This window comes from Callithrix jacchus, chromosome 3 (genome assembly GCF_049354715.1).
Source record: "Callithrix jacchus isolate 240 chromosome 3, calJac240_pri, whole genome shotgun sequence".
NCBI lineage: Eukaryota > Metazoa > Chordata > Mammalia > Primates > Cebidae > Callithrix > Callithrix jacchus.
This window is the reverse complement of record NC_133504.1, coordinates 55,076,739-55,365,096: the sequence shown is the minus strand read 5'-3', so window position 1 is coordinate 55,365,096 and position 288,358 is coordinate 55,076,739. Positions and strand designations below refer to the sequence as shown.

The 288,358-nt window shown below is 36.6% G+C and overlaps 1 protein-coding gene and 1 long non-coding RNA gene across 5 annotated transcripts; both read left to right on the top strand.

Moving 5' to 3' along the window:
• The first annotated feature begins 111,489 nt into the window (after nt 1-111,489).
• Nucleotides 111,490-231,032, top strand: IL15 (interleukin 15). 4 transcript variants are annotated; one of them, XM_078367848.1, is made up of 11 exons: nt 111,959-112,134; nt 115,220-115,341; nt 135,806-135,927; nt 141,065-141,178; nt 212,693-212,840; nt 213,842-213,939; nt 214,705-214,823; nt 219,462-219,546; nt 225,431-225,475; nt 227,318-227,455; nt 230,247-231,032. In XM_078367848.1, the coding sequence occupies exons 7-11, from the start codon at nt 214,795-214,797 to the stop codon at nt 230,355-230,357; spliced, it is 408 nt and encodes a 135-aa protein (XP_078223974.1). In that variant the 5' UTR covers nt 111,959-112,134; nt 115,220-115,341; nt 135,806-135,927; nt 141,065-141,178; nt 212,693-212,840; nt 213,842-213,939; nt 214,705-214,794; the 3' UTR covers nt 230,358-231,032. The 4 variants fall into 4 exon arrangements, with proteins under 4 accessions (XP_078223971.1, XP_008990917.1, XP_008990916.1 ...); XM_078367845.1 differs by lacking the exon at nt 115,220-115,341 and having other exon boundaries at nt 111,490-112,134; XM_008992669.6 differs by lacking the exons at nt 111,959-112,134; nt 115,220-115,341; nt 141,065-141,178; nt 214,705-214,823 and adding an exon at nt 111,490-111,649.
• Nucleotides 231,033-249,932: 18,900 nt separating this feature from the next.
• LOC118152057 (uncharacterized) lies at nt 249,933-278,918 on the top strand. Its single transcript, XR_004740406.3, has 4 exons — nt 249,933-250,229; nt 254,147-254,212; nt 277,426-277,834; nt 278,785-278,918. It is a non-coding gene; the product is annotated as an uncharacterized LOC118152057 (long non-coding RNA).
• Nucleotides 278,919-288,358: the final 9,440 nt, after the last annotated feature.

Below are 288,358 nucleotides of genomic sequence, written 5' to 3'. Positions count from 1 at the left end.
TCCAACTTCCTAGTCCCTTGTTAAAAGGAATGGCTTCCTAGTTTAGACAAGCTAAAAACAAACTGCCAGCCCCATTTGGAAAGAACCGTGGTGGCAGGATGAACTTTATGTTACTATCACACATGCTCCACATTGCAGCAATTTAAAGATCTTAAGCATTTAACCATTTTATGATCAATATCAATGTGGTGCTCCAGAGTAAATTTGCCATTTGAAAGCGGAACATGAGCTTCTTGAAAAGAAAATGTCAATGGATACAGTTCTTTCTTTGTGTTTCAGCTCTTTTTTCTTTGGAAAATGAAATACATTTTATGACTCATAAAAAATATAACAATTCAGAACTCAATAGCAAGTAAAGATTGTCACTCTTTCTATTTTATTTCATTTCACTTTTTGAGACAAAGTCTTGCTCTGGCACCCAGGCTATAGTGCAGTGACCTAGTCTTGGCTCACTGCAACCTCCATCTCCTGGGTTCAAAAGATTCTCCTTCCTCAGTTTCCTGAGTAGCTGGGATTACAGGTTTGTGCCACCACCACGCTAATTTTTGTAATTTTGAAGAGACAAGGTTTCGCCACATTGGCCAGGCTGGTCTCACATTCCTGAGCTCAAGTGATCCACCCGGCTCAGTCTCCCAAAGTGCTGGGATTATAGCCATGAGCCACTCCACCAGGCTGAGATTGTCATTATTTCTATTAACAAGCCTGTAAAACAGATAAAATGAAAATTAAGAAAAGGTAAAATTATGTCCATGGACAAAAATGAACTCATTGAAGTTACACAGAGGAAAAGTAAACAGATAAAGTCACACACACAAAAAAATCCTCTAAAACTAGTGCATTTTTTTTACAATGGAAAGAAATATTTAGATGAAATAAAGTAATGTTCTGATATCAAGTTAAACTGAATAGGAAACAAGTTTACAGGGTTGATTTTTCTAATCATTTCTTCATTACAAGGATTTTTTCTTTACATTTTTTTTCTTTTTGCGAAAGATATATTCTTTCAAATCTTTACGAAGCTCTATAATTCATTTCATCAAGATACTGTAACATATGCCATAAAAATATAATCTGCCATAGATCATTCTAGAGAGTTCCATAAACCAAGGAATTGGTGAAAATAAATCACATTGTCTTCTATTTTGCCTTGAAAGTAAACATTGGTACTCAAGGAATAGAAATACAAAACACCAATTTCTGGATAAAATTTAAAATGGTACTAAAGACTAATTAACAGGAAACCCTTCATGTGGAAATAGGGTGCTTCAAACTTATTTTTATTACCCATTAAGAGTTTATAGGATTAATTTGCAATTATTACATATTTCTGTTTGTCAGTAATATTCTTTACTCTGTTGGGTCTACATAGTTAAAAGAGTATAGTATAGCTACACCTGAGGCAATCCTTCCCACGCCATTAAATTAGTTTTATCCTTCCAAAGGCCAGCTCTAATCACAGCATAACGTTGTTTAAAAATGAAGAATCTGCATCAACTAATGGGCAAAACAGCCAGCTAGTATCAAAATGGCAGGATCAAATTTACACAGAACAATATTGACCCTAAATGTAAATGGGCTAAAGGCACCAATCAAAAGACACAGACAGGCAAATTGATTAAAAAGCCAAAACCCATCAGTGTGCTGTATCCAGGAAACCCATCTCACATGCAAGGATATGCAAAGTCTCAAAATATAGGGATGGAGGAAGATTTACCAAGCTAATGGAGAGCAAAAAAAAGTAGGAGTTGCAATTCTCGTCTCTGATAAAATAGACTTTAAAGCAACAAAGATCAAAAGAGACAAAGAAAGACATTACATAATGGTAAAAGGATTAATACAAGAAGAGCTAATGATCCTGAATATATACAGACCCAATACAGGAGCACCCAGATACATAAGGCAAGCTCTTAATGACTTACAAAGAGACTTAGACTCCCACACAATAATAGTGGGAGACTTTAACACTCCACTGTCAATATTAGACAGATCAACCAGACAGAAAATTAACAAAGATATCCAGGACTTGAACTCAGACCTGGAACAAGCAAACCTGATAGACATTTACAGAACTCTCCACCCCAAATCCACAGAATATACATTCTTCTCAGGACTACATCACACCTACTCTAAAATTGACCCAGATTTGGAAGTATACCAGTCCTCAGCAAATGCAAAAAAACGGAAATTATAACAAACAGTCTCTCAGACCATAGTGCAATCAAGTTAGAACTCAGAATTCAGAAACTAACTCAGAACCGCACAGCTTCATGAAAACTGAACAACTGGCTCTTGAATGTTGACTGGATAAACAATGAAATGAAGGCAGAAATAAAGAAGTTCTTCAAAACCAGCGAAAACAAAGACACAACATACCAGAATCTCTGGGACACATTTAAAGCAGTCTGTAGAGGAAAATATGTAGAAATAAGTGCCCACATGAGAAGAGTGGAGAGATCCAAAATTGACACCCTATCGTCAAAATTGAAAGAGCTAGAGGAGCAAGATCAAAAAAACTCAAAACCTAGCAGAAGAAAAGAAATTACTAAGATCAGAGAAGAACTGAAGGAGATAGAGACACAAAAAACCCTTCAAAAAATCAATAAATCCAGGAGCTGGATTTTTGAAAAGATCAACAAAATAGACAGACCACTAGCCAGATTAATTTTTTTAAAAAAGAGAGAGAATAACCGAATAGATGCAATAAAAAACGATAAAGGGGAAATCACCACAGACCCCACAGAAATTCAAACCATTATCAGAGAATATTACAAACAACTCTATGCACATAAACTAGTAAATCTGAAGAAATGGATAAATTCCTGGACACTTGCATCCTCTCAAGCCTAAATCAGGAAGAAGTCCAAACCATGAATAGACCAATAACAAGATCTGAAGTTGAGGCAGCAATTAAGAGCATACCACACAAAAAAAGCCCTGGTCCAGATGGGTTCACAGCTGAATTACCATACCTCCTGAAACTATTCCAAATAATCCAAAAAGAGGGAATCCTTCCCAAATCATTTTATGAGACCAACATCATCCTGATACCAAACCCCAGCAGAGACTCAACTAGAAAAGAAAACTTCAGGCCAATATCCATGATGAACATAGATGCAAAAATCTTCAATAAAATCCTGGCAAGCCAATTGCAACAGCACATCAAAAAGCGTATCCACCATGACCAAGTAGGATTCATCCCGGGCATGCAAGGCCAGTTGAACATATGCAAGTCTATAAACGTAATTCACCACATCAACAGAACCAAAAACAAAAACCACGTGATAATCTCAATTGATGCAGAAAAGGCCTTTGACAAAATTCAACAGCCCTTTATGCTAAAAACCCTCAATAAACTCGGTATTGACGGAACATATCTCAAAATAATAAAAGCTATTTATGACAAACCAACAGCCAATAACATACTGAATGGGCAAAAACTGGAAGCATTCCCTTTGAAATCTGGCACTAGACAAGGATGCCCTCTCTCACCGCTCCTATTCAATATAGTGCTGGAAGTTCTAGCCAGAGCAATCAGGCAAGAAAAAGAAATAAAGGGTATTCAAATAGGAAAGGTGGAAACCAAATTGCCTCTATTTGCAGACATGATAGTATATCTAGAAGACGCCATCGTCTCAGCCTTAAAATCTCCTAAAACTGATAAGCAACTTCAGCAAAGTCTCAGGATACAAAATCAATGTGAAAAAATAACAAGCATTCCTATACACCAATAACAGACTTGAAGAGAGCCAAATCAGGAAAAAACTGCCATTCACAATTGCTACAAAGAGAATAAAACACCTAGAAATACAACTAACAAGGAATGCAAAGGACCTCTTCAAGGAGAACTACAAACCACTGCTCAACGAAATAAGAGAGGACATAAACAGATGGAGAAACATTCCATGTTTATGGTTAGGAACAATCAATACCATGAAAATGGCCATACTGCCCAAAGTAATTTACAGATTCAACACCTTCCCCATCAAGCTACCAAAGACCTTCTTCAGAGATCTGGAAAAAACCACCATGAACTTCATATGAAACCAAAAGAGAGCCCTCATAGCCAAGTCAATTCTAAGTAAAAAGAACACAGCAGGAGGCATCATACTACTGGACTTCAAACCATACTACAAGGCTACAGTAATCAAAACAGCATGGTACTGGTACCAAAACAGAGATATAGACCAATGGAACAGAACATACACATCGGAGGCAACACAACATATCTACAACCATACAATCTTTGATAAACCTGACAAAAACAAGCAATGGGGAAAGAATTCCCTGTTTAATAAATGGTGTTGGGAAAACTGGCTAGCCATGTGCAGAAAGCAGAAACAGGACCCCTTCCTGACACCTTACACTAAAATTAACTCCAGATGGATTAAAGACTTAAGCATAAGACCTAACACCATAAAAACCCTAGAAGAATATCTAGGCAAAACCATTCAGGACATAGGAGTAGGCAAGGACTTCATGAACAAAACACCAAAAGCATTGGCAATAAAAGCCAAAATAGACAAATGGGACCTAATTAAACTCCACAGCTTCTGCACAGCAAAGAAACAGTCACTAGAGTGAATTGGCAACTAACAGAATGGGAAAAAATTTTTGCAGTTTACCCATCTGATAAAGGGCTAATATCCAGAATTTACAAAGAATTAAAACAGATTTACAAGAAGAAAACAAACAAGCCCATTCAAAAGTGGGCAAAGGATATGAACAGACACTTTACAAAAGAAGACATACATGAGGCCAACAAACATATGAAAAAATGCTCATCATCACTGGTCATTAGAGAAATGCAAATCAAAACGACAATGAGATACCATCTCACGCCAGTTAGAATTGGGATCATTAAAATATCTGGAGACAACAGATGCAGGAGATAACTTTTTTCCATCCAACCTTTGCATGTTCAAACCTAAATAATATCTAAAGCTCAATTAAATTTCAACTTCTCTATGAATCCTTCTTTCCAAACAAAATTCTTCCTGGCTCATTGCAGTAGTTCATGCCTGTAATCCCTGCACTTTGGAAGGCTGAGGCAGGTGGATCATCTGAGATTAGGAGTTCGAGACCAGCCTGGCCAACATGATGAAACCTTTTCTCTACTAGTAATACAAAAAAAATTAGCTGGAGTGGTGGTGGATGCCATAATTCTAGCTACTTGAGAGGCTGAGGCAGGAGGATTGCTTGAACCCTGGAAGCAGAAGTTGCAGTAAGCCGAGATCACACCATTGCTTCAGCCTGAGCAACAAGAGCAAAACTCCATCTAAAAAAAAAAAATCTTCTTCTAAACCTCTGTATATAATAAGTACTTTGTACCTAAATGATCATTATTTTCATATCATTCTTTGCTCCCTTATGAAACCATAGCTCTTTGAAAGCAGAATGCATAAGAGATTAATTTTACAAGCTAGAGTGAAGAGTGCAAAGTGAAGCATCTGGAATATGTGCTGAGTGAAATTATATTCTGTATCTTTGGGATTAATTGTTCATTCTAATTGGAATAATTTTCTCCTCTTACACTTACTTGGATCTGGTATTCTTGAGAGACGAGGGGAGCGATAAAGAGAAAAATGAGGAGTTTCCACTGGTTCCTTTTTAGAAAAATTGCCCCAGCTTTCTTCCATTCTCCTAAAAATTACTTGAGTGACTACTTACCCATGTTTTGAATGTTGAATCAGTCACTCAGAACTCAGAAATAAGTGAGCTTAAGCAAAGCAAAATGTCAAATAATTGTCAGTTAAAAAATAAGAAAATACTCCTTGATATGGAAGAGAAATATAAAATGGAAATGGAGCATATCCTTTTATATCCTGAATATGTAAACATACAGTTAAGAATACAAGGCTTTAAGAGTTCAACAAGTTGTCACAAATCCCAAAAGTCCTATTGTCCTCCGTGATGAAAAAAAGACACATTTTAAAATATTGCAAATATATAAAACTGAAGAGGATCTGATATTTGACTCAGATAGTCAGTAAAATTTATATCAAAATAAAACTGGAATCCCTAATTATGTAGCTCCACATTTTGGAAGCAGGTTAAATTTGAGTTCAGAATGAAAGTAAATCCAAGGCTCCCAACGTGGACACAATTTTTAAAAAATTTCCAAAGCCATTTGTCAACCTGTTTCATGTAGCAGCTACGATGAATTACAGTGCAGAGAAAGCACACTTAGATTGGAAGCAAAATGAGATTAAGCCAGTAGGCCATATCTTGTTTACAAGTATGAACCTCTAACATCAACTAAAAAAGAAAGACTTTTCGTTACATTGACATTGATAAAAACAGAATTTGTTCTGTTGAGTTTTCCTTCCATTTCAATCTCTTGGGAGAAATTCTTCCATTGTTTTAAGCCAGTCGAATAACATAATCTCCAAATTTTACTATCAACTCTTCCCAGAGCATTGTTAATATATAAAAGCCTAGAAAATTTAAGGGATCTGTCTTCCATTAAAGTGATTATGAAAATAGCATCCTTTATGGCACATTAAATGCCCAAAGAGACCTGTCTGCTTCTCATTTTAATGGTAACTCTTGTTTTACCTAAACTCCTAAATTAATGCCTTATGCTATACAACACCTTGGGAATGACTTTTAGTAAATTTCACTTACAGGGCAGTAGTATGTTCTGAATTTTCAAAGTTGGGAATTCAGATTTTAGTCTTTTTGTCTCTGTCTCTTTTTATTTATTTATTTATTTTTGTAGTTGAGCCTATATGACATGATTATTATCAATGCAACCAAACTTTGATTTGAGTCTGGTCACTACATTACACATTGCTTAAGTTCCTCTGTTAATAGTGTTTTCATTAATCACCTCACCACTCTCTACATATCCTTCATGTCCTCTGAACCCACTTTAATTTGGTTCCAACCTGTAACCACTTAAATAAGATTCCTCCCTCAAGGGTCACCAATGATGTGTGAACTATAAAACTCTCTTTAGTCACTCTCCTTACCCTCTCTACAATACCTGTAACTGTTGGCCACCTTCTCTTTCTTGAATCTCTTCTATGTATCTAATTACTCCTGTGTGTCTAGCATGATTCTTCTCATGTATATTTGATCACTCTCACTTCACTTTACTATGCCTACTGCTCTGTAAACACTGGCATTTTCCTGGCTTTTATCCTTGGTCCATTTCCTTTTATACCTTCTTTTTTGAGTGATCTTCTCAGTGACGAATGCAAGGCTGACTTTCCTACTAAGATGTAGGTTCTTTTTTCAAATACCTTCTGAATATGTCCACTTAGATGCTCGGCAGATTTCTCAAGACTAGTTTATGCCAAATTAAACTAATATATTTTTCTCTTATATACCTACTTTTTGCCCACTAGATATTACCAGTTTTATTAATGACTTTCATTCAGTTTCCAACCTGGAAACCTTTGGTTTGCTTTTACCCCTATTCTCTGTCTTCCCCCTGCCCAATCTAATCTGTCACAGAGCCTCGTGGGTTTACCTTTACAGTGTTCCTCAGATCATTTCTTTGTTTCTGCTTCTACTCTTTCTGATCTCTGATTAGATTATCATTTTTCATCTAGTCAGTAAATCCCTTCAGGCTTCCCCCATATCCAATTCTTCCTCATTCTGCCTTAACATTGCCATAATCCTTCTTCAAAAATATATGGTTGATGATAGTTTTTTTATTTTATAAATTATTCAAAATCTTTTCAAAGCCTGTAAAATAAAGTAGAACTAAGAAAAAGATGAAGGAACTGTAGTAAGCTGGAGCCAGCTCCTAGCAGCTCTCTAGGGCACTCAAAGAATGTTTTAGTTTTTTTCCTGACAATACTTTAGCTCCTCTGTTCCTTCTATGCTTTGCATAAAGCATAGATTTTACAGCCATTCAGGTCTGCAATTGTATTAATTCCTGGGATGGCCTTTTTCAAATATTAGAAAATCCAGCTAATAATGCTTTTCTCACTGACTATAAACTTCTCCAAAGATTACAACCGATAATTTATAAGATTGGCACTTCTAAACTTGGAGGCTTATTAGCATTCTTTCAACAATTTTATAGCAGAATTTTTTAAATGACATTAATTTTGCCTCTATCTTATACCACAATGAAATTTTGAGAGCTTAGAATTAGTGTGATTTTTTTCCGCATGCTCTGTCACTGATATTAAAAGTTTCTTTCATAAAGAGGCCATTTGAAGCCCCCAAAGAAATCAAAGAGCAATCAGGTTCCTACATTCTAAGCCATTCTGAATTCTACAGCTGTACCAAGACAGGGTCATTTCCCCAGGGTGCCTCTGAACCAAGAAAAACGAATACTTCAAGAAGCAAACCATACATTTCTAGTGTTTACATCTAATCCAAGCTCTGGAGTTGCATCTTCAAACCTGATTCCACCTTGAACCTTAGTTGAGCTGTAGCTGGACTTGAGCTTTTAATAAATCATGCTTGCATTAGTCACAGCAGGAGGCTCAAATTCTCTCTGGCCTTAGAAATTGTAGTTTACAAATCCTTGACCTTTATTTAATTCTGAAATATTCTTTCTTGTTTTCTTTAAATGCCACATCCTTTAGTCACAATACAAGATATTTTGAAATGTAAGAAACACAGTTATTTTGATACTAGAGCAGCATTTAGAAAATAAATCATTCTTAGCATAAAATCTGTTAGCCCAGATCCTGCTATTCACTATATTGAAGAAATTCCTACTAATAAGATCACAATTTAAATTTGCTTACACGAGGAAGGAAGATGACATGGTAAAAACACAGCTGGGATATTTCGATTTTATAAGAAAATTCAAAAAAGGCTCAGAGATTCCAGATACGCATTTTGGAATTTTTGAGAAATTTAAGAAGCTATTTTTTTTCATTTACCTGTTATTCTGTTTCAGGAAGGCAGATAATGCATAACGGATACAATGAATGAGTAAAGCAAACAGTATGTTAGAGTCAGAGGAGTGATATAGGAAAAAAGAAGACTAGAATAGAGGAATGATAATGAGGCAGCAGGGCAGGGCAAGGTGAATTTTCAATGGTTTGCTTAGGTTGAGTCTCAGTAAGAAGGGACCATTTAAACAAATATTTGATGTAGATCAAAGTGTCAGGCAAACAGAACCCAAGGAAAAAAGTCTAAAAAAGTTTAAACTCGATGAGGCAGTCCATTGTGTTTAAACAGTGGCTGTTTTCTTTAACTCCTTCACTCTTTGCCATGAGGGCTGATTAGGCAGGATGTAGTAGCAACTCCCCTTCAGCCTTGGCTGTGACACTGGGGTGACTACACTGTCCCTGTATTCTAGAACTTTAAAAAACAGACATATCTAATTATGCCAAGTCAAAGTCTCATGGATAGGAACTCAGGCCTCTCTATTCATTTTTTTAGAAAAATTATTCACATAATTTTAATTTAGTTAATTTATTTACTTGTGTACTTGTGGTACATGGTTATATTGTGTAGTGGTAAAGTCTATGTAGGCTTTCGTGTAACCACCATCTGAACAATATACATTGTAACCATTAAATAATGGCTCTTTCTTATTTTTTTGAGACGGAGTTTCGCTCTTGTTAGCCAGGCTGGAGTGCAATGGCGCGATCTCGGCTCACTGCCGCAACCTCCGCCTCCTGGGTTCAAGCAATTCTCCTGCCTCAGCTTCCTGAGTAGCTGGAACTATAGGCACGGGCCACAGTGCCCAGCTAGTTTTTTTGTATTTTTAGTAGAGACGGGGTTTCACCATGTTGACCAGTATGGTCTCGATCTCTTGACCTTGTGATCCACCCGCCTCAGCCTCCCAAAGTGCTGGGATTACAGGTGTGAGCCACCGCGCCCGGCCATATGGTGTTTTTAATATAATGATTCATTTTCTTTTGGGTAGATATCAGTAATGGGATTGCTGTATCAAATAGTGGTTATATTTTAGTTCTTTGGGAATTCTCTCTACTGTTTTTCATGGAGGTTGTACTCTTAATAATTTACATTCCTACTAATAATGTGTAAGCATTCCTTTTTCCCTGCAATCTCATCAACACCTGTTACTGTCTTTTTTTAATAATAGCTATTCTGACTGTTATATCTCAAATGGTTTTAATTTGGATTTCTCTGATGCTTGGTGATGTTGACTACTTTTTTTATATGCTTTGGCCATTTGTATGTCTTCTGAAAAATATCTGTTCATGTCCTTTTTCCACTTTTTAATGGGGCTATTTATTTTTAGTGTTGTTGAGTTGAGTTCCTTGTAAATTCTGGATATCGATCCTCTGTCAAATTTATAGTTTTCAAATATTTTCTTTCTGTAGGTTGTCACTTGATGATTTCTTTTGCAGGGCAGAAGCTTTTTAATTAAAGTCCCATTTTCACTATTTTCTTTTTGTTGTTTATGCCTTTGAGGTCTTAGTCATGAATTTGTTTCCTAGACCAATGACCAGAAGCATTTCTTCCTGACTTTTCTTCCAATGTGCATACAGTTTCAGGTCTTACATTTAAGTATTTAGTCCATCTTGAGTTGTTTTTTGTATATGGTGAGAGATAGAGGTCCAGTTTCATTCTTCCGCATATGACCATCCAATTTTCTCAGTACCTTTTAGTAAGTAGGGTGCCCTTTCCCCAGTGTATGTTTTTGTCCTCTTTGTCCATGATCAGTTGGCCGTAGACGTGTGGCTTTATTTCTGGGTAATTTAATCTGTTTCATTGATCTATGAGACTACTTTTATACCAGTATTATGCTGTCTTGGTTATGATAGCCTTGTGATATAATTTGAGATCAGGTAATGTGATGCCTCCAGCTGTATTCTTTTTGCTTAAAGTTGCTTTGGCTACTTGGGTTCTTTTCGGGTACCACATAAATTTTAGGGTTTTTTTTTTCTAATTCTCTGAAGAATGGCTTTGGTATCTTGATGGGGATTGCACTGAATCTGTAGATTGCTTTAGGCAGTATGATCATTTTAACAATATTAATTTTTCTGATCCATAGGCATGAGATGTTTCTCCATTTGTTTGTGTCATCTTCAATTTATTTCAGCACCGTTTTGTGGTTCTCCTAGTTGAGATTTTTTACTTATGTGTTTAAATATATTCCTAGGTATGTTATTTTTTTGTGTGTAGCTATTGTGAATGAGGTTGTCTTCTTGACTTGGTTCTTGTTTTGTTATTGGTGTACAGAAATGCTACTGATTTAGGCATGTTGATTTTATATCCTGAAACTTCACTAAATTTATCAAATCTAAGAGTTTTTAAAGGAATCATTAGTGTTTTTTAGGTATAATGTTTTATCATCTGTAAACAGAGATAATTCAACTTCCTCACTCCCAATGTAGATGCCTTTTATTTCTTTCTCTTGTCTGACTTCTCTGGTTAGGATTTTCAGTAGTATGTTGAATAAAAGTGGTGAAAGTGGACATTTTTGTATTGTTAAAGTTCTTAGGAGCATTGTTTTCAACTTTTCCACATTCAATATGATGTTGGCTGTAGGTTTGTCATATGTGGTCTTTATTATTTTGATATATATTTCCTCTATACCTCATCTGTTGAGGGTTTTTATCATGAAAGAATGCTGAATTTTGTCAAATGATTTTTTTTGTATTGAGATGATTATACAGTTTTAGTTCTTCTGTTTATGTGATGAATCATGTATATTGATTTGCAAAGGTTGAAATATCCCTGCATACCTGCATAAAACAAAATTGATATACCTCTAGCTAGACTAACCAAAAAAAGGAGACAATCAGAAGAAATGAAAGAGGAGATATGGCTAATACCACAAAAGCTACAAAAGATCATGAGTGACTACTATGAACAGCTCTATACACACAGGCTAAAAAACCTAGAGATGGATAAATTCCTGGAAACATGCAACTTCCCAAGATTGAACTTGGAAGAAGTGGAAATCTTGAATAGACTAATAATGAGTAGTGAGATTGAATCAGCCAAAAGAAAATCTCCCAATCACCCCTGCCCCTGCAAAAAAAATCCCAGAACCAGATGGATTGACAGCCAAATTCTACCAAACAAATAAAGAACTGGTACCCATCCTCCTACAAACTATTCCAAAAAATTGAATAGGAAGGAATCCTACCTAACTCATTCAGTGAAGCTAGTATCATTCTGATACCAAAGCCAGACAAAGAAACAAAAGAAAACTAAACCAAATATCCCTGATGTATATAGGTGCAGAACTTCTCAACAAAATACTAGCAAACTGAATCCAGCAGCACATGAAAAAGATAATACACTATGATCAAGTAGGTTTATTTTATGTCTCTCTGTTTAAAATCTTCCTTGTGATTCTGATGCATAGTAGGGGAAAACTATTCACTCCCCTTAACATGAAGACTTCAGTTCTGGAGGAGGAGAAAAAACCTAAACTAATCCAAGTAGGTTGAGGGCCTACTATGTATGAGCTAGCTACTATACTGAGCACATTCCAGTTCTCATTTAGAACTTCATTAGGATAAGACATGAATTATGAACTGTGATTTTCTTAATTCTTAAAAAAAATGCCTACATTTTAAATTCACGTCATTTTCTTTGTCCAGCCTTTTTCAAAAATAGTTTTGAAACTGTTTTCTTGGATTATTTTGATAATATTTGTTTTGTTAATGATGTTTCTCAATTTTATTTAGAAATGAGATATCTGAGTGAATAGTGTTATTAATTAGTGCTTTTGAGTGTTTTATTTAAAGGTGAGATTGAGGACCTTTTAAATTACCAAATAGTAGTTGTATGTCTGATGATTTATGCTGTTGGGATTTGAAGATGATACCTTGGGCGTGCATCCTGGGAAGCTATGTGAACTTAGGCAAGTAATTTAATTTTTCTAAGCCTCAGCTTATCTTTACATAAAATGGAGATATCTTACTTTAAGTTTTCTCAGAAGCTGGTTTTGATACAGGAATTTGAGTGCAAGTACTTTATTTGGAAAAGTAGCAAAAAAACAACCCTATAGGAATGAGTGAAGTGAGACAAAACAGGAAATGTAGCCAACAAAATGTGTTTTAGTGGGCAGTTGATATGCGAGCCCTGGAATTTAATCCACTGGGGAAATTTTGTGAGTCAGTACAATAGTGTAGTTAACCTCACAGTGGGAAAGGTGGAAGAGGGGAATGCCAACTCTTCTCAGTCTTTGGAAGAAGTCTGCAGTGATTCCCTGCTAGCCTACTAGTCAATCACACAAGCTGGTGCTGTGGGATTCAGCAGCCAGAGACAGCTCTTGGGTAAGGGTTAAAGTTGCTGGCAATTGTAATGTGGACAGCGTATACTGAAGTGGTAAAGGAATGGGAATGCAGTTGGGACACCAATACCCTTATTTCATAGGGTTAGTGGGAAAACAGAATGAAGCAAAGCATATCAAACACTTCAAACATAGTGACTACGTAATGCATCTGTCCCTCAACTTGACTGCTTATAAAGCTTCAATGCTCATTTTCTTAAATATCTAGAGACTGCTTGACTATAATCTTTAATCCTAACTTAAATATTTTTACAATACAATAAATACATGATTCATAATATAATTTTAAAAAATTAAACAATAAGACTATTTTCATAATTGTAATCTATTTCTGGCGGCATATTAAAGTGACTATATAGTTAAGAAAATTGCTACTTTTATTTCTTTAGGCACTTTCTATGTCCTGGCTGTTTAGGAAAATTAAAAATAAAATATGCTATGTTCTCACTACTGTCATACAGCCAATTCAATATAGCAGCAAAAGAATAAGCTGTGTTCCATTCTGTATCATATATCAACAAAATTGCCCCCGAGTTCAGATATGCTGTTGTTTGAGATAGTTAATGACATATGGGTGGACGGAATATAGCTGGATTCCCAGGTTACAGTTCAGTTTATGGCAAATCATAGTTTGATTTGTAAGGAGAAGTAAAATGATATGAAAGGTATTGATAGGAATACCTAGCAGCAAGACACTGTTTTAACTGTCCATCTTGGGCTATCAAAAGTCTCGAAAGACATTATTTGATCTTGTATTACTTGACAAAGCTCTAAAAGCAAAGAATAGCAGTGTTTTTTTTTTTGAGTCTATTGACAAGACGTATAACACCTGAAGGCCAAGCTGTGCGTGGATTTTATGATATGGCTAACTCGTTTATTATTATCACTATTGGTATTATTGACAGCAGTCATGTTTTACATGCTCAAAATGTGAAAACCGTTTATCTGGTCTATGTACAAATTAAATGAAGGTTTCAACAGAGATTTACAAAAGCTTCTTCTATTATCAGTTTTCTGTTTCTAAGCAGTGATATTAATTTTGAAAGCTCTTAGATCTTCTCCTAAGGGGTAAGGTTTCCTAATACACATTTCTGGAAATGGAATTGAGTTTCTCTAATCCATATGAGAGTTTTTACTATTTCTATTCTATCCCTTTTTGCTTTCCCACTAAACCTTTTCAAAAGAAATTGGTAATAGTATTAAGTATTTCTTGGGCATCATTGGATATCTGTTCATGTTTGCAGGAACAAGGAAGAACACAGCACAGGAAATTAGGTTATTTCATTCTGTGATTTTTTTTCTAGGAAGTCAATTAAATGCACTAAAGTGGAACCAGGCAGGTGTCTGTCCCCATTCAGAGCCAAATTCATATAATATTCTAGAAACAACTTCAACATGAAAGCAGCTATCTACAGCCATAAAGTTTGATTTAAAATGCTTGCAAGGTCTTTGTAAAGTTGATAGCTGTTACATTTATTTAGTCACGTGAATCCTGAATGGAATTAAGGCATTTAAGAAATTTCAGAAAAGTGTTTGGAGAACTATCTTCTATGTTCCTGAGATGAGCATAGGGAAAGACAAAATGCCTTATTAATAAAGGCCACACTTACAAATTTAATGATAATATGAGAAAAACATCTCCTGTTTTGTATCATTAAACAAATGTTCTAAATAAGTTGTTGCTATGCATTTTTAAAGAGACATAAACATAAAAATTCATATATAGTTTATTTTTAATGAAAACACCCATTAAGATCAGATTTGAATGTCCAAAGACAAATCTTTGAGTACTTAACCTCAGGTTAACCTACTATGTATACCTGTTTTCATCTGTATTTAATCCAGAGGCTCACCTTTTTTCTCATCTCATTTACTTGTACAATACAAACCTAGAGTGCTTTGCCAATGTATGATGTATTAGGGGCTATACATATAAAAAACATCAACAAATACAGTTGTGCTCTTTAATCTGTCAATTTTTAAGTAAGGAAGTAAAATAATGAAATTTGTTTCACAGCTATAACTCTCATAATCAAGTATACGGTGGCTGGTGGCTGGGAGCAAAGGGGCTTTACTCCCTTTACAAGAGCTAAAAGAAGGTTCTGAAGTCCTTCTAAGGGCTTGTAAAATCTACAGCTAAATTTATCTGCTTGATTTGAGTAATATAGGTGAAAACAGAGAAGTATAGGCAGATTTATATATTATTTTTGTTCAATAATCAATAGAATTTGGTGACTGACTTATTTGTTTAATGAGAAATAATAGTCATTTATGTTTCCATTTTTCCAGTGAACAGAAAACCATACATCACAGAGATAATAAAATTCCCTTTTGTAGACACTTCAGAGGAAAAGTAATAGGGCATCATATTCAAATCTTAGTGCTTCTTGAGTCATGATAGGTATCAAGTAGCATTATTCATGAGATCAATGAGATTAGTAGTTATTGTTATCTTTATGAATAGTTTTGCCAATAATAATGAACATAACTTAGGGCTTAATGGTTTGTAACATGCCTTAATATATATATAATCTCACCCTACATATGCTTTGTAGTCACACAAATATGCCCACTTCTCTCTCACACATTGTATTGTTCAAGCTCTTCTTTTGGCTGGGAAGACCTCAATTGTATTTTTTACTTGCTTAATGTACTTATCTGTAAGTCTTGGCATAAACGTCACTTTCTCATGAACACTTTTCATTTTCTTCCAATCTCAATTATGTTCACATGTACAGTATAATATTAGGTTGGTATAAAAGTAACTGTATTTATTTTTGTTTTGTTTTTTGTTTGCCATTACTTTTAATTCCATTAAAACTCCTACCATTGCTTATAATTATATATTTGTATGTGATGCTACTCTTGATGATTTACTTCTTTACTTTGTGAGATTCATGAGGGGAGGCCTTAACTGTTTCATTCACCACTGTATCACCAGGCTTGACCACAATGTCTGGCTCATAGTAAAAGTTAAATAAGTTTACAATGAAAAAAAAAAAAAAGAATGAAGGGAAATACTCATTAAAATCTTTCCCTTTGAATACAGAAGACATACTTCATTAACTTCTTTCACTGTGTTTGACTTTAGTTTCTCTGAAAGCTTTGTAAGTGTCATCACTGTGAATATTAGATTGTAGGTCCCTTTTTCTTGGTCGACTAGAGCCTGAATCCCTAGGAGTTTATTCATGTTCCACTCACCTTTGCTCCTTCATCCCCTTATTGAAGGGCCTAGAAAGAAGTAGGTTCACAATTTTTCTGACTGAGTCATTGAGACCCATAAAGAGATTTTATCAACAATTCAAGTGAAAGTTTATGATGACCCAAACTAAGGTAGTAGTTGTATTGACTGAAATAATTAGAGAGGCAGATTCTATAGAAGTATAAGCAATAGGACTGAACAACTTGTCAACTAATTATACATAGCAAATGAAATAATGAAATAATAAAATTTTAAATGTAAGGATGGAAGCTTTGGGAGGATGATGTCACATTTTATTAGGGTGAACCATGTAAAATTCCAGTTTTTGTAATGCAAAAACAGTATTGGCAATTTCATATGGTTCAACAGATACATCTGACTTTTGGGATGTTGACTTTGAGAGACTGGTAATATCTTCAATGTTTATTCCATATTCAACTAGGAAATTCCCCTAGATATTGGAAATACTCAGAATTTGGACTAGATATCAAAAATACTCAGAATTTGGACTAAATTTGCCAGTTTGGAAGTAATTTGAAATATGGTTATGGTACTAAAGGGAGAAAAAAAGAGAATAAAGAGAAAATTCTTCAAGAACATATGTATTGATCAACATTTAAGTCACTTCTACATTTTTTTTCTACTTATGAACAATGTTTTAAATTTATATGTATATATGAATAAACTTAAAATTTTGCACTTGCCCTCTTTTATTTATCGTAAGTTCCTAGAAGAGTCATTTCTGAATTAAGCAAAGCAAGAACTGAACATGTTTAAACATATTAATTATTTTCCTTAAGAAAAGTCATTCTAATTTTTACTCCTTGAACACAGGTTTTCTCCTTAAGAAATTACAGAGACTAATAGAAAATATATAAGTTATAGAAGGTCTATAAACTTATATTTCATTTTCCTTGACAAAAATATTTTTTTAAAACAGTAGATCTCAAACTTTTAGGTCTCAGGACATTTATACTTATAATAATTACTAAGAATCTCAAAGAACCTGTGTTTATGTGGGTTATACCTATTGATATTTATGTTTGAAATTCAAATTGAGGAATTTAAAAATATTTATTATTTATTTACAGTATCAATATTAAATCCATTACACGTTAACACAAATAATACATTTTATGAAAAAATTCCAAGGATAACTAAGTTTAGTGAGATTGTTTAACATTTGTGGACTTTGTTTTAGAATTCAGAATTAGTTATACATTTTTGGAAATCTCTCACTGAGATTTCTAACTGAAACACTGAGACTCATAAGGAGACTTTACCAATAATTCAAGTGAAAGATTGTGATGACCTGAACTAGGATCATAAATTGTATAGACTGAAACAAAAGAAGTGCAAATTCTATAAAAATATAAGCAATAGGACTGAACAATTTGTCAACTTACTATACATAGCAAACAAAAGAATTAAAGAATGAAATTGCAAATATAAGGACAGAAGCTTTGGGAGAATGTGAACAAAATTGTTTGTTAAAGCACAAACACAGGCCTGGCACGGTGGCTCATGCCTGTAATCCCAGCAATTTGGGGGGCTGAGGCAGGTGGATCAGGAGGTAAGGAATTTGAGACAAACCTGGCCAGGATGGTGAAACCCCATCTCTACTAAAAACACAAAAATTATCCGGGTGTGGTGGCGGACTTCTTTAATCCCACCTACTCAGGAAGCTGAGGCAGGAAAATCACTTTAACCCAGGAGGCCGAGGTTGCTGTGAGCTGAGATTGTGCCACTGCACTCTAGCCTGGACAACAGAGCAAGTCTCCATCTCAAAAACAAAAACAAAAATAAACAAACAAAAACACAAACAGGGAATGTCTACCTAATAAAATGTAGCTGAATCCTCATGTCTGCTTCTACATCCAATCTGTTTTAATACGCTGTTTTGGTTGAGTATACAAAGAAAAACTAGCTTCACATAGTTGGGTAATTGGAAGAGGGAGAAGCTTTTTAACAATCTTTCCAGGTCATTAGTTACTTAATGATGGGAATACTTTCTGAGAAGTGTGCCATTCAGCGATTTCATCCTTGTGCAAATATTATAGAGTATACTCACACAAACTTAGATGGTTTAGCTTACTACACACCTAGACTATATGGCATAGCCTATTGCTCCTAGGGCTACAAACCTGTACAGCATGTATTATATTAAATACTGTAGGGAGTTGTAACACAATGGTATTTGTGTATCTAAACATAGAAAATGCAGAGTAAATATATGGTATAAAAGACACAAAATGGTACACCTGTATAGGGAACTTACTACAAATGAAGCTTGCAGGACAGTAAGTTGCTCTGAATGAGTCAGTGAGAGTTGTGAAATGAGTCAGTGATGTGATGAGTCAGTTAGTGAATGTGAAAGCCTGGGAAATTACCATAGACTTTATAAACACTGTATACTTAGGTTGAAACTACCTTTGCAAAAATTGTAACAGTGAGAGAATTATATCAGTGAAGAAGATCTGATCTGGCCAACCCCCTTCTTGCCTTTGGTCTTCAGGCTGCCCTTAATTATTCCTAGACTTAGGCCAAGCTAACTTTGGGAGGCATTTAGTTTATAGTTTAAGTGATAATAGCCCTTCTCTAAAGTTCAACTGCCTTTGAAAGTGGATGAGAGACAACCAGGCTAAGAGGATAGAAGAGCTTGAATTCTGCTAAGGTATACACAATAAAGGATTGCCAGGCACTCTTCCAGAAGTCACAACATACACAACTTCTCCAAATACTCCTGCAGATAACATCACTACTGTAGAATTTGGGATTGGCCTTTTGCAGGGTTTTTGCATATCTGAAGACCAATGGCTCCACCTAGACCTAGACCTCCTCCTCTAACCTCTCCCGTGGCCTCACCCAGAACTGACTCAGTGCACATGAGAACCATTTCCCACACTCTGTATGTTTGTACCCCAACCAATCAGCAGCAAGCACCCATTGCCTAGTCACCCTCAGTCCTTCCCCGAACTATCTTTGAAAATCCTTTGCCCCCAAATTATCGAGGAGACTGATTTTAATAGTAATAAAATCTGGTCTTCCATTCAGCAGGCTCTACATGTGTAAAACTTTTTCTATTGCAAATCCACTGCTTTGACAAATTGGCTGTATCTGGGCAACAAGCAAGAAGAACCATTGAGCAGTTACAGAGCTGTCCTAAATTCATAAAATTTTTTTCCAATAATAATTTACCTTAGCTTACTACAACATTTTTACTTTATAAACTTTGTTATATTTTTAACTTTTGACTCATAATAATGCTTTGCTTAAAATAAACACATTATACAACTGTACAAAAAAATTTTCTTTTTTTTTTTATTCTATAACAGTTTTTTCTGTTAAACACATACAATAACCTAGGCCTACACAGGGTCAAAATCATCAATACCACTGCCATCCACCACTGCATCTTGTCCCATGGGAAAATCTTCAGGGGCAGTAATATGCCTGGAGCTGTCATCTCCTGTGATAACAATGTTTTGCTCTTGATACCTCCTGAAGGACATGCCTGAGACTCTTCTAGAGGAATAGGTTTGTTTACAGCAGCATCACCACAAATATGTAGGTAATCCATTACTCTGCCACATTACAATGGCTACAATATCACTAGGCAATATAAATTTTGCAGTTCTATTATAATCTTATGAGACCATTCTGGTATATGTGGTCCATCACAAATGTGGTTGTTATGTAGCACATAACTGTAATTGAGAATATTCTCTGATAAAACACTAAAACTTGGCCAATATTAGTTTCTAAAAAATTGGTGTGAAATTTGGTAACATGTCAATGAGGTTTTATGCTCTATTACATTAAAATCCATTGTTTAATTAGCCATTGTTTTAATTAAAACAAATCCATTGTTTTAATCAGCCATTTACTCTTACATGCTTTTGTAACTGTGTACATTTGAAAAATAGCAGTTCAGTGAGTTATGAATATTTTCCAAGTGATGATGTGTTCCATTATATGTCAAATAATCATATAAGTTAATATCACTACTGACCTCATCAGAAAAGTTGTTAAGTATTGGGAAACTGTCAAGTTCATAGGAACAGACACAAGTTTTCTAACAATTCAAATTTTCACTTGTAAGCTCAAATTTCATCATTGCCAATAAATATTGTCAGTTGCTTTCTTTGAAGGATAAGATATCTTCTAAAGAGCTAAGCACAAATAACCTGTTTGTCTGCCATTCACTGTTTCAGGTAAAAATAGTGTTCCATTCAAAAGCAGCAAGATTAGTTCACAACTGAAATGATCAAGTGCTCCTCCTGGAGACAGCCATTGTACTTCAGTGTATAAACGTGTTTTATTTGTACTTTCCATGTCATTATATTATACAAAATATATTCAACAGATGTTTACTCAATTGTTGAGATTTAATGAAAAGAATAATGTTTACTGTTTCATCAAGGACAATGGAGGGCATTCTTAAATGAAAGTTACTTTTCTATTTTTCTGTGAGATTATGGCAGAAAAAATTGCAGTGACTACTGTTACGGTTTGGTGTCAAAATAATGGCCTCACTGCAAGTTTCTCTCCCCATTCTGATCCTATAGATAAGGTGCCTTAGCTAAATAACAATTATCAAATCAATGAATGTAATTCCGGCTTATCCTGAGTGGTAGCTTTCAGATCTCTGCCAATGAGATCCGATCTTTAAATAAGATAATGGCATCTTTCCTTGGGAACCAGAGGTACCCCACCTTCTTGAAACTACCAAACCCTGCCTCCCACAACTCTACTTGTTTACTGTCTTCCCAAGTGTTACCCTTGTGGGGGTCTAACATGGTGCAGTGCACTCCTAGCCCTGTGTGACTGATATGCTGTGGTCGATCTCATCTGTTCAGTGTTGGGTGTCGTGTGTTTGGTCATCTCCATAACCTTAGGATGAGAATTGCTCCCTCAACAACAACTGAAGAGGAGGTGATTAACATAGCTCATGGAATATTTCATCACCATTAGTGCTTATTGTCAATAATTCAGATAGGAAATCTTCTATGATTGGTTGATACTGATTCTGTATGAATACAGGCAAAACAGCAAATAAAGCCAAGTCCACAGATTTGACAAGGCAAAAGTACAACTCTGCAGATATTAACTCCACTTCCATGTTTGTAGTTGAATCTTTAATGTCACAAGTTACTGTGTCATTGAAAAGTGTCAGTTTCATGATTTACTTTACTAACTTTTTATCCAGTAGGTATTCAACAATGTCAACCATATAAGGCTTTATTAGTCTCTCAGCTATTGTGTGTGCTTCTCCAGCCAATGCAATATATAAGTTATTCTGTAAGATACGTCATTGGCTTCTTTATTTTGACTTGAAAATCTGTAACAATATTGAATTTTAAAATAGCTTATCCCATCTGCATTTAAACCATCCAATTCTTTACATTAATAACCCCAAATGATTTGTCTCAAAATAATACCACAATGTAACTGGCATTATGATGCTATTTGAAAATGTTCTGCTGAATGAGATACAACGAGGTAAATCAGTAGTAAACATAACCCCAAGGGGAAGATAGCTTTTGTCTAATAATTTTTATTTCTTATTTATAGTATTATCCAATTTCTTTAGAGTAGATTCCTCCCTTCCATCAGTCATAAAACTCTATATCATCTCTTTCAGCATCTTGAGACATAGACATTGCAGCTGAAGCATAGGAAAGCAGGTCTTTTGATTCCCCTTTTCAGGCCAAGAATTCATCTTTAAATACAAGAGAAAATAGCATAAGTCAATTATATTTATTTTAGAATAATATTGCTTAACTAAAATAATAGTTTTAGGGAAATTTTTAAAAACTAAAAACATTAAAATATCAATACCAAACAAGAAGACAATGTACACTTATTTTGTTTTGCACTTTTATATAGATATAAGCAAAATTTCAGGATCTCAAAATAATTATATTTTGGACAAGAATGAAGTAAAAGTTTGTAAAAGATGTAAAAACAGATAGCTAAAAAGGGCACAGTAGAAATGCTGAGGTAAATATTAATTATTATCTCAAAATACATATATATATACATATATATATATATATATATATATATATATATATACATTCTAAACCTATTATCCTAGAGAACTCTACAAATTCCTGAATATAAACTCACACATTCTATTAGCCAGTAGAAAAATAATGTCACCACATGTCACTTACCCTTTAAAAAACTCCACTGTAGGCCAGGCGTGGTGGCTCAAGCCTGTAATCCCAGCACTTTGGGAGGCCGAGGCGGGTGGATCACGAGGTCAAGAGATCGAGATCATCCTGGTCAACATGGTGAAACCTCATCTCTACTAAAGATACAAAAAATTAGCTGGGCATGGTGGCACGTGCCTGTAATCTCAGCTACTCAGGAGGCTGAGGCAGGAGAATTGCCTGAGCCCAGGAGGCGGAGGTTGCGGTGAGCCGAGACCGCACCATTGCACTCCAGCCTGGGTAACAAGAGCGAAACTCCATCTCAAAAAAAAAAAAAAAAAAAAAAAAAACTCCACTGTATACTCATGAGAGAATGAGAGTAAAAAAATAGACAAATAACATTTGGTATTCATCTGAAACTGCTGTTAATCTTCCAGGTGTCCCAAAGGTCCACAGCACACACTTTAAGAATCACTGATGTACAATATCTATATTTTAAAGACCCCTAATTTGCTATTGACTCTCTCAGCCAATAATTTTACTACTCTTTCTTCTCTTTCATTTTTGTCTAACATATGAAAAGCCCTTACAAATATTTAAGAAAAGAATGTAATATCAACCTCCAAAAATCTGACAAAGCATAAGAAGTGGCAGTTAACATAAGAAGATATGCCAATTATCATCAAACTACATGAAAAGATCCACAACTTCACTAGTAATCAAAGAAACAAAATTGAGATTAAAATACTTATTTCTCATAAAATATCTGAAAAAAGTAAAACACTGATAAGATCAGGCATGACAAGCATATGGGGAAATCTGAACATTCTCAAATTAAATTCGAAAAAGCAAATAAAAATTGCCACAATTAACATATCCTTAAATTTAATTCTGTTACTATAAATTGGTACTATCTTTCTCAAGAAAACTTGGCAATATCTTCCATTTCTGGGAATGTGTCCTAATCAAGAAAGTGGATGAGAATTTAAAGATGAATTTAGTGTGTTTTATATGTATATGTGTATATATAAATATATATTTATATTTAACTGACAGTGTCTATAACAGTAAAGAAATTCAGAACAACCAGAATATATATCAATAAGGATTGGTTATAGAAGTTTTGGTGCCTCCACACAATAGAATATTATGCAGCCATTAAAGATAATGAAGTAAACCTTTATCATTGCTAGAGATGGAAGCCCTAGATACTTTAAGTAATTAAAAATAAACAACATGCTATAAAAGTGTATAAATATTATGTTTCTATTTACAAACTAATATAGATGTGCAAATTCACACATAAGTGGCATGGATCACAATGTGAAAGATTGTATTTAGAGCTAGTATGATTGCTGGTGTTTCACATTTAATTTGTATGGCAATTTTTCTCAGTATCGTTTGTGTAGGGGAAAGATTTTTTTTCCCCTCAGGGGACATATGGCAATACTGAGGACATTTTTGATTGTCACAATTGAGGAAGTGCTACTGGCTTTAGGCAGGGAAAATTCAGAGATGTGGCTAAGCATTCTACAATTATCCAGGACAAAATGTCAATAGTGCCAAGGTTTGAAGGTAATTCAAGTTAAGTTTACAAATATCTATGGGGCTATCATGTGGAAGTCACAGGGAATACAGCAATAAACAAGAGATATGGTGGTTTTCCACAGGAATAATATTTGTAATGCTTGAATCTTGTATTAGAAGTCCTTTATAAATTAATAAATATCATAAAGTTATATTAATTTAGGGGTAAAAAGCGTCAGTCCTTAAGAAAATATTCAATTTTTAGTCTTTAATTCCACTCATTGAAAATTTTTAATGGAATCATAAGGAATTTTCACAAAGAATCATGTGCAATTTCATTTCATGAATTATTATTTATAATAGTGGAAATTTGGAAATATGTGCAAAAGTAGCGGTGTGGTAAAATGAAGCATGAACATTCACTTGATGGGCTACTATGTGCTTCTAAAATTCACATTAAAAACACTGATATGAGAAATGTTCATTGCATAAAGTTAAACATACCACAAATCTCTTAGTACTACAGGATCCTAATTATTAAAAACACACACGGGGAAAAGACTAGCAGGAAATATGTCAAAATGAGTTATGAGTGGCTCTCTCTGTGTTGTTGTATTATGGGCAATTTAGAATATTTTTCTTTACAGTCTCAGTACTTCCTAAATCATCTAAAGTGAAAATATGTTATTTTTATAATTAAGAAAAAAGACATACCATATTGATTACTACATGTAGTGCTCTATATTTATATAGAAGAAAAAGGAGGTATGATTTTTCTACCCTTGAGAAGCTTATAGATAAAGTTGGAGAAATGAGTCATACATTCATGGGAATTTTATAATTAATAAAAATAAATACAACTTTTAAAAGAAAAGATAGAAACAAAGTTATTTTTAATATCTGCATGTGCCAGATGCATTCACCAACATCACATTTCATGATGCCACCAGTCCTGTGAAGCTGGTAATGTTATCCCCACCTTAGTGATGAGAAAATTGAAGCTCATTGAGATTAAGTATCTTGTCACAGGTCACTCACAATATTAAGTACTAGCACAAGGATTTAACCCCAGGTCTGAGTCATTTTTATAAAAAAATGATTGTTTCCACTTTGTGTGCTCTTTCATTCTGGAGGTACAAGAAAAGATTACCATAATCATTAACCTAAGTGTCTCAATGGGAGCCATGAAAACTCACTCATTTTTCTCAAGAGATGTAGGTATCAGGATTAATCAAAGAAGCTGAGAAGTATGCTTTAATTTCTTCAAGACATAGTTCAGTGGAAGTCTTATATGTTCAGTAAATTATGAGTATAAGGTTTTTATGTCTCTGAGACTCTTGCTTATGAAGTCATAACATGAATCTCTGCATAGTCATCAATTGCTTTGGCAAAAGGGGAGTTCTTAAACACCCAAAGTAAAGCAGTGATGTGATTAATGACTGCAAACTGGGTTACTTCTCAGATCGTCCTCCTTATCTACAAGTGATATAATTTGGCAGAAAGTCAGAAAAGAAACGTTTCTATTAATCCTGCTCTAATTTGCAACAGATCTCTGCTTCAAAAGGAGTTGGCAGTCCTGTGTCCTTCCTTCCTCTCTTTTGTCTATATTACAGCGTCTTGGTCTCCATTTTCTTTGACATGGAAGGATTTATTCAAAATAATGTTCTCACTTAGATAGTGGAGTTAGATCTATCGCTATTTCCCCAAAGCACAACTAAACCTAATTCTCTGTCTCTGTTAAACAAATAAAATATCACCCCTGTGTCTGTTACTGAAAAATGTCTGCCAGTAGCTCAAGATTTAATCGTTTCTTCAAATCCCTCCATTACAAGAAGTTTCGAATTTCTTCTGTTATTTTACTCTGATCTTTAACCATGCAAAGGATTTAGGAGTAAACAAGAGGAGAAAAATATAGAGTGTGTTTTATTTTAAAAAGACATTAAAATATTTTGTTTTGCAGTAACTTTTATACATTAAACTACAAGTTTATAATCATTAGTCTTATTATTTTAAAGACTATCTTCATTTCTCTTCTAATGTGATGTTAAATGACTTGGGAAATGGAGAATTTCTTTACTATTAGAAACATTGGACTCTCACTTGGAATTTTGCCAACACATCTAGTATCTTGAAATTAAACATTAGATAATTTTCTTATTTTAGGATATTATTAATAATATCACCATTTAAGTGTGTACTTTAAGCACTGCAAAATCAGTATCATTTCCCTTACTTTCTAAACGAACACACTGAAGCTCAAAGAGTTTAAATAAATTATTCTGAATCATATGGTGGTGATTGTTTGACTTGAAATTCTAACCTAGTGTATCTGGTTAGAATGAAGCATGAAGCTTCCATGCCATGCCCAGTTTTATGTCAAATACAATTGAAGCAAGTGAAAATATGCTCAACATCATTAATCATTAGGGAAATGTAATTTAAAACCACAATGAGATACCACTTCACACCCATTAGGATGACTGTCATAGAACAAATAAATAAAATCCCAGAAAATCTGAAAACAGCAACTGTTGGCAGAGATGTGGAAGGGTTGGAAACCTTTTGCATTGCTGGTGGAAATATAAAATGGTGCAGCCTCTGCAGAAAAGAGTACGGTGATTCCTCAAAAAGTTAAATGTAGAACTACCACGTGATTCAGAAGTTCTGCTTCTGGATGTATACTTTAAAGCATTGAATGCAGGCATTCAAACCAGTACATCTTCATAGTTGTTCATAGTTGTGTTAATCATGATAGATAAAAGATGGAAACAACTCCAACGTCCATCAACAGATGAATAAATAAAGAAAATGTGCTATAAACACACAATGGAATACTATTCAACCTTGAAAATTAATGAAAGTATGATGCATACTTTCATTGGATGAACACTGGAACATTATACTAAGTGAAATGAGTCAGACATGAAAGGACAAATATTACATGATTCCATTTACATGAGGTACCAAAGATAGACAAATAATATGATAAAATTTGGGTTTACAAGGCCATTTCTCTGACATATATTCAACAATGAGCATTGGTATTGGCTGACAATAAAGTTTTATTCAAAATACGAGACCATTGGCTGGGTATAAGGGCTCATGCCTGTAGTCCCAAGGGTGGATCACTTGAGCCTAGAAGTTCAAAACCAGCCTGGGCAACATAGTGAGACCCTGTCTCTACAAAATATACAGAAAAAATAGCCAGGTGTGATGCTGCATACCTGCAGTCCCAGGTACTTGGGAGGCTGAGGTGAGAGGATCATCTGAGCCTGGGAGTTCTAGGCTGCTGTGAGCCATGATTTCACCACTGCACTCCCCGGTGACAGTGAGACTCTGTCTCAAAAAAAAGGGAGACTGAAATATGGAAGATAACATAGAGTCTATGGAATGAGGATAAATGGATACAGAGAAAGACAAGATGAAGCCATTCACATAACTTAGTGTCTCTAGTTACACATATTGCCAAAATTTGAGAGATTATAGAATTTAGTCCAGATTAAACTAAACAAGTTAGCTGAAAAAAGTTAAGTAAAACCCCTGAGGATACAGACTTTAGTCAACAGAAACCAGGTGAAAGAAATGAATATGAATGTAGATTTAAAGCCCTTAATTTTATAGTGACTATAAAGAAGTGACTATGTCCATTTAAGGTTCAGATTTTCATTCTGTGTGTATATGGCCCTTGGGTTTGTTCCTGGGCTCAGACTCTTAGGTAATCATATCATTTTCATGAATTTTCATCCTCACTTTCTCAGAAATGGTAAATTTGCTTCCCTTGATGACTATTTTATCGATCACAAAATATTTTAAATTAAAATCAGAGATCATGATATATATGAATCCAACATCATTTGTACTTTTAGTGAAAGGTCTGGAATCAACTTTTAAATTATAAAGAGAGTTTAATATATGTGATATTTAATGAATTTATAATGTTTAATAAATCTGGTATATTAGGCCAGGTACAGTGGCTCATGCCTGTAATCCCACCACGTTGGGGGGCCAAAGTGGGAGGATTGCTTGAGGCCAAGAGTTCAAGACCAACCTGGCCAACATAGCAAGATCTTGTCTCTCTAAAAAAATATAAAAAATAAAAAAGAATCTGGTATATTAAAGGATATGAACATAGATAAAATGTGTAATGGGTTCTGGAATTGTGATTTTAAGATAAAAATGTGACTGGGTTTTGGGGTGCAAGGGAGGCACATCTCCCCCAATAGAATGTTTTTTGGGGGGTTCTTGGTCTCTCGCTCACCCAAGAATGGGAGAGGGGCCACTCCAGATGCAGTGCACTCATAAAGTAAATACTGGACCCAAAAAGTTTTTGCAGAAAGGTGATTTATTCAGGGAGAGAAAAAGAAAAAAGAAGAAGAAGAGAGAAAGCTTCCACAAAGGGAATGTGGAGGGAGACCCAAGTATGGAATCCAAAGGGGTGTGGAAAAAGGGAACTTTTAACCTGGGAGGAATTCCCACGTTCTCCAAGCCCCCTAGCCAATGAAAGGAGTTCCTTTAAACTTCTGCTGGAGTTATTGACTTTTTCATTCTTTCCGCACATGTGAAAATTAAAACAGAAATTGTTAAATCTCCTAGATGGAAAGGTATGGGAGAGGGGGCTTGGCACTGGGAAGTTCTTGCCCTTAGAACTACGCTCCCTTGGAGACCTGGAAAGAGAATACATTCCCTCAAAAATATACCTGAAAACTTTACTAAGTTTGTAAAAACACAAAAATTGAAGATGCAAGCTATTTTAAAGTTTATGATATTTTCAAGACTATTTTAAATGCACAACTGGGTTTTTCTTGTTAGGGCTTTGAATTTGAGTTGTTAGAGAGTTTTTTTAATGCTTAGAAAAACAAACATTAAATTTCTAAGTATAGTTCAAAATATTTTAGAAAATGTAATTTACTAAATTTTTAATGGAATTATTTGAAGTAATTTAGTCTATTTAACTTGAAATAATTGAATTTCATCAAAGAAAAAGGGAAAATAATTCTTGTTCATTAGTTTTTTATAAATAGTAGAATCATTTGTAAGTTAAAAGCTTAAGAAAATCTAGTTTCTTTTTCTTTTTTATTGCATTTTAGGTTTGGGGTACATGTGCAGAACATGCAAGACAGTTGCATAGGTACACACATGGTAATGTGTTTTGCTGCCTTCCTCCCCTTCACCCACATTTGGCATTTCTCCCCAGGCTATCCTTCCCCAGCTCCCCCACCTCCGCTGTTCCTCCCCTATTACCCCCAATAGACCCCAGTGTTTAGTATTCCCTTCCCTGTGTCCATGTGTTCTCATTTTTCCTCACCCGCCTATGAGTGAGAATATGCAGTATTTCATTTTCTGTTCTTGTGTCAGTTTGCTGAGAATGATGTTCTCCAGATTCATCCATGTCCCTAAAAATGACACTAACTCATCATTTTTGCTTGCTGCATAATATTCCATTATGTATATGTGCCACATTTTCCCAATCCAGTCTATCATTGATGGGCATTTGGGTTGGTTCCAGGTCTTTGCTATTGTAAACAGTGCTGCAATGAACATTCGTATGCATATTAGAACGATTTCTAGTCCTTTGGATATATACCCAGTAATGGGATTGCTGGGTCAAATGGAATTTCTATTTCTATGTCCTTGAGGAATTACCACACTGTCTTCCACAATGGTTGAACTAATTTACACTCCCACCAGCAGTGTAAAAGTGTTCCTATTTCTCCACATCCTCTCCAGCATCTGTTGTCCCCAGATTTTTTAATGATCGCCATTCTAACTGGCATGAGATGGTATCTCAATGTGGTTTTGATTTGCATCTTTCTAATGACCATTGATGATGAGCATTTTTTCATATGTTTGTTGGCCTCATGTATGTCTTCTTTTGTAAAGTGTCTGTTCATATCCTTTGCCCACTTTTGAATGGGCTTGTTTGTTTTTTTCCTGTAAATCTGTTAGAGTTCTTTGTAAATTCTGGATATCAGCCCTTTGTCAGATGGGTAAACTGCAAAAATTTTTTCCCATTCTGTTGGTTATCGATTCACTCTAGTGACTGTTTCTTTTGCCGTGCAGAAGCTGTGGAGTTTGATTAGGTACCATTTAGCTATTTTGGCTTTTGTTGCCAATGCTTTTGGTGTTTTGGTCATGAATTCCTTGCCTAATCCTATGCCCTAAAAGGTTTTGCCTAGATTTCTTCTTGGGTTTTAATGGTGCCCGTTCTTATGTTTAAGTCTTTAATCCATGTGGAGTTAATTTTAGTGTAAGGTGTCAGGAAGGGGTCCACTTTCTGCTTTCTGCACATGGCTAGCCAGTTTTCCCAACACCATTTATTAAACAGGGAATTCTTTCCCCATTGCTTGCTTTTGTCAGGTTTATCAAAGATTGTATGGTTGTAGATATGTTGTGTTGCCTCCGATGCCTCTGTTCTGTTCCATTGGTCTATATCTCTGTTTTAGTACCAGTACCATGCTGTTTTGATTATGGTAGCATTGTAGTATAGTTTGAAATCCAGTAGTGTGATGCCCCCCGCTGTGTTTTTGTTGCTTAGAATTGAATTGGCTATGTGGGCTCTCTTTTGATTCCATATGAAGTTCATGGTGGTTTTTTCCAGTTCTGTGAAGAAGGTCATTGGTAGCTTGATGGGGATAGCATTGAATCTGTAAATTACTTTGGGCAGTATAGCCATTTTCACAATATTGATTCTTCCTAACCATGAACATGGAATGTTTCTCCATCTGTTTGTGTCCTCTCTTATTTCGTTGAGCAGTGGTTTGTAGTTCTCCTTGAAGAGGTCCCTTACATTCCTTGTGAGTTGTATTCCTAGGTATTTTATTCTTTTTGTAGCAATTGTGAATGGCAGTTTGTTCTTAATTTGGCTCTCTTTCAGTCTGTTATTGGTGTATAGGAATGCTTGTCATTTTTGCACATTGATTTTCTATCCTGAGACTTTGCTGAAGTTGCTTATCAGTGTCAGGAGTTTTTGGGCTGAGACGATGGGGTCTTCTAGGTATACTATCATGTCTTCTGCAAATAGAGACAGTTTGGCTTCCACCTTTCCTATTTGAATACTCTTTATTTTTTTTCTAGCCTGATTGCTCTGGCTAGAACTTCCAGCACTATATTGAATAGGAGTGGTGAGAGAGGGCATCCTTGTCTAGTGCCGGATTTCAACGGGAATGCATCCAGTTTTTGCCCATTCAGTATGATATTGCCTGTTGGTTTGTCATAAATAGCTTTTATTACTTTGAGATACGTTCCATGAATACTGAGTTTATTGAGGGTTTTTAGCATAAATGGCTGTTGAATTTTGTCAAATGCCTTCTCTGCATCAATTGAGATAATTATGTGGTTTTTGTTTTTGGTTCTGTTGATGTGGTGAATTACGTTTATTGACGTGCATATGATGAACCAGCTTTGCATCCCCAGGATGAATCCTACTTGTTGATGATGGATAAGTTTTTTGATTTGCTGTTGCAATTGGCTTGCCAATATTTTATTGAAGATGTTTGCATCTATGTTCATTATAGATATTGGCCTGAAGTTTTCTTTTCTTGTTGAGTCTCTGCCGGGTTTTGGTATCAGGATGATGTTGGTTTCATAAAATGATTTGGGAAGGATTCCCTCTTTTTGGATTATTTGGAATAGTTTCAGAAGGAATGGTACCAGCTCATCTTTGTGTGTCTGGTAGAATTCAGCTGTGAACCCATCGGGACCTGGGCTTTTTTTTTTTTTTTGTGGTAGGCTCTTAATTGCTGCCTCGACTTCAGAACCTGTTATGGATCTATTCATAGTTCATGTTTCCTCCTGGTTTAGGCTTGGGAGGACACAGGAGTCCAGGAATTTATCCATTTCTTCCAGATTTACTGGTTCATGTGCATAGAGTTGTTTGTAATATTCTCTGATGATGGTTTGAATTTCTGTGGAATCTGTGGTGATTTTGCCTTTATCATTTATTAATGCATCTATTTGGTGGTTCTCTCTTTTCTTTTTTATCAGACTGGGTAGTGGTCTGTCTATTTTGTTGATCTTTTAAAAAAAACAGCTCCTGGATTTATTGATTTTTTGAAGGGTTTTTCATGTCTCTATCTCTTTCAGTTCTGCTCTGATCTCAGTTATTTCTTGTCTTCTGCTAGGTTTTGAGTATTTTTGATCTTGCTCCTCTAGCTCTTTCAAATTTGATGATAAGGTGTCAATTTTGGATCTCTCCACTCTTCTCATGTGGGCACTTATTGCTATATATCTTCTTCTGGAGGCTGCTTTAAATGTGTACCAGAGATTCTGGAATGTTTTGTCTTTGTTCTCGTTGGTTTCGAAGAACTTCTTTATTTCCGTCTTCATTTCATTGTTTATCCAGTCAACATTCAAGAGCCTGTTGTGTGGTTTCCATGAAGCTGTGCGGTTCTGAGTTAGTTTCTGAATTCTGAGTTCTAAGTTGATTGCACTATGGTCTGAGAAACTGTTTCTTATGATTTCAGTTGTTTTGCATTTGCTGAGGAGTGCTTTACTTCCAGTTATGTGGTCAATTTTAGAGTAGGTGTGATGTGGCACTGAGAAGAATGTATATTCTGTGGATTTGGGGTGGAGAGTTCTGTAAATGTCTATCAGGTTTGCTTGTTCCAGGTCTGAGTTCAAGCCCTGGATATCCTTGTTGATTTTCTCTTTGGTTGATCTGTCTAATATTGACAGTGGAGTGTTAAAGTCTTTCACTATTATTGTGTGGGAGTCCAAGTCTTTTTGTAAGTCGTTAAGAACTTGCCTTATATATCTGGGTGCTTCTGCATTCAATCCGTATATATTTTGGATCGATAGCTCTTATTGTTGTATCGATCCTTTTACCATTATGTAATGACCTTCTTTGTCTTTTTTGATCTTTGTTGCTTTAAAGTCTATTTTATCAGAGGTGAGAATTGCAACTCCTGCTGTTTTTTGCTCTCCATTTGCTTGGTAAATCTTCCTCCATCCCTTTATTTTGAGCCTTTGTGTATCCTTGCATGTGAGATGGGTTTCCTGGATACAGCACACAGATGCGTTTTGGCTTTTTATCCAATTTGCCAGTCTGTGTCTTTTGATTGGTGCATTTAGCCCATTTACATATAGGGTTAATATTGTTATGTGTGAATTTGATACTGCCGTTTTGATGCTAGCTGGCTTTTTTGCCCATTAGTTGATGCAGATTCTTCATTTTGTTGATGCTCTTTAGCATTTAGTGTGTTTTTGGAATGGCTGGCACTGGTTGTTCCTTTCTATGTGTAGTGCCTCTTTCAGGGGCTCTTGTAAAGCAGGCCTAGCTGTCACAAAATCTCTGAGTACTTGCTTGTTTGCTAAGGATTATATTTTTCCTTTACTTATGAAGCTTAGTTTGGCTGGATATGAAATTCTGGGTTGAAAGTTCTTTTCTTTAAGAATGTTGAATATTGGTCCCACTCTCTTCTGGCTTGTAGCATTTCTGCCGAGAGATCTGCTGTGAGTCTGATGGGCTTCCCTTTGTGGGTGACCCGACCTTTCTCTCTGGCTGCCCTTTGTATTTTCTCCTTCATTTCAACCCTGGTGAATCTGATGATTCTGTGCCTTGGGGTTGCTCTTCTTCCAGAATATCTTTGTAGTGTTCTCTGTATTTTTTGGATTTGAGTGTTGGCCTGCCTTGCTAGGTTGGGGAAATTTTCCTGGATAATATCCTGAAAAGTATTTTTCAGCTTGGATTTGTTCTCTTCATCACATTCTGGTACGCCTATCAAATGTAGGTTAGGTCTCTTCACATAGTCCCACATTTCTTGGAGACTTTGTTCATTCCTTTTTGTGTTTTTTTTCTCTAATCTTGGTTTCTCCTTTTATTTCATTGAGTTGATCTTCGACTTCTGATATTCTTTCTTCTGGTTGGTCAATTCGGCTGTTGAAACTTGTGCGTGCTTTGCGAAGTTCTTGTGTTGTGTTTTTCAGCTCCTTCAATTCATTCATATTCCTCTCTAAGTTATCCATTCCTGTTATCATTTCTCGAATCTTTTTTCAAATCTTTTTTCAAGGTTCTTAGTGTCTTTGCATTGATTTCAAACATGTTCTTTTAGCTCACAGAAGTTTCTCATTACCCACCTTCTGAAGTGTAATTTTGTCATTTCATCACAGTCATTCTCCTTCCAGCTTTGTTCCCTTGCTGGTGAGGAGTTTTTGTTCTTTGTAGGTGAGGTCTTCTGGTTTTAGGTGTTTTCCTCCTTCTTGTGCTGGTATCTTTCCATCTTTGTGGATTTATCCACCTGTCGTCTGAGTAGTTGCTAACTTTTTGATTGGGTCTCTGAGTGGACACCCAGATTGTTGATGATGAAGTATTTCTGTTACTTGGTTTTTCTTCTACCAGTCTTGCCCCTTCGCTGTATGACTGCTGAGGTCCAATCCAGGCCCTGCTTGTCTGGGGTACACCTGTAGCAGCTGCGGAACTGTGAGGGATGCTACCAGTTTCTTCTTTTGCTATCTTTGTCCCAGAATGATGCCCGCCAACTGTCAGTCTGATCAGTCCTTTTTCAGGTGACTCTTTGGGTACACAGGGGTCAGGGAGCTGCTTGAGGAAACAGTCTGTACTTTATAGCCGCTCAAGTGGCGAGCTGTGAGCTCTGTTGTTCATTCAGGGCTGTTAGGCTGCTACGTTTAAGTCTGCTGCAGCGGAACTCATAAAACCCCCTTTTTTCCTCAGATGCTCTGTCTCGGGGAGTTGGGGCTTTTTTTGAGTGTCCGTTGCACTGTCCTGCCCAGCTAGGAGGCAGTCTAATTACTATTTGCCTGCCGAGGCTCCGCCCTTCTGTCATGGGGTCTTCCCTGTTGCGGTGGGCTCTGCCCTGCTGCGGCGGTCTCTACCCTGCTGCCACAGGCTCTGCCCTGCGGCAAAGTCTCTCTGTTCTGGTGGGTTCCCTCAGCAACGGCAGGCTGCATCAACAATGGGAGTGTACCTCAGTAGGGGTGGATTTCCTTGGTAATGGCGGACGCCCCTCCCCCACCGAGCTGCACCGTCCTGGGTTTAGCTGTGCCTGCAGTGAAACTCTCCACCCAGAGCATTTTGAATCACTGTTTTGTTTGTTCCTGTTGGGGTGAAACCCACCAAGCCTGCTCACCTGGCTCCCTGCCTCAGAGTGCCTTTTTTTTTTTTTAAGTTGAATGGTTGACTCTCTCCCAGGTGTTTCAGTCACCTGCTGTTAGGGCACTGGGATCTGTCTGATTTCTCATGCAGTGACCCACTGCACTGGCTCAAACACTGCTTCCCAGGAATCTCCTGGTCTGGCTCACTCACTGTCCAAGTCTTGTTTAATCAGATGGATATGCTAATCTGCCCTCCCAAGTCTCAGATTGCTGGTTTAACAGGGCACCTGGACCAGTGCATTTTATGCGGAGTGTTGCGGAGTGCCACTGCACTGCAGCACTGGCTGAAGTGGCCACACCAGCCAAAAGAGCTGCACTGGCATCCCGTGTCTCTCCTACACCTGGGAATTTCCCCATTCTGTGGGCAACAAAGATCCATCTGGAAATGTGGCTTTGACTCACCCTCTGCATGTTCACTGAGAGCTGCAATCCTGGGTTGTTCTTACCATTCCATCTTGAATCCTCCCCTGAGAATCTAGTTTCTTTTATAATTACAACTTATATAAAAGTTATATTAATTTCTAAATTAAGTAATGGGGTATAATTCATTCAAAGCACAAAAGCTTCTTTAAGACACTTAATAATTCACACTGATGACCTTGACATGAAAATCTATAATACAGCAAAGATCCTCAGTTCCAGTGGACATACCTTTGATATAGTAAATCACTAATAATAAAACTGCTAGAGAATACAATATTTGCATTAAATAATAGAGTAGTTTTTAGGTTATTTCTATAATAATATCAACCTTCTTTCTTGTTTTACTGCATGCTTTCTTCAGTGGGAGTTATTTTTAAATTGCAAAGCAATAAAACACGTGGGAATTATATAGTTAGATCCCCTGCTCAGGAGCATCCTTAGGGAATGCTGACTATTAGGAGAGTGAGAAGATTATGGAGTGGTAAAATAAAACAAAGTGTTCACCGGAGTATCTCATTATCTTTGATTTCTCCTGTGGAATGACATTTCTTGCTAGACATATTTGTATAAATATTCCTTTGTTCCAATGTCTGCCCATAAAGATTCCAGGGATTAGGACCCAATATATCAAATTTTAAGATATAAAAATTCATACAATTCTGGTTATGCATCTGTTAATGGAAGTCAATTAGTGAGCACAAACTGTCTCTACCTTTCCACCATTGAGTATTAATCCTTTAAAAAGATTTTTCATAAAGATGGAATGAAGAGAAAGCAAAGAATAGGCTTTGTGTGTAACCTGCCGGCAGTACTGTGCTGGTGTGCTACTTTTTTTTTTTTTTTTAAGTCCCTGATCTGTAGCATTTACCTATTTCTATGGTATGAATACTCACCATGGCCGATTTCAAGTTTTAAAATCAGCTTGCTGAGGGACAGCGCTAACACAACACTGCCTCTAAGTCTTCCAGTTCTATTGTTTTATTTTGGCATCTAATCATGGCTGGAAATAAATAAACAAACATGTAATCTTGCTGAATTATTTTACTTTACAGCTCATTACTATGAATCACAAATGGGCCCTTCTTCTGCCAGGCAATCATACCATATATTCCTACTCTCTTTACACTTTCTCCGTTTTAACAAACTATTTTGTACTTTCTTTCTCCTGAAACTCCAAATACTGCTTCACACATTTTTACTCGCAGCTGATGGCCTTGCTGTCTGTTTCACTAAGAAAAATAAAGCAATCAGATAAGCTCTACAGAATTCTTCCCTCCAGGGACTGACCTCCAAACATCTGCACTCTCCTCCTCTGCCTTCCTGCCTGCTCCTGTCTAAAGCCAATTTCTACATTTGTGTGTCAGAATCCATCTTGTTTTACTCAAGGCATCACCTTAATTCTCCTCACTCTTCTCTAAAGCATCCCTTTCTTATTTTCTACTAGAGCAATGTCATCAGTTAAATGTTACAATTGCTATCATTTTTTTTAAAGCTTCCCTCAGCCCACAACCTCCCCATGAGCCGCTGCCCTTTCTCTGCTCCCTTTTGGTAAAATAACTTTTGAAAGAGTTGTGTGAACTTGTGTCTTTGATTCCTCTCCCACCACTCTCAAGCACACTCCAGTCTGACTTTACCCATAGTCACCATTCCAGCAAGAGTGTTCTTCCCAAACATACTGTAGCACCATTCAGCCACTTCAGATCTTAACCATTCATTCCACCGTGCTCCAGCTCCACTTGAAAACTACCAAGATCAGTATCTCTGCCTAAGAGCTCTTTCCATATTCTCAGAAAGTCGCATTCATGCAAGGAAAGAGCCATAAATATCACAGAATTAACACCACCCACATCCTTCTCCAGCAGTGTCAACTAAATTCATCAATATAAAATGCCACCATTCCCTTGCTCTTTGTGTAGAACAATTCTGAGCTGTGTTTTATGCCATTTTTTAGAGCCTTGTGGGATAAAGCTCCAGTTGTCAACTATGGCTTAATGACACACACTTATAGGCTGCCTTCCTTATGTCATTTTTTGAACCTACTATTGCTATTCCTACACCTCTCAAACATGTTCCTTCCTCTCAAATTCTTGTTTAGGATCTGCTGCTATGGGAACCAAAATGAACTCACTAGCCAGTGACCCCCACATCATTAAATTGAATGATCAATTAGTTTCCTTTTATTGGAGCTTTCAGTGGGATCTACACATAGTTCTCTCCCCTCTCCTGGAAACATTTTCTGTTCTTGATTCTAGTTCAACACATCTTTAAATTTTTTTTTCCTGCATCACAGGTCATTTATTCTTAATCTCTTTTCTTAGTAATGCTTATTTTCTCCACTTGTACATTTGAAGTGCTGCAAGTTAGCCAGTGCTTGATCTCTTCTACTCTCTATCAGTGACTCTTCTGGCTTTAAAGACAACCTCTATGTTAATGACCAGTAAACTCATATCTCCAGCACAAGTTCCTCATTTCATATAGAAACTATGTACTTAACATTTCCACCTTGATGTCCAATAATTACCTAAAATTCAACATGTTCTGAACTCCTTTTCTCAGCTTTCCCTCAAATCTGCTCCATTCACTATTTTATCTAAAATAATATCATCCTTCCAGGTGTCCAATCCAAAGAAACTTAGATTTATTCTAGATTCTTCTATTTTTTTCAGCAAATCTTGCCTTTAGCTTAAAAACATATTCAGTATCCAAAATATCTTAACACTTCTGCTGCTGTCATGATTCAAGACATCAACATTTTATCCAGGTGAGAAAGAATATGTGTTCCCAATTATTACTAAAAATTTCAAATACAAAATCAAAGACATTATCTTGATTGTTAAATAAAGAAACATGCTGCTCTGTCTGAATTGGACCTGCAAGTTCTTGTCAAATAAAAAAACAGACTTTCTCCAAAAAATAATTAAATTGATTTGATATAATGTCCCAACTAGTTCAGGTTCCAGAAGTTTTTAATGTGATTCCAGATATTTTAGCAGTTTCTGTCAGCAAATTAATTATTCAGCAAATCTGAATAAAATTAATTAGAGGCAACAAATTGAAATATAAATGAGACATTCATCTTCACATTATTTCAGATATTCCAGTGAAAATTTATTAAGCAGAGATGTCTAATACATAATTCTAGTAATACCACATGGAAGTACTGTGAGGATCACTTGGGAAAGAGTAGACGTATTTCATAAATTCACAGGAAACAAGTTATTGTTATTGTTGTTTAATACACAACAATCTCAGTTCAATTTCTTGTAGAATTAAGGGTTATAAATGTCACAATAATTGTAAACGGTATGAGAATTTGGAATTCATGGCTTTACTTCCCTCAACTTACCAATTAATAAAAATTAAGGTAAGGCATTCACTGACTTGTCCAAAATGAAACAACCAAAAGTTAGCAGTCATGACAATGTATTACTACAAATTTGCAGTTCAAGTATTTTTTCTTTTATTTTATTTTTTACTTTTCTTTTTTTCTTTTTTGAAATGGAGTCTTACTCTGTTACCAGGCTGGAGTGCAGTGGCACTATCTTGGCCCACTGCAACCTCAAACTCCCAGCTTCAAGTGATTCCCCTCCCTCAGACTCCCAAGTAGCTGGGATTACAGGCACACACCACAATGCCCAGCTAATTGTTGTATTTATAGTAGAGACGGGATTTCACCATGTTGGCCAAGATGGTCTTAATCTCTTGACCTCTTGATCCACCTGCCTTGATCTCCCAAAGTGCTGGGATTACAGGCGTGAGCCACCATGCCCAGCCTCAAGTATTTTTTCATTTTCACATCAAGGAAGTAAAAATCTAATTGGGGAAATTACAAAATATACCTATTTCATCCTTTGTAACATCGATTAAGATAGTTTGTACACTGCATTATACCTTTTTAGGAGATAGTAAGTACAAAGACACTACTTCATGAATTTTTATGGGGAGGTGATTATCTAAAAAATTGTGTGTTTACCTAAACACACAAAAACTAATCCATATAATTCACTTTACATTAACTGAATAAAGGGGAAAAGCTAAATGTTTATCTCAATAAGTTCAGAAAAGGCATTTTATAAAATTCAAGTATGATTTAAAAACTCTCAGCAAACTAGTAATAGAAGAGAACTTTCTCAATTTTACAAAGAAAATAACATATAGCTAGAATTGTGCTTAATGGCAACATATTGAACAGTATAATCATCACCTGTGGAATAAGGCAAGGGAGTTCACTTCTATTCAATATTAAATAATTATTTTAGCCAATGCTGTAAGAAAAGAAAGCAAAAAAATAAAAAAAGACAGACCATGTCAAGCGTTGATGAGAATGTAGACCACTGGAAGCATTTTATATCACTGGTGAGAAGATAAAAAAGGCATCCACGTTGGAAATCAATTTGTCAGCTGTTTTCTAAAGTTATCTATGCCTCTATATTGTGGTCCATAAATTCTACAATTCATCTTCCTTCCTTTTCTCCTTCCTTCCTTCCTTTCTTCCTTCCTTCCTTCTTTCTCTCCTGCCTTCCTTCTTCCTTCCTTCCTTGCTTCTTTCCTCCCTCCCTCCCTTCCTCCCTCTCTTCCTCCCTCCCTTCCTCCCTCCCTCTTTCCTCCCTCCCTCTTTCCTCCCTCTCTCTGTCTCTCTCTCTCTTCTTTCTTTCTTTCTTTCTTCTTTCTTTTGTCTTAACTGACTCATGATAATTGTACATACTTATGGGGTAAAATGTGATGTTTCAATACATGTATACATTGTGTAATGATCACATTGGGGAAATGAGCATATCCATCACCTCAAGAATTTATTATTTCTTTGCAGTCAGAACATTCAAAATCTCTTCTAGGTGAGATGGCATATAGGAAGTAATAATAGGTTGCAGGTCCAACTCAGACAGAACAGCATGTGGAGGCTCACATCATGAACTTTTGACCAAATAACTATTGCAGGAACATACCAGAAAGCCAAAAGAATCCACAAAAAATTGAAGAAAATGGATCACCCCACAGGCTTCCTGAAATGCTGAAAAATTGTGAGTCTGCTAGTTTTCTCAATGGGGAGGCTCATGGTCTGGGGCAAATTCTAAGCACAGGTCACTGGCTGCATGGAGATATACTCAGTGCTATTGACGGATGGGGGCATGGTGGTAGTGAGACCATTCTTTAGGACTTTAGGCTTTGTGGGAATGGGGTGAGCCTGTGACTGCCAGCTTTCCCCCACTTCACTGGCGACTTTTATGACTCAGCAGAGGCAGCCATAATCCCCTGGGAATGTAACTCCATTAAACTGGGAACTACACCCCCATTCCACAAAGCAGCCATAGCAAGCCTTGCCCAAGGAGAGGCTGAACTCAGAAATGCCTATCCCTGCCCCCAACTGGTGGTCTTTCTCCACCCATCCTGGTAACTGAAGACAAAGGTCATCATCTCTTGGGAGCTCTATAGCACAGCACACCACCTGAGAAACCTGGACAAGTTAGCATCCTCCCTATAGGAGCTGATATAAAGCTGATGCATTCTGAAAGCATCATCTCCTGGCTGGAGGCCAACAATAAAAAACAAGTGCACTAAACAAAAACACAACCAAGGACCCTCACAGAGTCCTCTTCACTCCTCTGCTTCCTCCACTGGAGCAGCTTCAAGACTAGAAGGTAGACCACATCACAGGACTCTTTTCAGATGCCCTCCAGTACCAGCCTGGTGTCTGGGAGCTCTGCTGGGTGGCCAGGCACAGAAGAGCAAAAACAATCACTACAGTTTTGTTCTCAGGAAGCCCCAATCCTAGGGAAAGAGGTAGAGCAATACATTGATGGAGCATCCCAAGGGACAAAAGAATATGAACAGCCACTTTTGAATCCCAGATCTTCCCTCTGACATAGTGTACTCAAATAAGAAGGAACCAGAAAAACAATTTTTGTAATATGACAAACCAAAGTTCTTTAACACACCCAAAAGATCATACCAGCTCACCACAATGGATCCAGACCAAGATGAAATTTCTGAATTGCCAGAAAAAGAATTCAAATGGTTGATTATTAAGCTAACCAAGGAGGCACCAGAGAAAGATGAAGTCCAACTTAAAAAAAAATAAACAAGATATGAAAGGAAAATTATTCAGTGAAATAGAAAGTCTAAATAAAAAACAATCACACCTTCTGGAAATTAAGGACACATTCAGACTGTTCCCAGACCAAACTGAAGGCTGAGCTGCTATTTATAGTAGTCCAATAACAAAATGCAGATGAACCGGGGAAGAAGAGAGTTTTTATTTCTGTAACCGGTTACAGGGAGAAACCCTGGAAATTATTGTCAGACCAACTTAAAATTCAAAGTTTTCTATTTTTGAGACTGAGTTTCGCCCTTGTTACCCAGGCTGGAGTGCAATGGCGCCATCTCGGCTCACCAAAACCTCCACCTCCTGGGTTCAGGCAATTCTCCTGCCTCAGCCTCCATCTAAAGACATAAGTGATTAACTTCTTTTAATCTATAACTATAGTGTGAGTCCTGAAGACCTTCCTGTGAAGCATTAGTAAATTTACTGAATTTAAACTGGTCCAGGTACTGAGGTAATTAACCTTATTTTGTCTCCTGCTAAATTAAAGAAGTTTCAGGAGTTCTTTTAGATCCCTAATAAACTTGTTTGTGGAGGCCTGGGGAGTTTTTTCAGACCTACAAAACAACTTGTTTAATTCTAAATGGGTTCTATTAAAAATTCCTTTTTTATTTTGTCATGCTTTGAGGCCCAGGAAAGGCCCAGGCAGAATTCTTCATGGGCTTTTGTTACATCCTGGCTTTTGTTACATCCCAGCTTTTGTATAAAGGCACTGTCTTTTAATATTTAACTTAACCATTTAGTCAGTACTAAAACAGTTTTTAGTGAGACCTGGCCTGCCACAAGAAAAATGCAATATGCACTGGGAAGTTTCAGCAATAGAATCAAACAAGCAGAATAAAGAACTTCAGAGCTCAAAGACAAAGCTTTTGAATTAACCCAACCCATCAAAGACAAGGAAAAAAAATAAATAAAATCTCCAAGAAGTTTGAGATGATGTTAAATGTCAAGACCAAAGAATAATTGGTATTCCCAAGGAAGAAGAGAAATCTAAAAGTTTTGAAAACCTACTTGAGGGAATAATTGAGGAAAACTTCCCCAGCCTTGCTAGATATCTAGACATCTAAATACAAGAATCTCAAAGAACACCTGAGAAATTCATTACAAACAGATCATCACCAAAGCACATAGTTGTCAGGTCATCTTAAGTCAAGATGAAGGAAAGAATCTTAAGAGCTGTCAGGTAAAAGAATCAGGTAACCTATAAAAGAAAACCTATCAAATTAACAGCAGATTTTTCAGCAGAAACCCTACAAGTAGAAGGGATTGGATCCTACTTTAAGCTTTCTTAAACAAAACAATTATCAGCCAAGAATTTTGTATCCAGGGAAACTAAGTCTCATAAATGATGGAAAGACACAGACTTTTTCACAAAAACAAATGCTAAGAGAATTAACCACTACCAAGCCAGCACTATAAGAACTGCTATTGATAAAAGGAGCTCTGAATCTTTAAACAAATCCTTCAAATATACCACAATAGAATCTTCTTTTTTTTTTTTTTTTTTTTTTTTTTTTTAATTTTTTATTGGATTATAGGTTTTGGGGTACATGAGCAGAGCATGCAAGACAGTTGCGTAGGTACACACATGGCAGTGTGCTTTGCTTTTCTTCTCCCCTTCACCCACATTTGGCATTTCTCCCCAGGCTATCCCTCCCCACCTCCCCCTCCCACTGGCCCTCCCCTTTTCCCCCCCAATAGACCCCAGTGTTTAGTACTCCCCTTTCTGTGTCCATGTGTTCTCATTTTTCATCACCCACCTATGAGTGAGAATATGCGGTGTTTCGGTGGGAGTGTAAATTAGTTCAACCATTGTGGAAGACAGTGTGGCGATTCCTCAAGGCCTTAGAAATAGAAATTCCATTTGACCCAGCAATCCCATTACTGGGTATATATCCAAAAGACTATAAATCGTTCTACTATAAGGACACATGTACACGAATGTTCATTGCAGCACTGTTTACAATAGCAAAGACCTGGAATCAACCCAAATGCCCATTGATAATAGACTGGATTGGAAAAATGTGGCACATATACACCATGGAATATTATGCAGCAATCAGAAATGATGAGTTCGTGTCGTTTGTAGGGACATGGATGAATCTGGAGAACATCATCCTCAGCAAACTGACACAAGAACACAATAGAATCTTCTTAAAGAATAAATCTCACAGGATCTGTGTAACAATAACACATTGGAGAGAACACAAGATATTCGGGCAACAAATAGTATGATAAATAGAATAGTGCATCATATCTCAATAATAACATTGAATGTAAATGGCCTAAATGCTTCATTTAAAAGACACAGAATGGCAGAGTGGATAAGAATTCACTGCCCAAGTTTCTGCTGTCATGAGAAGACTCACCTAACACATAAGGACTCACATAAAGTTAAGGTAAAGGGTTGGAAAAATATTTCATGCAAATTGACACCAAAAGCAAGCAGGAGTAGCTATTATGTCAGAAAGAACAAACTCTAAAGCAACAGCAGTTTAAAAAGACAAAGAGGGACATTATGTAAAGATAAAAGAACTAATCCAACAGGAAAATATTACAATTCTAAATATATATGCACCTAACACTGAAGCTCCCAAACTTATAAAGCAATTACTACTAGACCTAAGAAATGAGATAGATGGTGATGCAATAATAGTGGGAGACTTTAATACTCCACTGAGAGCACTAGACAGATCATTAAGGCAGAAAGTCAACAAAGAAACAATGGACTTAAACTATACCCTACAACAAAAGGACTTAACAGATATTTACAGAACATCCTACCAAACAACTGGAGAATTTACATTCTATTCATCAGCACATAGAACTTTCTCCAAGATAGACCATATGATAGTCCACCAAACAAGGCTCAGTAAATTAAGAAAATTGAAATTATATGAAGTACTCTCTCAGATCACAGTGGAATGAAACTGGAAATCGACCCCAAAAGGAACCCTCAAAACATGCAAATGTAAGAAAGTGAAATAACTTGCTCCTGAATGATTATTGAGTCAACAATGAAATTCAGATGGAAATTTAAAAATTCTTTAAAGTGAATGATAATAATGACACAACCTATTGAAACCTCTGGGATACAGCAAAAGTGGTGCTAAGAGGAGAGTTTGTAGCATTAAGTGCCTACATCAAAAACTCTGAAAGAACACAAATAGACTATCTAAAATAACATCTCATGAAACTGGAGAAACAAGAACAGCCCAAACCCAGCAGAAGAAAAGAAATAATGAAGATCAGAGTAGAACTAAGTGAAGTTGAAATGAACTGAGAGAGAGAGAGAGAAACAAAACCTGGTTATTTGAAAAGATATATAAAATTGATAGACCATTACCAAGTTTAACTGTAAAAAGAAGAGAGAAGATCCAAATAAGCTCATTTAGAAACAAAATGGGAGATAAAACCATTGATGCCACAGAAATACTAAACATTCAAGGCTACTATGAAAATGTTTATGCATATAAACTAGAAAACCTAGAGATTTATAATTCCTGAAAATATACCACCCCCTGGATTAAACCAGGAAGATACAGAATGTCTGAATAGACTAATAACAAGCATCAAAATGGAAATGGTAATTAAAAAATGAATTCTATCAGACAATTCTGATACAAATTCTATTAAAACTATTCCAAAAGTTAGAGAGAATCCTTTCTAAAATAAGCAGAAATTATTCTATAAAGCCAGTATCACCCTAATACCAAAAGCAGAAAAGAATATAACAAAAAAAGAAAACTACGGACTAATATCCCTGATGAACATAGATGCAAAAATCCTCAACAAAATACTAGCAAACTGAATCTGAAAGAATATTAAAAAGATAATCTGCCATGATTAAGAGGGTTTCATACCAGGGATGTAGGGATGATTTAACATATGTAAGTCAATAAATGTGATACACCACATAAACAATTTTAAAAATCATATGATCATCTCAATAGATGAAGAAAAAACATTTGACAAAATCCAGCATTCCTTTGTGATTAAAAAACCTAAACGAAATTGGCATAGAAGAAACACACCTCAAGGTAATAAAAGCTGTCTACAACAAACCCACAGCCAACATTATACTGAACTGGAAGAGGTTGAAAGCATTCTCACTGGGAACTGGAACAAGACAAGGATTCCCAACTCTCATCACTTCTGTTCAGTATAATACTGGAAGTCCTAGCCAGAGCAATTAGACAAAAGAAAGAAAGAAACGGCATCCAAATCAGTGAAGAGGAAGTCAAACTGTCACTGTTTGCTGATTATATGATCATATACCTAGAAAACCCTAAAGACTCATCTGAAAGGCTCCTAGAACTGGTAAATTAATTCAGCAAAGTATCAAGATACAAAATTAAGTATACAAATTAATAGTTCTCCCATATACCAACAGTGACCAAGTCTGATCATCAAATCAAGAACTCAATCCCTTTTACCATAGCTGCAAAAATATTATAATCCTTAGAAATATATCTAAATAATGACACAAAAACCTCTACAAGGAAAATTACAAAACACTGCTGAAAGAAATCGTAGACAACACAAACAAATAGAAACACATTCTGGAACTTCTGCCAAGATGGCTGAATAGGAACAGCTCCAGAGCACAGTTACCAGGAGAGCGACACAGAAGGCAAGTGATCTTTACATTTCCAACTGAGGTACCAGGTTCATCTCAATGGGACTGGTTGGACAGTGGGTGTAACCCAAGGAGTGCAAACCGAGGCAGAGCAAGGTGTTGCCTCACCCAGGAAGTGCAACAGCCCAGAGAACTTTCCCTCCTACCCAAAGAAGGCCATCAAGGACTTTTCCAGACACTCCAGCTCTCTGGCTCAGATACTGTGCTGTTCCCAGTCTTTATAGCCCACAGACCAGGAGATTCCTGCCAGTGCTGACAACACCAGTGCCAAGAGTTTCCAGCCCAAAACTGTGTGGCCATTTTAGCCAGTGCCTGGAATCCCTGCTAGATAGAACCACCCATTCCCCTGATATAAGGTGGGGCTGAAGGCAGGGAGCCAATTCAATGGGCTTAGGGGGTCCTGCCCCCACAAAGACCAGCAAGCTTAGACCCACTGGCTTGAGATTTTCACAACCAGCACAGTAGTTTGAGCTCAAGCTGGGACTGTCAAGCTAGGTGGGGGGAGGGGTGTCTGCCATTATCAAGTCAGTTCTAACCTTGCCTGTGTAAACAAAATTTCAAGGAAGTTTGCACAGCAGCTGGGCAGAGCCCACAGCAGCTCAGCAAAGCCTCTGCAGGCAGACTGTGACTAGACTCCCTTCTTGCTGAGCAGGGCATCTCTGAAAAAAGGCAGCAGCCAATCAGGGACTTAAAAATAAACCCCCCACCTTCCCAGGAGACAACATCTGGGAAAAGGGACGGCTATGAGTTCCACTTCAGCAGACTTAAACGTCCCTGCCCATCGACTCTGAAGGGAACAACAGAGCCCCAGCAGAGCACGTGAGCTCTGATAAGGGACAAACTCCCTCCTCTAGCAGTTCCCTGACACCTGTATATCAAAGAGACATTCTATACAGGAGAGTTCTGGCTGACATCCAGCAGGTACCTTTGTGGGGCAAAGCTACCAGAGGAAGGAACAGGCAGCAATCCTTGCTGTTCTGCAACCTCTGCAGGTGATTCCTAGGCAAGCAGGGTCTGGAGTGGACCTCCAGCAGTCCTGCAGCAGAGAGGCCTGAGTGTTAGAAGGAAAACAAAACAAAACAAAAACAGAAAGAAGGAGCTTCAACATCAACAAAAAGGACTTTCACTCAGAGACCCCACCTGAAAATCACCAACTTGAAAGACCAAACAGAGATAAATCCATGAAGATGGGAAGACACCATGGAAAAAAGGATGAAATCACTGAAAACCAGAATACCTCTTCTCCTCCAAGAGGTCACAACTTCTCACCAGCAGGGGAAAAGAATAGAATGGAGAATAAATTTGACAAATTGACAGAAGCAGGCTTTAGAAGGTGGGTAATAACCAACTTCTCTGGGCTAAAGGAGCATATTCTAACCCAATGCAAAGAAACTAAGAAACTGCAAAAAGATTATTCAAAATGCTCACTAGAATAACCAGCTTAGAGAAGAACATAAATGACTTGATGAAGCTGAAAAACACAGAACAAGAACTTCGTGAGGCATACACAAGTTTCAACAGCCAAATTGATCAAGCTGAAGAAAGGATATCAGAGATTAAAGAGTAATTCAATGTAATAAAATGAGAAGGCAAGATTAAATAAAAAAGAGTGAAAAGAAATGAATAAAGCCTCCAATAAATATGGGATTATGTGAAAAGACCAAATCTACATTTGATCAGTACTTGAATGTGATGGGGAGAATGAAACCAAGTTGGAACACACTCTTCAGGAGTTTTCCAGGAGAACTTCCCCAACCTAGCAAGACAGGCCAACATTTAAATTCAGGAAATACAGAGAACACCACAAAGATATTCTTCAAGAAGATCAACCCTGAGACACATAATTATCAGTTTCACCAGAGTTGAAATGAAGGAAAAAAAGCTAAGGGAAGCCAGAGAGAAAGGTCAGGTTACCCACAAAGTGAAGCCCATCAGACTACAGTGGATCTCTTGGAAGAAACCCTACAAGCCAGAAGAGAGTGGGGGCCAATATTTGACATCCTTAAATAAAAGAACTTTCAATCCAGAATTTCATATCCAGCCAAACTAGGCTTCATAAATGAAGGAGAAATAAAATTTTTATGGACAAGCAATTGATGAAGGATTTTGTAACTACCTTAAAGAGTTCCTGAAAGAAGCACTAAACATGGAAAGGAGCAACCAGTACCAGCCACTGTCAAAACATACAAATGGTAAAGACCATGGACACAATGAAGAAACTGTGAAAACCAATGGGCAAATTGATCAACTAGTATCAAAATGGCAGGATCGAATTCACACCTAACAATATTAACCTTAAATGTAATTGGGCTAAATACCCCAATCAAAAGACACAGACTGGCAAATTGGATAAAGAGTCAAGACCCATCAATGTGCTGTATTCAGGAGATCCATCTCATGTGCAAAGACACACATAGGCTGAAAATAAAGGGATGGAGGAAGATTTACCAAGCAAATGGAGAGAGGAAAAAAAAAGCAGGGGTTGTAATCCTAATATCTGATAAAATGGACTTTAAACCAACAAAGATCAAATGAGACAAGAAGGGCATTACATAATGGTAAAGGGATCAATGCAATAAGAAGAGCTAACTATCCTAAATATATAGGCACCCAATACAGGAGCACCAATATACATAAAGCAAATTCTTAATGACCTACAGAGAGACTTAGACTTCAACACAATAACGGTGGGAGACTTTAACACTCCACTGACAATATTAGCCAGATCAATGAAACAGAAAATTACAAGGATATCCAGGACTTATATTCATATCTAGACCAAGTGGACCTAATACATCTACAGAACTCTACACCCCAAATCCACAGAATATATATTCTTCTCAGCATCACATTCCACTTACTCTAAAATTGACCACCTAATTGGAAGTGAATCACTCCTCAGCAAATGCCAAAGAACAGAAATCATCATAACCAGTCTCTCCGACCACAGTCAATCAAATTAGAACTCAGAAATAAGAAATTCACTCAATCCCACACAACTACATGTAAACTGAACAACCTGCTCTTGAATGACTACTGGGTAAATAATGAAATGAAGGCAGAAATAAAGACGTTGTTTGAAACCAATGACAATGAGGACACAATGTACCAGAATCTCTGGGACACATGAAAGCAGTGTCTAGAGGGAAATTTATAGCACTAAATGTCCACATGAGAAGTGAGGAAAGACATAAATTGGATACCCTAATGTCAAAATTAGAAAAACTAGAGGAGCAAGATCAAACAAATTCAAAAGCTAGCAGAAGACAAAAAATAACTAAGCTCAGAGCAGAACTGAAAAAGATAGAGACAAAAAAAAAAAGGCTTCAAAAAAGAAATGAATCCAGGAGCTGTTTTTTTTTAAAGATCAACAAAATAGTTAGACCTCTAGCCAGACTAATAAAAAAGAAAAGAGAGAAGAATCTGATAGATGCAATAAAAAATGTTTAAAGGGAATATCACCACTAATTCCTCAGAAATACAAACTACCATCAGAAATTACCACAAACTTCTCTATGCACATAAATCAGTAAACTTACAAGAAATGGATACATTCCTGGACACTTACACTCTCCCAAGATTAAACAAGAAAGAAAATGTTCAGGACCTGATAGGTTCACAGCCAAATTCTATCAGATGTACAAAGAGGAGCTGGTACCATTTCTTCGGAAACTGTAAAAAATAGAAAAAGAGGGAATCCTTCCTACCTTATTTTATGAGATCAACACCATCATGATACCAAAACCTGACAGAAACACAACTAGAAAAGAAAATTTTGGGCTAATTTCCATGATGAAATTTGATGCAAAAGTCTTCAATAAAATACTGGCAAACTGAATTCAACAGCACATCAAAAAGCTTATCCACCATGATCAAGTTGGCTTCATCCTGGGGATTCAAGGCTGGTTCAGCATACTCAAATTTGTAAACATAAACAGAACCAAAGACACAACATGATTATCTCAACAGATTCAGAGAAGACCATCAACAAAATTCAACACCCTTTATGCTAAAATCTTTCAACACATTAGGTATAAATAGAATGTATCTTCAAATAATAAAAGCTATTTATGACAAACCCACAGCCAATATTATACTGAATAAGCAAAAACTAGAAGCATTTTTTTTGAAAATGCACAAAACAAGAGTGCCTTTTCTCCTGTTCAACATAGTATTGGAAGTTCTGGTCAGAGCAATCAGGCAAAAAAAAAAAAAAAGAGAAACAGAGGGTATTCATTAGGAAAAAAGGAAGTCAAATTGTCTCTATTTGCAGACAACATGATTGTATCTTTAGAAGACCCCATCATCTCAGCCCCAAATATCCGTAAGCCGATAAGCAACTTCAGCAGTATCAGGATACAAAATTAATGTGCAAAAATCACACACATTTCTATGCATCAATAACGGACAAATAGAAAGCCAAATCATGAGCAAACTTCCATTCACAATTGCTACAAAAAGAATAAAATACCTAGGAATATAATCAACAAAGGATGTGAAGGACCTCTTCAAAGAAATCTACAAACCACTTCTCAAGGAAATGAGAGGGCACAAACAGATGGAGAAACATTCCATGCTCATGGATAGGAAGAAGTAACATCATGAAAATGGCCATACTGCCAAAAGTAATTTATAGATTCAATGCTATCCCTATCAACCTACCCCTGATCTTCTTCACAGAACTGGAAAAAAAACACCTTAAACTTCATATGGAACCAAAAAAGAGCCTGCATAGCCAAGACAATATGAAGCAAAGAAAAATAAAGCTGGAGACATCACGCTACCTGAGTTTAAACTACACTATAAGGCTACAGTAATCAAAACAGCATGGTACTGGTACCAAAACAGTGATATAGACAAATGGAAAAACAGAGACCTCAGAAGTAACGTCACACATCTACCACCATCTGATCTTTGACAAATCTGACAAAAACAAGCAACAGGGAAAAATTCTGTTTAATAAATATTGTTGAGAAAACTGGCTAGCCATGTGCAGAAAGCTGAAACTGGACCCATTACACCTTATACAAAAATTGACTCCAGATGGATTAAAGGTTTAAACATAAGACCTAACATTATAAAAACCCTAGAAGAAAACCAAGGGAGTACCATTTAGGACATAGGCATGGGCAAGGACTTCATGAGTAAAACACCAAAAGCAATGGCAACAAAAGCCAAAATAGACAAATGGGATCTAATTAAACTTAAGAGCTTCTGCACAGTAAAAGAAATAATCATTCAACTGAACTAGCAACCAACAGAATGGAAAAATGTTTTTGCAATCTACCCATTTGTCAAATGACTAATTTCTACAATCTACAAAGAACTTAAAGAAATTTACAAGAAAACAAACAAACAACCCCATCAAAAAGTGAGAGAAGGATATGAACAGACAATTTTCAAAAGAAGACATTTATGCAGGCAACAAACCTAAAAAAATGTTCATCATCACTGGTCATTAGAGAAATGCAAATCAAAACTACATTGAGATACCATCTCACTCCATTTAGAATGGCGATCATTAAAAAATCTGGAGATGACAGATTCTGAAGAGGATGTGGAGAAATAGGAACACTCTTACAGTGTTGATGGTAGTGTAAATTAGTTCAACCATTGTGGAAGACAGTGTGGTGATTCCTCAAGGACCTAGAAATAGAAATTCCATTTGACCCAGCAATCCCATTACTGGGTATATATCCAAAAATTATAAATTATTCCATTATAAAGACATATGTATATGTATGTTCATTGCAGCACTGTTTATAATAGCAAAGACCTGGAACCAACCCAAATGCCCATCGATGATAGACTAGACAAGGAAAATGTGGCACATATACACCATGGAATACCATGCAGCCATCAAAAACGATGAGTTTGTGTCCTTTGTAGGGAGATGAATGAACCTGGAAACCATCATTCTCAGCAAACTGACACAAGAACAGAAAACCAAACACCTCATGTTCTTACTCATAAGTGGGTGTTGAATGATGAGAACACAGGGCAGGGAGAGTCACATACTGAGGTCTGTTGGGGGAGACTAGGGGAGGGACAGTGGGAGGTCAGGAGTTGGGGAAGTATAACATGGGGAGAAATGCCAGATATAGGTGATGGGGATGGAGGCAGCAAACCACGTTGCCATGTATGTACCTATGCAACAATCCTGCATGTTCTTCACATGTACCCCAGAACCTAAAGTGCAATTAAAAAAATAAAAATAAAAATAAATATATGTATATATATATATATATATATATATATATATATATATATATATATATGTGTGTGTGTGTGTATATTTTAATAGGCAGAGGATGGAACAGTTTGGAGGGCTCAGAAGAATATATATTTTTTTAAACTTAAAAAAGAGAAAGCTTTTTAAGACAGAACATTCTTCATTGGCAGGTTTTTTTCCTGCAGGACTCTAATATTGTCCTACTGCCTCCTGGCCTATAAGGTTTTTGCTGAGAATTCTGAGATTCCCCTTACATATTATTTGTTAACTTTCTCTCTCTGCTCTCAGGATCCTCTTTTGTATTTGACATTTAAGAGTTTGATTATAATATGTCTTGAGGTAATCTTACTTTGGTTGAATCTGATTGGTGATGTTTGAGTTTCCTCGACTTGAATGTTTGAAATGTTTTCTGTTATTATTTCTTTTAATAAACTTTCTACTCCTTTGTCTTTCAGTTTCTTCTCGTACTGTAATAACCCAAATATTTGCTCTTTTGATGTTACCATATATATCCTGTAAGCTTTCCTTATTGCTTTTTCTTTTTACTCCTCTGTGCATTTTTAAATTATCATCATCACTGGTTATTAGAGAAATGCAAATCAAAACCACATTGAGATACCATATCACAGCAGTTAGAATGGCAATCATTAAAAAATAAGGAGACAACAGATGCTGGAGAAGATGTAGAGAAACAGGAACACTTTTACACTGCTGGTGGGAGTGTAAATTACTTCAATGATTGTGAAGCTATCTAAACTAATATTTTTGATCTCACTACTTCTTCTGTTTCATCAGTTCTGCTGCAGATGCTCTTTACTGCATTTTTCATTTCACTAATTCTATTTTTCTGCTCCAGGATTTGTTTATTTTCTAAAAAATTATTTCGATTTTTCTGTTAAATTTATTTCATAAACTTCTGAATTAATTCTCTGTTATCTTGAAGTTCATTGAACTTTCTTAAAGCCATTATTTTCAATTATTTGTGTGAGAGATCACATATCTTCATCACTTCACCACTAGGGTGGGTCTCTCAGTCTTATTTTTTTCTGTTTGGTGAGTTATATTTCACGGAATGTTCCTGATACTTGTATATGTGCAATGATATCTGTGCACTGAAGTATTAGATATTTATTTTCATTTTCTTAGCCTGGCTTTGTGCTGAAAGCCAAAGAAGGTAACATGCTTATAGCCCCCACTAACAACCCTTGTAGGCCCTCCAGGCTGACTGTTGAGTTCTGTGATCCTGTGACCACTGCAGTTATCACAGCACTAGAAAATGCTCTAAGCCCAGGCTTGCCACAAATCGTATGAGGACTCTGGGGTAGACCTGGCTTTTCAGCCCAGACAGACCTAGGGATGACCCAAAAAGGATGCTGGTACTATGTGAAAATACTGGCCAGAAACTTAAGTTCAGACAACTATCTCAGTGGCTCAGACAAGTATGCCTCTGAGCAGGTCTATGCACAGGTGGGATGGGTCACTGCTATAGTGAAAAAGGTTGGAGTTGAGACCAGGCCCCCAAGGGATGTACTGTAAAAAAGAGGGTAGTGTGTTTATTTCATTAACTTAGACAGGAACACATCTCCCAACAATTCCCTGACTCTAGTGAGAAGGGCCAGAGATGAGACTGGACCCTCTCAGGATTTGCTCTCTCTAAAGGGCCTTCCAAGGTCTTGGGCTCAACTGGGTATTTTTATTAAACTCCTTTTGAAATCCTGGGGCTCTAGCAGAGAGATGTTGGAGTATGGATGGGTACAGAAGTTTTGTTATAAGGGGCTATGAGCGGTTTATCTTTTATTCCACTCTGCTGATGACATCATCCCATTTTCTGTAAATGATGACTTTGAGAAGCCAATTGCCATACCACTTTTTGTAAATAATTTTAGTTATTATTTTAAAGTAAATATTTATTGCAAATAGGACTTTAATCTCACTGAAAAACATCTGTAAATATCTGTTCAAGTGTCTGTAGCTCTAAAGGCATGTGAGTGGGAGTTGGAAGCCAAATTTTTAAAGAAGCATGAGAGTTAAGCATTGTTAGTGCCTGTCCTATCCAAGCACTCTCCAGAGTGGGAGAAGTGTTAGTTAACAGGCTTTAAGTTACCTGATTCCTATATTGTGTTGATCCTATTCATTTGGTTTGCCAACTAGTCTCCTTTGTTGATTCTGTTGTGAAAAACAATTTTCCGATTCAGTTTTGTTTCTATTAGTTGAGAAAAAAATGCACTTCTCTTATAAGTACAGTGACTTCATTTCATATAAAAATTATATTACACTTTATATATAAATAAACAGGTTAACAGAATCAATATGTCAGTTTGATTGTTCCATTAATAGAAGCCTGACACTGAGAGATGGACCCAAATTGCTACATAGTCTCACCAAAGTCATAAATGGCCGCGAGAAGCCCACTGGGAGCTATATAAACTAATATTTTGCTCAGTGGCTGAAAGGCACTTTATTTTTAACAGTCATAGCATTTCAGTATAAGAAGTGCTATGCCTTAATTTCTCACCTCTAAAATTAGCATAATAATTCTTATATGCCTATACTGTCTTTCTAGCACTTTGCTTGGCAAACGCTACTGGTTTTCAAGCCAATAGTCATCTGTATCCTACTCCAGTCCTATACCTTCATCTTCTTGGCTGGAAAAGGCTGCTTCCCACAACAGAAAATAAATATTCTGGAAAATTCTAGATAATTGCTTTACTTGTTTTTGTTGAATTTGGGGATGTTACTTGGTCCTTGCCAGAAGAATTCTAGAGGAAAATTCTGGAAAGTTTTTCTTCCTGAGAAAAAGAAACACACATAAGCAGTTCAAAAACTACTAATTTCTGTAATTGGTTGCTACTGTGTAGAGACACGATGCCTTGCTCTGCAACAGTCACCCTGTAGCTATGAGCAGGCAAGTTTAAGGCTAAACTTCAAATCACTGGGCAGGGCCAAGTACAAAAATGAAAGAGGTGAATTTCTTGATTACTGTTATGTAATAAATGCTTTGGTCCCCACAAAGTTTACTTGTTGAAAGTTTACTTTCAATGTGATAGTATTTTAGGTGGGGCTTTTGGGAAGTAACTAATCTATGCTCTCATAAGAAGAAGCCATAGAACTAGCTAGCTCTAATTCTATCATGTGAAAATACGGGGAAGTCTACAACCTGGAAGAGGATCTTTACTAGAACTCAACAATGTTATTTTAATAGTTCCCTGATCTTGGATTTTTAGTCTCCAGAACCATAAGAAATGCATGTCTGTTATTTATATAAGGCACCTACTCTATGGTCCTTCGTTATAGCAGCCCAAAGTGATCAAGACAACGACATTATTATACTCCAAACCTGGAACTCCCCTGTGCTAAATGTCCAGATATAGATCACACAGTAAAGATCCTTTTGCTTAAGACATTTCTAGATAGTTATTCTGTCAATTTTAGGTAAGAGCACCCTATCAATATAATGGTTTCATCTAAAGATATTAAGAGCATTACTAACATCTTCATAAAATTCTTTATGATATAAATAAAAGTTACTAATATGATCAATTTGTAGCATCTTGAAGAGTAACATGACTCCTTTGAATATTAATATGAATTTAACTACTATTGCTTTCACTTAACTCAATATCATTGAGGAGTAGTGATACAAGCCAAATAAAGAGGTTTTTTTTTTTTTTAGGTTGCCTACTGATAATGAAGGAAGACTAATAATAACTTTTTAAATGTGGGTTTAGACCAGTACAGAAATAATTGAGATGGAGAATGAACCCCTCTACACCCTTCCATTCTGAGCACTCAGGGATGGTGAGTTAAAAACAAAGAGAATACTGCTTGTGCATGCTGTTTCTTTCTAAAGGTATAAAAATAAAGCCTTGACAACAGCAGTTTCCTTTTGGGGTAGCAGCAAGTGGGAAAGGGTCTAAGAAGGGTTGCAGTTCTTTTGTGGTATGCTTTCCCTCTTATCTTTTCCTTAAAACCACAACACTGACACAGACTAGGGCTCAATTCGGGCAACTACACAATTAAATTACCAAAGTAGAAGATTACAAATGTGCATGCACACTTGCACACGTGCACACACACACACACACTGAGCTCACAGGCTAAAACAACTAGGTACCTAACAAGTACAACTACATCCAAAGGAAGAAAACAAACTGGACAACATATGCTATGTAAAAGAGATATCACGGAATAGATTGACTAAAGTTTTATAATAATATTGATTATTTTCTCTAAGAGTATAAAAAATTAACAATATGAAACAAAAAGTAAACTAAATTTACTTTTAAAAATAGAAAAATATGAGAAAGTAAGCGATGAAAAATATGATTTTTCAAATAAAGACCAAAATAACTTGTATAAATAGCAGATACATAGCAACAGACAAAGAAATTACTGTGCTAAATATCAAACCAAGGAATTCTCCCAGAAATCACCAGTTAATAATACATTTAAAAGGTTTTTTTTTTTTTTAAGGAAAACTGTATGCAGAATAGAAATAGAAAGTGCAATATCCAGGAGATAGGAATTCCAGAGGAAATGAAAAGAGGAAGTAATTGAAGAAATAATGAAAATAATTTGCAAAATGTTAAAGATGAGAGACTAATAGAAAGGGTTCATAAATAGGAGAAATATCAGACAAGAGAGGTAAAACTCCAAACCTGTCCACATTAGAGTGACACTGAAGAAAATTAAAGATAAATTCTAAAGGCTTCAAGAGAACAGACTAGCCATACTGCATACTCAGATTTGCATCAAATTCTTCCATCAATACCAGTAGTAGGAAGACAATGGAATAATAAGTTAAAGATATTTTATAAAAATGATTCTGTCTCTAGAATTTTAAACCTAGCCAAATTGTCATTTAAATATAAGAACATAATATTCTTAAAGTTGGTAACATTAAGATGGCCCCAAAGATCTCTGGCCCCTTATATACACACCTGCCATAATTTCCCAGAGTATACATATTTTATTGCCATGATGAGTTATGTCAAATGGTATAACTGACTTTAAGAAAGGAATGTTGAATAGCTTCGGAAGATGGCCCTTTAGGAGCAACTCAGGATTGCAGCTCCCAGTGAAAGTGCAGAGGGTGAGTGGATGCCGCATTTCCAGATGGATCTTTATTGCCCACAGACCAGGAGATTCCCAGGTGGAGGAGCCCCAGGGGTCACCAGCACAGCTGTTTTGGCCAGCGTGGCTGTTTTGGCCAGCACAGCTGTTTAGACGGCACCCAGGCACTGTGGCTCTCCAAACAAAATACATTGGTCTGGTTGCCCTTTTAAGCTGGCAATTGGAGCTCTGGGAAGGCAGATCTGCCCATTTATCTGATTAGACAGGTCTGAAACAGGGAGCCAGGACAGGAGATTCCCAGGCAGCACCGTTGTTTCAGCCAGTGCAGTGGGTTGCCACACAGATCCTGGCGCCGTTTATGCAGGTGATTGGCACAACTGGGAGAGAGTCAAGCATTCAACTTAAAAAAAAAGGCTCTGAGGCAGGGAGCCAGGTGATCAGGCTCGGTAGGTCCCACCCCCACAAAAACAAACAAAAACAGCAATGGGAAATGCTTGGGGTTGAGAGTTTCACAGCAAGCACAGCTGAACCCAGGATGGTGCAGCTCGGTGGGGGAGGGGTGTCTGCCATTACCGAGGCACTCCACCCCTATGGAGGTAGTCTGCCATTGCTGAGGCAGCCTGCTGTTGCCAAGGCAACCCGCCATTGCTGAGGCAACCTACCATAACAGAGAGAGTCTGCCATTACAGAGGAGGGCCACCATTGCCAAGGCAGTTCTAACCACATCCATATAAATAGGGAAGTTCACATGGCAGCAGGGTGGAGCCCAAAGCTGCTCAGCAAAGCCTCTGCAGGTAGACAGTGACTAGGCTGCCTCCTTGCTGGGCAGGGCAGCCCTGAAAAAAAAAAGGCAGCAGTACAATGGATACTCATAAATAAAGCCCTAACTCCCGGGGACAGAGCGCCTGAAAGAAAAAGGGGGTTTATGAGTTCTGCTGCAGCAGACTTAAATGTACCTGCCTAGCAGCTCTGAATGAACAAGAGCTCACAGCTCAGCACTTGAGCTCCTATAAAGAATAGACTGTCTCCACAAGCAGCTCCCTGACCCCCGTATATCCAAAGAGTCACCTCACAAAAGACTGATCAGACTGACAATTGGCTGGCATCATTCTGGAACAAAGATAGCAGAAGAAGAAACTGGTAGCAACCCTTAATGTTCTATAGCTGTTGCAAGTGAACCCCAAGCAAGCAGGGCCTGGAGTGAACCTCAGGAGTCATACAGCAGAGGGGCCAGACTGTTAGAAGGAAAACTAAAAAACAGAAATAATTTCATCATCGACAATCTGGACGTCCACTTGGAGACCCAATCTGAAAATCAGCAACTACACAGATGACCAGTGGATAAATCCACAAAGATGGGAAGAAACCAGCGCAAAAAAAAAAAAAAGAAAGAAAACACCCGAAACCAGAACACCTCTCCTCCTACAAGGGATCACAACTCATCACCAGCAAGGGATCAAAACTGGATGGAGAATGAATGTGATGAAATGACAGAATCAGACTTTAGAAGGTGGGTAATGAGAAACTTCCATGAGCTCTAAAGAACAAGTTCTAAATCAACACAAAGACACTAAGAACCTTGAAAAAAGATTTGATGAAATGATAACAAGAATGGACAACTTAGAGAGGAATATAAGTGAATTGATAGAGCTGAAAAACACAACACGAGAACTTCACGAAGCATGCACAAGTTCCAACAGCTGAATTGACCAAGCAGAAGAAAGGATATCAGAGTCGAAGATCAACTCAATGAAATAAAACAAGAAGACAAGATTAGAGAAAAAAAAGCACAAAAAGGAATGAACAGTGTCCAAGAAATGTGGGACTAGGTGAAGAGACCTAATCTACATTTGATAGGTGTACCTGAATGTGATAAAGAGAATGAATCCAAGCTGGAAAATACACCTCAGGATATTATCCAGGAAAACATCCTTAACCTAGCAAGTCAGGCCAATATTCAAGTCCAGGAAATACAGAGAACACTACAAAGATATTCCTCAAAAAGAACACATAATCTTCAGATTCACCAGGATTGAAATAAAGGAGAAAATGATACAGGCAGCCAGAGAGAAAGGTTGGGTTACCCACAAAGGGAAGCCCATCAGACTCACAGCAGATCTCTTGGCAGAAACCCTACAAGCCAGAAGAGTGTCAGGGCCAATATTCAACACCATTAAAGAAAAGAACTTTCAACCCAGAATTTCATATCCAGCCAAACTAAGCTTCATAAGTAAAGGAAAAATAAAATCCTTTGCGAACAAGCAAGTACTCAGAGATTTTGTCACCACCAGGCCTGCTTTACAAGAGCTCCTGAAAGAGGCACTACACATAGAAAGGAACAACCAGTACCAGCCATTCTAAAAACATACCAAATGCTAAAGAGCATCAACAAAATGAAGAATCTGCATCAACTAATGGGCAAAACAGCCAGCTAGCATCAAAATGGCAGTATCAAATTCACACATAACAATATTAACCCTAAATGTAAATGGGCTAAACGCACCAATCAAAAGACACAGACTGGCAAATTGGATAAAAAGCCAAAAAGCATCGGTGTGCTGTATTCAGGATACCCATCTAACATGCAAGGATACACAAAGGCTCAAAATAAAGGAATGGAGGAAGATTTACCAAGCAAATGGAGAGCAAAAAAAAAAAAAAGCAGGAGTTGCAATTCTCATCTCTGATAAAATAGACTTTAAAGCAACAAAGATCAAAATTGACAAAGAAGGACATTACATAATGATAAAAGGATTGTTACAACAAGAAGAGCTAATGATCCTAAATATATATGGACCCAATACAGGAGCACCCAGATACATAAGGCAAGTTCTTAATGACTTACAAAGAGACTTAGACTCCCACACGATAATAGTGGGAGACTTTAACACTCCACTGTCAATATTAGACAGATCAACCAGACAGAAAACTAACAAGAATATCCAGGACCTGAACTCAGACCAGCAACAAGCAAACCTGATAGACATTTACAGAACTCTCCACCCCAAATCCACAGAATATACATTCTTCTCAGCACCACATCACACCTACTCTAAAATTGACCACATAATTGGAAGTACATCACTCCTCAGCAAATGCAAAACAACTGAAATATAACAAACAGTCTCTCAGACCATAGTGCAATCAACTTAAAACTCAGAATTCAGAAACTAACTCAGACCACACAGCTTCATGGAAACAGAACAACTGGCTCTTGAATGTTGACTGGATAAACAATGAAACGAAGGCAGAAATAAAGAAGTTCTTTGAAACCAATGAAAATGAAGACACAACATACCAGAATCTCTGGGACACATTTAAAGCAGTCTCTAGAGCAAAATATATAGCAATAAGTGCCCACCTGAGAGGAATGGAGAGATCCAAAATTGACACCTATCATCAAAATTGAAAGAGCTGAAGGAGCAAGATAAAAAAAAAACTCAAAACCTAGCAGAAGACAAGAAATAACTAAGATCAGAGCAGAACTGAAGGAGATAGAGACATGAAAAACCTTTCAAAAAATCAATAAATCCAGGAGCTGCATTTTTTAAAAGATCAACAAAACAGACAGACCACTAGCCAGATTAACAAAAAAGAAAAGAGAGAATAACCAAATAGATGCAAAACAAACAAACAAACAATAAAGGGGAAATCACCACAGACCCCAGAGAAATTCAAACCACCATCAGAGAATATTACAAACAACTCTATGCACATGAACTAGTAAACCAGGAAGAAATAGATGAATTCCTGGACACATGTGTCCTCCGAAGCCTAAACCAGGAAGTAGTCAAAACCATGAATAGACCAATAACAAGATCTGAAATTGAGGCAGCAATTAAGAGCCTACCACACAATAAAAGCCCTGGTCCAGATGGGTTCAGAGCCGAATTCTACAAGACACACAAAAAAGAAGTGTTACCATTTCTCTGAGACTATTCCAAACAATCCAAAAAGAGGGAATCCTTCCCAAATTATATTATGAGACCAACATCATCCTGATACCAAAACCTAGCAGAGGCTCAACAAGAAAAGAAAACTTCAGGCCAATATCCATGATGAACATAGATGCAAAAATCTTCAATAAAATACTGGCAAGCCAATTGCAACAGCACATCAATAAGCTTGTCCACCATGATCATGTAGGATTCATCCCAGGGATCCAAGGCTGGTTCAACATACACAAGTCTATAAATGTAATTCACCACATAAACAGAACCAAAAACAAAACCACACGATTATCTCAATTGATGCAGAGAAGGCCTTTGACAAAATTCAATAGCCCTTTATGCTAAAAACCTTCAATAAACTCGGTATTGATGGAACGTATCTCAAAATAATAAAAGCTATTTATGACAAACCAACTGCCAATATCATACTGAATGGACAAAAACTGGAAGCATTCCCTTTGAAGTCTGGCACTAGACAAGGATGCCATCTCTCACCACTCCTATTCAATATAGTACTGGAAGATCTAGCCAGAGCAATTAGGCAAGAAAAAGAAATAAAGGGTATTCAAAAGAAAAAGAGGAAGCCAAATTGTCTCTATTTGCAGATGACATGATAGTATACCTAGAAGACCCAATAGTCTCAGCCCAAAATCTCCTGAAACTGATAAGCAACTTCAGCAAAGTCTCAGAATACAAAATCAATGTGAAAATCACAAGCATTACTATACACCAATAACAGACTTAAAGAGAGCCAAATAAAGAATGAACTGCCATTCACAATTGCTACAAAGAGAATAAAATACCTAGGAATACAACTAACAAAGAACATAAAGGACCTTTCAAGGAGAACTATAAACCACTGCTCAACAATATAAGAGAGGACACAAACAGATGGAGAAACATTCCATGTTCATGGTTACAAAGAATCAATATCGTGAAAATGGCCATACTGCCCAAAGTAATTTACAGATTCAATGCTATCCCCACCAAGCTACCAAAGACCTTCTTCACAGAACTGGAAAAAAACTACCTTAAACTTCATATGGAACCAAAAGTGAGCCCGCATAGCCAAGACAATTCTAAGTAAAAAGAACACAGTGGGAGGTATCACACTACCAGACTTCAAACTATACCACAAGGCTACAGTAATCAAAACAGCATTGTACTGGTACCAAAACAGAGATATAGACCAATGGAACAGAACAGAGGCCTTGGAGGCAACACAACATATCTACAACCATACAATCTTTGATAAACCTGACAAAAACAAGCAATGGGGAAAGAATTCCCTGTTTAATAAATGGTGCTGGGAAAACTGGCTAGCTATGTGCAGAAAGCAGAAACTGGACCCCTTCCTGACACCTTACACTAAAATTAACTCCAGATGGATTAAGGCTTAAACATAAGCCCTAACACCATAAAAACCCTAGAAGAAAATCTAGGCAAAACCATTCAGGACATAGGAGTATGCAAGGACTTTATGATTAAAACACCAAAAGCATTGGAAACAAAAGCCAAAATAGACAAATGGGACCTAATCAAACTCCACAGCTTCTGCACAGCAAAAGACACAGTCGTTAGAGTGAATCAGCAACCAACAGAAAGGGAAAAAATTTTTGCAGTTTACTCATCTGACAAAGGGCTGATATCCAGAATTTACAAAGAACTAAAACAGATTTACAAGAAAAAAACAAACAAGTCCATTCAAAAATGGGCAAAGGATATGGACAGACAGTTTACAAAAGAAGACATACATGAGGCCAATAAACATATGAAAAAATGCTCATCATCACTGGTCATTAGAGAAATTCAAATCAAAACTACATTGAGATACCATCTCATGCCAATTAAAATGGCAATCATTAAAAAATCTGGAGACAGCTGACGCTGGAGAGGATGTGGAGAAATAGGAACACTCTTACACTGCTGGTGGGAGTGTAAATTAGTTCAACCATTGTGGAAAACAGTGTGGCAATTCCTCAAGGACCTAGAAATAGAAATTCCATTTGACCCAGCAATCTCATTACTGGGTATATATCCAAAGGATTATAAATCGTTCTAATATAAGGACATATGCACATGAATGTTCATTGCAGCACTGTTTACAATAGCAAAGACCTAGTATCAACCCAAATATCCATCGATGATAGAGTGGACAGGGAAAATGTGGCACATATACACTATGGAATATTATGCAGCAATCAAAAACGTTGAGTTCATGTCCTTTGTAGAAACATGGATGAACCTGGAGAACATTATTCTCAGCAAACTGACACAAGAACAGAAAATGAAATACTGCATGTTCTCACTCATAGGCAGGTGTTGAACAATGAGAACACATGGACACAGGGAGGGGAGCACTACACACTGGGTTCAGTTGGGGGGAATAGGGGAGGGACAGTGGGGGGTGGGGAGTTGGGGAGAGATAGCATGGGGAGAAATGCCAGATATAAGTGAAGGGGAGGAAGGCAGCAAATTACACTGCCATGTGTGTACCTATGCAACTGTCTTCACATGTATCCCAAATATGTTCTTCACATGTATCCCAAAACCTAAAATGCAACTAAAAAAAAGAAAGGAATGTTATCCAACTGTGCTTAGTCTAATCAAGAGAGCCCTTTAAATCTGTGTCCAGAGGTCAGAGACAGGGTGAGTTGGAACTTCGAAATAGAGACATACTCCTACTGGCATGGAAGAAGCCACCAGCAAGTTGTGGAGAGTGTGACATGGTGCATGGAGTGGCAAACAGCCTCTAGGAGCTAAGAATGCCTCCATGGTCAATAGCTAGCCAGAAAAAGGAGATCTCAGTCCTGTAATCACCAAGAATTAAATTCTTCCAACAACAAAAATGAGTTTGAAAGAGGATTTTCCCTGGAATTTCTAGACAATAACTAAGCCAAGTCAACATCTTGTTTTGAATCACATGAGCCCCTAAGCAGAGGACTCAGGCATCTAAGCAGAAATCCTAACCTACTGAAATGGAGAGATAATAAATTTGCGTTGTTTTAAGCTGCTAAATTTATGGCAAACTGTTGCATAGCAATAAAAAATGCAGAAATCTTGATACATAAGTATTATATTAAAACCAACTGGAGTTTTCAAATAAAAGGAAAACACTTAGGCAATACTTTAGAACAAATCAAGAACAGAAATTTATACTACTATTTCACTAACAAACATATTTGTGGAGCTCCTAAATAAAAGATCAGCTAGATAATTCCCATTTTATATTCCCAATTTTCTAAGATTATAATCTTACATATATACATATACATACATATACATATATTTACATCTATACTTATACATATATATAGGCCTCAAAAGGAACTGTAATTAATCATATATCTGATATATATGTTATATCTTATACATATTTTATATATATAACATGTATATCAGGTATATAATTTATATAAATAATTCATATATATCATATATATGATATATATGTTAATTCACATATATGATTATATTAACATATATATGTGATATATGATTATATTAACATATATATGCTATATATGTTAATTCATATATGTTATATATGATCATACATATGATATATATTATATATATCATATATATTAAGTATATATGATATATATATATGATTTTATATATGATCTCATATATATATGATTAATTACAGTTCCTTTTGAGGCATAACAAGTTACCCAAATTACTGGTGTGAAAAAACTCAACTGTTGTACTTTTCTCAGGCTTTGTAGGTAGGGATTATGGGCAAGACTGAGCAGAATTCTTACTCAGTCTCATTTGGTTGCATTTAGATGTTGGCTGAGACTGTAATCTTCTACCTTTGTCTGATAGTTAAATGTTGAACTTCAGTGTGGCGTGTATTAAGAATTCACAAAATTTAAAATGTCTCCTGTGGTCTGACCAAAATGTCTTTAAAGATTATTGTCTTGTTTGGGACACAAGAATCTTATCTATCAGTCAAAGTTGAGACATGATTTTATTGTTCTAGCTACTGTCTTCCTTTCTCTCAGAAACAATGACTCTCATTGTTTCTGTAATAGGTTGGAAGCCCCAGAGAAACACAATCAAAAATTTAATCTGATATAGAAATTTCACACATATTTGTATTACTACCAGTTACACTACCTAGATGCCAAGTGCTGTGTATGGTCTTAGTTATAAAGATGAATAAGATACTGATTCTACCCCAGTGGAGTTCCTAATCTCATAGCAGAGAAAAATATATAAAAAGCTAACAACAATTATACACAACAAATCTGATAATAATAAAGCAAAGCATTGTGGGAGCAGAGAAAGTTCAACTAAAAGTACCCAGAAAACAGTACCCTTAGTACTATACTCCTGTAGTATTACACACTGAAATTGAACTATCTCAATGGCGAAAGATGACATAATTTAGAGAACATGTTGTCTATGCTATCCAGGGTGTAGAAAATGTCAACATCATTTATGTTAAAGAAAAAAAGTTTCTTGGAATTTCAGTGTATTTGACCATGAGGAAAATAAACCATTTTTTGCTCTTTCTTGTTTATTATTTGTTTTCTTATTTATTGCTTTTATTATTATGGTTTTGTTTTGTTAATTTAAAGAGAATTTTCTGAAATTAATTTTTCCTAAGATTATTTATTGAGGCATGCAGTTTCGTCTTCAAAAATTAATTTTTTCTTTTAATATCTAATATTAACTTTGATCATTATTTGTAATTACCCACTATTTGTGCAACATTAGTGAAATGCTGTGGGACATATCTGGATGAAAAACTATCAAAGTTTTTGCCCTACAAGGCTTATATTCTGGTAGGGGAGACTGCAGCATGAAAATAGTATGATATCAGAGAAAATAAAATAAATTCCATCAAAATGTTATGGAAAACAAAGCAAATGTGCCTTGAGCTTTGCTTGTCATGATTATTGTTTTTGGTTGCTTCCTGTATCCTCAGTGACAGAATGCAACTTCAGTTTGTATTTTTAATATATTTGTAATTTCATCCTTTTTAAAAGTTACAACTTAAAAAGTGGATCCAGATGAGAACACTAAGAGTGAGAGAAGTCCGTGGTCACATGGTTCAGCAGCAAGATTCTGATACAGTGTTTCACAATGTTTATTATCTAGATCAGGTGCAGCAAAATTCATGGCCTGTGGTTAAATATGGCTCATAGATATGTCTTAATGTTATTATTTTTAGCTATTTAAGTATTTCAAAGTAGTTTCTGGCAGGGCATGCCTTCTTAAGTTTTATATATGTATGTATAAACTATAGATAATATACATATTATATATGTGTACACACACACACACATAACTATGTACATATATGATGTAAGTGATTTGGGCATATTACAATTGTTGAAACTCCAAAGGCATCTGAGTCTGAAATTCCTTCTGAGCCTATGTCCTACATGAAATGCAGTAGTAGCAGTTCCCAAAACCTGTTACATTCTGTTTAGCTTCTGGTTATTTGAACTGTTGCTCCAACTTCATGGGATAAGTTTCTCCACATTTTCTTTTTGTTAAACTAAGTATAATTTATCTGAAGACATATATAAAACACCCTTCTAGGATGTTAGGCCAGACTGGTTTTGCCATGTCTTCTACTTGTAAGCACTGCATTCCGAATTTATTAAGACATTTTAAAATCTATATTATAAGCTTATTTACTTTCAAACAAATTGAAGGCAGATACCAACACTGCATCTTGGAATTTTAGTGCTGTGCAATATTTCAGGCTTACAGAAAAACTTCAACAAATATTTATTGAAAAGTTCTTATTTTGTCAAGTCATGTAGAGATGATAAAAATTTTATAAGAGTTCAATATTTGTTGGCACTTTCTTAGGAAAGTACTTTAGCATAAGCATGTTCCCTGGATGTGATTCACATTGTACACTTATATGTCTTTAATTATATTTTAAAATCCTCTAGGAATAAAATTATAAATCTAATATATACAAAGTCAACATTACATTGAAAAGGGAAAAATAAATACATTTTAAAAGATTTATGACCTAAAAATATTTTTAAAAGTATGGTCTAATAAAAGTGTATCTAACTGAAAGAAAATAAAATATACAAATGTATAGAACAAAGAAACTAGTAAAATTTATACTAAAGCCCAAAGAATAGTTGACAGTATGACTACAATGCTTCAGGAAGTTGTCAAGCAGTGATTCCTAAAAACAGAAGAGGCATGGAAATTTCTCAATATTTACAACAGATCATGGGAGTTAGCAATGTTGGAGAGGAGGAAGAAGTAAAATCATTCTAAAAGTCTTGTGAGTATTATGGTGGGCTAAGGTCCTGATTACTTCTGGATGTTGATAGAAAATACAATCAAATACATGAATTAAATCTTAAATGTAATTTCTCTTCCTCTTATTACAAGGTAGCAATTTCCATGAGAGCATCATTTTCATCAGAAGAATAAAGAGAAGTTGGATAACTGACAAAAATCACAGCTTTATCATTAAAGCCTAGCTGAGATCACAGAGCAGTATAATGACTGCATGTATAAAGAAACCAATTCTCCCTAGGAAACAGATCTATGGCTAATTTCATCCTTGACAGGGCAGAGAGAGGAAGAAGGAGCTCCAGGAGACATGGATATCCTTGGAGAGCCATATCCTATCATACCACAGAGAGAAAATTTTACTGAAGAGTTGGGTTATAAAGTCAAGTATAAATGCAAAAATAAAAAAATATTGAAAACATAAAGAATTCTTTGATAAGAGTATTGGCAGACAAATAGAGCAGATCACATACTGAACCATGAAGTGTGTATCAGTAAATTTAAAAGTATTAAAAACATACATAGTGTGCTCACTGATATAACAATATTAAATTAGAAATTAAGAATAATGATGTATCTAGGAAATCCCAAGATATTTGAAAATTATGCAGCTTATAGGTCAAAGAAAAAATCACGAAGAAAATTAAAACACAAATTCAATGAAAAGATGAAGAAAGTATGCATATCAAACTGTGTAGGATGCAACAAATAGAGTCCTTAGAGGAACGTTATATCCCTATGTGGCTGTGATACAAAAAAGAAAAGGTGTTAAATCTGTGATCTATTGTTACCAGCTTAAGAAGGTGGAGAAAGACAGCAAATTACACAGAAAGTGAGGAAAACAAAAGAAAAGAAAATAATTAAATCAGACATAAATGAAATATAAAACATAAAATTAAAAACTAATAGAGGATCCACAAAATCAAAGCTTGGCTTATTAAAGATATCAATAATATTATTAAATCTGTAGCAAGCCCAATTAAGAAAAAGGACATGAAACCATTAATCATAATTTTATAAAGAAACATACTGACAATTATAAAGATAAGGTAATAAAGGGCTATTAAGGATAACTTTATGTCGAAGGTTGACAATTCAAATAAAAGAAAACTCTTTGGAAAGAAACATCTTCTAAAATTAGCACAAGAGTCTGGGCACGGTGACTCATGCCTGTAATCCCAGCACTTTGGGAGGCCAAAGAGGGCAGATTACCTGAAGTCAGGAGTTAGATACCAGTCTGGCCAACATGGTGAAACTCTGTCTCTACTAAAAATACAAAAATTAGCCAGGCACGATGAAGCATACCTGTGATCTCAGCTACTCAGGAAGCTAAACAGGAGAATCACTTGAACCCAGAAGGCAGAGGTTGCAACGAGCCAAGATTGCACCACAGTACTCCAGGTGCATGAGTACTCTAGGTGAGACGCCATCTCAAAAAAAAAAAAGGAAATTCATAATCGAAGTTGTTTTGTATCTGTTAAAGAAAGTGAATGCTTAATTTAAAAATTTACAACAAAGGAAACCCCAGGGTCAAATTTTTCCCCTAGTAAATTTTCTTAAACATTAAAGGAAAAAAAGAATACTAATAGCACACAAATTATTTTGGAAAATAAAGGAGAAGAGAACACTTCTCGACTCACTCTGTGAGGACAGCATAACATTAAACCCCAAACCAGTGAAGTTTATTAGAAGAAAACAAAGCTACAGATCAATATCTATTTTAAGTCTGCAAATAATTTATTATTATTTATAGTAATTATAAGATTAATTATTAGTAAAAAATTTATAAACACACACACACCACACAAATGACAACTAGACAAAGTGAGGTATATCTCAAGAATAAAAGGTTAAATGTTCAAAAAAATTAGTAGTATAGTTTAAAGTCTGGTAATGTAATGCCTTCAGATTTATTCTTTTTCACTTAGTCTTCCTTTGGCTATAAGGGCTCTTTTTGGTTCCATATGAATTTTAGGATTTTTTCTAGTTCTGTTAAAAGCAATGATGATATTTTCATGGGAACTGCATTGAATTTGTAGATTGCTTTTGGCAATATGGTCATTTTCACAATATTAATTCTATCCATCCATGAGCAGGAGATGTGTTTCCTTTTGTTTGTGTCATCTGTGATTTCTTTCAGCAGTGTTTTGCAGTTTTCATTGTAGAGATCTTTCTTCTCCTTGGTTTAGCTTATTCTTAAGTATTTCAGGTTTTTTGCAGCTATTGTAAAAGAGATTGAGTTATAGTCACCAAAATAGCATGGTACTAGTACAGAAACAGGCATATAGTCCAGTTCAGAATAGAGAATCCAGAAATAAACCCAAATAATTAAAGTCAACTGATCTTTGACAAGCAAACAAAAACATAAAGTAGAGAAAGGACACCCTATTCAACAAATGGTGTTGTGATAATTGGCAAGCCACATGTAGAAGAATGAAAATGGATCCTCATCTCACACCTTAAAAAAAATCAATTCAAGATGGATCAAAGACTTAAATCTAAGACCTGAAGTTGTAAAGATTCTAGAAGACACTATTGGAAAAATCCTTCTAGATATTAGCTTACGCAAAGACTTCCTAACCAAGGACACAAAAGCAAATGCAATGACAGCAAAGATAAATAAATAAGACTTAATTAAACTAAAAAGCTTATGCACAGCAAAAGAAGTAATCAGCAGAGTTAACAGCCAACCCACAGAATGGGAGAAAATCACTGCAAATTATAAATCCTACAAAGGACTAATATCAATAATCTACAAGGAACTCAAACAAATCAGCAAGAAAAAAAAAGCAAAAAGTGGGCTAACTACCTGAATAGACAATTCTCAAAAGAAGATAAAATACAAATGGCCAACAAATATGTGAAAAAAAATGCTCAACATCACTAATTATCAAGGAAATGCCAATCAAAACCACAATGTGATACCACCTCACTTCTGCAAGAATGGCCATAATCAAAAATCAAAAGACAATAGATGTTGGTGAGGATGTGGTAAAAAGGCAAGACTTTTACACTGTTGGTGGGAATGTAAACTAGTACAATCACCATGGAAAACTGTAGAGATTCCTTTAAGAACTAAAAGTAGATCTACCTTTTGATCCAGGAATCCTACTTCTGAGTATCTACCAAAAGCAAAATAAGTCATTATACGAAAACGATATTTACACTTGAATGTTTATAGCAGCACAATTTGCAATTGCAAAAAATGGAAGCATCCCAAATGCCCATCAGTCAATGAGTGGATAAAGAAAATGTGGTGTACATATATACATCATGGAATACTACTCAGCTGTGAAAAGGAATAAAACCCTTCTCGACATGACATGGCATTTGTAGCAACCTGCTTGGAATTGGAGACCATTATTCTAAGTGAAGGAACTCAGAAATGGAAAGCCAAATATCATTGTTCTCACTCATAAGTAGGAGCTAATCTGTGAGGATGCAAAGTCATAAGAATGCTACAATGGACTTTGGGGACTCAGGGAAAGAGTGGCGGAAGTGAGGAATAAAAGATTACACATTGGGTACTGTGTATACTGCTTAGGTGATGGGTGCACCAAAGTCTCAAAGTTGTAGATTATTGACATTAGTCCTTTGTAGGATTTATAATTTGCAGTGATTTTCTCCCACTCTATGGGTTGTCTGTTAACTCTGCTGATTACTTCTTTTGCTGTGCATAAATCACCAGTAAATAACTCATATATGTAACCAAACACCACCTGTTTCCCAAAAATCTACTGAAAAAACTGAATTAATATAATTATCATATTCCATATTGTCCATTCATCAATCAATGGACATTTCAATTGTTTCCACCATCAGGCTATTACAGTAAAGCTGCTACAAATAATCATGCAGAAGATTTTGTGTGGAAATATGTTATCATTTCTCCTGGACATATATATAGGAATGTAAATGCTTGGTCATATGGTGCTATGGGTTGACTTGTATGCCCCAGAAAGGATAGGTGAGAGTCCTATCCCCTGCTGCCTCAGAATGTGACTTATCTGGATAGAGGTTCTTTACAGAAGTAATCAAATTAAAATGGAGTCATTACAGTGAGCCTTAATCCAGTCTGTCTGGTAAACTTCAAAAGAAGAGAAATTTGGACACAGAAATGCATGAGGAAATGATGACAAGAAATAAGCAGAAAACTACAAGCCTGGGAACACATGTGGCTACAGAAGCTAGGAAAGAGGCATGGAACAGATGCTCTGTCATAGCCCTCAAAAAGAAACAACCCTGACAACATTTGATTTCGGACTTCTAGCGCCCAGAAATATAAGAAATTAAATTTCTGTTGTTTCAATCACCTAGTTTGCGGTACTTTGTAGGACAGCCCCAGGAAACTTATGTGCATGGTAACTCTATGTATAAACATGTGAGGAACTATCAGACTGTTTTCAGATTGATTACATAATTTTACATTCCTATCAGCAGTATATGAGTGTTGTTTCTCCACATCCATTTGACATATGTTATCTATTTTAATATTATCTGCCTTTTTTATTATAGCCATCCTAGTGGCAGGGAAGTGGCATCCTATTATGGTTTTTAGTTGCATTTCCTTAATGACTAACAATACTTAACAGCTTTTCATGTGCTTATTGTCCACTTGTGTATTTTCTTCATAGAAATGTTTATATCCTTTGCCAATTTTTAAATTTGGTCATTTGTCTTTGTATTGCTGAGTTGCAAGTGTTATTTACATATTATAGGTACAAGTTATATTATCAGTGATATAATTTTAAAATATTTTTCCCATTCTATGAGTTGTCATTTTATTTTCTTGATAGTATCCTTCAAAGCATAAAATACTTCAAATTTATTGAAGTTCAATTTATTTTTATTCTTTATTGCTCAAGATTTTGAAATTATTTTAGAATTCATTGCCAAGTTTGAGGTCATGAAGATTTGCTCCTATATTCTCTTCTAAGAATTTTATATTTTTAAGCCTTTCATCATTTTGACTCAATTTGTATAGCTAAATGTGAATTAAGGATCCAGCGTCATTCTTTTACAGGTGTTTATTCAGCTGTTCCACAACAATTTGTTGTTAAATATCTACTTTTACCAGTAAATAATCTGGGAAGTCTTGTCAAAAATTAGTTGACCACAGAAGTATGGTCAACAGTTTTTGGTCTCAGTTCTATGCCATTGATCCATGTGTTTACCCTTATTCCAGTACCACACTATATGCATTGCTGCTTTGTAGTAAATTCTGCAAAAGGGAAATGTGAGTCCTTTACCTCTATTATTCTTTTTCAAGATTGATTTGGCAATTTTAGGTCACCGGCATTCCATATCAATTTTAGGATCAATTTGTCAGGTTCTATAAAGAAGTCAGCTGAAATTATTGTTAAGTATTGCATTGAATCTGTAGATCAATTTGGGGATGATTGCCACCTTAACAGTATTAAAAAGTCTTCTAAGCCAGGAACAACAAAAAAAATTTCCATTTATTTAGCTTTTCTTTAAATTTTTAACAATGTTTTGTAGTTTCCAGATATATATTTTGTACTTCTTTTATTAAAATTAGTTTTTCCAAGTATTTTATGCTTTTTAATCCTATTTTATATGAAATTACATTCTTAATTTTATTTTCAGATTGAACATTGCAAATGTATAGACATACAATGTGTTTTTTATATTGACTTCTATCTTGCAATCTTGTTGAACTCATTTTTTAGTTCTAATTGTTTATAGTGCATTCTTTAGGATTTTCTATTATGTACAAGATCATGTTATCTGTGAATAGAAATAGTTTTAGATCTTCTTATCCAGTCTGGGACAGTTTTACTTCCACACCTTTCCTAATTTCCCCAACTAGAACATCTGGTACCATGATGAATAGAAGTGTCAATAGTGGATATCATAGGAGTGAAATTGTTGTATTCTATAGTAAGAGTATGTTTAGTTTTATAAAATCCTGCCAAACCACCTTCTAATATTGCTGTACCATTCTGTATTCCCCTAGCAATGAATGAGAGTTCCTATTACTTCAAAACCTTACCTGCATTTGGTGTTGTCAGTGTTTTAGAATTTAGTCATTCTAATAGATATGTAATACTGCTTTAATTTTCCATTCCCTAATAATATACTATATTGGGCATCTTTTTTTATTGTACTTTAGGTTCTGGGGTACATGAGCTGATCATACAGGGTTGTTACATAGGTACTTACATGGCAAGGTGGTTTGCTGCCTCCATTCCACCATCACCTATATTTTACCCCATGTTATCCCTCCCCAACCTCCCCACCCCATTCTGCCCCTCCCCTAACCCCTACAACAGACCTCAGTGTGTGATGCTTCCCTCACTGTGTCCATGTGTTCTCATTGTTCAACACCTACCTATGAGTGAGAACATGTGGTTTGATTTTCTTTTCTTGTGTCAGTTTGCTGAGAATGATGGTTTCCAGATTCATCCATGTCCCTACAAAGGACACGAATTCATTGTTTTTTATAGCTGCATAGTATTCCATGGTGTATATGTGCCATATTTTCCTTGTCCAGTCTATCACTGATGGGCATTTGGGTTGGTTCCAGGTCTTGCTATTGTAAACAGTGCCATGATGAACATACATGTGCATGTGTCTTTATAATAGAACGATTATGGGTATAATCATTTGGCTCTATACCCAGTAATGGGATTGCTAGGTCAAATGGAATTTCTATTTCTAGGTCCTTGAGGAATCACCACACTCTCTTCCACAACGGTTGAACTAATTTACACTCCCATCAACACTGTAAGAGTGTTCCTATTTCTCCACATCTTCTCCAGCATCTGTTGTCTCCAGATTTTTTTTTTTTTCTGCTTGAAGAGCTGCGAGTTTTTATTGAACTCTCAAAAGATTGGTAGAGAGTGGATAATTCAATCTGATCAACTGTTTTGTAACACAGCTTCAGTGTCTTTGTTTAATTCTTTGCATGTCTTCCTCTGGCTTCTTGAAGACAACAGTAATGAGTGGCTTCTGCATGCTCCACAACATGTTGGCTCATCTCAAATTTCTTTGGCCAGAGCCCAGCTTCATGATGTTATCAAGAAGCATGCCGAAGCCATGGTGCCCACACCCTGTTGTGGTCATGTGTAACCAAGCAGACATTGTATGTTTGCAGGCAACATTCATGTTCTCTGCAGAGATGCCAAAGCGTGCACTTTGCCAGAACAAGTCTTTTCCAAGACTTTTCCTTTTCTACAATTGGTAGCTCTATGAAGTAAACATTTTCTCCTGTTTCAATACTCTTCTATAAGAAGGCTGGAAGAGTACCTTTCCCACAGGCACCTGTTTATCCATCTCTTAATGCTTCATTAGATATATCTTATGGGAGTTTCATGTCCCATTTATAGTCTTCCACCAAAAGAGGCCATGAGCAAGACAATGTTGGTATTTTTTAGTTTTTCAAGAGTCCTTCAAATATGAAATAGCAATCAAAACACAAAGTGTTTCTCACAAAAGTTTGGGTCACATTTCTCTTTTTAAAAAATGTTGCATTCCTGCAACTGAAGCTAATAAATTCCTTCATGCAACATGATTGGATATATTTTTTATTGCATTTTAGGTTTTGGGATACATATGAAGGACATGCAAGATTGTTGCATAGGTACACACATGGCAGTGTGATATGCTGCCTTCCTCCCCATCACCTATATCTGGCATTTTTCCCCATGCTATCTCTCCCCAACTCCCCACCCTGCACTGTCCCTCCCCTATTTCCCCCCGACAGACCCCAGTGTGTGATGCTCCCCTTTCTGTGTCCATGTGTTCTCATTGTTCAACACCTGCCTATGAGTGAGAACATGCAGTGTTTGATTTTCTGCTCTTGTGTCAGTTTGATGAGAATGATGGTTTCCAGGTTCATCCATGTCCCTACAAAGGACACAAACTAATAGTTTTTGATGGCTGCATAATATTCCATGGTGTATATGTGCCACATTTTCCCTGTCCAGTCTATCATCGATGGACATTTGGGTTGGTTCCAGGTCTTTGCTATTGTAAACAGTGCTGCAATGAACATTTGGGTGCATGTGTCCTTATAGTAGAACGATTTATAATCCTTTGCATATATACCCAGTAATGGGATTGCTGGGTCAAATGGAATTTCTATTTCTAGGTCCTTGAGGAATTGCCATACTGTCTTGCACAATGGTTGAACTAATTTACACTCCCACGAACAGTGTAAAAGTGTTCCTATTTCTCCACATCCTCTCCATTATCTGTTGTCTCCAGATTTTTTAAGGATCACCATTTTAATTGGTGTGAGATGGTATCTCAATGCAGTTTTGATTTGCATTTCTCTAATGACCAGTGATGTGTTTCATGTGTTTATTGGCCTCATATATGTCTTCTTTTGAAAAGTGTCTGTTCATATCCTTCTCTCACTTTTGAATGTGTTTGTTTGTTTTTTTCTTGTAAATCTGTTTTAGTTCCTTGTAGATTCTGGATATTAGCTGTTTGTCAGTTGGGTATATTGCAAAACTTTTTTCCTATTCTGTTGGTTGCTGGTTCACTCTAATGATTGTTTATTTTGCTGTACAGAAGCTCTGGAGTTTAATTAGATCCCATTTGTCTATTTTGGCTTTTGTCATCAATACTTTTGATGTTTTAGTCATGAAGTCCTTGCCTATGACTATGTCCTGAATGGTTTTGCCTAGGTTTTCTTCTAGGGTTTTTATGGTGCCAGGTCTTATGTTTAAGTCTTTAATCCATCTGGAGTTAATTTTAGTGTAAGGTGTCAGGAAGGGTTCCAGTTTCTGCTTTCTGCACATGGCTAGCCAGTTTCCCCACATCATTTATTAAACAGGGAATCCTTTCCCCATTGCTTGTTTTTGTCAGGTTTGTCAAAGATCAGATGGTTATAGATGTGTGGCATTGCCTCCAAGACCCCTGTTCTGTTCCATTGGTCTGTATCTTTGTTTTTGTACCAGTGCCATGCTGTTTTGATTACTGTTGACTTGTAGTATACTTTGAAGTCATTAGCATGGTGCCTCAAGCTTTGTTCTTTTTGCTTAGGATTGTCTTGGCTATGCAGGCTCTGTTTTGGTTTCATATGAAGTTTAAGGTGTTTTTTTCCAGTTCTGTGAAGAAAGTCATTGCTAGTTTGATGCGGATAGTGTTAAATCTGTAACTTACTTGGGCAGGAAGGTCATTTTCACAATATTGATTCTTCCTAACCATGAGCATGGAATGTTTCTCCATCTGTTTGTGTCCTCTCTTTTTCCTTGAGCAGCAATTTGTAGTTTTCCTTGAAGAGATCCTTTCCATCCTTTGTTAGTTGTATTCCTAGCTATTTTATTCTCTTTGTAGCAATTGTGGATGTGAGTTTGCTCTTGATTTGACTCTCCATTAGTCTGTTATTGGTGTATAGGAATGCTTGTGTTTTCTGCAATTGATTTTGCATCCTGAGACTTTGCTGAAGTTGCTTATAAGTTTAAGGAGATTTTGGACTTAGATGATGGGGTCTTTTAAATATACAATTATGTCATCTGCAAATAGAGACAATTTGACTTCCTCCTTTCCTATTTGAATACCCTTTATTTCTTTTTCTTGCCTGATTGCTCTGGCTAGAACTTCCAAACTATATTGAATAGGAATGATGAGAGAGGGCATTATTGCCTAGTGCCATATTTCAAAGGGAATGCTTCCAGATTTTGCTCATTCAGTATGCTTTCATTGTAAGTTTTTCATAAATAGCTTTTACTATTTTGAGATATTTTCCTAGTTTATTGAGAGTTTTTAGCATAATGGGCCACTGAATTTTGTAGCAAGCCTTCTCTGAATCTATTGAGATAATCCTGTGGTATTTGTCTTTGGTTCTGTTTATGTGGTGGATTGTGTTTATAGACTTGTGTATGTTGAACCAGCCTTGTTCCCTGGGATGAAGCCTACTTGATTGTGAAGAACAAGCTTTTTGATGTGCTCTTGCAATTGGTTTGACAGTATTTTATTGAAGACTTTTGCATCTATGTTCATTATAGATATTGGCCTGTACTTTTCTTTTTTTGTTGAGTCTCTGCTGGGTTTTGGTATCAGGATGATATTGGTCTCATAAAATGATTGGGAAAGGGTTCCCTCTTTTTGTATTGTTTGAAATAGTTTCAGAAGGAGTGGTACCAGCTCTGCTTTGCACGTCTGGTAGAATTCGGCTGTGAACCCATCTGGTCCTGGACTTTGGTTGGTTGGTAGGCTGTTAATTGCTGCCTCAACTTCAGTCCTTGTTATTGGTCTATTCAGGGTTTCAACTTCTTCCTGGTTTAGTCTTGGGAGTGTGCAAATGTCCAGGAATTTATACATTTCTTCCAGATTTGCTGGTTTATGTGCATAGAGGAGTTTGCGGTAATCTCTGATGGTAGTTTGTATTTCTGTGGAATTGGTGGTGATATCCCCTTATCACATTTTATTGCATCTATCTGATTCTTCTCTCTTTTCTTTTTTATTAATCTGGCTAGCATTCTGTCTATTTTCTTGATCTTTTCAACAAACCAGTTCCTGGATTTATTGAATTTTTGAAGGGTTTTTTTTGTGTCTCTATTTCCTTCAGTTCTGCTCTGATCTTAGTTATTTCTTGTCTTCTGCTAGCCTTTGAGTTTTTGTGATCTTGCTCCTCTACCTCTTTCAATTTTGATGATAGGGTTTCAATTTTAGATCCTTCCTTTCTTCTCATGTGGGCATTTATTGCTATAAATTTCTCTCTAGACACTGCTTTAAATGTGTCCCAGAGATTTGGTTTGCTGTGTCTTCATTCTTGTTGGTTTTGAAGAACATCTTTATTTCTGCCTTCATTTCATTGTTTATCTAGTTGACATTCAGGAGCTAGTTGCTTAGTTTTCCATGAACTTGCACAGTTCTGTGTTGGTTTCTTAATCCTCAGTTCTAATTTGATTGCACTGTGGTCTGAGAAACTGTTAGTTATGATTTCAATTCTTTTACATTTGCTGAGGAGTGATTTACTTCCAATTACATGGTAAACTTTAGAGTAAGTGTAATGTGGTGCTGATATGAATTTATATTTTGTGGATTTGGGTGGAGAGTTCTGTGGACGTGTAGTAGGTTTGCTTGGTACAGGTCTCCATTCAAGTCTCAGAGATCCTTGTTAATTTTCTGTTTCGTTGATCTGTCTAATATTGACAGTGGAGTGCTAAAGATTCCCACTGTTATTCTGTGGTATTCCAAGTCTTTTTGTAGGTTGTTAAGAAATTGATTTATGTATCCAGGTGCTCCTGTATTCGGTGCATTATATTTAGGATGATTAGCTCTTCTTGTTGCATTGATCCTTTTACAATTATATACTGCCCTTCTTTGTGTCTTTTGATCTTTGTTGGTTTAAAGTCCACTTTATCAGAGACTAGGAGCAGCTCCTGCTTTGTTGTTGTTTTTTTTTTTTTTCTCTCCATTTGCTTGGTAAATCTTTCTCCATCCCTTTATTTTGAGCTTATGTGTGTCCCTTGCACGTGATATGTGTTTCCTCAACACAGCACACTGATGGCTCTTGACTCTTTAACCAATTTGCCAGTCTGTGTCTTTTGATTGTGGCATTTAGCCCGTTTACATTTAAGGTTAGTATTGTTATATGTAAATTTTATCCTGCCATTTGGATGCTAGTTGGTTGTTTTGCCCATTAGTTGATGCAGTTTCTTCATTGTATTGATGGTCTTTACCATTTGGTATGTTTTTGGAGTGGCTGGTACTGGTTGTTTCTTTTCATGTTTAGTGGAACTCTTGTAAGGCAGGCCTGATGGTGACAAAATCTCTCAGCATTTACTTGTCCATAAAGAACTTTATTTCTCCTTCGCTTATGAAGCTTAGTTTGGCTGGATATGAAATTCTGGTTAAAAGTTCCTTTCTTTAACAATATTTTATATTGGTCCCCTCTCTGTTCTGGCTTGTAGAGGTTCTGCTGAGAGATTTGCTGTGAGTCTAATGGGCTTCCCTTTGTGGGTAACCCAACCTTTCCTCTGGCTGCCCTTAGCAATTTTTCCTTCATTTCAACCCTGGTGACTCTGATGATTATGTGCCTTGGGGTTGCTTTTCTTGAGGAATATTTTTATCATGTTCTCCATATTTCTTGGACTTGAATGTTGGCCTGCCTTGCTAGTTTGGGGAAGTTCTCCTGGATAATAACCTGAAGAGTGTTTTCCAGCTTGGATTCATTCTCCCCATCACATTCTGGTACACCTATTGAACATAGATTAGGTCTTTTCATATAATCCCATATTGATTGGAGGCTGTGTTGATTTCTTTTCACTCTTCTCTAATCTTGCCTTCTCATTTTATTTCATTGAATTGATCTTCAATCTCTGATATCCTCCTTCTTCTTGGTCAATTTGGCTACTGAAACTTGTGTATGTTTCATGAAGTTCTCATGTCGTGTTTTTCAGCTCCATCAAGTCATTTATGTTCTGCTCTAAGCTGGTTATTCTAGTTAGCATTTTGTCTAACCTTTTTTCCAGGTTCTTAGTTTCTTTGCATTGGGTTAGAACATGTTCTATTAGCTTGGAGAAGTTCGTTATTACTCACCTTCTGAAGCCTGCTTCTGTCAATTCATCAGATTCATTCTCCATCCAGCTTTATTCCCTTCCTGGAAAAGAGTTGTGAGCCCTTGGAGGAGGAAAGCCATTCTTGTTTTGGTGTTTCATCCTTTTTGTGCTGGTTTCTTACCATCTTTGTGGATTTATCTACCTGTGGTCTTTGTAGTTGGTGACTTTCGGATGGGGTGTTTGAGTTGACATACTTTTTGTTGATGTTGAAGTTATTTCTTTCTGTTTTTTAGTTTTCCTTCTAATGGTCAGACCCCTTTGTTGCAGAACTGCTGGAGGTCCACTCCAGATCCGACTTGCCTGGGAATCACCCATGGGGGCTGCAGAACAGCAAAGGTTGCTGCCAGTTTCTTCTTCTGTTATCTTTGTCCCAGAAGGGTACCTGCCAGATGTCAGCCATAGCTCTCCTTCATGAGGTTCCTCTTTGGATATACAGGGGTCAGGAAACTGCTTGAGGAGACAGTCTGACCCTTATCAGAGCTCTGGTGCTGTGCTGGGAGCTCCATTATTCTGTTCAGAGCTTCTGGGCAGGTATGTTTAAGACGGCTGCAGTGGAACTCAAAACTGTGTTTTTCCCCAGGTGCTCTGTTCTGGGAAGATGGGGCATTATTTATAAGTTCCTGACATACTGCTGCCTTTTTTCAGAGATGTCCTGCCCAGCAAGGAGGTAGTCTAGTCATAGTCTGCTAGCAGAGGCATTGCTGAGAGCTGCCATAGGCCCTGCCCAGGTGCTGTTAAACTTCCTTGCCATTTTGTTTACAGAGGTACAGTTAGAACTGCCTCAGTAGTGGTGGACTGCTTTGTTAGGGGCAGATGCCTTTCTCCTCACAGAGCTTGATCATCCTGGGTTCAGCTGTGCTTGCTGCAAAACTCTCAAGTCAGAGCATTTCAGATTGCTGGTCTTTGTGGGGGTGGGACTCACAAAGCCTGTCACCTGGTTCCCTGCTTTCGACCCCCTCTTTTTCAGTTATATAGGCAGCTCTGTCTCCTAGGTGTTCCAGGCACCAGTTGAAATGGCCACCCAGATTTGTCTGAGTTTTTGTGTGGAAACCCGTGGCACCAGCTGAAATAGCCATACTGGAAACACATGGAGCTTTTCTGCCCAGGGAATATCCTGGTCCATGGGCAGTAAAAACAGCTGGAGGGCTGCAGTATCTCAACTGGAGTGCTGGAGTGGATGCAAAAGCTCCTGATGGCATCTGTTGGGTGGGGGGGGTCCTCCCAGGATTGCATTTCCTGGGTGAGGAGGCCCCCCACCCTGCCTCAGCTCACCCTTCCTGGGCTACACCTACTGTGCCACCAGTCCCCTTGAGATGCACCTGGTACCTCATTTGGAAATGCAGAGATAACTCACCTCTGCTCAACACTCACTGGGAACTGCACTCCAGAGCTGTTCCTGTTCAGCCCTCTTAGTCTGCCTCCTCTACATTGGGCATCTTTTTATATGCTTATTGGTCATCCATATATATATTTTGGCGAGATGTTTGTTCAGACTTTTGACCATTTCTTAATTGGGTTGTGTATTTTCATATTGTGTGAGTTTAAGGGTTCTTTTTAATTGCGGATACAAGTATCTGCATTTGCATCAGGTATGGGTTTTGCAAATATATTCTTTCCATTAGCGACTTGTCTTTTCATTTTGTTAATGGTGTGTTTCACAGAGAAGTTTTCAATTTCAATGAGGTCTAACTAATCATTATTTTCTTTCATAAATCATATTTTTGTAGTTCTTATAGCTCTTGAATATTTTGTTCCATCTTTCCCTTTAGATACCTTAGCATATTAATTATAGTTATTTTAAATTTTCAGCCTGATAACTCCAAAATCTCTAACATACTTTCTTTGTTTTTTCATCTTTTAGTTTTTGCTTTTTAGCATGCTTTGTAATTTTTAGTTGAAAGACGTGTATATCGTATGGGGTAAAAGAAACTGAATGAGGTAGGCTTTTAGTATGATGTTTCATGTTTATCTGGCCAGGAGTTAGGTTGCGCTTGCTGTTTGCTGTAATGATCTGTGCCATTTTAAATTTCTTCGAGTGTCCTTGTATTTGTATCTCCTGTTGTCTTTGAATTTCCCTAGTGACTCTGTCTTAGAGTCCAAGCCTTGTAGTTGTTTAAACCGTAATCCTTTGTTATTACACTGGAGTTCTATTGATGTGGTGGTTAAGTATTTGGAACGTGGAAGCATTCCATAACCCTAGGATTATGTCTCAGTCTTTTGGTGGGTGTATTCCTCTGTTCTATAGCTCTCACAATGCTTCTTAGTTTCCTCCCCCACTCCCCTTTAATTATACTAGGAAAGTTTGAGAGGCCTGGAGTTGGAAATTTTACTTTCCATAGGTCAGTTAAGCTCTGGTAAAGCCCATGTTTGTTAGGCTCCGGTAAAATATTTTCTCTTCAGGGCAGGCTTTTGTTCAGAAGAACAGAATTCTCTGGGAATTTTTCAGAATGGCCCCTTGTTCCTCCCTTAACCAGAAGCATGACTGGATTTTTCTCTGTTGTTCACCCTGAGAGCCTGGTGGGACTGGAGCTAAAACTGATGAAAGTTTGAGGGACTCCAAACCTTGTATGGCTGGACCCTTAGTTGGTTTTCTCTCTCAATCTAGTCCGTACTCAGTCTGTTTCCAGCAATTTATCAATTATCCTTTAAGCGTTCCCTCTAGTTGCTGGCTGTACTGCAAGCTTTTGCTTCTGGTAAGCTGTGATTCTCTGTATCTATCCTTCCATCCCATTTAGGAGGCAGTGGCTTGTATTGTGACCTCAATTCTTTGGTGGATTTAAGAAGAGTTACTAATTTTCAGTTTGCTCAGGGTTTTCCCTTGTTGTGTGGATGAGAAGGACAACTTACAAGTTTTTTGCATGTTGTACTGGAAATGAAAATTATTTCTTTAAGGTTGTTTTTATATTTAAAAAACACAAAAACTTGAAATATAGAAATAATATATTCATCAAGAGTGAAGGGTAACTGTATTTACTTCCCAATATAGTGAAGATAATACGTCTTTCTTGGGAAAAGTTCAGGCCCGATTTCTTCTAACCTATTATAAAAGATGCAGACTGTCTAAGGTTGGGGTTTCATAGCTAAAGCACAGACCTGAAGCATGCATAGCATCCACCTGGGCCCCACTGTATTACCCCGTGAAACCTGGAGGCCAGGGCAACACGCATATGTGGATACTCATGTCATGATGTTTACTGTGCTTTGAAGAATAGCCTTTTGTTTCTGACTCAGAACAAGTCTTTTTCTTTTAAGTTGTAATTTTTCATTTATTGGGGAAGAGAAAATTCCAATGAAATATGTAAATATTTGGTTCCATTCTCTTTTTAAAAAAAAAAATTCCATAGGGTTTTTTTGTTTTGTTTTGTTTTGTTTCGTTTTGTTTTGTTTTTGAGACGGAATTTAGCTCTTGTTACCCAGGCTGGAGTGCAATGGCGCGATCTCGGCTCACAGCAACCTCCACCTCCTGGGTTCAGGCAATTCTCCTGTCTCAGCCTCCCGAGTAGCTGGGATTACAGGCACACGCCACCATGCCCAGCTAATTTTTTGTATTTTTAGTAAAGACGGGGTTTCACCATGTTGACCAGGATGGTCTCGATCTCTCGACCTCGTGATCCACCTGTCTCGGCCTCCCAAAGTGCTGGGATTACAGGCTTGAGCCACCGCGCCCGGCCTTCCATAGGTTTTGAGGGAACATTTGGTTATATGAGTAAGTTCTTCTGTGGTGATTTGTGAGATGTTGATGAACTCATCACCCAAACAATATACACTGAATCCCATTTGTAGTCTTTTATCCCTCACCCTTCTCCTACCATTTCCTGTGAGGCCCCAAAGTATATTGCATCATTCTTATGCCTTTGCATCCTCATAGCTTAGCTCCCACTTATGAGGGAGAACATGTGATGTTCGGTTTTCCATTCCTGAGTTACTTCACTTAGAATAATAGTCTCCAATTCCATCCAGGTTGCTGCAAATGCCATTCATTCATTCCTTTTCGTGGCTGAGTAGTATTTCATCATATATAAATATATATCCCACAGTTTCTTTATCCACTAGTTGATTGATGGGCATTTGGGCTGGTTCTATATTTTTGCAATTCTGAATTGTGCTGTGATAATTTTCCATCAGAATCCAGGAAACTAAGCCAAGCTAACTTCTTTGCTTATAAGTAGAGTAAAGTCACAGAGTGATCACAGTTCTTGATATGTCTATCCACCGAAAAAGATTTATATAAAAATATGTATTGTAGTTTTGTGTTTAACAGCATACATTGGGAAATAAACTATTCAAAAGCAGGTGAATTAATAAACAAATTTTGGTATTTCATACAATGGAATATTACTTAGAAATATAAATGAATTGCTTATATATATAATAACATGGATAAAAAATCCCAAAATCATGCTGACAAAAATAAGGCAGACATGAAAGAGCACATGCTTTATGCCCCCATTTATGTAAAATCTTTGCATTATCATGATTAATGCATGGTTGTAGAAATCAGAACAGTGTTTGTTTCTATATAGCAGAGATTGACTGCACACAGTGCCAGAGATGATGGAGATCTTGATAGGGATGCAGCTGATATAGGTGCATTTTCAAAACAGATCATACTGTACATGCAAGTTTTAAACTCAGTATCCATTTGAAAAAAGAATGCAAATAGTTTGAAAGAAATTTTTTAAAGTTTCACTCTTAAAGAAACACCACTAGTTGTTAATGGTATGTGCAAACTATCTGAGCAATGAACAACTTCTTAAACTTTGAAATTGGATTAAACACTGCTACCCTCTCCTGTTTCACACTGATTATCCTCCGGTACTTTCTTTTTATCATCTCAACCTAGAAAATTCAATCAGTTTCACAAAGATATGATATCACCAAAGGGAATTTAACATTATCTAGAGTTGAAACTGAAATGCCTTGAGCTAATAGTTCAAACAGTGTCTGACTGATATCAGAAGTCAGTGTATTTCTTTTGAACAATTTGAAAATTTTCCTCCCCTCACTGTTGTGAGTTTGTAACAGTAGACCAAGCACAGTGGCCCCACAACATGGAAGACACAGGATCAGGTGGTTTGCAGGGCTTTTTCAACTCTGAAATGCTATAATTCTAGTTGATAGGAGATTTTTGTAATAAGAAGATATTCTGTCTTTACAGCAAGCATATTTAAGGGCACCATTACATTTTGAATTCTGTATTCTTCCTAACGAAAGGTATTGATATGCAGCATAGATAGAAGTAAATGATTTGAAGCCAGACATATACAGATTTTGCATCCACTACTTACTATCTGGGGACCAGAAAGTCAGTTAAATTCTCTGAGACTCAGTTTTGTCGAGTGCAAAATTAAGATAATGTCATAAATACCTCACTGCAGTGCATTGAAATGAAAGCAATACATGTAAACCTCGCATAAAGTTCCTAGCACATTGCTCAACATATGTTGTCTATTAAAAGGAATGTATTTATCATTCATTGAGTCTGAAGGAATTTTTTCAAGATAAACAGTTTTTTTCTAAACAAATCAAGGAGCTAATAATATCAAATATATCACTATATTAAATTAGGAGATGAAGACTAAAAGTAAAAATATATGAACCAGCTTAAGTAACTTTTAATCATTTTTCTGATTATTTTCTATTATGTTTAACAACATATTAAATTTTAAAAACTAAGTATGCATTACTCCCATTTATTATACATAAGTATAATCCAAAATTTATATTTATGTTTATAGATTTTTCTGGAGATTAGAAGATGGCATGATTCTATGAAATTATTAACCACATTGGTAACTTATTTTCAACGCTTAAAAAATTTCATTTATACAATTAATCAAATTTTTTATATATGAGCTTCTATTTAATAAAATTATATTTAATACTACTTTCTATTCAAAGGATAGAATCCTCTATTAAGGTTTTTATATCTTTCCTGCTTAAACTTCTGGCTTGTTTCTGAAGCCTTCCACCCTGCATCTGCCAAACAATTATTTTGCAAGTAGAGCAAAATAGATCTTGAAAACTATGGCATCTCTACCTTCCCTTCTGGAAGCAGAACAGAACTGGGAAAAGGATGGAGGGAAGTAGGGAGAGAGGACAGGAGAGAGAAAGAAAAAAATCAGCTTCGGCAATATCACAGATATCTATTCAAAGGTAAAAGGGAAAACTTGTTATGCTGGTCATTCTTATCACTTTGCAATCATTTGTGAGACTTGTGCCCTGTTCTAAGAATTGATTTGCATATCAACTTTAGGAACTTCTTGAGTCAAATCATAACTACTAGATAAGCTTCAGATCTGACTGAAGAAGTAGAATTAATGTCACCTTTGACTACTTTTGCCATGAGAGACATATGTTTACCACAGACTTAAGTATATGATATTTCTTGAGTAGTATTGTTCCTCTAAGCTCTGGTTCACTGAACAGTAAGGGTAACAACAAAACGTTAGAGCATAGCCAGTCACTGGCATAATATCAGGGTTGGGCAATAGCATTCGTATGGGTCTGCTGTGCAGTGATCATAGACTACCCAAGAAATTGTAGGGATAGGATTGCTTCAAATTTAGCAGGCAGAAGACATTGTGTAGGACTGAGTGAAATGAATCCTGTACACTTAAGTACAGGAAATTGAAAAAGAGCAGTAATGACCAGAGTAAACTAATATTCTTGATATTAAATTATTGGTATGAGATCCCATAAAGAGAAAACTATTTACTTACTCTAAAGGAAAGCAACGTTATACCATAAGGAATCAATGAATTTCTCTCTAAAATCTTTAAGAATTTATTTACATGTTTATTCTGCATTTTCCTCCACCTTTGCTCTCTCAATTGCCCTGTAAAAAGGGATTTTCCCTCCCTGTTTCCCTGCCTCCATTGTGTGCCAACATAGAAGCAAAACTAATTACTCAGAGAAGCCATTAATGTACAGAAAGGATATTATATACTCTTACAGAGTCTCTTCTTACTTACAAAAACGATGATTGCAGTAAGGGAAGAAGGCAGACAGAATTGAAAGAAAGGACTTAGTCAAGAAGTAATGGAGAGAAGATATTGTTAGAAAGAGCCTCAAAATTGAGCAGTCTATCATTGGAGACATTCCCTGTAATCCATGTCTGTGTCCGACTTTCTTTCCAGCAATTCTAGACTTTTATGTGATCATTGGAACAGAGACGTATCTTAGGTGAGGATAAAGGAAAATTCATGATCAAGGTGGAATTAAATAGGATCTGCTGGACATTTCTCTTTGAGTTTATACAATGGTAAACATACCGATGATTTTAAAATCCTCATATGAAGTCAGTCACTAGTTTGAAGCACCACTATGAGTTCTAGGAAATAGTGAAAAATTCTATACGAAATGTTCAAAATATCATTTAAGTTCTGAGTAACATTTTAAAAATAGCAATTATATAAATTAACATGATCTAGAGATGGATGGAATTTCTCTGAAGCCAGGAATGAAGCAAGAGCACAAGTCCAAGAAGTAATTGAATGTTGAAGCTCCTCACTGACCCAAGGTATCTGATCTCTGGTAGCTTAGAGCTTTAGTTTGAACGACTGCTTAAGAGAGAGTCAAAGACAAAGACAAGGTATTATGTAGTGAGGAATGTGGTTGGAGACCTTTGTGAAAAGCTCAGACTTACAAAGATCTAAGTCGAAAGGATTAAGTAAGAGATTCTCTGATTAGGATTTGATTTGGGTGAAGGGAGAAGCAGTAGTCTTCCTAAAATATTTTGGGACATAGGTCTGTTCTTCAGTGGGCTTGCATCTTTAATTCAAATTATATGTAATTAAGTAATTTTAATTGAAAGATCTGAGTTTGTAGCTTTCTAGGACATAAAGTAGGTAAGTTCCTTCTTGATAAACACACCTTCACATCAAACTTCAACAAATTCCCAGAAAGTTTTAATAAATATATGTTCAGAATCAGATATCATAAACCCTTCCCCCAAAAATAAACTAGGCATTGTGATTGAGCAACAGCAGGACTAATTGATAGCAGACACTGATGATATTAGAATTATTACAAATATAATCTGAATATGACTAAGTTTATTTGAATAAAATGTGGAATAAAAACACGAGTAAAGACCAAGCATCTCTCAAAGATGAATAAGCATAGTTAAGAAAGAGCAAAATTGACTCTTCAGAAATAAAAATATAGTTAGTGAATTGAAACTAAGTTTATATGACATCATAGCAGATTACAAGAGAACTAATGCCACAGAAGATATAAATGCAAAAAACATGTAATTGGTGCCCATTTTGCACCAAAGTGATAGAAAGGCATAAATATGAGGCTGAGAAACATGAAGATATTGAGATAGTTCAGCATGTATCTCTCAAAGTTCTGGAGAAAATAATACACTGAAGAGAGAAAATATTTAGAATTTCTCAGAACTAATTAAGTCAGGCTGAGGGATACTAACAAATCCCAAACTGAATACATTTTCAAACCTAGATATGAAACTAGAAAAACTACAGAGCACCAAATAAAAGAGTAGCTGCTTAGAAAAAGCAGAGACAAAGGATGATTTACAAATAAAGTAATGACAGCTAGATTAACATTTGGCTGTTCAATAGAATTCTCAATGGAAGCCAAAAGTCACTAGAATTATATTTTCTAAATGCTGAAAGTTTATTTCAACCTAAAATAATATATCTTGCAAAAACTACTTTCAAGAAAGCCAAATTAAAGACACTTTAATAAATCAAAGTTCTGTCACCAACTGATACTCCCTGCAATAGCATCTAGAGAATATACTTTAGGAAAGAACATACTTTAGGAAGGATATAATTTAGAGAAATCCTAGAAAGAAGTTCTGAGATATATAAATACATGAGAAACTAAGGGAGGTAATTGCAGAGGGCTTACAGGGGGCTTCAATAGCTTGGGAAATGTTCTATTATATTGTATTGTTATTTACTGTTATATATGTTTTTATATGTACCAAATGCTTCATAATTTTAAAAATAGATAAAAATTATCATCTGATCCCTGTGGAAAAAAATACATTTGTGTAAGAGAAAGAGGAGAATATTATCCAGAATCTCCACAGTGAAAATCAAATTTCAGGGAATAACTTAGAAAAGGAAGCAAAGCAAACAAATATTATTGACAATTGTTTAAACAAACTGTGTTAGACAACCGTTTCTGCCAAAGTATTTAAAAAGGTGTTTTCAAGAAATACAAGTATCTGACATATGTAAAGAACAGGTCAAGGAGACAACATAATCGACTAGGAAGTCATGGGTGTTGGGTAGAAGAAAAATTGACCAGTGAAATAGCAGTAATAGAATGGGCCTTGCTAGAAAATTGATACAGAAAGTTGCATCTGTGAACTGAAGACAAATTTTAAAGTTCCTTTAGAATAAAATGTAAAATAATAAGGTAAAGAAAATAATGAAAAGACAATAAGCATGAAAAACAAAGCAGAACTACAAGTAAGATTATAGACAGCGGCATGGAAGGAAACAGAGAACATCTACAACATATTTACTGAGTGCCTCCTCTTTGTAGGTACTGGACTAATACAAGCATATGCCATATCACTTACTACTATACTAATATGTAAAGTTACCATTATTTCTCCAAGTATGGAAGAGGATATTAAGCCACAAAGAAGTTACTTGTTAAGATCACAGAGTTGAAATTTGAGCCTAGGTTTTTCTGATTCAAATGTTTAACTGTTTATCTTGTTAAATAATATCAAGGAAGTAAAACTTTTAGTTAATTTACTTTGGATTAAGGAAGAAGTAATTTTGTGTTCATAACAAACTATGAGTGGATATAAAAATATTAAAACTTTGTGCTCCAAATAATACAGCATAAAATATTATACACATATATCCTGGAACATACAGATCAAAGGAAAATGGATAATGAATATAATTTATGTGTGAATAAAAATGTCTAAAATTAAATCAGCAGTTATTGAATTCATCAAATTTGCAAAAGAATAAGCCACAAAGTCAAGAAGATTTAAACAAAACTATAGGTATAATTTGATATTAGAATATATAGCATTATTTTTAAATGTTAAAGGAAAAATGTATTGTAATATATCATTTATATAAACCAGAGGAGTTCAATGGCAATGAAATCTCATTTGTACTATAAAAGCACTTCATAGCTAAAACCCCTTCATAATAAAACATCTTATTAAATGAGAATATGCTGACCTCTCTCATATAGTAAATAATATTTTTCTAACCAACAGCCAAAACTACATTTAAAGTTAAGATACCAGAATCATTCTCAAATCAGAAAGCAAGTCACCAAAATTATTTTTAAAAATTATTCTAAAATTGTAGCCAACCAGTAAGTATTAAGAAAGTGGCTGGGACACAGTGGCTCACATCTATAATCTCAGCTCTTTGGGAGGCTCTCGCAGGAGTATCACTTGAGCTCAGGAGCTGGAGACCATCCTGGGCAACATAGTGAGACCCCATCTCTACAAAAAAATCAAAACAATTAGTTGGGTGTGGTGGCACATGCCTGTAATCCCTGTTACTTGGGTGGCTAAGACAGGAGGATCACATGAGCCCAGGAGTTGAGGCTGTAGTAAGCTATGATTGCATCACTGCACTCCAGCCTACACAACAGAGCAAGACCATCTCTAAAACAAAATAAAAAATAATCTTACAAAGTGTTAAACATAGCTTTATAAAGTATACGGAATTATAATAATATACAGATTGTATAACTACCCATTATTTAAAAATAACTTCTAATTTAGCTAATTAGAATGTTTCATATTTCTAACTATTGGCATGGTGTGGAGAAATGGGCACTCTCATGTAGTGTTATATGTGGTAGTAAATTTATTTTAAAAATTTATTGACATAAATTAGGAGATTTGTATTTGTTAACTACTTGGACTTTATTCTAAAAATTGCCAGATCTATGCAAAAAATATGTGTATGCAAAGATGATTACTATGTTGCTAATTACGTGATATTACAAAATTGGAATATTTCTAAATGTTCAAGTAATGAAGAATGCTTAATTAAAATATACTGTGCATTCATTAAATTTGCATTTGGAAAGATGTCAAATAATGTGGAATGCTAATATCTTAAGTGGAAAGGGTATATATTGTTTTATACTGTGAAAAATATAATTTTAAAATAATTTTTAAAAAGAATCTCTATATCCAGTATGATCCCCACAAAGGAAAATGCCGATGCTATACTTAACATTTATTATCTTTTAGTGATATGATTACAGTAATTCCTATGTCTGTCTTTATGTAGTTCTCTATTCGATTCAAATAGAAAGGGGATTAGAGAGACAGACAGAGAGAGAGAGAAGTTTCTTAGACCAAGACTATATTTGATTAACATCATTGCATTAGAAAGAAACTATACAAATCAGGGAAGTTTGCTTGGTAACAGAAGCAGCACACCCTGGTGGTGCACTGCCCATTCATCTACTCTCCAGGGAAAAAGATATCTCTATAAAATAGTTATTTGACTGGGTTATTGAGTATCAGGACATTTGATATTATAAAATCAATGCTATTACACATTCAAATTATATAACACAATCCTGGATGAAGCAACTAAACCATATTACATTTGCTGAATTTAATGTGTAAAACAGGCAGACGGCTGGCTTCTCCTGGTGGCAGTCTGACTTCAACATGTTTACATCAATGAAAATGTTATCATGTAGATTATCACAAATGAATTCTCACAAAACTTAGAATGTGTGGTATGTTTGTCATCATTTTATAAATTAGAAACTGGAGATATAAAATGGACTTCATGATCACAGAGAAATTAAATGGTAAACCCAGTGTTTTAACATAGACCTTTCTTTTCCCAATTTTAAAGCACAAACACACACACACACACACACACAGAGTCCTTTTCAACCTATTCCAGCTCTGAGACATTTATGTGTTTGACTTCTGAGAGGCCAACCATCTCTAACCTTGTACACTATCTAAATGAGGAAACAGATAACACCTGAAACTCCTCGAGAGTAAATGCAGCTGATCTTTGAACAATGCAGGCATTAGGTGCACAGATTCCCTGTGCAGTCAAAAATCTCATATAACTTTGACTCCCCAAATACTTAACTACTAAGCATAGAAAGATCCATTTTGTAAGTCATAAAAGGCAGTCTTGAATCATTGGAACCCTTCTGCCAGACGGTCTAATGTCAATTTGTTTTCTGACACTGCTTCTTCTATGTCATCTGCTTCATCATCTGGCAGTGGTTTAGAAGGACTCACCTTCATCAAGTCTCTTCTGTTAATTTCTCTATGAGCTATTGAATTTCTCCAACATCCATATCTTCCACTCCACCTTTGTTTTTTGTTGTTGTTGTTTGATTTTTTGTTTTTTGGCATATCTACACATCTCTTTTGTGATTTCCTGGGTTGACTTTGTCACAAACCCCATGAAGTCATGAAACATATCTTAACACAATTTTCTCTAGCAGGAAGTTACTGTTTCAGGCTCGATGGCTTTCACAGCTTTTTCTCAATCTTCACTGACTTTCATGATGTTCTCTCTATCACGGTTCTCTTCCAAAGCATTGACAATCCTTTTGGTAGAGTAGTGTGTGTAATGAGCCATAAAGCCATAAAGGTCCTTATGACCCCCTGATCTGGAGGCTGAACTAGATTGTATTTGGGGTCAAGTAGAGTACACTGATGCCTTCAGTGTTGAACTCATGGGGTTCTGGGTAGTCAGGGCCATTGTCTCATCTCAACAGAACTTTAAAAGGCAGTTTCTTATTGTCAAGGTACTTCTTGACTTCAGGGACAAAGTATCAATGTTCCAATCCAGAAAAGGGATTCCCCTTGTCCAGGTCTTCCTGAACAAGCAAAGATTGGCAGCTGGTGGTTATCTTTTCCCTTCAAGGCTCAGGAATTGGCAGCTTTATAGATAAGGACAATCCTAATCACAACCTCAACTACATTTACACAAAACAATAGAGTTAGCCTATGCCTTCCCACCTTAATTCCTGGTACTTATCTCTTCTTGACTAATAAACGTCCTGTGTGGCTTTTTTTTTTTCCAGGATAGGACACTTGTCTATATTAAAAACCAGTTCAAGCATATATCCTTTCTCCTTAATGACTTTATTACTGGCTTTGGGAACTAGTATGGTGCCCCTTGGTTGGCAAAAGTTGTTTCTCCTCTCATCTTGACATTTTTAAGCTCAGTCTCTTTCTAAAAGTTTTTCAAGAAATACAAGTATCTGACACATGTACACAAGATCTGATCAATCCATCCTTTGCTAGTCTTCAATTTTCCAGCTTAGAATCTTCACCTTCCTTTTGCTTTAAGTTGTCGTCTAATGGCTTCACTTTTTCTTGAATCACATTCGTGTCTATAGGTATGACTTTCTTATAGTAATCCAGCACCTACATAAAAGTCGCATTTTCAGTATGAGATTAAAAAGTATTTCATAAAAAGTACAAGGTTTTTGTGTTTCCTGGTGTAGCACAGTGGTCCTTACATTGAATTCATTCATCTTAAAATCACAGGCAACTGCAACTACATACCTCAATCTGTGGTACAAAGCAAGCAATTCAACATTTTCTTGTAATATCATGACTTCTTTCTTTCTGCGGGATAACACAGCATCACTACTGGCACTTCCTATGGGTCCCATGGTGTTCAAGTTTAAAGTAGGGTGCTAAACACTATGAAAAATACACAGGAACTGTAAGAGATCATTTTTTAACTTTGATTTCCAATTTACTGGATAGAAAAAACTGCTCTCATGGAGATAATTAGCATCACAGGGCTTTTTAAGGGGATACTCACAGCACTGGAGCACACTGCAATAACAGCAGCAGGTGACTCTAAAATTATTATAGTATTGTAATATGTAATGCAGTTATGATTTAATAGTGCATTTTTATATTACCATTTTTCTCATCTGAGAATAACAACATGGATGGTCTCTGTTTTTGTATAAGTTGTGATACATTTTAACATTTTATAACAGATTTGTGTATATTTTAGTGGCAAATGATAAAATAGACTAGTCTTTGCATACACTTTTTGCATTCATGACATACCTAGCCTTTTCTTAAGTTTTTCAATATGTCTAGGTACACAGTTTATCTGCAAAGTTTTTCAAATTGTCTCCAATTTCAAAAGTTTATCCAACATATCAACTGAAAAAATTTGTACGTGGATTTTTTTCCTTTGCAAATCAAAATAGCACTTTATTACCTATTGCTTTCTATGTTAATTTAAAAAGCTATCAAATAAAATCTATGTTTTACTGCTTATTTGGGGAAATTCTGTTGAAACTTCAGATGTAATCATAGCTTTTTCCTCAAATATTAAATACTGTTGAATTCAGACTACACAGAAAATCAGATAGTTCAATGATAAGGCTGAATGTAGGTTTCCAGAAAAAAGTCAATGTACATTTTATATTACTTTGAAATAACACCATAGAATCATTGCAATTGGCTGATTTTTTCTATAGTTGCTTATTGGTTCAGTCCTTAAGAAAAATCTGTGAAAATCAGCCAAGCACTGTGGCTAACGCCTGTAATCCTTGCACTTTTGGATGCTGAGACAGGCTGGTTGCCTGAACTCAGGAGTTTGAGATCAGCCTGGGCATTATGGTGAAACCTCATCTCTACTAAAATAGAAAAAATCAGTCAGGCCTGGTGGCAGGAGCCTGTAATCCCAGCTACTCAAGAAGCTGAGGCATGAGAATTGCTTGAACTCTGGAGGCTTTTAGCTGGGAGGCTGCAACCCAGTTGCAGTGAGCCCGATACAGCACTCCTGCATGGGCAACAATGTGAAACTCTGTCTCCACAAAAAAAGAAAAAAAATCTCTATGAAAATCTATGTGTGTGTGTGTGTGTTTGACTGAGACATAAGAGGAATTAAAGAAATATGCAATTTTTGTAAAGTACATATTCATTAATTCATCCAACAATTTGATCACAGTTTATTCAATGTCCTTATGTATATGGCACTATGATTGGCATCAAAAATTTCTAAAAGAAAAGAAAAAGGGTTCTCTAGCTATACGTTCTTTGACACATTACTTAACCTGTTTGAATCGTAGTTTTGTCATATGTAAACTAAAGATAATTTCTACCATGTAAAGTTTAGATATAGGCTTAATCATGATGCATATGAAGCCCCAGGGCTATAGAGTTGGAATTAGCATATAACATTTGTTAATAATATATGAACCAATCCTCAATATATTAGAGAAGATGAGGATTTTCAGATAATTAGTGATGGGTTCAAATATTGAATTCACCATCAATTTCTGTATGATCCTGGGCAAGTTCATCTCTGATTCTCACTTTCTAAATTAATAAAGTACCCACATAGGCTAAATAGATTTAAGAATGGGCTCACATTAAAGTGTTTCACAATTATATATTTATGACATTATATCATGTTTAAAACACATCTTAGTAGATCTATGTAGACAAGTTTGTATGACTCATGGTACTTGCTTAAGTGGAGTACAGTGTTTGGGTCTTTAATTAATCAAGATTCCTTTTTTTCTCTAGCTTTTGACTACAGGAGAATTAGCACACAGCTGGTGTGAAAATTTTCACAAACAAGCATAGAAAAAAAGCTAGCCAATTAAAATAATATTCTTATGTCACTTCAAAACAATTGTGATAGAGAATACCTTTTGTGTAGAAAAGCTTTTTGTAAAGGACTATGTGCAAACCACTCTTTCCAGTTTTGCTCCACCTACAAAAATAATAACACATTATAAACTTCTTAGTAGCAGCAATTACGTCAGATATTGGCCCTTTGGAAAGGAGAAATTACATCCTATGCTACTTCTATATAGTCTGTGGCATGTATTAGATTCTGAATGCAGAGTTAATCAATAAATTGTCGTAAAAGGATGATTTGATAACATTAGTTTTGACTCCGTCAAAGCCTGTTTCTAATCCACAAATCTTTGTGGATTAAGCTAGGTATTATAAACCAAACTAAGCTAGGTATGATAAACCAAAAGATATCTGATACAGGTTTCCATCAACTTAGAGGTTTATTTTGCTAAGGTTAAGGATCATGACACATGACACAACCTCAGCAGATCCTGGGAACATGTGCCCAGGGTGTTGGGTTACAGCCTGATTTTATATATTTTTGGGAGACAGAAGTTGCAGGCAAAGACATAAATCAATCCAGCTAAGACATACGTTGGTTTGAAATAGAAAGACAGAATATGTTATAGAAAGAGGCTTCCAGATTATAGATGGATTCAGAGATTCCTGACTGGCAACTGAGTGGAAGGGTAAAGCTCTGTCTGAAAAATTAAAGTGAGCTTGAGTTAAAGTGAGTGAGGGTGGTAGTGGGGGTGCCTGTAGAAGCCAAAGTTCTTGCCATGTATATGAAGTCTCTATGCAGCTGGCTTCAGAGAGAATAGAAGTGAATGTCACTTACTGGACCTTAAAAGGTTTCAGATTCTCTGGAAATAGCCATATAGGGAAATAGATTATCTAATGTAAGTTTCACCCACAGGTGATAGTTTTTCAGGACCATTAAAAATATGTCAAATAAATATGTTTGAGATGAAATATTTTGATTTCCTTCAGGAACTGCTATTGGTCATGTGCCATTATACCAGAGTCAGGTTGGAGTAGGCATCTGATTGCTACAGTCTATACTGTTAGTCTTAAGATCTGTACTGTAATGTGAATGCTGGTCAATTCTATCTAAAATCCAAAAGGAAAATGTTATAATGAAGCATGTCCAACCCCCATTCTCATCATGGTCTGATTTCTTTGGAATCCCCTACGTTGAGAGGGGGCTCCACTCAGTCAGTTAGGGGTCTTAGAATTTCATTTTTGGTTTACATTCTCCCTATTCTGGTCAAGATTTGCCAGAGGTAACATCAACAGCCAAACTTTTATTTTGTCCCATAGCATTGCTGGGGTGATGTGGCACCTGCCCCGTGTTCATCCTGACCCTCAGTAGAACCCACATGGTCAAGAGACTTAGAGCCAAAAGATTTATAGCTAATTTAAATGTTCTAGGCCAGATAGGAATGGAAGTGGGCAGGTATTCATCAATCCTCAGGATTCTTTAAACCATGTAAAATGGAAACGCAAAAGGCAAGGTTACGAATATGGCTTATCTATAACTTTTATGCATTGAGCTACCCTAAACTTGGTTTTAGCTACAGACTTGTAGTGAACAGCTATACAAAACATAAGTGTTTTGGTAACACCAGCTAAGGAAATTAGAGATTGGTTATGCTACTGTGCTTTTGCAGTCTTTTTAGTAATTTGTCCTGAGGTGGCTGAAAATATTTTTTGTATGTACTTGCATAAATCTTGTAACTGAGAGTGCTATGCCCAGGAGACTTTATTACTGGGTATCTGGATATCTTCTCAGTAATTTTCCTTTAAATTTAATGGGAAGCAGGAGATTATTTATAGTTGGGATGAATGGAAAAGGCCATGAAATGTCCCAGAAGGTAAAGTCCCTCATTTGCCAGCCCTTTCAGCGTCTGTTTTCCTGTCCTTGATTTCTTTCCCACAAAATCAGCCCTTATGATCTCACATGTCCACATTTTTCACAATAGTCCCTAGAGTTAGAGGGATGGGTTTTAGCAGTAGGGTGCTAACAATGAAAACAGATAAGTTCCAGTGGGATTTTAAATGGTTTTTTTAACATTTTGGAGATATCAGGTAATGAGAAAAAGAAAGGTAATTTTTGTTGTATTACCCAATTTTGGAAGCTATATATAGCATTAGCAACATTTTAAACAAAAAAGGGCATAAGCCCTGCCTAAATATGACAATGACAAGAAAAGGAAATATACAGGTAGCTAAACATTTAAATGACCTAGTATTAAGGCATAAACAAATAATGCTAATTTAGACAGAAGAAAAATTATTAAAGGAATACTTATGTCTTTGCATACATTTCTGGTCCAATCTCATATGGAAGCAATCTGTTTTGACTACCATCTTTTCCCAGGTTTGAACATGAGGCTTTTGTAAACTTGAATTTGGTATCAGATTCTAGTATTGATGTTTAAGATTCAGTAAGAGTCAGTGCCCCCTTTTAGAGAAGATGGATGTACCCAGGAGTTAAAGCCCTGCAACTTAGCAGCACAGAGGTTAGTTCACAATCTTTAATGAAAGATCCTTTTTGATAGAGCTGGAGGGAGTCTCAGCTGATAGCCAATCATCAGGCTGGAGGTGGTAATATTGAAGTTAATGACTTAAGTGGAAGCTGTAGGAAGATTTTATAACCTTGAGGTGATTGATTTTTATAGTTTTGATAAGTCTCCAACAATAAGTCCAAATCAGAGACTTGATTTAGGATTTTATTTTGAGGACAAAGATGTTAAAAAGCCTAAAACAAATTTATTAAAATAGGTAATTGCAGAATAATAGCTAATCATTTAACTGAATGAATAATTAAAATGCTTCAAAAGAGATACAGGAAGTTTACATGGATATAAAACTTTAATTCTTTTAAAGTTTAGCATTTGAAGTAATTTTTAAAAATCTAATGAAAACAATACAGAAATTATTTTGATACAATGTGAGCTATTTGTTTCTTAGGCCAGTTACAAACAAAAATCCTGCTGCCAGGATTATTTTTCCTTATGGGAAGCCCATCTGGACAACCTGAAAGTCAAACCTGCTGAAAGATAGGTAGGTGTGTACTTTAGTCTCTATTTTTTAACTGGACCTCTGAGCTCAGGGCAGAGCCCACATAAAATTCTGGATCACCTAAAAGAGAGAAAATGCAATAAGACCAGACCATGTTATGTTTTTACAGTGTAACTCATTATAAAGACATTTTTCTGTGTTTTCCACTGTACCCCTTTTTTAAATTTTAAACCTGCAATCGATACCCCCTGTAATAATAACTATTTAAACAATTGTCGTTAGCTGCCTCTAAAAGTATATTTCTTACCTTGTTACTACACACACCAAGGTTAAACATTTTTTCATAATCTCAAAGTAATTCCCAGTACTCTCAAAAGTTAAAAATATCAGACAATGCAGTACAAAAAGAGAGAAGAGGTTTTTTTGTTTGTTTTGTTTTGCTTTTTCTATGATCTCAGTGGGAATCTTTGCTTATAACTCTTGGTATCCCATGAGGAAAAACAGATTCCTCATAAATAGAGGAATCTAGCTGCCCACTGCTTCTACAACCTCCTCCCCACTGCCCCCCCCTCCCCGGTCTAGGATCCTGGGCTGTTAGAAATTCCATTTTCTTTTTAGGTCCCTCATGGAGTAGAGGTGGCAAGAGGAAGCAGAAACAGGCAGAAATAAAAGGAAGAAACAGAATGTAGTTGACTGAAAAGAAAAAAAAATTCAAGGGCAGAAAAAAAGCTTAAAGGCCTTTTATACACACATACACACACACACACAAAGACACACGCACGTGTGCGCACACACACATTGGATATTTGCTTTTAATTAAGATGAACTTTAACCCTAGAGCTCTTTAAAATAATTTTTTAATCTGTTATTATCATATCTTAGCTGGCACAAACAGCTGATGTTTCAAAAGTACCACAAATATCAAACCAGCAAGGACTTGATGTAAGAAGCAAACCTAGGCTGCCAGGGCATAAAGGGCAAATCTTAGCTATTGAACTACAACATGAGGTGGCTGCCATTGCTCTTTCGGTTTAGGCTTGGCTAGCAAAGTTGGCCTTTTGGGTAGATGAAGCCCCTCATGTAGTCAAATTTTTTAATTTTTCTTTTTGCTGAACTCCCACACATTTTTTGTAGCTGTGGGGATTTCAGCCAATTTAGAGGCCTTGTTCCCCACAATTTGGGACTTTCCTTCGGATTTAACCAAACCTGATAGCGTTGGTAAAACCCAGTGAGAGAAGGACTGAAACAACAAAAGGCTACAACAGAAAGAAACTTACAAATAAAAAAGTTAAACAAATGATCACACAACGCATACAATTACTGAGCACTCTAATGGTTAGGAAAAAATAAGACCCACTGATTGTCAACCTAAACCTTTGGTCGTTAAGGAGAATTTTCAAGCCCAAACCCCAATTCAGCAACTTATCTAAGAATGGACACAGGAAGAGGATCATCACATACGGGTCTGTTGGGGGGAAATAGGGGAGGGACAGCGGGGGTTGAGGAGTTGGGGAGGGATAACATGGGGAGAAATGCCCGATGTAGGTGATGGGGAGGAAGGCAGCAAACCACAATGTCATGTGTGTACCTATGCAACAATCTTACATGTTCTTCATGTGTACCCCAAAACCTAAAATGCAAAAAACAAACAGAAATAATAATAATAATAAAAAGAATGGAGCACAGGCCGAAGACTGTTCTCTACAATCTTAGAAGCAGGAAAAAAAACTCAAACTTACCTTCTTTGGTGGAAGCAAGTGGAAACTCCAGAAAAAGTTAAAGTGCTCTTCATTGTCATGGAAGCAAGAAAACTCACCTTCCTTATTGGACGAGAGCAAAACTCCAGAAAAGGAGGCTCATTTTATGTATTTTAAGTACAGCAAAATTAAACTTATATTTCACCCCACATTTGAGAGATTCTCTGGAATGGGGAAGCTCTTTGACGTCAGTGGATAGTCCTCACGGTTTGAGCAAAAAAGAGCCCAAACTGGTAACAAGCACTAATAGAAGATTTGTGAAAACTCAGGGCACCTCCACCCTGGGTCTTTTCCATTAATCACCAATTTGTAAACCAAAAGGGATGTGGACAGGTCTCAAGTCAGAGATTTATTTTGCCAAGGTTAAGGATCATGACCTGTGACACAGTCTCAGAAGGTGCTAAGAACATGTGCCCAAGGTGGTTCAGTTACAGCTTGATTTCATGCATTTTAGGGAGTCTCCCAACTTGAATAGATGCCTCTCTCAGCATAGGGTATTTAAAAGAAATCTGAAAAACTAGTTTAGAGCATGATGGGAATTGGGGTTGGACATGCCTCATTATACCTTCTCCCTTTTGGAGTTTAGATAAAACTGGCCAGTTGTTATCATTACAACAGAGATCTTGCAGTCTTCCAAGTAGCAGGTGTCAAAGAGATAGATGTGATACATGACAATAACCTCAGCCTCCATAATCTCCTACTTACCTTAACTAAAACTAACTTCATTTCTTAATGAAGAGCTTGAGTCTTCCAATGAATTGCCAACCACGAAATCTTTAGATCCACCTATGACCTGGAAGCTCTCTGCTTCAATATGTCTCATCTTTCCAGGCTGAACCCATGTATACCTCAGATTTACTGATACATGTCTTTGTCTGTAACTTCTGTCTTCCTAAAATGTATAAAATCAAGCTGTAACCATAATGCTTTGGCCACATGTTCTCAGGTCTTCCTGAGCTATTTTCACAGGTCATGATCCTTAACCCTGGCAAAATAAACCTCTAAATTGATTAAGACAGGTCTCAGATACCTTGTGATTTACAATATAAATGCAAGCAAGAGGATATTTTAAAGGGAATACCTTGTATATGTGGTGAGATGTGCAAATAAAATACCAAGGCTTTCAACACAAATTATATACCTCATAGTTCATTATTTATGTATGAATGAAAGTGTGTTCAAATACCATGCATGACTATTTCCAACACCTTTTCAATTTTCACTCTTTGAGCATCAAAGTAAACTTTGGAAACATAAGATTTTCCTTGCTTGCTCACTAATCTCATTTCTTATTCATGTTTCAGATAGAACAAAATTGCCAAACCTTCCCTTTGAAAGCCGTTTTTCAGAGAAACAACCTTTCAATATTGTGTGAATTTCTGACTTTTGCAATCAGTAATAAACTTTTAAACGCTTTCTTGGAATATAACACATTTTCTTGTTTTGGATAAGAACCCAAATATTATATTACATTCACCTAAAATTTGCTTGGCTCTTTCAACTGTATGAGAATGGTTACTTCTGTGGTTTATTTTATTAGTATACTATTTGTTGACAACTCTTTCTTACATGGGACCAATGCTGGTTTTTGATTAGTTGATGTTGAGGATATATTGGACCTTAATCTTTATTGTCTATTTTAATTTAACATTGACTGCTGAGGAACTTTAGTGTTATCCCCGTCACTTGTCAAGGCATCTGTTCTGAATTCTGCCATTGCTTGGATTTTTCATCAGGTGTGAATCACCTAGTTTCCCTGTACTCCAGTTTCTCTCAAAACAAAGTGAAATAGAATAAGTTTCTTCTTAGGACTTTTAGGACTAAGACCTTTTCCTGGCAATGTCTTTCAGACCATTTTAACATGTGACCTAAGTTTAAATTTCAGAATCTCCAGTGGAATTTTATAAGAGGATATCTTGATGGGAATAAAAAGTAAATAAAATTGTGAACACCTATTCATAGAGAAATAGCTAGTTAAATTGTACTGCAATTATAGAATGCAGCTTTAAAATAATATTTATTGCTATTGAGAAATGTTCTAATTATAATTAGAAACATTATAGTAAAATGTAAGTGCATCAGTCACAACACATTCTGTGGCAAAAATAAATATTTGGCTGTTCTGATTTTTCTCCTTAATTTAGGATTGATAATAAAGTTTATTCCAAGAGAAAAAAAAATGTGTCTTCAATAGCATTTTGTAAGTGTGCTTTCTGTAGTACAAATTCTCTAAAAGATTAATTGGTATTCTACTGTTAAAGGGTTCTAAGGTGAACAAGTTTGAGAAATAAGTCAAATAATATTAAATAGGATTTTGTTTATTGCTCTAGGTTCTGGGGTACATGTGTAGATCGTGCAGGATTGTTGCATAGGTACATACATGGCAAGGTGGTTTGCTGCCTCCATCCCCCCGACACCTATATCTGGCATTTCTCCCCATGTTATCCCTCCCCAACTTCCCCACCCCCAGCTGTCCTTCCTTTAGCACCCCCCAACCAGGAGACCCCAGTGTGTGATGCTCCCGTCCCTGTGTCCATGTGTTCTCATTGCTCAACATCCACCTATGAGTGAGAACATGCGGTGTTTGATTTTCTGTTCTTGTGTGAGTTTTCTGAAAATGACGGTTTCCAGATTCATCCATGTCCCTACAAAGACCCTGAACTCATCGTTTCTTGTGGTTGCATAGTATTCCATAGTGTATATGTGACACATTTTCCTTGTCCAATCTATCGTTGATGGGCATTTGGGTTGGTTCTAGGTCTTTGCTATTGTAAACAGTGCCGCAATGAACATACATGTACATGTGTCTTTATAATAGAATGATTTATAATCGTTTGGGTATCTATCCAGTAAATTACAAGATACTCCAGAACTTTTTTGTTTTTTGAGACGGAATTTCTCTCTTGTTGCTTAGGCTGGAGTGCAATGCTGCAGTGTTGACTCACTGCAACCTCCACTCCCTGGGTTCAAGCAATTCTCCTGCCTCATCCTCCCAAGTAGTTCGGATTACAGGTACCCCCTCACCATGCCCGGCTAATTTTTTGTATTTTTAGCAGAGATGGGGTTTCACCATATTGACTAGGCTGGTCTCAAACTCCAGACCTCAAGTAATCCACCTGCCTTGGCCTCCCAAAGTGCTGGGATTACAGGCATGGGCCACTGTGCCAGGCCTGATACATCAGAACTTTCAATGTATTGGTAGTCATTTTGGACCTTAAAGAGGGGAAAATAGCTTATATTGTTTTGAAATCCAATTATGTCACCTTTTTTTTTTCATCATTAGTACATTTTGTGTTCTGTCCAATAAATCTTTGCCTACCATAAGATTGTGAAGATTTTCTCCTATGCTTTTTTTTTTTAAAGAAGTTTTATCATTTTTAGCTTTCGTATTTAGGTCTCTGAACCATTTTTAGTTAACTTTAAGTATAATGTAAGTTGGAAAATTTAGTGTTTTTTCCATGACAATATCCAGTTGTTTTTACATCAATTGTTGATAAGATTATTCTTTCACTCTCTTACCTAGGCATAATTGTCAAAATCAGTTGGACTCTCTAGTGTGTGGTACTGATTTGTCAATCTTTATCCCATAAATATATTACTTTGATTATTAAAACTTTATATTAAGTATTGATATCTGGTAGGACAGGTCCTACAACTTTTTTTCTTTTTCAAATGTGTTTGCCTATGCTAGGTTCTGCATTTGCATTTCATTTTTAGTGTCCATGCATCAAGTTGTACAAGAAAGCCTGCGGAGATTGCATTGACTCTATAGATATCTTTGGGGAGAACTGACATCTTTACAGCATTCAATTTTCCAATTCATAGACATGGTGTATCTCTCCAAGCATTTATATGAGGGGTTGGCAAACATTTTCTGTAAAGAGCAAGGTAGTAAATATTTTAAGTTTTGCTAAATTATATGGTCTCTCTTGCAACTTCTCAACTGCAAAAGCAGCCATAGGCATATGTAAACAATTGAGTATAGATGTGTTCTAATACTATAGAATTATACCACAGTCCATGGAGTCCAGAGCCTGCACTGAAGACCAGAGTTTACCAACCTCTAATTTATGTCATCTACAGTTTCTCTCACCAATACCAAAGTAGTACCTTTTTTTATCTGTGGAGCATATATTCCAAGATCTCCAGTGGATGCCATAAAATGCAGATAGTACCAAACCCTATATATACTTTGTTTCTTTTTATATATACCTAACAATAATTAAAGCTTAATTTACAAATTGGGCATAGTAAGAGCTTAACAATAATAGCTAATAATAAAATAGCAAAATTACAACAATATGCTGCAATAAAAGTTATGTGAATGTGTTATCTCTCAAAATACCTTATTGTATTGTACTCATTTATTTTAAACTGCGGTTCACCTCTAATAGCAGAAGCCTTGAAAAGCAAAACTGCCAATAAGGCAGAGGACTACTGCATTTTATAGTTTCAGTGTACATGATGTTAACTTTATTATTAAGTATTCTATATTGGATGCTTTTGTAAACTGTAGTTTTAAAATTTTAATTTCTTACTATTAATGGCTTGAATATGAAATTATTGTTGATGTTTATATATTTAACTTGTATCCTGGGACACCACTAAATTCACTTATTCCAGAAATTTTTGGTAAGTTCCTCATAAATTTATTGTCTGCAAATAAAGACAGTTTACCTATTTCATCCCAATATCGTTTATTTATTTATTTAAATATTTATTTATTTTTATTACACTGCATTGACTAGGATCACCAGTTCCAGGTGAGTAGTAGTGATGAGAGCAGACATTTTTGCTTATAGGTAACTTTCAAGAAAGCATTAATCTCTCTCTACAAAATTAGGTGTTAGCAGTAGACTTTATGTGGATACCTTTTATTAGGTTGAGGGAATTTCATTCTATTGTGTCTGAACACTAAAGTTTTCAGATGCTTTTCTCCTTTATTCAATTAATATGAAAAACTACACTGACTGACTTTCACATGTTAAATTAGTTATGCATTGCATGGAGGAGCTCTATCTGCTCTTATTGCCTACTATACATTTTTGGAATATATTTGCTAATACTTTGTTAAGAAGTTTTGTGCAATGCTTAGAAAAGATGTAAATATATCGGTAGATTTATTTTCATGCAATATCTTTGGTTTTGGCAGAATAACTCTGGCCTTCTACAGTAAGTGAGAAAGTGTTTTTCTCCTATATTTTCTTAAAGAGTTTGCGTAAGATTGGTAGTATTAATATTTTTTCCTTAATTGTTTAATAAAATTTGCCAATGAAACCATCTGGGCATGGAGTTTCCTTTGTGGGAAGACTTTAATTATAAATTTAATTTCAAAAATAGATATAGATGAATTTAAACACTTTTAATGTGAGCTTTCATAAATTGTGGCTTACAGGTTTGTCCTTTTTTATCAAGTTGTCAAATTTATTGCTGTAAAGTTGTTTTTTAAATATTTCTTATGTGTACGGTGTATTAGTAAAGTCTACTCCTTCGAGGCTTATGTTGGTAATTTAATTTTCTCTCTTTTTTCTTGATCAATTAGCTAAAAACAGTTTAGCTAAAGATTTACTAATTGTATTGATCTTTTCAAATAAATAATTTGTTTTATTTGCTTCTTTTCTTCTATATCTGCTCTTACCTTGTTTCCTTCAATTTACTTTGTGTATATTTTTCTTTTTTATTTCTAAAGGTAGAAGCTTATTCTATTGATTTTGATCTTTTTGTTTGTAATATGAGTATTTATAACTATAAATTTCTGAAAGCGGTTAGCTGTATCACCAAAATATTGATACGGTTCACTTTTATTATCATTCAGTTCAAAGTATTTTATAGTTTCTTCTGTGGTTTCTTCTTTGGTCTATTGTTTATTTAGATAAAAGCTTATTATTTATCTTGGAAACTTACCAGAACACACTTTAAGAAATTATTAAGCATAATAATTGCTTACGTTTAGGGTATAAGGCATGCTTGGAATATAAAGTATGAGTACAGAATTGGCTCAGGATTGAGTCTGTGTATATACACAATCTGTATTCCCCCACAGGTTAGAGCAGATTTGATTTCCTTTCAGGGAGTTATTGAGATCTAAGATGGGGTCACATCAGAGGGAGTGGCATAGTGTGAAGGAGAAAATTTCAGTATCAGAGCAGACATGATGCTGCAGGTCAGGAGACTTTTTGGTTGAGGACATCAAGCTTGATGCAGAACAAAAACTTATAAAAATGACAGAGCCAAAAAGCACGTCTCGAATAGATAAGTCATCACAAAGAACTACAATAATATGACTCTGCTATATAATTAAAGAATATTTAGCAAAAAATTATAGGATGTATGTTAAATGTAAACAATGCTAAAGTGAGTAATTTATGTGGTATGGCAAAATTCATTAGATATGTTAAACAGATAGTAAGTTTGTAACCTGAATGATATGTTACAGGTAGAATAAATGAAATATATACTGGAAAGAGCAAGAATATTACTTACAATAGAAAAAGAATAGGAAGTTGTAGTTATTATCATGCCCTTTTCATGAAGGCATTTTTATATATAATCTTTAAATTGGCCATTATTGATGACATTCAATATGGTCCCATTCTAACCTATTCACATGTTTTGTGTCCATGAGGTGTAGATAAAACCCATAGCTATTTGGGAAGCTAACTGAAATAGAGTTTTGTTCCTATATCTCTCTGATATGGTTTGGCTTTTTGTCCCTTTTGAGTCTCATGTTGAAATGTAATCCCCAGTGTTGGAGGTGGGTCCTGGTGCGAAGTCATGAAAGTCACAGGGAAACCTTTGGGCCATGTGGGCAGATCCCTCATGAATGCCTTGGTGCCCTCCCCATGGTAATAAGTGAGTTCTTCTGAGTTCCTGTGAGATCTGGTTGTCTAAAGAGCCTGGCACCACCCCCTCCCGCACTCTTGGTTCTGCTCTCCCACCATGTGACATTCCTGCTCCCACTTCACCTTCTCCCATGAGTAAACGCTCCCTGAGGCCTCCCAAGAGCAAAGTAGAGGCCTTTGCCATGCTTCCTATACAGCCTGCAGAACTGCAGACCTATGAGATGGTTAAACTTCCTTTCTTTATAAATTACCCAGTCTCAGGTATTCCTTTACGGAAATGAAAACAGACTATCACACTCTCTGGTAGAGTGTGTGGTTTGGCCCTAGGTGACTTCTGTCTGTGCATTCAGTTAAACTTCTCTTCTTTATAAATTACCCAGTCTGCATCAGGCATGGTGGCTCATGGCTGTAATTCCAGCACTTTGGGAGGTGGAGTTGGGCCGATCACAGTCAGGAGTTCAAGACCAGCCTGACCAACATGGGGAAACCCCATCTCTACTAAAAATACAAAGAGCAGCTGGATATGGTGTCACCTGCCTGTAACACCAGCTACTCAGGAGGCTGAGGCAGGAGAATCACTTGAACGTGGGAGGCGGAGGTTGCAGTGAGCCGAGATTGTGAGAAGCAACTTTGAAGTAATGTTGCATTTCAGCACACTTTACCCAAATGGTAATGTAGGTGACTCAGGCAGGCCATGTTTTCCAAAAAGCAAGGGATCAACTTGTTCTTGATGGGTGGTTTAAATCTTAAGAAAACCATAAATAGGGCAACAGTCATGGACTTTGAATGCTAAGTCAGATTAAGTAAGTTGCAGCTTCTTCCATGTAATTGCAAAAGCTAGAAAACTTTGATTAGCAATTTATTTTAAAGACAATTGCCCAATTGACCTTGTCTTTGAAAAAAATAGATATTAAACATTTATTAAACTATAATTTTATTGTTAATTACTTGAATTCAAGGAGATTATTATGGTAACTTCTATGAGGTTTAGTTAATTTTTACTTATTTCTACATTGTAATTTTATTAGTTATCTTAAGGCAGTTTCAAATTATTTCATCAATCTTCATCTTTGCTTTTAATTTATGTAGTGGAATTTACTTGTTCATTGGTATGAGTAATTTTCAATATTTTGCCAAACAGCCTGTGGCAACTGAAAACACAAGTTACATACATTAGACTTTTCTGTTTGAGTGCAATGCAAAAAAAAAAAAAATTATGCTGCAAACCCAACTTCATTGAACTGCAGGCACACATAACTAATTAAAAATACTGTTAAAATATCTGTATTTATGAAAAAAAATTGACCTACATATTTGGGAGGCAAATAGTAGAGCAAAGGATCTCTTATGGCTATAATAATTTTAATTGTACTTTGTTGTCATTTATGATTTTTATCTCCCTACTCTGACAAAATGCTTTATATATCATTCAGTCCATGTTATTCTAGAGCCTACTATATTTGAAGCACAATAAATAGTTGTAGACCAATTTTCTTAATTTATATACTCAGATTATGCCTTAACATTCACCCTACAAATAAACTTCCCATCAATTTCATAGTGTTGTGCAAACTCTCTAATAGCTCAGAACATTCTTGGTGGCCTCAACATATTCAAAGTATGCAGTCAGATACTAATGTCCCTCAGTCCTTTGTTAGCTGTGGGACAGCTAACAAAGCTGAAGCCCACAGGCCCGTGAGCACCAGTTGAGAACAACTTTCTATAGACTTCGTGGGCAACCCAAGAGAGAGAGGATCTGAGATGTGATGATTCTCCTGTGGCAACAGTGATATCTGATACTGAGCTCTGTTAGGTGGTGCTAAGTGTGGCCTCTGAAGTTTTTTATTGTCTGAACACCTGCTTCCTTCACCGGCTGCAGAGAACACTGTCCATAAGGGAGCTGAAGGAGGCGCTAGAGGAGTTTACATTGCAGGAGGCCAAGAAGCTCTGCAGCGGTCCAAAATGAGGCTGGGAGCATGTTCCACATGTTGATCCGTATTCTCTGTCTTCACACATATGCATATCAGTCCTTCTGTGGCTGCAATATCCTTGTATGCGATCCAATCCAGCTGCAGTCTTGCTCTTCCAATGCATGCTCATTTTGCAAATCAGAGCTTCAAATCAGTGCTACGAAAAATCTGACTGGTCTTGAAATTCATTGACACTATCACAAGAAAATTCAACATGACATTGCCATGAACAGAAATGGATGATTGTTTCATATTCTTAAATATAATTTCAAACTATGGCGAAATTTTGAATGGTTGTAAAAATGGTTTTTGCATGTTTGTACCTCACTTATTTTGTTGAAGGAGACTATCTAGAGTTTGAAGTAAATCTCATCCAGAAGTTCATCAGTAATTATTTCAAATATAAAAGTGATATCAAAAAATTGAGTTAATGAAAACAAACTCAAACTTTTCATAAAAAAATATGAAATGATATGTGGAAGTTTATGAACTTGTAAATTAAATAATTTCTGTTATTTTTCTATTTGATATTTATCATGTTTATGTAATACAAAGAAAACATACTTAAATTTTAAACTAAATAAAACTGAGCTCCACTACTCGGGAGGCTGAGGCAGGAGAATTGCTTGAACCTGGGAGGCAGAGGCTGCAGTGAGCCGAGATCGCGCCACTGCACTCCAGCCTGGCGCCTGGCGACAACGAGACTGTGTCTCAAAAAAAAAAAAAAAAAAAAAAAACTTAGCTCCAGAAAGACATCATCTTTTTCTCTGAGCAATGACTCTGAAAGTTTGGAAAGCACCGTACAGTAGGAATTTTCAGTGAGTCACAGAGTGCAAGGTTCTCTTTCAAAACTGAGCGTGAGGCCTTTGCTACTGGCTTTCTGGCAGGCAGATCACTCAGCCTCAAAGAACTCAGTTTCTTCCCCAAATGTAAAAAGTACTGCAAGAGGCCGGGCGCGGTGGCTCAAACCTGTAATCGCAGCACTTTGGGAGTCCAAGGCGGGCGGATCACATGGTCAAGAGATCGAGACCATCCTGGTCAACATGGTGAAACCCCGTCTCTACTAAAAATACAAAAAATTAGCTGGGCATGGTGGCGCGTGCCTGGAATCCCAGCTACTCAGGAGGCTGAGGCAGGAGAATTGCCTGAATCCAGGAGGCGGAGGTTGCTGAGCCGAGCCTCCATTGCACTCCAGCCTGGGTAACAAGAGCTAAACTCCGTCCCAAGGAAAAAAAAAAGTACTGCAAGAACATTTCACGGTTCCATCAAATGGGACCATGTGTGATATTTTACACTAGACTACACAACAGACTAGAAAAGTGATCCGCAGAGAGGCTCATTGCTATAAGTTCACTCTCTGTACCAACTGTCTTGCACAAAGCTGCCACCCTGTGTTTTCTTCCAACGTTTCCTCTGGTAGGACTTCAAATCTTCCTTCTTCCAGTCTGTGCAGGGGTCAAGAGGCCTATCTAGAGTAGCCGCCTAGCATCCGGCTCCAAGAAGAACCTTTTCCTTTTCCTCTGGGAGACCTGAATGGGCGCCAGCCCAACCCTGGTCTCCAGGCTCTTCTGCGGAAGCTTCCCACCTGGTGCCCAGAGCTTGGGATGCCGCTGATGGGCTCCGTCCAATCTCCCTGTGCCTTCTCTGCAGGTGTCCCAGCAGGTAGAGGAGGAGGCCAGAGGCTTGTGTTCCTGCAAGGCGGGGTCGGTGCTCCTCGACGTCCTCGAGCTCGCCCAGCATGTTCTGTGCCCCTGGGCCTGGCAGGGACCGAAACAGGCGGGGGAGCAGTGACACCTGGGGCAATCAGCCATCCAGGAGCTGCCGCCACCTGCCCCGCCCCCAATCTCCTCGGGTAGTGTTTATCTTTGCCTGTGCTCCCGGCTCTTTCTCTTTCACTTTTCATTTCGCCGGAGGTTGGGACTCCGGGTGGAAGGTGCCCGGGGGAATCCCAGCTGACTCGTTCACTGCCTTCGAAGTCCGGCGCCCGCTCCCGCTCGGCTGCGGTGGCTGTCGCCCCCCCACACCCTGCAGCCAGGACTCGATGGAGGTACAGAGCTCGGCTTCTCTGCTTTGGGAGGGGAGTGGTGGTGGTTAAAAGGACAATGGAATTTTCCCCGAAAGCCTACGCCCTGGGCCCCTCCCAGCTCCGGCGCTACCCTCTGGTCTACCCGACTGGCCTGGCCGCCCCGCCCTCTCACGGGGAAAACTTAGCCGCAACTACAATTTTTGATTTTTCCCCTAATGACACTTTACTCCTCGCCGAGACTCTCCTCGCCATCCTCCTGCTTCCAGAGGAGCGCAGATCGCCGGTCCCTTTGCCCCTGGCGTGCAGCTCCCCACTGCGCTGCACTCTTTCGGAGTTCGTGACTGCTGGCGAGCGCAAGGCAGGCCGGGCACCCTGCGCTCCGCTGGGAGGGTGAGGGGCGCGCGTCAGGCTGCCCCAGCCAAACTGCCGCTTTCTGAGAAGACGCGGTCCCGCAGCCCTGAGGGCTGAGTTCTGCACCCAGTCAAGCTCAGAAACGACAAGAAAAGGTACTTCACGTCCCCGCTTCCTATCTGTCCCCTCTCAAACTCCCTGTGGGCCGGCCGGTGCAGATGTCTGCGTGCGCGTCTATTCCTACCTTTGCAAAATCGAATTATCGCCCTCTTCTTTGCCTGCACGCGTCTTCTGGAAGAAAAATTTGCAGGAATGATCACTGCTTGACAGTCAGGCCTCGTCCCTATTGGTTCCAACTCTGCGCAAGCCAGTTATCTCTTAGAGAACCAGTAGGGTGTCTGGAATGCCAAAGCAATTTGGAAAAAATACGAGCGAATTCCACTGAAATAATATCATTATTCAAGGTGGCTTTAAATGAAAGTCCAGCCAGTTTTTTCAAATGTTATTAAGACTGCACGTTGCAAGGGTATACACTTCATTTGATTTTATGTAATTCCACGCATTAAAAACTATGTTGACTTCAAAGTATGTGTAAACCGAACTAATTCTTAAATGATGCTTACAATAGATTCTTAAATAGGATGTGTCAGCAATTTCAAAACGAAATAAAGTAGTGGTCACCAGCTAATTTCCATTATATATCTTTAAACTACTTCATAATATTATGATACTGGTAGTGGCTAAGCGGCAGTCATCCTCATCTTGTTAGTGTGGCGAAAGAGGCCATACTAGCTAGACTGAATTCTTCCTCCAGTATACTACAGAGTAAACTGGTGATTATGCATCCTGCCATGTAGAGGCTGCAAAGTGAACCATTCAATTGAAAGCATCAAGATGCAATACACTTTTGGAAGGCTGAGACGGGAGGATAGCTTGAGACCAGGAGTTCCAGGTTACAGTGAACTATGATCTGCCACTGCACTCCAGCCTGTCAAAATATATATATATATATATATATATATATATATATATATATATATATATATATATATACAGGTTAAATTTTAAACTCCTGTTGCTTTTGTGTTAAATAATGTGGTCAACAGAGGAAGGAGATACAAAGGAAGGAACATAAAGACATATAAAGGGAAGGACTGAAAACACAGCACAAGCCATTTAGATTTAAAAAGTGAACAAAAAGCTAATTTACTTAAAGTTAAGAAATATCAGAGTTCTTAAGGTATGTTATGATTGTCTTAGTTTCATGTCAGTATGTTTCTGTTTTCTCACAGTCTTTTAGTCAATCAGATGACCATCTCCTGAAGTAGCACCTGCTTTGCAACAGTGACAGGGAAGGGTCAGTTGGCCATTGGTCTGGAGCTTCTGATAGGCTGGGTGTTCCCATACTTTTAGTTTCACTGTTCCCTGCTGATTTGGAATGGCAACTCCAGAATATGACTGGAAGCTATAGTTTTGGTTGGAATTTTCCTGGAAGCTATAGTTCTGGTTGGAATTTTCCTGCAGGCTACCGGTGATTAAAATGATGCTCTTTTGTTTTAATCCATGAAATTAATGTTGCAAATGTCAACCGCTATATTGCAAGATACAGTGTTTTCCATGAAATATATATTTATAAATTTCTTTGGGGGATGGAGAAAAACAATGGTTTAAAATTTATTAAAATAGAGTTTGGAAGTAGAGGGTTTTAAAGCTTAGGAGGTACTTCATCTCCTAGGCTTCTTCTCAGATTTGGTGACTCTGATGGATTTCGGGATAGGTAGAAAAGGAGCCCGGAAATGCTGTGTATATGTGGATGTTCCTCAGGAAAATATCCATAAATTGGATTAGCTTTTAAAAATGGGTCTCTGACCCAAAACAGTTTTTAACCTTTTAAAAATACAGACTACTGTCCTTTTCCCCCAACCTCTCCTGGAGTTTAATGTTGAGTTCTGCTCATTGTGTTAACTATTTTTCTGAAGGTTAGCTAATGATAATACAGAGTTCTGTCTTCATACTCATAACTAAAATTATGAGAAACAGTATGAATAATACCTAACATTGTTGAGTTCTTATTATGTATCAGACATTGTTCTAAGAATGTGTTTTTAAAAATCATCATAATAAGCTTATGTGGTAGGGAATATATTTTACAGCTGAGGAAATTGAAGTATAGAGTAATTAAATAGCTTTCTCAAGGTCACAGAGCTAGAAAGTGGCAGAGCTGGAATTCCAACTCAGACAAGTTTAAGATTGCTGTTATTTAAGGAGGATGATATTATTTGCATAAAATTATTTCCTACGATTTGACAGTGATAATTAGTCTTTATTTTCAGGCAATGTGGTAATGGTAGAACGTTGGTTTTAAAGGACGGTTTCTATGGTACTTGTGCAATTAAAATTATTATATATTTAAAGATTATCTTTATAATCAATATTCATTTGACTAGCTATATGTGTTTGGTTCACTGGAGAAATTTTTTAATCGTCCCTGAATGAAAATATTTGTCTAAGTTGCATCACTTTCTGCTGGAAGAGCTTGACAATGCGGGTTGATCTGGATATCTGTCTCTGTCTATGTATCTCTTCATCTATCCATACAACTAGAAGGCTGGGATTCATGGACAGCTCAGAGAAGAGTTTCCCATAATACCACAAGTAGAGATGATGTAGGTAACCATTTGGGATGTCCTCTTTTCAGAAGGTGTTATGATAGAAGGGTTGGCAAGAAGCCACTTCTTTAGCTCAGTATTAGCTCTTTGATTTACTTACCCAGTGATTACAGTAACTGCATGAAACTATCAACACTGAACAATATTTAAATACTTGCTGCTATCCTATAGGAATGGGTTGGATGGAAAAATTCCCTGGGGGAGTTGACGAAAAAAATTGTGATTTTAGTGAGAACTGGAATGCATTAACTAACATCTATTTGATGGTGAATTTCACTAATTAAATACTATCAAGTATATGTATGTGTGCATAATGCATATATGTGTATACATACTGTATATGTGCATATATGCATGTGTGTGTATGTATATATTGTACCATTTGTTAACAGCTATGGGCAGACACAAGGGCTACTTTTTACTCTGCTTCCAGACTGTGTTGATTAGGTAAACATAAGTAACTAAGAAATTTTGACAGAGAGCCTGAATTATTGTTATTAGCAGTGCCATTCCAGTAGGAACCCAATGTGAATTCGAAAGTTACTAAAAGGAAGCCTCTGCTATGTTTCAGGAACCGTATTGGCACTTCATCTGTATGTCCTCATTGAATTTGAGTAACTACTGCATTTTTATCCTGACTTGACAAAGAAAAAAATGGCATGCAGTATTTCACCTGCATTAAGACACAGCTAGGTAAGACAGGCACTCTACTGAGATTTATCTTGATTCCAATGTTAATGTTCCTTTTCAGATATCATATGTATTCTTTTCTAGGAAAACTCAGGTGTTCAGCATAATGAAAAATAAAGTGTCGCTATCCTGGTCTTGAAATAGATGCTCGTCACCATTTGTTGTGATTTAATACTATTTATTACTTTGCCCATATCAAAGAATATTGCCCTTTTTGAAAAAAAATTAGAGGAGAAAAAGAAGCTCTTTGATCTTAGTTCAGTTCAGTAATATTATTTGTACACATTTAACATCTAGAGCTAGGGTATTTGTATGCACTTGTTTTATGGTGTTTCAGCCCACTCCAGGGGCAGAGGACTCAATGTAGACAGAATAAAAATGGATTTTTTTTCAAGTCTGCTTGTAATACACACGTTTCTTCTCTAAATGCTAATGGTTCTTCCAAATGCTGACAGGATGCAAACAAGATTAGGAAAGTGACAAATTATTTTGTGGAATGAGGGAATTGAAACTGAAAATAGTTCTAGAATACGACAATATGATGGTTGTAAGGTTTATGGAGGTGGTGGTGGGGGTAAGCTCTGCTTATCATTATGACACACAAAAGGAGCCCAGAGAGGTCTCGGGTCCCTTATTATCACTGAATAATACTTCTCCTTCCTGGGTATTCTGCTCACGTGCCTTCTAATTGAAATTTGACAAAGTAGTCTTCGCACGCTGTTAGCACTGGCCTTTGAAATTATCAAATAATTATTTCTTAATTGAACATTTTACAGTTAAATATTTCATTTTTTGGAGTTATTTGCTCTCTTGACTCATCTGCAACAAAAATAAGTACATAAAACTTGGTTCTTTAATTGAAGGGTTTTTATTGTGAAAATTCTTGCTTATGTTATTTAAAATACTATCATTACAAAACTAATCAAAGGAATCATTAGTTTTGGATAAGTGATTATTAAGTATAAAAATAAAACAATATTGGAAATACATATCATGCAAGTAGATATGTGAATGCTTTTTTTAAAGATGTCTCTTATATAAAATTGCCCCTTTATTTGGCACCCTGGTGAGGCAAGGCACATGCTAAGATTCTGGATGGAGAGACGCAGGCATTTTTTTTCCTAAAGTGGGAGAAGGGTGAATGAAAGAGGAAGTGAGAAAGGAGAACTTGCCAGAAATCTGCTTGCTTTGGGCACATATCAGGCATATCTTTGGTAAAAAGGGTCTTCTCTGGAGGTAATGGATCTTGAAATTGGTTCCTTTAGCAACCTCTTATGCCCACAAAGCCCTGGAAAAGGTGTAGGATACATCAGAGGTGCGTGTTGTTCAGTTGGGATATACAGTTCAGCCTTCTTTCCCACACCCTCCCTTTGGCTTCTGGATTACTATGGTTACTGTGTTTAAAGCAAAGTACAGGGGTGGGATGAGGAGCAGTAAAGAGCTTGGGCTGGGCCGGGCGCGGTGGCTCAAGCCTGTAATCCCAGCACTTTGGGAGGCCGAGGCGGGTGGATCATGAGGTCAACAGATCAAGACCATCCTGGTCAACACGGTGAAACCCCGTCTCTATTAAAAATACAAAAAAATTAGCTGGGCATGGTGGCGCGTGCCTGTAATCCCAGCTACTCAGGAGGCTGATGCAGGAGAATTGCCTGAACCCAGGAGGCGGAGGTTGCGGTGAGCCGAGATCGCGCCATTGCACTCCAGCCTGGGTAACAAGAGCGAAACTCCGTCTCAAAAAAAAAAAAAAGAGCTTGTGCTGGCTTCTGTAGAGATTTCCCACTGGGAAATACGCTCTAATAGGGCTTCGAAAGCCTCTGCAGTGAAGTCTTCTCTTCCAGCCTCAACTCCAGTCACCCTGCCTCAGAGTTCCAAACACACTTGCTATTCTTTGTCAGTCTTCATGGTCCTGCTCAAAATGCTAACCCACCATAACGTTTTCTGTCCCCACCTACTGCCCAGGCAGAATTATTTTCTCCCTTACATGAATTAATTTGGTGCTGTCTACATTCTCCTATAGCAACTTTTATGCCTGTAAATTCATTTTATATGTGTCTGTCTCTGTACATACATTATAAGGACAATGTGCTTCTTGTGCTTAGCAGAAGGTTGGTCAGAGTCTATTTGTATGGATTTCAGTGAGAGTCAGTCATCATTCAAATGTTTGACAGCTAAGCAGACAATGGTAAAAGAGGCAGGAGATATAAGTAATATAGTAAAACAAAGTTGGAATACTGCAATAAAAATAGTACTTTAGGGAAATTAGTTTGAGGTAGAATTTATTGAAGAAAAGATAAATTAGAGATCAGGAAACCAGCTAGAAATCCATCACAGTTAATTCAGGATCATAGTTTCATTCCCATTATCTGCTCAAGGACGTAACTCTAGTAATTCATTCTTTCTCTCCATCACCATTTTTTTCTCTGTCTCTTATGGGTCTTTCCCAATACCATGTAACCATGCTATAATTTCTGCCATTTTTTAAGCAGACTCATGTTTTTCTCCTTATGCTTCTCCTCTATCTGGTTTTTCTATCCATATTTTACAGGAAAACTTACAAAATCAACTATATTCTCTGTTTCCAATTGTCCTTTCTCCATTTCCTCTTGAATCAGCCAGTGTGTCATTCCCACTGCTCCACTAGAAATACACTTGCCGAAGGTGCCAACAACATCCCTGTTACTAAATCCAGTGGTTAATTCTTGGGTCCCTTCCTATGGACCCTTTCAGCAGGACCTGAGAGTTCTTCCCCTGACTTCCAAGCCATCGCCTTCTCCTTATTTTCCTTTTACCTTACCAGCAACAATTTCAGTCTCTTTGGCTGGTTCATTGTTTCCCCTAACATGTAAGTACAGGAGCCTCAGTCCTCAAGACTTTTCCCTATCTGTACTCTCTGTCTTGGTGATCTCATCTAATGTTATGGTTATAATTCTTCTTACATTGATGATGCACAAATGTACATGTGAATCTAGCCATGACCTCTCCCCTGAACTCCAGATTTATTCAGCAGTCTATTAATCTGTTATTCATTCATCTTTGATTGAATGTCTAATACTCACTGGATTCCTGCCTGTACTGCCATATCTGCTTGCCCACCCTCTTCCTCATCTTACTTGATGGCAATTTTATTCTCTTAGTTCCAGAGATAATCAGTCAATCTTGGATTTGTCCTTAACGTCTCTTTTTGTCATGCCCCACATTAAATCTGCCACCAAATCATTTAGCTAGGCCTTCGAAATATACCCCACGTCCTATTTCTTCTCACCCTTTTCATTGCTGTTGCCTGGGTTCAAGTTGCTATCATGCTGTCCATTATTGCAAAAGTGCCTAATGCTTGTCCCCTCATCTCCACTCCAGCCTGTTCTCAACATAGCAGCCACAGTGTTGCAGTTATCTGTCCCTGCATCAAAAGGACGAACCACCACAAAACAAGAACAAAACAAAACAACATCCCCAGAACTCAGTGACTTGAATAACAATAATTTGTTATTTGTCCTGATCTTGCAATCTGGGCTACTTTCAGCTGCTTGACTCCTCCCAGGCTGCTGGGGATTAGACATTTAAGAGGGCATCTTCCTTCACATGTTAGAACATCAGCTAGGATAGCTGGAAAGCTCATGGCTGGCCAGACATCTATCTCTCTTCATGAGACCTCTCTACATGGCTAACTTGGACTTTACATCATGTTGGTCTCAAGTAGTTTTACTTTTTTAACTAATTATTGACTTTCAGGATCCCCCATAGCTTATCGCATTATGGCATCAAACTCAGACTTTACGTCTCTAAATTGGATCTCCAGATGAGGATAATATTTCTCTGGTGCAGTTTCTTGAGTGCATTTTTTTCCTAAAGTGGGAGAAGAGTAATTATTTCTTGAGTGCAGAAACCTATAACTAAAAAGATTATCTGCTGCCACAAAGACAGGGCAATTTTATTAAACAATACCATTTCAAAACAAGACAATAGAAGGCATATAACTGTCATTAGTCAATAGCAAGTCTGAATACGGTGCCATATGCCCCAAGTGCTTGCTCTGGAAGCAAGATGTGTTCCGGATTAAGGTTTTAATTTGTTCCCTAGGAATGATTCTCTGTGGCTTTTAACTTTATCTTTTGCACTTCGGGCTCCTTTTTTCATTCCTTCTTTCTTTTCTGTAAGAAATAATTTTTGCTATTCTTTGCAGTGGGGTAGTTTCCTGCCGTTAGAAGGTTAATTATTTAGAGACCTTTTATATACTCACTTTTATTTAACTGCTTTTGGTTTTAAGTTCAATAATCTTTAAAATTTGGGGGCTTCCTATGAATTGTATTGAGATTTGCTCACTCCGCTAGATAAAAGACATAACTGGGAAATCCTTGAGGCAAGCTCTACTTTACTTTTTTAGAAAGTCAGGGTGCCATAGAAGCCCATAATGTTTGTAGAAGCCCCTTGACCAGTTGGCAAGGTCTATGCAGCACCACTTTAAATCTTTCAGAGTTCTTAATGAAGGGCCTTCCTGCCACACACTTGATTTGATCTTCAACCTGAGAGCACATGTAATAGTATACCCTGGATTCAATCTTTGCCCTGAAACTGCTTATTTCTTGGAGAATCTTTTGCTGCCTGGAAAGGCAAGAATAAGATTAGGTGTTATTTTCCAATCTAGCAAGTCTTGAGTTGAACTATATTTCATCACTGCATTTCTGGCTTTCACTAACAATGTCCTTGCCTCTCTCCAGGTGTCTACCTACCACTTGGTCTCATAGCAGTTTCAACGTTGATAACTAATTTCTATATAATAAACTTCCCTGAAACTTAGTGGTGTAAAAGAAAAACCATTTTATTTTCTCAAGCCTAAAAATTAGGACAAGACACAAAGAGAATGACTTGTCTGTACACTGCAATGTATGTGACCTCAGCTGGGATGATTCAAATGGTCAAGGGATGTCTGAGGTGGCTCAGACATCAGGTCCCATATATAGAGCCTCAGTTCTGGCTGTAGGCTAGGCTCCTTGGCTCTCTTCCATTTGTCTTTCCACATGACTGGTTTGGACTTTCTCACAGCAGGATAGTTTCAGGGTTGTCAGACTCTACAACCTAACCAACTTCTATAAGAGATAAAGTTGGAGCTGTAAGATCTTAAGGCCTGGATATGGAATTTCCAGACTGTAACATTTGTTTTATTTTTCTGGGAAAAGCAAGTCAGAAAGCCATCCAGAATTGAAGGGGAGAGGACAAAGATTCCACTTCTCGATGAGTAGCGTCAGGCACGTCATGGGGAAAGGCACTGATTGATGGCAGCTGTCTTTGGAGATTATCCACCACAAATGGTAATCCCATTAAAATACCAATCAGGTTATGCCATTCCTCTATTCCAAACCCTCCATGGTCTTCTCTTCTCACTTAAATAAAAGCCAAAATCTGTTACAGTGGACATTAAGTCTCTAAGTGATTTGTACCCCTGATGTCTGTCATCTACTACTCCTCCCTTAGCTCAGAGTCAGTTATACTGGCACCTTTTCTATTCATCAACCATACTACTATGTTCTTGTCTAAGAGTCTTTTAACTTGCTGTTCCTTCTACCTATAATGTTTTTCTCTCAAATCTGGCCCCTTCCCTTTACCTGCTTTGGGATTTGGCTCAAATATCCCTGTTGCAATGAAGTAATTCTTGACTTATGTAGTTCAAATTGTAGAGTCACCAACACTCCATGTCGCAAGTCTGTTTGGGAATTCAGATTATTTTTCAGATTTTGGAAAGTAGTGTAATGTGTTTACTATATATCATGTAATGATCAAGCGTATTCAGGTACTTCCTCAAAAGAGAAGAAATATAGCTTATACATAGTCTAATGTCAGTTCAGTTTGTGTTTTATTAACCAGTGAATTAAGGAGAATCTTTCAGCTTTTAGAGCTTTTTTGATTTAGTATTTTCATATAAGGAACTATGGACTTGTATATGTTTTATTTAATTATTTGATTATTAACACGTTTCTCCATTAGAAAATGAACCACGGGAGAACATGCAGTTTAGTTATTTTATTTATTACTATATCCCCATCACCTATTAGTGCCAGGCATATGGTAGTCTCTCAATAAATATTTGCTGAATGAATGAGTGAATGAATGGATCAATGAATGCTAAGTAGTAGGGTACTGCAAATCGAATGGAGAATAGAAAGACAAGCTATTTTCAACAAAGATTTGATTTATTAATGTTTTATTCATTCATTGAATTGATTTTGGCACTTCAGCAGTTAATAATTTTGAGTGCCTAATATAAGATGGGCACTTTTGTAAATACTTGACAGGTCTTGATTGAGTGGGAGGAGCGGAGTACAGGGAAGAGTCAGAGGACATCCAAGATTTTAACCATGAGAGGCAGGAAAGAGAGACATGTTAGGAACAGATATAGATTACAGCTAACACATGGGGCAAGGTAGCGGAATGGAGGAACTTGATTTTAGAAATATCATGATTGAGCTAAAAGTGGAACAAGCTACTTAAAATGTCTTGTAAGTGATTAGAAGTACTAGATTGAAGATTGTGTGAGCTATTTGTACAAGATATTTTGGTTTGTGAGTTAAGTAAAGAATTATTGGTTAAGACAAATGGTCAGAACACTTCCCCAGGAGGCAAATGTATATATAGATGGTTTAGGGTCACATAAGAGAACCAGAGGAACTGTCACTGAGCTAAGCACTCTGAAAGAGGAAATGTTCAGGAAGGCCTTCAAGGAGGGATTGACCAGCTCCCAGGTCTTCAAAAGAGAAGGTTAGGCTTTTTGCACCTCCCTGCCCTTGCCTACCTGTCATACTTGCTCTGCCTGCTGCTCTCTACAAGGATTTTAATCCCTCGTATGCTTATTCTTACATATTCATCTTTAAAGACTCATTTTCTCTCTGATATTTTCCTGGTGAGGCCCCATCTTTGCCTCCTGTCTTGCCTCACACCTTTAGTTTTTGTGTTCTCCACCAGGTAGATACTTCTCTCATAGTATCTGCAGTGTTTCACTGTATTTATATTGCCTTGCCCACAGGCAAATGATAAAGGTCATAGAGGGCAAGAATTGTTATGGTGGAGTTGGAAGGGCTGAAATTGGAGAAAAACTGCATTCTTATGTGTCTAACAACTTGCCTGGCACATAATAGATCTATAATAATGTTATTCTTGTTGTCAGTGATTCAACATATATTTCTGGAGAACCCAGTTAGATAAGGTCCTGAGAAAAGGAAATTGACTATATTTGACTCATAGTACATTACTAGTGATCACATGGCTTCTGGGAAACTACTCCCAGATTATTTCTTATTGTCAGGGTCAGGAAGGGAAATAGAATTTTCTGAGTGTGTACATTGGGCCAGGTAACAAATAGAATCTTTACCTTCACTGTTAGGAGTATGAACTTTAGAGAACTGAAAACAAATAGGTTTGTTCAATATTTCATGCCAGTTGTATTAAGGTGGGATAATTTTATAAATTTGCAAAGTAAATGTTTCAGTAAATGAAGGGAAATTGAAACAAGGCACACCCTATTCTCTAAATTCTTTCAAACAGAAATCCTTTCATTTTCTTAATTGTATTTGCTGAGTATTTTGAGAAATCATTTCAATAGACAAAAAAGATGAGGGAAATTGTGTGAAAATAATAGTATTGCTGAAATTTAATTTATTTAGTGTCTCTTCTCCTGAGAGTTTAAGAGAAGAAATATAGTTTCTTCTCTTGTTGTGCCATTAGAAAAATTGCAGTTACCTCAAATATCAGATTAAAATCTGTATTTGGTATAGTCAGATTTTACCCCTGAAAAGCAAGATCATTGTAAAGAACCTCTAAAACTGGAAAGATGTGGTTATGCTGATGGCTTATTTGACTTGATATTGAGGCATTCATCTTCTAGACCTTGGCCTTTCTTAAGTCAGGCCATATTACTCTGAGCCACTGAAGTTTATAAAGCATGGCTTCAAGGCTAAGGTGTTTAATCCAAAGAGGCTAACAGCACAGAAAAAATTCTAAACAACAGTGGATATTTATTGATCACTTTCTCTGTACATGGCTCCTTGCCAAGTGCTGTGAAGGATAAAAAATGCAGCATACATGATTCTCTTCAGGAATTTAGTAACTAGTGGAACAATTACTGTTTGCATGTAAAAGAGCTGAGTGTCCAGGATACTGAACTACTGTCTGCCCCCAAACACACATGCTTTCTTTCATAGCCAAACATTTGGAGATGTTTCTCTCATTGGAAATGCGCTACTTCATCCAATATCTCTTCCTTGCCCCGTTCTTCTGACTAGCCTGGTCCAGAAGTCTCAGTCTGAAAATGGCTTCTCTGGAAATGTTTTCATAAATGTCCAGCGATGGGTTAGGTGTCTTCCATTCTTAACTTCATTTCATAAGTATTTCAAAATTTAACATCTATTTTCATCCATTGTGCCAAGTATGTTAACTGATGTAGCCTTCTCAAACCCATGAGATACTTTCCTTCCCACTTTTTCAGGTAAGTAAACTGAAGCACCAGGCTGTAGAGTGACTGGTCCAGGGACTGCCGTTAGGAAGTGGTGGAACTGGAGCTTGAACTCAGGTTTCTCTCTCAAGCATGCACACTTCCTCTAGAGGGTGCTGCCTTGCTGGTACAATTAATAAGAATTATAAAGATTAAAGGAGAGGAGATAAATTTTTATCATTTATAAATTAAAGCCATACAAATTAATAACTACTAAAATGAATGGGAGAGTTCAGTAAAGTTGCCAGACCAAAGATTTTTAAAACCCAGTAACATTTTTCAATACCAAATAAAGCATTAGCTAGCATACACAACAGTAAAACAAATAAGCAACACAACCTTCCCCAGGAGGAGTACACTTGCTACAATTAAATGTGGTTTATTTGAGGATCGTCTCGATGGTTCAACGTCAGAAAATCTATCAAAATAATCTTAATAATACAGAAAAAGTTAATGTCAAGTTATGAGAGGAATAAGAATAGGTGGAATTTTCCAAAAGTGACTAAAGAATATCTATGAAAAATCTATAGTAAACATCAAACTTAATACAGAGCTCAGAGAAGCATTTTTTTTTAATTTTGGGAGATGAGGATGCATGTGTTGACACAACTATACAGTAAAGTAATGAAAGCAAAAATAATAATGACCATTTGTTTTTATTGAGTGTTTACCAATGTGCCAAGCAGTGTAAAAGCAAAAGTGTGGCGGATTAGCCATTGGTGCAAGGGGATGGTGAAATTCCCATCTTCCCACTCCTCCAAGGTAGGTGTGATAATTGAACTACAGTGAGCCAGGATGAAACAGAGTTGTTGCAGAACAATTGTAGGTAAGATGTTTAATTTATTGGGCTGACCCAGGAAGTAGCTATCTGAACATAATGGAGTGGAGAAAATTACAATGTAGTAGAATTTAGGTGTGGCAGTAGTGATGGTATAGCATAGTTAGATCTAAGGTGTAAAATGAAAAAATTCTTCAAAATCTACAAATAACTGCACTTTACATATAGTCAGTACATATGCAATCATGTCAGTACATGCATTGCATAGTCCGTACATATGCATTCCAAATATACTGCAATCATGGATTTTATGGATGAAGCACAGCCCTTTTGAAATTGAAGTTAACGTGGAGAAGTAACACAATGCATAGAATATGCTTTATGGTATGTTAACTGAATGAACTTCTAGTGAAGAATTAAAATGGGAATCCAAAACACATTGTTAAATCTCAGTTTTACCTCTTTGTGTAAAATTGTACAATACATTTAATTTCTTTGCACTTATATTCTTTTCTGGAAAAGTAAAATAATTAAAGCAGAGAAATTACCTTTGGTGTTAAATCTGGTGGTTCTGGGAACCAACATAACATAGATGGATTCTATCATATGCTGAGACTTTCAACCTGTGATCTCTATAGATATTACGTAGGCACTGGAAGGGACTTTACACACCTCAAATCTAATCTCCTTATTTTAAAGACAAGGTAACTAAGGCTTAAAGGCATAAAGTACCTTGCTAGTGTTACATAGCTGTTTAAAGACAGAATTAAGCCTAGAGTACTAGTCTCTAGACCCCAGTTCATTCCATGGTTCTGGTAAGATTAGGAAAGCTCCAAATTTCATCCAGAAGTTCTCAATCTCAATTTTACATGAACTATAGTTTTGGAAATTGTAATATGTTAATGATGAATAGATGGGAATGGTGGTAGTCAGTATGGAGTATAATAAATGAATAGATGGTGTACACTTCCACCGTTACTTACACAACACATCCAAAGAGAGAGATTTTATGGTGTGCTTGTGTATATACACACCATGTATACATATACACATACTACTTATCTATCAACAGATATATATATATATATACACACACAATGGAATACTATTCAACCATAAAAATAATAAAGTCATGTCTTTTGCAGCAACATGGATAGAATTGGAGGCTATTATCTCAAGTGAAACAAATCAAAACAGAAAGTCAAATGTGGTATATTCTCACTTAGAAGTGGGAGCTAAGCGTTGTGTACATATGGACATAGAATGTGGAATAATAGTTATTGGTGAATACAAAAGGTTTGGAGAATGGAAAGAGGTTGAGGGATGAGATATTACTTAATGGGTACAATATACATTATTCTGGTGATGGTTACACTAAAAGCCCAGATTTCACCTCTATGCAATAGAGCCATGCAACAAAACTGCCCTCGTACTCCTTATATGTATTTATTTTTTCAAAGAATGAATGTTTGTGATTCCACCATATGGACCACATTTAATGTTAGTTGCCCAGATTGTGTGCATGTGTGTGTGTGTGTGTGTGTGTGTGTGTATTCTGTAAGACTTTTCAATTTTCTTTGTTCTCACTCTGTTTGTCAAAGAATTTTTGTAATAGTAATTTGGTCCTGTAGGTTAATAGTGCAGGCTTAGTTACTCAGGGATTGCTCTGATGAAAGAGAGAATTACTCACTTTTACCTTCTATACCCCTTCATGCTTCACTCCCCCACTGCCAAAAAGACCCCTCAAAAGAAATCTGATATCTTAGACTACAGAAATGCAACCATCTTGGGAAACCTGTAACAAGTACACCCAGCAGAAAGGGTCAAAATATGAAAGATTGTAACAAATATGTAACCCCGCAGAAGGGATGAGGCTTGTCAAAGTGTTTGATGATGTCTATAAAATCCATTTTTCTTAGACAAAAGCTAAAAGGCATAGAAGTAATATAAAGCAGAGACAAATGAAAAGCAAAAATTAGAAAGAAGATAAGAATGGCAATCTATAATAATAATTTTGATAACTATCATTTAGGAAAGAATATTTAATGAGGCCAGTGAAAGAGGAGATAAAGTAGTGAAACTGACTATTCTCCTATCATGAGGACAGGAGCTCTGTTAGCTCTGTCTTAGGTAATTTGCACAGTCCAAGAGGAGAAAAAAGAACCAGCAATGCTATAAAAGATAAGTTCTGCTTTCCAATCTAGGGAGAGAAAAGAACCCACACTGACCACAGGAGTACAAACACTGCCAGTTGCCAAATAAACTTTATTAATAGAGACAACCTGCCCCTTAGCAGTTTTATAAGCACTGCCGCTATGTTATATAGGCTTGAGAAGGTTAGTTTACTTGTCAGGAAGAAGCCTGGAAAGCAAAGTTTTAGAAACAAGACGTTTGGGACTACTACAGAGATCCAATGTTAGGCTAAATCACTTGATAACGTTTCATATGAAGCCAAGTATTTGGAACAGGAGATGCCAGAGGTCTAATCAGCAAGAGTAAACAATTAGAAAAATGACAGCCAAGTCTAGTGAAACTGTCTGGTGAAAGAGTACTGGAGGATTTATGGTCTAAGGTGCATTTGTGCTCAGTAAAACATAACCTGTTCCTAGATTTCCAAGTTTAATTTTAAGTGTTATTCCTGAGGATTATGGTAATCACATCACTTGCCTCTGTAAGGGATTAGTGAGAAGCAATAGTAATGTTTAAATCCAGTTATTTGTGAGTGGGAGATGTGCTGTATCATTAGATGCCATTTTCACTAGGTTATTATCAGCAGGTAATAAGAAATGTGCATCATTACAAATTCTCATATGGTATTTTGTGCTAAAACATGAGGTATGTCTTCTGTGCAGCACTGAGTGATCACATAGAGATCGGTGTCAAATGGCTGTTATAAATAACAGGATACATTTTAATAGTTAAACAATTATCTAAAGAGGCAGAACCGGAAATTGTTTAGTAATAATTGGCTGATTTTTATGATGAAGTATAATTCTTTTCTTATTATTATTATGTTCTGGGGGACATGTGCAGAATGTGCAGGCTTGTTACTTAGGTATACACATGCCATGGTGGTTTGCTGCAGCCATCACTCTGTCATCTACATTAGGTATTTCTCCTAATACTATACCTCCCCTAGGTCCTCACCCCCAAACAGGCCCCAGTATGTGATGGTCCCCTTCCTGTGCCCATGTGTTTTTATTGTTCAACACCCGCTTATACTGAGAACATGAGGTGTTTTGTTTTCTGTTCTTGTTTCAGTTTGCTGAGAATGATGGTTTCCAGCTTCATCCATGTCCCTGCAAAGGACATGAACTCATTTTTTGTTATGGCTGCATAGTATTCCACGGTGTCTATGTGCCACATTTTCTTTATCCAATCTGTCGTTGATGGGCATTGGAGCTGGTTCCAAGTCTTTGCTGTTGTAAACAGTGCCACAATGAACATATGTGTGCATGTGTCTTTATAATAGAATAATTTATAATCCTTTGGGTGCATACTCAATAATGGTATTGTTGGGTCAAATGGTATTTCTAGTTCTAGATCCTTGAGGAATTGCCACACTGTCTTCTACAATGGTTGAACTAGTTTACACTCCCACTAAGAGTGTAAAAACATTCCTATATCTCCAGCATCTGTTGTCTTCTGACTTTTTAATGATAGTCATTCTAACCAGCATGAGATGGTATCTCAATGTGGTTTTGATTGGCATTTCTCTAATGACCAAAAATGATGTGCTTTTTCCATATGTGTGTCGGCTGCATAAATGTCTTTTTTTTTTTGCATGTGTCTTTATAGTAGAATGATTTATAATCCTTTGGGTATATACCCAGTAATGGGATTGCTGGGTCAGATGATATTTTTAGTTCTAGATTCTTGAGGAATCTCCACACTGTCTTCCACAATGGTTGAACTAACTTACACTCCCACCAAAAATGTATAAGTGTTCCTATTTCTCCACATCTTCTTCAGCTTCTGTTGTTTCCTGACTTTTAATGATCAGCTTTCTAACTGGTGTGAAATGGTATCTCAATGTGGTTTTGATTTGCATTACTCTATCGATCAGTGATAATGAGCTTTTTTTCATGTGTTTGTTGGCTGCATAAATGTCTTCAATTGAGAAGTGACTGTTCATATCCTTTGTACACTTTTTGAATGGGTTATTTGTTTTCCTCTTGTAAATTTGTTTAAGTTCTTTGTAGATTCTGGGTATTAGCCCTTGTCAGTTGGGTAGATTGTAAAAATTTTCTCCTGTTCCATAGGTTACTATCATTATCACTCTGATGATAGTTTCTTGTGCTGTGCAGAAGCTCTTTAGTTTAATAAGATCCCATTTGTCAATTTTGGCTTTTGTTGCCATTGCTTTTGGTGTTTTAGTCATGAAGTCTTTTCCCATGCCTGTTTCCTGAATGATATTGCCTAGGTATTCTTCTGGGGTTTTTATGGTTTTAGGTCTTACGTTTAAGTCTTTAATCCATATTGAGTTAATTTTCGCATAAGGTGTAAGGAAGGGATCCAGTTTTAGCTTTCTGCATATGGCTAGCCAGTTTCCCCAACACCATGTATTGAATAGGGAATCCTTTCTGTATTGCTTGTTTTTGTCAGGTTTGTCGAAGATCAGATAGTTGTAGATGGGTGGTGTTATTTCTGAGGTCTCTCTTCTGTTCCATTGGTCTATATATCTGTTTTGGTACCAGTACCATGCTGTTTTGATTACTGTGACCTTGTAATATAGTTTGAAGTCAGGTAGCATGATGCCTCCAGCTTTCTTTTTGCTTAGGATTGTCTTTGCTATATGGGCTGTTTTTTGGTTCCATATGAAATTTAAAGTAGTGTTTTCTAATTCTGTGAAGAAAGTCAATGGTAGCTTGATGGGAATAGCATTGAATCTATAAATTACTTTGGGCAGTAAGGCCATTTTCATGATATTGATTCTTCCTATCCATGAGCATGGAGTGTTTTTTTATTTGTTTGTGCTGTCTCTTATTTCCTTGATCAGTGGTTTGTAGTTCTCCTTGAACAGGTCCTTCCTATCCCTTGTAAGTACATTCTTAGATATTTTATTCTCTTTGTAGCAATTGTGAAAGGGAGTTCAGTCATGATTTGGTTCTCTGTTTGTCTGTCATTGGGGTATAGGAATGCTTGTGATTTTTGCACATTGATTTTGTATCCTGAGACTTTGCTGGCATTGCTTATTATCTAAGCAAATTTTGGACTGAGACGATGGGGTCTTCTAAATGTACAATCATGTCATCTGCAAACAAAGACAATTTGACTTCCTCTTTCCTAATTGAATACCCTTTATTTCTTTGTCTTTCCTGATTGCCCTGGTCAGAACTTCCACTATGTTGAATAGGAGTGGTGAGAGAAGGCATCAATCAAGGATAATTCTTACACAAATCTTTTTATATAAAGACCTGAAGAATTGAAGAACATTCATTTTAAATGCATATCTGGAAACTTTCTGTTTTCTTGCCTTATTTATCTTTAACTGGTAATGCTGGAACTGTGCAGAAAACCATCAAAATAACTTTATCTATTTTTAGAGTTTAAAAGTATGACATACATATATATGTCATATATATAATTAATGCATATATAAGACATAAATAAAATATAACTTCTACTATATAGTAGGAGTACTTGAGAGGCCAAAAATTGGCCACTACTAAATTCAGGCCTAACAATTTCTGTTGTTGGAAGCTACAACTAAAAAGGCATGGCTTGGCCTAAGGAATGAAAGGAAACTCTTTTGTTATTTTTGAAGGGTTAAAGCTATAAGACTTTTTTCCCTTCCTACACTTTTCTTTCTCTTGGTATTATTCCTTTATCATTCTCCTTCACTAATCTTTCCTCATCATGGTTTTTATATTTTCAAAACTTCACTCAAGTTTGCAAGCTGTAGAAACCTCACGTTGACTAGCCCAGTTTGTCTCTGACCCTTCAATGCTGCTCTACTAGGATTTCCCCTATTTCATGGCATATTTAATGGCAAAATATGACAGCCTTCTTTTTTGTGAAAGTTTTCAAATCATATCAAGGAGTTTGTCTTCCCAGCAAGCCCATTATAATCCAAATAGAAAAATGTTTGTTCCTAGTATTTGGCCTGATATAGAGCTTATACCAGAATATAAACTAGTCACATCACTGACACAAGTTTAGTTCACATGACTTTTTTTCTCATAGCAAGACTTTCCTGAAAAAGAAATCAGTGCAAGATTTATAAACTGCAAACTAGCACTTTAATGAACTAGACTATAAGAATGTTAGTGGATACTTTTCATCTTCCTGTGAGAAGGGTAAATAGGAGAGCTGTGATGGATGACATGACTGGTGTGTGGTGATCCGTGACATTCACAATGGTGGATAATTGCTAATAAATGGTAACATTTTTGAGTGTGAAGGCCTGTTCTATGCAGTTTTTATGAATGAGCTCACTGATACCTCACAATGACCGTCTGAGGTAGGTATTAACATTTTCCCCATATTACAGATGAAAAAAGTGAGGCCCTTGAGACTAGGTAAGGTGGCTCATGCCTGTAATCCCAGCACTTTAGGAGGCCAAGGCGGGTGTATCACTTGAGGTCAGGAGTTTGAGACCAGCCTAGCCAACATGGTGAAACCTTGTCTTTACTAAAAATACAAAAATTTTCTGGGCGTGGTGGCACATGCTTGTAATCCCAGCTACTCTGGAGGCTGAGGCACTAGAATCGCTTGAACCTGGAAGGTGGAGGTTGCATTGAGCAGAGATTGTGCTATTATACTCCAGCCTGGGTTACAGAGCAAGACTCTGTCTCAAAAACAAACAAAAAATTAGGCCCTGAGAAATTAACTTGTCCCAAACCTTACAATTAGTAAGAGGCTAATTCAGATTTCAAACCCAGATCTGTCTGAAACCAGTCTATACCTGGATATATTCTTTCCCACAGAGCTTTCTGAAGTGAAAATGTTCTATGTCTTCTGTTTTCAACATGGTAGCTATTTACCACATGTGGTTTTCTAATACTTGCAGTGTGTCTGGCTCAAGTGAGGAAGTGAATTTCTAGTTTCATTCCAATTAATTTACAGTTAAATTTAAATAGCCACATGTGGTTAATGGCTACTATGATCAACAACAGAGGTCCGGAGACTTTTACAGTGTTGCTAACTACAGACTAATAACAGGAAGCCCAGTTCAGGAAAGTATATTCACATAAGGTCTAGATTTTCGCCATTTCTAGAGTTTCTCAGACATTGTAAAAACAAAAACAAAAACAACAACGTCAGGGATGCTATCTTAAATCGCTGGGGTATTGGAAGTAATAGGATTCAATTAAGTAAATTATTTACCACTTCCTTTGGTTCAGAAACTGTGCCACGCTTTGGGTATTCTAAATGAATTTTGTCTTCAAGGAGTTCATCGTCTAAGTAGTTTTATAGAGTGTTGTGGCTTTTTCCCAGATTTTCTTCATATATGATTAGACAAAGTATTTAAATATGTGCTATATAATATTTTGTGGTGTTTCGATTATAATTTTTTGACTAGGTAATGTATTCCCATGGTTTAAACCACAAAAGGTTCAAGCGCTTTCCAATTCCCTTCTATAGATGCAAGCAGTGCTTTCATTTTCTAGTGTATGTCCTTATAAATGTTTTGTGCAGACACAAAAAATTCACGTATATATTTAACCATCCCCCTCTCTGAAAACAAATACACACTGTTGAATAACCTTGTTCTTTTTACTTAAAAAATATGCCTTGGATACATTTTCATGCTAGTATTTAAAAAAAGGTCTCTTTTTTTCTACTGATGCATAATATTACATTGTATGGTTTTATTGTAATTTACTTAAGCAGTCCCCTACTGATGGACATTTATGTTGTTTCCATTCTTTTGCTATTACAGGAAATATTGACGTGTAATTTCGGCACTTATATTCTAAAGCGAGCTAGAATGACTGCATTTCTGTTTCCCAGACCATATTCCCCAGAACACAAGTCTCATGATATGTTCAATATGCAAAAGGGTTCTATAGTTAAATAACTTTGGTTAACTCTGGGTATTTGTTGATGTTTTATAGTGCATACTGTCATATTAAAAGAATTCTTGAAGGCCGGGCGCGGTGGCTCAAGCCTGTAATCCCAGCACTTTGGGAGGCCGAGGCGGGTGGATCACAAGGTCAACAGATAGAGACCATCCTGGTCAATATGGTGAAACCACGTCTCTACTAAAAATACAAAAAATTAGCTGGGCATGGTGGCGCGTGCCTGTAGTCCCAGCTACTCGGGAGACTGAGGCAGGAGAATTGTCTGAACCCAGGAGGCGGAGGTTGCGGTGAGCCGACATCGCGCCATTGCTCTCCAGCCTGGGTAACAAGAGCGAAACCCCGTCTCAAAAATAAAAGAGAAAAAAGAATTCTTGCAATAATCTGCTTCTATGTAATCCAAGTGTTTCCAGCTTCACATTTTCTCAAGTAACAGAATACACCATTGTTTCAGGTCAGGTTTCTGGGAAGCAGACTCTGAGATAGAAATGTACGTATGAGAGGCTTACTGGGGCATCTTCTCAAGAACAACACCTGGTGATGGAAGTGAGGGGATCGAAACAGGGTGGGCAGAGGAAGAAGTTGGACTATGATGAAGTTGCAACAGTGGCCTCACTGGATCCCTGGGGAGTCCTCTAGAGGCAGAATGGCCCTTTAGAGATGTTCCAACTCTGGAAACAGGCCAGATTCCTGGAAGAAAAAGCCATTACCTGACAACGAAAGCTAGGTAGCTTTCTTTTTTTTTTTTTTTTTTTTTTTTGAGACGGAGTTTCGCTCTTGTTACCCAGGCTGGAGTGCAATGGCGCGATCTCGGCTCACCGCAACCTCCGCCTCCTGAGTTCAGGCAATTCTCCTGCCTCAGCCTCCTGAGCAGCTGAGATTACAGGCACGCGCCACCATGCCCGGCTAATTTTTTGTATTTTTAGTAGAGACGGGGTTTCACCGTGTTGACCAGGATGGTCTCGATCTCTTGACCTCGTGATCCACCCGCCTCGGCCTCCCAAAGTGCTGGGATTACAGGCAGCTAGGTAGCTTTCTTCCATTTGACAGCATTTCTCGGGAGGGGCTCAGCTATGATCTGTCAGCTGGAACGTTGAATTTCCTTGTTCACTACAACTCTGTATAGCATCTTCACATTTTTAAAGGAAATGCTTATCAGTTCCTAGATAGTTTTGCTGGTCAGAGCAAGTCACTTGGTCTCCTGGGACTCAATTTCTTACTGCATGAAATATAAATGCTGAGCTGAAAGTTCTTTAGAGTTTATAACATTCTTTGCATCTATTTCCATTTCAGTATGTGCTAATTAAATTTTAAGGTCAGACATAAGTTTTTCCAGACACACACTTGGCCATATAGAGCCAATGATGTGGATACATAAGCCCTAGTTTTTAATATTATGGCTATGAAGTTATGGAACAAAGTGCATTGTTATAGGGCTTTCAAGTATATGTCAGTTAACTTGGGGCAGATTCTTGGGGAGAAATTGCATAAGAGCTGAATTAGAACTTTTTATTTTTTAAATATTTTGGTTATCTCTTGTTAGGTGTTTGCTGAAGAAGCTAACTATCCTTCTAGAAACATTGGCCCATACTGATAAAATTGAAGGAATATACTGGCATGCAATGTAAAAAAGAGAGGAGCATAACTGGCTTTAAAGCACATTCTTAGGAGCTCTTATTTCTTTTCCTTTTAGAAGCTCAGCAAGAAAACAGGTATAGATAAACAGGCATAGCTTTTTCTCAGGGTCCTTCCATTTGTGAATCAGATGGGTCTAAATGCCCATCCTATGTCTTTGAGGATATTTGCGAATTTCATTCTCATGTGCCTGCAGAATTCATCACTTGTGGTTGATATTGATGGAAGCTTGTTTCCTGGTAGGAGAAGGAAAAGGGCTCAGGGAATGGGCCTCTCTTAAGTGTGCCTGGTAGAACTGATGAAAGTTCATAAAAAAGATGGAAAATATATCCAAGAAAAAGAAAATGTTCTTTTAAAATAATGAAATGGGAAGTGAAATCAAATTTAAGGCAGTGGGTATTATACAAACATGGTGCAGAGAAGAAAGCAAAAAGGAAGCAACGGTTCTAAGGTTGATGCGGTATGGGTCTACGATCAACCTTTAAACTGAATGTAAGTTTTTCTCAAAAACCTTAATCTATTCCTTCAACACAAAGCTTCATAAGGATTCTTGGTTCATACTGAAATTTGGTTAAGATGTTTCTTAATTTGTTTTATAAAATAAAAATTATACTACTTTAATTTTTTTTTTTGAGTTAGAGTCCCACACTGTCGCCCCAGCTGGAGTGCAGTGGCGTAATCGCAGCTCACTGCAAACTCTGCCTCCCATGTTCAAGTGATTCTCCTGCCTTAGCCTCCAGAGTAGCTGGGATTTCAGGTGCCTGTAACCGTGCCTGGCTGACTTTTTTTTTTTTTTGTATTTTTTGTAGAGACGGGGTTTCAGTATGTTGGCTAGGCTGCTCTCGAACTCCTGACCTCATGATCCACATGCCTTGGCCTCTCAAAGTGCTGGGGTTACAGGCATGAGCCAATGCACCTAGATGCTACTTTACTTAAATAGCATAATAAGTTGGACTATCTTTGTAAAAAACATATAAGTTATGTTATTTTTAGGTTTTCCAATCATATAATCTGATCACATATTTATACCTCATCAAAATTACATATACCTTAAAATATTATACTATATTATGATGTTGCATTTGACTACTTCATTTTTGAGTAGCGACATTGCCATTTCACTTTTAGAATTGATGTTTACAACTTAGGTTCAACACCTTCTTCAAACTTGGTCAGTAACTTGATATCAAACACACAAATACATTTGACATCACATGTGCTTTGTGCAATTTCGTGGTAAAGGGAAAGACATTTTACTAGAGAGCTATATGAAACATTATAGGCTTTAAAAAATGATATATAATAATTTTTTCTCCAAACTGAAGTAGCTCTAGTTAGCAAGGACATGAGTTAAATTATGGGGGACTTTGAGATTATAGAAAAGATTTCTCCAAGAAGTTCCATCTTGACTTATGGTAGTTTTCTCCATACAAGTCTTCCTGTTTTTTTTCATAGCATGATCAGGTATGTAGTTAACTATAAATCTGAGGAAGGGAGGATTACTCAATACATAATTATTAATCCTCTTATCCCTACCTTTGACTCTTACAGAATCCATTCCAATATATGGCTACGTGGCTCTTTGGAGCAATGTTCCATCATGTTCCATGTTGGTGACGTCACACAGAGCACAGAAATCAATGTTGGCAGATAGCCAGCCCATACAAGATCGTGTAAGTAAATGTTCTTGTTTGTTTGTTTGTTTGAGATGAAGTCTCACTCTGTCACCCAGGTTGGAATGCAGAAGTGCAGTCTCAGCTTACTGCAACCTGCGCTTCCCAGGTTCAAGCAGTTCTCTGCCTCAGCCTCCCAAGTAACTGGGATTACAGAGGTGTGCCACCACGCCCAGCTAATTTTCTATATTTTTAGTAGTAACAAGGTTTCACCATCTTGGCCAGGCTGGTCTTGAACTCCTGACCTGGTGATCCACCCATCTTGGCCTTCCAAAGTGCTGAGATTACAGGTGTGAACCACCATGCCTGACTGTGAGTAAAATTTTTTAAATTGTATTATATAATGTAGACATTTTTATGTAATAATAAAATTATTAAATTCCAAGATTGCCAACCAGTGTTTTCCTACAGGGTATCTGTACAGGTAAGCCACTGGGGCAAGTTGAGATTTCCAAACTCTCCATTCAGCTAATACTGGTGGAATTAGCACAGACCATTAAGATCAAGGCTTAATGGCATAATTTAGTAAGAGAAATCTGTCACTTCTGTCACCGATATTAGTCATCTAAAAAAGCAGCCAATAAGTGAACTAATGATAAATAAAAGTTTTGATATAAAACCAACTCTACAATGTATAACTAGGTTTAATTTTTACATTTACTCATGACCATTTATGAATGAAAAATCTTCCTTATTACTAATAAGGAAGATATGGCAAAACAGGTGAAGTTATATATACTCTGAATGTTTTAAAAGAGCATCTTGGTTGAAAAAATATACAATTCGTTATTGCATGTTTTTAAATGAGCATCTTGGTTTAAAAAATATACAATTTGTTATTGCATGCTTAAAGTATATATTTGAGGGGACAGAATATTGCACATAATTTTTTTCTGAAAAAAGACACTTAGTAAATATTATAGACTTTGTGAGTCAAATGATCACTGTCCCAACTAGTCATCTCTGCAGCCATCAGTGTGTATGGGCATGGCTGTTTCCCAACAGAACTATTTACAAAAACAGGCGGCAGATGAGGGTTGGCCTCTGAGTCATAGCTTGTCAATATAGAAAATGAAAGAATTGTGCATATCGTTTTCTGTATATTGCTGGGTTAATTTAGAAAGAACTTGGGTGCTTAAAATTAAGTAACAGGCTGGGTGTGGTGGCTCAAGCCTGTAATCCCAGCACTTTAGGAGGCTGAGGTGGGCGGATCACGAGGTCAAGAGATCAAGACCATCCTGGCCAACATGGCGAAACCCTGTCTCTACTAAAAATACAAAAATTAGCTGGGTATGGTGGCATGCGCCTGTAGTCCCAGCTACTCAGAAGTCTGAGACAGGAAAATTGCTTAAACCTGGGAGGTGGAGGTTGCAGTGAGCTGAGATTGCACCACTGCACTCCAGCTTGACGCCTGGTGACAGAGCAAAACTCTGTCTCAAAAAAAAAAAAATTAAATAATAAATGTAATCAAACTATCTAATTTCTAAATGAATTTACTAATCTAAGTAGATTAGAAGACAATGCAGATTAGATCTATTAAATTACTGAGACTTTGAGATGTATTTTAAAACAATGTAAGGTCAAGTTCAGTCTCCATAACTAACCAAAATATAGTAAGGTATAACTTAATGATCAAGATATGTTCTAAGAAATATATCATTAGGCAATTCTGTTGTGGGGCCATCCTAGGCTGTACTGACACAAACCGAGATGGTGTAGCCTATACATGCCTAGTCTATATGGTATAGCCCATTGGTCCTAAGCTACAAACCTGTGCAGCATGTTACTATACTGAATACTGTAGGCAATTGTGACATGATAATAAGTATTTGTGTATCTAACCATAGAAAAGATACAGTAAAAATGAAGTACAAAAGATAAAAAGTGATATATCTGCTAGGACACTTAGGATAAATAAAGTTTACAATATTGGAAGTTGCTCTGGTTGATTCAGTGAGTGAGTGGTGGGTGAATGTGAAAACCTTGGACATTACATGACACTACTGTAGTCTTTATAAACACTGTACAATCAGGTCATGCTAAATTTATTTAAATATTTTTCTTTTTTCAGTAATAAATTAACCTTAGATTATCATAACTTTAAATTTAAGAAACATTTTCTTTAACTTTTTGACTTTTGTAATAACATAACATAAAACCAAACATACTGTACAGCTGTACAAAAATGTTTTTCTTTACATACTTATTCTATAAGATATTTTCTATTTTTAAAAATGTTCAGTTTTTGCTTTTTAAACTTTTTTGTAATCAAACACCGCATGTTTTCACTCATAGGTGAGTGTTGAACAATGAGAACACATGGACACAGGAACGGGAGCATCACACACTGGGGTCTATGCAGGGGAACTACAGGAGGGACAATGAGAGGTGGGGAATTGGGGAGGGATAACATGGGGAGAAATGCCAGATATAGGTGATGGGGAGGAAGGCAGCAAACTACATTGCCATGTATGTACCTATGCAACAATCTTGCATGTTCTTCACATGTACCCCAAAACTTAAAATGCAATAAAATAAAATAAAATAAAATAAAATAAAATAAAATAAAATAAAATAAAAAACTAAGACATAAACACACACATTAGCCTAGGTCTACACAGAGTCAGGATCATGAACATCACTGTCTTCCTCCTCCACATCTTGTCTCCCTGGAATGTGTCCGGGGGCAGTAACACACATGGAGCTGTTATCTCCTATGATGTCAACGTCCTCTTCTGGAATATCTCTGGAAGGACTGGCCTGAGGCTATTTTACAGTTGACTTTTAAGAAAATATAAGTAAAAGAAGTACATCATAAAATAATGATAAAAAATAGTATAATAAATACATAAACCAGTAACATAGTTATTATTAAGTATTATGTACTGTACATAATTTTATGTTATACTTTTATATGACTAGCATTGCAGTAAGTTTCCACTAGCATTACCATAAACATGTGAGCAATGCATTGTGTTCCAACATTAAGGCATTGATATGGTTTGGATTTGTGCCTCCATTGTTGGAGGAGGGGCCTGGTGGGAGGTAATTGGATCATAGGGACAAAGTTTCCCCTTGCTGTTCTCCCGATAGTGAGTTCTCATGAGATTTGGTTGTTTAAGAGTGTGTAGCACCTCCTGCTGCTCTCTCTTCTTCCTGCTCTGACCATATAAGACATGCCTGCTTCCCCTTCACCTTCTGCCATGATTTTGTTTCCTGAGGCCTCCCCAGCCGTGCTTCCTGTATAGCCTGCAGATATGTGAGTCTGTTAGACATTTTTTTCTTTATGAATTACCCAGTCTCAGGTAGTTTTTTATAACAATGCAAGAATGGAATATACAGACATCTACAAAGACACCAAGTGCTAGGAAGTTTTTCAGCTTCATTATAATTTTTGGAACAACCCTCATTGTATATGTGGTCTGTCTTTGACTGAAATTTTCTTATGGGCATGTGACTTTAAAGCCACAGAAATAAATCCAAGCATCTGGTTTCTTATGGTAAAGTGAATATATATTTTTTATTTTCACTTTTAGTTATAATTTCTAATTAACACCCTCAGGTATAATTCTAATTAACACCCTCAGATATATTTCAGATAGCATGTATAATAGATCAAGATAAACAGTGGAATAAATAAAGAAGTTTAAGAAAATTGAAACATAAGGACTCTAAGAGGAAAAAGGCAGTTTCTTTATTTTTCCATCATTTTTGGTATGAGAAAATAAAATAACTATAAATTGAAAGAAAAAAAACATGGAGAGCATGTTCTTTGACAGTGTCTATAAACTGAAACTTACCCCTTACTTCATAAACTTCCTTGAAATTATTGTTTCTTGGAATTTTTATTAAGAATTCTCCAAACCTAAGAACGAGTTTACTGGTGTCTTTTTTTTTTTTTTTTTTTTGAGACAGAATCTTGCTCTGTCACCCAGGCTGGAGTGCAATGGCCCAATCTTGGCTCAATAAAACTTCCACCCCCTGAGTTCAAGCAATTCTCCTGCCTCAGCCTCCTGAGTAGCTGAGTAGTCATCATGCCCAGCTACTTTTCATATTTTTAGCAGAGAAGGGGTTTTACCCTGTCAGTTAGGCTCGTCTGGAACTCCTGAACTCGTGATCCACCTGCCTTGTCTTCCCAAAGTGCTGGGATTACAAGCATGAGCCACCGCACCCAGCCGGGGTCTTATTGATACAAACCAAGTAGGTATTGCTACCACTGAGGGATTAAAGAAGATGCAGGGGAAAGTTTGGATATAAAGAGATAATATCTGAGAAATTTTTAGCAATAGCAATGTAGTTTGGAGTGTCTTGTCACTGAGACATTGAGGGAAATGAATAAACATGATTATTTTTTTTAATTATGATCAATTCTGGGGAAAATAAGCTGCAGCAGGGGAATTTTGCTTAAATGAAATCATGCTTGAAACATGCAAGAGATTTAAACAGGAACCTCCCCTAGTATGTAAGTAGTAAATACGTATTTTGAAGTCATAAGAAGAGTGTCATGTGTTTTCTGCTTTTCTATGAATTCTCTTTGATTCCTACATTTTTAGGTTCAGTTTCCTTTGTTGATACTTAAACATAGCGACATTCTGATTGGTTATGTTTTGTTGGCCAGTGATAGTTATTCATGTCAGGATTTAGGCTAGGTGGAATTAAAGACCTCAAGTATCTCTTTCAATTTGCAAAGTAAAAGAGGCAGGTAAGTGTAATTTGTTCCTTGGTGAGCTCTGCTGTTACTGTAACAAGAACTCAGGAAGGCACTATTTGTATAGGTTAATCCTTTGGAGGTAGCTTTTATTTTGGATAGTCAACCGGGGAGTGTAATAGGCTCCATGCTAAAGAAGCCTTCACTGTGATGACATTTCTGCCAGCCGAATCTCACTTGTAGTCTTTAACATGATTTATTTGCTATAATTTTTGCATTTTGAAAATAACTGCATTTATAAAACAGAATTTGGGTATAAGCTAAGTTAATAAGAATCTCACCAGTGCATGCTTTCTTCACTCAAGGCCCCTTCCCTTTAATTTTAGCTAGGGATGTAGCTTATAAGCTTGGGTGGCCTTGAGTCACCACTTTTAACTCAATTTAGTTAAAGCTTTTAATTTTTATTTTTATTATCTTTTTGATTATCAGGGTAATATGTGCTCATTATAGAAGAGTGAAAACTACAGAAAAGTTTAAAGTGGGAAAAATATCACCAGTTGCCGTAATTACTAGGAGGCAACTAAATGCATGACTGTTAACAAGGTTAGTTTGTTTACATGGTTATTATAAAAAAAGATTGAAATGTTTCATTGTGGTTTTGCTTGTTTAACAGCAAATCATGACATTTCTTTGTGACATTACATAAGTAAACATTATTTTAATGTGCATATAATACTGTAATATAAAATAGGTTCCAACCCATCATACCTTTCCCTAATTTTTGATTATTATAAATAATACTTTGGTGAATATATTTTTGAATACATTTTGTCCAAGTTTCTGATAATTTCATTAGGTACATTTCCTAAGAAGGGAAGTAAGATGTATAAAGTAATAAATATTTTAACAGTGCTCAGCTCTTATCCCAAAAATTATGTACAAATTTATAACTTTGTCATCCCTACACCTTCATTATTTCTATGTGAGCCTTGGTGATATTGCATCCTCAGCAGTGCTGGCATTTCACAATCCATTTCGATTCCATGAAGAATAGGGCAGGAGTTTATGCCAAATGTAATTCTCCTCTTGAATCCACAGAGAAAATTAGGAGAATGGGATTGAAGGGAGTCCCACAAACTAAGTCTAATAAAACCCAGAGACAGTGAGTAACGATAAAATCCAGAGCATGTTATTGAAGACAGACAAAAACAAGTGAAGTTAGCAGAATTTGTGCAGAAAACATTGCCAGGAGGAATGAGAGTGTGGAGTGGCCACAGTGATAGCAGATGTCGACGGCTGCCAGCAGGTAAGTATTCCAAGCAGGAAAGACCCCTGTTCTGAGTGGGAGGTACACTCAAACAGGGAGTCATTCCTGGGAGAATTGGAGAAAGATGTTTTTGTTCCCATAAGAGGCAGATCTCAGAAAGCATATCTTTTAAAAAGGAGATAAATGCATTGAAAGGAAGGGACTGTATCTCTTAGTGGCAGCTTCTAGTGAAGAAGCTAGAGGAGCTCAGAGCTGGTGCAGGTGCCATTCCTTGTAAGATCCAATGGATTTCAAAAGGTGCTTAATGACAGTCAGGTTCCTGCTGCATTGTACACTTAGTGCCTGGGATTTTTCTCCTTGTATGGAGATGTGGACAAGTTAAGAGCCTGTGAGGCTCATCTTTGACCAATGGGATAGAGAAGTTAGCAAACGTTCTTCCCCATTTCTCTGCCTGGGTGTGACCTCTTAAAGTACAGTTTGTGTACTGCTGTGCACTTAGAAATGGCAAACTCTGTTGTACTCCCTTATAACAGCTCCATCCACCCTCAGTTTCTGTTCTTTTTTTCTTCCTGTTGTTTTTTTTCTCCTTCTTTTCACTTCTTTCTGCTTTCTTGCAATCATACTCCTCAATAAAATAATTTTTTCTGTGTCTAATGATGATTTCATACCTGCATTATTTTCATATCTTTATTGTTTTTCTGATTTTTATTGGGATTTCTTCTCTGTTACGTGGATTATTTAAAACAGTATGCTTAATGTTCAACCAATTGAAGATTCCCTAGTTGACTTTGTCTGCAGATTTCACAGTCAGATTTCTTTCAGAGTATAAAACACTGAATACTTTTAGTCCTTTTAGTTTTGTCATGACTTGCTTTAAACCCAACATATGGTTAATTTTGGCAAATCTTCCAAAAGGACCTAACAAAAGTGAGTTTTGCCATTGAGTATGGGGCACCTTAGAAAACAGACAGGTCAAGTTTATTATTTTTTCCACATTTACTCTGTCCCTGTTGACTTTTTTGTTTACTGTTTATTCTATCAGCTTTTGAAAGAGATGTTTTAAAATTACTAACAATGATGGTGAATTTGCCTGTAAGATTTAAAGCTGTGATTTTATAAGACTATAGATGGGAACGTGATACCTCCCTGGTAGTTTAACCTTTTCATAGTTAAGATATGCACACCATCATCTCTGTACTAAGGCTACCTGCCATAACATCTGCTTCATTATTAATATAGCTACCTCAGCTTATTTCATTTAATAGTGCATGCATGATATTTTTTTCTTATCCATTTACTTTTAGCCTTTTCTTTATCTCTATGTTGTATACGTGCATCTCGTGTAAACAGCATGTAGCTGTGTTTTATGTTATTGTGTTGAATGCTTAGTCTTTTACAGAGTATTTAGTTCATTTTTGCTTAATATAATTACTGGTATATTTATGTTTTTATTCACCAACGATTTTTTTTCTGTTTGACTCAGCTTTTGTGTAGCTTTTTCTTCCTTCATTGCTATTGCAACACGCATCCTTAGATATTACAGCATGCATCTTTTGCATATTATAACATGTACCCTTTGCATATTATATTCTATCTAATGACTTGTTTTAAGAAGAGATAATTGCAGTTTGATTTAAACCCTTAAAGAGGAATAAAAACTTCCAATTGTTTTCATGAAGTGAAAATGCCACTGATGTCTAAGCTTGATAAAAATTTCACAAGAAAACTATTTCCCAATTTTATTTATGAATATCAATGTAAAACTCTTCATATTATTAGTGGAAAAATTCCAGCAACTCATTAAAAAAGTAATATATCATGAACAAGGAGGGTTCATTCTGGGAATGAAAGATTATGGACTCTATTAAAATAATTTATCATATTAATTGGTCTAAAATCATATGCTTATTTCTATAGATGCTGCATATTTAGTTGACAAAATTCAACAGCCATTGTGGATATTTTTTCAAATAGACAACTCAATAAAGTAAGAGTTATAACATTTTACAGTCACAGCGAGCTGACAAATTATATATGCTGTAGGGGCAGAAATTGGGTGATCCCTTTCTTCCCCATTATAAGGGTCACAGCCTACACCCTTATAACAAAAGACAGATTAACAAGAGAAATGCATGTTTATTTGATCACATGTGACTCAGAAGCCTTAAAAAATGCAGGCCCAGAGACTCAGGGAGAACTATCCATTTTCATACCCATCTTTTTGGAACATTTATGGAGACTTCACTGTCTAGGCATGATTCATGCATAAACAGCCATGTAGAACTGTGTTGGACAAAAAGGGCATGATCTAATGCTAACAGACTTGGTGAGGAAATCTCAACAAGACCTGCCCGGATTCTTCTTGCCCTAACCAGGCAGCATTCCTTCCTCCCAGGTATGAGTGATGGCCCCTCTGGAATGACAGTCTTAAATTCTTTTTGGCCAACTGTTACACGGAAAGGTGAGGGAAGTTTAGAATAATATTTTTGGGCTTTATGCCTGGCCTTCATGAAAAAGCATTCTGGCCTATGACCTGCCTGGGGAAGAGGGCTTTCAGTTTCTGTAGCTCTCCTTGGGGAAAAATGAGGCTGAGAGATGAGTGTAGGAGATCAGAGAGAAACTTGCTTCTGAGGCTGCTTCTGAGGCCTTCATTTTGAAATATTATTTTTTTAAGCCCCACAAATGCACACATACAAATATAAACACACATGCACATAGACACACAATCTTGCCTCAAAGCCATTATTGTAATTAATAGCAAAATACTGCAGACATTTCTGCTTATTCTGTTAAAAGTATAAATCAGAAAATGATGCACAATTCTCAACCCTACTACTGATGCTGTACCAGAGATTTGAGCCAACAAAGCAGATAAAAGAGACAAATTAAGTCTAAAGCTCTAAGACCTAAGCAGGTGGAAGTAAAACCTCAATGTTTTTGTGACTTAATATTTAGAAAACCCCCAAATAACCTGTGAAAGTTTCTAACCATTACTCAATTCCAGCATGTAAAATAGGAAAAACAGAGATAAATTTGACTCATTAAAAAAAAAAATCCTTTGGTTGGAAAAAAAAAAAAACCCTCTGGGAAAATTCAAAAGAATAATAAACTGGGAAAAATATTTACTTCTCCAATCACTGAGCATTTCCCCCTAATATATTAAGACCTTTTAGAAACTGGGGGATGTGGGGAAGTACAAGCTATAGAGCTGTCAGCAAAGGATGTAAATGAACAGTTTATTTGAAAAGAATTGCAAATAACATTTCAACTCAGAAAAAGGTATTCAGCTTTACATAAGATGCTAGTTGTTATTTGATTTTATTTAAGAAGTGAGAGAGTATAAGTATATATTTCTAAATTTGCTTGCATTACATAAAGAAACTTTCAAGGAAGGAAGCACAAGAATTAATAGAAATGGTTGCTTAGAAAGACCAGAGTGGAGGGAAAAGAGAGTGAATGGGACAGGAATTGAAGCCTAATTCTTACGTAAATACTTTCTCCTGTTAGCCATGTGAACATATTAACTTTAAAGAAAAAAAAAGAATACAAATTTCCAATTCCTTTTAATTACCATGTAAGTTGAATTCTTTAAAGTGTTCACTTGCTATTTGATTTTCATTTCTTAAAATTATCTGTTCAAATTCTTTATATTTAGAAATATTTTTAACCAAACTTTATAATTCTTTAATATATTAAGGAGCCAGTACATTTTAACATATTTACTTCACCTTTTAAAAGTCTGCTTACTCTATCATTTTGTTTAGTATACATTAACTTACAGAAATTAATAATTCTAGTTTTTCAAATCTATCAATCTTTCAGTATTGACTTTTCAATAAATATAACTTTATTTTTGAAATGACACCCAAATGCTAAATGTTTAATAAGAATCATATCTACTTTAAGGAAATTGATTATCTCTGGCTGACCTTTCACTTCAAACTGCCCTATTTTTAATAAATGCATAAAACATTTCAACAGGCTCATGATAGCACATTTTATTTTATGGCCTTCATTTTGATGAATGACGAAAGGAGAAAATATAGAAATGATTCTGGGTATTTTTATGATGCCTCTTTACATGAACTATGAGCCATAGTTACCAGTGCTATGAAATTGGAGTTGCTTGTCCCTTAGAGATTCTTACAGTGATTAGGAAACAAAGACTAACTGTGAAATGAGACTTTGTTGTTTTGGAGATCTGGAAACATCAGATGAAACTGAAGTTCTCCCACATGAACAAAACATTCTTATTTTTAAGGCTAATTGGGACATCTGTAATTACTATTTGTTTTCTTGAAGGAAAGTATATTAGGTTACAAACACTAAGGGGGAGATAGGTGGACATGTTCCTTAATCTTAGGCAGAATTTAAAGACTACAAAGATCTGAATGTATGTATGTTGGAAGATGGAGGAATGGGGAAGAAATAAAGTTTAGATCGTCTGAGACTTTAACAAACAAAAGGTTAGATTTTTCCAAGCACTATATTTACCTATGTTCCAAGTGCTCAGATTGCATAAGAAATCATTCTCAGACTTCATGTAATAAAGCAATCATTTATTATGCTCATGAATTCTGCAGATAAAAAATTTAGACAGGGCACAACAGATATGGTTGTTTCTGCTCCAGATGCACGGGTCCTCCATGGAAAACTTAAAGGCTGGGAGGCAGGAAGCAGAACATTTTTCTGTAAAGAGCCAGAGGAGTAAGTGTTCTTTGCTTTGCAGGATTTAAATACGGTCTCTGTCATGACTACGTATTTCTGCTGTTTCCGGGTAGTAGAAGCTATTGATAGTATGTAAATGAATGAACGTGGGTTTCAATAAACTATATTTGCAAAAACAGGCAACTGATTGGGTTTGACTCCCTGAGGTACCTACAGGACAATTTATTTGCATGTCAAGTTGATGAGAAGTGTCAAGTGGAGGTCTCCATTCTTCTTCATGTAGAGCATTTCATGTAGGCTCATTCCCTTTGGGATAGTTTGGGCATCCTGTCATCATGGAGGCTGGAATCCAGCCATGTGAGTCTTCAGAAAGAAGCAATTAATACATACCCCAAATCATCCACCAAATCCTCCTAAGAATCTCCTTAATGCATCTGTGATACTTCCTCTTCTTAATAAGCAATGGAAAGATGAATGAATGGAACTCAAAACATTGCTTCAAATGGTTCATCCTTGCCCATTCAAGACTCATATACCTCTCCCACCTGATGTGTCAAGTTGAGACACATGATATCAGGCGATCTCTTGAATGATATCAGGTGATCTCTTTGCCACTGTAGTTAAGGTGGGTTTCTGCTGGTCACTGACAAGTTCAAGAAATATTAGAGCTCATCTAGAAATTACATAAAATTTACTCTTTTTCTAGATGTCTTTTTTTAAAGCTAGAATTTGTCATAGGACGTGAGATGAGAATATAAATCTTTTAAAGACTTAAAAGAATGCTTCACAAAACACTTGTTCAATAATAACTTGTCCCTTACCTGCTGCTTCAAGATTAAGATAGTGGTTCATTGAGTCATTTGTCAACACTTCAGTATTGATAGACTAAACTTGTTTTTATTTTGTGGTAAATTTTAACATCTCCTGGTCTAGTTCCTCTTTATTCCTTTTCTATTTAAAAATTATTTTCACCAGTAGGTGTTTTTAGATGAACTTAGGGATCATAGCGTCAAGTTCGCTTTTCATGTCAATTCTTATACATAATTTTCACTTCTGAATTTATATCTTATGAAATTATTGGAAAAAATATATCTGTAATATATAGTATTCATCTAGGAATAAAGTATGCTTCTCAAGTTATTTAACTGTTCTTTTTGCTTTTCAATCTAGTTTTATTGAAGCAGGGAATGATTAATATGAGAGTTGTTGACATTAATATATATATTTTTTTTGGTTTCTGTCCATGGTTTCTGTCTCATAACTCCCATAGAGCTTGTTATTTCCTAGGTGACTAAAACAATAGGTATATCTTTTGTTAAAATATTTAGTCTTTTGTTCTTGGTTTCTGAAGCAGCTTTCAAACAGCTTTAGAATAATAAAGGTGAAAGTCTTTTGTCATCATGTTGGGCTCTTTAGGGCTTGGAAGCAGGACTCAGTAAACAGAATCTCTTTCTGACCTTCTCCTGCTGCTCCCCTCTTTTTAATTTAAAAATTTCAATTTTATTAGACAGGGTCTCACTCTATCAGTCAGCCTGGAGTGCAATGGCACAATCTTGGCCCACTGCAGCCTTGACCTCCAGGACCCAAGTGATCCTTCCATGTCAGCCTCCCGAGTAGCTGGAGCTACAGCTGTGCACCACTCTGCCGGGCTAATTTTTTTATATTCTTTTGTAGAGATTGGGTTTTGCCGTGTCAACTATTCCATTCTCAAGCTATCCATCTGTCTCAGCCTCCCTGAGTTCTGGGATTACAGGTGTGACCCACTGTACCTGGCCCTCCTGTCCCCCTGCTTTTTTTTTAACTTGCTTCTTTTTCTCCCTGCGGAAGGCCATGGAAACTAAAAATGTACTCTCATCTTCTCTCCCTTTGTGTTTTGGAGTTGGCCATGAAGAAATGGTCTGAATGTAAGTCATAAGATCCCCATTTTAGAAGGGATCCTGCACCATACCCAGGAAGAATGAATGCTGCACAGAGAGGCCAAGAAAAATCTAAACAATCGCTACTGGGTTGCCCCACTCAGTCTATTCATATTAGGTCATACTCTCTTTGCCTAACCATATTTTTACATGATTGTTCATGCTTCAATCATTCCTATCCAATGAATTTTTCATAAAAGGCCCAGAAAGAGAATGGGGAGCTTCTGAATAGCTGAACTTGTGGAAGCTTGCAGAAAGGTGAAGAATAACTCATCCACATGTGGGTGGGTGGCACATCCCAATTCCACAGGAATGGAAGCTCCTGTGCTCAGGACCCTTGTAGACCTTGCCTTATGTACCTCTTCATCTCTCCATTTGTTTATATCTTTAAAAATATCCTTTATAATAAAGTTGTCAATGTGTTTCTCTGAATTATGTGAGCCAGTCTAACAAATTATTCAAACCCAAGAACTGGGCTATGGGAACTCTGATTTGTAAGTGGTGAGTTAGAAGCCCAGATAAAATAACCTGGTGCTTGTAGAGACTGAGCCTTCAACTTGTGTGATCTGATGCTGTCTCCAGTTAGATAGTGTTAGGATGCTATTTCCACTGCAGTTGGGTGTCCACTGCAGAACAGATTTCTTGCTTGTTCATTGGGAGAAATCACCTCACCCTTGGTCACAGAAGTTTTCTGTGTTGATTGTCATGGTATGAGATTAGAGAAAAAACTGTTTTCTACCTAGCAGCTGTGGTTTAATTCATACCGTCTTTTTTCGCTCTGTATGCCATTTACTCGTAAAAAAAGGTGAGTGTCTTGTCTAGCCAGCAAGATTAAGAAATAAGTTTGTCTTCTGCTTTTTGGGGATCTGTTTATTCTGGTATTTCTGGGAAGGAAGGGTAGAGTTGAATCAAATAGTAAGTCTTAAAGAATATATATTTTTTAAATCTGTTATAATGTATGCTAATGTCTGTTGTATTTGTTTTTGCTTTGGTATCCTAATGTATATGACACTTAAACAGTTGTCAAAACCCTCTAGGGATCAGTCATATACACACAGATAAATAAGCATGAACCTCACTGTCATCGTCTACCATTAGTGAGCTTATTTATTTAATTCTTTCTCTTATTTCAATTTTCTGGTACAATAGGTTATGGTAATATTCTGTGAAAACCAACCTGGCATTGTTAACCTTTTCATGGGACATTAAACTTTGACTACTGTCACAGTTAGTAAATCTCACTTTACAGAAATTTAGTTTGTGCATTAAAAATGTATATATACAATTACCCTTTTATATACAATATACATATTTTATAGTTGTGGTTAAATCACTTTAAAATTTTATTAAAACATGAAGTGATTGATTTTGAGATAGAGATAATACCTAGCGCCACATATGGTGGGACATACATGCACATCATTGTTGAGAGGTGTTTCTTTTTTTAGGATGGAAGGCCTTTTGAGCGAAATGATGTGGCTCCCCCATGCCTCAATCTACCTCCCTGGGACAGGCATTTAAGTTGTCTCTGATATGGTGGGTTCAGCTTCCTTTATGCCACTTGGCCACTGCCTATTTAGTGCAAGCCTCTGACTCTCTCCTCAGCTATCTTCCATGCTCCCTGTGGATTATGACAGAAACTTCTGCATTCCTTCCAGAGAAGCTTAGATGAGTTAACTCGATCTTTCTCTCTGCTTACCTAGTTTTCACCTTTGTTACTCTGTCACATTTGGCCAACTCTTGAGTGGGACTACTCTTCATGTTGGTATCTGTTGGGAATTTGGCTGGATATGGGGACTAGGCATGCCACCAAATTCACTCTCAATCCCCCACTGGTGTCAGTACTGGGTGAGAATTCAGTTCGCATAGATCTTCTTCGTTCCTCTTTGCCTTCCCACCCACTGGTTGAAATGCAACTTACATCAGGTCCTTTTTCCCAAGGGCAACCTCTGGTTTAGCCTCCATTGACAGATCATGTTTCCACTCTCCACTATGTTTGAAACTCAATTTAGACCAACTTTCATTTTCAAGATTGAAGCCTTAGGAAAGCTAGGCAGCAGGGATTTACAAACAGAAGGTGGCACTGGTTTTATTCTAAGAGGAGCTTAACCTCGCACTAAAAACATGGATGCAAGCAAGGCTGCCTAGTTTTCTGTTCTGGGCTGTCACTTACTAGACTTGTAACTTTAGGTAAGTAATGTAATTCCTTTATTCCCCAGATTTATCATCTTAATGACAATCTGTTACAACAACTTCGTAAGAAAGGGACCATTATTATCATCATTTTAAATGACATTTCCACCCAGTACCTATGGTTTTATTCATACCTTCTTTTTTCATTCTGTATGCTATTTACTCTTAAACAAATGTGAGTGTCCCTCCCTAGCTCCCCACCAACTGACCCCCAGTGTGTGATGCACCTCTCCCTGAGTCCACATGTTCTCATTGTTTAACACCTGCCTATAAGTGAGAACATGAGGTGTTTGGTTTTCTGTTCGTGTGCAGTTTGCTGAGAATGATGGTTTCCAGATTCATCCAAGTCCCTACAAAGGACATGAACTCATCGTTTTCAGCATGGGGGTAGGGAAGGATCGGGAAACATAACGTGGGGAGAAATGCTGGATATAGATGAAGGGGGAACAGAGGCAGCAAACCACCTGGTTACCTGTGCACCTATGCAACAACCCTGCATGATCTGCACATGTACCCCAGAACATAAAGTACAATTTTAAAGAGAGAGAGAGAGAAAATGTGAGTGTTTTGTCTAGCCAGCAAGATTAAGAAATAAGTTTGTCTTCTGCTTTTTGGGGCAGAAGAATGTCATCATTTTAAATGTCATTTAAAATGATGATAATAATAGTTCCTTACTTAAAAAGTTGTTATAACAAAAATTAGTAACTTAAAATAGTAACTGAAAAGTAGTAAATATTTGGTATCTGTTAGCTAATTCCAAATATTAAGGGGCTAAATGAAAAATGTAAAGTTGGAAATATAGGTGCCTAATTATAGACATACAATAGCAAGCAACAAGAAGCCTTGAAACAATTCGAGTGGTTGTGTGATGAAAGTAGTGTTGTTGGTTTAAATTAGCTCATTAGGAGCAAACATGGTATATTCAGAGCGAGGCAGAGATTGTATTTACAGGACTTCAGCCTTAAGGTGAGCAAGGTCTAGACTAAGTTGTTGCAATAGCAGTGGTGACAAAAGAAAACAGAAAGATTATCAGGGATCAGAGAGAGGCTTCGGTCCAGCGTGTTTCTGAGCCAAGGATTATGGCGGCATCATGTTGAATTTAGCAGAAATAGAGAGTTAAAAGAAGAGTGTTGTCTGGGTAGAAAAATTTTGATTTTAGATTTATTAATTTTGAGGCAATCATAGGCTATTCCAGTGGAAGTATCCCAGAGGACAGGGATTGGCAAACTTTTTCTGTAAAAGGTGAGATGCTAAATATTTCAGTCTTTGTGGACCAGATGTGCTATGTGTCACATCTTATTCTTTGTATTTGTTTAACTTTTCTTGTAATACATATTTAAAATGCCAAAATGTAGAACAACAACAAAAAGCTGCAACCTGACTTGGCTCATAACAGAGCCTTAACTGAGACATTGGGTCTAGAAATCTAGATTAATAGTCACCATGTGGATAATTTGAAAACTCATGAATAAGCATAGATATACAATATTCTAATTAAAATAGATTATGTTTAAATTATATAAATATTTAAATTGAAAGAGTTTTGCTGAGAAATAGATTTTATAAAATCATGTCTTATTTCTTCTGAGCCCTGTAAAGTTACTGAGGACTTCCATCAAGTAGATATAAAAATAGATTCAATAAAATTAATGTAAATTTTTTAAATGTTTAGAATGTAAGACAAATAGTTTCAGAAAATTTCTAATTTCATAACTCTGTGGAAATTAATGAAAAATAATGTTTGGCTTACTGGATGTCACAGGGGCTAAAAGTATTCCTTGGTTTATGAGGGTGTCATGATACATTGTACAATAAAACAGGCTATAAGAATTGTAGTCGGTTGTGTTGGCATCAAAGAACTGGAATATTCATGCTGTAACTATGGGACTAAAGGGGGTTATATCTTTCCAAAGTTGACTGAAATAAATGTACTATATGAGTTCTTTACTTCTGTCCAAATAATGACACAATTTGAAGAAGTCTTTTGAGCCATAATTAATGAGTTCATTTATTTCCTTAATTCAAGCAGTTCACTAGAGCTTAAGCATATTTTCCTAATGTGATTTTTATTGATTTTAAGTTTAACCAATATGTTTTGCTTTTTACAATAAATTTATAGAGAGATTCAATATTTTTACTAGTACAACCTAGAAATTATTTTACTTCTTTCATGTAAGATATACAATATTTTAGATAAACTTTTGAAATTTAGAGTATTTCTTTCATATGTGTAAATGCAGAATGCAAATTATAGAAGTTAGTTTTAGATTCAACATTATGTCCAGTTTCCAGTACCTTTATACCTGAAGTGTTTGAGAGAAACACTGGCAAATTTATGTAGAAAGACACAGCCAGGAATATAATATATCTAAGTACGAATTCAAGTGAAAAATCACTAAAAGAACTAGCATGGAGAAAAAGACCTTGGAGGGTCTGGTTTGGGCTCATGTGTGCATTGCACAATGGGATGGGCTGTGTGTATAGCACAGTTGTCTTAAATGTTTAAAATGGCAGAAGAAAGAGAAGATCCATTTATCTGCCCATTCATCCATCCATCTAATTATTCACCCATCATTTCATATAGAAATAGGCTTCTTCTATATGCTAATCTTAATGTATATACTAGAGATGCAAAGATGAGTGATATAACTTCTACCAGAAGAAGGTTTTAGACTAATGAGGAATTCCACATTTTGTGGGAACACAGTTATTAACTAAGTAAATCATAATCTTTCATTCCTCCCCTATAAGTTCATATGATAATACATAACTCTGAGTGTTATTTTTGGGGGAAATTGAAGTTGTGAGAATCACTATAAAATGCTGTAGGATGTTAGATGACATATTATTGACTGAGGGATTTCTGGATAAGAGATTACTGACTCATGTTTTCTAAATCTCATAATTTAAAATTTTATAGTAAATTAGTTTTCTGTTGTGTGTGAAACCACACAAAATTTCGTGTCTTAAAATCACAACACTTTATTATTTTTCATGATTCTATTGGTTGACTAAATGTTTTTTCTCCCTGATCTTGTTTGGGCTCATTCGAGATCTCCTCACTCACCTGTCTGGTGCTTTGGTGATGGCTGTTGTGTGAGCTTCTTTCGTCATACAATTTCTTCATTAGATAGTCCAGCCGGATTTTCTTATATGATGGCAGAAACAGTCAAGGATGGAACAAACAGAATGGCAAGGCCCCTTGGGACCTAGAGTTGGCAGTCACACATTATTTTTGTCATATCCTAACGGTTATGGCTAGTTATAGGGACAATGCTAGCCCAGATTTAAGGGGAGAGAAGATGATAGACTCCACCTTTCAATGGAAGAAGTGTCAGATTCACATTGCAGAAGGACATATGGGATGGGAGAGACTGTTGTGGCCATCTTTGCAAACTACCACATATACACAAGGTAGGTTTTTATTTTTCATTCGGTATAGTGTAAGTAATCTATTTTTCCATGTACAGTGGCTAACAGTTGTACTTATTTTTTTTGTATTCCAGTCATCATTACTAGCAAGGGAGTAATAGCATGAAAAGGCACAGTTTAAGTCCTCCTATATAGTTCATAGTAATTGTTGTTTGAAATTTTAAAAATTATTCCAGCAACTTCGAACCATGGATTATGAGTGAAGGATTTGTCTATCTGTGAAAGACTCTAGCAGTTCGAAGGTTCCTAATTCTTGTTACTTTGTTATTACACTGTCTTCAATGCTTTAGCAATAAGAGGTAGATTTTTACTTTACCGCTTAATATCTGTCACTTTTATTCCTTCGGATAAATATTTTAAGCTAGTTTTCCTCTTATCTAAGTGCATGACCAAGGGTTGGAGAGCATGGAGTTGGTTGATGTGTGAATTTATTTTCTTTTTATTTTAATCTAGTAGTTCAATATCATTTCTAACTAGATAGCCTTCTTACTCTTCCAATTCACCACCACAAAGTATTGTGTTGTTGTATTGATTTATTTTTGTTGTTTTGAAGTCTCAGTGAATTTATAATTTGTATCCCACACTATTTTGAGGGTATGTGTGCTAAAGCAGAAAACACAAACTTGTCCATTTTGGTAAAAACAGGGTATTCCAAACTTTTGAGAGTTGCAAGAATCCTGCTTTGGAAAATATTCAGTCTCAAGATGAACTGTAGACTTTAAATACATAAAAGCAGTTATAACAAAGAAAAATATACTAGTTTCTAGCCAGTAATATGTTGATCATAGACTCTAGGGAATGTCTTTTATTTTCTTGAAAATACAAGATAGTTTCTTATCTTTTGACTTACAGATATGTTGCCCTCTCAGGTTGCAACATGCCCCACTATTCTTCTTTTTTTTCCCCCTTACTATTCTTTTGATGAGTGTCTCCCTGTCCTGTAAGTCCCAGTTTCCATGTCACCTCCTCCAAAAAGTCTTCTGGCCAGGCACTTTTCTTGAATGTTTGCATAGCACCCTCCTTTAATACTTCCCAATGCTATGTAGCTACTGTGGGCTTTTCTTTCTTCCTTACTAGACTATGAGCTCAGTGAGGGCAGACATGATGCTAAGCTTGATCATATTTATACCTTCACTGCTAAGCGCAGCAGTTAGAACATTGTAGTGGGCAATTGATATTTGTTCAATGAATTCATTCGGGGTAAACTGTAATAAAATTTCCCACTCTATGCATTTTCATTGAAATAAAAATGTAATATAAACTCTCTTTCTTAAATCAGGAGTTGTAGTTGTTTGGCACTGAAATAGAAAAAGCATACAATTAACTGTCTTTTCATTGCATACAACAGATCAAACATTCTTTGTAAGTATCTACACAGTCTCTCATTAAATGGTACTTTATATGATGAAGGATGTGATTTTTCTTAATTTACTTTTATTTTATAGTTCCTTAGTGAATTACTATGGGAATTAAGGTCACTCAAATCAAATACCTCAGTTATACCTTTGATACCTTACTTATCACTATTCTACCTACTTTGCCTGTAACTTTCTGCTTCTTAAAATTTTCTACAGTTTCCTTTCACCATCTGAAACAATAATGACCTGATTGCCCCACTGTCCTCAACTCTCCACTATTAGATACAAGTTATTTGAGTATATCTGCCACTTGCAACATATGTGAAATAATATATTTATTACCATCGGGAAATATATTTCAACTCACCTTTCTGTAGTTTGCCACCTTTCCTTCATTTTTGTCCATTTATATTGTACATATAAACTACTTTATTCATTCTGACAGTAGTAGCATAGATTTTATTCTCTTTTTAATTTTGTTATATGGCTTACTTTCTCCAAAAACAAATATTCTAGTTTTGTACAGTATTTGTAGTATTCCAGCACAGTTAATGATCCGCTTTTTTCATTCAACCCATATTTGTACTTTGATAACTATGAATTATTTGGACCAGCTAAACAATGTAAACAAATTGAACATTCACAGCATTTGATCTTTTCTGTCTGGGTCTTAATATTTAGAAAGTTCAGTCAAAGTTGATATTAAAATGGTAGATTTGCAGAAGTTCCAGGTAACTTTTCAGTTGATCTTTATTGAAATAATGAACCACAGCCTATAGCCCTTGTGCTTTTGTATACTTACTATGATTCTATAATTTTTAAGGATATCTAGTTGTAAATTTTGGGATGTAGGGTTTGTTCTTTTTTTTTTTTTTTTTTTTCTCAACTGAAGTGTAGCCTATATAGGATGCAAAAACAGATCAACCAGACTGAATTTTACATGTGCTTTGTGGAATCATTTGATTATTTTTGTGGTATTTCATATGAGACTGAAATTTAATTTAAACAGACCTCTAAGCCTGTTCAACATACAAGGAAACCCAGATAGAAGTAATACCCTAACAGTTTTTCAGAGAATTTCAGAAATATAAAATGTGTCAGAAATCTCTGAAGTTTCATAAAATAAAGTATTTAAAGGTACAGTTACTGCATATTAATTTATTACTGCATGCTAAGTGGTGGCTAGGCACATTGCATACAAGATTATGTATGCAATATGTATGCAATGTGACTCCTAAAAATTGTTTATGAATTGTATTATTATCTCTGTTTTTCAGCAGCTCTAGAAGTTAAATAAATTTCCCTATGTATTAGTTTTCTATTACTGTGTAACAAATCACCACAAACTTAGAGAATTTAAATAACACCATTACTTATATCATAGTTCTGTAGCTGAGAAGGCCAAGCAGGCTGGACTGAATGTTCTACTTAGGGCCTCTAAAAGTAGAAATCAAGGTGTCAGCCAGACTGGGCTCTTAGCTGGCGGCTGGAAAGAATTTATTATGAAGCTCATTCAGGTTGTTGACAGAATTAAGTTACAGTTGAATCTGGAACAACATGGCTTTCAGCTGCAGAGGTTCACTTATACCCATATTTTTTGGAATAATTATATTGGAATTCTTTTGGATATTTGTGACAATTTGGAAAAAAAACAAGTGAACAGAATAGCCTAGAAATACTGAAAAAAAATTAGGTGTGACATTAGTCTGGAGTTATTAGTCTATTTTATTATTAACTACCATAAAGTATACACAAATCTATTATTAAAAGTTAAAATGTATCAGAACTTACACACATAAGCACTTACAGAGTTGACAAAAATGTGAACACATATAAGGAGGCATAAAATTAATTGTAGTACATACTGAACTACTATAAGAATTTTGTAACCGCTGCTTGTTGGTATTGAGGTGAACTCCAGTGCTGCGATCTCTGCATGAGATGCCCTGTGATGCTAATCATCTCTGTATGAGCAGCTCACCTCCAGTAAATTGCATACTGAAGTAAAAAGTGATCCCTTGCAGTACTCGAGTATTTGTTATAGTGTTTAGTGTACTACCATAAACCTTGAATAACACCCTATGGCCCACAGGAAGTGTCACTAGTGATTCTGGAAATGCTTCCAAGGAACATAAAAGTCATGACATTACAAGAAAAAGTTGAATTGCCTGATATGTACCATAAAACAAAGACTGCCACTTTGATTGCCCATCATTTCCAGATAAATGAATCCAGCATAGGGAATGGAAATTCCTGAAGCTGAGCTGCAGCTACCACAGCAGATGTAAAAACCTTGCACATTTTGTGAAGTACCTTTTTATCTCATATTGCAAATGTAGTTTTATGTGGCTACAGGATTGTTATGAGAAAGTCATACCTATAGACCAAGAGACAGCATACTAGTTCCTAGACACTATTTAAAAAATCATTAAATAGAAAGAATATCTGCCTGAACAGATTTTTAATTCAGACAAAAGTGCCTGCTCTGGAAAAGAAAAAAGGCACAAAGGACATTTATTAGTAAAAAATAGAAACCAGCATTAGGAATTAAGGCAGGACGGAATGGGCTAACTCTATCTACTGTTTTGTACAAATGCAGTTAGGTTTATGATCAACAGTGCCCTCATCTATAAAGCTACTAATCCAAGAGCCTTGAAGGGAAAAGATAAACATCAGAAACCGGTCTTTTGCTTTTACAAGACGATCTGGACAATGAGAAGCCCTTTTCTGAATTTGTTTTATCAGTGCTTTGTCCCTGAAGTCAAGTAAAGTTCTTTTGATTTTGGACAATGCCCTTGGCCACCCAGAACTCCATGAGTTTGACATCAAAGGTGTCTAAGTCGTCTACTTGCTCCCAAACACAACTTCTCTAATTCAGCCTCTAGGTCAAGGGGTCATAAGGACTTTAAGCTCATGACACATGGCACTTCATGGAAGGGGTTGTCAGCGACACGAAGGAGAACCCTGATAGAAAGGATATTATGAAAGTCTGGAAGGATTACACCATTGAAAATGTCATTGTTGTTATTAAATAAGCTATGAAGCCTATCAAGTCCAAAGCAATAAAATCCTACTGGAAAAAAATTTTCCAGGTGTTGTGCATGACTTCACAGGATTTATAATAGAGCCGATCAAGGAAGTTATGGATGAGATTGTAGTTATGGCAAAAAAAAAATTAAAGTAAAAAAAGATAGGGGTGAAGGATTTCAGGTTACGGATGTTGGGGAAATTCAAAAGCTGATAGAAACCACACCAGAGAAATTAACAGAAGACAACCTAATAGAAATGAGTGCTTTTGTACCAGTGCCACACTATGAGGAAGAAGACATACTATAGAAGCAGTGCCAGAAATCAAATCGACATTAGACAATCTGGCAGAAGTGTTCTTGTTATTCAAGGCTGCTTTTGACTTCTTTTATGACATGGACCCTTCTATTATACAGGCACTGGAGCTAAAGCAAACAGTGGAAGAAAGATGCTATCACATAGAAATATTTTTAAAGAAATGAAGCAAAAGAGTCAAAAGTTCTAGTGAATTTCCTCACAGTTAGACTAAGTGTGCCTGCCTCCCCTTTCTTCCCTTCTGCCTTCTCCACTTCTTCTGCCTCTGCCACCTGAGACACAAGACCAAACTCTCCTTTTCCTCCTCCTCAGCTTACTCAGTTTGAAGATGACAGACAATGAGGATGAAGACCTTTATGGTGATCCACTTCCATTTAATGAATAGTAAATATGTTTTCTCTTCCTTATGATTTTCTTAATAACATTTTTCTCTAGCTTGCTTTATTGTAAGAATATAGTATCTACTACATATGAAATACATTCAAATATGTGTTAATTGACTGTGTTATCAGTAAGGTTTCTGGTCAATAGTAGGCTATTAGTTTTGAGGGAGTCAAAATTTATAGGTAGACTTTTGACTTTGCCAGGGATCAGTGCCCCAACCCCTGAGTTGTTCAAGGATCAGCTGTACCTGCAGTTGTAAGAATGAGGTTCCTGTTTTCTTGCTGGCTGTCAATGGGGGCTTCTCACCACTCCTGTAAGCTACATGTATGCCTTCTCATGTGGCTCATCCAATTTCAAACCAGCAATGGCATGTTGAAACCTTCTCATGATTTGAGTCTTTCTGGCTTCCCCTTCTCCTACCTTCTAGATAAAGTTCTCTGCTTTTAAGGGCTTATATGATTAGATGAGTCACCCCTTCTATGTAAAATCTCTCTATGTTAAGGTTAACTGTGCCATGTAACATGATACAATCACAAGAGTGATACATCATCATATGCATGGTCAGTGTGGAATATTTTGGGGAGAAAGGACATAATTCTGCTTACCATATCATATTGCTCAAAACAGTAGTTGGCAGAGTTAGAAGTCCAGCCTGGGTTTCATTGAACTCCAGAGCTTTATCTCTATACCACATTCATCAGAGGACCTAATTTTATCTGCAGTGATGGTGGAAACCAGTCTTAGTCCTATATAGCCCGGCTGTGTTGGTCCCATATACTGCTATAAATATATTGCCTCAGAGGTCCCAGCACAGTTTTACATGCACCCCAGTCCTGTAAAAGAGGAGATCCAGATGGTCAGAAATGCATACATTAGGTTTTGTTATGCCCCACGTAGTTCTGTGATTTGCACTTGTGTTTGTTAGTATACCCCTATTTCATTACAAGCTTTGATTTCTACTTTACACCCTTCTTCCCTTCTGTTTATCTTATGAACATACTTTAAAAACTTGATTAACAAGAGTCATGCTCATTGCAGTTACTTTTGGAAATTTGTAGTCATAATTTTTTTTTCTGCTTAGTTAAATCCTTTTCAGAGGGAATTGAGTTGAGTGACCATAATGCACTAAGGGAACTGCAAAATATGCAAAGTCAATAAGAAGAAATCCCTTCCTTGATCATATAAAGCTACCATTTAACTAGGGACTGATGTCATGGGTTTTTATGAAGCAGAATATTTGATCTGGTGCCCACATTAAAAAAAAAAAGAGCAAATGTGTTATTTCGTTGATTTTAAATAACATAAACAAATATATGCCATATAGTTCTTAGGCTGTAAAGTGTAACATATTTTGAGATAACTATTCATTTCTTTGTTAACAGCTTTTGAATCTTGTTTGCTGCCTCCATTAAGAAAGTGACAACAGTTTTCTTTTTCCTCATGACACACCAGGCCAGAAACAGCCTCCCAGATTATACTTAGCTCAGTGGAATTAGAAGCAATGTGGATTGTGTATGACACAAAGTCCAACTTTTATTTACTCAATAACTAAGCAATTTGGGACAAGTCACTAGATACATCTGGATCTCATTATTCTCAATTATAAAAATAAGCAAGCAGTTCCACAATTCTATTATTTTAAATGACATCTGCTATGATATACTTTGCTGAGTATCCAAGTGGCTGGAAATATGTAATTTATTTTAGTCTGACTGCTAAGAAACTCGTTCTCTGGATCTCATAAAGACATGGAAAAATTTTACAGGTGAATGTGTGTACATATTACAGTAAAATTAATTTGAATATGCATGGGGCTTGTCATACTTGATCAAGTTATAAGATTATTTTCCCTTCTTTACACAATAAAATTCTTTCTTTGGTTTCAATTTTTTGTATTACTCTTGTGTTCTCAAAGGTGTACCTTTTATTCTCTTTCTTTTATTTAACCAGAAATATATTTTACTTTGAATGTTTAATTTATGCATGATTGTGCTTCCTTTAAATGAGACATGATTGTTTCTGCTGTCTAGGGTATATTACAAAAGTATTTAAAAAACAGATGTGTCAGTTTGCTGAGGATGATGGTTTCCAGCTTCATCCATGTCCCTGCAAAGGACAGGAAGTCATTTTTTATGGCTGCATAGTATTCCATGGTGTATATGTGCCACATTTTCTTTATCCAGTCTATCATTGATGGGCATTTGGGTTGGTTCCAAGTCTTTGCTTTTGTGCAACTGACCCAAGAACAGAAAACCACACACCACATGTTCTCACTCATAAGTGGGTGTTGAACAATGAGAACACATGGACACAAGGAGGGGAATATCACACACTGGGGGCTGTTGGGGGGTGGGGGAGCTAGGGGAGGGATAGCAGGTGGTCGGGGGATTGGGGAGGGATAACAAGAAGAAATACCTAATGTAGATGATGGGGGGATGGATGCAGCAAACCACCATGGCATGTGTATACCTATGTAACAATCCTGCACCATTTGCACATGTACCCCAGAACTTAAAGTATAATATAAAAGATTTCCATTTTAAAAAGCAAAAAAACAAAAAAACAGACATGATGATCGCAGAGTGCGGCCAACATGGCTACACAATGTCTTAGAAAAGTTAGTTTTGCCTTTCTTTGTAAAATATATTGTATAAAACACTGATGTTATCATTTGGATGGATTCTCCCCAAAATTGATGGCCGGTTTTGACAAGTCAAAGCATCCACATGGTATTTTAAACTGTTAAAGAGAGTGAAATGAACACTTAAATTAGAAATGGAGAATAAGCTATAACTTCTCTTCCTAGAAGGGAGGACATTATGAGCAACATGCACATAGGGAATGATTTTTTCTGATAATAAAGTTTGGAAAATAACAACCAAAACAGAACAAAACTATTCATGCTGTCATTCAGCATGTAGAGAACAAAAAGAGTTTCCACTATACAAGAACCTATACTACTATATATATGCAATGATGCTTTCATGCAGGGGAAAACAGCTGTTTATCTGTTTTTCTTTTGGTTTTATTTTCTTTTTACGTTGCCATCCTGTCAGTACGTGGCTTCATAAAGCTGTAGGATTCTGGTAGGGAAACTACTGATTCTATGTGCTTTGGAAGCCAATGTGCTGATTATCTAGCTTGATAGCAATATTTTATTATAGCTGGAGGGAAAGTGTGACTATGTTTGTTAGAGGTAGGAAGGCAAATGCCACCAATACTGTGTCCAGAAGTGAGCTATCCCCTGTGTTTTATACGCTTCATTCTACTGAATGAATATTGTATCACTGTTTTCATTTTTTTGTTTGAATATCAGAGACTTTTCCAGCGGTTCTGTTTCTGTCGAACACTTGATGGAAAGCCCTGTTGTAAAGCTTCCTTCATGGAGATAGCTTTATGTCTTGGCTATAAAGTTCTATCAAATTTCATCAGAAATTGTTTTTAGGTGTTGCCGTCCTGTGTGCTGTTAAAAGCTCAGAACCTGGGTGTTAGTTTTAACGCAGAGATGTGCTTGCCTTTTGTATTTGGGGAGTGCAGCTCTGACTTAAAACAAACACTGTCTTTCATTTTACCACTTTCTTCCCGTACACTAGAACCAAGTTCGTTGGGTGTTTTCCTCAGATATTTGCAACATTAAGAACAAAATATTCTTCACGTTCAACAATTCACCTCTTCATTACCCTAGGTATAGCTCCCAAGAAGTACTTCACACCAAGGAATCCTCAATAAATATTAATTATACATTTTGGAGAGATTTGTATTGCAATGAGCATGCTTCAATGCCAGTTCTTCCTTATTAAAATTTCTTCTTCTCCACTTACATTTTGTGGCCATGTCAGCGTGACTTTTTACCCTTACCAGCTGACATCTATATATTCAGCTCAGCCAGCATGCATTTATATTCTCTCTGTAGTTCTGAGACTTATTAATGGTCCTCTTTTACCTTAATTGAGTACAGTCTGAGAGAGTGCCTGTCTTCCATTATTGTACATTTTTCTTCTCACAGAATGCATTTTAATTCTTGCTCTAATCTCTTATATGAGATGCACTGTGAAACACAATTTCTTTCCTTCTTTTTTCTCTTATGAATTGGCATGTTAAATTAACCCATGTTAAAAAAAAAAAAAGAAGAGAAGACATTTTTAAAAAGGAGTAATAGCAGTCATAGTAATCTTTTGCTTTGCCTGGAAACAGCTTTCTCAGTGTCCAAAGGGACTTTAAACTATACATGTATTTCTTCACATGCATTATTTATTTAAAAATAAATAAATAAAAGAGGAAGTGGCAGTCTGGGCAGGCTTCTTCATTGTGTGTTGATGCCTCATGGTAACACAGGTTCTAGAATGCTGAGTGGAAAAAAAGATTTTCTTTCATCTTCTTTTCTGATAATGCTGTTTGCATAATGTAAATATTTGGTTCTAGCATGATAATGGGGACCTAAGGGAATTTAAGGTGAAGTAACAGGATTGCTAACATAGTTTTCATTCCCATGTAATTTATGTTTCATGTATTTCTACTGGAAACTGAGAAAACATTTTTTCCCAAAGGCAATTATTTTGCAAGGCTTTTTACCCTATTATAAGATTTCTTTTCAGTTAATAACCCACAGTATCTCTTCAGATGCTCACGTCCAATCATTAATTGGTATGACTAAGTGGTTGTCGGTGCAGAAAGCTTATTCTTTCCATTGGTTGTATGTAAATCACAGACATTAAAGGACTCATTTTGTAGTTCCTGAGACAAAGAATCATTATTTTGTTTTGGCTGTATACTGTAAACTTCTAATTCAGAAACTTATAGCTCAGATTGAAGTAATTTCTGCTCAGAAGTGATTTTTCTAAACAATTGTTAAATTCTTTTGATTAGGAGTAAACATTAGATGCAACTTTTGAACTAGTACACTCTACCATAGAGATCCTTAATGTAAGGTTTTTTTCTTGTAGTGTACTTGTCTACCTTGGAAAGTTGTTTATTCTAAACTGTGATTTTTTTTCTGAATATTTGTTTAGAGTTAACAACGAAGTATAGCCATTAAGATCCTATATAAGTGATTAGTATGCCAATATTCAGCTTTGTTCTCTGCACAAATATCTCCCTCTCCTTAAAATAAAATTTGTATTTGTTGAAAGAAAATTCGAATACTAGGAAAATTTTACTTAATTATGTCTAACTGTGAATTTGCTGAGTGTAACCTTGGAAAATATTGATAATTGAATCTCATAAATAAAATTGACTTTACCTAGAGTTACACAAACCTTTTGACCATAATTATTTTGGATCAAAAAATAATTTTTACATAAAGTACTAGCTAGAACATATCTGTCAGAAAGTCGCTACTACTTAACTCTGTGTGTCCATAACACACATAAGCAATCTATATAGTCACATTAAAAAATGTGTCAACTCAGTAAGAACAGAGACTTTTTTCTTTTTTGACCTCTCAGTGGCACATGTACACAGGTACGTGCATGTGTACACATACACACACGATGGAAAGCCAACACTGGAACCTTCTCTGGGCAGTTGGGGAAAGATGAGAGATAATGTGGTATAATAAAAAAAAAAAAAATAGGGGCCAGGTGCAGTGGCTCACACCTGTATTCCCAGTACTTTGGGAGGCCACAGTGGGCAGATCACAAGGTCAAGAGATTGAGACCATTTTGGCCAACATGGTGAAACTCTGTCTCTACTAAAAATACAAATATTAGCTTGATGTGGTGGTGTGTGCCTGTAGTCCCAGCTACTCAGGAGGCTGAAGCAGGAGAATTGCTTGAACTCGGGAGACGGAGGTTGCAGTGAGCCGAGATCACGCCACTGCACTCCACCCTGATGACAGAGTGAGACTCTGTCTCAAAAAAACAAACAAACCACAACAACAACAACAAAAATAGGCCAGGCACTGTGGCTCATGCCTATAATCTTATCACTTTGGGAGGCTGAGGCAGGTGGATTGTCTGAGCTCAGGAGTTCGAGACCAGCCTGGGCAACACAATGAAACCCCGTCTCTACTAAAATACAAAAAATTAGCCAGGCATGGTGGCATGCCCCTGCAGTCTCAGCTATTTGGGAGGATGAGGTAGGATAATTGCTTGCAGCGGGGAAGCAGAGGTTGCAGTGAGCCAAGATCGCGCAACTGCATTCCAGCGCTATTTATTCCTAGGCCATGGAAATAAACAATAGTAAACTGTTTCTTCTCTTGACTGTTCTAACTGCACTGTGGGAACTTGGAACAAGTCATTTAATAACTTTTGGCTCACTTTTTTCTTGTCCATGTATTAGGAAAACATTCTCAAGTGTAATTTCACATTAATTATTAGAATAAGTTATCTGAAGATGGAGAACATGATGTTAAAGGTGCAGAAGAGAGATCTAGGTCAGGGAGAGAGCAGAACAGATGTTCTGGGGACAAAAGGCATTGCTCACATCTACTTTTATCTACAGCAGGAGTTCTAAAGGGATTTATAAACCAAACGTATAGTGAATGGATTTGGAGCGAGATTAGGTAATGACTAGTAGACAGGCTGAAATGTAGAAACAGTATGAATACCTGATACATAGCAGGGTTTTCTTCCCAAAAAAATATACTTATGGAAGCAACAGTAACAAAGAGTGCTACAATGCAGGTGAGAGCTCCTGTTGGGGATATGTATTGGTGAAACTGGGAGATTTCATACTATGACCTCAACTAATTGTGATGCAGCCTGTTACCCAGATAGCTAAAAATTAACACAGAAGTTTAGCATGTAATCAACTATAAATTCTCACTCTTCAGTACTCAGTAGTCTTCTTCTTCTGTTAAAGGAATGACCACTGATGACCAGGAATTACAAACTAATTTATTCAAGTAGAAAAGTTATTTATCAGATCAGGTTCTTAGTTTATCTAATAGGTAAATGATTGGTCTGAGTTTTTATACAAGCTGATGTTAAAAAATAATGTGCAGATGTTTTTTATTTCTCTTCAGTTATGCATTTAATTACTGACTAATCCCTGTCAAGTACAATTGCCGGGTAGCATCACTGTCTAAGAATCTAAATAATATCCCATTGCCCAGCGAATCGTATCAGATTCCTCAGTTTGGCTTTGAAGGGCTCATGCAATCTGGCTTCAACCCGCCTATCCACATGTATTTCCTTTGACTTCCTTCAATACTTTTCAGTCAGTGGCACCTCTTAGGCTTCCTCATACTTGGTAGTATTATTTATGCTGTGTCTATATGAGCTTGGAATATCCTTGTTCTTTCTATTCAAACTTTATCCACTCTTCAAAACTAACCTCAATTACCACCCATTCCATTCCAAGGCCTTCTCCATTTACATCAGTGTTTACTCAGTATTATTTATTACTCATTTTTTCAGGTATTCACAATAACTCAACAAATATTGAGTGCCTTCTATGTTGCAGATACTGTCCTCACCTAAACATGTATTTTTATTGCATGTAGAGGAATAACCAAATAGTAAAATGAGTTTGTAATTTAATTTTTACCATATTTCCACTAGAAAACTGAGCTTACAATGGCAGTGATTATGGTGATTATGTCTTTTCTTTTCTTTAACAGATAGGTTATGAAACTGTAAGACAAGTAGGGAGTTAAAAACCATTTTGTAGTTCCTCGTGGCTACTTACTCATTGGATAATTCAAATCAATGAACATTTATTAAGCTTCTATCACATAGATTGCAATGTTACACACTATTGGAGATATACAGACAAATTCTTTAAGCGAGTCAGTATTCCAAAAGAGAGAGCCTCTACCTGGGGTCCAAGATCCTCTACAGAAATCAGTGTTTTAACTTCAGACGATTTTATCTAAACTTTGGATATGTGCTTTTATGCATTTTTCTTTTTTTTTTTTTTTTTTTTTTTTTTTGAGACGGAGTTTCACTCTTGTTACCTAGGCTGGAGCGCAATGGCACGATCTCAGCTCACCACAACCTCCGCCTCCTGGGTTCAGGCAATTCTCCTGCCTCAGCCTCCTGAGTAGCTGGGATTACAGGCACGCGCCACCATGCCCAGCTAATTTTTGTATTTTTAGTAGAGACGGGGTTTCACCATGTTGACCAGGATGGTCTCGATCTGTTGACCTTGTGATCCACCCGCCTCGGCCTCCCAAAGTGCTGGGGTTACAGGCTTGAGCCACCGCGCCCGGCCTTATGCATTTTTCTAAGGAGAGGGTGCATAGTTTTTAGATGTTAAAGATGTAATTGATAATTTTTTAAAAGGTTAAAAACTCATGATTTCAATTATGTATAAAACAGGTACACAACTAAAGGCAAGAGTTATATAAGAACAACAAACCCTAAGCTGTGTCTAGAAAATGGTAAAATGACATCTGACTGTCGTCATTTATGGAAAAACTTCATGAAAGAGATGACTCTTGGAATACATGCCATGCATTTTTTTGCCCTCAGCTCCCTCGTGGAAAAAAAAAAAAAAAAAAAAAGTGGATTATAAAATCTCTGGTATTTTCTCCAGATATAAATTTGTTTCTTGATTCAATCACCAAATGCTCTTCAGAATGCCAGTGACATCACAGGAACTCAGAAAACATCTGTTAATTGGTAAATCCTGAAATGAAGCTTTAAAAATGTATAGCCCCAAATTTATCTATTGAGTTGAAACTTTAAAATATTGTTACATTAGCTTCCTAATGTTCCATGAATGAAAGGAAGATTTATCAGATGCTTATATACTATTAATCACAATCTTCCACTTGGCAAATCAGAATGTTTAATTCATTATTTCTCCTTCATTTCTTCATAACATCTAAAAATGTCTTTGTATTTTGTTATTCTTATTGTTACAGCCATGTGGGTCTCCTCATTAGTCCTTGTTTTGGAGGATTAGGAGCTCTCTTAAACCTGTTTGATATTATTCAGAACCTAGCATATCTCCCTAATCAAAAAGAGGCACAGTAGACCAGGTGCGGTGGCTCATGCCTGTAATCCCAGCACTTTGGGAGGCTGAGGTGGCGGATCACAGGTCAGGAGTTCGAGACCAGCCTGGCCAACATGGTGAAATTTCATCTCTACTAAAATTACAAAAATTAGCCAGGCTTGGTGGTGGGCGCCTGTAATCATAACTACTTGGGATGTTGAGGCAGGAGAATTGCTTGAACCCCAGAGGTGGAGGTTGCAGTGAGCCGAGATCATGCCATTGCACTCTAGTCTGGGTAACAGAGCAAGACTCTATCTCAAAAAGAAAAAAATGGAGAGGGGACACAGCAAATAATGAATGACAAATGAAAGGCAGCATATCAAGGGTGCATCAAAATAATAAATTTCCTATTTTATTATCGCCCAGAATGTAAAGAGCATGAACCCAGAGTGAGACCACATGTTCAAATCCTGACACTGCCTGTCCTCTGTGAGTCACCTTTGACAAGTTCTTTAAATTCGTCACTCTCAGCTTTCTCATCTGTAAAGCGCGGTAAAGACAGTGTCTACCTCATAGAGTTATTGCGAGCATCAAATTTAGTGCTTGGCAAAGTGCCTAACACAGTATACGCAGGAGAGAATCCAGGTTTGTAGGGCCTCAAGCTTTTACAGTGTCTTAGCTCTCTTTGAGAAAATGAATCACAAACTATGAATACAAAATTAGTTAATTAGAACATTTCAAAGGTATTTCTCTAGAGTGGGAAAAAAATCACAAACTATAGACAGCAGAGATCTAAAAAATAACCCACTTGAAAAATATTATTGTTACTAATAACTTCCTGGCTCATTATAATACTATATTTCTTATAAAGTTTTATATACATATACTTGGATTCCCTTTTTCAAATAATGATTTTAAATATGTTCTATAAATAGAATAGACAGAATATTCATTCTTTTCTCTAGCAAAGTGGACTGCAATTTATTTATTTTTTTGTTGTTGTTGCTGGTTTAGGAAGTATTCATTTACTTAATTTGTAACTCATTATTGGAAATGCCACATTTTTTACTTCCTCCATGGCTTCTTGCCCAGGAAGTTCTTGTTTGGAAGGAAGCCTCAGAGAAGTTCAGCTTTTGGACCTCACTTGGCATGGTCTCAGACAGGCCAGTGCCTTGGCAGCAGCGCCATCCTGGCAGCCTCCTCTTGACTCCCCATCTTTATCCTTGTGAGCAGGTCTTTCTGTGAGAGATGAGGGGAGGAAATAGAAGGTCGCCAAGAGCCTGGGAGGTAGTAGCCACAAGGCTTTGCATTTACATTGTTAGGGTCACAGGCAAAGTCCAAAACCTCCCTGAAGTCCACTGGGGTTAGGTTATCATTGAAGTGTAGATAGCTTGAAGGAAATGCTGGCAGCCTGCCTGCTGACAGCATCTGCTGCAAACCCAGGATGATTTTTAGAAGGCAGAAGGTGAGCACCAGGCTGGGGCCACTCTCCACACCTCCACTACAGGCCTGAGGCTATTTCTTCCTCACTATAGGCAATTGCAGGTGAGGAGCTCTTTTTTTTTTTTTTTTTTTTTTACTTTACTTTCATCATTTTATTTTTTTTTATTGCATTTTAGGTTTTGGGGTACATGTGCAGAGCATGCAATACAGTTGCATAGGTACACACATGGCAGTGTACTTTGTTTGCTTTCTCCCCTTCACCCACATTTGGCATTTCTCCCCAGGCAATCCCTCCCCACCTCCCCCTCCCACTGGCCCTCCCCTTTTCCCCACTATAGACCCCAGTGTTTAGTACTCCCCTCTCTGTGTGGAGCTCTTAAGCCTCAACTCCACTAACTCCGTGGTGAATGTTCTTCTTACACTTAAGTGCTCAGTAAATTAACACTTACCCAAATTATTTTACTCTTTCATTGACAAATTGTTTTTCATTAAAACCCTAGAACTTTTGCAGTGAATGTCTTTTTCAAACCTATTTTTTTTTAATTTCAGAAATAATTATGTTCTCTACTTTATTCCAAACACAACAGGATTCTAAATAACCCAACCTTTTACTAAAGTGAATTTGAAATAAGTTGTGATAGCACAAATTTGTTTAGTAACTCATGATCATGTTAAGATCTAATCATATTGAGAAGAAAATGCCATATTCATTTTATTCTTAAATACCATTTGTAGTGGGTACCAATCTATGTCCATAGTTCCTTTCAGAAATGAAGAATTTGTTATCCAAGTTGCTGGGAGTGCTGCTTCCTAGTTTCCAAGATAACAGTCCTCTCTGAGACAAACTCTTTTTGTCCAATATCACAGCCACCCCCAAGGGCAGCCTACACTCAGTATTCCTTTGGTAGGAGTGGGGGAAGGTTGTTTACAAAGGCCCTGGTCTAATTATCCCAACTTGGTACAATTCTGAAGGAACAGTTCTAGCTTCAGAGCTCCAAGGTCTGGTTAGTGACTGCATAGTGACCTTCTCCTCCCTCTGACCAATTTTACCTATTTCCCCTTCCCCAACATGTAGTGACCATGAAAACATTTTCCAGTATACCTTGTCTACGTATGTCAGTATCAGAGTCCCATTCTTAAACAGACCACTACCTGAAGCATATTCAAAATTTTCAGGAGGCATAATGTGTTAAATAATAGCTTCTTTGGGGATGAGGGTAGAAATCATTTTTAAAATGTGATCCAATTTCAGGAATGTTCAAATTGAAAAAATCTTCTTACATTCAAGAAAGTGTGCTATCAGAGCATACAAGAGTGCTATAATTGCTTGCTGTATGTTAGATGTGACCAACAACCTGAAGCAATTAGAAGACTTTCATTGAAGCCATTATCTATAGAGAGGTTAAAGATTGTTGTTCTTTCCTTTTCTCACTGCAATTTTCTCTTGATGTGCTCTCTTGGCTTGATCTCTGAACTCATGGTTAGACCATTGCATTATATCTCTAGTTCTGCCATCTCTTGAGCTTCCAATTTACACATTCATCTGTCTGCCAGGGCCTTTTGTTGATATTCCGCTGGCCTCCCAAAGTTAACATGTCCAACACTGAGTGAGTTAACTTTCCCTCAGATCAGCCCTGTTTACTTTACAGTTTCAATTAGTGGCTCCACTGCCCTGACATTCCAAATGATAAAACCAATTTGTTATCCTAGACTCTTTCTCCTCTCTTTTTCTATATATCCAGATATCCAATAAGACCTGCCAATTTTCCTGTGAAGTATTGTTGCAATCAATTTCCTCTTCACAATTTCTATTGCTACTTTCTCAGTTTAGGTTCTTATGCACACTGCTACAATCATAATTAACTTGTTTTCCTACCCTAAGCCTTATTTCTTTTAAATAAGCCTTCTGGATAGTGGTCCAGATGCTCTACATCAAATACAAACTTGATCATGCCATTGCACTCATGAACACAATGAACAGGAACTTCTGTCAAGAAAGGCTCTCCAGAAGGCTGAGGCGGGAAAATTGCCTGAACCCAGGAGGCGGAGGTTCAGGTGAGCCGAGATCGCGCCATTGCACTCCAACCTGGGTAACAAGAGCAAAACTCCGTCTCAAAAAAAAAAAAAAAAAGAAAGAAAAGAAAGGCTCTCTACTACATACTCCTATGTTTTCATTTTCCATATTGCAATCACTCCCCTTATCTAACTTTTTGTGCTACTAGAATTGAATTGCTTGGAGTCTACTCATGTGCTTCCTGTTGTTTCATGCCCCTGTGCCATTGCCCATTATTTTCCCTCCACCAGGAAAGCCCTTTTCTTACAAGATTAAGTACCTTTAGTTATTCCTTAAGATGATTTTTTTTTTCTTTATTTTTATTGCATTTTAGGTTTTGGGGTACATGTGCAGAACATGCAAGATATTGCATAGGTACACACATGGCAGTGCGTTTTGCTGCCTTCCTCCCCTTCACCCACATTTGGCATTTCTCCACAGGTTATCCTTCCCCAGCTCCCCCACCCCTTCTGCCCCTCCCCTATTTCCCCCAATAGACACCAGTGTGTAGTACTCCCTTCCCTGTGTCCATGTTCTCATTTTTCATTACCCGCCTACGAGTGAGAATATGTGGTATTTCATTTTTTCTTCTTGTGTCAGTTTGCTGAGAACGATGTTCTCCAAATTCATCCTTGTCCCTACAAAGGACACAAACTCATCATTTTTTATTGCTGCATAATATTCCATGGTGTATATGTGCCACAATTTCCCTGTCCAATCTATCATTGATGGGCATTTGGGTTGGTTCCAGGTATTTGCTATTGTAAACAGTGCTGCAATGAACATTTGTATGCATGTGTCCTTATAGTAGAACGATTTACAGTCCTTTGGATATATACCCAGTAATGGGATTGCTGAGTAAAATGGAATTTCTATTTCTAAGGCCTTGAGGAATCACCACACTGTCTTCCACAATGGTTGAACTAATTTACACTCCCACCAACAGTGTAAAAGTGTTCCTATTTCTCCACATCCTCTCCAGCATCTGTTCTCTCCGAATTTTTTAATGATCGCCCTTCTAACTGGCATGAGATGGTATCTCAATGTGGTTTTGATTTGCATCTCTCTAATGACCAGTGATGATGAGCACTTTTTCATATGTTTGTTGGCCTCATGTATGTCTTCTTTTGTAAAGTGTCTGTTCATATCCTTTGCCCATTTTTGAATGGGCTTGTTTGTTTTTTTCGTGTAAATCTGTTTGAGTTCTTTGTAAATTCTGGATATCAGCCCTTTGTCAGATGGGTAAACTGCAAAAATTTTTTCCCATTCTGATGGGTGCCGATTCACTCTAGTGACTGTTTCTTTTGCGTGCAGAAGCTGTGGAGTTTCATTAGGTCCCATTTGTCTATTTTGGCTTTTGTTGCCAATGCTTTTGGTGTTTTGATCATGAAGTCCTTGCCTACTCCTATGTCCTGAATGGTTTTGCCTAAATTTTCTTCTAGGGTTTTTATGGTGCCCAGTCTTATGTTTAAGTCTTTAATTCATCTGGAGTTAATTTTAGTGTAAGGTGTCAGGAAGGGGTCCAGTTTCTGCTTTCTGCACATGGCTAGCCAGTTTTCCCAACACCATTTATTAAACAGGGAATCCTTTCCCCATTGCTTGTTTTTGTCACGTTGATCCAAGATTGTATGGTTGTAGATATGTTGTGTTGCCTCCGATGCCTCTGTTCTGTTCCATTTATCTATATCTCTGTTTTGGTACCAGTACCATGCTATTTTGATTACTGTAGCCTTGTAGTATAGTTTGAAGTCCGGTAGTGTGATGCCTCCCACTGTGTTCTTTTTGCTTAGAATTGACTGGGCTATGCGGGCTCTCTTTTGGTTCCATATGAAGTTCATGGTGGCTTTTTCCAGTTTGTAAAGAAAGTAAATGGTAGGTTGATGGGGATAGCATTGATTCTGTAAATTACTTTGGGCAATATAGCCATTTTCATGATATTGATTTTTCCTAACCACAAACATGGAATGTTTCTCCATCTGTTTGTGTCCTCTCTTATTTCGTTGAGCAGTGGTTTGTAGTTTTCCTTGAAGAGGTCCCTTATGTTTCTTGTAAGTTGTATTCCTAGGTATTTTATTGTTTTTGTAGCAATTGTGAATGGCAGTTTGTTCTTGAATTGGCTCTCTTTCAGTCTGTTATTGGTGTATAGGAATGCTTGTGATTTTTGCACATTGATTTTATATCCTGAGACTTTGCTGAAGTTCCTTATCAGTTTCAGGAGTTTTTGGGCTGAGGCGCTGGGGTCTTCTAGGTATACTATCATGTCTTCTGCAAATAGAGACAGTTTGGCTTCCACCTTTCCTATTTGAATACACTTTATTTCTTTTTCTAGCCTGATTTCTCTGGCTAGAACTTCCAGTACTATATTGAATAAGAGTGGTGAGAGAGGGTATCCTTGTCTAGTGCCAGATTTCAAAGGGAATGCTTCCAGTTTTTGCCAATTCAGTATGATATTGGCTGTTGGTTTGTCGTAAATAGCTTTTATTACTTTGAGATATGTTCCATCAATACCCAGTTTCTTGAGGGTTTTTAGCATAAGGGGCTGTTGAATTTTGTCAAATGCCTTCTCTGCGTCAATTGAGATAATCATGTGGTTTTTGTTTTTGGTTCTGTTTATGTGGTGAATTACGTTTATAGACTTGCATATGTTGAACCAGCCTTGCATCCCCGGGATGAATCCTACTTGATCATGATGGATAAGTTTTTTGATGTGGTGTTGCAATCGGTTTGCCAGTATTTTATTGAAGATTTTTGCATCTATGTTCATCATGGATATTGGCCTGAAGTTTTCTTTTCTTGCTGAGTCTCTGCCGGGTTTTGGTATCAGGATGATGTTGGTCTCATAAAATGATTTGGGAAGGATTCCCTCTTTTTGGATTATTTGGAATAGTTTCAGAAGGAATGGTACCAGCTCCTCTTTGTGTGTCTGGTAGAATTCGGCTGTGAACCCATCTGGACCTGGGCTTTTTTTGTGTGGTAGGCTCTTAATTGCTGCCTTGACTTCAGACCTTGTTATTGGTCTATTCATAGTTTCAGCTTCCTCCTGGTTTAGGCTTGGGAGGACACAGGTGTCCAGGAATTTATCCATTTCTTTCAGATTTACTGGTTTATGTGCACAGAGTTGTTTGTAGTATTCTCTGATGATGTTTGTATTTCTGTGGAATCTGTGGTGATTTCCCCTTTATCATTTTTTATTGCATCTATTTGGTTGTTCTCTCTTTTCTTTTTTATCAGTCTGACTAGTGGTCTATTTTGTTGATCTTTTCAAAAAACCAGCTCTTGAATTTATTGATTTTTTGAAGGGTTTTTTGTGTCTCTATCTCCTTCAGTTCTGCTCTGATCTTAATTTCTTGTCTTCTGCTAGGTTTTGAGTTTTTTTGATCTTGCTTTAGCTCTTTCAATTTTGATGATAGGGTGTCAATTTTGGATCTCTCCACTCTTCTCATGTGGGCACTTATTGCTATATATTTTCCTCTGGAGACTGCTTTAAATATGTCCCAGAGGTTCTGGTATGTTGTATCTTCATTCTCATTGGTTTCAAAGAACTTCTTTATTTCTGCCTTCATTTCATTGTTTATCCAATCAACACTCAAGAACCAGTTGTTCAGTTTCCATGAACCTGTGCGGTTCTGAGTTAGTTTCTGAATTCTGAGTTCTAACTTGATTGCACTATGGTCTGAGAGACCATTTGTTATTATATCAGTTGTTTTGCATTTGCTGAGGAGTGCTTTACTTACAATTATGTGGTCAATTTTAGAGTAGGTGTGATGTGGTGCTGAGAAGAATATATATTCTATGGATTTGGGGTGGAGAGTTCTGTAAACATCTATCAGGTTTGCTTGTTCCAGGTCTGAGTTCAAGCCCTGGATATCCTTGTTAATTTTCTGTCCGGTTGATCTGTCTAATATTGACAGTGGAGTGCTAAAGTCTCCCACTGTTATTGTGTGGGAGTCTTAGTCTCTTTGTAAGTCATTAATAACTTCCCTTATATATCTGGGTGCTCCTGTATTGGGTCCATATATATTTAAGATTGTTATCTCTTCTTGTTGTATCGATCCTTTTACCATTATGACCATCTTTGTCTCTTTTGATCTTTGTTGCTTTAAAGTCTATTTTATCAGAGACGAGAATTGCAACTCCTGCTTTTTTTTTTTTTTTTTGCTCTCCATTTGCTTGGTAAATCTTCCTCCATCCCTTTATTTTGAGCCTTTGTGTATCCTTGCATGTGAGATGGGTTTCCTGGATACAGCACACAGATGGGTTTTGGTTTTTTTATCCAATTTGCCAGTCTGTCTTTTGATTGGTGTATTTAGCCCATTTACATTTAGTCTTAATATTGTTATGTGTGAATTTGATACTGCCATTTTGATGCCAGCTGGCTGTTTTGCCCGTTAGTTGATGCAGATTCTTCATTTTGTTGATGCTCTTTAGCATTTGGTATGTTTTTAGAATGGCTGGTACTGGTTGTTCCTTTCTATGTATAGTGCCTCTTTCAGGAGCTCTTGTAAAGCAGGCCTGGCGGTCACAAAATCTCTGAGTACTTGCTTGTTTGCAAAGGATTTTATTTTTCCTTCACTTATGAAGCTTAGTTTGGCTGGATTTGAAATTCTGGGTTGAAAGTTCTTTTCTTTAAAGATGTTGAATATTGGCCCCCACTCTCTTCTGGCTTGTAGTGTTTCTGCCGAGAGATCTGCTGTGAGTCTGATGGGCTTCCCTTTGTGGGTGACCCGACCTTTCTCTCTGGCTGCCCTTAGTATCTTCTCCTTCATTTCAACCCTGGTGAATCTGACGATTATGTGCCTTGGGGTTGCTTTTCTTGAGGAATATCTTTGTGGTGTTCTCTGTATTTCCTGGACTTGAATATTGGCCTGCCTTACTAGGTTGGGGAAATTTTCCTGGATAATATCCTGAAGGGTATTTTCCAGCTTGGATTCATTCTCTTCATCACATTCTGGTACACCTATCAAATGTAGGTTAGGTCTCTTCACATAGTCCCACATTTCCTGGAGACTTTGTTCATTCCTTTTTGTGCTTTTTTCTCTAATCTTGGTTTCTTGTTTTATTTCATTTAGTTGATCTTTGAGTTCTGATATTCTTTCTTCTGTTTGGTCAATTCGGCTGTTGAAACTTGTGCGTGCTTCGCAAAGTTCTCATGTTGTGTTTTTCAGCTCCTTCAATTCATTCATATTCCTCTCTATATTGTCCATTCTTGTTATCATTTCCTTGAATCTTTTTTCAAATCTTTTTTTAAGGTTCTTAGTTTCTTTGCATTGATTTAGAACATGTTCTTTTAGCTCACAGAAGTTTCTCATTATCTACCTTCTGAAGTCTGATTCCATCATTTCATCACACTCATTCTCTGTCAAGCTTTGTTCCCTTGCTGGTGAGGAGTTTTGGTCCTTTGTAGGAGGCGAGGTGTTTTGGTTTTGGGTGTTTTCCTCCTTTTTGAGCTGGTTTCTTCCCATCTTTGTGGATTTATCCAATTGTCTTCTGAGTAGTTGTTGACTTTTCGATTGGATCTCTGAGTGGACGCCCAGATTGTTGATGATGAAGTTATTTCTGTTACTTAGTTTTCCTTCTAACAGTCTAGCCCCTCTGCTCTATGACTGCTGAGGTCCACTCCAGGCCGTGCTTGTCTGGGGTACACCTGTAGCATCTGTGGAACAGTGAAGGATGCTACCAGTTTCTTCTTCTGCTATCTTTGTCACAGAATGAAGCCCGCCAAATGCAGTCTGATCAGTCCTTTTTGAGGTGACTCTTTGGATATACAGGGGTCAGGGGGCTGCTTGAGGAGATGGACTGTACTTTATAGGAGCTCAAGTGGTGAGCTGTGAGCTCTGTTGTTCATTCAGGGCTGTTAGGCAGGTGCGTTTATGTCTGCTGCAGCAGAACTTATAAAACCGCTTTTTTTCCCTCAGATGCTCTGTCTTGGGGAGTTAGGGCTTTCTTTATGAGTATCCGTTGCACTGTCCTGCTCAGGTAGGAGGCAGTCTAGTCACTATTTTTCTGCCGAGCCTCTGCCCTGCTACTGCGGGGTCTGTCCTGTTGCCATGGGCTCTGCCCTGCTGCCGTGGGCTCCACCCTGCTGTTGTTAGCTCCACCCTGTTGCCTGTGGGCTCCACCCTGCTGTCATGGGCTCTGCCCTGTTGGCAGAGTCTCTCTGTTATGGCAGGTTGCCTCGGCAACAGCAGGGTGCGTCAGCAATGGGAGTGCACCTCAGTAGGGGCGGAACACCTCGGTAGTGGTAGACGCCCCTCCCCCACCGAGCTGCACCATCCTGGATTCAGCTGTGCCCGCAGTGAAACTCTCTGTGATTCTTTATAACCGTGTGAATTGGAGCAAATGCGGTATTGAGAAATATCTGCTTCTAAAACCAAAACGGAGCTACCTAACAGAACGGTCTTCAAAGTGTGCATTCAACTTACGGAGTTCAACTGATGTGTGTTTGCAGGAGTTTCTAAACCCTTTCTGTGAAGAAGTGGAAAACGCATTTTCCCAGACAAATCCAGGCATTCAAGAAATAGCTGGAAATCTCGGTCTAAAACACAAAAAGAACGTATCTTGCAAACTGCTCTGCTGGGTGTTCTCTCAGCTAAGGGAGTTGAATCCGCCTTCAGAATCAGAGAGTGAGAAGCACGTTTCTTCCAGAAGCTGCGTTTCGTTATACCCGGGTGAATGGTAGCAAACGCGGTATTGAGAAATATGTGCTTTTAAAACCAAAACGGAGCTACCTAACAGAACGGTCTTCAATGTGTGCATTCAACATACAGAGTTACACTGATGCGTGTTTGCAGGAGTTTGTAAACACTTTCTGTGAAGATGTGGAAAACGCATTTTCCCAGCCAAATCAAGGCATTCAAGAAATAGCTGGAAATCTCCGTCTAAAAGACAAAAAGAACGAATCTTGCAAACTGCTCTGCTGAGTGTTCGCTCACCTAAGGGAGTTGAATCCGCCTTCACAATAAGAAAGTGAGAAGCACGTTTCTTCCAGGAGCTTCGTTTTGATATACCCGGGTGAATGGGAGCAAACGCGGTATTGAGAAATATCTGCTTTTAAAACCAAAACGGAGCTACCTAACAGAACGGTCTTCAACGTGTGCATTTAACTTACAGAGTTAAACTGATGTGTGTTTGCAGGAGTTTGTAAACCCTTTCTGTGAAGAAGTGGAAAACGCATTTTCCCAAGCGTTTCGAATCACCATTTTGTTTGTCCCTGTGGGGATGGGACCCACCAAGCCTGATCACCTGGCTCCCTGCCTCAGAGCTCTTTTTCTTTTTTTTTTTTTTTTTAAGTTGAACGGTTGACTCTCTCCCAGGTGTTTCAGTTGCCTGCTGATAGGGCACTGGGATCTGTGTGATTTCCCATGCAGCGACCCACTCAAATGTTGCTTCCTGGGAATCTCCTGGTCTGGCTCACTGTCCGAGTCCCGTTTAATCAGATGGATATGCTAATCTGCCCTCCCAAATCTCAGATTGCCGGTTTAACAGGGCACCCAGACCAGTGCGTTTAGAGCAGGGTGCTGCTGCACTGCGGCACCAGCCAAAACAGCTGCGTAAGCTGAAAGGGCTGCGCTTGCATCCCGTGTCTCTCCTATACCTGGGAATTTCCCCGTTCTGTGGGCAACAAAGATCTATCTGGAAATGCAGCTAGGACTCACCCTCTGCACCTTCACTGAGAGCTGCAATCCTGAGTTGTTCCTACCGAGCCATCTTGGAAATCTGCCCCAAGATGATTTATTTTTATAATTTCTAGGATGTTTCTTGTACCTAAAAATCCTATAATACTATATTAGTCTGTTTTCCCATTGCTATAAAGATACACCAGAGATTGGGTAATTTATAAACATAAGAAGTTGAATTGACTTGCAGCTCTGTGTGACTAGGGAGGCTTCAGGAAACTTACAATCATGGTAGAAGGTGAAGGGGAAGCAGGTATCTTCTTCACAAAATGGCAGGAGAGAGAGCACATACAGGAGAAACTGCCAAGTTTAAACCATTGTATCTCTTAAGAACTCCCTCACTATCATGGGAACAGCATGGGGAAAACTACCCCCATGACCCAGTCACCTTGTACCAGGTCCCTCCCTCAACATGTGGAGATTACAATTCAAGATGAGATTTCGGTGGGGGCACAGAAGCAAATAATAGCATCCCACTCCTGGCATCTCCTAAAACTCATGTCCTTCTCCATTTAAAAACCAATCACTTTTCCCAACAGTCCCCCAAAGTCTGAACTCATTCTGGCATTAATGAAAAGTCCAAGTCTAAAGTCTCATCTGAGACAAGGTAAGTCCCGTCTGCCTATGAGCCTGTAAAACAAAAAACAGGTTAGTTATTTCCAAGATAAAATGGGAGTTCAGGCATTTCCAAGATAAAATGGAAGTTCAGGGAGCTCAGGGTAAATGTTTCCATTCCAAATGGAAGTAATTGGACAAAACAAAGGGGCCATTGGCTCCATGCAAGTCCAAAATGAAACAGGGTAATCATTAAATCTTAAAGCTCCAAAATGATCTCCTTTGACTCCATGTCTCACATCCAGGGCACGTTGATGCAAGGTTTGGGCTCCCAAGGCCTTGGGCAGCTCTGCCCTTGTGGGTCTGCAGGTGCAATCCCTTTAGCCACTTTCATGAGCTGGCATTGAATGCCTGTGGCTTTTCCAGGATCATGGTGCAAGCTATCAGTGGATCTACCTTTCTAGCGTCTGGAGGACAGTGGCCATCTTCCCACAGCTCCATTAGGCAGTGCCTCAGAGGGAACTCTGTGTAGGGGCTCCAACCCTTCAATTCCCCTCCACACTGCTCCAGCAGAGTTTCTATAGGAGTTTTGCCCTGCAGAAGACTTCTGCCTGGACATCTAGGCATTTCCATACATCCTCTGAAATCTATGCAGAGGATCCCAAAGCTCAATTCTTGTCTTCTGCATATGTGCAAGCCAAACACAACGTGGAAACCACCATGGCTTGGAGTTTGTACCCTCTGAAGCATGGCCCAAACTGCGCCTTGGCCCCTTTTAGCCTGAGGCAGAGCTGGAGTGGCTGGAACACAGAATGCCATGTCCTGAGGCTGCACAGTGCAGCTGGACCCTGGGCCTGGCCAATAAAACAGTTTTTATTTTACTAGGCCTCCAGGCCTTTAAGGGGAGCCCTTACCTTGAAGATCTCTGAAATGCCCTAGAGACATTTCCTCATTGTCTTGGCAATTAACTTTTGGCTCCTTGCTACTTATGCAAATTTCTTTAGGCTTGAATTTCTCCACAGTAAGTGGGTTTTTCTTTTCTACCAAATGGTCAGGCTGCAAATTTTCTAAACGTTTATCCTCTGTTTCCCCTTTAAACATAAGTTCAATTTCAAACCATCTCTTTGAAAACACTTACAAACAGTTTCAGGAAAAGCCATGTCACCTCTTGAATGCTCTGCTGTTTGGATATTTCTTCTGCCAGCTACACTAAATCAACCCCGTCATTCAAAATTCCACAGATCTTTAGGTCGGGAAAAATGCCACCAGATTTTTTGCTAAAGTGTAGCAAAAGTGACCTTTACTTCAGTTCCCAACAAGTTCCTCATCTCTGTCTAAGTCTCCTCAGTCTGGACTTTATTGTCCATATCACTATCAGCATTTTGATCAAAATTATACAAGTCTCTAGGAAGTTCCAAACTTTTTTACATCTGCCTGTCTTCTTCTGAGCCTTCAAACTGTTCCAACCTTTGCCTATTACCCAGTTTGAAAGTCTGATTATTTTTGATTTTCTGATTATCTTTGTAGCAGAACCCCACTCTGCCAATTCTCTGTATTAGACCATTTTCATACTTCTATAAAGATACTACCTGAGACTGGGCAATTTATAAACAAAAGAGGTTTAACTCACTTACAGTTCTGTATGGCTGGAGAGGCCTCAGGAAACTTACAGTCATGGCAGAAGGTGAAGGGGAAGCAGGAAGCAGGCACCTTCTTCACAAGGTGACAATAGAGAGTGTGCAGGAGAACCTGTCACTTTTAAACCATCAGATCTCATGAGAGCTCCCTCACTTTCCCAAGAACAGTCTGGGGGAAACTGCCTTCATATTCCAATCACCACCCATTGGGTCCCTCCCTTGACATGTGGGGATTACAGTTTGAGATGAGATTTGGGTGGGAACACAGAGTCAAATCATATCAAATACTATTACCAAAGTATGTGTTGTTTTTCTGTAAATTCCTAAAGGACAGGAACCGTGTTCATTCACCCTTGCAACCATAGTGTCTGACAGGGGATACTCTGTAAATGCCTGCTGAACAGAACTGAATAGTTAAGATTAGTAGGTCCCTAGATCTTTTTGCACTTACTGACTTCTTATTTGGTATATTACCAATTTTTCCATGATTGCTTCCTGAAATATTAATGAATTTATGATTTATTTATACAGTAAATATTCATTGAGTGGCATTTATATGAAAGATACTTTTAGACAGTGGGAATCAAGAATAAATTAGTGTTAAATGATTTAGATACATATTATATTTATTGGATAAATAAGACAGTCTCATTAGTCATTTGAAACAAAAATATTAGTAAGCATATACTATGTTCCAAGCACTATTCTGGAAGCAATAAAATTCCTGGAGGAGAGAAAAGAGGTAGCACCTATAGACTTTTTTTCTTTTTTTTTTTTTTTTTTTTTTGAGACAGTTTCACTCGTGTTACCCAGGCTGGAATGCAATGGCAAGATCTTGGCTCACCGCAACCTCAGCCTCCTGGGTTCAGGCAATTCTCCTGCCTCAGCTTCCTGAGTAGCTGGGATTACAGGCAAACACCACCATGCCCAGCTAATTTTTTGTATTTTTAGTAGAGACGGGGTTTCACCATGTTGACCAAGATGGTCTCAATCTCTTAACCTCATGATCCACCCGCCTTGGCCTCCCAAAGTGCTGGGATAACAGGCTTGAGCCACCGCTCCCGGCCCAAGACTATTTTTAAGACTATTTTGATTATACTGAAGACAGAAAGCTTAGGCAGTAGTTGGAGGAATTTGTGTTGTCAAGAGTTTTTCTATAGGAGATAAATAATAGTATACAGATATTACTGATATGAATGATCCAGCAGTGTCAGTAAAACTGGTGATGTGAGAGACGGTGGATTCAATTAATGGAACAATGGTGTTGAGAAAGTTTTAAAAGGCAAGTATTTACTGCACCAGCAGATGGTTTTACCTAAGTAGTGGCACAGTTTATCTATAGTTGTAAAACAGAAACAGAGCAGATGGGCACAGATACAAGGAAATGGAAGATGTGGAAGTCCTCTTATGAGTCTTGTTTTCTAAGTGAAAGAAGCAAGTGATCATCTACAAGTAAACATGGAGAGAAACTGGCTTAAGGAAAAAAGAGAAGCAGAGCAATAGTCACCTGAGAAAATTAATAGACTATTAAATGTAATAAAATAGTTGGGCTACATTTTATTACATAAATAGTTTAGAGATTATGAATTGAAATTGAGCTTCACCATTCAATATATGGTGGTTTTCCAGGCAGTCTGATGCAGGGGTAAGGTCATAGCCGGCAGAGAGGTGAACTTAACCAGGTCAGATACTTTATTAAGTAATTTCAGTGAAGGAAAAAAGAGGCCAACTGGTTGCAATGGAGGTGGTACATGCTTATATTTAAGATCATGGAAGGCCTGCAGAAGAAAGAACTGGGGAAGCCCAGGGCTCAATGCTCAGACCCTCTTCTGCTTCCTTTGCTAGTTAATCTTACCCAGACTTGAGGCCCTAAAAATCAGCAATAGACAGGTATATTCCAAATTTATATCTCCAGCCTGGCCCTCTATCCTGAAATACAGCTCCCTTCTCAATGTCTTGATAACACTGGACATCTAAGAGGCATGAAACTTTCAAAACCTGGGGACTTTTTCCATGAATCTGCTCCTTCCATAGTTTCACCCCTCTTAATAGATGGCAGCCCTGCTCTTTTTGTTTCTCAAGCCAAAGCCTTCAGAGCCATTCTTGAGATTTCCATTTCAAATGCAGTGTCCAATTTATCAGATAATCCTACAGCATCAGAATATATACCTCTCTCTGTGTCCATAGTATTTACTATGGATTACTGTAGCACCTTCCAATTTGTCTCCCTGTGGCCATGCTTGTCCACACAAATACTTCCTCAATATGGTATATTGAGGAAGCCTTCCTCAAGCCTTAGTGAGCTTTTTAAAATTATTCCAATTTATGTTCTCCCCATGCTCAACATGCTTCCTATGGGTTTCCCAGTTAAGTCACAGGTTCTTAGCTGATGGCATACCTCCTCCCACCCCTATCTAATTTTAACTTTATACTCTGTAACCAACTTCTCCCAGTCCTTCTGAACCCTTCTTTCTGCTAGTCTCTCTTTTGCTCTGCTTCTATAATACCATTTTTATTTTAAGATTCTACATATGAGTGAGATTATGTGGTACTAGTCTTTCTGTCTCTGACTTATTTCATTTAATATGATGTCCTACAGTTTCACATGTTCTCATAAATGACAATGCTTCATTTCTTTTATGACTGAATAGTATTCCATTGTGGATATATGCTACATTTATATTTATCCATTCTTTTGTTGTTGAAGACGTAGGTTGTTTTCACATTTGGGGTCTTGGAAATACTGCCACAATAAACAAGGGACTTTAGGTATCTGATGTATTTATTTCATTTTCTTTGGATGTATATCCATTAGTTGGATTGCTGGATGCTATGGTCGTTCTGTTTTTAGTTATTTGAGGAACCTCTATATGTTTTCTGTAATGGCTGTTCTAGTTAACAATCCAACCAAACAGTGGATAAGTTGTGGCCTCTCTTCACATCCTCACTAACACTTCTTCCTTTTGTCTTTTTGATAATTAGAAACTTTTGCCCATTTTTCCAATTGTGTTGTTTCCTTAAAGTTGAATCGTTTAAATTCATTATATATTCAGGATATGAACCCCCTGTCAGATGGATAGTTTACAAATATTAATATTTTCTCCTCTTCTGTATGTTATCTCTTCACTCTGTTGTTTCCTTTGCTGTTCAAAAGGTTTTTAGTTTGATATAATCTCATTTTTCTATTTTTGCTTTTGCTGCCTATGATTTTGAAGTTATTTAAAAAATATCTTTGTCAAGCCAAATGTCATGAAACATGTCCCCAATATTTTCTTCTAGGAGTTTCACAGTTTCAGATTTTACATTTAAGTATTTAATTCATTTTGATTTGACTTTGCACATAGTCTAGTCTTACTTCTCTGCATGTGGTGATGCAATTTGCAGCACCATTTATTGAAACTCTGTCTTTTACCCAGTATATGTTCTTGGCACCCTTGTGTTTGGGTTACTCTAAATCTAGCATATTTCAGGTAGTATGATGCCTCCTACATTGCTCTTTATGCTCTGAATTTCTTTGGCTATTTGAGGTGTTTAGCAGTTGTGCATGAATTTTAGAATTTCTTTTTCATTTATGTGAAAAATGTCATTGGTATTTTGATAGATATTCAATTAAATCTGTAGATTGCTTTTGGTAGTACGGTTATTTGAACAATATGAATCTTCTCCTTTATGAACCCTGCAGAGCTTTCCATTTTTTGATGTCTTCACATTTATTCAGAAAAGGTTTATAATTCTTAATGTATGGAATTTTGTTACTTTTTACTTTTATTTCAATTGATTTGGGGCAACTGTGGTTTTTGGTTACATGGATAAGTTTCATTAATGGTGATTTCTGAGATTTTAGTGCACCCATTACCCAAGCAGTGTACACTGTACCTGATATGTAGTCTTTAATCTCTCACATTTCTCCCTGAGTCCCCAAAGTTGATTATATCATTTTTATGCCTTTATGTCCTCATAGCTTAGCTCCCATTTACAAGAGAGAACAGGCAATATTTGGTTTTCCATTCTTGAGTTAGATCACTTAAAATAATAGTCTCCAGCTCCATCCAAATTGCTTCAAAATACATTATTTCATTTCTTTTTATGCATAAGTAGTATTCCATGGTGTATATGTATGAGATTTTCTTTTTTTTTTAATTGCATTTTAGGTTTTGGGATACATGTGCAGAACATGCAAGATAGTTGCATAGGTACACACATGGCAGTGTGTTTTGCTGCCTTCCTCCCCTTCACCCACATTTGGCATTTCTCCCCAGGCTATCCCTCCCCAGCTTCCCTCACACTGTCCCTTCCCTATTCCCCCAAATAGACCCCAGTGTGTAGTACTCCCTTCCCTGTGTCCACGTGTTCTCATTTTTCTTCACCCACCTATGAGTGAGAATATGTGGTATTTCATTTTCTGTTCTTGTGTGAGTTTGCTGATAATGACGTTCTCCAGATTCATCCATGTCCCTACAGAGGACACAAACTCATCGTTTTTGATTGCTGCATAATATTACATGGTGTATATGTGCCACATTTTCCCAGTCCAGTCTATCATCGATGGACATTTGGGTTGGTTCCAGGTCTTTGCTATTGTAAACAGTGCTGCAATGAACATTCATGTGCATGTGTCCTTATAGTAGAACAATTTATAGACCTTTGGATATATACCTAGTAATGGTATTGCTGGGTCAAATGGAATTTCTATTTCTAAGGCCTTGAGGAATCACCACACTGTCTTCCACAATGGTTGAACTACTTTGCACTCCCACCAACAGTGTAAAAGTGTTCCTATTTCTCCACATCCTCTCCAGCATCTGTTCTCTCTGGATTTTTTAATGATCGCCATTCTAACTGGCATGAGATGGTATCTCAATGTGGCTTTGATTTGCATCTTTCTAATTACCAGTGATGATGAGCATTTTTTCATATGTTTGTTGGCCTCATGTATGTCTTCTTTTGTAAAGTGTCTGTTCATATCCTTTGCCCATTTTTGAATAGGCTTGTTTGTTTTTTCCTGTAAATCTGTTTGAGTTCTTTGTAAATTCTGGATATCAGCCCTTTGTCAGATGGGTAAACTGCAAACATTTTTTCCCATTCTGTTGGTTGCCAACAGTCACTCTAGTGACTGTTTCTTTTGCCATGTAGAAGCTGTGGAGTTTGATTAGGTCCCATTTGTCTATTTTGGCTTTTGTTGCCAATGCTTTTGGTGTTTTGGTCATGAAGTCCTTGCCTACTCCTATGTCCTGAATGGTTTTGCCTAGATTTTCTTCTAGGGATTTTATGGTGCCCAGTCTTATGTTTAAGTCTTTAATTCATCTGGAGTTAATTTTAGTGTAAGGTGTCAGGAAGGGGTCCAGTTTCTGCTTTCTGCACATGGCTAGCCAGTTTTCCCAACACCATTTATTAAACAGGGAATCCTTTCCCCATTGCTTGTTTTTGTCAGGTTTATCAAAGATTGTATGATTGTAGATGTGTTGTGTTGCCTCTTATGCCTCTGTTCTGTTCCATTGGTCTATATCTCTGTTTTGGTACCAGTATCATGCTGTTTTGATTACTGTAGCCTTGTAGTATAGTTTGAAGTCTGGTAGTGTGATGCCTCCCACTGTGTTCTTTTTGCTTAGAATTGTCTTGGCTATGTGGGCTCTCTTTTGGTTCCATATGAAGTTCATGATAGTATACCTAGAAGACCCCATCGCCTCAGCCCAAAGACTCCTGAAACTGATAAGCAACTTCAGCAAAGTCTCAGGATATAAAATCAATGTGCCAAAATCACAAGCATTCCTATACACCAATAACAGACTGAAAGAGAGCCAAATCAAGAATGAACTGCCATTCACAATTGCTACAAAAACAATAAAATACCTAGGAATACAACTTACAAGGAACATAAGGGACCTCTTCAAGGAAAACTACAAACCACTGCTCAACAAAATAAGAGAGGACACAAACAGATGAGGAAACATTCTATGTTCATGGTTAGGAAGAATCAATATCATGAAAATTGCTATATTGCCCAAAGTAATTTACAGAATCAAGGCTATCCCCATCAAGCTACCATTGACTTTCCTCACAGAACTAGAAAAAACCACTACGTATGAGATTTTCTTTATCCACTTGATCAATGGACATATAGGTTGGTGCCATATCTTTGCAACTGTGAATTATGTTGCTGTAAACATTGTGTGTGTGTGTGTGTGTCTTTTTCATATAATGACTTCTTTTCTTTGGGTAGACACCCAGTAGTGAGATTGCTGGATCAAGTGCTAGTTTTACTCTTAGTTCTTTAAGGGATCTCTGTACTGCTTTCCATAGTGGTTGTACTAGCTTACATTCCCACCAGCAGTGTAAAAGTATTCCCTTTTCACCGCATCCACACCAGCATCTATTGTTTCTTGACTTTTTAATTATGGCCATTCTTGCAGGAGTAAGGTGGTATCTCATTGTAGTTTTAATTTGCATTTCCCTGATGATTAGTGACATGGCCATTTGTATATCTTCTTTTGAGAATTATTTGTGTCCTTTTTTTTTCTTTCTTTCTTTCTTTCTTTCTTTATTTTAGAAGAAGAAGGGGAAAAAAAGAAAAAGAGGGAAAAAGGAATATTACTTCATTCCTAAAATGGGTTTCAATAATGGCCGATCAATATTTTGAGTGTTTAAAGTGGTTAATGCATATTTTATGTGTTTAAAATGGAGACCTCTATTGTGTTTATTTGTTCTGGCTCTGAGTTCAAGTCCTGGATGTCGTTATCAATTTGTTGTCTCATTGAATCTAAATCTCATTATGTGTCTTATGTATCTGGGTGTTAAGATCTCTTATTGTTGCATTAATCCTTTTACCCTTGCATCCTTGTAGCTTTGAAATCTATTTTATTAAGTGTGAGAATTGCAACTCCTGCTTTTTATTTATTTATTTTTGCTCTCCATTTGGTTGGTGAGTTTTTTTCCATCCCCTTGTTTTGAGTCTTTGTATATCTTTAGATATATCGTTAGATTTTGTGGATAATGTATATTTTGTGTGTTTAAAATGGAGAGCTCTATTGAGTTTATTTGTTCTGGATCTTAGTTCCAGTCCCGGATATCGTTATCAATTTTCTGTCTCATTGAATCTAAATCTCATTATGGGTCTTATGTATCTGGGTGTTAAGATCTCTTATTATTACATTAATCCTTTTATCCTTGTAGCTTTGAAATCTATTTTGTCAAATGTGAAAATTGCAACTCCTGCTTTTTATTTATTTATTTTTGCTCTCCATTTGGTTGGTACGTTTTTTTTTCCAACCCTTTATTTTGAGTCTATGTATATCTTTGGATATACCATTAGATTTTGTCTGTATCTTTTGATTGGGAGATTTGGTCGATTTAAATTTAGGGTTGCTGCCGTTTGATATTAACTGGCTATTTTGTCCTTTTGTTGATAAAAATTCTTCTTTATGTTAATGCTCTTTACTTTTTGGTGTATTTTTAGAAAGGGTCATACTGGTTGTTCCTTTCTGTGTATAGTGCTTCTTTTAGAAGTTCTTGTAAAGCAGGCCTGGTGGTAATAAAATCTCTGAGTACTTGCTTGTTCCTAAAAAATTTTATTTTTCCTTCAAATGTAAAGCTTAAATTGGCAGGATATGAAATTCTGGGCTGAAAGTTCTGTTGATTAAGTATATTGAATATTGGCCCCCACTCTCTTCTAGCTTTTAGGGTTTCCGTTGAGAGATCTGCTGTAAGCCTAATAGGCTTACCTTTATGGGTAACTTGATCTTTCTCTCTGGCTGCCCTTAATATTTTCTCCTTCGTTTCGATCTTGGTGAATCTAACGATTATGTGCCTTGGGGTTGGTCTTCTTGAGGAATATCTTTGTGGTGTTCTCTGTATTGCCTGGGGTTGAATAGTGTCCTGCTTTGCTAAATTAGGAAAATTTTCCTGGGTAATGTCCTGGAGAGTATTTTCCAGCTTGAATTCATTCTCTCCGTCACATTCAGGTACACCAATCAAGCATATATTAGGTCTTTTCACATAGTCCCATATTGCTTGGAGACTTTGCTCATTCCTTTTTATCCTTTTTTCTCTTTTCTTGTCTTGTTGTTTTGTTTCATTAAGTTGATCTTCAACCTCTGATACCCTTTCTTCTGCTTGATCCATTCGGCTGTTTAAGCTTGTACATTTTTCACTAAGTTCTCGTGTTGTATTTTTCAACTCCATAAGTTCATTTGTATTCCTCTCTATATTGTCTATTCTTTTCAACATTTCATCTAACCTTTTTTCCAAGTTCTTAGTTTCTTTACATTGGGTTAGAACGAGTTCCTTTAACTCCCAGAAGTTTCTTATCATCCACCTTTTAAAGCCTACTTCAGATAATGGAACACAGTCCTTTTCCATCAGGGCTTGTTCCGTTACTGATGAGTCCTTTTCCATCAGGGCTTGTTCGGTTGCTGATGAGTTCTTTTCCATCAGGGCTTGTTCTGTTGCTGATGGGTTCTGACCTTGAGTATACTCGGCCTTCTTAGGCTGTTTTTTTCCCTTCATTGTAGATGAACCGCCTTTCTAATTAGTTTTCTGAGTCAACGTCTGACTTATTGATTCCCAGTGTTGGGATCCGAGCAACCCACTGTGGCAGCCTAAATAGCAGCGGTAAGACTGATGGTGCTCTTCTGCCTGGGAATCTCTTGTTTGGCTTCCCTCTTGAGTCCACAACAAGCAGCTCTGACTTCCCGGAGCTCCAAACTCCGGTCAGTAGGGGAAGCAGTCCCGTTGGCTCTGCATGAAGAGCTGCTGTGCCGAGACGCCAGCAAAACTGCTGCGGCGGCCACAAGAGTCACGCTGGCAACCCGTGGGGCTCCTCCACTGGGAATCGGCTGATCGGTGAGTGACGAAAATTTGTCTAAAAGTGTGGCGTCGTCTTGTTCTCTGGGCTTTCACTGGGAGCTACAATCCTGAGCTGTTAGTGGTCGGCCATCTTGGATCGATCTCCTTCTCTGCCTCTCTGTTATTTGTGTCCTTTAACCACTTTTTGATGTGATTATTTGATTTTTTCTTGCTGATTTGTTTGAGGTCCTTGTAGATTATGGATATTAGTCTTTTGTCAGATACATAGTTTGCAAATAATTTTTTTCCTGTTTGTGGGTTGTCCATTTACTCTGCCAATAATTTCTTTTGCTGTATAGAAGCTTTTTCGTTTAATGAGGTTCCATTTACTTATTTTTGTTTTTGTTGCATTTGCTCTGGGGGTCTTAGTCATAAATTCTTTGCTGAAGCTAATGTTTAGAATAGTTTTCCCAATGTTATTTTCTAGAATTTTTATGGCTTAATCTCTTAGATTTAAGTCTTTGATCCATTTTGAGTTAATTTTTGCATCAGGTAAGAGATGATGATCTAGTTTCATCCTTTCATACATGGATTGCCAGTTTTCCCAGCACCATTTATTGAGCAGGATGTTCTTTCCCCAATTTATATTTTTGTATACTTTGACAAAGATTAGTTGGCTGTAACTATTTGGCTTTATTTCTGGGATCTCTATTTTGCTCCATTGTTCTATGTCTATTTTCACACCAGTACTATGCTGTTTTGGTAACTATGTCCTTGAAGTATAATTTGAAGTCAGATAATGTGATGTTTCCAGATTTGTTCTTTTTTGCTTAGTCTTGCTTTCACTATGTAGGTTCTTTTTTGTTTCCATATGAATTTTAGGATTGTTTTTCTAGTTCTGTGAAGAATGATGATTATATTTTGATGAGAATTGCATTGAATTTGTAGATTGCTTTTGGCAGTATGGTCGTTTTCACAATATTGATTCTACCCATCCATGGGCATGGGATGTGTTTCCATTTATTTGTACCATCTATGATTTCTTTCAGCAGTGTTTTATAGTTTTTCTTGTAGAGGTCTTTCACCTCCTTAGTTAGGTATATTCTTTTTTTTTTTTTTTTGCCGCTATTATAAAAGGGATTGAATGACAGTTTTATTTCCTCTTTACCAATTTGGATGCCTTTATTTCTTTCTCTTTTCTGATTGCTCTGGACAGGACTTGAGTACTATGTTGAATAGAAATGGTGAAAGTGAGCATCCTTGTCTTGTTCTAGTTCTCTCAAGGAATGCTCTCAACTCTTTCCCATTCAGTATTATGTTTCCTGTGGGTTTGCCATATATGGCTTTTATTACTTTGAAGTAAGTCCCCCCTTATATGCCTATTTTGTTTAGGGTTTGAATTATGAAGGGAAGCTGGATTTTATCAAATGCTTTTTTTGTGTCTAATGAGGTGATCATATGGTTTTTGTTTTCAATTATGTTTATGTGATGTATCATATTTATTGACTTGCATGTGTTAAATCGTCCCTGCAACCCTGGTATGAAACTCACTTGATCATGATGTATTATCGTTCTGATATGCTGTTCAACTTGGTTAGTTAGTATTTTGTTAAGGATTTTTGCATCTATGTTCATCAGGGATATTGGTCTGTAGTTATCTTTTTTTGTTTTGTTGTTTTCAGGTTTTGGTATTAGGATAATATTGGCATTATAGAATGATTTAGGGTGGATTCCCTCCTTATCTTTTAGAATACCTTTAGTAGGATTGGTACCAATTCTTCTTGAATGGCTGATAGAATTCAGCTGTGAATCCATCTAGTGCTGGACTTTTTTTGTTGTTGGCAACTTTTTTATTATTATTATTACTGACTCAACCATGTTGCTTGTTATTAGTCTGCTCAGGGTTTCTGTTTCTTCCTGATTTAATCTAGAAGGGTTGTATATTTTCAGGAATTATTCCATTTCCTGTAGATTTTCTTGTTTGTATGCATAAAGGTGTTTGTAGTAGTCTTGAATTATCTTTTGTATTTTTGTGGTATTGGTTGTAATATCTCTAGTTTCATTTCTAATTGAGCTTAACTGGATCTTCTGTCTTCTTGGTTAATCATGCTAATGATCCATCCATTTTTGTTTTTATTTTTTCAAAGAGCCAGCTTTTTGTTTCATTTATCTTTTGTATTTTTTTGTTTCATTTTTATTTAGTTCTGCTCTGATCTTTGTTATTTTTTTCTTTGTCTACATTTGGGTTTAGTCTGTTCTTGTGTCTTTATTTCCTTGAGGTATAATATTAGGTTATTTGTGCTTTTTCATACTTTTTCCATGTAGGCATTTAATTCTATTAACTTTCCTCTTAGCACAGCTTTTGCTGTATCCCAGAGATTTTGATAAGTTGTGCCACTATTTTCATTCCTTTCAAAGGATTTTAAAATTTCCACCTTGATTTTATTGTTAAGCCAAAAATCATTCAAGAGCAGACTATTTAATTTCCATGTATTTATAATGTCTTGAGGATTCCTTTTGCACTTGATTTTCAGTTTTATTCTACTGTGGTCTGAGAGGATACTTGATATAATTTGATTTTCTTAAATTTACTGAGAATTGTTTTGTGGCTTCTCATATGGTCTATCTTGTAGAATGCTCCATGTGCTGATGAGAAGAATGTAAATATCTGCTAGGTCCATTTGCTCTATGGTATAGTTTAAGTCCATTATTTCTTTGTTGACTTTCTATCTAGTGCTGTCAGTGGAATATTGAAGTCCCCCACTACTATAATGTTGTTATATATCTTATTTGTTTTATAAGTTTGGGATTATTATAATGTTGTTATATATCTCTATTGTTTTATGAGTTTGGGACCTCCAATGTAGGTGCATATAAATTCAGGATTGTAATATCTTTCTGTGGGACTAATCCTTTTATCATTATATAATGTCCTTCTTTGTCTTGTTTTACTGTTGTTGCTTTAAAGTCTGTTTTGTCTGATGTAAAAATAGCTTTTCTCATTTTTTGTTTTCAGTTGCATGGAGTATCTTTTTCCACTTATTTCCCTGAAGTTTATTTGAGTCTTTATGTGTTAGGTGCATCTCTTGAAGATAGCAGATATTTGCTTAGGTGCTTTTTATCCATTCTGCTATTCTGTATCTTTTCAGTGGAGCATTTAGGCCATTTACATTCAACATTAATATTGAGATGTGAAGTACTGTTCTATTCATCATGTTAGCTGTTGCCTAGATACTTTGTTTTTTATTGTGTTATTGCTTCTTACGCCTTGTGAAATTTGTGAAATTTCTTTCTTTTTTTTTTTTTTTGAGACAGAATTTCCCTAATGTAGCCCAGGCTGGACTGCAATGGTGTGGTCTTGGCTCACTGCAACTTCTACCTCCCAGGTTCAAATGATTTTCTACTCACCCTGAGTGGCTGGGATTACAGATGCCCACCATGACATCTGGCTAATTTTTGTATTTTTAGTAGAGATGGGGTTTCACCATGTTGGCCAGGCTGGTCTCAAACTCCTAACCTTAGGTCATCCACCAGCCTTGGCCTCCCAAAGCACTGGAATTATGGGTATGAGCCACTGCACCCAGCCAAGATTTATTCTTTAAGGAGGTTCTATTTTGGTGTATATTAAGGTTTTATTTTAAGATTTGGAACTTCTTTTAGGATTTCTCATAGTGCTAGTTTGAAAGTAGCAAATTCTCTCAGCATTTGTTTGTCTGAAAAATACTTTTTCTCTCCTTCATTTATGAAGCTTAGTTTTGCTGGATAAAAAAGTCTTAGCTGACAATTATTTTCTTTAAGGAGGTTTGATGAAATGGCTCCAATTCCTTCTGATTTGCAAGATTTCTGATGAGATGCCTGCTGTTAGTCTTATAGGTTTGTATTCATAGGTTGCCTGATGCATTTTTCCTGCAGGTCTTAAGATTCTTTCCTTTGTCTTGACTTATTTAGATAGATTGATGACAATGTGCCTTGGTGATGGCCTTTGTGCAATGAATTTCCCAGGAATTTTTTAAAGCTTCTTATATTTGGATGTCTAGATCTCTAACAAGGCCAGGGAAGTTTTCTTCAATTATTTCCTCACATAAGTTTTCCAAACGTTAAGATTTCTCTTCTCCTCCAGGAACACTAATTATTCTTGGTTTTGGCCATTTTACATAATACCATATTTCTTGGAAAGTTGGTTCATGAAAAAAATTTGTTTTTGTCTTTGTTTAATTGGGTTAATTTGAAAGCCTTTCCTTTGGACTCTGAAATTCATTCTTCTGCTTGTTCTAGTCTATTGTGGAAACATTCCACTGCATTTTGTATTTCCATAAACATGTCTTTCATTTCCGGAAGTTCTGATTGGTTTTTTAAATCCATATTCATGAATTCATGAAAAATTTTCATCCATATTCTGGATTTTTTTTTTAATTTCTTTAAGTTACTTTTCACATTCTCTGGTATCTCCTTGAGTAACTGAATAGTCAATCTTCTGAATTCTTTATCTGGCATTTCAGAGATTTGTTCTAGGTTTGGATCCATTGCTGGGGAGCTAATGTGATCTTTTGGGGGTGTTATAGAACTTTGTTTTGTCATATTACTAGAATTACTTTTCTAGTTCCTCCTCATTTTCCCCCCTCACACTCTGGGATCTTTCATTTTTTTTTTTTTTTTTTTTTTGCCTATCTTATGGAGTAGGCTGCAGCCTGCCACTTTTTTCAAAAGGTCTGTGCATTCTTTCAGTTTTCTTATAAGTTCCCGTAGTGATTCCTGGGGGAGAATAAAAAAAATCACAGTGTAAATCTCTAGCCACTATTTCTGTCCTTCTAAGTGGGAGAAGCAGGCTAACACTACCTCCTATATACTATCATGAAAAAAGAAAAAAAGGGTGTATAGTATTTTTCATTTCCTTGGTTAAGTTTATTTCTTGGTATTGTGTGTGTGTGTATAGTAGCTACTGTAAATAGGATCCCTTTTTGATTTTCATTTAACTAATTCATTATTGGTGTATAGAAATGCTAGTGATTTTTATATGTTGATTTTCTATCCTGCAACTTTACTGAAATTATTAGTTCTAAAAGCTTTTTGTTGAAGTCTTCAGGGTGTTTAATATATAAAGTTATGTCATCTGCAAACAAGGACAATTTGACTTACTCCTTTCCAATTAGTATGCCTTTTATTTATCTGACCTAATTGTTCTGGCTTAGGATTTCCAGTACTATGTTGAATAGAAATGGTAAATAGGCATCTTTGTCTTGTCTTTCATCTTAGAAGGACAGCTTTCAGTGCTTCCCTGTTCAGTATGATGTTAGCTGTTGTTTTGTCATATATGACCTTTACTAAGATGCATTCCTTCTAAGTCTAATTTTTTGAGAGTTCTTAAAAAAAGGAATGTTGAATTTCATCAAATGCTTTTCTTCACCCACCAATATCATCATATTGATTTTTCCTGTTAATGTGTTGTATCATATTTATTGATTAGCTTGTTATACCATGCTTGCATCTCTGGGATGAATCCCACTGAATCATACTAAATGATATTTTCAATATGCAGCTGGATTTAGTTTGCTACTGTCTTGTTAAGAATCTTGTGTTTATGTTTGTGAGCAATATTGATCTATAGTTTTCTGTTTTTGTTGTGTCCTTGTATGGTTTTGGAATCAGATTAATGCAAACATTGTAAAATAAGATTAAAAGCATTCTCCCATCTTCAATTTTCTTCAATAGTTTGAGGAGAATTGGTATTAATTCTTTATATATTTGGTGGAACTCAGCACTGAAGCTTTCTGGATCTGGGCTTTTCTTTGATGGAATACTTTTTATTACTGATAATAATAATAACAATTTCATTAATTGTTAATTTGTTTACTCATTATAAGTCTGTTCAGGTTTTCTATTTCTTTGTAGATTTTCTATTTTAATTTTAGTAGGTTGTATGTGTCCAGAAATTTATTCATTTCTTTCATGTCATCAATTATTTTTGTGCATACCTGTTCATAATAGTCTCTCATGATCCTTTGTATTTTTGTACTGTCAGTCATTATGCCTCATTTTTCATCTCATTTTATTTATTTGAATCTTCACTTTTATTTTTTTAGTTAGGTTAGATAAAGGTTTGTTGATTTTTACCTTTTCAAACTTTGTTTTGGTTTTTATATGAATTTATTTTTTTAGCCTCTATTTGTTTATGTTTTGAATTTTATTGTTTTCATCCTTTCTTCTACCAATTTTGGGTTTAGTTTGCTCTTGTGATTTTTAGTTTCTTGAGGTGAATCATTGGATTGTTTACTAGAAATCTTTCTTCTTTTTTTGGTGTAGGCATTTACTATTATAAACTTCCCTCTCAGAGCTGCTTTCATTATGTCCCATAGGTGTTGATATGATGTGCTTCCATTATTGTCTGAAGGAAATTTTTTTATTTCACTTTTAATTTATTCATTAACCTATTGGTTATTTAAGAACAAGTTGTTTAATTTCTATGTTTTTTTTAATTTTCTGAAGTTTTTATTTTAGTGTCAATTTCTAGTTTAATTGCATTATAGTTAGAAAAGATATTTGATATGATCTCTATCTTCTTAACATTTTTAAAACTTGTTTTGTGGCCTAGCATGTCATCTATCCTAAAAAAAAGTTTCATATGCAATTGAGAAGAATGTGTACTCTGCAACTGTTGGAGGGATGCAGTGTTCCGTAAATTTCTGTCAGGGCCATTTGGTCTGTGGTATAATTTAAGTCCAATGTTTCACTGAGGATTTCTGTGTAGATTATCTGTTCATTCTTGTAAATGGTATATTGAAGTCCTCTACTATTATTGTATTGCCTTCTATTTCTCCTGTTAGGTGTGATAATATTTGCTTTAGATATCTGTATGCTCTTGCTTTGGGTGCATAAATATTCATAATTATTACATTCTCTTATTGAATTTATCTCTTCTATTTTTATATAATGACTTTCTTTATCTCTTTTTATGGTTTTTGGCTTGAAGCCTATTTTATCTGATATAAGCGTGGCTATTTCTGCTTGCTTTTTGTTTCTGTTGGCATGGATATCCTCTTCTAACCCTTCACCTTCAGTCTGTGTCATGTTTGTTGGCAGCATATTGTTGATTCTTTTTAAAAATTCATTGAGCTACTCTGTACTCTTTCTTCCCCTCTTACTGTTTATCTCTCTGGTTTGGTGGTTTTCTATGGCACTAAGCTTGGTTTCTTTTCTCCTACTTATTTATATGTGTGTTATAATAACTTCATTTGTGGTTGTAATGAGAATAGAGTCTTAAAATTTATTTAGACTTCTTGTTGGTATATGTGCTATAATATCTTTCTTTGTGGTTATCATGAGAATAAAGAGACTTATAGTTTACGTAAATGTGATAGCAACTTAATTTTAGTCTCATAAAATACTCCAGATGTCTTCCCTTTTCTTCACTATTTATATATGTTTCCTTCATTTACTTCTTTACTCATTATATAGCTGTTGTAATTTTTTGGCCATTTTGACTTTAAACCTTCATACTAGAGGATTGGAAGATTTACACAACATTAGAGTGCTAGGGTATTCTGAATTTGATTTATGAATTTACCTATACTGGTGAGTTTTATATTTATATTTTATGAATTTACCTATACTGCTGAGTTCTATTATTATAGTGATAACCATCCTTTCATTTCCAGTGTAGCACTCCTTTAAGCATTTCTTGTGAGACCAGTTGAATGGTTATAAATCACGTCAGTGTTTTTTGTCTCAGAATGTCTTTATTTTCCTAAATACAGTATTCTTGGTTGATTTTTTTTTTTTCATTTTCAGCACTTTCAATATATTATACCATTCTCTCCGAGCCTGCAAGGTTTCTGCTGAAAAATCTGATAGTCTAATAGAGATAATTTTGTATGTGAGTGGACACATTTTTCTTGCAGCTTTTAGAATTCTTTTTTTGTCTTTGACTTTTGATTATAATGTGCCTCAGAAAACATTTCTTGGGGTTCAATTTAATTATGGATTTTTCAGTTTTCTGAATCTGGCTGTTTATATCTTTCTTAATACTTGGAAAACGTAAAGCTGTTATTTTATTAAATAAGTTTCCTATGCCATTCAAAAAAATATCTTCTCCCTCTGGCATTTCTATAACGTGAATATTTGTTTGCCTAATTGTATCCTATATATCCCATAGCCTTTCCTCATTCTATTTTGTTCTTATTTCTGTGTTTTTCCTCTGACTATTTCAAAGACCTGTTTGCTAGTTTAGAAATTATTTCATGAAAGATGTAGTCTATTGTAGAAAACTTCACTTGATTTTTAAAATTTTTATTTATTAAATTCTTCAGCTCCCAGATTTCTATCTGGTTCTTTTAAAATTATATTTATATATTATGAATTTCTCATTTTAATTATTGATTGTCTGTGTTCCATTGTATCTCACTGAGTTTTTTAAAGATCATAATTTTTAATTCATTTTAGGCATTTTATAAATATCATTTTACTTCAGGTCTTGTACCAGGACTTACTGTGTTCCTTTGGGGGTATTATGTTTTCTTGCTTTTATTATGCTTCTTTTGTCTCTGTATTGATATCTGTTGATATAGTAGAATAGTTGTTGCTTCTAATTTTATGGAGTAGCTTATCTACATTTCTGTAGCTAAGTCCTAGGGTGTAAGTTTAGTATGGCGAATTGGCTCTGGTTCTGGGTGTACTCAGTAGTATGGTATCTGTGCAATTTCTTTTGCTATGATACTCATCAGTGATGTCTGGGATTGCTTCAGTGGTCGATGCTGTGAGAGCTTTTGAGGTGTTAGCCTAGTTTTCTTGGGGTGGAGCACTGGGTTGGTTTTCAGGTTGGGCATGTGTGAGCACAGAGAGCTGACAAGCTGTCTGGATACCTCTCCAGAGAGTCAATTGCCATTGCTCTGCTGGCTGTTGGGCCAGGCTCGAACTTACAGAGATGCAGCCAGAAAAGTGACTGTAAGGCTTTCTCTCTAGGAAGGCAGGGCTTCCACCAAGCTAGATGCCATGCTGGGCATGCATGAGCACAGAAATGCCAAGCATCTCTGTGGCAGTCTGTTGGAGAGACAGAGCTGCTGTAGGACTGGATGTCAGGCTGCATGTGAGTGTCTGTAGGTGCACCAAGGCCAGACAACTCTGCAGTGGTCTTTCAGGGGTGATAGGTTGCCACACCCTTCACCACAGCCTGCCACAGGACTACTTACCAGGCTGGGTGCAGGCACATACATGCTCAGTGTGCTTTCCAGTTGTGCAACACAGTTATGTGTTTGTAATGTGGCTAGTGGCTGGAAGCTTCCCTTCTCTGCATATCTGCCTGTTCCCTGAGATGGTGGTATGCCATGTGAGTTTGGACACCAGGGTCTTGGTCAGTATGACATGCCTATGCTCCAGGTAGCTGAGGTTGTGGTCTTACAGGCATTCATGTGAACATAGTGGAATGAGAGCAGGGCCTCAGGTATGGAGACTGTTAGTTGCTACTGACCCCTAATAGTGGATCTGGTTTCAAGAAACCATTCAGCTATATCATCTTAGGTCTTAAGGGTGGAAGGTGTTCAAGGTGGGCTCCTATTCTAAGGCAGTGTAGCTGTGCAAACTTCTGGCTAATCTCCAAACTGGATTCTAAACCTGTAAGGACCAGGAGACTCTCCTGTAGCAAGGATTTCCGGCATGTGTGATGACAATTGGGACTGCTGGGGATTTCCAGCTTATCTTTACCCCATAAGAAGTCTTCCTGCCTTTGAGCTAATTCTGGTGAAGGTGAAGGAGACATGTGGCAGAAGTGGATTACTTGTTCTCTTCTCTTTGGTGCAATTCTGGCCTTCTGTGCTTCACAGGGATGTTGCCACTTTTGTGGTGCTCTGCAGGATATTTTCTCAGTCACTCCAGTCAAATTATAGATGTATAATCATTGTTTTGATTTGTTTTAGTTGAGGGAACAAGCACCAGGTAAGCATAGTCAGTCATCTTTCTGACTTCACCTGGACAGGTATTTTAATTAAATGCAGTTTCCAGATTGACTTCCTCTTTTATTCAGGATTACTTTAAATGATAATTTCATATTTATAAGTGGACAGAATTTTTTTTTTTTTTGAGACGGAGTTTCGCTCTTGTTACCCAGGTTGGAGTGCAATGGCGCGATCTCAGCTCACCACAACCTCCCCTCCTGGGTTTAGGCAATTCTCCTGCCTCAGCCTCCTGAGTAGCTGGGATTACAGGCATGTGCCACCATGCCCAGCTAATTTTTTGTATTTTTTAGTAGAGATGGGGTTTCACCATGTTGACCAAGATAGTCTCAATCTCTTGACCTCGTGATCCACCCGCCTCGGCCTCCCAAAGTGCTGGGATTACAGGCGTGAGCCACCGCGCCTAGCCAGTGGACAGAATTTTTTATTTGCTATCTTTTATTATTCATTTGTAATTCAATACCATTTAAATTTATATTATTCAATTTAATGGTTCAATATTAATATTTTAGATTTGTGATCATATAATGTAACAAGCATGAATTACGGTTTCTGTAATGGTTGAGACTTTATTTTAGGTCTAGGACATAAACACTTTAGGTCTAGGTCATAGACAACCTTTTATGAATATGCTATATGTTTATTTTTAATGTGTTATCACTGTAGTATCATGTATCTAATCTGTTTAATCAAATGTACAGATATACTACATTAAAAAGATTGGTCATTGTGTTTTAAAAATTTGCTATAGACGTTGGTTTGCTGGAGCCAGCTCTAATTTGCTCATTAGAGCCAATGGTTAAACAGGAATTTTATGAGCCAGCTTTTAATCCATTGGTATTTTGAAGGCAGTATAGTGAGGTTTTTATACAACAAAAATTGGCAAATGCTACAAAGAAACAATTTTTTTTTTTGAGCTGGTTTACTGGCTAGTCTTGCTGATTTTTTGTATGTTTAAATTTCTGAAAACTATGTTTAAATCTTTTATAACTTATTTTTTCCTATTCATTTTTCTCTGTATAATTTGAAGCTATGCTGTTAGGTACAGACATGTTCATAACTATTATATCTTTTCAGAGAGTTTTATTTATTTTAGTTTCGGGGTATATGTGCAGGTTGGTTACATGGGTAAATTGCATGTTGCTGAAGTTTGGTGTATGAATGATGCCATCACCCAGGTAGAGAGCCCAGTAATCAATGGGTAGTTTTTCAACCTTTTTTCTCCTCCCACCCTCCCCACCCCCAGTAACTGAGTGCCCAGTGTCTATTTAGACCCACTTATAAGTGAGAAGATGCAGTATTTGGTTTTCTGTTCCTCCATTATTTTGCCTAGGATAATGGCTTCCAGCTGCATCCATGTTGCTACAAAGAATATAATTTCCTTCTTTTTATGACTGCATAGTATTTCTAAGGTGTATATGTACCACATTTAAAAAAATTCAGTCCACTATTAATGTGGAAAGACAGCAGGGCTCCGGGGTTGGAGACAGTTAGTTGCTATTGGCCCCTGGAGCAGGATGCACTCTATTAGTGGGTCTGATTTCAAAAAACCATTGAGCTGTATCATCTTAGGTCTTAAGGGTGGGAAGTGTTCAAGAGCCAGTGTTAATGGGCATTCTTAGAGAGTTTTAACTTTTATCCATGTGTATTATCCATTATGTTGTTTAATACTTCTCACTTTAATTATACTTTTTCTGTATTATTATTACTATAGTCACATTTACTTGATATACCTTTTTCTATAATTTTCAAGCATTTTGTATTGTTTTATTTTTGTTTCATTTCTTACAAACTCGTATTTTAAAATTTATCTCTGTGCCTACTTCTTAAACTAATCGTAGTGTCTGTCTTTTAGTAAGCAAATATATAATTTATTCACATATTTTCTTATGCATGTGAATAATTAAATATGCACATGTTTAGACTTACTACTGTCACATTGCTTTTTATGTATATTTTTACTTTCTTTTTTTCTTCTTTCTTTCTGCCCGTCTTCACTACCTCCACTACTACCACCACCTTCTGTTACATTCCTTGAGTTTTATTTGCTCATTTTATTTTATTGTAGTTTGGAAATTATACATGTCTGACTGGGGTTTTTTTTCATAGTTAAATTTTTTCTTGACTTTTTGCAATTAATTAACATAAGTCGATTTCAAATTTCACAAGTAAAATAATCATCATAGTATAAATTTACTTCTTCTTCTTCCTTTTCCTTGACCATTTTCCTCATGGAGACTATCCATGATTTTCCCTGCACATTGCTACTTGGAAAAGTATATGGCTAACTAAATCAGTAGTTGCCTAACATTGCAACTTTTGTAAGAGTGACTGAAAAGGAGGATGAGAGAATTTTTTGGTAATTATAAATATTTTCTATATCATGGCTGTGGTAGTGATTTAATGAGTGTATATTGTCATCAGAACGGTATACTGTATGTTTAAAACAAGTGTATATTTTATTATCTAGAAATTGTATCTCAATAAAGTTGATTTAAAAGTATCCTACGCAATGTCAGAGAGAGCAGGAGATAAGTAACAAACATAGAGAAAGCCCATTACAAGTTACATCTCATGAAATTACAATGGCATGGTTTTTCCAGAAATACTTAACAGTTTGGAACTTGAAACTGGCACGATGAATGTAGCTGAAAGATGAAATGTGTGGTAAAGTTGCTGTGCTATTTAAGATAGTATTTATTACCGTGACTGGCTGGGCCACCTGCTGGTTAGAGAAGCTAGTGCAGCTAAGATGCTGTAGTTGTGAGCAAGGGGATAATCTATAATATAAACATTAAAAATCAAATCCAATGAATATGTCATATGTGCTTATTATATGCTTGGCATGCTTATAGGTGTTGGAGGTATAGTAATGAGTAAGATAAGTAAGGTTTCTGACCACAAGAATTTCACATTTTTGGAAAATGAATGATGTAAAAAAAATGTAATGAATTGTCATTAGTTATTTAGACTCAATAATAAATGTTACTATGTTGTGTTGCATTCTTTTTTATGTCCCATATCATTTTTGGATAACTTTTTAATTTAGCTGGAATGAATTTTTTACATAATTATTTCATGGACATTCTGTGGTCTTATATTTTCTAAGATGTGTTGTTAAAAAAGGTTTTGGTCCTCTTTATCAAATACTAACAGCTTTCTAGGCTCAAAGTCATTTTCCTTTAGAACCTTGAAGATGAATTCTCTTGTCTTGTAAGTATCATGATCAGATTCATTCTGATTTTTGACTTAAATAACTTTCTGTTACCATGTGTTCATTTTCCTGGAATTAGGAAATTCAATTTAAAATTGCTATGTTCTTCAATTATCACTTTTATGGCCCTTCAGTGTGAAAGCTTGTGTTCTACTTCAGCTCTGCAAACCTTTATGACTGTTTTTATTATTTTATTCTCTCTGTTGTCTCTTTGCTGTCTGTTTATGGAACTCCTTTTGGATACTATGTTGGAATTTCTAGACCTGTCTATCTCATAATTTCCAAATTTTCATTCTTTCGTACTATAGCTTGGGATAATTTCTTCACCTTTAGTAAGTATTTGAATGAAGTGCTTTTGGAAATTGACAGGAGGAACAGATATCATTGATTGTTTCTGGACAGTAGGTTAAATATCTTTGCTGCCCTGAGGAAGCAGTCCAACATTATACTAGCTAGAGAATTATACTAGCTAGGATATTTCAAAAACATTTATACAGACATATTCATAAACATTTGCACCAAATGACAATAAAAAAGCGCATGAACATATTGCTACAGAAAACTATGATCAGAGGGTGATAATCTACCATATATACCCTCCAGCTATGTAAATGAATATCTGTTGTTTGCCTTAAATAATAAACTATCTGAGGTGTTTCTGTATTTATATTGCATTTTTCTATATATAAATATAGTGTTTAAATATAGTATTTCTATATTTAAATACTGTCTGTTTACTTAATGCTTTTTGGTAGTGATTGAAACTAAGATATCCAAATCTTATTGCTACCTCTGTCCCTGGCAGTTCAAAGAATATTTATATAGATTATTGTTTGCTTTGAAAACATTTCAACATAATTAAGCAATTTATCTTATTTGAAGCATTCCAAAGAACTAAAAGTTGTTTCATGAAAAGATATGTATGTATATACCTTTGTATGAAGTAGTTACATATTCATTTATTTTTGTTGTTTTGATAAACTGAAATTTATAGGCCCAATAAGCATATTGGGTAGCCTTATAAAAGAATTAATAACAACTTCAGGTCTTATATTTGTATGAATGAATTTTTTAAAATCATGATATTAACCCAAGTTATTATAGTTTGTTTTGGGATTTATTTAGCCTTGATATTAAACACAGATTATGTTTAAGGAAATTTCTTATTTGGAAATCTCATATTGGTATCAATTTAAAACAGCTTGAGGCTGGGCGCAGTGGCTCACACCTGTAAATCCCAGCACTTTGGGAGGCCAAGGGGAATGGATCACCTGAGATCAGGAGTTCGAGACCAGCCTGGCCGATATGGTGAAACCCCGTCTCTACTAAAAATACAAAAATTAGCCAGTCGGGGTGGCAGGCGCCTGTAATCCCTGCTACTCCAGAGGCTAAGGCAGGAAAGTGAGCTGAGATCCTCACTGACTTCCAGCCTGCTGAGCGACAAAGGGAGACTCCCTCTCAAAAAAAAAAAAAAGGCAGCTTGCAAGCAATACTGAAAATGTCTTAGTACAATTAATGATAAGAAGATTGGAGACACTTAAATGTATCACTTTCTCAGTTGTACTTAAATTAGGACTGATTAAGAGATCTATAGGTGTCTAGAGTTGGCAAACCAACTGTTTATCAAAAGCGGCTACTTACTTATCAAAGCAGGTGGTTGGTGAGTCAAATCCGTCAATCATCTATTTTTATAAAGTTGTATTGGAACATAGCCATATCCATTTGTTTATGTGTTGTCTATAGCTGCTCTTACACTAGAGTGGATGAGTTAATCATTGGCAACAAAGTCCTGAAGACTTGCAAAGCATGGAACATTCTCTGGCCTTCTATGAAAGTGTTATCCAATTGCTGCTTTAAACAATGGTGACACTTTTGTGGAGACTTACTGAGCACTACTTTCGCACTGTTGGGAAAATGGTTCACGGTCATCGCAAACACACTATACTTGTTTGCATATGACCTTGCTTGGGTTCTGCCTTCTGCCTCAACGTTGTTTTTCTCCTTTCACTCATGCCTAAAATATATCCGACCTTCAAGGTATGATTTAATTAACACTGCCTTTATGAAGTCCTGTAATAAAGAAATGAAGTTAAATTTCCTGGACACATCTTCAAATTGCTTCCTTACATATAATCCGAAATCCCTTGCCCCTCTCTTGCTTGTACTTGCTTGGTATACACACAACAGGTTTAAAATCAGTTCTCTACGTATTCCAGGCTTTCTTTCCCTCTCAGCTTACTGTGGCTAGAGAAAACACATACGACCCTAATGACTAGTCTTTCTACAACTATTCACAACATTGATCCTTCAATAGGCCAGGCTCCCATGCTATTCTCCTAGTTACCTAAATAGCTATTCTGTGTATCTTCTTCCCTCTCATCCTCCTCCTGTCCCCATCCTCCTCCAGTCCTCACTTTCTGCTCATGACATTTTATCTTAATTCACTGAGAAAATGGAGTAATAGTAGAGAACTTACACCTACCTGCCAGCCCTGCCCCCTTATAACTCAGCATTCCTTGCTGTGACAGTAGATGACTCACCCCTCACCCCTACTTCTAGGTGAGCTAACATCCTCACCCTCATTTGCTTATTGGAGAATAAGGCTCTGGCACTTCCCACCCCCTCCAACATCCTCAATTCCCCCTCTCTAATAAGTCAGTCCCATCAGCATGCAAACATATTGTTATTTCCACCACCTTCTGCCACCTGCTACCACCCCGTTTCCTTCCTCCCTTTTGGAACAGGATTCTTAAAAACATTCCCTGCGCTAGCAGTTTACAAATCTTTTCTGGCCACTTTCTTGTCAGCCATCGCAGGCAGGCTTCCCCCTCCATCATACCCCTAAAAATGCTCTTGTCTCAGTCACCCATGACCTCTGGGTTGCCAAGCCCACTGGTCAGTACACAGTTTCAACTGTGTTTTGCTTGGCCTGTCAGTGCATTTGATGTATCCATGATTTCCTTTTGCTAGATATACCTTCCTTGATTAACTTCTAGAATATCATACTCTTCATTGTCCCCTTCTTCACTGGTCATTCCTTTTGATTTTTCTTTCTTAGTCCTTTTTAATCTTTGACCTAATTAATACTGAAGTATCCCAGGCTCAGTCTTCGGTCCTCTTTTCTACCTACACCACTCCCTCATGAGCACTCTTATGAGACACATATCTGTTTCCAGTTTGGACACATTCTTGAACTCAAGATTTATGTATCCAACTGCATATTTAACATTTCCATGTGCATCTCTAATGAGCCTTTCCCACTCAGCATGTCTAGAACTGAAACTCCTGACCTGTCACCTCTCCTCAATGCATCAGCTCTGCCCAAGGCTTGCTTGTTTCAGTTGATGGCAGCTCCATCTTCTCAGGTGTTCAGATCAAAAGACCCAGAGTCATTCTCAATCTCTTGTTTCCTCCTGTACCCTTCAATCTCTCAGGAAATTCTATTATTTTTGTCATAAAAATTGTTTCCATACTCTAACCGCATATCTCTATTGCCACTGTACCCCTTTATTACAGTCTGTATCACCTCTCACTGGGATTACTGTCGCCTTTCCTAACAGGACTCCCTCCTTTCATCCTAGCCCTGCCCTACTGTCTGTCTTTAGCACAGGAGACAAAGGAATTCTTTAAAAAGTCATTCAGGTTATGTCATTTATCAGCTTAAAATATGGCACTGGTCTCTTATTTCAGCTCATTACAGTGGCTGAAACAACCCAAGCAGATTCCTCCCTTCTTCCACCTTTCTGACCTCATCTTAGACTGCTCTCTCTTTTGCTCACTCCTCTGGCTTCTTTTCTGTCCCTTAGGCTCATAGCCACACAGTTGCCTTGGCCCTAGCTACTCCCTCTGCTTCAACTATTCTTCACTCAGATACCATCGGGGCTCACGCCCTTGCTGTCTTTACCCTGACTACCCAAAAACTGTAACCCCACCTACTTACCTTTTTTCCTTTTCCCTATATAATTTGTCACTCTCTAATAAAATATAAAATTATAATAATGTATTTGTGCATTTTCTATATGGTCTGTCTTTCTGAAATCAAGATCGTGTTCTGCCATCATTGATGTATTCTAAGTTCGTAAAAAATGCCTAGATCATAGTAAATGCTCAGTTAGTATTTACTAAATGAATCAAGGAAAGTGATGCTGTCTTATAATCTCTACATTCTAGTCAATCTTGGCTTGTCTTCTCTAGTGGTTTGAGTGAATGGATGATGTATTTAACCGAATAAACCAATACCTGTAAATCTTTTATTCTTGTGTGTAATTTTAAATTTGTGATTAGACAAGTAAATAAACAGAATAAAACAAAATATCCTGTGTGTTAGATTATCTTTCTTCACTGGGAAGAACTACAAAGAATATAAGATGCTTAGAGTCATTTTCACAAGCAATTATTTGCTTGTGAAATAGCAAGGGTGTGAGCCCTGATGATACCTGAGTGAAGAATATTTGAAGTAGATGAAAAGCTAGAGCAGAGGCAACTGTGTGACTATGAGTCTAAGGGACAGTTTTCACTCCAGAATGAAAACTATAGAACTGTCTGGCTTTGTTAATTTGCTCACCTCAAGAAGTATTTTCCCTGGGCAGTACCATCCTGCTAGATGCTTCAGTGCTGCCGTGAGTCACCAGTCATGCTGCAGTGTGACCCAGTCACAAGATTCCAAACAGTTCCTACCCTGTGAGCTCCTTGATGACAGGGCTAGGATTTACTAGTTCATTTCCAAATCTAGGCACACAGGTGAATGAAAGACAAAGATGCTTGTTGTGAGGGCAGTTCATGACCATTTATAATTAATATGCTAGGTTTAAACACTGCTTCCACAGAGCTCCAAAAATGTGACAGAAATAGAAGTCGAAAATTTATTTCCTCGCTATATTTGCATTTTCAGGAGGTAATGAATCTGCTATCAGCCATTTCTCCTTTATACATATTTTGTAGGAGTGGTTCTATTGTATATCAAAAAAGTTTTTAAACCTGTTTTTAAACTCTCAGAGAGTAGCAGCCTTTTACCATTCTTATGATGTGAGTTAGATACTTCCCAGGGTAGTATTCTATACTTTTCAACAACAGAGTCTGTGAAATTTCTTACATACCCCATCTCCTTGCCCATCTGGGGCTGTAAGGTAAAATTCTGATGGCTACATGCATAAAGTGTACTTGAAGCAAGTCTTAAATTCTTAAATTCTCAGAGCCTCTATTTCTTTATTGTCAAATAAGAGTGCTATCTCTTTAATATAAAGATATTATTGGTAATATAAACATATTTTCAAGATTTGAACCTAATAATCTATATGAAACAATTTTGTAAACCTTAAAGTGCTATGCAAACAACACTTATTTAAATTAAAACAATCATTAATTACATTAATAGTATATCTTAATATATAATATCTAACCCTGCCCAAAGAGAAAGGAATATTTTACCTTTTCAGGTTTTTTTGACACACAGGGATTACACACACACACACACACGAATGTCTAGTAGAATTTTTGGTCCACAGAACTGCGGCATGTATCAGGCTGAATACTTTGAAAGCTGCTAGGGAGAGCTGGATTCTTTGCTGTCAGCTCAAAAATCCATGCTAAGTTCTTTTGCCAAATGACATTTGCTGTGGTTTGAATGTCCCCACCAAAACTCACGTTAAGAGGTATTAGGTCATGAGGGACCTGCCTTCAAATAGATGAGTGTACTTATCATGAAAGTGGGTACTTATAGCGGGAGTGGGCTCTTGATAATAAAAATATAAGTTTGGCAGAATTCTCTCTTCATTTCTAGTGCTTGCTTCCATCTTTTATCTTTAAACCATGGGATGACTCTTGCCAGATGTCAATGCCATGCTCTTGGAATTCCCACTTCCAGAATCACGAGCCACGCTTTTTCTCTTTTTAATAAGTTATCGAGTCTGTGACATTCTGTTATAATAGCAGAAAACAGATTAACACAGAAAATTGATACTGAGAAGTAGAACTATTATTATTTTTTAAATATCTGAAAGTATGGAAGTAGTATTGGAACTGGGTAATGGACAGAGGCTGGGAGAATTTAGAGAAGCAGGCTACAAGATGTCTATATTGTCTGGAATGGAGCATTAAGGGTGATTCTGAGCACTCTCATGAGTGCTCAGAAGAAGACAGCTGTAGGAAATATCAGAATCTTCTTTGAGATTACTTAAATGGTCATGACCAGAAAGTTGGTAGAAATATGAACAGTAAAGACCATTTTGATGAAACCTCAGACAAAAATGAAGAACAAGGTATTGGAAACTAGAGGAGAGATCATCCTTATTATACAGTAGCAAAGACCAAAGACCTTGGCTGCATTGTGTCCACGTCCCAGGACTTTATGGAAGGAAGAACTTAAGAACAGTGCACTAGAAATTAGTGGAAGAAATATCTAATCAGCAAAAGTTGAAGTTGATGCATAGCTGCCTTGAACTTCATACAGTGAGATGTGAAAGGAGAGGAATGACCTAAAATTGGAATTTATAATTAAAAGACAAACCGAACAGAAAGATTTGGAAGATTTGCAGCCTGGCTATATAAAAGGTCGAAAAGTGTATTCAGGAAAGAGTACTAAATGTATGGCCAGGCAACCTTTTGTTAGAGGTTAATGTGGATAGCAAGGTACGGTTCATCAAGAAAATAGGAGAAAGACCCTGAAGGCATTTGAAAGACCTTTGAGGCTGTCCCTGCTGTCCCAGCCCCAGAGTTCTAGGATGGTAGAATGGTTTTGGGTGCCAGACCCTGCCTGGTTGCTCTCCATGGACTTACTGCCCAGGGCTGCCTTGGGACTTGGCTCCCTACATTCTGGCACAGCACTCTTCAGCCACCCCAACTGTGGCTTAAGTGGTCCCAGGTGCAGCTTGACCCACTGTTTCACAAGATACAGGTGGTAAGCTTGGTGAAATTCATGTGGTGTTAGGTCTGCAGTCTCACAGAATACAAGAGCTCTGGGGGCATGGCTTCATCCATCTTGATTTCAAAAGATGATGCTTACTTCTTTGGGGCACAGGCAGAGACTCTGCACATGGGCAGAACTACCACAGAGAGCCCCCAACAGGACAGTGCCTAGTGGAGCCAAGGAAATGGGGTTGCCACCGAAACCCTGGAATTATAGTTAACAACGTACAGCTGTAGTCTGGAAAAGCCTCAGGCATGAGACTCCAACCCATGAGAGCTGAAGCATAGGCTGAGCCTATGGGAGCTATGGGAGCTATGGGAGCTGAGCTGCCTGAGGCTTTGGGGGTCCAACCCCAACCCAGTGTGCCCAGGATGGAGAATATGGAGTGAAAGGAAATTATTCTTCAGCTTTAAGATTTAATATTGTTCTTCCTGTTGGGTTTTGGACTTGCTTCAAATGAGTTATCCCTCTTTTCTTGCCTATTTCCCCATTTTAGAATGGGAATGTCTATTCTATGCCTTCACACATTGTATTTTGGAACCAGATACTTCATTTGGATTTAGCAGGCTTGTGGTTGTAGAATATTTGCCTTCAGGATGAAGTCTCACCCATATTTGATTTAGATAAGACTCTGGATTTTGAGTTAATGCTAGAGTGACTTTTGAGCCTACTAGGATGCAATGAATATATTTTGCATTGTATGAAGGACATGAATTTGGCAGAGAGGGGAGGGGAGGGGCAGAATGCTATTGTTTGAATGTCTCACCAAAGTTCATGTTGACATTTAATTGTGATTGTAACCGTGTTAAGAAATGGGATATTTAACAGGTAATTAGGCACCTCTTAGGCTCTTTCATTAGACAGAGCCCTCATGAATGGATTAATGCAGCTATAGAAGGAGTAAGTTGGTTATTGCATGAGTGGGCTCCTTATAAAAGGGTCATTTGGGCTCAATTTTCTCTCTGTCTCGTGTGACCCTTAGCAGAGGTCAGTGCCATGTTCATGTACTTCCCAGCCTCCAGTGAGTCAAATAAACTTGTGTCCCTTATAAATTAAGTCTGTGGTATACTCTAGCCGCAGAAAATGGATTCAGGCAACAAGGAGAGCTGTAAAATACTTCTTTTCAGCTACACTGGCTTTCATTATTATTATTTGGTTAAATGCTTCTGAGGACATTTTCTGTTGCATTCCTCCATGTTTGACAACCACACTCTACTGTGGAGTATTCTGGCTAAGCACTCAGTCTTATTCTACTTATACCAGCAGGGTGTAGTTGAGCAGGATAGTGAAAATCCACTGTGACACTGCAAAGACTCACTGCTATAAGAGGCCAGGAGTGAAATTCTCATTGTTTATAAACGTAGCTTCGTAAGTCCTAATCAAAAATTGTATCACCCTCAACATTACTCAATCCCAAGTCAATATTACTGTCAAATTTGAAAAATGTGAATTTGGGGATACCACAACTAAAAGGGATGTAGGAAATTTAAGAGGCTTTGGATGAAATGATGAAGGTAACTCTAAAGTTTTATTAAAAAAAAACTGAAGCACTGAGATAATATAGAAAAGGGGAGTAATTATAAAGTGAGAATAAAAAGGAAGACTTGCTTTAAATAAGCCAATCAACTAGTGATTTACATCATATGTAACAGGAAGATTAGATTTGATATGTTCTTGTGGACAAAAAGGTATTCCTATTGAATATACCCTTTTATCTTGCTTAATACCTAAATAAGTGTTAGCTTTTTCTTTTTATGAGTTATGCATAATATATTTTAAAGCAGCTGTTGTCATATTTCAGCAACATCTGATAAGTGTAATAATTTAATTCTCTGAGTTTATGGAACTTAATTCAGTGAATATTTATGTCATGGGTTGTGGCAGATTTTGATTTTTTGTGGAAGAGGTCAACACATACATACTATTTTAAAAGGCAGCAAAAATAATTGTGTTTTTGTACTTTTTGGTTAAAATTGCTTTTAATTTCATGAATTGCAGTTTAGGAATGTTTAATTTTCACATTCTTCACTTGATTTGAGTGAGAAAAATAAAATTGTCCTGGTTATGAAATTCTCAAGTGATTAATAATGATTTCTTTAAAGAACTGAAGATGCATATTCAGAGTTGTAGAAATAGCTACTGCTGTTTTAAACTAGATTAACAATCAGTGTTTCTACAGCACTAAGTATTTGTTTCTACTTTTTACTAGTATGACTCTGGAACTTTTCAATTCAGGGACATAATATAATAGAAAAGTTTTGCAAAGGCTTTGTAATCAGACAAACCTGGTCTCAAATCCTGGCTATCATGTATTTGCTATGGGCCTGGTGCCTTACTCAAATGCTACTAACCTTCCTCCATAGGATTATTGTAAAGATTAAACATGATGCATCTGTTCAGTAACTAATAGAGTGCCTATTAAAAGGTAGATATTCAATAAATATTAATTCCCTTCTTTTCTTTTTCTCACTAGTCCACTTGTGTTTTTAATGGATCATCATTTACCCTGGATTGTACTGTAGGAGGCATCGTGGATGGATGGCTGCTGGAAACCCCTTGCCATAGCCAGCTCTTCTTCAATACTTAAGGATTTACCGTGGTTTTGAGTAATGAGAATTTCGGTAAGAAAAAAATATATTAAAATAGCATATGGAATTTCCCTAACAGGTTGTTTGAACCTCATATTCTTTGCAGTAAGTTACAGGGTTATTCTCTAAAGATCTTGGGATGGCATAGATGTCTGTACACATTTGGATTGTTCTTATTTTGAAAATAAATAAAATAGGTTTTTTAAAACTGTATGATCATCTTGATAGGCCCTTCTTGTCATTATAAATGTGTTATTTCACTTATCCCACTCTTCTGTGTTCTCTAAATGTCTTTGTACTCACTAAATTGCATAGTCTGGGAGGGCAGGGTCTGGGTATCATTCACTTTTTCAGCGTAAACTAAAGAAAGCACGAACACTTAGTGGTTAAGATGGCAGTTAACACTGCTTTCTGAAACTATAAAAGCATTGACAAAAACATGCAGGTAAGAGTATAAAACTCTGGTAAGTTCTAGCATAAATGATTTTTCTAAATCACCAAGAAAAAATATTATATAGTCACTCTCAAGATAGAATGGAGTATCTGTAGTTGGTTCCATTTTATCCAATTTTTTGCCAAATAAAAATAATTCATTTTCATATATTTACAGTAAGTTAATTAAACTAGTGCATCTCTGTTAGTAATGCCTGTTATTAACCTGTGCTGTATACAATATTATGGCCTATTAAAAAAGACAGAAAGATGAGGAGGAGTTCAAAGATAATATAAAAACATTAAGTGGTGACATTGGTGTATATTTAAATGAACAAATATGTCAACTTTCTTAAATTATCTTCGACACGAATCTGCAGAAATATCTGTTAAAGAATTTTGTGCATAAGAGACAGAGCTGGAGGTAGGAGAGAAAGCAAAAAAAAAAAAAGATTAATTCTAGTTTTGCTATTTTTGATAAGGAGGATTAATTTTGTATGACAAACATACATCTTTAGACCTAAAAATATGTTGACACATTATTTTAAACCTCACTTTTTAGCTAAAACCTTTAACCATTTGTTTATGATTATGTTTTTCAGAAACCACATTTGAGAAGTATTTCCATTCAGTCCTACTTGTGTTTACTTCTAAACAGTCATTTTCTAACTGAGGCTGGCATTCATGTCTTCATTTTGGGGTAATTTTATCTTTAGGCATAAATAATATGTTTATGATTATGACGATTGTCCTTGGATATCTTACCCATTAAGTTAGTTTATGTTCAGTTTGCTTATATCTCTAGGTGCTCAGTGTCTGGGGGTTAGAAGGCAGACTGTAGAGACTCAGAAGAGGTTTGGTAAACACCTAACTGAGCAGTTCTATGTTGTTGTAATTGTCCAAAAGAGCATTATAGCCCTCAGATAAATTGGGCCTTGTGATATTTAACTGCACGTGGAAGTATATCACTTACTGATAGACAATGTGTTTTCTTTTTTCTTTTTTTTTTTTTTGAGACGGAGTTTCGCTCTTGTTACCCAGGCTGGAGTACAATGGCGCAATCTCAGCTCACCGCAACCTCCGCCTCTGGGTTCAGGCAATTCTCCTGCCTCAGCCTCCTGAGTAGCTGAGATTACAGGCATGCACCACCATGCCCAGCTAATTTTTGTATTTTTAGTAGAGACGGGGTTTCACCATGTTGACCAGGATGGTCTCGATCTCTTGACCTTGTGATCCACCCTCCATGGCCTCCCAAAGTGCTAGAATTGACTATGTGTTTTCTGTGGCAATTAATAGTAGATATTTACAATTTGCTTATGTTACTTTTTTATCTGTCCCTGACACTGACTCCTCCTATCCCTTGATCCTTATCCTAGTTCAGTTTAAAACATTTCTTTCTTTTGTTTTTTCCTTCTAATAAAATTCATATGTTTCCATGACTATTAACTTTTTTCTTCTCTCTTAGATGCAGCTAATATACCCAGTTGGCCCAAAGCGCCTAACCTATAGTTATATAATCTGACTCTCAGTTCAGTTTTACTCTACTAATGCCTTCATGGTATTGGGAACCATAGATTTGTACAGGTAATTCTTCATCATAAGACAGATTAGTTTGACTATCATGCTTCTGTGTAAGGTCCATCAGGAAGTGAGTGATTATTTTTCCTCAAGCTCTAAGAATCATTCCAATGTTACTTGGTCAGAGTAAGTGTATTTTGCCTGGATATAAATTGTATTTATTTTTAATTTTTTTAATATATATTTTATTGCACTTTAGGTTCTGGGGTACGTGTGCAGAACACGCAGGATTTATTGCATAGGTACATACATGGCAATGTGTTTTGCTGCCAACATCCCCCCGTCACCTATATCTGGCATTTCTCCTCATGTTATTCCTCCTCAGCCTTCCTACCCCCTGCTGTCCCTCCCCTAGTACCCCCCCAACAGACCCGAGTGTGTGATGCTCCCCTCCCTGTGTCCATGTGTTCTCATTGTTCAATGCCCACCTATGAGTGAGAACATGTGGTGTTTGATTTTCTGTTCTTATGTCAGTTTGCTGAGAATGATGGTTTCCAGATTCATCCATGTCCCTACAAAGGACACAAATTCATCATTTTTTATGGCTGAGTAGTATCCTATGGTGTATATGTACCACATTTTCCTTGTCCAGTCTATCATTGATAGGCATTTGGGTTGGTACCAGGTCTTTGCTACTGTAAACAGTGCCGTGATGAACATACATGTTCACGTGTCTTTATAATGGAATGATTTATAATCCTTTGGATATATACCCAGTAATGGGATTGCTGGGTCAAATGGATTTCTATTTCTAGGTCCTTGAAGAATCACCACACTGTCTTCCAAAATGGTTGAACTAATATACACTCTCACCAACAGTGTAAAAGTGTTCCTATTTCTCCACATCCTCTCCAGTATCTGTGGTCTCCATATTTTTTAATTATTGCCATTCTAACTGGCATGAGATGGTATCTCAATGTGGTTTTGATATGCATTTCTCTAATGACCATGATGATGAGCATTTTTTCATATGTTTATTGGCCTCATATATGGCTTCTTTTGAAAAGTATCTGTTCATGTCCTTCACCCACTTTTGAATGGGTTTGTTTGTTTTTTTCTTGTAAATCTGTTTTAGTTCTTTGTAGATTCTGGATATTAGCCCTTTGTCAGATGAGCAAATTGCAAAAATTTTTTTCCCATTCTATTGGTTGCTGGTTCACTCTAATGATTGTTTCTTTTGCTGTGCGGAAGCTCTGGAGTTTAATTAGATCCCATATGTCTATTTTGGCTTTTGTTGCCAGTGCTTTTGGTGTTTTAGTCATGAAGTTCTTGCCTATGCCTATGTCCTGAATGGTTTTGCCTAGGTTTTCTTCTAGGGTTTTTATGGTATTAGGTCTTATGTTTAAGTCTTTAATAGATCTGGAGTTAATTTTAGTGTAAGGTGTCAGGAAAGGGTCCAGTTTCTGCTTTCTGCACATGACTAGCCAGTTTTCCCAACACCATTTATTAAACAGGGAATCCTTTCCCCATTGCTTGTTTTTGTCAGGTTTGTCAAAGATCAGATGGTTGTAGATGTGCGGCATTGCTTACGAGGCCTCTGTTCTGTTCCATTGGTCAATGTCTCTGTTTTAGTAACAGTACCATGCTGCTTTGATTACTGTAGCCTTATAATATAATTTGAAGTCAGGTAGCATGATGCCTCCAGCTTTGTTCTTTTTGCTTAGAATTGTCTTGGCTAGGCGGGCTCTCTTTTAGTTCCATGTGAAGTTTAAGGTTTTTTTTTTAGTTCTGTGAAGAGGGTCATAGGGAGCTTCATGGTGATAGCATTGACTCTATAAATTACTTTGGACAGTATGGCCATTTTCACAATACTGATTCTTTCTAACTATGAGAACAGAATGTTTTTTCATCTGTTTGTGTTCTCTCTTATTTCCTTGAGCAGTAGTTTGTAATTCTCCATGAAGAGGTCCTTCACATCCTTTGTTAGTTGTATTCCTAGATATTTTATTCTCTTTGTAGCAATTGTGAATGGCAGTTCATTCTTGATTTGGCTCTCTTTAAGTCTGTTATTGGTGTGTAGAAATGCTTGTGATTTCTGCACATTAATTTTGTATCCTGAGACTTTGCTGAAGTTGCTTATCAGTTTACAGAGATTTTGGGCTGAGATGATGGGGTCTTCTAAATATACAATTATGTCATCTGCAAATAGAAACAATTTGACTTCCTCCTTTCTTAGTTGAATAGCCTTTATTTATTTTTCTTGCCTGATTGCTCTGGCTAGAACTTCCAATACTATATTGAATAGGAGTGGTAAGAGAGGGCATCCTTGTTTAGTGCCAGATTTCAAGGGGAATGCTTCCACTTTTTGCCCATTCAGTATGATAGTTGCTGTGGGTTTGTTGTAAATAGCTTTTATTATGCTGAAATATGTTCTGTGGGTATCTAGTTTATTGAGAGTTTTTAGCATAAAGCATTGTTGAATTTTGTTGAAGGCCTTCTCTGCCTCTATTGAGATAATCATGTGATTTTTGTCTTTGGGTCTGTTTATGTGGTGGATTATGTTTATAGACTTGCGTATATTGAACCAGCCTTGCATCCTTGGGATGAAGCCTGCTTGATCATGATAGATAAGCTTTTTGATGTGCTGTTGCAGTTTGCCAGTATTTTATTGAGCATTTTTGCATCTATGTTCATCATGGATATTGGCCTGAAGTTTTTTTTTTTGTTGAATCTCTGCCAGGTTTTGGTATCAGGATAAGGTTGGTCTCATAAAATGATTTAGGAAGGATTCCTTCGTTTTGGATTGTTTGGAATAGTTTCAGAAGGAGTGGTACCAGCTCCTCTTTATGTCTGGTAGTATTTGGGTGTGAACCCATCTGGACCTAGGCTTTTTTTGGTTGGTAGGCTATCAATTGCTGCCTCAACTTCAGACCTTGTTACTGGTCTATTCAGGGTTTCAACTTCTTCCTGGTTTAGGCTTGTGAGGGTTCAAGTGTCCAGGACTTTATCCATTTCTTCCAGGTTTATTGGTTTATGTGCATAGAGTTGCTTGTAGTGATTTCTAATGTTGGTTTGTATTTGTGTGGCATCAGTGGTGATATCCCTTTATCGGTTTTTATCGCATCTATTTGATTCTTCTTTCTTTTCTTTTTTTATTAATCTGGCTAATGGTCTGTCTATTTTGTTGATCTTTTCAAAAAACCAGTTTCTGGATTTATTGATGTTTTGAAGGGTTTTTTGTGTCTCTATCTCCTTCAGTTCTGCTCTGAACTTAGTCATTTCTTGTCTTCTGCTAACTTTTGAGGTTTTTTTTTTTTTTTTATCTTGCTCTTCTAGCTCTTTCAATTTTGATGATAGAGTGTCAATTTTAGATCTTTCCTGGTTTCTCATGTGGGCATTTATTGCTATAACTTTCCCTCTAAACACTGATTTAAATGTGTCCCAGAGATTTTGGTACTGGGTGTCTTTGTTCTCATTGGTTTTGAAGAACATCTTTATTTCTGCCTTCATTTCACTGTTTATCCAGTCAACATTCAAGGCCAGTTGTTTGGTTTCCATGAAGTTGTGTGGTTCTGAGTTAGTTTCTTAATGAAAGTGACTAAGTATACATGATCATTCAGTCTACACTGGGCTAATTCTACATTGTTTATGGAGAAAGCTACTGCAAGCAAAGTAAGAGTGTGAGCAACATGAAAGAGGCATGTTTAATATATTGCAAAAAATAATCTACTGTCAAAATCATTATATGAAAATAATTACTTATTTTAAGAATTTTACCTATTTATTAGACTTAAAAGTCTGATAAAATCTCTGCCTAAAGGAAACTAGTAATTCATTTAAATGCACACCAACAATAGACTGGACAAAAAAATGTGGCACATACACACCATGGAATACTCTGCAGACATAAAATGTGATGAGTTTGTGTCCTTTGTAGGAAATAGATGAATCTGGAAACCATCATTCTCAGCAAACTGACACAAGAACAGAAAATCAAAGACTGCATGTTCTCACTCATAGGCGAGTGTTGAACAACAAGAACACATGGACACAGGGAGGGGAGCATCACATACTGGGGTCTATTGTGGGGGGATTGGGGGAGGGACAGCTGGGGATGTGGAGTTTGGGGAGGGATAACATGGGGAGAAATGCCAGATATAGGTGACGGGGGGATGGATGCAGCAAACCACTTTGCCATGTGTGTACCTATGCAACAGTCCTGCATGTTCTGCATATGTACCCGAGAACCTAAAGTACAATTAAAAAATATATACATATATATCTGTATGTGTGTGTGTGTATATATGTATGTATATATATGTATTATATATATATATAATATATATATATATATATATATATATATATATATATATATAATCATTTATTGAGCATTGCCACATGTTTGGCTCTGTTTCTATGTCATTGTGGTAAATTGACCCAGTTTATTTTAAAGTATGTCTCCAATTAGGCTTTTCTCTAATTTGGGTTTGTCAAGCCTGATGTTATCATAAAATGTCAAAACTGTACTATATGTTCAGTGTGTACGTTCAGCTACAAGGCTGTTGAATGCACAGAGGCAAGGATAAAAATGATTTTTTTCACTGGTCAGAGTAAAAAATTATTGATTGCTCTTCTGCTTATAGTGTCCATCAAGATGAATAAGCTTTTTCAATATGCTTTGCTCTGTGGTTTTTCTTTCAGCTGTTTTAGTGCAGCACTTCCTAAAACAGAAGCCATCTGGGTGGATGTAATAAGTGATTTGAGAAGAATTCAAGATCTTATTCAAGTGAGTACTCAATTTTTCCATAAAATAGCTGGTATAATAGATATGGAGTATGTCTGTCTCTGTGTTTTTCTGTCAGTCTCAAGGAAACCACACTAGAAACAGTAATATTTTTGTAGAAATTTATGAACTTATGAAACTCCAAAAGGATTGTTTTCCTTACTGTTTTTGAATCTAATTATCTTTAAAAACATAATTTATAAGAGGCCCAGCCTGATAAGTTCTAATCTGCACAGGTGAGGGATTCTCTTCCTCTTTCTGGAGAAACCAGATATCTTGGGGGCACCTGCAGGGGGAGTAGCTTGACCCAGGGAAGAGCTGTTGCTTGTGTACTAAAAGCCCTCTTCTCCTACCTAGAGAAAAGAGGTGACCTGACCTAAGGAAGTGCTCTTACCATAGCAGCTAATACCAGCTTCAGTGGAAGTCTCAATGGCACCAGGCATACCAAAATAGCACCACGAAGTTTTCAAAACTAAATTGTCATTGGAATCACAGCATTAAAAAGTAGGTTAGAACTTGCATGCTAAATTCAAACGGGCTGACTGCACGTTAAAACAGAAGATTTAAATAGGACCAGAGTGTCCTAATATAATAGACACAAAGCCAAGATACAAATGAAAATCATCCATTGTATCAAGAAGTAGGAAAGTTACAATATTAACGAGAAAATATAATCCACAGACTACAGAATTGAAATGGATCAGATATTGGAATTGTCTGACATGGATTTGAAAGCAGACATTATAAAAAGTGCTTCAAAAAGCAATTACAAATGCCATTGAAGCAAATGGAAAATGAAATGCCTTAACAAAGAAATAGAAGATATGAAAGGAACCATGTAGAAATTATAGAACTGAAAATATAACTAAAGTACAAAACAAACTGTAAAGGCTCATTAACAGACTGAATAACAGAGGAATGATAGTTAATTTGACAACAGAATACTAAAGAGACAACTGACTTTAAAAAAAAAAAAACATCAGTGATCTGGAGTCTGGAGGATACTAACAAAAGATCCAGCATTCCTATGGTCAGCATTGTAGAAGAGTATGATAATACACCAAGTAAGAGAGACAGAGACTGGTTGAGTGGACAACAGAACAAAACCCATTTATGCTATCTGTAAGCAGTCCACATCTAGTAGAATGACATATATAGGGTGAAATTTAAAAAACAGATAAAGACATATACCATACCATAATGGGTTGAATAGTGCCCCCCAAATTTCACATCCACTTGGAACCTTAAAATGTAATCTTATTTTAAAATAATATCTTTGCAAATATAATAAATGAAATTAAGATGAGATCATACCAGAGAGGGGTGGGCCCTAAATCCAATGACTAGTGTCTTTATTAGAAAAGGAAAGGACACAGAGGAACTCCCTGGAAAGAAAGCCATGTGAAGACAAGGGAAGAGATCAGAGTGATACAACTATAAGCCAAGGAAAGTTAGGGATTGCCAGGATCCACCATAACCTTGGGAAAATCAAGAAAGGATTCTTCTCTAGAGCCCTCAGAAAGAACGTGGCTCTACCAACATCTGGACTTCAGACTTCCAGTCTCCAAAACTGTGAATCAATAAATTTATGTTGTTTTAAACCACCCACTTTGTGGTAGTTTGTTACAGCAGCTCTAGACTGATATACATGCATACATTAATTGTAAAAAGCAAAAGTGGCTATATTAACATCAAATAAAGTAGACTTCACAGTAAATAAAGTTACTAAAATCAAGAGGGCCATTACATAATGATAAAAAATAAATCCATGAGGAAAACATAATGTTCTTAAATGTATACACATCAAATAACAAAGCCTCAAAATTTGTGAAGCAAAAAATAATAGGGCTAAAGAAGAAATAGACAAATCCACAATTATGCTTGAGAACTTTACCACGTCCCCCTCAGGAACTAATAGAAATACTAGACAGAATATCAGAAAGGGTATAAACATATAGCATAACCAACCAAGAGGATTGAATATAGTACATAGAGCACTACACACAACAACAGCAGAATATACTTTCTTTTATCAAGACTGAATATATCCTGAGCCATAAAGCAAACTTTAAAATTTTTTTCAGAACTTAAACCATGCAGAATTTGTTCTCAAACCAAAATGGAATCTAACCAGAAATCAAGAAATTAAACACAATGGGCAAATTTCCAAATGCTTGGAAATTAAATACTATACCTCTATATAATCCATGGGTCAAAGAATAAATTTCAAAATATATTCAAAATACATAGAATGAAAAAAATTAAATACAGCATATCAAGATATGTGCAATGCGGCTGAAGCAATACTGATAGGGACATTTTTTAAATCAAATGATTACATTAGAAAAAAAGGAGAATTATCAAATCAAAAATTAATTTACCACTTCAAGAACCTATAAGAAGTAGAGCAAAATAAATTCAACATGAGCAGAACAAATAAAATGTTAAATATAAGAGCAGAAGTTAATGAAATTGAAATCAAGAAAACAATAGAAAAAATAATGAAACATAAAACCAGTTATTTGAAAAACAAATAAAATTGTTATATCCTTAATAAGACTGACAAAAATAAAAAGAGAAAAGACACAAATCTCAGGAATGAAATTTGGGACTATCAGTATAGAATCTGTAGTCACTCAAAGGATAATAAGAAAAACTATGAGCAATTTTATGCTTACAGATCTGACAACTTAGAGGAAATGGACCAATTCTTCAGAAACCACAAACTACCAAAACATAATGAAGATAAAACAGACAATCTAAACACTCCTATAATCACTAAATACATTGAATTCATCATACACAGGCTCCCAAACAGGAATCTCCAAGCCTGCTGCTTACACTGAAACATTCTACCAAATATTTAGAAAAGCATTAACAATTATAGTCTTTTCTAGAAAACAAAAGAGGAAGGAATGTTTTCCAGTTGGTTTTAGGAGGCCAGTATTACTCTGATGCTAAACCCAAATAAAGGCATTACTAAAAAAGAGAACTACAAAAAATATCTCCCATTAACTTAGATATTAAAATCCTCAATAAAATATTAACAAATCAAATTCAGCACTGTATAAAAAGAATTATACACCATGACTGAGTGAGACTTATTTCAGGCATGCAAGTCTTGCTCAATTATTTGAAAATCAACCAATGTAATCTACCATATCAACAGGCTAAAGAAGGAAATCATATGTAGAAAAGGTATCTGATAAAATGCTTCTTATGGGCTTAACTCTGTCCCTCCCTATGCCCCTGGATTTAATGTTGAGGTACTAATTGCCAGTATCTCAAAATGCGACTGTATTTTGAGATAAGGTCAGTTAAAATGAGGTCATTAGGGTAGGTTCTAATCCAATATGACTGGTATCTTTAGAAAAACAGATAAAGATATAGATACAGAGAGATGGAAAACCATGTGAAGACACTGGGAGAAAATGGCCATCTATAAGCCAAGGAGACAGCACTCCAGAGAAACCAAGCCTGCTGGTCCCCTGATTTCAGACCTCTAGCCTCCTGAATTATGAGAAAATAAAGTTATATTATTTATGTCACCCAGTCTGTGGTACTTCTTATGGCAGCCCTAGCAGGCTGATATAATGCCTATTGAAGATAAAATTTATTAGCAAAGTAGGTGTGGAGAACTGCCTCAAGTTGATACAAAACATGTGCAGAAAACCTAGAGCTACCATACTTAATGGTGAGTGCAAGACTGAATGCTTTTCTAGTAGGACTGGAAACTAGACAAGGATATCTTCTCTCCCCACTTTTACTTACCATAATTGTCTTAGTATTTTTGTTGCTTATAACAGAATACCTGAAATGGGTAATTTATAAGAAAGGAATTTATGTCTAACGGTTATGAGACTGAAAAGTGCAAGGTTGAGGAGCCACATCTGGTGAGGGCTTTCCTGCTGATGGGGGCTCTTTGGAGTCCAGAGGTGACGCAGAACATCACATGGCGAAAGGCTGAGTGTGATAATGTGCTAGCTCAAGTATCTCTTCCTCTTCTTATAAAACTACCAGTTCCTCTTCCTTGATAACTCATTGATACTTTAATCCGTGAGTGGACTAATCTGTTGAAAAGAGCAGAGCCTTTGTGATTTTATTGCCTTTTAAAGCCCCTCATGTCAATACTGCCGCATTGGGGATTAAGTTTCAACATGAATTTTGGAGGGGACATTCAAACCATGACAATAATATTGGAAGTTCGGCCAAATTATGAAACAGGAGAGAAAAAAATGTATGAGGGAAAAACAAAGAAATAAAAGGCATGCAGATTGAAAAAGGAAATATATATATCTCCCCAGGTTTTTTTGAGAGAAAGTACTAAAAATGGGCATATTTTGTTTAGAAAATAATGCAAATTAAAACCACAATGACATATTATTACATGCAGCTATAAGCATGTACAAAATAAAAAGATAGTGATGATGCTAAGTGAACATAAATACACGAGGGTGATAATGCTGGAAAAGATGCGGAGAATCTGGATCATTTCTACATTGCTGGTGATTATGTAAAATGATACAGCCACTCTATAAAATAGTTTGGCAGCATCCTATAAAACAAAACATACATTTGCCATGCAATCTACCTATTATACTCTCAGACATTCATCCTAGACAAATGAAAACTTTTGTGCACACAAATATATACATGAATGTTCATAGAGGTTTTTTAATAACTGCCAAAAACCAGAAACAAATTTGCTTCAGTTGGTAAAACTGTGGTATATCATGTCAGGGAATACTACAGAGCAATGAAAAGATGCAAACTCATGATACGCGCAAGTTGGGTGGATCTCCAAGGTATTGATGTGTGAAAAAAGCCAATCTTCATAAACAAACTGTGATACATCCATAAAATAGAATATTATCCAGTGATAAAAAGAAATAAGCTGTCAAGCCATGAAAAGAAACGGAGAAACCTTCAAAGCCATATAGTTAAGTGAAAGATGTGGCCACCGATCTGAAAAGGCTTCACACTATGACATTTTGGAAAAGGCTAAACTATGGAGACAATAGAAAGATCAGTGGTTGCCAGGGGTTCAGAGGGAGAGAGAGATGGCTAGGCAGAGCACAGGTGACTCTTAAAGCAGTGAAAATATTAATATATGATGAGGGATGACATTATATGTTTGTCAAAACCTATAAAACATACAACACGAATAATAAGCCCTAATATCTTATACACTTAAGACCACAGACTTCATAATAATGTGTCAATAGTGACTCATCAATTACAACAAACACACCACACTAATACAAGATATTAACAGCAGGGGAAACTGGGGTTGAGGACAAAGGGATGCGTATGTCTCTGTACTTTCTGCTAGTTTGTCTGTAAACCTAAATGGCTTATAAGAACATCTATCAATTATTTTAAAAGCTAATTTCAGAAGGTTACATACTATTTGAGTCCATTTACATAATATTCTTGAAATGACAAAATTATAGGAATGGAGAACAGAGCAGTGGTTGCCAGAAGCTAGAGAGATTGGGTGGTGATGAGGTATGTATGGGGAGAGAGGTGAGGTTGGTTATGAAAGAATAGCTGTGATGGAACTATTTTGTATCTTAACTGTGGTGGTGGTGACGTGAATCTATGCAAGTGATAAAATTGCATAAAACTTCACACAAATGCATGCACACACACCGTGGCACTTAAAACGTGTGAAATCTGAACAAGGCGAGTGCATTGTATTCATGTCAATTTTTTGATTCTAATACTGTGCTTGTTGAAGGGTACACAAGATATCACCACTGGGGGAAGCTTGTTGAAGGTTACACTAGATCTCTCTGTATTTACTCTTACAATTTCAGTAGGTTGTTCTCATTATATTTAAAGCAGGCCATAGTTGTTAATATTGTCTAATTTTATTTCCTTTCAGTCTATACATATTGATGCTACTTTATATACGGAAAGTGATATTCATGTGAGTGTACTTTTTTTCAAAGTTGCTATTTGTCTAGTTATCAAAGTTTTTAAAAGTATATTTTTGTAACAACTAAAATGTGTAGTTTTTAAATCTTAACTTTGGGTGTGTTTCTATGATATATTATCAGTGAGTTTTATTAGTGATTGTTGAGGTGGTACTTGAGGACAGAGAGCTACATAAATGCTATTTTTGTAATGATGCCAAATCAAAATATTTTAAGTCTTTTCTATCAATGTCAAACAAGATACGTTATACGTTTTTGTGATGCAGTTGCATCATAATGCAATTAGATGCAAAAATCGGGTTAACTGATTCAATTTAAGAGTAGCCGGCATATCAGTTATTTACAGTGCTGGAATTTATCACTGTCTGCAATCATATTTTCTATAAATTGCTTAAAGTCATCTATATTCTGCATTTTACATGGTTATCTACATTTGTCAGAAAAAGATTCTGACTGATTACTCTCTTTGTGAGAAAAGAATCATAATCCATGAAACTTATTAGAATTCAAATGTGATCTTGAACTTGTTTTATTAATACAGTGACGTTTCCTAAGGCATGTAGGATTTGTCATACTGGTAGTGGTCCTTCCTTTGGGATTGCTACTTAAACCAAGAAATGAATCCCCAACTTCACCTCAGGGAAAACAAACTCTATGTCCTCTCTCCATTATTCCTCGATTAGAACTTCTCTTACATAGATGACTTTCTAAGCATTGGAAAGAAGCCATAGCCAGAACCTAGAAAAAAGATATTCACCAACCGATTGGGTTATGCTGCTGCACAAAGAAATTGTCTTCCTCCTCTGGCTTCAGTGTTTTCTGTTTTCCTTTGCATATTTTGTAAAATGGAAAGTAGTCAATTAACCACCAAATTCAGCATCCTGAGATTGCTTTTTTGCAAGAAGATAACTTTGCAACCCATGGGTTATAGAAACAACCTTAGATTCAAATTTAGATTTTGAAACTGACTCCACCACTTTTTCCTTGTGTTACCTTGGTAATTACTAAAAATTTCTGAAGCTCAATTTTATTATTGCTGTTATAATGACAGTATTTGCCTTTCAACCCTAAGCAGTGGCTGTTGGGATTAAGCAATATTACAAGTGCTGGGCAAATGGGTGCATTCCCTCATTTATTCATCCATTCAGTAAGCATTTGTGAAGTGCCTGCAGGCTCCCAGGCACTATGCAAGGCATTGGGGACACAAAGTCAAATAATGATCAAATCCTCTGATATTCCTTAAGTGTTTCCTTTCTTTTAAGTTCTTGTCAAAGTAAATGTTGTGGAAAATGTATTTTTGTGGTTCCTAAGAGATCTTTTTCTGATTTGGTCACCCTATGAGTGGACACTAATCCTGCTTTGATTTTTTTGAGTAAATTTACTGGAATTACTTTTCTCCCTATGGAACTTTGGAACTTGAAAGAATAGTGTAATTAGCAGCTACCACTATTTAAAATGTTAACAACACAATTTGTTTCTAAAGATTCTTGCAAAAGCACTGTCTATATTGATGCTTTCTGAGCCTAAGGCCAGTATTATTACCCTTTCCACAGGGGAAATCTGCTCAGTGAGAAGAATTGGCCACAGTGTCCACATTTTCTAGTTTCATGTTACTCTGTTCAATATTGCCATCCTTCCTGATTATGTCTTGGTTTGTTTTGGTTTTGATTTTAAAGCCAAAAGAAAAAAAAGCTGCCTCCTATGCAAAATATTTTAAGAATATTGTGTCTCTTTATGAAATATTTGGATTGACTTTTTAAAAATCAAAATTACATCAGTGTGAAAACGAATAGTCAGAAAAAAATTTAATTGTTCTTTATAACTTTTATTTTTAGCCCAGGTGCAAAGTAACAGCAATGAAGTGCTTTCTCTTGGAGTTACAAGTTATTTCACTTGAGTCCAACAATACAAATATTAATGATACAATAGAAAATCTTCTCATCCTAGCAAACAGAAGTTTATCTTCTAATGGGGTGAGTTTTCCAATAGTTGCTCAGAGTTGCATCTTATATTTTGGGCCTGATTTGCTGAAGTCAGTCATGGACAAGAAGATCCCCCTAAGGGGCACTCAGGAGAAGGAGGTCTGTTTCAGTGGAGTGGCATCCAAAAGTGGCACCATCTCCAGCATGCACACAATGCTAAACTGTTCAATGATTTATTCAGTAGACAGACATTTAACAGAATAATGCCAGGTAGTGTGCTTCAGTGCTAGAATTGTAACTGTGAGCCAGACAAACAGGTTATTGACCTCGAGGTGTTTATTTTCAGGTGCAGTGGATAGACATTAATCTCATTACATACTCAAGTGTCTATCATCAATAATTGTAACTCACATGTATTAGGTTATTACTGTGTGCCAGACACTATTCTTTGAGCTTAAATTGATAATTCATTTAATCCTCGTGATAAATCTGTGAGACAGTTATCTTTATTTTTATTTGAATGTTGAAGAAATTGTAGCACTGAGAGCTTGGATCACTCACTCCAGTTCATGCACCTAGTAAAATGGGGGGTCACAATTCTTAACCAAATAGTTTGTCTGCAGAGTCTATAATCTCATGAGAAGATAAATGCTTTAAAAGGATAACAATGAAAATATTAACAATTCGAGTATAATCTGGGACATCCCAGGCAACCTGAGCAGTAGAGGGTTCCAGGAGAGCAAATTCAGGCACTCCTATAATAGTCTGGGGAATAGCTGTGCAAAGGCCCTGGAGTGCTAAGAATTATGGCTTTCATGACAAAACGCCAGTGGCCAAAGCAAGTAGAGAGAATGCAGTTTTGCAACAAAGAAGCCATAATCAAATTCGTTCATTGCAAAAATACTTTTTAGCCCTCAAGAGACAGTATGAAAAAATACCCATAATCCCTGCTGCTAAAGAGGGGAGAAACAGAAGTAAACCGATCACTCAGCACATGAGTAATAAGTTAGTTAGTCCAGCAATGAAAAAGGAGGCAGGGTAGGGGTCCTAGGGTTCCAATTTAAGGGAGGCTCAACTAATAAGCCGCCATTTGACAAAGATGTGAGGGAATGAGCCTTAAGGGTATCTAAGGTCATACCTTCAGGCAGAGACAACTGAACTGAGCCTTAAGGGTATCTAAGGACATACTTTCAAGCAGAGACAACTGAAGCTCAGTGCAAAGGCCCTGAGCTTCTGTGAGTGAACACCATGACATTTTTCTAAAAATACAAGGCTGCTTTAGGTCTTTGCTTCAATGTCACCTTCTCAGTGACATTACCTATTTACAGGTGCAACCTCTTCTCTATTGGAGTACTCCCTGTCCGTTTCTCTGCATGTCCCATATCTGGCATATCATATATTTTACCTAATGAGTGTTGTCTGTTTTTCCCTACTAGAATTTCAGCTTAAAAGGGACAAGTATCTTTGTTTTTTATTAGTACTGGATCCAAATTCCCAGAACAGTGTCTCAAATATTTTTAATACTTTATATATTTGTGAAATGAACTTATTAAGGTTTATAATATTCTTATGCTGTTATCTCCATCTTATTGGTGGAGAGAGTGAGCTGTGCAACAAATGATACATGGCAAAATAAATGATGAGCTCTTTAATATGAATGTCGATAGTCACCCTCATCATGACAGACTGTGACATACGTGCTGGAACGTGTGGGCAGGACTGCACAGTCAGAAGATGTGGATGCAAAGTATTTCAGTTGATTATGTCAGTTGAGATGAGTCAAAATCTCTGTCTTCCTATCCGACATGATTATTTTCAGGATCAAATAGGACAGCATTTTATGAAATGTGACAGTGCTTGGCATAGAGGATGTGCTTGATAAATGTTGGTGATCCTGAATTCCAAATAGTTAACGGATATAAAATCTAATTTTTATTTTCGATGGCACAGCCTTCATGGTTCAGAGGACCTCTAAAAACTTTATTCCTAATTGCTGTATTTGGAGTATTCTAGTTATCCATGAGACTGTGTTTGAATTACGACCATTTGTGGTATTCACCTAAATGGCTCAGTTCAACCAGTGGGTGATTACAATGTGTCAAGCCCTGTGTTAAATGTTAGGGAAACAAACATACTGGCTTTGCACTTCTGGTACACAGCTTAGAGAATAGCATTACAGTATAAAAAGAGTAAAAGTTCATAATATGAATAGAATACGTGAGATGTTGCGAGAGAGGTCTGAACAAGGGGTTCTGAGATGTAAAGATGGGATGTTGAGTCCAGCCCTGGGAGCTCAGGATTTCAGAGAAGCCTCCCTAAAAGAGTACCTAAAGTGTGAATAGCAGCAGCTAAAACTGGAAAGAATGTAAAAGAGAGAAAAGCAAAGGCAGAGAGGCATCTAATAGCATGCTGTGCATGGCAAGGAAGGCCAGGCGCTCGCTCAGTATTCCTAGAGCATAACATTGAGGCATTGGGTATATGTGAAATAATTAGGTAAGGAACAGCTTATGAAGAGCCTGTGTGCTATGCAGAGAGCCATGAACTTTATGCTAGAAGCAGATGCTAAGAAACCATTGAGGGGCTCTAAGCAGGAAGCAGGAAGTCCATGGTCCGATAGACACAGCTTATTTTTCTCAATGTCCTTAACCCATTATTGGAAAAATAAACCCATATCAAATCTCCCTGTTCTTTTTTCTCATAGTTCTTCCTAATATACTATTAATTTGCTAACGTTTTCATATCTCAAGAACTTACCATATGGTTCAAACGGTATGATATTCCCATGAACCTATATTTAATTTAATTATAAATGCCAATTTAATCCTTTCTTTATATTTTACAGACTATTACAGAATCTGGATGCAAAGAATGTGAGGAATTGGAGGAAAAAAATATTAAAGAATTTTTGCAGAGTTTTGTACATATTGTCCAAATGTTCATCTATACTTCTTAATTGCAACTGATTCTTTTTAAAGTGTTTCTGTTATTAACAAATATCACCCTGCTGCTTAGACATAACAAAACACTCGGCATTTCAAATGTTCTGTCAAAACAAGATTTTTTGTCAAGAAGATGTTCGGATCTTGGATCAGATGAAGTCTTAGAAATGAAGGCATAAAAATGTCATTGAGTAATATATAGTGACTATGAACTTCTCTCAGATGTACTTTACTCATTTGTTTTTAATTTATTATTGAAATTGTACATATTTGTGGAATAATGTAAAATGTTGAATAAAAATGTAGACAAGTGTTGTCATTTGAAGTTGCACTGATATTTTTCCTCTTAGAGCAAAATAGAGAGCATCTGCTTAAGGGTGATAGTTGAATTATGTATTGGTGGTGCTGGGTACCAATGCTGCAGGTCAAGGCTATGTTGTTATACTCCTGCCAGTGTGACATCACTGACTGCCAGCTCTCATTGACTTCCTTACAAAGCAAAGCAGCCAGAGGAAGAATTTGCTATCAATAAGCAAAAGAAGAACTATATGTGAACCATCTTCTTTACACTGTAATTTAAGTATTGATATATAAAGCAACTGTTATGAAATAAATTGCAATACCCGGCATTTAATGTGCATCAGTAAATCTTGGTGGTGATGGGAATAATAAACTTCTACTGATGGGTAGAATGGTGTGCAAGTTCATCCAACCCATGGATTGTGTGCTGCATGCAACCCAGAACGACTTTGAAAGCTGCCCAACACAATTTTGTAAACTTTCATAAATCTCATTTTTAGCTCCTCAGCTGTCATTAGTGATAATGTATTTAAAGTATGGCCCAATACAATTCTTCTTCCAGTGTGGCCCAGGGAAACCAAAAGATTGGATAACCCTGAATATCGAAAACTAATAGTGACAGTGTTTATATTTCGTGCTTTCCTAAGTACAGGTATTTTATATTTTATTTTCACATTCTTTTTGTCATTTTAGAGAATAAAAAAATTCTGTTAATTTTTTGGAGCCATTGTTATCTCACAGAAAATAATTGCCTATATTTTTGCACTATACTGTTTAAAATTCGCAAGATTTCTTCTAATGGAATTGTGAGAAAGATGAAATGCTTTTGTTTCACCCTGATACAGTTCTGGTAATACTCACTGAGTGACTGTGGGGTAGGAAATGATCTTTTAAGAATTCGATTTCTCTCCATTCCACAGTACAAACTGGTTCTCTGTTGAAACATTTTTCTATCATCTCAGTTCCCTGTCCATGTACATGTGTCTTATTGCTCTAGTCAAACTGTGCTTATAAATATCTTTCAAGACAGTTTTGGAGAAATCTATATCCTATTTGACTTTCAATGATCATATATTGGCTCTCAGCTTCTTACCTAATCTCAGTCCAGACAAGTAATATTGGGCAACCAGTCTTTAAAGTTTGTGGGTTGTGGATTGTGGCAGTTTCATTTTTTAATTTCAATTGAGATCTAATTTTTTAATGTACCTGTATTTTGTTTTGTTTTATGTAGCTTTTCTATTAGGGAGAATGGGAAAAATGTACCATTTTCACCTCTAAGTTTCCAGTCCATTCTTTAGAGGAACGTTAGTCTTCCTTTAGTGTTTGTTGAGATGGGGAAAGAAAAATCATAATATATTATAAATGATATTTTATAGTGGTCAATAGTTCATGTTGGTAGGCACACAAGTGGGCTTCAAACTTGGAATTTACCAGGGCTCAAAATTAGAATTCCTACATTAGTTACTCAGTATGGATTGTTGGAATTGATCTTAGGAAATTCAAGGCATAGATCTGCAACTTCTTTAAAATACTGAAGAAACAAAAAAAGTTTCTGAAAACTTTTTTGTTAACAGTTAAAGTTAACTGAAGAAACAAAATAATAGTTAAAACAATTTAAATTTTGTTTTTCATGCTTATACTCTTATCAAAATGTCTTTCCTTTGTGATTTAAAATCTGCCTGTTTGAACTATCTTCCTTAATTAATTAACCAACCCAATGTCATTTGCCTAGAGGATACAGTGTTTGTCTCCTTTACTGCCCTAAATGCTGAAAATATCTTCCATATACTACATATAATAAAGAAAGCATAGAAACATACACTTAGAAACTCAAATAGTAAGATAACAATATGACATATAGTCCAAAGTCATATTGTTGAATTTTGTTTTTATCTTTTCTTAGTATCAGGAAAGAAAAAGATGCATGAGAGAATATTATCTCTACATTCTCCCTGGCAGTGAACAAAAAGGGCTAGAAGGCAGAGGACATAGAAATGTAAACAGAACGAATATATAATTGTTGAGCCCAGAGAATTTTAAAACATAATCACAAAAGTAGTATTATATACTATCATTTTTTTATCTTAGAAGAGAAAGTCATAGAATCTTTTTTTTTTCTTTTGCTGCAGTTGTTGTAAAAGGGTATTACCTGTTTTGATGTGCTACTTTTTATGGCCATCAAATTCAATAACTCATAAAGTCAACCCACTTACACAATATGAAAATAAAGAAGTGCTGTTGTTCCCTCCTTTCTCCCCCAACTTAATACAAAAATACTACAGAATGCATTTTAGTTTCTTCATCTGTGTTACATCAGGCTTAGTGTAAGCTCTTTGCTTTTCTTTATAAGCCATGGTTAATGTATGTATGCCTTATATAAATATTTTACACCCTGGAAAATCTTATTTCCATAGAGATTTGGTTCAATATTTCTGAATGTGTCTAATGACTGAATTGTGTCCTTAGTCAAGAATCAATTATGGAAGGTAAACTTTAGCTTCATTAAACAGTATGCTAATTGTAATTGTATAATATATCCAATGACACACAGAAGAAAAATCAATGAGTTATTAATATGGGCTATTTTATTCTATATTTTACTTCTTCAATTCTGTACTTGCAAATGACAATTATAGGAATTGAAGAGGAAATTATTAGTCAAGCACAATTGAAAATTCTGTATGTAGTTTGTACAAAGGTGTCAACACTTTCAGAATATTGTCACCAGAGAATCCAGGGTCAACCAACATGTTATCTGTCTTCATCACCATAATCACTGTTTTTTTGTCATTAACAAATTCTGTCCTTTAGTCGTATTGAAAGTATCTTGAAAACCTACTGTATGTGAACATTATGTTAGGCGCTACAATTCTAGCTGTGAATAGACAGCCATAGTCTCAGCCCTCATAGAGATTGCATTTCAGTAAAAGAGCCATATGATCAAATTAAAACTAGAGAACTTATTCTCTTACTATCATTTCTAATGAACACTACTAGAAAAACATATAAAGGATTGGATTCATTTGAGGTGTCAAAAAGTTTCTTTGAGAAAGTGGTATCTGAGGTCAACTATGAATTATGATTAGGACTTATCTGGGGTGAAGAGGGAAGAGTTCATCAGAAAAACCCCTACCAAAACATTATGTCATGAAGAATCATGGCATTTTCATAGAGTGGAAGGAAGGACAGTACAGCAAGGCTAAGGGAAAAACTAAAAGAGGAAGCTGGTAAGAAAAGTGTCAACTGGTTAGGCTCTAGTAAGTATTTACTGTAAGTATTTACAAAAGCTATGGGACTTACTCTGACATGCATAAAATATACAGAATGTATTATTCTACTGTCATGAAAAGAGGTGAAGTCAAAATTCCCTTACCACTAAATCCCAAGTTAATAAAATAATTTTTAATAATTACATCTTACATGGGCCTCATCATTGCAGTTATTTAATGAATTGTTTTCAACTTAATGGGACATCAACTTCAGCAAGTAATTACCTGCACACTGTCCAAAACAACAAATCTGTTTGTAGTGTATGTAATTTGAGAGGCAGAAGTCATGAGGATCAATATATGAATCCATAATTGGGAAAGAGAGCTGAGGAAGATGATGGAATAACTCTCTTCAGGAATGGTCTCTGCCCACAGAAACATCAATTTGAATAAGTATTCATGCATGAAAATGCCTTCAACATAGCTAAGAAAACCAGGTAAGAGATTACAGTATCTGATTATAGCATATTAATAAGAAAAGATGGACTGAAGAGAGTAGAAAGGTTTTATACTACCTGCATTACCCACCCACCCCCACCAACCCCAGGCATATAGTACAGAGAGATAGCATCTACTTGTGAGAAAGGTAAAGAAATGAGCATAGAATTTTGCCTTGATACCTAACATCAGAGTCAATCCAAGCAAGACTATCCCAAGACATATTAAAATCAAACTGTTAAAGATTAAAAACAAAGAGAGGATTCTGAAATCAAGAGAAAAGGAATAGATAACACATAAGGAAGTTTCAGTACACCTAGCAGCACACTTCTCAGCATAAAACGTACAGGTCAGGAGGAAGTGGAATGATTCAAAATACTAAAAAGAAAAAATGTTATCAACCAAGGATATTGTACCCAACAAAGCTGCCCTTCAGAAATGCAGAAGACATAAAAACTCCCAACCACAGAAAAGCATATGATTTCCACTGATGCAGAAAAAAACATTTGGAAAAAAATCAACATTCCTTCATTTAAAAAGAAATCTATCAAAAAAATTAGATATGGAAGGAATGCACCTCAACACAATAAACACCATATATGACAAATCTACATCTAATGTTATACTCAAAGGAGGAAGTTGAAATGTTTTTCTCTAAGTCTAGAAACAAGAAAAGGACTCCCAACCTGCCTCTTCTATTCAACATAGCACTGGAAATCCTAGCCAGAGTAAGTAGGCCAGAGAAAGAGATAAAAGACATCCAAATTGAAAAGGAAGAAGTTAAATTATCTGTTCTTGTAGAAGATGTAATTTTATGTGCAGAAAGCCCTAAAAATTCCACCAAAAAACTATTACAGCTAATAAACAAATTCAGTAATATTGCAGGATACAAAATCAACACGTAAAATGATTAACATTTTTATACATGAAAGCAAACTATCTGAAAAAGGAATCAAACAGTCTCATTTACAATAGCTAAAATATAAAAATAAAATGCATAGAAATAACTTCAATGAAATAAATGAAAGTGCTACACTAAAAGATAGAAAACATGAAGGAAGAAATTGAAGAAGACAAAAATAAATGGAAAGATATCCCAGGTTCATGGAGTAAAAGAATAGATATAGTTAAAATGTCCATACCATCTAAAGTGATCTACAGATTTAATGCAATCTCTATCGAAATAGAAAAGTTATTCCTCGCAGAAACAGAAAAACATCCCAAAATTCATAAGGAATCCCAAAAGACCTTCAATAGCCAAAGAAGTTCTTGTACAAAAAGAACAAAGTTGGAGGCATTACATTACCTGCCTCCAAAATACACTAAAAAGCTCTAATAGTACAAAATACAATAACTGATAAAGTACAGCTTCTGAAAGTACCAAAACAGCATGGTAATGTCAAAAAGCAAGCAAACAAACAAAAAACAGACACAGAGATCAGTGGAACACAATCTAAAGCTCACAAAAAATTCAAGCATTTACAGCCAACTAATTTTTATCAGTAGTGCCACAAACACACAATGGAGAAGGACGATCTCTTTAATAAATGGTGTTGAGAAAATGACTACCCACATGCAAAAAATAAACTAGAATTTTATCTCACACCATATCAAAAAATCAACTCAAAATGGATTACAGACTTAAATGTGAGAACCAAAACTATAAAACTAATGAAAGAAAACATAGAGTGAAAACTCCATGACATCCGGTCTGGAAAATTATTTGATCTCAAAAAGCACAGGCAACAAAATAAAAAATAGACAAATCGGATTTAAAAGCTGTACAGCAAAACAATCAACAGAGTTAGAGAAAACCTACAAAATAAGTGAAATTATTTACAAACTATACATCTGACAAGAGAATAATTTCCAAAATATATAGGAAACTCAACTCAATCACAAGAAATCAAGTAACCCAATTAATAAATGAACAAAAGACCTGAACAGAGATCTACTTCTTAAAGGAAGACATGCAAATGATCAAGAGATATATAAAAAATTGCTTGACAACACTATTCTAAACATCAACGAGTTATAACCTCTGGCCTGTTAGAATGGTTATTATTTTTTTAAAAAGATAACAAAAGTTGCAAAGATGTAGAAAAAAGGGAACCCTGCCACTCTATAGGTGAGAATGTAAATTAGTATAATCATTATGTAAAACTTTATGAAGATTTCTCAGAAAATTAAAAATAGAACTACCATTTGATAGAACAATCCCATTGCTTTGAGTATATACCCAAAAGAAGTAAAATCAGTGAAAGAAATGTCTGCACTCTGATGTGTATCACAGTATTATTCATAATAGCCAAGATACAGAATCAAACAGTGCCTTAATAAATGAATTGATAAAGAAATGTCGTGTATATACACAATGCAATACTATTTAGCCATAATAAAGAATTTCCTGTCATTTGCTACAACATGGATGAACCTGGAAGACATTAGGTTAAATGAAATAATCCAGGCACAAAAAGGCAAATACTGCATCATTTCACTCATATGTGGGGTATGAGTAAGTTGATCTCAAGAAGTAGTTAATAGAGTGATGGTTCCCAGAGGCTGGGTGTTTGTCCAGGGATGGAGGGTTGGAAGATGTTGGTCAAATAATATGTATTTATAGTTAGGTGGGAGGAATAATTTCAAGACATTTATTGTACCACATGGTGAGTATGGTTAAGGCAACATACTATACTCCTGACAAATGATAAGAGAGTGAATTAGGTGTTCCCATCACAGAAATGATACCCAAGTAAGATAATCTATTTGTTAATTACCTAGATTTAATTAACATTCCACAGTGTGTGTATATATATATCTTGAAACATCATATCATACACAATAAATAAATAAAATGTAATATGTCAATTTAAATAAATTTTAAAAAATAAATAAATCCAGCATTGAGTTCTGAAGACTGACAAAATTGATCTGTCATCAAAATCTTAACAAAGGGGTGGCTTTTTGAAAAAAGGACTTTCTAGATAACTTTGCAGCGGTAACTAGTTTTTTGTTTTATTTTTAATTGACAAATAAAATTGTACACCTTTATCATGCACAATATGACATTTCAAAATACATCTGTCAGAATGGCCAAACCAAACCAACCAACATATACATTTTCTCACATAGTTGTGGTGAGAACACCTAAAATGCACTCTCTTATTATTTTTCAAGAATATAGTATAGCATCATGGCCTCCATGTTTTACAATCTATCTCCTGAATTTGTTCTTCATATTTAATTGAAATTTTGTAACATTTAACCAATGTCTCCCTAATCTGCCCTCCCACCACCATCTTATCTCCTGATGATCACCATTTTACTTTCTACTTCTTAAGATCAATTTTTTTTATTACATATATAAATGAGATCATGAAGTATTTGTCTTTACATGCTCGGCTTATTTCACATATAATGTCTTCCAGGTTAATCCATGTTATTGCAAATGACAAAATCTTTTTTTAAATGTTTGAATAATGTTCTATTATTTATATAAACCATATTGTCCTCATCAATTTGTCTGTTGATGAACTATTTAGTTATTTCATATCTGGGCTGTTGTGAATAATACGGCAATAAACACAGGGGTGCAGATATCTCTTTGACATGCTGATTGCATTTTAAAATGTATACCCAAAATTGAGAAATTGGGATGGCTGGATCATGTGGTAGCCCTTTTTTTTTTTTTTTTTGCAGGAACCTCCATAATGGTTATATTAATTTACATTCTCATCAACAATGTAAATTTTCTCTGCATCCTCTCCAATTCTTGCTATCTTTTCTTTTTCATTATGGTTTAATTTGTATTTCCCTGAGTATTAGTGATGTTGAACATTTTCTCATATATTTGTTTTGCATCCATATTTTCATTAAAAAAAATATCTATCCAGGTTCTTTGCCCATTTTATAATCAGGCTATTGGTCTACTTGCTATTGAGTTGCCTGAGTTTTTACATATTTTTCGTATTACTTCCTTATCATATATGTGGTTTTCAAATATTTCTTCCCTTTTGGAAGTTGTCTCTTTACTCTGATGAATGATTTTTGTTTGTTTGTTTTTTAGCTCATGTCATCTGTCTATTTTTGCTTTTCTTGCTGTTGGGATCACAGCCAGAAAATCATTGCCCAGTACAACAACACAGAGCTTTTCTCCATTTTTTTTCCTGTAGTTTTATAGCTTGAAGCTTTACATTGAAGTCTTTAATTTGTTTTGAGTTGACTTTTGTATACGGTGTGAAAAAAGAGCCTAACATCATTCTTGTGTTTGTGGATATACAGTTTTCTCAACATGACTTATTGAAGAAACTGTCATGTCTCCATTTTGTTTTCTTAACTCCTTTGTCAAAATTTAATTCGTATAAATGTGTGGATTTATTTCTGGGTACATTACTTTGTTTCACTTGTCTGTATGTTTGTTTCTATACAAGTATCATATTGTTTTAAGTACTTTAGCTTTGTAGCATATTTTGAAGTCAGGTAATATGATACCTTCAGCTTTGGTCTTTTTTTTTTTTTTGACTTAAAACAACAAAGGTTTATTTCTCATTAGATATCCATTGTGGATCACCAGGGAGACCTTGCTCATTGTAGTTACTCAGGGACCCAGGATTATGAAGGCTTTATCTTGACTGATACTGGCTTTCACCACAGCAGGGGGAAGAGAATGTGCTCAGTTTTGCACTGTTTCTTAAAGCTACCTTCTGCAGGCATTACTTTCACGTATGCAACTAACTAAAGTAAGTCATATGGGCATGCCTAAATACAAGTGAGCAGAAAAATGCCTGAAAGGGGAAGAAAAGTGATATCTCTGTGGACAACCTTATGATTAGCACAGAGTGAGTGGGTCATATCCATGGAGAGATGTGCGTGCGATATGCGGTGAGTGTCAATGATAGTGGACTGAATCTGCATGCAACTCCAGGGGAAATCAGTAAATGCTTACAAGAGTGTGTTAGTCAGTTGAACATATTCTCTCCCCATCTTGCCTAACCCTTGCATGGAATCTGGTCTAGTTCCCAAAGGTCTTTCCCTGTGTCAACGCTATCCTTAGCTTTGTTCTTTTTGCTCAAGATTGCTTTGACTGAGATTTTTGGTGAAAACTTTTTGTAGAAGAGAAGCTAATTATTCGCAGTAAGAAAAATGAGGTAGAGGAAGTCACAACAGCATGCTGATAGTGCTCTGCTGAGTGATGACAGAGTACAATTAAAACATGGGAAGTGAATAGAGGCGAGGTAGGTGTGGCTGAGTAGAGAAAGAAAGTTTTTGAGGCACAATTATGTTACATATAATCAGGGACTCAGAAAGTTTGGCTATACATTGGCTTAGAAGAGATAAAAGTTGGTATGCTTAAAGAGAGGAGAACAAAGAGCAACATTTTTGAATAAATGACAGATAGGAGCCTAAAGGTAAGGCTAGAATGTCAATGTGATGGTTACACACGACAAGCACCATCTTTTCAAGGATTTTAAAGATCATGATCATCAGCCACATTCAATTTTTAACAAAGGCAAAGCCCTCAATGTGTCTATGAATTCTGATAAGGACACACCAGGTTGATGGTAATAACAATAATCATCTTACATGGTTTTTAAAGTTCAAAAAGTACTTTTATCTACAGTATTATTTTTGGTAAGGGTTTCTGTCCCTCATGGGTAAAGACAAGAAGAAATGCAGATCCTGGGAAACATTTTTTCATATCACTGACATTTAAAAATTTTTTAAAAGACACCACCTAAAATTTTATCCAAGCTCAGCTGTGTATTTTTCTATGCCTTATTGCCTTTTATATTTCTTTTCAAATTAGCATGAGTATTATACTTATTGTGGAAAATTATTTGTTGTTCAAGAAATCAAAATAAAGTTTAGCATATATTTTTATTTCACATTTTGATTATTTTTTCTTCATACAATTCTACACTGGTGTTTTGTTTGCTTTGTCCAGATGGCAAATGTACCATTAAGTTTATCCAGTCTGAATTAATTATCTTTTTATAGAAGAAAATCCTTTCCTTTTGACAAGTAAGATGTTTGTGCTCTATTTATGAATAAATAAAGGCAGCTGTTATACACAGCATTATTAATAGCAATGTTTTAAACATCTCATCTGAAAAGAAATTCACTCTTCAATATAATGTAAGCTCTTGGTGTTCCAGACTTCATTAAACAAATGAAAATCATGGACTTGTTATCCATGCTACAGCAGAATAAGAAAAATATCATGCTTTCTATGAGACACTCAATTCAAAATAGCAAACATAAAGCAATACTCTATTGTCTTTGCTGGTCATTTGGTCCTGATTTTTCAATATTTCACAAATTAAGAGTCTGCAGACCAGCAATGCCTCTCTCCCTGGAAACAGAAAGTTAACATTCAGCCACAGACTTCATCTAAATGGCCACAATGATGCCACTCCCTGCTTTTCCATTGAATGGCTTTTTTGAAAGATGATATGGCCATTATAAAAGGGATTTCTTTTTTTCTTTAGTAAAAAGAGAATGGGCCAGTTGTGGTGGCTCATGCCTGTAATCCAAGCACTTTGGGAGGCTGAGGTGGTAGGATCACCTGAGGTCAGGAGTTTGAGACCAGCCTGGTCAATATGATGAAACCCTATCTCTACTAAAAATACAAAAATCAACTGGATGTGGTGGCAGGCACCTGTAATCCCAGCTACTCCGGAAGCTGAGACAGGAGAATTACTTGAACACGGGAGGTGGAGATTGCAGACAGCTGAGATTGTACCATTGCACTCCAGTCTGAGTAACAAGAGTGAAACTTCGTGTCAAAGAGAGTATGTTTGCAAAGCAGAGGTACCCTTTTTCCTCATGGACAGGTCTTTGTAACTCTAAGCCAGAAAAGATAAGATGAAGCATAACCCCTTGTCACCATGATGAGATTCCAATTATCTGGAGTATGTCATTGGGCTTCAGAGGTTCCCTATTTGAAGGAACTTTGTTTCTCTTACATAAGGCCACTGTTTCTCAACAGTGCTAACTTGTTTTTAAAGATTTATTTTTCTTTTTAGTAATCTATAATTTTACTTAAAATAACAAAGATAAAATATGTTCAAAGGAATACATATTTACAAGTGTTGGCACCAAGGTCCGGCAGTGGAACCCCCAGGTGCAGGCTTCAAGGAAATGCATTGTTTGTACAGAATTTAGAAACAATAATGAAACTGACTAAACTCTGTCTGCCTTTATGATGACTATGTCAGCAACTACTATGTATAAGCAATACCGATGGTAAAACACTCTTCTCTAAAAAAATTTCTTAGGTCTAAATTTTAAACAATTGCTCAGGTTTAAGTTGTTCTTAATAGCATGCATATAATCTTCTAACTAGCACATATTTATTATGTTTCCTTTAAGAAATATTGTACTCTACTTGGATGTTATTTGACAGACCTTGGTTACACAGGTAGCCCATTAACTCTAGTGGACTCAATTGACAGTGACTTCTAGAGTTCAGACTTCTTCACACCAGCTTTGGGCACAGATGACACTATTTTGACTGGTCTGGTTCTACATAGCCTTGTGCTTAAACAGGTTGAAATAAGCAATGATGGCCTAGTGATGGTAAAAATGAAGAGACTGAATGTTATTTCAATTTCGTTGTTCTCTATGACTGCTTGAGATTTTGATTTGTGTCTCACATGTGAAATGGTGAGAAAGAGAGAGCAAAGTCTGAGATGCAATGTTTTAGCATACTCAAACTTTATTTTACAAAAAAAATAGTTTATTGAATGTAATTAGTATCTTTAACTTTGAAATTTGTTCTTTTTAAATTTTTGCTTGTTTTAAAATTAAAAAAGAAAAAATATAAAATATCACATCAGTGGTATAACTTGGTAGTCGTCTAAATCGCATCTTTTGCAGTTATTTTAGTGTTACTAAATTTGTTTACTAGTTACTAGTAAGTTATTTACATAAAATATGATTCTATCAGATTCCTACAAAAGGACACAGGTCTAAACTGTCATGTTGATAAAAAATAATTTAATAGTTGTGCTTTCTGTTCTCCATACACTTGTAAGAACTTAACATTTTTGCACTAATAGTACAACTGGTTCATAATTATTCTGAATTTGGTAAGGAAGTTTACATGGGGAATCCGTATCAACATGCAACTATATTGATGGTAAGAAAAAGAGGAGGAAGAAGGAAGTGTTCGCAACATTAGGAATCATAAATTCCTGTACACATACATTCTTCCAAGTCTGAACCAAAAAGAAATTGAATCCCTGAACAGACCAATAATGAGCTACAAAATTGAATTAATAGCCTACCAACCAAAAGGAAAAAAAAAAAGCCAGGACCAGACAGATTCACAGCTGAATTCCATCAGATATACATAGAAGAGCTGATGCCATTCTTACTGAAGCTATTCTGAAAAACAGATGGAGTCCTCCCCAAATCATTCTGAGGCCAGCATCATCCTGATACCAAAACCTGGCAAAGATTCAACAAAAAAAAAAGGAAACTTCAGGCCAGTATCCTTAATGAACATGGGTATAAAAATCCTCAACAAAATACTAGGAAGCCAAATCTAGCAGCTCATCGAAAAGCTAATCAAGTAGGCTTTATCCCTCGAATGTAAGGTTGGTTCAACATAAGCAAATCAATAAATATGATTTATCATGTAAACAGAGCTAAGGACAAAACCACATGATTATTTCAATCGATGAAGAAAAGTCTTTTGATAAAATTCAACATCTCTTCATGTTAAAAACTCTCAATACACTAGGCATTGAGGAACATACTTCAAATAATGAGTCATCTATGACAAACTCACAGCCAAGAACACATTGAATGAGCAAAAGATAAAAGCATTTTCCCTTGAAAACTGGAACAAGACAAGGATATCTACTCTCAACACTCTTATTCAATATAGTATTGGAAGTCCTGGCCAGAGCAGACAGGCAAGGGAAAGAAATGAAAGGAATCCTAATGGGAAGAGAGGAAGTAAAAGAAGTATCCCTGTTTGCAGATGACATGATTCTATACCAAGAAAATCCCATAATCTCTGCCCAAAAGCTTCTGGAACTGGTAAACAACTTCAACAAATTGTCAGGATACAAAATTAATGTACAAAAATCTGTAGCATTCCCATATGCTAATAGCACCCAAGCTGAGAGTCAAATCAGAAATGCAGTCCCATTCATAATTGCCATGAAAAGAAATAAATACCTAGGCATACTAGCCAAGATGTGAAAGATCTCTACAAAGAAAATTACAAAACACTGCTCAAAGAAATCAGAGATGACATGAACAAATGGGAGAGCATTCTATTCTCATGAATAGGAAGAATCAATATCATTAAAATGACCAGATTTCCCAAAGCCCAATTTAGAGACTCAACGCTATTCCTATCAAAAACCGATGGCATTCTTCACAGAGCTAAAAGACAAAAAACCTTCTAAAATTCATAATATACAACCAAAAAAGAACCTGAATAAGGCAATCCTAAGCAAAAAGGAGGAATCACATTGCCTGACCTCAAACTCTGCTACAACACTACGGTAACCAAAACAGCTGGTACTGGCAAAAACAGACACATAGACCAATAGAACAGAACAGAGAGCCCAGAAATAAAGCCACACACCTACGACCACCTGATCTTTTTATTATGATTATCTACTTTAAGTGCTGGGGTACATGTACTGCATGTGCAGAACATGTAGGTCTGTTGCATAGGTATACACATGCTATGGTGGTTTGCTGCATCCATCACCCAGTCATCTATGTTAGATATTTCTCCTAATGATATCCCACCCCTATTCCTCAACCCCGACAGGCCCCAGTGTGTGATGCTTGCCTTCCTGTGTCCATGTGTTCTCATTGTTCAACTCTCACTTATAATGAGAACAAGTGGTGTTTCAACCATCTAATCTTTTTTTTTTTTTTTTTTTGAGACCGAGTTTCGCTCTTGTTACCCAGGCTGGAGTGCAATGGCGCAATCTCGGCTCACCGCAATCTCCACCTCCTGGGTTCAGGCAATTCTCCTTCCTCAGCCTCCTGAGCAGCTGGGATTACAGGCACGCACCACCGTGCCCAGCTAATTTTTTGTAATTTTAGTAGAGACGGGGTTTCACCATGTTGACCAAGATGGTCTCGATCTGTTGACCTTGTGATCCACCCGCCTCGGCCTCCCATCAACCATCTAATCTTTAACAAAGCTGACAAAAACAAGAATGGAGAAAGGACTCTCTATTCAATAAACAGTGCTGGAATAACTGGCTACTCATATGCAGAAGATTGAAACCGGACTCCTTTCTTATACCATATACAAAATTTAACTCAAGATAGATTAAAGATTTAAATGTAAAACCTAAAACTACGAAAACCTTCTCATGTAAACAGGAAATAGTAATACCATTTTGGACTGGCAACAATTTCATGATGAAAATGTCAAAAGCAATCATAAGAAAAGCAAAAAATTGGACTAACGGATTCTAATTAAACTAAAGAGCTTCTGCACAGCAAAACCAAATAACAACAACAAACCCTATCAACAGGCAACCTATAGAATGAGAGAAGATATTTGCCAACTATACATCTGCAAAGGTCTAATATTCAGAATCTACAAGGAACTTAAACAAATTTATAAGGAAAAAAAATAATCCCATTAAAAAGTGAGCAAAGCACATGAAGAGACACTTTTCAAAAGAAGACAAACATGCTGCCAACAAGCATATGAAAAAATGCTCAACATCAGTAATCATTACACAAATGCAAACCAAAACCACAGTGAGATACCATCTCACACCAGTCAGAATGGCTATTATTAAAACCTCAAAAAATAACACATGCCAGCAAAGTTGTAGAGAAAAGGGAACATTTATATACTGTTGGTGGGAGTTGAACCATTGTAAAAAGCAGTATGGTGAATTCTCAAAGAGCTAAAAGCAGAACTACCATTGAACCCAGGAATTCTACTACTAGGTATATACCTAGAGGAATATAAATCATTCTACCATGAAGAGACATGCACACATATGTTCACTGAGGAACTATCTGCAATATCAAAGACGTGTTGGTCAATCTAAATGCCATGGTGAAAATGTGATACATATACACCCTGGAATACTATGCCGTAAAGAAGAACAAGGTCATGTCCTTTGCAGGAACATGGATAGAGCTGGAAGCCATCTTCATTGACAAACTAAAGTAGGAACAGAAAACCAAATACTGCCTGTTCTCACTGATAAGTGAGCTAAATAATGAGAACACGTGGACAGTAAGAAGGGAATGACAAACACTGAGGCCTACGAGAAGGTGGAGAGTGGGAGAAGAAAGAGGTTCAGAAAAAAAATAATAACTATTGGGTTGTAGTGCTGGTACCCAGGTGACAAAATAATCTGTACACCAGACCCTTGAGTCACACATTTACCTATATAACAAAACTTCTCGTGTACCCCTGAACCTATAAAGGTTAATATATGACACAAGAACAGAAAACCAAACACTGCATGTTCTTACTCATAAGTGGGTGGTGAACAATGAGAACACAGGGACACAGGAAGGGGATTATTACACACCTGGGCCTGGGGCATGGGGGTGGGTAGGAGAGGAATAGCAGCAGATGGGGGGATTGGGGAGGGATAGCATTAGGAGAAATACCTAATGTAGATGACAGGGTGATGGTTACAGCAAATCACCACCATGGCACGTGTATACCTATGTAACAAACCTGCACAATCTGCACATGTACCCCAGAACTTAAAGTATAATTTAAAAAATAGAAATAAAAATAAATAAAATAGCTCTGGACTTGGCAAGAACAAAAACATAGAAATAAAAATAAATTTTAAAAAAGAAATCAACAGAATTTTGAAATAATGGAAAAGAGAAAGACACTACTAAAGACCAAGTAAGATTAGACCAAGGCACTAACAGACTTGGGCAATACCAAGATTCCATTAAAGTAGAGAAGATGGTGATCATTTAATCTACTTTTCTATCACTAATTGTCCACAACTGCTTCCAGGTGACTGGAGAATTAATCTAGTTAGGAAAGAAAAGAGTCTCTTCCCAATAACGATAGACCTCCCTTCAAAGTCTAAGGGGAAGGAAAAAGGGACAAAGCAAACAGTCAACATTAATGATGTTATAACCTTAAAACTTTGTTACAAGTTTGATGTCAGCTGTGGTTCTTGGTACAGAGTAGGTGCTAAACTGTTTTTCCAATTTCAATATCTGAAGCACTTTCTGGTCTTCTTTTCCTCTAGTGAGGTGATTATTTAGGAGTTACAATCAGCATAACTGAGGATACCTCAGGTTGAAAATGAGTACAGTATGACATGTGCCAAGAGTTTCCTTAGGAAAGTTGTTGCCACTTAATATCTCCTGCTTCCAAGCAGAATTAGAGTTCTAGACTTTTCTTTCCATCAGATTTTACCAGTAGTCTGCCAAGACAAGTTGGCTATTTACTGTTCTTTCTGGTTTAGCTGCTGGTTGCTTTGGGGAATGCTGTCTTTAAGCTAATATGACCACTGCACCCTCTCACTCTTACTCCAACTTCAATACTTACTTGTACCAGTTATACTGATTGTCATCTTCTATAGCAAATACTGCAATATTCCCATATTTCTATTTTCTCTCCCCAACTAATTTTCAAGCAATTTTGTCTGCCAGATTTCACTTACCTCACTACAACAAAACTTCAATGTTGACCTAATTACCACTGCTGAATGTAACTCGTTAAATTATTTATATTAATGATTGATTTGAGATATGACCTTGGTTGCCCATCTTCTCACTTTGTCCTTCTCAGATTTGTCAAGAATCAAATATGTATAGGTTACATTGCATTACAACACTCAAGTGTCAGAACTGGGGGTTTAAATGCTGTGGAACATAGTTATTTCTTCTTGTAGTCTAGGTCACTGCTGTTGCTAATGAATGATTTTATGTTCTCATCATTAAGCTACAAAGGCAGAACAATTTGGTCACTACTTTATTTTATTAGAAAAGTACCAAGGTCATGATTAACACGGAACTTGTATTAATGTGACCTACTAACAGATTATCATCATTGAGAAAGAATCTAAGCAGTTGGTAGTAAACAAATGTGGTGGAAATCAAAGGTACTAATTGATAATTTTTCAGTTCTTGAGGTGGCCACTTGTGTGAATGGATCACGGAATAAAAAATGGAGAGGGAAAAAAGACTGTTGTGTATACTTGAAGACTATTAGGCTCAAGGTTACCAACAAAGCATAATTCTTGTTTAATTCTCCCATTATCACCTAATCTTGTTTATGTCAGGAGCAACTTTAATAGAATGTCACTGGAAATCACTGAAATACAGACAGGTCCTGTAATTTACATTAGCTACAAAATGAATATCCTTTCCACAAGGACCCTTGAGTTAACAAGTACATCAGGGACAATGTATGTTGCCTCTGAAGTCTCCGGAAGCCACAGCCATTACTTGGTGGATATCATCTAAGAGGAAGGTGACATTTTTTGGAGACATCAGTTAAAGTGTTCTTCTTTCCCTTTCTGAAGGGAGTTCTGGGTGCTGACCAAGGAAATAGGATGTTTCTAGTTTCTGACACTATAGTGTGTCTGTCTGAAAAGGAAGCATTAGACTTATCTACTCGACGTCTAAGTTTAGTTCTGCCTGCAGGGTGTCCTGATGTCTGACAAGGCCTATGGCTGCCTTCTGGTGTAGTGTATTCCCCATGAGAAGAGCTCCCCAAACGCTTAACTCCTCAGTTATAATTGAAGAAATCTGCATTACTCTGGTCCTAATATATTTGGATATTGGCAGCTACAGACAAGAAAGTACAACAGAATTAAAGTCATTGACAGGACTTCAAAACGACATTTTGAAGAAAAAAATCCTAGGAATACAAATCCCTATAGAAAAATTATATTATTTTTAGTAACTCAGTTTTTTGATAAAGCAATAATATAAATGTTGACTATGCCATTCAATGACAAGAATGAACCTGATGATTGCTGATTAGCCATAAATTGGGGCTATGGAATAGTCTTTAATTTTAGAGGTAACTGAGGTTTATGGAAACTATTGTTGGGATTACTAACAGGATTGGCTGCATTGCCAGCAAATTTCCACACCAAATTTACTGTCTATAGGTAATCTGCCATTAAGAACACTGCGAATGCAAAACTACAGCAGCCGTTCAATGTCATGATGGAATTTTCCACTTTTCAAAGCTAAATTGGCCAGAGCTCAGGGGAGGACAGGATAAGGGTGTGGGTAAGGAGGCAGAGTAACACTTCAAGGGCCCACCTGATAAAGAGAATGAGGACTCTAAGAGTAGTCAGGCTTGTAATGAGCCCTGCCCCGTTTTTTTCTACTCCCTTTAGGTATCATACCCTGATCTTGGCTACCTCCTTTACATGACTCCCTTTGTCTATTGCAGTGGCTCTCAAACTTTAGCATGCATTCAGTTCACTTGGAGGACGTATTAGAAAACAGATTGCCGGATCACAAGCCCAGAATCTCTGCTTTGGAGTCTGTGAAGTGGGGAGAGGAGCAATGCTTTGCAGTTCTAACAAAACGATGCTGCTACTGCTACCGAGAACTACTATTCTGTCTCCTCTGGAACACTCTCCTTCTGAGCAGCCATTTGTTGTCATATCTGCCCTGCTCAATATTCTTTCTCCTTGCCCAATTAGAACTTCCACTTCAAGAGAACAAAACCCCAGTCTCTCCAAGGTCATTTGCATTAAGTGGTAGGTTAAGAATTTGAACTAAAGTCCATCTCTGACCTAAGAGAACACTAAATGGAAGTACACCTTTAAGTCTACTCTTGGGAGTGTTATAGGAGCTGATTCTTGAAAGGAGCCTGGTAGAGGTTAAAGAATGTTTCTTGAAGGAGGTGAGAAGGTGAAACCAAAACTTTAAAGGATGAGTAGAAATTTATTCAAAAAATGTACGTGGAAAAGGATACTTTAATACCTTTATTCTGACCTCTGGAATTTCTGCTGATGCCACTTTGTCCTCATTACTTTCACCTCTTGGGTGCTGCCTCTGCCCCTGTGACTGTCTCAATCATCCTCCCTCTTACAGAACAGTGGAAAAAGTCAAGCACCCTGTTCAGTGTATGAATCTATCATTCCAGACTTAGATTGAAGTAAAGTTTTTTATTTTTTTTTATTTTTTACCTTAAGTGCTGCACAGATTGTTCTCTGCTAGAGCAAGGACAAAATTATTTTTCATTTTCTTCCCATCATCACTTTTCTCAAGGACTAATAATTTGATCTTTTCTGCACAGCTGTTTTCCTAAATAACTTAAGAACAAAATTGTTACTCCAGATGATTTTGCTTTAATGTCTTAGCAATCACATACAGGAAAATTAATCAAACAGAAAGGATGATTGGTATTTGAAAAAGAAGGCAGAGTGCACAAAGAGACCAGTTTTGAACAATCTGCCAGGGAATTCTGCTGCTTCACTCCACCTGGAGGCTGCTATACTCTAGGAAGAATTACCAAGAGCATGACCCCTAGCTTTTCTGGTAGTCTTTAAAAGTGGCTTGGAATGTTTTGTGTTTGTGACATTTTCAGACATTTCTTAGAGATTCTGATGACTTTCTGAGGTCACTTTTAGAACCACTCTGTGGCTCTATAAAATAGTCAGCTTAGCCCAGTGTTTCTTACCGATGGGACAGGACTTCTGTAGTCACAGGCTTCACCACACCAGCCTGCTTTTCACATTTGTGTAACTCCCTGGTTTCTGCAACCGTTTTATTGCCAACTGCTGAAAGGCCATTCCACTTACATTTTTCATTAAGGAGCTACCTCAGAAACCCTGGATTTAGAGCACAAATCCTAGCTGCAAGTGCCACTTCATTCAGAGTGATTTTTGAGAAAGACATATGTACAAAAGAAGAGAGTAGACAGAGGTACTTACATAAACGTAAATAGCTATCACTGGCTTGGGTTTTGGCATCTCCGAGTCTCAGCAGGTAATCCTTGTGAGCTACGCTGGATTAAATGTGAGCATTACGGTCCCTCTTGTTTTTTATGCTGTAAGCATATTCTTTGAATCTCAATGCTCAGCTCCAAGGCCAACAGGATAAGAAAATACGTTAGGGGGGAAAACCAAAGAATGGAACATTTCCTTACTCCTCAGATAGAGGAAAGTTAACTTCACTATGCCGCCCAAGCATTTTTAAGGTTGCTTGTATTACTGACTCCAGGAAAAGAGGAAAGCCCCAAGAGAAAACTCTGTTCAACACACACACACACACACACACACACACACTCACACACACATTCTCTCTCTCTCTCTCTCTCTCTCTCTCACTCTGACCAAGATCTCTAATCCCTTCCTTATCACATGAACCTACTAGTCCTTTTTAGTATAAGAATCCAAAAGAACATCTTTGAGCCTAACCATGCTGCATCTTGGAGGTTATAGGGTGTTTCTGTGAGGCTGGGGACAGATGTTTAGAGTCCAACTTGCACAGCTCTAACCAGTGGTCCTGGAGTGGGTCATGTTTGGGGATGAGATTACCTGGAAGTGGTAAAATTTAAAAAGTAGCAGCCATGACCTCCCTTAGTCCCCAACAATGAGCTCCATAGAAAAAACTCATGGAAGAATTATAAAGACGTGGATTATAAAACAAGTTCTAAAAAAATTTATTATGTCTTCAAAATCAAATAATCACCTCCTCCGTCTGGATTCTAAAACTTTTCATCAAATGACCACACTTTAATTTTCCAACCTCATCTCTGTCCATTTTTCTAAAACTTTCTCCTCTCCTAACCTCATCAGCTGTGTTAGTCATATCTTTTTTGCAAAAGCAAACACCATTTACCCAGTAAGTCTAGGGGTAAGCCACATCTTCTCCACAAATCTCTTTACTAGGGAACTCTAGGTCATTCAAATCTGTTCCGCTCTTTCGAGTCCTCAGCAAAAGTCTATGCATTATGCCATGTTAGAATATTATCTTGCAAGTGTAATCAAGTTATTTCAAATAGGTATGATTTGTTTCTCAAAATAGGCATCAAGTTTGCAGCAAATTTGTCTCAGGAGAAATCTGTTTTCTTTTTTGCCTCCCCAGGGCACTAGTAAATCATATATTCATTCCACTTGCAATGTTTGTGACTGGATGAATAGATATATTAATGTATGGATCTCCAGGAGCAGATCGTTGAAGGTGATAGTGAATAATGTGGGGTCAAAAAGGAAAAGGTAAAGCCAGATAACATTTACTTCAGAATAAACTCATTTTTGAGAGCCCATAATAATTCCTAATAAGAGGCAGCCCCAAAAAGCCCACTGAGCCAGTTATTGAGTTGCAGGGAAGTGGTTCCTGTATAATCCAGGTACCTATATTGTGTATTACATAGGTATATACTATATAATAAGGTATATAATATGTAGGTATATAATATATATAGGTATATATTATATATTATATCTGACAGAGATGTGCCTTTCGTCATAATTGGCCCAATCGTTTTCTTTCATTAATGATTTTGCTTAATTTATATAAATCTTACATGTTTTTATAGACAAATTGGGTAATTCAGATTTTAATAATAAAACAAAACACATACAATGCTACCATTTAGCAGTAACTGATTTAATAACCTTCCATTCTTTTGTATGCGCATTTATATATATAAGAAAGTATTTATATTGTACATACTATTTTATAAATTTTTACCTAACTTACCATGAACCTCATTTTAATGACCATATAGCAGTCTATCATATAAATATAATAGTTTCTAAGTCTTATTTTCTCTATTGTTGCACTTTAGTCATTTTACATTTCCATTGTTAGAAACTCTCTTCAATGAGCATCCTTGAGATAAATCATTTCACATTTATCCAGCTAATCCTGTAAGATAGATGCCTCTCAGTCAAAGAACATGGTATTTTTAAGGACACATTATTGTTGAGTGGATCTTTTATCCTCTCTCACATTTCTGCTTCACCTGCAGGAAAGACTGAACACACCCCAAGCTCCACATGTAGGGAAGTGTTGGAGGAGATACATCTGACTTTTCTACAACCCATTCTCTATCCTATTCTAGGAGAAGTGGCTAATTGAAGTGGCCAGGGAGCACAGTAGCAGGGCTTCTGTTTATTAGTAGTTAAGGTCTTTAATTTAAAAGTTGGATCTGAGTGCATCCTGGCCTCCTGCCTTGTCTGCCTTCCATTGTTCTGTATTTCAGTCTGACCTCACTCAGAAGGCTAGCCTTCTATTTAGCTTTCTCCAGGGTAGCCATACTCCTAACATTATTTGTTCTGGTTGTGACTGAGTGTGTGGGTAAGTTGAAAGCACAAATCTATGTCTCTTGGCTCCAAGTCCTTGCGGTTGGGTGGGTAAGCCAACTCATGTTCAAAGGTTAGAAAATAGGAGATAAAAAATCTTACCTAAGACTTCTGGCCTATTCTCAGCCTGGTTCCAGTGTGTCAGTGTTTACGTAGAAGTGAAGAGGCAGGAAGGCTATTAAGCACTGGGCAATATTAAATAGACCAGCACTTTACTTGTATATTTTTTATTATTTCTTTTGTGCATCCTCTCTTATTAGCCTGAGAAACCTAGAGTAGAGGATGGATGAATTTTATGTGTGTACACGCACACACACACACACAGCTACTTCCTTCAAAAAGGGCTGTGAAAATGAAATTGACTCAGAGCATGTTATCAAGTACATTTGTCATGTTTTGATAAGAAGATTTTTAATGTCCATGCAGCAGTGGTGGTCAAATTTATCAAATGTTTTATTTATGGTTCCAGCCCCTGACATCTTACTTGGAAAGGTTTTTCTCAGCCTAAATTTAAATTTAAATCCAGGTATTTTTCCTCCAGGTAGGTTTTTGGTTTTGTTTGGGTTTTAAAATAATTTCACTCATTACTTTGGTTTGAGATATGAAGCAAGGGATTTTAGTTTATTTTTTCCCCCAAAGGTAAACCAATTCTATTTTATGATGTAATTATTTTTCCACCTATATACTTAGATACCTTCCTGGACTCTCTCTATTCTCTTTTGGTGTTTCGATCTGCTTGTTATTCCTGTTATTTGAGTGGATCAAGAGCATTCTGCTCTCATTAGCAATACTAACAAGTAAATATGTAGACAAGTATTATTAAATATTAGGTTGAATGCACATTTAAGGAAAAAGTGTTATTCTGCATAAAATGGTGAATTTGGGTTTCGCAGAAATTTTTTGGAAGAGTTTAATATAACAAAAGAGTGTGTCAGTGATAAGAATCCTTAATACCGAATGGTGAAAAGATAAAGGAGAGTTGGAGAAGCAAGCAAACTTCAGGAAAGCTCATGCATTCGCTCTCTGGAAAAGGGTCCTTTAGTAGAAGATTTGAATTGTTCACTGCCAAAAATGGCTATCTTCCTCTCATAAAGACACATACACCAGCCTCTCAGAGCCTGAACCTGATGAACCATTTGAATTTTATTTGCTCCCTTTGCTCTGATTTGCTGCTCATCAAGCAAGTCTCCAAATAAATGCAGGCTTCTTACTTGCCTAGAGGGAGAGAAGGTGCTTGCCTGAGGATGCCTGGCCTTTTGGCAGTTAAAAATCTTGTAAATTCTTAAACTGTATCCTCCTGTCTGCTGGTTTATGCTGGAGTCACTGAGATTTGTGTCTATGCTTATAGAAGAAGCACAATGACTCTAGTATACTTCTTCTCTGAGCAGAGCTAAGAGCATCTATGTAAGAATCAGATATCAGCCTTTGTCTCAAGTGAACCAAACAATCTAGATACCTAAAAGCACAACTTTCTCTACATGTGTAGATTAGACTTTATTTTCACTTTTTTTTTCCTTTTGTATTTTAAAGGTGAAAAGAACAGGATATCTGGGACCTGCATGTAATAACACCAACTGATTTTAAGCAAGATTTGAGGTACAAGCTTATATATATTTATTATTTATCTCCAAGAAAGCATGCTTGTTAAAAATGTATTAGCCTCTCTTACAAAAAAATTCCAAGAAAATTTATGTGATTGTGGCTATATGCATTGCAGCAACTTCAGGAGCCCCTCACATGTAAGTAAAAATTAGTGGACCACTCAGACAAAGAAACATTGGAGCTGATACGTGGAAAATCCAATTTAATTTGTTTTTCGAATCTTGAAAAATCAACAAGTGAATTTAATTGCTTAGCAGTTCTCTATCCATCAAGTCAGAAGAAGTGAGAAAAAAGGAAACTTTATTGCAAATCTGTTCTTTTCTTCTTGAAACAATCTAGTTTAAAGTGAAGGCTCAGTAAGTATTTGACTTCTCTCAAATACTTTCCTCAAGTTTATACTTTGCTAAGTTTGTCGTCCTATTTCTTGATTTTTTATCTCTAGACATTACCTACAGACTTTACCCTCTGACAGAGGAGAACTTTATGCTTTCATTTACCCTGGTTCCCATTATACGCTTTGCCTCATGTCAATACCTCAAAATCAAAATTCCTGGTTGCATTGATATTCAACATTTAATTATTGTGACTACTTCTGTTCACTGCCAAGCCAATTGTGCAATTTATTCTGCTAAAGACCATGTTGTTGTTTTTGTTTTAATATGAGTTATCTCAAATAACATCAATAGCAGTGGAAACATATCAGTACAACTCAGAAGTCATATTATTTTCTATGACATTTTTCATGATATGTCAATATTTTGAGGTCATCAAAGATAAGTGATTTTACAATTATAAGAAAGCCTTAGCAATATATATATGTACATTACAAAACTGCTGAAAAATCCCATAAAATCCTTTCTTTAGAGCAAGAAGTTTCTGATTTAGTGACTGTAAGAACTGCTAAAATCTCTGCTGTCTTAAATCTTTTGGAAAACCGAAGACATCTCTGACATTAAAACATTTGTTGATAAAGAAGACTATTCCTCTATCGCAGTTTTAATTTTTGTGAAGTAAACCACTCACAAAATAAAAACAAGCTAGATAATCTAAAAGAATATTTAAAACCCGTCAAATACTTAAAGTCTTAAAGTAACATAAGGAATTAAAATATGAGAAATGCCCAGTCCTCTTAGGAGCTACAGAAGTCATGGATGTTTTCATCTTTGGTAGAGTGTCAGGAGAAGAGGAAACTTCATAGACCCAACAGGAAGAAAACAGGTGAACCTTTAAGGATTTTTAAAAGCTGAGTACAGGCTGCTATAAAAGTTTAGGGACTTTGAGGGTCCTGTAGACAAGCAGAATCTACACCGCCTACCAACTCTTTAACACAGACCTTCCCTGAGCACTTACCAGAAAAAAAGCTGGCAAGGAAGGAGAACTGAGACCCTTCCAAAGTTCAAGTGCTGCCAGCCTGCTGCAGTCTGAGGGCAGAGCAAAGAGCTAAGAGAAACCCTCCCATACCCCAGGCCTTATGCTACTCTGTGACTGAAGATGAGGCAGGACCTTTCTGAGGAATACACAATGAGGCCTGCCGAAGTATGATGGCAAGAAGGAGAACGGAGAGAAATTTCACAGGAACTCCAAGCTTTATCTTGATCCTAAGTGATAGGAGTCAGCCAACAAAGGAAGACCAGGAAAGCTGAGAGAAACTGACCATGTAGGTGCAGAGGCACTGAGATAAGAAAAGAAAAGAAAAACCTGAGGAAATCCTTTATAGGCAACCAGGCTGACACTGCAGACCAGGCAATGGTTTTCTACCACCTAGAGTAAGGAAATAGACTTCAACATATAAAATTGAATGGCTGTAAACAAGGATACCAAAGCAATTCAGTGGAGAAATCAAAATCTTTTCAACAGATAGTCCTTGGAGAATTAGATATTCATATAGAAAAAAAAATCTTATAAATGAAAGTAACGTGAGATGGATTACAGGCTTAGAATTAAAGCCAAAACTATAAAACTTCTAGAACAGCTGTCCTCAACCTTTTTGCCACCAGATAGATAAAGAGAGTATAAATTAGTTCAAACATTGTGGAAAGTAGCGTGGCAATTCCTCAAAGAGTTAAAAACAGAACTACTCTTTGACTCAGCAATCCCATTACTGGTTATACAGGTACAATAGTTTTTTTATAGCAACTTTATTTATAATTACCCCAAACTAGAAACATCCCAGCTGTCCAACAAGAGAACAGACTAACAAAATGTGGCATAGTCACACAATTAAATACTCATGAGTAATAAAAAGGAAAAAAAAAAGGTGGGTGAATTTTGAAATCTTCTCTTAGAAAACTGACTAAAACTTCTACGCTAAGTGAAAGTAAATAGAACCAACAAAGTACTTATTGTAATATTCCCTTTATATGAATTTCTAGAATAAGCATAACACACCTAGGATGTTTGCTTTAGGTGAGATTTTAACTGTGGAATGGTATGATGAAAATTTCTGTGGTGATAAACATATTCTAGGCTGGGTGCAGTGTAATCCCAGCACATTGGGAGGCCAAGGTGGGCAGATCACTTGGGGTCAGGAGTTGGAGACCAACCTGGCCAACATGGTGAAACCCCTGTCTCTACGAAAAATACAAAAATTAGCTGGGCATGGTGGTGGGTGCCTGTAATCCCAGCTACTTGGGAGGCTGAGGCAGGAGAATCGCTTGACCCTGGGTGACAGAATGAGACTCCATCTCAAAAAAGAAAACAAAAAAGAATTCTGAAATTTGATAGAGATGAAGATTATACTAATGTATGTATTTGTTAAAACTTTTGACGTATACACTTTAGATTTCTGTATTTCACAGTATGTAAATTATATTCAACAAAAATGTGTTTTAAAGTTTTCTAGTTTTATTTTTTTAACAAAGAGTCATGACCTGCTATGTTTTCCTGTCCATGGCATTAACTTAATGTAGCCGGATTTCAGATATCTTTGAAAGAATTTTTAAAGAATCTCCCTTTTCCACCAAAGACATTGAGGATTTATATAATTCATGTTTTCAGATACAAACCCTAAATTTAAATTGAACTAAGCAAACTCAGTAAATGCAGTTCACTCATTAGCAGGTGTAAAGCAGTAAAGCAGCTGTTTAGCTGGGAAGTGGCTCCACATTACAAGAAGCCTGACTAATGGATTCATTATTGCAGCGGAACATGATCTTACAGTACTGTAAAGGTGTTAAACTGGTTAAGCCAGGGGACTTAAACCCTGTTTTGTTATGGTTCCTTAAACAATGAGAATATTCCAAAATATTTGGTCAATGTATAATTATTATGAACTCACAGAGCACTACTCGAGGTGTTTTCCAAACACCCTAGAATATTGAGACTAATTTGTTAACAAATGTATTCAATGTCATTGACCTTGGAAGTTCTTAGAACTAGTCTTGTACTTAAGTGATATGCTTTTTGCATAAAATCTTCAGAACTAATTTTAAACCTTAAATGAAATAATATTTATAACAGGTTTTTAAATACTGGTTGTCTTTATCCAAAGATACTTCCCAATTACATTATTTTTAAAAATTTACCTTTAAAAGTTGATGATTTACCATTGAGAAAGTTAAGAACTCCATCTGTAAGCCTTTATATTTTCCAAACAACTGCATCTTTAATTTAGTTGAAAAATATTAAAGGAGAATTTTTAAGGTAACTAACACTATGATGGGTGCAGGAGGATCATGTGAAAAATGTGTAACTTCTGCTCACTTCCGTAGATTGCTTTCTGACTATAGGCCCCTGAGGTTTCTTTTCTTATAACATTTACTTTAGAAAATTATTAATGACAAATTCTTTCTCTGACAATTTGGGATGAATGTAAATCTCCTTAAAAGCCTATTGCCACAAACGACACAAACTCATCATTTCTGATTGCTGCATAATATTCCATGGTGTATATGTGCCACATTTTCCCAATCCAGTCTATTATCAATGGGCATTTGGGTTGATTCCAGGTCTTTGTAATTGTAAACAGTGCTGCAATGAACATTCGTGTACATGTGTCCTTATAGTAGAACGATTTATAGTCCTTTGGATATATACCCAGTAACGGGATTGCTGGGTCAAATGGAATTTCTATTTCTAAGGCCTTGAGGAATCGCCACACTGTCTTCCACAATGGTTGAACTAATTTACACTCCCACCAACAGTGTAAAATTGTTCCTTTTTCTCCACATCCTCTCCAGCATCTGTTGTCTCCAGATTTTTTAATGATCGCCATTCTAACTGGCGTGAGAGAGTATCTCAATGTGGTTTTGATTTGCATCTCTCTGATGACCAGTGACGATGAGCATTTTTTCATATGACTGTTGGCCTCATATATGTCTTCTTTCGTAAAGTGTCTGTTCATATCCTTTGCCCACTTTTGAATGGGCTTGCTTGTTTTTTTTTCCGTAAATCTGTTTGAGTTCTTTGTAAATTCTGGATATCAGCCCTTTTCCAGATGGGTAAACTGCAAAAATTTTTCCCATTCTGTTGATTGCCGATTCACTCTAGTGACTGTTTCTTTTGCCTTGCAGAAGCTGTGGAGTTTCATTAGGTCCCATTTGTCTATTTTGGCTTTTGTTGCCAATGCTTTTGGTGTTTTGTTCATGAAGTTCTTGCCTACTCCTATGTCCTGGATAGTTTTGCCTAGATTTCCTTCTAGGGTTTTTATCGTGCCAGGTCTTATGTTTAAGTCTTTAATCCATCTGGAGTTAATTTTAGTGTAAGGTGTCAGGAAGGGGTCCAGTTTCTGCTTTCTGCACATGGCTAGCCAGTTTTCCCAACACCATTTGTTAAACAGGGAATCCTTTCCCCATTGCTGGTTTTTGTCAGGTTTATCAAAGATTGTATAGTTGTAGATATGTTGTGTTGCTTCCGGTGCCTCTGTTTTGTTCCATTGGTCTATATCTCTGTTTTGGTACCAGTACCATGCTGTTTTGATTACTGTAGCCTTGTAGTATAGTTTGAAATCCGGTAGTGTGATGCCCCCCGCTGTGTTCTTTTTGCTTAGAATTGACTTGGCTATGCGGGCTCTCTTTTGGTTCCATATGAAGTTCATGGTGGTTTTTTCCAGTTCTGTGAAGAAAGTCAATGGTAGCTTGATGGGGACATGGATGAATCTGGAGAACATCATCCTCAGCAAACTGACACAAGAACAGAAAATGAAACACTGCATATTTTCACTTATAGGTGGGCGATGAAGAATGAGAACACATGGACACAGCGAGGGAAGTACTAAACACTGGGGTCTATTGGGGGGAAAAGGGGAGGGCCAGAGGGAGGGGAAGTGGGGAGGGATAGCCTGGGGAGAAATGCCAAATGTGGGTGAAGGGGAGAAAGGAAGCAAAACACACTGCCATGTGTGTACCTACGCAACTGTCTTGCATGTTCTGCTCATGTACCCCAAAACCTAAAATGCAATAAAAAAATTTTAAAAAAAGCCTATTGCCAGTTTTACAACCCAGGGCATGTCTTCCTTAAGGACCTTGGAGTCCTCTTTTTGAAGTGTAATCATCCAAGAAGATAGCACCCCTCTCTCTCAGTCTCCATGGTAAAGTAGAAGCTTAACTTTGGTGGCTCCTTACTTCAACAAGAGAAAGCTTTCTTTCCCTTTGTGATAGGCCAATTAGCAAACACAGATGACATAGAATTCCCCCCACTCCAGCTCTTAAAAACTTTCTGTGCCTTTGTTTCCATGGATTTGAGTTTAGTCTCTTTTCCCTATTGCAATTGTCTTGAATAAACAATAGTCTGGTTCATATTAAATAGCCATCAATGAATAGAATTTATTAAAGTTAAAAGCGTTTTTAGTTTTGTCCAGTGCAATTGGACAACGATTTTACAGATAATATATAAAAGGGAGGGGCACTGGTACAGTGAATCTATTGTTATAATGCAGGCAGAGCTATTGAGAATAAATTAAGAACTTAGTTCAGTAAGAGGCAGAAATAAGACATGTCAAGAGAGCAGAATCTTTGGGATTTGGTGATCATGGATTTTTAAATATAAGAATGTAGAATGATATTTAGGTTTTTGGCAAGAATCAAGCCTTTGACTAGATGAATGGTGGTACAACTCCTGATAGGGTGAATAAAAAATTATTGAATGAAAACGGTGAGGTGAGTAAGTGTATTTTTCTTATTCCAACTCTCTGGGTTGATATTTGAAGATCTCTACAAACTACATACCTCAGGCAAGGTTCCTCTATATGTATTGAAGATATAGTTTGCAGATAAAACAATGTGGTAGTAAGTAATCCTGGCAGACCTCATCTTGAGAAAAATGGAAGTCCTCTCACATGGTTCTTTCTTTCAGTGCCCACCATGAATTCTTGTAAATATATTATTGGTGACTGAGGAGTATTAGGGGATAAGCACCTTGCACCTGACCTCCATATTGATCAAGGCAATCTCAACACATTTATTATTTGACTAAACTTAATTCTGGAACCAAGAGTCCATTTGAAAGATTTTGGCAAATAATAGCATTGAAAGAATTCATGTTTTCTGCATTTTTCAACCAGAACATAAAACTATCTTGTCTCCAGGGCCATTCTCTTTATTTTAGCAACAGACGATGTCACAGTCAATTGCTGTGCTCTTGTACCGACATATAAAACCTAAAGCAGCCATCCAAGGGTGCATTAAATATAAAATGGCTGAGTCATTCTGTCTTACACTGAAACATATGGGAATCTTTGCTTCCTAATAAAGAAAACAATGGGGGTAGAGGCAGCCACCACGGGATTAATCTGAATCACAAAGCTTCCAGACTCACCAAACAGCTTGAAATGTGCAACAGTTTTAGGCTATTAACTTTCAAATATAATGAAAATTTGGAAGGGCAAGTTTATTTCACAAAAATTTTCAATAAACTTCACTCTTCATTGACCTCCAAAAGCCCATATGAACTCCCCAGGTTAATATTAAGCTTTCTTTGACCACTCTTACTAATTATGTTCAGTACACACTTTCTTTCCCTGAATGCTAATCTTGTTTATTTTCAAATTTTAGCCATCTCCCATGATAACTAAAATGAAATTCAAAATGAATTAAATTTCACGAAAATGAGTGGAATGTATTGATCTCATCTTCCCATGTGAATCTTAAGAGTCAACCTGATGTGGATGAGGTCATTTTGGCTCTCTAAATCACTGAACTAAGCTGAAGGATAAGGGAAGAAGTACAAGAACAGGGAGCAAGTTCTTTGGAACTGGGATGGTTTTTAGATTCCAGAAGTTCTGTCTTTGCCTTAGGGACAACTGAAACGAGTGTCTTCATATTCCTTGGGACTGGATTTGAGCAGTTGCATGATGACCTACCCTGTTCCAACTTGAGAAAGCAGAGGAGAAAGAAAAAAGTTTTGTCCTTTAAGATGTAAACTTTTAGAAACTTATTCTCTGAGAATTTATACAAGCTCAATATTAAAACCATGAGTTAGAGAATGGAGCTGTCTTGACTGTGTATACCCTCCTTCCCTTGCTTTCCACCTGTCTCTCTCGTTCGTTCCTTCCTTCCTTCCTTCCTTCCTTCCTTCCTTCCTTCCCTCCTTTTCTCCCTCCCTCCCTTTTTCCCTTTCTCCCTTCCTCCCTCCCTTCTTTCCTTTTGTCTATCAGTCCTTTTGTCTGTGCTTCCTTCCTGAGTGGTTAAAGACCATTAAGGTGTTCTACTTTCACTTGATGCTTGGCAAATCATTGAGGCTTGAGGCCTTTAGAAAAGCCCAAGCTAATAATCTAAAAATTCAATTTCTCAAGAAAAACCAAGATAAACCTCAACCCTTTAAGGCTTCTAGCAGAAATCCCCGTCTTTGAAGGTCTAGACATAAATCACATTAATGGCATTATTTACTATGTGCTAGTTCGGAAGTATTGAGAAGTAGTTTATTTTTATGTTAGTTGTCATATAACCAGTGCCCTCTAATAAAATAGAAAATTCTTCCTCCTTTATTCACTGTTTAGTATCATAATTCAAAATAATAGGACCCCAAACAATTGGGGCTCAGGAACATATTTAAGTAGAAAGAATGTGCAGTTCTATGTTGGAGAGTGGAAAATGTTGGCTAAAACTGAAATGGTCACAAAACACTATTTAATTATCGCAAGTACTTAGGAACGAACTGACAGCAGACAGTTTTATTTTCCCTGAGCACATACACCCTCCATTCTACACACCCATCAACCACTTGCATTTTTCAGGTCATCCACACCAGTCCTTGATGCATAACAGCATGGTTCAGTTCTGCTTATGAAAATTCAATGGATGGCAGCACAAGAAGTTCAAGCCATAAATAATGAAAGAGAGAGAGAGAAAGAAAGAAAAAAAGAAAGAAAGAAAGAAAGAAAGAAAGAAAGAAAGAAAGGAAGGAAGGAAGGAAGGAAGAAGAAGAAGAAGAAGAAGAAGAAGAAGAAGAAGAAGAAGAAGAAGAAGAAGAAGGAAGGAAGGAAGGAAGGAAGGAAGGAAGGAAGGAAGGAAGGAAGGAAGGAAGGAAGGAAGGGAGGGAAGGAAGAAAACTCTGCATACAGTACAGTTTCCTGGCTTGAGTCTGATGCATATTGCTGATCTAACAAATAGTTTTATTTTCTGCTTGTGAGGTTACTGTCCAGTTATCAAAGTAGGCAAAGTAGGCTTTTCTCTCCCTCAGGCAGGTAAATGCCATGGCACCCTCTTGATGTAGGACATATAAATGGTTAGTCTCTTGCGAACGACTTTAAGGAAGTAAAATATGTTAGATTGGTGCAAAGTGTGTTTTTTGGCAAAAACCGCAATTACTTTCGCACCAACCTAATATATATTTCACAGCTTTCTTGGGCAGGTTAAGCCATCAAGGGTGCAAACAGATTGATCTAATAGTTACCGGACTTTAGCAAAGTGCTAGGTCCATCTGCTTGGGTCAGACATGCCTGCTCAGGAGTGTAGAATAAAATGCCTTATGTCTAAATTAATATTATGATAAGATACTTTAATCGTTTGCACTATAAACTAATCACAAATCAACCCTTAGTAACTTGTGCATCTCAGTTGCTATAAGAAACGTAAAAATTACCAGAGCATATTTTCTCCAAAATTTTTGTTTCTAAAAAGTGCAGAAAATTCCAATAAATTGTGAATTCTGAGAAAAGAAATAATATTTGTACTTACTGAGTTTCTTTCATTTGTTTCCATGTATGTAAGTCATATTTTTCTGGGAAGGGCAATGAAATACGGAGAGATAATAAACTAACCAGTAGTTTCAAGATAGCATATATATATTTGAACTCCTACAAGGCTGTGAGTGTTTTATTTTTATGCAAAGTATCTTATGTTAAAAAAAATTAAATTCCAAATATAGAGGGGCCCAGTCATGGCTAAAAACTTGAAAGGGCTACTACTACTGTAACATTAATACTACTATTACCAGTGTAGATTCTTCAATTATTCCTATGGATGGGGAATGTAACGTTTTCTGTTTGAAAATGTAAGTTTCATTTAAATGAATATTTTAAAGTCATGCTCTAAATAGTACCGAGATTTTCTAACTCTAGAATCTTTAACAAAGTCTTCTAGGTCAAAAGGGAGATTACGAAAATGTTTCAAGTTACTATCAATGTTGGTATGGGAAGAACGGAATGTAAACAAGCATGAAATGCAAACTGGAGCAGTAAGTTCACATATGAGGCAGAAAAGAAACTTAAAATCAAACAAAAAGGTGATTTGTTTACAGGAGGAATAAAACAGAAAATTGCGCGATTGTAAATTGGAAGTCACGTGGTTTTCTACAGTATAAAAATGTAGACATGTCACATGGTAAGGATGTTTTCCCCTTAATGGTGAGGATCAAAACAGAAGGGAGAGTATGAATGAAAAAGCATATGGAATAGAAGGTATATTTCTTGTGCACGCTATCTAAAAGGACTAAAATAGATACAGTTGAAAGTCTTCAATTTTCCCCTCATCTCCTTTTGTTTTTAATTTTCTCTTTATTTTTTTCTTGTTTTTTTGTTTTGCTTTGTTTGTTTGCCACCTTCATACACCGCCCCCTCACCACCGCCCCGCTCCCCACACACACACATTTGACTAATCAATAAACCACAGGGCTTGCAAGAACCACTCTTGGGAATTACCCTTATGACAGGAATGGGGATGGAATGGCCCGAACAATTCTGCATGAGAGGCACAAAAAAAAAAAAAAAAAAAAAAAAAAAAAACAGAAAAACCTCCAACTGAGAGTTTCACAGCAATCAAATATGAAAACTGCCACTTGAGCCAAAACTCTCCTCACCCTCTAAAACTCCAACCTGCCTTTTTTCAGAGAAGTACCTGTCTTCAGGTGCCACCCGGTGCTTCTCAGCTGAGTAAAGACTTAACCTTCATTTGAGTCATGCATACTACTTGTTGAAACAACGGTTAATATCTACAAAGTAGTTTAGTTTATTTGTGCCACTGATAAATGTAATTCAATGAAAAATTATAAAGACACTACCTGAAAGAAATGTGAGCCTGGGACTGCTCTGAAGTAACAAAGAAAGGTGTAAGGATACCTATGTTTTTAAAGTTCTGATAACACACTAAAAAATTTCGGGGGTGTGGTTTTCCTCAAGCATAGGAGCACACATTAAGTCAATGTGCTCTCTAACTGTCAAATAAGCACATCCTAATAATCACACTTGTCCTAATTTAAACAGTATTAAATAGTTTTTTTTTTTAAAGGAAATCATTACTGAGTGAAATAAAATGCAGTATTACTTTCTAATCAGATGAACATTCCTAGGGGGACCTAATTCAAGTAAGACAGCACTGCTGAGCATCTGACAGTTAACTCTGTTTGGAGGCAGTAAACCTGGCAGTATTTAGAGGCCATTGTGAAACCACCCATATATTTTCTCCACTGTTACCTGAGTAGAAAACTTTCTAGATCATTTCATTATCAAGTTATTTTAAGCTTTTAAAAAAGATATATAGTTGTCTAAAATCATAACACCATGATACTGGCACATTTATGCTCTTACAACTTTCAATTCCATGGATAGATGAAGCTCAAGAGATTGTTATGAGCTTGAACACATTTAGGGTAAATATTTCCTTAGAAATAAATCTTCTACTCCTCAAAAGAAAACGTGTTTGTACATTTTATGTACTTAGATCTACTTCTAACCAGTTTAGTTGATACTACCTAGAGGAATCAAAAAGAAAATTACATGATACGGTGAGATATATATACTTAGGAATTTATTTAGAAAGTAGCTTTGATAATGAGGTTTTTGTACGCATTTGGTTGTAAGTCAACATTGATTAAGCAATTCCAAATGGCTACTTACAATTAAGGATTCCAACTTGGCAATATTCTAAGAGGTCCTGAGGAGTAAATAGGAAATGAAATATACTTTATTAAGGTATGGATTTATACTTTATTTGTTTTAAGAAATTAAAGTTTTAATCTGATTTAGCCAAGATAAGATAATGAACTACAGAGAACTAATAGAGATATATTTGTGATTCACTATAGGTTTTGGAAAATATAGGACTTTTTGACTCTAGTCACTTGTTTGACAATGGAAGGATTAAATATCTTGACATATGGATTCCAGATTTATTTTTGTTTTAGTTAGTTGACATTTATGTATGTAATTACAATAAGCATAAATAACTCTCCCCCAAATTATTTCTTATGGGAAACCCATAAGAGATAGTTGGATTTTGAGGTGAGCCTCCTACGGATGACTCAGTCAGGCTCCTTTTGTCTTACGGCTTTACTATCTTTAGCATCTGCTTCCAAGGTGTCCCTTAGATGCTTCAAGATGGCAGGAGGGGAAGGAGCGCAAGAGGTTTTTAGGTGCCAAGCTTGGAAGAGGTGCACACAAGTTCCTTTCACATTCTCTTGGCTATAAATCATTTCATAGCAACGTTTAACTGCAAGGGATCTGGAAAATGTCATCTAGCTGTGCTCCCAGGAATAAGAGAAAACAGGTTAATTGGACAGCAAGCAAGTCTCTGACATATCCTTAGATTTAGCAAAGATAAATTTTCTACATGACTTAAGATGAAGTATTATTACAGAAACAGTGCCATATAGACACGAAATGTCAACAAAGACAAAGAATGCTTGAGAGGGAAGAGAACACAATACTGGAATCAGAAAGACCGAGCTTTAGTCTGAGATCTGCAATATCTACAGCATCTCTCCAGATCTAAACCATCAAATAAAAATAATAACACCTATCCTCTATATAATTGTTGTAAAAGGGAATATATGTGAAGAAATCTGGTTTAAAAAAATTCCCAAAACATTTACCTACTTTTTAAAACCTATCTATAATCCACATTGCCAATAGGAAATCATTTCCTAAGAAATACTGATTATGTTACATGCTTAAAACTTTTCATTGGTTATATATAGTATAGTCTATAGACTACAGATTCAACTGTCTGTAATTCTATATAATTAATTACAAGTTCTTTAGCATAATATATGAGGCTCTATAACATAGTCCAATAAATGTTTAATTTAAATAAATTTTCTTCAGTTTGATGATATATTTATTTCCTCCACTTCTTTCCTCTTTTTTTCTTCTGGGATATTTATCAATTGGATATTGGTTCAACATGTTCTCTGTCTCTAATGTTCTTTTTCATACATATAATATTGTGTATTGAACTTTTTCCTCTAATTCTCCAGAATGTCTGACTTTTTCTAGATAATCTAGTGTTTTCTAGTTGTTTTACTAACATTTGAAGTTTAGCAGTTGCATTTTTGCTACAGAGTCTTCTCTGTCACCCAGGCTGGAGTACCGTGGCAAGATCTTGGCTAACTGCAATCCCTGCCTTGCCTTTCCTGTATGAACGCAGCCGTCAGAGACTGCATCAGCCCTTGAGTAGCTGGGATTACAGGCACCTGCCACCACAGCCAGCTAATTTTTGTACTTTTAGTAGAGATGGGGTTTCATCATGTTGATCAGGCTGTTCTCAAATTCCTGGCCTCAAGTGATCTGCCTCTTTAGCCTCCCAATGTGCTGGGATTACAGGCGTAAGCCACCACACCCAGCCAGTAATTGTATTTTTTACTTTTGTGTACTTTGTTATATGTCCACAGATTTCTCTGAGGATAATAATTAGAGGATTTAGGTTCTTTTGCCTTTCCTGTATAACTTAAGGGCCATTTCTACTGGTGTATCAGCCCCCAAGTAGCTAGGATTATAAGCATAAGCCACCACACCCAATTAGTAATTGTAGTTTTTACTCTTGTATACTTTGTAATATCTCCACAGATTTATCTGTAGCTAATAATTAGAAGATTTCAGTTCTTTTGCCTTTCCTGTGTGACTTAAGGCTCATTTCTTCTCTTTGTATATCTCGGTCTTCTGATTTATGATGCTGTTTTCCTCATATGCCTGGTTATCTCTGGCTATCCCATTACACTTAAGAATTGTGAGCTAGGTTTATTTTGGGAGTAGCTATTTGGGACTTTTTCTCCTGTTGTGTGGGTGGTGTGGTTCCTTTCTTTTGTCTTTCCCATAAATGAGAAATATCCTTGGGAGACTGTGTGTCTAGCCTTGTCAACTAGTTGACTTCACTTTGGGGTACTTGGAAAATGATTTAACTGTTGACTAGAATCAGAAGAGCTTTATGCTGAAGAGAATTGCATTAATACCAGAACACCCACCCAGGCTCATTTATTTATTTGAGGCAAACACTTTGAGGACCAGCAGATTATTTATACAATTATTTTACAGCTAGATTTTCAATTTATTTTTGTTTTGAAACATATATAATATTTACAAAATCTGGTTATAGTAGACATCTTAAAAACATCTTCAAAATATCTTCATGAGAAACTGAGAAGAGTAAAAAGAAATGAGTAAAGAAACAGAAGATTGGAATAACATAACTAATGATTTGCATCTAGTAACTTGCTGTTTCTTCTTTCCAGAATGTTCTTCTCCAAGATTTCTACAGGCACCTTCTCTAATTGCCTTTAGGGCTCTTGTCAATATCTGATGTGAAGAAAACTTTCTCTGGCTACCCTACTAAGACTAGCACCGCTGTCAGACTCCATTCCCTCACACTGCCATAATTTTCTTCATAGACGTTATTACTAAAACCACATTTTAATTAATTTATTTATTTATTGGTAGTCTCCTCTATTAGAATGTCAATTATATTGAGGGCAGAAATATTATCGGCTCTGTTGATTATTCTTTCCTTGCAGTCCAGGGGAGAGCTTAGCACATAATAGCCCTAAATAAGTATCTACAGAATAAACAAATATAGAGAAATGTAAACTTACCTCTAACCCTGAAAAAAGGAAACCTTTTAAATATACATAATCCTTTTAAGTGTGAGTTATAAAAATTAAGTATTAGGCCAAACAGTGAATATTTATACTTCCAAAAGATATAAATTACTTAGTTTGTAATTAGTAACACAAAATAATATAAATAAGGAATTAATAAAGTGGAGGTGGCCATAAAAATATAATCAATGACATCTTAAAAAGAAAATCTATTTAATAATTCATAGGTTAAAAAGAAATTACCATTACCAAATTGCTACTTAAAATTGACTACATATCAAAACCAGTGGATGCAGCCAAAGCTGTTTTCAGAGAAAAAAAAAAATAATACACATAAAACATTCACTAGGAAGAAAACCCCACAAAACTGAGAATAATTCAATTTTATTTTAATATTAGGAAACTTGATAAAGAGCAGAAAAATTACATTCTTCTGAATAGAAGAGTAGGTTTAATAAAGATAAAAGCAGAGGACTTTCAGATAAGCTCATAAAAAATCAAGTTATTCAAACAAATCTTACATTGCTTACAATTTAAAAATGCTGAATACATTATTTTAACTATCTTTTTGAATGTTAAAGTAATTGACAACCAAGTAAGCAATTACCAGGACAAAGTGGAAGGAAAAACAAAGCAGGGATTCTAGAGAAAGAAGTAGAGCCCAATGTCATTTAGCCTTAAGAACTTTTGACATTCCAAAAAAAGGAATTTTGTTTTCAAATCTGGGCAGGATAAGAAAGGTGAAACAAACAACAAAGCCCAAGTTTGAACAAGATAAGGGGTGTAATGTACATGCTACTGAAGGCTTTCCCCACCATACATTGTTACTCAAAAAAAAAAAAAAACGCACATCAACAGTAGCCAAAGGTCATATTCTGTAGGGTATGGGAAACATAAGCCTTGAACTTGGTCTGAGATTGTCTTGGGCTAGTAGCACCTTTGGGTCAAATTGTAACACATATGTAAATCCTCTTTTGATAAAGTCTCCTTTTCCTAGACCTCAAATAATCTCTTCAAATAATTTTTTAAATACCATGAGTAGTACAAAGTGAGCATATCTCAGAATCCCAGAGCACAAGCCAACAGCAAGAAGCACTGGGGAAAAAAAAAGAATAGAAAACATTTGTTGCATATAGAACTGACAACAGATTAAATTCCAGAATATAAGTAATTATGAATCAATTTTAAAAGTTTTTTAAAAGGAGGAAAAATAAAAAAGAAAGAAATGAGCCATTCACAACAAAGGATGCCAAACTGCCAAAATAAGCAGGTGAAAAATATGCAACATCAAGAGTAATTATGGAAATTAAAACACTATTTTTTTTTTATTTCAGCTTGGGGAAAGTTTTAAAATATTGACAATAGATTATTAAAAGTTTTTGGAAAAATTATTATCAGACAATGTTGGTGATGATGAATATTGGTGTGTTCTTTTTTTTTTTTTTTTGAGACAAGAGTCTTGCTCTGTCACCCAGACTGGAGTGCAGTGGTGCATGATCTTCACTGCAACCTCTCTGCTTGCTGGGTTCAAGCAATTCTTCTGCCTCAGCCTCCAGAGTAGCTGGGACTACAAGCATGTGCCACCATGCCTGGCTAATTATTAGTAGTTTTAGTAGACAGAGTTTCACCATGCTGACCAGTCTGGTCTCAAACTCCTGACCATGTGATCCACCTGCCTTGGCCTCCCAAACCACTGGGATTACAGGCGTGAGTCATCTGACCTGGACCAGTGTGTTCTTAAGTGCATTTGGTAAGGCCTATTAAAATTTAAAATGGACATATGCACATATCATCTGATTCAGCAACTTCATCACTTTTTTTTTCTTTTGGAAGCAAGAACAAGATGACTCACAGTCTGCAATGCAGTGGCGTGATCTTGGCCTACTACAACCTCCACCTCTTGGTTTCAATCCATTTTCCTCTGTCAGCTACCTGAGGATCTGGGATAATAAGCACCCACCACTACTCCCAGCTAATTTTTGTATTTTTAATAGAGACGGGGTTTTGCGATGTCGACCAGGCTGATCTCCAACTCCTGGCCCCAAGTGATCTACATGCCTCATCCTACAAAAGTGCTGGGATTACTGGCGTGAGGCACTGCACCTGGCCTAGTACCTTGATTTTTAAAATCTTACTCTCTATATGTTTATACCAAAGTATGCAATGCAATTATATGTTATTTGCATGATTCCATATAAAATACAAAACTAGAAAAATCCAGACGTTCATCAATAAGAGAATACTCAAATATATCTGTTCAATAGTAGTCTAAGCAGCCATTCAGAAAGAATAAGGTGGATCTCGATGTCTTGATATGCAAGAAAACTCAAGCTATTTTAATGTCAGAAAAAAATTAAGGCTCAAAATAGAGACTAGTTATAGTATGATACAAAAATTTTTCCATTATTTTAAGATAGAGTACATGTATTTTTTGTCTGCATAAATACATGGAAAATTCTAACTGTAATCATCTTTAGAGAGAACAACAAGGAGTCTGGGGGGAGAGAAATCTTTTACCTATGTTTTTAAATTGTTCTGTTTGGTTTTCATTCTTTTAAAAATGTATGTATTATGCACACACACAAGTTTTATATTATTCTTTTTTTTAGAGACAGGGTCTTGCTCTGTCACCCAGGCTAGAGTTCAGTGGTGCAACCATAGCTCTTGCAGCTTCAAACTCCTGGGCTCTATTTATCTCCTCTCTCAGTTTCCCAAGTAGTTGGGATTGCAGGCCTACAAGGTACAGCTCAGGTCATTGCTTCAAAAGGTGCAAGCCCCAAGCCTTGGTGGCTTCCATGTGGTGTGCGCCTGCTGGTGGGCAGAAGTCAAGAATTGAGGTTTGAGAACCTCTTCGTAGATTTCAGAGGATGTATGGAAATGCCTGGATGTCTGCTGTAGCAGCAGAAGTCTGCTGTAGGGGCAGAGCCCTCATCGAGAACCTTGACTAGGGCAGTGCAGAAGGGAAATGTGGGGTTAGAGAACCCACACAAAGTCCTCAGTGGGGCATGCTCTACTGGTCCTGTGAGAAGAGGGCCACCGTCCGCAAGATCTCAGAATCAACAGCTTTCACCATGCACCTGGAAAAGCTGCAGACACTCAACACCAGCCCATGAAAGCAGCCAGGAGTAGGGTGGTACCCTGTAAAGTGACAGAGGTGGAGCTGCCCAAGGCTGTGGGAACCTACCTCTTGCATCAGTGTGACCTGGATATGAAACATGGAGTCAAAGGAGATCATTTTGGAACTTAAAAGTTTAATGACTGCCCTATTGGCTTTTGGACTTGCATGAGGCCTATAACCCCTTTATTTTGACCAATTTCTCCCATTTGGAAGGGCTTACGTACCCAATGCCTGGACCCACATTGTATCTAGGAAATAACTAACTTGCTTTTGGTTGTACAGGCTCATAGATGGAAGAAACTTGCCTTGTTTCTGAGACTTTGAACTTGGATTTTTGTATTAATGTTTTAATGACTATGTTAAGACTTTGAGGGACTGTTGAAAGAGCTTGGTTGTGTTTTGAAATGTGAAGACATAAGAATTGGGAGGGGCCAGAGGCAGAATGATGTGATTTGGTTGTGACCTCACCCAAATCTCATCTTGTATTATAGTCCCCATAATCCTCACATGTTGTAGGAGGGACCCAGTGAGAGGTAATTTAACTATAGGGGTGGTAACGCTCATGCTGTTCTTGTAATAGTGAGTGAGTTTTAATGAGATCTAATGGGGCTTTGCCCCTTTTTGGTACTTCTCCTTCCTGCCTCCATGTGGAGAAGGACATATTTGCTTCCCCTTCTGCCATGATTGCAAGTTTCTTGAGGCCTTCCCAGCCATTTGGAACTGTGAGTAAATTAAACCTGTTTCCTTTATAAATTACTGAGTCTTAGGTGTGTATTTATTAGCAGCATGTGAACAGACTAATGCAGTGTTCAAAGAATGAACAGTTGTATAAATCCAGCATTTCTTCCTTAAGTAAAGTGTTTTTCGAAGGAGCTAAAACTCCTGGAATCCCTAGGGTGCCTCATCTTCAGTGGATGTTGTTTAAAATAAACCATCTGCATTACAGATGTAAATTGTGTGACAGTTATGATTGTCCACATCTTCCACTCTCTGCAGGTGGTACTTATTTTTCTTTCCTTACTTCCAATTGCATCAAGAAAAGAGAATATTGCTTGTTTAAGTGAGAGGATGCACACAGGTGGGCCAGGGCCCATGGCCGTCAATTTAAGGGCACACTTTCATTTTCAATGTAATTAACTGTCTAATTGAGCATCCAAATTTAGCAGTGCATTTGCATGTGCAATTAATATGATTTAAAAGCACTCTGCATTAATGGTTTCTTTTCCATTATCTACAAATGTAATTACTGAAGGATGGTTTGAGTTTGAAAATCATTTGGGAAAACATTTTTCTGCATCCCTGGAGCCTAATGTTGTAAGAGGTAACAGTGAAATGAGAAGTCCACACCCAGAATTATAAGGCTGAAAAATGAGTTGCTCTAGATGGAAGGGCTGTAGGAGAGAACTAAATCTGCCGATTTCAATATATAGTAATATTTTTCTTGCTTACTAGAATTAATTTAAATTATAGTCACAATGATTTCACTCAGAACAGATATAAGCTCTAGTCTTACAGAGGTAGATTTCAGAGGGAAACTCACACTTTTAAACACAGTTCTAAAAGGAGATGGTATTCTTAGTAATTTCCCATTAATCACAAAATTAATACCTAGTTCAGCCTAAGATCATTTGCATACTTTTCCTGATTAAAGAAAAGATCTAAAAGAAAAGATAAAGATATGACCTTACAATCTGAGGCCAGGTGTGCTGGTCCAATCCTATAATCACAGCACCTTGGTAGTCTGAGGCCAGGTGTGCTGGTCCAATCCTGTAATCACAGCACCTTGGTAGTCTGAGGCCAGGTGTGCTGGTCCAATCCTGTAATCACAGCACCTTGGTAGTCTGAGGCCAGGTGTGCTGGTCCAATCCTGTAATCCCAGCACCTTGGTAGTCTGAGGCCAGGTGTGCTGGTCCAATCCTGTAATCACAGCACCTTGGTAGTCTGAGGCCAGGTGTGCTGGTCCAATCCTGCAATCACAGCACCTTGGTGGTCTGAGGTGGGAAGATTGTTTAAGCTCAAGAGTTTGAGAACAGCCTGAACAAAATGGCAAAATCTCATATCTAATCCCATTTATTTACAAAAAAATAAAAATTAGTAGGCTGTGGTCTCAGCTACTCAGAAGGCTGAGGAGGGAGGATTGCTTGAGCCCAAGAGGTCAAGGCTGTAGTGAGCCATGATCAAACCATTGTATTCCAGCCTTCAGTCTGGGTAACAGAGAAAGACTCCGACAAAAAAAAAAAAAAAAAAAATATATATATATATATATGTGTGTGTGTGTGTGTGTGTGTGTGTGTGTGTGTGTAGTAACCTGTAATAATTAACAAAGATTAGACTGAAAACATAGTCATTGGAGGAAAATCGAAAATTTTGAATAAGTAGTAGACTGTGTCCTCTCAATTGCCTGAACAATTGAAAAATTGTACTATTATTTTCTGGAAAAAAAAATTAAGCTTTTGCCAACCAGAGATTTCTATAAATATAACACCCATAGTTTTGCTGTGGAAGAAGGAAGTTAACTGTCACTGACCCCAAGCTCTTCTACCCCTGTCCACCAGGAGTACAGAGGCACCGAACAATGGTAGGTTACTAGCTTGAGGTTACCTTCAAAGGCCTGCTGAGTAGAAAGTGTGACTTAGAGGCACTTCAGAAATAAAGTAAATAAAGCTTAGGAAGATGGTGTGAAAGAAAAATGATCACTTAATTATTATTTTATTAATGTAGTAATTGTTTAAAATAAATGGCTTAAAGTAAAATACATTTATTTTACAGTTGTATTTAAAATTATGTATTATTAAACTATGTGTTTCAAAATTAAACAAAAATAAATTGTTTAAAAATAAAACATGGACTGACATGGTGGCTCATGCCTGTAATCTCAGCACTTTGACCGGCTGAGGTGAGAGGATTGCCAAGTGTTTGAGACCAGCCTGGGCAACATAGAGAGACCCTGTCTCCACAAAAAAATTAAAATTTAAAAATCAGCTTGCACAGTGGCATCCCCTTTTAACCACAACCAGAGATGAAGCAACTGGGACTCAGGGCACCATGTATCCAGGCTGCATAGAGCAGGGAGGGTCCTGGACCCAACCCAGGAAACCATTTTTCCCTCCTAGGCATCCAGGCCTGAGATAGGATGGGATGCCATGAAGGTCCCTGATATGCCCTGGAGACATTTTCCCCATTGTCTTGGTAGTTAACATTCAGCAACTTGTTACTTATGCAAATTTCTGCAACTGGCTTGAATTTCTCCCCAGAAAACGGGATTTTATTTTTCATTGCGTAGTCAGGCTGCCATTTTTTCAAACTTTTCTGCTCTGCTTTCTCTTAAATGATTTTCCACTTAAAAATTTCTTCTGCCAGATATCCTAAATCATCTCTCAAGTTCAAAGTTTCACAGATCTCTAGGGCAGGGGCAAAATGCCACTAGTCTCTTCACTAAAGCATAGCAAGAATCACCTTTGTTCCAGTTCCCAACAAGTTCCTCATCTTCATCTGAGACCACCTTAGCCTGGACTTACTTCATTGTACATAAGACTATCAGCATTTTGATCAAACCCATTCAACAAATCTCTAGGAAGTTCCAAGCTTTCCCACATCTTCCTGTTTTCTGAGCCTACCAAGTCTCTAGAAAGTTCCAAACTTTCCCTCATTTTCCTGTCTCCTTTTGAGCCCTCTAAACTATTTCAGCCTCTGCCTGTTACCCAGTTCCAAAGTCACTTCCACATTTTTGGGTATCTTTACAGCAGCACCTCACTCTCAGTACCAATTTACTGTATTAGTCTGTTCTCATGCTGCCAATAAAGACATACCCAAGACTGTGTAATTTGTAAAGGAAACAGTTTTAATTGACTCACAGTTCCTCATGGCTGGAGAGGTCTCAGGAAACTTACAGAGGCAGAAGGGGAAGCAAATATGTCCTTTTTTACATGGCAGCAGCAAGGAGAAATTACCTGAGCCCTTTATAAAGCCATCAGATCTCATGAGAACTCACTCATTCTCATGAGAACAGCATGAGGGTAACTGGCCCTGTGATTAAATTACCTCCCACTATGTCCATCCCAGTACATGTGAAAATTATGGGAACTACAATTCAAGATGAGATTTCTGTAGGGACACAGCCAAACCATATCAAAAACGTAGAAAACATTTTTCTGTGGGCCTTTAACTTCTTTAACATTTAATATCTGGAAGCTCTGACACAAGAAACTGGTAGTTAAATTGGGAACATTTTAATTGTTATTATCAACATTATTATTAATAGATACATTGCCTTATATTATATATGTGTTTATTTCATCATTCCTATGTAAGAACTCCGTGACACAAGTAACAAATGTAAAATTACCCTCATGTTAGGAGCAAGGAACTATGATTCCAAAAGCTGAATGATTAGTCCCAGAAATTCAGTAACAGGAAAGAGACTACCGTCTCCATTTTAAAACTTAATCTGGCAGACTTTCATCAAATCAGTGGTAAGTACTGAAAAAATACCCTTTGTGAAAAAGTGAGATGAAAGTTTCTAGCACGCCAATAAAAGTTTTCAAATTTTGTGATTATTTTGTAAATTAAATAACAAGCCATCTCAAAAGCAAAAGTAGCATGTTAGGCAGAATCGTGCTCCTCACCCTAAAGATGCCAATATTGGAATCCCAGAACCACTAAATATATTAGGCTACATAGCACAAGGGAGTTAATGGTTGCAGATGGAATTAAGGTTGCTAATCAGATTACCTTGAAATAGGACCCAGATTACATGGGTAAGCCCAGCGTAATTCCGAGAGTCCTTAAAAGTGGAAGAGGGGAGCAGAAGAGGAGGCCATAGTAAAATGTAGCTACAGAAAAAGGGCATAGATGAATGCAATATTGCTAGCTTTGAAGATGGAGAGAGGAATTTCTGAGTGAAGAAAAGTGGTACCCCTAGAAGCAGCAAAAGGCAAGGAAATCATTCTCCCTGAAGCCACCTGAAAGAAACAACCCTGTAAAACACTTTGATTTTAACCCAATGAGATTTGTGTCAGAATTCTGATTTCCAGAAATTATAAGATAATATATATGTGTTGTTTTAAGACACTTAGCTTATAATTAATCATGGCAGCGAATAGGAAACTAATACAAGTTGTGCCTAAAATATATGTAGCTGAACAGCAAACAACTGCTTGTAGAATAAATGAAAGTTGTCTACTAAATGTTGTGACTATGCCAGGGTGATATAACCACACATGATGTTGCCTCTCAACCTATCTCACTACATTAGATCTCAGAAGCCATTCCTGATCTTTTTCTGGGCGTTTTCTCACTGACACTGAAATTGCTGGTCCAAGGAGATTCACAGGCACTTGCTTTGCAAAGACAACTGTTTCTATTTTACAGTTTACCCTAATAGGACTTGTCAGCCTCTGCCAGTTGAGATCTACTGCATATTAATATAAGCTATGTGGATGGATGACTAACTCTGTTTTGGACATCAGGCTTAGTATTTTGGATTGATTATTCACTTATTCTTGAGTGATCCCAAACATAATTTGACATAAAAGTTGCTTGAGGCTATAAGTGAGGTAAAAGAAGCCTGACTTGATTTTAGCTAGATTGATTCACACCTTGAAATTTTACTGGAGTGTGTCCAGACAACCACTGTTGGAGTAAAACTTGGACAATGATAGAATTTCATTGTTTCCAAGACATTTAGATTTCTGTACTTTAACAAATTGAAAATTAGCATTTGTTACAGAAACAATGACATTTTACAATCATTCCCAGCCAGCTGTGTGTCCACAACTTGATCACAACTGTACTTACTTGCCATCACTTCCATTAACTTACTGATACGTACATTGTACCTATTATGCAGGTAAAATCGAATTGGTCTTTGGAAAGCTGAGACATCAGGAGTGCAAGAGCAGCTTGAGCAACATGGTGGAATCCCATCTCTACTAAAAATACCGAAATTAGCCCAGCATAGAGGCATGTGCTTGTAGTCCCAGTTACTTGGGAGGCTGAGATGGGAGGATAGCTTGAGCCTGGAAGGTCAAGGCTTCATCAAGCCTGCAATGAGTCATGATCTGACTACTGCACTCCAGCCTGGGGAACAGAGTGAGACCCTACCGCAAAATGAAAACAAACAAACAACAACAAAAACAAAAACAGAGAAAAGAAAAGAAGAAAAAAAATCTAATTTGATATTGAATGGAAAGTTGGTGTGTAAGCAAAAAGGAACAGAAGCCGTCAGTAAAGCAGGGCATAAATGTGCTCTTAGCAAAGTAAGTATTTATTGTTGGAAGAGTAACTAAAATTCTTCCTCCTCCTCCTTCTCCTTATTCTTGGCAAAGCATAGGCCAAAGGTTTAAGAAAGAAAATAGTGACAAGCAAATACTGAAGCTGGATTATGTTTTGTTGTTGGGATATGTGAAAAGAATTGCCTTTTAGATTCTAAGCAATGTAACTGAAGGCAAGAGAAATAGACAAGTTCCTCACAGTGGATAAAAGAAATTCCAAGGCAAGGAGAGGCTAGTGTGACTAATTCATAAATCATGTAGGACATTCATTAAAGCATTAACTCATAATTTAATCAGCAACATTATTTCTTTCTTAATAATATAATCATTAACATCTCAAATTCAATAAACAATAACAACAAGGAGGGAAATGGAGACGTAAGATGGGTGATTTAGTTTATCTATTGCTCCTAAGGCATGATACAAAGGCAACTTAGTATAATAGAATATGTATACATCTGAAATCATTACAAATTAGGTTTTATTCCTCAACTTTATCAAAGAATAACTACAGCAATCTAACTTTTCTGAATCTCTTTATTATGATCTATAAAATGGGATAATAATATTTACTTGTAATTTTGATGTAAGTATTAAATTACCTTGTCATCTGCTTCCCTTTCCCTATAGCCAAAAGCAATTCTCATGGGTCAGTTGCGGAAGAACTTGCAAGGAATTTGGAATCAGAAGACAGAAATTCATTCTTGGCTCTGCCACTCACATGTGATCTTCTACTTGTTAGCTAAATTTCTAGTGCCTAAAGCAGCCAGATAACCCTCAATGAGCCCTTGTGTCATCCCTTTCCTCCCAGGATAAGGTTTCACCTTTGTGGCCAATAGTGCATGGCAGAAATAATGTGCTGACACTTGTAAGATTAGGTGATAAAAACAGGCTTCTGTTAGAGGCATGTATTCCTTCTCTCTTACTCACTTTAGGGGAAGTCAGCTGCCTTGTCTTGAGGATACTCAGGCAACTCTGTAGAGAAGCTTATGTGGCAAGAAACCGAAAGTTTCAGAGAACAAGGAAATGAGGACTCCAGCCATTTGCTTCTCGGAAGCAAAGACTGAATTTCCAACCAGTGCTTTACATGATGATGCAGTGATCAAAACATCATGAGTAACTGAACAAAAACCATCCAGCGATGCCATTCTGGGATTCCTGACACTCGGAAGTTGTAAAATACACATGAATAAATATTTCTTACACAGTACCTCTCTTGTACAGCCTCATCTCTAAAAATAAGAATAATGGTTTCTTCACAGAGTCTTGGAGGGTTCAAAAGAGAGCAAGTTGCAAACTATAAAGTATCAGTACAAATGCTAATTACTAAATGTATTTCACAAGTCCATTTACCACCTTCAGGTTTCCTGGGTGCTCTAAGATTTCCCTTATTTCTCCTTAATAAATCACCAAGAGTTACTGTATCAGTGGTCTGCAGGTCACTCATAAGATCAAGGATTTTTGAGAAGGACTCACAGAATTCAGATAAACTATTATACCCATGGTTACAGCTTATGAAAATGAAAAACACAGATTAAAATCGGCAAAGGTAGAGGTGCATAAGGCAGCGAGTCAGGAGAGACCAGACACATGCTTCCAGTTGTTATTTCAGTGAAGTTCAGACAGCACTCAATTCTCCTAACAATAAGGTGTGGTAAAACATACAGAGTATTGCCAACTAGGGAAGCTCACCTGAGCCTTGAGGTCCAGAGTTTTAAATGGGGGTTGGTCACTTAAGCATGGAGCATCCACAGGGATGACTTAGTTACTGTCTCTAGCTTCTCCAGAGGGGGGCATTGGGCCCCACCATATCAGTTTGACCTCTGGAGAAGCTAGAGACAGTAACTAAGTCAAGGCCCAAGGCCCCATCATAAATCATATTGTTAGCATAAACTCTCTGATGTTGACCAAGTCCCCTGTTACAAAGAGACTCTTGTCAGGCAGCATCTTCCATGAAATCTGAGGTTATCTCCTAGGAGCCAGCAAAGGCCAATCCTTTTTTTGTAATATACAGGGTTGGAACGTCCCAAGACTACCGAGTTAACCCTTTATAACCCTTTATCTAAAGAGTTAACCCTATAGATTTATAGGTTTTCATTTTGTCCTTCATCTATGAAACATTCTTACTGTGCATCAGTAAGAATCCCAAACAGAATTCAGATGTTCCAACCATATTTACTCCTATGAGGCAAATTTTAGCCATCAGACATTTTTTTCCATTATGACTGAAATAGCTTAGAAATAAGCTATGCTCACTCCTAAGGGAACCTCAGGCTGGTTCTGGTGTGCAATGGATTGTTATGCAAAGTCCATCTTACTCCAGAGATTTATTGGGAAAAGCCCAGATATGATAAATGACTCTGTGCCTCAGTGACACAGAGGATGCTGGGCTTGCTTCAGTGGCCCAGCAGATAGGAAAAAAGCATGTTCTAGTGAGATAGCTATGGCATTCTGAGGCTATGTCAGAGCTAGGCATTCTTGGTTTCTTTCTCCCCTGTAATTGTGCAGCTTTCTCTTTGTCTTTCTCCTGGTCCTCGTCAATATAATAGAACAATACATAATAAGAAGTTTATAATGCTTTCATGTGTACTATGGGCTTTCTTTGAAAACCACACATCTTGTAAATTTTGAAAATAAACATCTGCTAAGAGTATACTGGGTTCAATGTGCTGTACCAGGCTCGAGGTGGAGAAAATGTGGTGAACACTTTAAATATTATTCTTGGAAACTGGAGAAATCATTGTAGATTTTTGAGACAGTCACAGGTAAAATTAAAGTCCATCTTTTAAATGGAGTAAGGTACCAAATGCATTAGAAGTGAGAGAAGGAAAATAAGTAGAACAGTTAGATCTGTGTGATCCTCAGTGATCTTGTGCCTGGAAGAAAAGAAAGCTAGATTTTCAGTAAGAGTGGCTATTTTCACTGTGAAATCATGAGGTTAGATTTGGAGTAGCTTAGGCTGAGAAAAATCCCAAACAGAATTCAGATGTTCCAATCGTATTTATTCCTATGAGGCAAATTTTAGCCATCAGGCATTTTTATGAAACACACACTGGTAAAGGGGAGCTTCTTTTCCCACCCCAACCCTTACCCCATCTCCCAAACTATTCATCTAAAATCAATCTTTTCGTCTGATGTTTCGCGTCCACAACCTTTCAATGCTGCTGTTTTTACTGTCTAATGTTATTCTCATCTTCCTCTTTGGACTTTACATTCAAAACTTTTTTCTGCCTTCTTTTCAACCATTATTCCTTTTGTTTTTTTCACAATGTATATATCCACTGCAAACCCTATCAAATAAACTCCCTCTCAGCTCTTTCATTTCCAGGCCCTACTTCCTTGGTCTTCTGACAAATCCATATGTGGAAAGCATGGGAAATTCATCTTATATACAAATGAATACGAGTTTTGATTTATACCAAACTACAGAGGGACATCGACTTGTATCTTGAGACAAATTTGTATTTGAAGTTGTCCCCGTTGGCCCTCTCCTGCCTTTAGGTCTGTCTCTATGAAGAACTTTATTAGAGTAAGCAGACATTTATAGGAGGAGGTCCTGCATTGCCCCACATCAAACTTATTTGTAGAGGCAAATCCCTTCCAATCTTCTGGATTTCTGTTCCATAAGCACAGTCTTTATATGACACATTTTAGCAGCTAGCCACAAAAAAGTTCTTTTATCCAGTACACGAAAAGCACAAGGCTGCCTCCATAAACCAGGCTTGCATGTGAATGTGCAAAGAGATAAAAAAGAGATTGATTGGTGCAGCCCAAATTTAACCTGAATGACAATCACAAGCAACCTGAAAGCTTGCAGTTCTGTGGGGTAGATGGGTTGCCTCTCCGAGAGAGAAATTCAGTGTCTATAGTGTCACATGTGAGTGGGCCCCCTCCACCCTCTTATTTTAACAGTGTCTCCTTGTCTGGTGAAGGGTGAATGTCTTCTGGTGTTTTGGTTCAAGAAAATCTAAAACATTTGTGGCCTTTCATAGATGAACAATCACAGTATCAAGGCAGGATCTTCAGATGGCTCAAAACTAGACTTATTATTATCTTCTGTTGCAAAGATGTGGTCATTTTGTGCTTCTAGAAATACCTTGGATACTCACCTTCAAGATATCAGCTCATCTTTCCTGACTACATGCTTCATCTTAAGCTGTCCCTTTAGCTACTATTTCAGACATGAGCATGCTTTTGTTTTTAGGAAAATATGCTCCTTCTTATACCCCTAAATTTATTGGTAGAACAACTTTTAAAATTCCGAACAATTACGTGCTTGATTCAGGTTGCACCAAGGAAGCAGCGTGTTTGGATGAACACACTCTTAGCAAAGTGCAACTTCAAGAAATAAGTGACAGTTGCTATAAAAAAGAAAGTCCTGGATACTTTGGGAAAAAAAAAATATTTAATGGAAATTGTTAAGGGACTTGACTAGAGTGAGCATAAGTCCTAGTTAGCTTCAGACAGACCCTCTTGACAGTTATTGCCATGGAATGGTTATTAAACGCACCTTTTCTCTCTAAAAGATCTCCTTGGGTTAGATAAAAAATTATATGGTAAACCTAAGTTTAACTTGCAGAAGGCCCGTGGGGTCACCTTTGAGGGTCAAAAACAGCAAAGGAGAGCTTCCAGGAAGAGCCACTGTGTATCCCAGAAGTTCCCGAATGCCCCAGGAAGTGGGATGGGCAAGCCAACTCGATACTGCGGAAAGAATGAGAATCCTCACTGAAAAGATGATTACAAGGAGCAATCAGGAGAGCAGCTTTTAAGTAATTCTGAGACAGAGGTTGCAATTTTAGTGAAAAGATAAATGAGTTAGACGTTCTGCACTAACCACCTATCTTTTAGAATCATTTGGTAGTTAAATGAAGAAAAGAAATAAAAAACAAGGGAAGCACATGAATAAATTAATCTTTAAAAAAGAGAAAAGAAAATAAACAAGACTCCTAAACATATAAAAATATGCTTAATGTAAAAAGGTAATTGAAATTAGAGTTACGCTGCAGTATCATATTTTAGCTGTCATATGGTGATGATGAGAGGAGAGAGGCCCTCACATCACTCCTTAAGAAAATAAACCATTACAATCTCTATGGAACATAGCGTAGAAATATGTGTTAGTATATACAATGCATGCTCCATTTGACATAGAAAACATCTACTTTCAGAGATTATCCTACAGATATTCTTGCATATGTGCAGAACTTTATATGAAAATATGTATTGCAAAATTATTTATGATATCAAAAAATTATAAATATCCTCAGTGTATTTTAACAGAGAATTGGATAAATAATGATAGAAAAAGGTTGAGTACTTACTATGCATTAGATGCATTATAAGTATTTTATGTGTATTGGCTAATTTATTTTCTTTTAATAAACCTATGACAAGGAAATAAATATTAGCCTTCTTTTATAGATGAAGAAGCGGAGTCACAGAGAGAATAAGCAATTTGCCTAGGGTAACATAGCTAGTAAATGATAGACCTGAGATCTGAACCCACGGTTTAGTCATATAACTATTAGTATAGGCGTAACTTATATTGTTTTTAAAAATGTGTCCTTTATTGCTGGTCTTAAAAAGAATGAGGTACACCTGTATGTGCTTATATGGAACAATCTCCAAGGCATAGTTCTAAGTGAAAAGGGGATGGTGCAAGACATTGTGTTAAATATACTCTCCTTTGTGTAAACAAATATGTATATACATATATGTATGTGTATGTATGTATATATTTAAATATGTATACATATCTATGTCTGTCTATCTATCTATCTATATATATATATCCTTGTCTATGCATAGACTCCACCTGGAAGACTATACAAGAAGTAGGGATTGTCTCTGAGAAGAAAGCTGGTGACCAGAAGACACAGAGCAGAGGTGAGAGAAGACTGACTTTCAACTGTATACGCTTTTGTATCTTTTGGATTTTATACCATCTGTTTCTACTACTTCAAATTAATTTTTTAAGAAGATACAATAAATAATTTGCAATAAATGATACAATCAAATACACAAAATAAATAAGATGCAATATCATAAAATGAAGCCAATAATTGACAAAATCTGGGCTCAAAGAAGGTGAAATGATTTGAAAGAGTATGTGTAGGAGGAGGGGCTTAAAGAAGAGGAACAAATTGGTAGAATGTGAGACTTAATAGAAATATCTATCATCACATTTTTTATTGGGGTAAAAACACATTATGTGAGATTGTATCAGTTTTTTAAGCTTACAGTATTGTATTTCTAACTGTATGCGTATTTCTGCACACCATATCTCTAATTTCTTTTTCATTCTGCATTACTGAAACTTTATGTCCATTTGTATTAGTAAGCTTGGGCTGCCATAACAAAATACATTTCAAATAAGGGTTTAAACAACAACTATTTATTTTCTTACATTCCTGGAGTCTAGAAGTCCAAGATCAGGGTGCCAGAATGGTCAATTTCTAAGGGTTCTCTACCCAGCTTGTAGGAATTCTCCATCTTGCCATTTGCTCACATGACCTCTTTTTGTGGACTCCAAGAAAAAGAGAGAGAGTAAGCACACTAGTGTCTCTTCTGATAATGGCACTAATCCCATCAGACCAGAGCTCTGCCCTTATGACTGTACTTAAATCACCTCCTTATAGGGCCTGCCTCCAATACAACCAGTAGGGGTCAGTATGATTTCAACTTACAAATTTTATGGGACACATTTTAGTCAGTCTGTAGCACAGTTGAAGAACAACTCCACATTTATCCCTCACCACAACTGCTGGCAACCACCATTCTACTTTCTGGTTCTATTAGTTTAACTATTTTATATAGCTCATGTAAGTGGAATCATGAAGTAACGGTCCTTCTGTGATTAGTTTACTTCACTTAGCATAATTTCCTCATGGGTCATCCATGTGTATACAGGTTGCAGCATACAAGAGGATTTCTTTCTTTTTAAAGGCTGCACAACATTCCACTGTGTATGTGTAGCAGCGTTTGTCTATCCCTTCATCTTTTGATGGACATTTAGGTTGTTTCCACCTCTTGGCTATTATGAATAAAGCTGCAACCGATATGGAAATGCAAACCTCTCTTTGAGATCTTACTTCTTTAAGTAAATATCAGAGGTGGGATTACCAAATCGTGTAGTTGTATTTTTAGTTTTTTGAGGAATCTCCATGCTGTCTTCATAACAGCTTCATCATTTCAGTTGTTTGTAGATGAAGAAGCTGAGGCTTCTTAACAGCTTCATCATTTTATATTTTGATAAGAGCTGCATCGTTTTATAGTTTTACCAACAGTACAAGAATTTAAATTTCCCCATATCCTCACCAACACTTGCTACTTCCTGTTTTTTGGTATAATAGTCATCCTTACAAGTACTGAGGTGATATCTCTTCATGACTTTGATTTGCATTTTCCTGATGTTTAGTGATGTTAAACATCTTTTTAATATACCTGTTGGTCATTTGCTTATTTTCTTTGAGGAAATGTCAGTTCCAGTCCTTTGGCCATTTTTTAATCAGATTATTTGGAGGGTACTTTTTTAGCCATTTAGTCATGGGGGCTTTTTATATATATATTGGATATTAAACTTTTTAGATATATGATTTGCAGGGTTTTTTTTCTATTCTGAAGGTTGTCTTTTCAATCTGTTGATTGTTTTCCTTGCTGCACAGAAGCTTTTGTTATAGTTCCACTTGCATTATTTTTGCTTTTGTTGTCTGTGTTTTTGGTGTCGTGTCTAAGAAATCATTGCCAAGACCAATGTTGTGAAGCTTTTCTCTTTGTTTTCTTCTAGAAGTGTTATAGTTTCAGATCTTATATTTTAGTCTTTAATCCATTTTGAGTAACTTATCGTGTATGATGAAAGATAAGAATACAATTTTATTCTTCTTCATGTTTTCTCAGCACCCTGTGATGATGAAACTATCCTTTCTCCATTGTGTAGTCTTGACACTCTTGTCTAAGATTATTTAACCATATATGTGTGGGTTCTTATCTGGTGTCTTTATTCCGTTCCATTAGCCTATATATCTGTCTTATGCCAGTACAATACTGTTTTCATTACTCTACCTTTGTGATTTGTTTTTTCCAATTGGGACTTTGCAAAAGAATTAAAGCCAAAGAGAATTGTCTGAGTGACTATTATTCCCAACTCTCCCAGGATGTACCTAGCTAATACTCTTTAACAGGCATAAGAGAGAAATTAAGTAATTAAATACAATGCAGGAAATGCCTTAGGGAATAGTGCTTAATACTCTTGCTGAATCTGACAGAGATTGCTTGGAGTCTCCTTTGGGTATGAGAATGAAGAGTATGTGATGATGAATGTCTGTGATGGATGTATGTGATGCAAGCAGTTTGGCCCAAAGGAGACAGTGTGGATGAGGGATCAGGACACCTAGGCTCTGGTCACTAAACAGTTATGATGTTCTGGGTGACGTTAAATAAGTCACTTTCTCTCTTTGAGCCTCAATCTTCATCCATAAAAATGGAAGTTTGGCCTACGTGACATCTAACAGCCTTCTTATCCTGAAATAAATAAGCCTATAGTGAGAAGGAAGCCTTTTGAAGGCCATTGAGGAAATGAGTTCCCAGAGAACTACTGTGGCACTGATAAGCCAAAAGTTGTCAATATTCCAGAAAACAACTTTGTTATGCTTTCTACCTTCCACATTTCAGCTATTCATATTTTACCATCATAATTTTTGTGATTTTGAGTAGCAGGTGTCTTATTATTTACCAAATATATTTTTGACTCACTTTTAAAATTCAAATGCATTTATTTTTGAAAAAAATTACATAATACTACCATTGCTGCATTAAGAAAACCAGGGTCATTTGCCAAAAATAGAATAAAACCGTGTCATTTGCCATAAAAACAAAATAATATTAGTAAAGTCTACCTAGATTTTATTGCCTGCCAAAGTTCTGAGCTGGAGGCCTGATCACTTTTTATTGGAAAGAAAGAATAGCAAGGGGTAGGGAGCTATTAATTGTATTCTGGCACCAAATAGGACTTCATCCATCTATTTCAAAAGATAAAAAATAAATTGAAAAAAGGCTAAGTCTTAACTAGTATATTGTTACTTAATGTACATTAAATTATTTTAAATATTTTTTGTTACAACTGAAGGTATCTTCCCCCTGGACTTGTACTAATGGGACTCCTTGCTGTAATAGAAAGAACATGGATGTTGGAGTCAGATGGCTCTGGGTGCCAGTCCTGACTCTGCCCTGAACTAGTTGTTTTCATCAGGCAATATGCTGAATCTTCAAGGCTTCAGATTGTTCATATGTAACATAAGGATAAAATCCCTTGACTGATTGTTGAGAGAATAGGAAAAATACATGCAAAACTATGTTTAGAAAGGAAAGGCGTGAATCAAGAGGCACAACAACAGAACAAATGAGCATAACTTGGATTGGCTGGGCTGTGACTGGCTGGGCGGTGAGTGGATGAGTCAAAGCAGAGGGGCCATTATCATCCAAGCGAGGAGAACAGCGGCCCAAGTGTGTCTGAAGGACAGGAAGGGGTGACGAATTCAGATATGGTCCTATTGAATTTGAAGTGTTGGTTGAACATCAAAATGGAAGCTAAAGAGATCATAATGACTAGGAGATAAATAGATGTGAGGCAACGTGCCTTGGGGTGGTCATAATGGTGAAAGCATTCTCTGAAGAGCAGTACTCCCAGGGAATTGATTTAAGGCACATTTTTTAGAGCAATTTTAGTTCACAGTAAAATTGAGGGGAAGACACAGAGGTATCCCACTTCCCCCATGTCCCTACACATTCATATCCTCCCCCACTATCAATGCCTGCCGCCTAAGTGTTACAGTTGTTACAACTGATAAATCCACATTACACATCACTATCACTCAAAGCTGTTTGTTTACATTAGGGTTCACTCTTAGTGTTGGACATCTGTGGGTTTGGAGAAATATTTAGTGACATGTATCCACCAATATGGATCATGCAGGGTATTTTCACTTCACTAAAGATCCTCTGTGTTCTGCCTATTCATCCCCCTCTCCCTGCTAATCCCTGGAAACCAATGATCTTTTTATTGTCTTCAAAATTTTCCCTTTTTCAGAATGTCGTATACTTGGACTTATACATTATATAGCCATTTTGGATTGTCTTTTTTCATGTAATAAAATGTATTTAAGTTTCTCCCATGGTTTTTTCATGGCTTGATAGGTCATTTCTAGCAATAAATAATATTTCATTGTCTGATTTATCAAAATTTTTGCTGTTCACCTACTGAAGGACATCCTTGTCACTTTCAAGTATTGAAAATTGTGAATAAAGCTTCTATAAAAATCTATGTGTAGTTTTTCATGAACATAAGTTTTCGACTGTTTTAGTAAACACCAAGGAAGATGACTGCTGAATCATATCATAAGATCATGTTTTATCTTGCAAGAAAAAGCCAAGTTATCGTCTAAAGTGGGTTTAGTATTAATATTTTGCATTCCCACAAGCAGCAAATGAGAGTTACTGTTGCTGGACATCCTC

Bases quoted from the DNA above. Each gene is read 5' to 3' on its own strand.
- IL15 (XM_008992669.6), top strand. The intron at 213,940-219,461 runs GTAATTTTATCT...TTTTTCTTTCAG, and splicing joins ATTCATGTCTTCATTTTGGG to CTGTTTTAGTGCAGCACTTC. The intron at 225,476-227,317 runs GTGAGTGTACTT...TTTTATTTTTAG, and splicing joins ATACGGAAAGTGATATTCAT to CCCAGGTGCAAAGTAACAGC.